Genomic DNA, 288,358 nt, shown 5'->3' with positions numbered 1-288,358 from the left:
TAAACAATTCAGACATTCTGGCTGTCCTTCCCAGCATGTGCTGCTCCAGCCATGCTACAACCCCTCTTAGACCAATTCCTGATAATATCTCAAGGTTTTAGGACTATAACAAAGTATTTTGCATGAGGTACATCAGCTACAAACAAGAGAGCTTGCTAAAATAAGGCATATAACCTAGTTAGTATACTTGCCAGCACTGGGGACAACTGGTTGAAGCTATTAGATATAACTAACAAGACAGAAAGATAAGTAACCGAAATCTAAAGATTATCTGAAAATTAAGATGAAACTATGTGACTGCAGCATGTGTGTTCAGGATTTCAAGACACTTGAGAAACTCCAGTTTAGCTACCTGGCAACAGTTGAAGTAGAGAACAAATTTCTTTATTTTTCTTTATTAACAAATAAAGATTAAGAACAAATAAAGATTTCATTTCTGAAGCATCTGCTTCTTTTTATGGTATCATTTCTTTTAGAGCTCACCTTTGTGTTCACATCCCAGGAAATGAGACTAAAAAGTAGAATTCAACGCAACATACACCTAGTTTGCATAGGTGCTGATCATCAAGTCTTCTTTTACAGAGTAGAGCACAGACAGGGATATTTTGAAAAGGTGGAGCATGTAGATGTATCAGCATTCTAACAGAGTGTAAGCAACAGGATCTAATAATTTCTCCTCTCAGTTCATATCATGTTGGGATTTATCTTACCTAAAATATCCATTTAACAGCATAAATTTTGATCTGGGCTCTCTCCAGAGGCAATGTGGACAGGGAATTCCAGGGGGCAACCCACTCCACCTAGTTTAGTCATCTAAATGGGGAAGGAGAAAGACATACCTGATGATTCATAATAAAAATAAATAAATACCACACACCTGATTATACCTCTTAAAAGAATGTTAATCCCCATGATAATCCCCATCTCTGAATTACAAAACATCTTTACCTAAGGTGAAACAGGCACTGTTAGTAATTCAACATTCTGTTTCATGTTGCTCTAAGATTAATCTGTTTCCCTCCAAAATGAGTCATAAGCTTCTGGAAGGAGGACTGTAAACAAGACCATTCAATATTCAACCTTCCACATTGTTCTGTAAAGAACCATCTCTAATCTAATGATCTGGTCCAGCATATTTATGGTGCTGCTCCCAAATCCACTTGTATTGCCAACAGATTATTTCTATGTAATGGGGCTGTCTATTATTTGCTGCTTATTCATTACTTCTAAAGTAATTGATGCTAAACCCATAGACGTTCGGATGAAAGCTCTGATAGATTTGCTCTAGGTTTGCAAACAAGTGTTATAATCCCCTGAATATCCATGTATTTTCAGTCTGTGTTAAAAAGCTGTGCAGCTAACTCAAGTATGTTATACAGCAAAGGCCCATGTTTTTAAGACCCATGCGTTATACATCAGTCTGGTCACAGTTGTCTAAACAAAAAGACACAAGTATTCTCTCTAAGTTCCCACACTACGGGCTTGGTCTAGTGAAGAGGTAGGCATGTCTTCACAGGTGTTGTGGTCAAATAAAACACATGCTATGCTGAAAAAAAGTTTTGACCAAGTTTAATCTTTCTTTTGGCTTCCAATGCCCAGAGCACTAGCAACCCATGGGAGAGAGAAAAAGTGAAATATAAGTGAGTGGGAAGCAGGGGGTTGGGTTTAGAAAGGTTTATTCTTGTGTCTGGTTAACCACAGAGATCAAAGTCACATTGAGCAGTTACTGCTTTCTAAGAAACCAAAGTACATGAAGGGGTATCACGCATTCATCTTCATGTATGGATCTATATGGCATGTGTGGTTCTACACAGATCAAGTTTGCTCAAAAATTGCCATTATTGTGTAGCAAATGTGAGATTTTAAGGTAACAATCATACCGCACTTATTTCTTGAATGTAAACATACATATATGCAAAACACTTGCTACATCTCTACTGGTAAATTCAAAGTGCCCTGGCCTGTTCTTTGGCACTGGGGCTAAAAGTCAAGGAGCAGCTCACTTTCATACTAATGAACTCAGCCTCTCAGACAACTCAGCAATATGCAAACTATTTATTTGGAGCTGCCTCTCGGCATGGAACTCCCAAACAGGGACTAAAAGACAACTGGGACAGCTGGCTGAGACCAAAACCACATTAGGGAATGCTCTAAAAGTGATACTATACAGGAGACAAATTTATGGCACCTGAGAATGTCTTCTGACACTGTTAATTTACTAGTAGCAATGCAGCATCTATGAAAAGCACATGGCCAGTAATCTAAATAGAATACACCAGACAGATTTGATGTTGTAAAAGGGGTTGTGAAAAGAGATAAATATATAGTAGGAGTGACACTCAGGGTAGATTCAAAGGGATTGTTTTCACCTCATTTATAGCCTGAACTTCTAGTATAATTTCCTTGCAATTATAATGATTTATAATTACCTTTCAATGAAAGATGAAAATCTGGCTAGCAGGCTGTTTTAAAGGGAAGTGAATTTTATATGTTGTAGCACACAGACTATTTGACAGTTCATTATAGGTTAATACAGACAGAGTTATACCCAACTCACCTTAGCAGCTTCTAATGTATTCCCCTCTGAGATCTGCAAACCTGGCTAGATGGCCAGACATGCTGTAATAGCTATATTGTATTTAAAACAGCTGTCCCTCCTCATTACCCAGCGCCAACAGAATAATTAATCACCTGGGTCTGCTGTGCTGTTGGATGTACAGTTCCCAGCTTAAATTTCCATTGGTTTACTAGAATGTGCAAAAAGCAACAACAAGACTGGGAGTCTGCTGTTCTTATCAGGAGCAGACTTCTATGCAATAAGAAAAAGGGTGGCATATTTTATCATGAAAGGTTTATAATTCAGCATGCAGATATACATACAGAGGTGAGGTTTTATTAAGAATTTCAGCCACTGGGCAAGATTTAGAGAAATTCCTATTTAGAAGCTACAGGGCTGAGGTTCCTGAGGACTTCTGGTGAGAAGAGGGTCTTAAAGCACTGTTATTCCATTTCTGTCATGGTAAACAGTATCTGAAATGACACACGGTATGCAGAACAGAGAAGGGAAAGCGGCATCTGGACTTCCCAATTTCCCCCTCTGCTCTGCTTGCTCGGTAGCAGTCAAACAAATGAAGTATTCCTATTATTTTTATTCTAAAAGCTAGCCACTCATTTACCTTTCCATAGCAAGCACAAAAGTCTGTGTAATCTTGTGGAGAGCTGAAAGCTTCATATTTTGTTAAATGACATTTTTCTCTTACCTTTTTAGTCAAATCATCTGGAGGCAGAAGAACCCATCATTTCTACAAATGCTCCCTCCTTCTGCATTGACTTGTAGCTGGAGTATAAGGTTATTCTTTGCATCCATACTTAAGAATTTATTATGGAAGAACTACATAGGCACAAGGACATGCATATAATATATATCTTTTATGCACAAATACGCTCTGCAGTGACCAGAAAGGATACAGAAGTACCAACACAACCATTTACATGTCCCAGTATACTTATTTCGAGGTCAGGATATGGCCCAGAAGTGGCCCTACACAATGCCAGCACATGTTGATGCAGTTCCGTGACTTTGTACACAGCTATATGAAATAGAGGCTTGAAAAATTGCCATACCACAGATGAGGGACTAACACTGTTTCCTTCCACACTGAATTATACCTGTGCAGTTGTACTGCAATTGACAAGGACAGTAAGGGCTAACCAGACGGGGAAATTAAAGAATCAACAGACTCCATCAGCCACACATCCGTATGCAGACAACACTGTCCCGTTTCAAAAATATAACTTCCATTTCTTAGTTGTAGGAAACAGAACATGACTTTGAAGCCAGTGGCATTTGTCAACAGTACTCTGATAACGCTCTTAGCAAACCTGACTCAAGTGAAGTAAAACTTACAATCGTTTTCAATAGTCTCATATTCCTCCTCCCCCTCAATTTCCTGCTCATTACGAATTGCTTTTCTACCTGATAAATAAAATCAACTGACTGTGCTCTCTTCTCAGTGTATTTATGTACATGAAGAAGACTGAGAACAAAAATATTATGTGAACCACCCAGCTGCAGTTTTGCTTGCTGCTCCGGGGCTGTCAGGATCTGAACTGCTGTTGGAATCACTGACAGAGTTCTCGTCAGAGAGGAAAGATTACTTATATCAAAGCAAAAGCAGTAAGGTATGACAATCTACCCAGAGTGCTTAGATAGCACTGTTTACCTCTAGGATAAAGTTTCAAAGGCAACTTATAAGAACGAGTTGTGAGACTAAGAAAAGAATTGGGTAGGTTTTGAAGTTTCTATAAGCCACAGAAATGACTGGAAAACAAGTCTTAGCTAAACAGTAATGGGTGTGAGAATGGATGGGACACCAGCTGGTGAAAAACATTGGTCTGTGTTGGCTTTATCACGGACAGAAGCAGCAAAGAATGTGTTGCTGAACCCTTCCAGCTTCCTGAAAATTTCAGCATCCATGTGCAGATTTTTGTTCAACGTAGTCTGCTTTGACTGTGAGTTCACCAGCATCTTATGGGTATTACTATTACTACTAGTTTGCTCTTAGGGTCTTTTGCTGAGGTTTCAAAGCAATGGCTCATGGCAGACCTGCCACCTAATTATACATTATACATATACATGACTCAAGTTGAAGAACATTTTGGCATTTTGGCTATGCAGTTGTTTTACAAACCAAGATATTTTTTTCTTTTGCTTTTTTTTTTTTTTTTCAATAGCTCAGACATGACTATTACATTTTTGAAGCAATGATAATAATAGTGCCGAATATTCCTCCATATATTTACGCTCCAGAGTTTCCAAAGATGAGAATAAAAAAGCCAACATGCATTTCTTTTAGTCTTTTGATATTTTCCCCTCTGCACACAAAGTGCTAATGATCAGTTCTTAAATAAATGACCTGAAACGCATCTGGCAAGTTTATGGCCAAGACAAGCATTGATTCACTTTCAGCACAGAAAGAAGAAGAAAGACCAGAAGAAAATCTACAGAAGGAATAAAGAAAAGATGTACTATTGAAATAAAATAAAATAAAATAAAATAAAATAAAATAAAATAAAATAAAATAAAATAAAATAAAATAAAATAAAATAAAATAAAATAAAATAAAATAAAATATAAAATAAAATAAAATCAACCTGAGAGAAGCAGTTGCTGCTGTCCAGGCAAAGAAAGAAGTATAAATAATACTCACACAGAAGGAGACTACTGCAGAGTGAACTGCAGCAGGCACTGAGCAAAACAAAACTGTTAACTGAGAATTAGAAAAAATCCACATAGGTCTATCTGTTCTTGGAAAACTACCTGCTACTGCCAAGGATGTCAGTGTTAGAAATCCCTCTATTATTCTGGCTTTGAATATCTCCCAAGTACTTTTTCAACTGGTGTTGACAGTGACTTGTTTGCTTCAGTCAATGGGATGAAAAATTTTCACCACTAATGCAGAAGGCTTGCTTAGAAGAACAGTGCTTAGTGCCCTTAATACTTTTCAGTCTCCCTCACACTAATATTTAAACAACTCTTCTGTGCCAACTCCTGTGAAGACAGGGGAAGCCAGTTGCTGACAACCCATGTCCAACACGTTATTTTGTGGTACAGATGGTTTCTGGAGTTTTGCTTGTACCATTGATAACATAGACTCAATATGGGAGGTGACAGAGCAAACAGACCTTTGGCCGCAACCACCGTCTTGCAATGAGGTATTTAATTCATGTTCAGTAGAGATTTGGAGCACCATATTTAACAGCAACACTCTTTACTGACGCTATGGGTCAGCAATCCACTTGCCTTAGGAGCTGTGGCTTTACAGTGCTGGTACTGTTCTGGTATAAACAGCAAAGGATGACTTTTGTAAAATATCTTTAGAACAGAAGGCACTCCAATGAGTTGGGCAGCTCTTCCATCAGCCCCATATATTCAACTGCAGAGGTAATGAGACAGCTGGTCACCCTGAGAATATAAGGACTTGGTTCTACAACAATAACAAGAACAAATAGCCATCTTAAAGACATAAAATATCTTCAACATTTTTAATTTTTGATTCCACAGATAGAATCTATAACCCTGGTTTTAGTATCAAGACCCTCCCTACAGAGTGCAAGGAGACAGAGTCCTGCTGAAATGGTCTGTTTCTGATGTAACAGCCTCACAAAAGATGTGTCATGGGACCCCTAGCCACAGTACAAGGAGCCTGGATAACTCCCTCCTGCATAAAACAGCAGAGCCAGGCTAGTTTCCCCACATCCAGGTTTTTCAGCAACTCAAGTCAGCACATTTAATCTTCTGGTGGACAAAATGATCAGGCTGTGATGATAATAAGAAGAGCTGCTCTAGCACTGCTTTGGGACCAGGCACTCAAGTAGCTATTTATAGATGAGAGAAGAACAGCAACAGGGAAAAGGAAGGAAAAATGGAACTGGCTGAACATGTGAGCGACATTTTTCATTTTTAAATTATACATCTGCAAAGTGATCTCAGGAGCTAGAAACTCACATTCTGTTCTCCAGACATCTGATTTCATCAAGAATTTTTAGGGATGTTATAATCCCTTCGTTCGCAGTTGTGGTTCAAGAAAAATGGCTAAATATATACATAGTGCTCTGGATCTTCAAAGCCCTTGTGACCAGTGGTGCAATGACCATTGCTATAGTCTTTCAGTGTAGGAAGCAAACACTGGCCCCTTTTCAAGGATTAAGAATCACATGGAGTCCTGTCCTCAAGACCAGCTCTCACATTTCAGGTCTCCCAGGTCCCAGTGAGGTTCCTATGAGTAATTTAGAGCAAATCTGTTTTTTTTTTTTCTAAACTGCAGATGATGAAGCAGCTTTCTAGAGAGCTATTTGGAGTGGGAATTGCTGAGGCAACAACTGAACTGCAGGGCAATTTGCTCTAGTGAAGACCTAGACTAGAGCCACCCCAGTGGCTCCTGCTCTCTCACCTGACCCCTCCAACACCTCTGCTACCCCTTGGATATATTCCCTTCTGCATCTTGACCAGTGCAAAACAATAAGGAGCTATATTGCCTCTGTTCAATTAATTCTCTGGGACTTAGTATGATCTTGCAGGCATCAATTAATCAGCTGTTAACATGTTTTGCCTAAAAAAAAAAAAAAAAAAGTGTCACACAGATCTGAGTCAAGGCTGAAAAACAGCTCTCCTTCCCCCCTTTTGCCCACTCCTTCTCTCCACACCACTTCGGGTTCCCAGCCACCTCTTGAGCATCTCCACGTTTCCATCCATTTCGTGCTTTAGACATTCACTGTCTACTGCATTCCCTGCAGAAATGGGCTACTCTGAGGTGGACACCACTTTGTTTCCTTCTGTTGAACGTGGTTGGCCCAGAGGGATAAAATGAGAGAGGGAGGGTGAGAATGACACGCTGTATCTGAGGCTGGACTTCCCTGGGACTTGTGACAGGAGGATTCCCCTCCCCGCTCCAGGATTCGAGCACCCTGTGTATGACTGGTTTGCAATACAGCTGTCAGCAGCTGCACCAAGTGCAGGAGTGAAGAGAAGCACGATTTTTTCCCCCTCCGCTTTGAATGCTTTGGCATTTGGGTGCCTAATCCAGTGTCCCTGTATGTCCCCTTCCCAAGGATGTGTATGGCAGTGGAGTTTAGCCCTCTGCAGCTCCCGACTGCGGAGCAAAGGGGACGGCAACTGCCCGCAATATTGTGCGGTGCCAGCACCGCCTCCTCCCGCAGAGAGATGCCATAGCCGTTTCCACTAGATGGCATCTCTGTCCTGCAAACACCTCCTGCTCCCACAGCGTTATCTAACTCTCCTCAACTCACACGATTCATAGATCCTCTTTCCAGCGTTTTGCAATTAAATACAGGCAAATATTTCATTAGCTTACATCAATTTATCTGCCACGGTGACAAAAAACAGTGCTGCAGACTTATGGCATTGGAGTATCTTCCTTTCAAACATCCCTTCCTAAACACTGGTATTGCCATAAAAGACCTGGTAGCAGAGAATTTGTTCTCTCAATACTTCAGCACATTTTTTTCCAGGTGTGCTTTCTGATTAGGGAAATCTTTTCAATGCTGATAGTGAATTTTTGAGATTTGTCATACTTATGGCTTAATCCATCAAGTCAAACTATCAAAACAAGACATTTATTGATACTGCAAAATTCCATCTGTGATCTGTGTTATAACATGTACACACTATATAGTCTGGGACATGGTTAGTGTCGTGAATAAAATCATCTCTAACAAACATCTCCAAGTCTCCTGTACCAAAGACTCATCAGAACCTATGCTGACTGAAACTTGTAATAAATGCCCCAAATGATGTGTCTGGAGTGAAAAGGGAGTCCTACTGAAATTGGATCTGCAATAACTAGTTCATTTGCTGATACCCGGGGTAAAAGGAGCCTGTCTTTAGTTAACTGGTTTTGCCAAAATACTTGCAGCTTTTCTGTGACTGATAGACAGAACTATCCTGGAGCAAAAGGCATCTGTTCAGGTGAACACCCTTAAGGACACCAAGACACCACGTGCCTGCCCCTCTTCTCTATCACATTATTTATGTACTTTGGATATCCATGATGTTCACCTAGATTATAGAAGAGAAGTTGCTCCAAAGAAACTTAAAGCACATTCCTTAAAATTACCTGTCAAGGTAGGATAACACCAATGGAAACAAAGCCCCAGTGCTGTCTCACAGAACTTCTCTTCGATAGCAGTCAAGTGGCTCTGATGATAAAGTGACCTATTTATTTATTTATTTGTTTGTTTATTTTAACTTATATTACCATCCTATTCAATGGCTTCTGGTTCAAGTCTTAAATTACTTACCCCAATTCCATCCCTGAGCACTTCCTTAGTGGCAGAACAATATTTCTGAATTTCTGTACTGACTTTTCTTTTGAGGCAAATGAACCAGAAGAAATGCCAGGCATCAGCCCAAGAGCTGGTGAAAAAAGCCAGATTTCTGCTTAGGGAATTCATCTGTTTCTCCAACACTCTTCTGGTGTCACTGCAGCCACTGTAATGGGGAAAATGTATCAAAGATTAGATTAGGTTTGTTTTCAATGGAAGATACCATTAAGGCGGAAATGGTGATAACAAGCCAATATGTCATATCCATTGAGATTCTCAATATTTTTGCAGTATTTGACTAAGCTAGACTCAGACCAGTTGCCCCTATTAAACTGAAAACAGAGAATAGTGCATATGCTATAATAATATTAATCAAACGAGAATTTAAGCTGTAACTTCCCTGATGGCTATTGCATGACATAATTAAGACTGGTATGGCTAGAAGGGCAAGGAAGCCATACAGATAAAAATATACAACACTGTGGTAATGGGGTAATAGGGTACTGGGTGGGGTAACAGATTACTGAATTGAATGCTGGACAAGTGTCTTTTGATATCATGGCATTTCCAGTGATTTAAGGATTGTGTAGTAAGCAAGAACTCTGGCACTGCCTAGTTCTTGCACATGATAATTAGAGTTACAGCAAAAATATTGTAGTAAGGAACTAATGCTATCCAAACCTCAGATGCCAGGTGACAGCCCAGGCAACCTAGGTGAGTTGATGAGGCATTGGTCTGGAAGCCTCAGGGCCTAAGTTTAAGTTTCTCCCGTGTCTCTGGCAGACCCTCTCCCCTCAGGTATCTCTTCATACACCTCCACGCTGTGGTTTCCACCAGCACCTGGGATGTCCAGCACATCCCAGGCCCTAAGTGTGACCTTTGCCTGACCAACATCTCTCACACAAGGGTGTCCTCCTCATGAAGTACCCGCATTTTCAAGTGCAGAGTGGACAAAGCTCACACACCAAGTCATTTTCCAATTGCAATCTCAAACCCACAGCTGGTACAGAGATGGCTACTACTATTCTTTCCTGCAGCTACATTAGTTCACATTTGGGGGGGGGGCGAGGGGGAGTAGTGGCTGGGGAAAGGGATTATTCAGCCAGTTTATTGCTAAAAATTGTCATTGTTTTTACTATTTCCAGGAGGAATCAAATGGATTAGGTGAGAAAAAAATATAACCATTGAGTTCAAAACCTTGAGGGGTTATCTGAATTTAAAATCCCTGCAAATCCACTCTTTGCTAATATATCACTAGCATCATTGCTCAAAGAACATTTGCTTTAAAAAAATAAATCTTTCTTCTGTGGGGAATCTCCATTGTAATGGTAATGCTGTTTTGATACAGTTAAAAGCATAGGCACTTCTTCATTCATATGCATATTTCTTCTAAATAAACAATATGTCAGGAGATTTCAGGTATGTTCTTTTGTGAGAAAAAATTGCACCCCAAGCCCACTGTAATTGGTTTGACTTTCCACTGGGGTAGTCAATTCTTCAGAAAAATTAGAAGTATAATGAAGGAAAATGTCACCATCTGTCTGAAACTGGCGAAGAGTGAAAAGACCAAAAAAAATGCATATTATTCCCAAAAGTAATTTATCATTTTGACCCAAAGATGAAGAAAAATTACTATGAATCCAACATTATACTAGTCATGAAATCTGTGTGCTCAGAGGCTTTGAACCTTTATGGTTTCTTCCAGACATTTGCCAGCACTTGCTGATGTCCATGCCAGCAGGAAAGCTCTGCAGGTGGAAGATCAGAAATGGCAAAACAGAACACAAGGAGCCTGATAGTCCTAATTCATAGCACCACAGTGGCATAGCCCCTGGAGCACACAAGGAAGGTCTGTATGCAGCTTGTTGTGGGATGATTTGTGTGGCCTGCTATGCCCAAGTAAGCTGCAAAACTCAGGTGGTACTTTTGCAGAGAAATAATCAGTGTAATTATGGAAGACAAACAAGTTCTGATCAAATAAGAAGAGGTAAAAGCACTCCATAACTCTCCAGAATTGTCTTCCCTTTCCAGTGCATTAGGCTTTGTTTTTTCCCTTTTCTCCCTTTTCCTTGCCCTACCACTTTTTTTTTTTCTTTTCTTTTCTTTTTTTTTTTTTGAATGTTTAGCCTTTTCTCTTCTGATTACAGCCTAGCTGAAGTAATAAACCTCTCTGTCAGAAAGCCCTGGTAGGATTTTTATGTCTTGTCACTGGTGGCACAGTATGTTGCCAAGGTAATAAAACATGCGGAAACTTTTGGAGTCAATGAAGTCCATGCACATCTTCCTGTTAATTGTCAGGATCTCCCTTGATTTCTTCGACATACCAGAGCTCCGTACCTCTGACTCCAGAGGCCATTTCTGCTGTAGTGCTGATGCCTTAGAAAATTGTTTCATTTCAAGAAGTGGTTTCATCAGGAGGAATGGTCACCATTCTTGCTGCAAGATGTGCAGCTGGGAACAGTTATACCACTGGAAATCATACTCAGCTTTACCACGTGTCACCACTGCATGTTGTGACCAGTCCTCTGATTTTATTACCTTGCCAGTGCTACTGAACCTAGACAACAAGCAGGTAATTTCAGAACTGGCTGGAAAGTCTTGATTTCACAGGATTTCTGCTTGATTTTCTTCCTTCTGTTTATTTCCACTTTCTGAAGTTAAAGCTAAATATATGTACAGAATTGAAGAGAGAGAGAGAGAGAGAGAGAGAGAGAGAGAGAAGAGGAAAAATAAAACAGAGATCAATATTTTCTCACTTAAATTCCTCCCAGTCCAAAAATCCCACATTGAAATAGGGGAAATACTGGGAGTCTCAAGAACAGTAGCACTAATATATAGCATCTGATATTCATAAGATCTCACTGAGCTTCACACAGGAGGTAAATTCAATCCTCAGTGTTTTATAGATGAAAAAAAAAAAAAGTACAGAAGAGAAATAACTTGCCCAAGATCTCACAGCAAGTTTAACAGCAGGACTGAGACTAGGACGCAGATACTCTGTGGCATTTCCCACCAACTCAGCCAACTTGGCATCATATTGTGCTTCCATTATTGAGCTCCAATCACCCTCAGACCCCAAATATGATTCAGCCCAAATTTATCAAACATAAGTTATCGCTGTATGAATGTTTTAATTCTGACAAGTTTTTAGTCACTCGTAACTCTTTAGTGCTTCATCCTTGCTGTGTCCATTTCTTTACAGCTCTGTTTCTAATTTATATCATAGTGGTCAAGATTTGTATCAGTGTACATCTGCTATCCATCAGGAATTTTGCCAGAGATGATATAATTCACAACCCACAAATCAAGTCTTTGGACTCTTTCTAGAAGCAAGGAAGACAAGACCCCAACCAGCAGGTGGGAAGGGCCATTTGGCACACAAGGTTACTGCAGCCACCTCTAGTCTGCCCTGAGGACACCCCATGAGATAAGCCAAAGAGTACATGGGGACTCCAAGTCATCACTGTTGTCATGATGGTCTGGCTCACCTAGCAGAAAATAAATAGTACCAAGCAGGAGATGATCTAGCTGATGAGCATTTTTGATGCAGCAGTCCAGCCCAATCTGTGGGAAGCTGGTCTTTGCTACTGCCCACAGCTGAAGCTGTCTTGTCAAGTCACACAGGAGAGAACTGTGCATTTATGTTCAGCTGCTTCGCTTGCACTCTCTTGTTTTGCTGCTTTGCTGCCAACATGCTGAATTACTTTAATCAGATATATAGCAGAGACTATGGCTATACTCCCAGAGCACTCTGGGCTTGTCCTGCCCTAGAGCAATCACCTACGATCACTGCAGTCAGGCACTTAGAAGCAGAAGTAGGAGTACATGACTTTTTCTTGGCAATTTGTTAAGGGAATTAGGGAGCAAGGATAGAGGAGAGAGCAAGACTGAACAACCCACAAGGAAGCCACAGAGGAAGAGAAGATGCACTCCTGTCATGCTCTTGGGCAGACATTTTGGAGGTTGAGAAGAGCAAAGAAGCATGAACTCTGGATTTAAAGCCAGTTCAAGCTGTTTACAACTGCAACAAATCTCTGCTAGCAAGCAAGGGAGTGGCAGAAGCTCCTAGACCATATCTGAACCCATTATAAATCAGGAGAGTTGTGTTTGTGTCTCTCTAGACAGCAACATATCACAGTCTGCCTCCAAAATGGAACCCACAGAAAGGAGGAGAAACTAGGACTGCATGCTGTACTGGGGGTAATTGGCATTTCTTCCACCTTTTCACTTTACTGCCATATCTGTATGTGGCCACTTGAGGTAGAGTTAAAGCAGGAACTATCGTATTAGAAAGGAAGTAGGTTTTCCTTCAGATTCCAGCAGGGAAGGTTTGAAGAAACCTAGCTCAAGAAGATTATTTCAGGCCTTCAACACTCACTGCAGCATTTGCTTTCCCATGTGTTCCTCAGTTCACAGAATCTCTCTTCTTTATTCTTTTCTCATCTCTTCTTTGAGAATCTCCATCCCTTCCCTGCAATGAGCTTAATATTGCTCAGGACAGACCTATGAATCCTGCAGGTTAGTCTGTTTTTTCCCTCCACTTTCATGTTTGATCTGAAATCATAGCTGCTTTAAAAGGTGATCCTAACCTAAATTTTGAGCAATGTTGAGCCTCAGATTGTCAATCAGAAAACAGAAATGCCCGTCCAGATGTGTGCTGGGAACTTCGTAGGGTTTGGCATTCCCTCTTCATTGTCATGCAGACTTCTCACAGTGCAGGTTCCTGCTTTAAAATCTCACCTCAGCAAATAATAAACAAAAATAACAATATTTCTTAGCAATAGTATCATTGAGGTTGGCTCCTGGGATGTGGAGATAATTTCTACATCATTTCATTTCCAGAATAGGATTGAGAACAACTAAGTATGGAATGAAAAAAAAATCAACAACAATTTACAGAAGGGAATTCTTTTGTCTCACACACAACTTTGTTATAAGTACAGTTGTTTTGCTCTTAAAAAAAAAAAAAAAATCTTTACAAGCACAACTCCAGAGGGGTGTAACCATATACAGACTCTGAGGAGGGGAGTTTTAGGGGATTAAGTTTCTTCATTGTTTGGCAGACTGAAGAGGGGTTGGCAAGAGGAGTTTTACAGACTTTGCAAAGCTTCTGGGGATACAATAAATGGGAGAAAAGATGAGTCCAAAATCACCTATTATACAAGAACATCAAAAAGGTATTTCACAGGCAGAACAATCACCTGTTCTGGTGGGTTGACCTTAATCAGCTTCCAGACAACCTCTCACTCCTTCTCCTTCTCTGACCTTGGTATTTGCAGGATTTTTTTTTTTCACAGTTTTGTTTCCTCACTCCTCTCTCACAGTTGTCACACAATGATTTTTAGCCTTTCTTAAATATATTTTCCCAGAGGCACTACCAGCTTGGCTGATGGGCTCAGCTTTGGCCAGCTGTGGGTCTGTTCTGCAGACATCTGGAGCTCTTTCTGTGCAGCACAGTGGCTGCCCCAGTCTCTTCTAACAGAGTCAACCACTGCACCTCACCCCTGCTGCTAAAACCTTCCCATGTAAACACAATACACCTGTAAACTCTACAATGTCGGAGAAAGTCAGCAAAAGCCGAACAGGTCTCCAATACTGGTTATGAATGATCTGTTTTCTTCTACTTATGTCTTTTATCATATGTATATATCATAGCATCCTTTCAGAGCAACAAAACCTTTACCTTTACCTCCAGCCATTCTGCTAATTGACACTCAGGTGTCCTTAGTGCTAACCTCTGCCCAATGTCAGGGTGCAGAACATTGCCCTCCAGCAGACAACCAAGAAACAAGATAGGTTGCTGTGGTTGGTAGAGTGTGTGCGCTTCTGTATACATTCATACACTGTCTTCAAGAAAGCCCAGAGTTTCTAAAACTGTAAGGGAGATAATCCCTACAATTGAAGGTTACTTTGTGCTATGAAATAGAACAAATTGCTGGAGACAGTAGCAACTCTCCAAGTCCAACTATGTAAGAGATACTACAGTGAAACTGCTGCTTGGATTAGCAACTTACAAGCTGATCCCATGTTCAGGTAAAATGAATTTAGAGTTCATTTTAAGGGCAACTATCCTCATCAAGCAAGCGATGTTCATTTTAAAGGCAACTAGCCTCATCAAGCAAGCAATGTACAATAAAGCGAAAAGAGGAAGGGTAATCAAAAGTCATTTACTCTCATCTTCAGCAATCTTAAACCAATTTTATTAACCATTTTCTGATCTACTGAGATGTATTAACCAAACTTGTACTAGAGTACGAACAAGTCCCAGTAGTTACATTACCCTGCCCAAACTGTTATAGACTGATCATTGGTCAGACAATTAAGGATAATTAGGTAGATTTCTTATGACCATGTCACTCTTAGTTTGTAGGTTAAAATAAAATGAGAAGCATGTAACATGGGAAAAAAAAAAAAAAGGATATAATTCTGTTTGTTTTTTTGGCAAAAACACAGTCAGATGAATGTATTTAGAGAGGGGGAGCTGTCCATGAAATCCATGGGATCTCAGACTCTCCCTGGTGTTTAGCAACCTTTTGCACTGTAACAGAATCCAAGTCCAGCCTTTGTCTGACAAGCAAAGTGGAACCAGAACAGGGGAAGAAGAAAAGACATGACTTGTCCAAAGGCCACCCAGCTTCTTGGCTGTGTTGGGTCAGGCTTGCAGACTAGGTTCTCTTCCTCCGGTCCCTCCTGTGGCCTTATTCGTATGCTTAGAAAGGGGGAAAGGAGGATGGAGTTATTTGGCTATTGAACTCCCATTTCAGTCAAGTGTGACTTTCCATTAACATTATATAAATCACCAGGATCTAAGCCAGATAGCTCTGAAATAATGTTCAGAGTAAATTGTTATGCTGGACCAAAAGGCTTCTAGGTAATGTAAAAGATTTTAGGAGGAAATGAGGTGATTCCCTAGACAACAGATCTGGATTTAAACAGCTTAAGGAAGTTCAGAATTGCAATTTTTTTCTTACTTCTTATTTCTGGCAAGTTCCAAAAAAGAGAAGAGAATCATTTTGGGTGGAGGGAGAACTTTGGATAGCTATTTAAAGAAATATGCATAATCATTTGAAAATTAACAAAATTAAACTGTATTGTAGTCTCCCATGCTTGTTATCTTTCATTGGCTTCATTTCAAATTTTTTCTGCTTTCCCAGTGGAGTGTGTTTTTCTCTTTTCTCATCCTTTGTACTTAGAAATAAATAAAGAAAGAAACCAACAAATCCAAACAACATTTGAGCAAAAGAAAACTCCAGAGTCAAGCTAGGAATGTTCTGTCCTTATGCAAGCCCCAGACTAAAACTTCTGCAATTGCTACTGTGGGAAATGAAGCAGAGCTTCCTTTAACATAGCCTGTTTTCTGTACAGAGGTAATTGTATTTTCTAGAAAGGCTAAGGCCAGTGTCTCCCATTAGCCTGGAAAACAATTACCATTCCTGGAAAACTAAAAATAAGGCCACAAATGAGAGACATGACACAGAGACTTATAGGTGCTAAGAAAAAAAAAAAAAAAAAAAGACTTAACTGACTATAAATACACGAGGGAAAAAAGGGCTAAAGAAAAACTTGTCTGTCAACATTTTAAAATAGGATTTAAAACAGCAGCTGAACAAGGATGTGTTACTCTCAACATTGTCCTAAAATTCGGTGCATCTTCTGCCCATGATCCACACAGAGGGAAAGTCCCAACTCTTTTGAAGTGCCCTAGCCCTTCAAGCCTGTTTCTGACAGAGCTCCCCAGGTAACGTCCCAGAGCTCGCAGCCCCAGGCCAGCTCAGACTCTGCTCTGGATGTGCTCCCTTGCATGGCCAGTGGGACAGAGGGGACCAGAGCTTTTGGACCAATAGCACATAGCTCTAGTATAACCCCCAGTTTCAGGGCTATGAAATACACCTACACAAATCACAAGTGAGCACAAACATGCCTCAAAAAATAAGCTATCCTACCCATCCACCCTGCAGTATCTCACCTAGCTGCATCTAAAATCACCTAGATTCTTTCTTTGGGCAGTAGATACGTAGAAATAATTTTAGTGTCAGATTCATTTCACCTGTTTTTATTTAAAGATGGGAGGAAATCCCCCTGGAAATGTCAATTTCTCTCACTTAGAGAATAAACTCAGATAATTGCCCTACATGAGACATCTAGCCTGCAACTGGGTAAAATAAATCCCACCAACAATTATGATCTTAAGAAGCCTCACAGAAAATCTCCTCCCCTTGTCTGGGATCTCCAGGTGTAATTAAAACCATTCCCCATGGTTGTGGGAGCAAACTATGCTACAGAAAAAATGGTATTCAAGAGGCACAGCATATGGATGTTTGTAAACCACACACATATAATGGCCAAACCATTTAAGTGTGTAAACCCCTGCATTGACAATGCAGATTTTCATTAAGGTCTTGTTTACACAGGGAGACCTCTTGAAATTAAATGCCAGGTGAAGAACAGAAGCAACATGCGGAAACTGTTTACATATAGTCAACTTTTCACTTTTCCTATATTTTTAACATTTTAAATATTGTTGCATACAAAGGCCTATGGTTTCTTTTCTTTTTTTTTTTTGGGGGGGGGGTGTTTTTTTCTTTCAGAGCCTATGAACGTATTTTCCAACAATTTTCATGGGAAAAAAAACATAAATATGAAGGCACTTGAATAATTTTCAAAATTCAGTAGGAGATGTTCACTTAACTCAGCATCCAGCTGTTAGGTCTAAGGTTCTTGGCTGAGCTGAAAAGAAAGCCAAGAGTAGTTGAACACTACGGTTATTTTCCTGCCTACCCGAGGGCAGCTGGAGCATGGACTCTTTCCCATCAGCTACTTTCCAAGTCCCTTTGGCTGAAGGGGCTGGATTCTTTAGCTGTGTGTCTGCTTTATGTTATCAAAACAGTGCAAAGAAGCCAAAGGATAGGGCTTGCTCAGACCTTCTATAGATGTTGGGTGCAAAGGGTTAAGACACTCCTAAAACCACAGTCTCCAGAACAAACAAGGCACAGGCTCAGATGCATCCAGGGTACAGTGTCTAGTGTCAGTGCAAGTGCAGAGATCTGCATGAAATATTCTAGGATGGGCAGCCCTTAAACCTGCATGCTCCAAACCAATAAATTCTTTTTGTTGTTGTTTTGAACAGACATCAAAAATGCTTTCTTTTTTTTTTCTTTTTTTCCTTTTTTCTCTACACAGAAAGGACATGGCAAGACTGAGTAATTTGTTTAAAAGCAGCCTGAATTACCCAGAGAAATATGATACTATGGAAGAACAGCACAGTACACAGCACAGCAAGCAGATAACATGCAGAGATGCAGATTTTATTGAAAAGCTACAACCTACTGCAGCAAGCTACAATGACAGAAAGAGGGAGAGAGATCTTTTCTTGTATTGTTCACAGTGAAAGCTGTGTATACGGAGGGCTGATCTCTCCCTTCAAGGCTGAGCACTTTAAAATGCCAACTCTGTTAACCACTTCACAGCACATAAGAAAAAAAAAACAACAACATGGAAAACTTTGCCAAAGGTAGGACGCGTGAGGAAACAACTAGTTAAACTGCCTCCTGCTGCAGTCAGTGGGGTGGGATCAGACATGGGCAATGATGTGAACCAGCACCACTGGCAGAAAAAGACCTAACTTATTTCTCCTTAAAATCAAGAAGTCATGCCCAACAGAGGGTCTGGGGTGAGGGGGATGCCAAATTCAGTGAATGTGGCACATTTGGTATGACCTCATTAGTCACTTGGAAATTATGCTTCTTCTTAGCCAACAGAGGTGGGAATTAGCTTGGTTTTGTGTATCAGATAGTTAAATAGGTATATAGATAAGGACATACATTTAATCACAGAAAGACAAAAATATATTACTTTTCACCTACTTGATTTCATCCTATTCAGGAGCAATCTTGAAGGAGAAAACATCATGCTCTCCTGCAGCACAACAGAGCAGGAGCAAGCCCCAAGTGCTCTTTTGGACTGAAAGCCAGAAGAAAGCTGAATGTGTTTTCTCTGAAACATCTGCATTGCCAGCACTGGAAAATGCTCAGGATTTCTAAAAGCTGCCATTGCAGATAGTTTGGCCAAAGCTGGCACTTGAAAGACAAATCGTTCAGAATCAAACAGATACAGTCCTGAACTTCCAGACTAGCTTATCCCAGAAAGCTGATGGATAAACTGAATATCAGAGCATAAGTAATAAAAGAAAGGTGAAATGGAGATTTAACAATGGGTTTGCAGAGAGGCTGTCCGACACAGCCTCAAACCAGGGATTAGGCAAGGTTTAAGAAATCCATGAACTTGGTGATGTGTGTCTGCACAATTGCAACTTTCACCCTAATCAGTCTGGCAGTTATAGAGGAGACAGTGTCCTGCCTAAGTGAATATATTCAAGTGCTGCTGTAATTCAAAATTTCACATACACTGACAAATAATTTTGCATACTTACCAGCTCTGTTTAAAACAAGGAAACAAAACAATACATCTTAAAAACTACAGTGATCTGATTTTCCATATGTGACCCACTATGCAGCTTTTGTCAGACATAGATGGATTTAATAAATATAGCCCTGCCTGTATCAGTATGGAGGCATACATACATGTCTAACTACTGCAGTCAGCTGCAACTACACAAGTGCATTCACCTCCCCACTGTATTTCTATAAAACATATATCCATATATAGCAACAAAAAACTTTACAAATACATAAAGAACTATCATTAGTCCATACTTAAACTTAGTAGGCTAAACTAATTTGAGCAAACATTCAAAGATAACATGCAAAATCAGAAGTGTAAGAGTTATATCGCTGTTTCATTTCTATAGTATTCAAATCATCTTTTTTTCCCATCATCTTCCATACTGAGTCTGTCTCTTCCCTTTTCTAATTTTTGTACGACCTCCTGTGCCATCTACATAGCTCCCCTTCTCCCCTGAAATCTCTTTTAGAGTTTCTTCTTTCTTTCTTGCATCTAGGTACTCCAGAAAGCCATGCAAAGTGCTTTTATTCATGAAAAGGGGTGGGAAGTTCTAAAAACAGCTATTAAGCCAAATCCAAACCTACAATTTCACAACAGGCTTGAAGCAAAGCTAGAAAAACAGAGTCTAGAGCGCAGAGGAGGCCCCCGGTCTTACAGCAGCACCAGTTCAGTCATGTTGCCTGCCTGAGACAATCAGTCAAACCCTCAATTATGACACATAAATATGTATCTTCATGTGCAGCACTTATGCAGTTGACTTGTGAAGCATCAGCCATCATTTATAAATGCTAATAACACCTTTCTGCAGATTACTATATCATCTCTTTCCGATGTTTTGAAATTTGGTGTGTCCTAAACATTGGTGTTTATTTCCCTGCACAGTCCACATCTTTTATGGCTTTTAAACACCTTTCCACTTTCTTTACTTTACTGGACCTTTCAGAGAAGCATGTTGCTTTGCTGTATCTCTGTATTATACAACAATATCTGTTTCTATCACACAGTGGTATGGTACACTGCCTTTATTTCAAGACAAACAGGTATGGATATTGATGCTATTATTTTGGCTACCAAGGAGCCCTTTAATTGGAGCCAAATGCACAAACAGAATCAGCTGGGAAACATGATATATCACACAAACTACTTTTTCAGGGATGTGCCAGGTTTGATGCAGGGACATTGCCATGCTTGATGCAGAGCCAGCTAACTGGGCATTTAGACCAGATGGGCAAATGGGATCTCCTTAGAAAATATACTCAGGTCTCAAGTGTTTATTTCAATCCACATTCCTCACTCATCCTTATGGTCCTTACGGTTTTACTCTGACCTAGGTCAAGCCTTAAGAAAGCCTGTAGTTTCTTCAAGCAGAGCTTCTCAGTTATGCGGAGGACTGGGGCTGGGCAGGGCTCACTGCTGAGACCTTAAATATTGTGTGGTTGCAGACGTCTTGAGTAATAGAGGTCTGAAGAATTAAACTCAAACTTGCCCAGAGACAAAGTAAGTATAGTTCCAATGGACTACAGAGGATGCACATCAAAGACCAGCCTGACTCGGTGGCAAACATTCAGAGCCAGAAACTGCTTTGTTCTGGCAAACTGAGCCCCTCTCTGCCTCTTTGCTCTCCCCTCTGCACAGCTCTGAACAGCAAGGTGAGAAGGAAGACAGGCAACACATGTGTGCTAGCACTCTCTGGAGCGGGCTTGCTCTCCCTGGGGAAGCAGAGCCAGCTGAGCTCAGGTTACAGCAATCCCCAGGCTGCTGCAACCAGACACAAATCCTTCATAATTGGCTTCCTGGCAATCCCGGCCCCAGCAGACCTCAGCTGCAGCAGGGACTCTGACCCCAAATGCCCTGTAATTCACAAAGTATTCCTGTATCTGAAAAGTTTCAGGTCTCGTTTTCCACTGTTAACACTTTCTTGCAGAAAGAAATGCTGTCCAGGACAAAATTAAATGTATTAGCTACCCACAAGCTATTATTTCTTTCAAATAATGCTATAAAGGAAACCTATAGTCTGTTGTGATCAATGAAATTCATGCCACCTGTACTGCAGTGGAGACACAAGAAAACAACCAAAAAAATCTGAAGGCTGAAGAAGAACCTATGAACACTAATTTGTTTTCATATTGTTGTAGTACCTGAGACAGAGCTAGCAGCAGAGAATTGCAAGAGAGTTGAGAGATGAAAATGAACTAGTTCCAGCCTCCATGACAGATAATAGCTATGCTCAGTAAACATTTGTGATAAATGAGGGAATGAAAGCAAATCAAATATTGCAGCAACATAAGCTCTTCTTTTCTCAGCAAGGGATGCCTAGCATTTCTATGCCAAGCCCACAGGCTCCTCAGTGGCATCCAGTGTGGTTCCCCTTGTTCATTCATGTGGACAAGCAACAATTATTGACAATTAGCATCTCTCCTGATGAAGGCAAATTAAGTGCTGTGGAAAAAAAAAAAAAAGAACAAAAAGAAAGAAAATGAACACTGGCTAAGCTAGCATGTATATCATTTAGGTGCTTTGTAATTGGAAAGCTACCTGGGTTTTGCTTTTTGGCTTATTCAACAAAGCTCTATTAAATGAGGCACGAGATGAAATACAGTAGTGATTAACACAATGTCACACTGTGACAACGCACAGTACTTTAGGGAGGTTGGGAATTAATAGGTAGAGGCCAGATTCACAACACTAATATCCAGTTTTGAAGTATGATTTCTCTGATTCATAGACCAGGTGCTCCAAAGGAAAAAGTGAGAAGCCCATACCTTTGGTGACATTACAGTCCTCTAGCATTCAGCTGAAACAAGTTCACAAGGTTTCATTGGTGTACTCCCAGCACTTCTGTGTTGTGCTCATCATCATGGTTTCTGAGCAGCTTTCTGATACTATATCATAGTATTAGAGATGGGAAGAGAGGAAGCAAGAGCAAAGGGAATAAGCTATGCTAGAAAGTGAAGGGAGTACCGCAATAGCCATCCTGGGCACTCAGCTGTCTTTGTCGATGTTACTAGTGGGACTCAAGGTCACAGGGGCTGAGGGAATGCAACCCTCTCACATTTCTCTTGCATCAAGAAGAGGACATGACATACATCTAAATGCAGGGGAAAGCACTTTTCAAGACATTTTCCTTCAGTGAAGTCCTACCAGGAAATGCAAGCACACAGGTGCTTAGGAGGACTATGGCTTTACATCTTGCTGGGGGTGGTGGGCTGAACCAGGTCTCCCTGTCTTACTGCGGTGGTTTGTACCTTGCTGGGCAGCTGAACTCCACCACAACTGCTCTCTCACTACCCCTCCTTAGAAGTTGGAGAAACAAGCAAAGGCCTCATGGAAGCACAGAGAGAGAAACGAAATTACTCTACTTCCCATCACAAGCGATGTGTGGCCACGTCCCAGGAAGCATGGCCTCAATACGCATAGCAGTTGTTTGGGAGGATGGACATTTTCACAACGAGAACCCCCTTCTCCTTCCACTTTCCCACCTTTTATTGCTGGTGTGACATCATATGGCATGGAATATCCCTTTGGTCGGTTTAGGTCAGCTGCCCTGGTGATGTCCCCTCCCCACCTCTTGCCCAACCCCAGCCTGCTGGCTCCTGGAGGGGGTTGGAGGGAGTCCTGATGCAGTGCCAGTATTGTGAAGCAGAAAACAAACACTGGCGTGATACCAGCACTGTTCTACCTACAAGTGCAGAGCACAGCACTGTATGGGCTGCTGCAGGGAAAGTTAACTCCATCCCAGCCAGAGCCAGCACACTTACTGGGATCTGCAGAGAAGCTGCAGCCCTCTCATAGAAATATGTGAACAGGCAGCACCACAGCAGAAAATCAAGACATAGAGACATTCCCATAAAGACCTTAGATTGGTGTCTGATAATACACTCCTGGCCAGAAAGCTGTTAGATGTTCCTGCCATCAATTCAAGACTCCATCTTCAGACCTTCTCTAGACTTTTTTATTTTTCTTATTTGCTCAGAGGCGGACAAACTCACAGAGGAGAAAGATTAGACAGCCCTTCTGGGTGAATTTATCTCACCCCTAATGTGTGGTCTAAGCACCAGGCAGAATAACAAAAGAAATCCAGGAACTCAGGACATGAAGACGAGAGCTAACAGCAAAGAAGTGGTGAAAAAGACTTACATGTGCAAAGCAAAACAAGCTGCTTAACTACTTTCAGCACTGGTTCATACCATCCAGGAGAGCTCACGCTCCCAGCAGCTGCATCTCAGCTGAAGTAGTAAACTAGCAGATGACAATCTGAAGTGGCTCCTGAGCCTTGGCAAGTGTCTTATAGCTGCAAGTTCCAGAACTGCCAACAGAAGAAGGTTTTGGAACAAGATTACTGGTCATATGTGTGCCAGTGACCAAAGCTGTTCTGAAATGGTCTTTCTCCTGCAGGGAACAGCTTACCAACTGCAGCTGTGCACATCTTGGCTTGGCTTGTGCACATATATGCATGGTTCAGACATAACAGCAAGTTAAAAGAATTGCAGGGCTATGTTTTGGGACCAAAGTATGCAGTGCAGACCCACTTGTGAACCCTCACCTCTATCAAATCCTAATTAGAAAACATGAGAATGCCACTGCATAAACAGAGAAAGTTAAAGCACTAAAGGTCCTATGGAAGCATACCCTACTAAAACCAGAGCAGCAGCGCTGCCCAAAAGATCAGGTGGACATACTGCTTAGCTAGAACATGTTCAATTCATAAGAACACAAGAATGTGATTGTGTGCTCTCTCCCACACACACACCTTCCCAGCTTTATTTCCCGTAACACTGCTCAAGTGATAACCACCAGTGGCAGTCATGATGGATGCCATCTGGCTCACAGTGGCTCACAGATTCGGGGGAGATAGATAATGACTCAGGCCAAATTTGGAAGAAACTAACATCTGCATTTGGTATGCAAATATGACTGTAAGTCAATCATCTTACTCCATAAATAGTGAGAAGCCCCAGAGCCCTTTGTACTCTCTTGCATGGCAGTGGGCTTCACAGCAAGATCTCCCCTTGAGTAGGGATGCCTCTCCAGGTTAATCCTGCTGCAGAGATCCCTTCCACCATGACATCAAGAAATTCCTTGCCACTGCAGATTCTTGGTAAGTGACTAATGGTGTGCTAAACTTTGTAAGCTTCATGAAGATTATATCTTTGATTGTGCACATACAGTCCTTTAGGCATGAACCGCTGACCACGTCTAGGACTAGGAGTGGATTCAGCTGAACCTGAACTCCTTATCTCTTCCATTCAAGTAGTTTAGGAAGGAAAGGGGTCCACTCTGAACCTCATGACTCAACAGGAAGGTCTCCTGGACAAGCATGTTTAACCCTACATGGTGAATAACTGAGTGTACCTTGCCATTGAATCTCATTAAGTCACTGTCTAATTACAATCAAGCTTTGTTAAATCACTATATTATATCAATAAAACATATTGTTGCTTCTCTTTTATGAGTGAACTGCAGTACTCCTTCTGCAACAAAGAGAGAAAGCCTATGCGCTTCAGAATGACAGAAGCACTCTGACCTTGGAAAGAAATTTGGCTGTCTATATGTGTGCCCAGAAGACAGAACATAGGTATTAGATTGCTGGCAGTGAAAAGCAGTATCCTGTACCATAAACACCACAGAAAGCACAAGCTGCCCAATTTACACAGTGCTACTGCACTCTCTACAGGCTGAATCTGTTTATCAAAACAGCAGCATCCTCTGAACTTGGTCAAGAAAATGATATTGTAATGTGGTTAGCTTCACAGAGCGTACTCCTTTACTTAAGTCCAGAAAAGCATGGCCCATGCAAGTGGAAGAAGGGACAAGAGGCAGGCTCCAGTATCTCCATGTCCCTTTCCTCAGGCACCATCTTCTCTGTCACCCTGCTCGCTGGAGGAAGGAGTTCTGCTGGATCATGGACTTCAGCAGCATGAGCACAGCTCTTCTGTAGGACATTTATGGGCAGATACCACCAAGATCAGAGGTCAAGACAAGATACATCAACCTCCAGTCTCAGGCTCTAGAGGCTCTAAAAACCTGTTTATGGGAAACAAGCTGAAAACTGAAATGAAAAATGTGCAAATGTTAACAAAGCAGGTCCCCTTTAGTAAGAATGTTCTGCTTCCACAAAATGCCTCTTCACTCCTGCCCAAGCATGACTATTTCAGCTCCTTCTTGTCCTCAGGGCTCTGTTCAGCTCTGTCTGACCGGTGTGTCCTCAGGTAATCTGAGCATCATCAGCACAGCCTTCAGTCAGTTGTATTTGCTCTCAGTTTCTATAGATGACAGGGTAGGTAGGTGATCTTGATTCCTGTTTCTCTAAACTCTGTAACGCTCATACAGGCTTGCAAAGGCCAAAGTCACCTCCAGCAAATGGTACCCGTGCTCCCAGCTCACAGTCAAAGGCACCACTGGCTACAGATCCCCTGATGTGATTCATGTACTGGGTGACCCACCAGACCCCCTCCTTCATTGCATGTCTTGATGTGCTGATATCATGCTAAACACCTGCAGTGAACAAATGGAGCACGACAAACTCACTATAGGTATCAGGAATGTTTTCTGTTGGGTCCTGGAAGAGGGGTAATCATGGATAAAAATCACTCCTCTCTCCTACAGGCTTCTTTATAGATCTCTCAGCATGAGAAAAGAATCAAGGGAATACCACAATACTGGTTATTTATTTGACATGCAGTCTTTAAATGCATTTTCTGTTTCGTTTCAGCTCTACATGCAATAACAAAAGTACAAAGACGGCTGAATCAGCATGAAAAATACTATGTTGAGTCAGAAAATGGATTTCCATTTTAAACAGGAGATAGAATTTATTATATCTAATAAAATATAGAGATGATCATTATCAATTCAGTATAACAAAACACCAATTTCTGCTTAGGAGATAACTAGTGGGTTTATGCCCATATTTAATTCACAGACTAATAATTTCCTCCTTACTTATTCATAATTATTGAGGAATGGTTGCTGCCAAATTCAGAAAAATGTACCCCCAGGAGTTTGATTTTGTTCATTTGGGCTTTTCTGAACATGAAGGATAATCTTTTTACTAAAAGATGAGCCCAGTTCTTACTAAATGGAGGGCCTCACTAACCACAATTCTCATATTTTCTGAGAAAATTAATGTCAGGTATCTAGGCAAATTCTTTCAGAACAAAATCCTGTTCCTTAGTTAGATTAAGTCCTTGTGATGTTCATCGACAACAGAAGCTTATATAAGTTTATATGGCTTAGATCTGGTATGCTGGGACATATGGTACTATCCTTTTATAAAGAGAGGTCTTCACTAAGATGAAGCACTCTCTCAAAACTGATGGCATGTGTTTTGCAGATTTCTGTACAGTAGCTGGTGTTGCCTGGAAGCTTAAAATACCACCTCTAGTGCATTCAGAAATAACAACAGGTATGTTGGGGAGTGTTCATTGTACCTAATTTTAGGCATATAACCTTGCTTTCTGGTCTTCTCAGGACATCCTGGAGTTAGTGGATAAAGACAGGCTTCTCTCAGGATGACCCAGAGTCCCTAAGTTGGGTTTTGACTTGTACCCACTCCCCCATCGTAATCTTCCTTGCTTTGCAAAAGACAACCAACTTCCAAAACTAAGTCTCCTCGCTTTTTTTCTATGGCTTGCTTGCTTCAGGGAAAGCTTCAAACCTGTGTTTAGCAATATGTTTCTAGATACAGTTGGGAAAAAAAATATTTTTTCTTCCTTAAAAAAATGCATACATACGCAAGTCTCCTTCTGCAAGTGTAAAATTAGTCTTCTTCAGGTCTTTCAGGAAAGACAAGAGACCAGCTAATCACTGGCTGTGGGATGCAGAATATCTGGGGTTGACCTTCTTCTCTACTGTACATGTTCCAGAGTGTCTACTTCCCATGTGAAAGCTTGACCCCTTCCTTTAGGATATTTTGGAAGAAAGAGATGCATTTTGTTCTTGGTATCCTCTGTTGTACCTCTTGTCTTCTGTCCCCCAGATTCCTTTCAGGACTGGAGATATGTAGGCTGATGAACACGTGTAGTTTTTTGAAAGCAGTACAGGCCTGAAAATGTCCCAGTTTTTCCCACATTTGACAAAAATACTTCCAAAACCTGAAATACTCCAACCTGCCTAATTCTTACATCAATATTTAAATATTCAAGCCAGAATGTTCCACTTTTCAGAAGTAGTGAACAACCCAAAATGCAGTCCAAGTAAGGTACATAATATTCTTAATTTGAACTCATCTAGGAAACAGAAGCCTGGTACTTCACTTGTCTTGGGAGAGAAAAGGATGTTTGAATGTTGTCAAATACAAGAAATCACCAGGTACGGTAAACCGTTGTAGAGACTAATTTGCTAAATAAGAGGTCTCTTAGTTTATGAAAACAATAGCTTTGAAAGATAATGACTGTTTCTATTCAGCTCACATTAAGGTATTTGATACAGTTTTACATCTCAAGACATTTAATACAGTTTTTATTATGCCACTATAGTGTTAATGTTATTAGCTTCATCTATTCCTACTTGCTATTCAAACCCCCTAGCTGACAGCTTAAACCCCTCTGAGTGGGAAAATGTATGAGGCATTATATATGAAATGTCTAATAACCATGTCTACAGAGAGAGACAATAAATAGCATTTTGATGGATAGTGAAAGAATATTTTGAAGATACAGGCTTATGAAATGAGTGGGAGTGGAGGCTCATGATCATATTTGATTCTTCTGAGGTTATGACTGTGTATTCATTTTTACTTTTAAAGAGGCAGGAATAGCACTGCAGAGTGTAAGCAAATTAACTTCTGTAATCACTTCAGTAAAAGAAAATGCTGAGCAAGTTTACTGAGATTTTGATCACTAAGTGCAAATGGTATAATATGTTAACAGGTCATCAGTCTGTCATTTAAAATAAGCAAAACAATTGCAGGTGTTAAGGCTAAAATGAGGCCATAGCATTGCATTATTTTTCCATAGGAAGTAGGTATTAAGCTATTCTGATGTCAAAGCAAGACGAACTGAAAACATCTCTCTACCTCATATTAAAGATGCTCAGTAGGTTTATTAAGGTGCCAAAACTGTTCCTGGTTGTGAACTGATAAACAATAATCTTCCTTGCATCCTGATTAAAAGGTGAATCAATTAGTCTTCCTTAATGGGATTCTGATTTACAACAAAACCACAGCTGGTTTACTTCAAAATAAGGGAATACGGAGCCTGAAAAGCACTCTGAGTGGAATGAAATGCTGGCTTTCTCACATTTTTTAATCCTTGGTCTACTTAATGGAACTAGAAAAGCAAAATGTACTGATCTGAGCAAATTCAAAGTCCTAGAAATATATGATTATCTGTATCACCAGAAAGTGCATTCCTAATACACTAGACCTGCTGCACTCTTTTAAGACAGCTAATCAAAATGCTGGGAAACACTCGCTCATTAAAAATACCAGTTCCAAACCGTTAGGATCTGGACCTGTTTTCTCATTATCTTGTAAGTTCTATGCACTACATTTAGACAGAAAGGTTCAAATAAGTAAGCTGCCTTTGTCTAAGCTTCGTGCTGCTCTTTGTATTAGAAGCCACATTTTGCTTGCCTTGCTGAGCTGGTTCTCAGCTTTGGATCAATAAAAGAGCTCCTTGCTTCCCCTCAGTACTATCATCTCATGTAATAGCTAGACTGACCCTTAGTCTTTCTCTCCATCCTCTCACAGCTTACTTTCCATCTACTTACTCTTTTTTGTCTCTAGTCTGTGTAAATGTAGTGTATATTTTCCTTAACTCTTTTGTGCACCCTCTTCTGCTGCCACAGAGCAGAAGGCCATGTACGTTTTGGGTTGGGCTTTCCCTTATGTAGATATATACCCTGGTTCTGTCCTATATATACCACATATATACCCTTAAATTATCCACATCTATATCATGTGCTCTTTAACATGACTTAACTCTTCCACATGAGGGTAACAAATCCATCTCCAGGAAGAAAAATTATTTCAGTCTTCAATACAAACACATATATTTGTTTGGGTATATAGAAGATATTTGTGTCAGAGCCAACAGTAGGTGAAGTGAAAAAAAGAGGTTCGGTCCATCTTTATACATACAGAAAGATGGCAGTCAGACAGTTTTTACAGAGTTAGAGTACTGTCCCTCCATGTACCTTTCCATTCTCAGAGTTGACTCACAGCCCACCGCTGCAGGAATCCATCTTGATTAACATTAGCTTGCCCCTTGGCTCACCAGGTATGCATGTCAAGGAGTCTCACAGAGCTGGACAAACTGAACCAGGGCCAGAATGGTGAAAAGATGCTATCATCTCTTTTTAAATGCTTATGAGATTTTCTCAGAAGCTGGCAGGCAGAGAGTTCCTGGCTGGTAAATTGATTAGTATTAGTGAATTAGTTCATTAGTGTAGTCAGAGTCAGCCCACAAACACTTCAGACACTCACTACTTTTGTCCATGTGTTGGTAAAACTGCAAGTAAAGTCTAGGCAGAACTTTTCCAAAGTACTTTGACTTTCAATTCCTTGTGGACATCTCATGCGAAATTTATGATATTTTGTGGCCTAGGACGTGAAATTTAGAGATGTGTTCTGATTTTAAGTTCTAGATTTCAGTATTTTGCCTTGTATTTGAGCACATACCAAAGAAGTCTAGGACACTGTTGGCGTTATATGTACAGAGAGGTTCAGTCTAATGCCACTTTGTTCCTTAACTTTATCTAACTTCTTGTAAGCCCTGCAATATTGCACAGAACAAACTCTGTGGGTAGCTACAAACCCATCTACCTATGCGTGCTGCTTTTGATGACGAATACAGTTAAATCAGAAGGGAATTAAAATACAAAACAGTTTTCTTTTAAAGAGAGGGACACCCACTGATGGAACACTACCTAAATATTAAAAATAGATGGGTTAGAAAGGAACATAAAATGAGGGACAACCTAGCTTATATTTTAATTATCAGAGATACACTATCATTGCCACATCAACATTGGAGTGTTGCTGTAATAGCACAGAAGTGACACTGGATGTGGAGGCTGTAGCACGTATTCATATCAAACAGATACTAGATGGGCATACTGAAACCTAGGTGTCCCCAGCCCAAATGAGGGCACAGGTCCTAGGCATGCTTTCCTGACTCATTGAGCTGGTTGTTCTCCTCTGCCAAGTGGAACAGCTTTAAATGAAGAAATAACTCACTTCTTTTAACCTGCTAGCAGCCTTGTGGCTCAGGGTAGCTCCAAGGGATGAGCTGGAAAGTCTGAATCCCTGAGAGGAAGGAAAGCATGCATCCCAGTCTCTTCCTCCTGTGTTCCCTAGCCACGAGCAGTGGCATTACACCCATCTCTATTACTTCCAAGGATGGTCATGGCTCTGCTTCATTTTAAAAAGACAAAACATTGGGAATTACTTTCAGAGTCAGCTCTCATGAGGAGAGAAACATCTCTCAGTAATGCTGGGTAAGATGTCTGTGTCCCAAGTTTGAGACATACCCTTTAACTAATCTTTTGTTAATGATGAGCTTGGGTTGTCTGTGGTCTATGTTATGACACAGATGTTGGACTTCCCAGTTATCTGTGTTTACAATGCAAGGAGCTGCAGTGCCTCTCCCAGGTTGAGGGAGTCTGCAAGAGTGGGGAAAAGCATGGGACCATGATGTATCCTGGCACAGCTCTCCCCCTTTCTGGGGAGAATCACTGGCTGCTGCTGCCTTTTCTCAGTGAGCATGACAGTTTCCTGATTTCACTCTGCTCTTGCTAGTATAAAAGCATTCAATTTTCAGTGGGGACAGGGAAGGTCACGCATGCCATTGATGAAGAGCCACAGCATGATATTTAATAGTGTAGAGAGGGCACTCCTCTTCTCACTGCTCATAGTAAATTCCTTCAGATACATTTCCTTGGCCTATATACTGTTTTTTGTTTGTTTGTTTGCTTTTTGTTTTTTGTTTACAGTTGGAACTGTTTTCAGAACCTGGATATAACCAATACAGTTAGCATTTCCTTTGCTATATAGTGTGCTCTCATAAAAGAAATCCACTGTGCTTGGATTTTTACAGAAGACACCTTCCATTGTGTGTGTTGTAAGTACTGTTTTACATCATCTCTGGGAGAAATACAACATTTCCAATACATGCTTATTAGCTTCATTAAACAAATAATATTTCTTGCATACACAAAAGATAAAAATTTGACAGCTGAGTCATAGAGACTACACATGCTCTCTCATTATTCTTTGAGTGACAGCCAGTCCTTTGAGGAAACAAATCCTTTTGTGACAGAATCTTACAAACAGTGGGCCAGAGAAATCCTAGCACAAGCTTTGGTCAGTCTACATTTTAACGCTGTTAGTAAATAATTGGCCATTTCTTTGCTGGTGGAGCTGCTATCTGGATGTGTTCAGCATAAAATTAAGGAGGGGAAGTGCTATATGCTATGAATTAGTCTGAATCTGGTAGAATATAGAACTCTCTTAGGGCTATGCTAAATGGCACTTGATTCCCCCCCCCCCCAAAAAAAAAGGAATTTCTAACCCCACATGATCACCCTTACCAGAATGTCCATCCCTTGGAGTCACTAGAGCCATACAAGGAAGCAGATGACAGAGTCAACCCAAGCAATTCTTCTTGGCAAGTTATTTTAGAACAAATGAACTTTGAAGAATAATGTACTTGCATACTCCCACCTCCCAGCAAGCCCTCATGAGTCATGGGTAGAAATAAAAAACAAAGAATTAAATGTAGTTTGGGAGGTTACTAGAGCAATTTCTAGCATATATAAACTACATCAGATAACTTCATAGAGTTTTGGAAGATTTTATTCTTAAAAGATGAAGACTTACTAAAGCAGAAGCTAGCAGTCTCTTCCACTGTGTATGCTTAAACACAAATTAAGAATCCAACTATGAGGACAAAAGAAAGGTAGCCTAATAGCAAGAAGTGTTGTGGTTGTCTAGCTTGGGGTTGGTTCAAAAGGATTGCTTCAAAAATCACAGTAAGGGTATGTTCTACACTTGTTTCAACAGCCACTCACACCTCCATTTAAAACCATAATTAGAGATAACACAAAACCACTGTGCATTTCACCCAGCTTTCTAGACATGTCACAGAACAAATATTAGCAGTGAAATTGCAATGTGACTACAACTTCATCAACCAGATCTATTACTAAACCTCATGAAAATTACAGTCAGAGTCTTTACAGTTTAGTTTTCACTAGCACTAGTTTAACTTCAATGACTGATTAACCTTTCTGGAAAAAATCAGTCCTCTTTAAAGATGTAACACTCTCCCCCTAAAGTGAGATCAAATCCGTTCAACACTCCCACTCACACTGCTCTTGAGAAGAACCAGGGAAGAGAGGAGAAAATATATTTTAGAAACATGGCCAGACATTTCTTAAACAAGGTACGGTGACATAAAAAGCAAAATCTTTCAAAAATACTCTGCATATCACTTTTAATAACAGCTTTCTCTTTTGTATCTGTTATCCATTCAGATCTGTTTTTTCCAGAGCAGAAGAGGAAACATTGTTTTTCGGTCTTGCTAGATGCCCACACAGAGGTGCTAAGATCCATGATGGGGTGGCCATTAGGATCACTATGACTAAATCCCCCAAGAGCAGGGTTCCAGAGCAAAGCAGAGAAAGGCAGAGTTGTGGTTGAAGCAGAAACCAGGGCAGGAGTTCTGAGATCCAGGTGGAGAAGGGAATCAGAGGGGGGGCTCACCATAGGGGAATGACCCATCCTCCAAGAGGCCTCCAGGAGGAAAGGCTGGGGATCATTGCTCCTCACAAGGCACCACTTCTGCACTGTGATCAGTCAGACATGATGAAAAGTTTAATTAGAGTTGTTCTAAGGTCAGGACACCAGTCACAGTAGTTAAAAAGCAATATCCCCTGTGTTTCTTGTTGATAAGAGGGAATCCTACTGATTACCATAAGATCACAGAATCATGGAAGGGTTTGGGTTGGAAGGGACCTTAAAGATCATCTAATTCCAACCCCCCTACTATGGGCAGGGACACCTCCCACTAGACTAGGTTGCTCAAAGCCTCATCCAGCCTGACTTTAAACACTTCCAGGGATGGGGCATCCACAGCTTCGCTGGGCAACCTGTTCCAGTGCCTCACCACCCTTACAGAGAATAATTTCTTCCTTTTATCTTATCTAAATCTACTATTTTTTAGCTTAAAGCCATTACTCCTTGTCCTATCACTACCCTTCTTGACAAAGAGTCCCACCCCAGCTTTCCTGTAGGTCCCCTTTAGGTACTGGAAGGCTGCTGTAAGGTATCCTCAGAGCCTTCTGTTCTCCAGGCTGAACAACCCCAACTCCTTCAGCTTGTCTTCACAGGAAAGGTGCTCCAGCCCTCTAGACATCTTTGTGGCCCTCCTCTGGACTCGTTCTCATCTCTGGGGTTTTTGCTGCTTCTCAGCCTGAAGCCCCACACAAGATGAATGCAGTGCTGATATTTGCATACCAAAACTGCAATACAATGTAACAAAGCTCGCAGACATGGACTAGAAATACTAAGCAAAAGAGGTCCACAGGTAATATCACCTGAGATGGGATGCCGACCTTCACATTCACATTCAAAGTCATAGCATCCCCATTTCTGTCCACATCACTGTACAGCCAAAGTCTGCTTTGTGCTTTGCTTCCTAGCACAAACGTCATCTCAGTAGTGAGTATTCATTTAAGCACTTTTCAGTCAGTGGCACTGCACCAGTCTGGCATGCATGACACCTTGTGATGCTAAACGTGGCTTAAGATCTTTTCATGCAGACCAGGCTCCACAGGGATGAATAGGACACTGCCCTCGCCTCTGCTGCCTGTGCCTCTGCCCAAGAGAACTTTCTTCCCCTCCATTTCTTCCTTCTCCTCCTCCTCCACCTTCTCACACCCCTTTCCCTCTGTTCAAAACAGGCAGGACTGAAAGCCCTCTCCTTCCCCAGTAGCTACCATATAGCAGCACTGTGAGGCCATATCATCAGGGACTAACAGCTTGCAAGGGATCACACTCAGTTTGCCCAGTGCCAGGCCCACAGGAGTGTCATAAAGAAATGATCTCCAGAGAAAGACTTGCAAAAAGCCTCTTTGATGTTTAGAATGAGATACAGAGTCAAAACAATAAATAATGCAATTTTGTCTTCATTCAGTGAGAAGTAATATGCAAAAAAAAAAAATAGTTATGATTTTTCTTTTCAGATTTTTGGAAAATCAAATCATCAAGATTATTTTAAGTAGCCCCTGAAAACCAACTTGAGCATCAACTACCCTTTAAAAAGAAGCAAAGCAAGAGTCAGCAAAAGCCTTTCCTCCAGTAGCTCGTGGTGTGCTCTCTCCGTTGCCCTGACAACCAGCAGGCTCTTGGCTCTTTGGCAATTGCTGCAGATAGAACAACTTTTAGATTTCTCTTTGTAATGTTATTATTGTTATAAGACACACACATTAAAAAAAAAAAAAAAAAACAGTTGTGTCAAATTTAGCCTGTGCACCCAGCTAAAGAACATTTAGAAAGTCTGGTTTTTAAATAGCTCCTAATGACTGGGGCACAGTCTAATTTCAGAGCACTGTCAATCAGAAAAAATTTCTGTAGGTGCTTTGATTCTTCGATGGCAGGAACCCTGTAACTACCTAGACTGTCTGATGTTGAAATGTGAACTCCCTGTCTGGATTTCTGAGTCTGGACTGTATCTCCTTCTCCTCTGAGGCTAATCCCCATTATCTTCAAAGGAAGCAAGTTGATATTTGTCCTAGTGATCCCAGTGACTACATTTACTTATTCTGCAGAGTTCCTGCACCCCGTTTCAATCCTCTTTTGTAATAGATATCATTGAAAGCATTCACTTACCCATACTTAGAAAAAATATATGAACCTGCCTTTGTCATAATCTAGTTTTTTTTCCTAGAAAATTAATTGTCACCTAATGTCTTGGCCATAACAACCCAGCCCCAAGAATCCAGCAGTGGATATTTTTATAACTGTGAGACTTGAACTAAAGTGAAAGCCTAGCTTTTTCCAAAGTACTAATAAATTTAAATCTAATTTTCACCTTTTCCCCTTTCATCCAAGCTTTTCTATTAAACTGGAAGTCTGGCTATCATCATCTTCTGGCCATCTAGAAGAACAGTTATTTTAAGGGTTTATCCAAAATAGAAATGTTGCCAGCAATACACATAATAATCTAAATATAGTCTGAAAGCAACGCAAAGTAATGTTGCTTGTGTTACTTCGACTGTCACCCAACCCCCACTGCTGTCTCCCCCCTCATCCAGGAGAAATGGTGAGCCAGTAATCAAAACACTTCTGGGACATGCTATGCTCTCAACTGTTCTGGTGTAAAACTGGAGCCATTCCATCAGTTTCACATTTTAGGTAACTCCACATTTATACTTCTACGCATGAACAATTTTTGGCTTTCTGTGTGCTTTTATCCCATTTTGTCCAAATATACTCAAAAGTACAGTCCCTTCACCAGTCTAACGTATTACCAGATACTGATTTACCATGTGCATTTTAGACTTTTGGCCAGAAAAAGCAGACATGAATCATCTGTGACAGCATGTCTTCTGCTAGCACGCGATTATCTGCAGACCGTTGGTATAGCCAGTGAGCGGCTGCCTTTTACATCTCTGCAGGTCTTAATGTTTAGATGTTATGTGTATGGAGATTTCATTTCATTCTCACCCCCTCCTAAGTAACCCAGTCACTCACTGTCCATGTTCATTAGCAGGCAAGCAGACATATCATGCTGTCATTCCTCTCACTCCTATTTGTAATCATTATATTCTTAACAGCTGTACTGTTTATTAAACAGAGACTTTCATAGATCATGCAACAGAATAGACAGATAAAAGTGATCTTTTACTCATAACTTTTAAGCTACATAGTTACATGCTTGATTTAGAACCTAAAGGGTTTATTACACGGCAGAACAACAAGACCAAAAAGAAAAAAAAAAAGCACACCAACAACAGTCTTTTCAGTTCAAAGTAAACCCCACAAAAAATGTCCTTTGCGTCATGTTCACCCAAATATATTATCTATCAAAACATCATACTATTGAAAGGCTCATGGCCAAGAAACACAAAAGAAGAAAAATAATCTTCTGGTATGTTTTAACTAGGCAGACATTGCAATGAGAGTACAGTTCAGAGTTCAGTCTGCAATTTGTCCCTTATATGAAGTCAGATTTTTTGTAGGATCCAAGGTAGAGTTAGAGAGGGAAGAAATGTACCCAATATCAAGCCATATACACAGCCCCTCTAGTGTCAGCACTACATTATAAAGATTGACAGGCCAATTACAGCCACTTTGCATCTTCTGTGCAAAGCAAGTTTGGGGCCACATGATTTACATCACATTCTTAGGGATGTTCCCCTATCCCTTTATGGCATGGGAGCCTATCACAGAGCCAAAAGAGGAACCCAAACTTAAGGCAACAATTGCAAGGATCATCAGAAAAAAGAAAAAAAAAAAGTTAGGTTGAAGGAGAAATAATCACATCTTTGCTCACACCTTAATGGAAAAAACATACAGTGCTGCAAATTCCCATGCTTCTGTCCAAACTGATAATGGTCAAGAAGCACAAGGCATCCAGCTACCCAGACAAAACTGCCTCCTCTCTGGCTTCTAGGCAAGCAGAACCTGAAAACGAAATACTGGCCAACCGGTATGTTAGATATATTTTTAAATTAAGTGCTACAAAAATGTTGCTCTGATTGTAAAATGAAGTGATAGAATTACTTCTGTTGGCAGTTTATTTTTGGACTTAGTACAATATGCTAAGAATGAACACATTAAATTTCCTCTAAAGCTTAATTTTCCAGTGCATTATAAAATGATAGAAGATAGTATTGCCTGGTGATATGTGTTTTCACTACCACAATGAAGTAGTAGTGAGAGGCACTTTCTTACTCAAAAACACTGTAAGGGGGGTGGGGGAAAGGGCCCCCAGTGCCCTATTCTCGTTGGAGGTTTTCACTGCACAGAAAGCATGGTGAGAAAACCATGACTACTGCATCCTTTCAGATCAAACAGCCCTGTAAGAGCTCCTTATAGTTTTCAGGAAAATAAATAAATAAATAAATATGGATGTATGGGGAAATATTTCCATGAGGAATCATTTCCAAATTCCTCACTGACAAGGGTCCACTAGTAAACAGACCTTACCTTACATACAGAGACTTTTTATCTATTCATTCGTGTCACTGCCCCAGAGCCTGGGCAGGAGGCCATCTGGTTTTGTGCATCCCCAGACAGCACAGCATGCTGCAGATTGTCTCTTGACAGGCTCCTTTGGGCCACCCAGTGTGCCCTGGACTTTCTCCACTGGCATCCCACTGAAATGTTGGCCAAATTCAAAATCTTGGTTCCCTCGGTAAAGGTGATCAGTCATCTGGATTTAGCATCTCCAAGTTAGTCTGTAACATGTAGCTGAAACTTTTGGTAAGAAATTCTGTTCCCTCAGCTCAATGGCATTTCTTTCATAAGGGTGAAGACATGGCAACTTCCATTCACAACCACATACAGACAGCAACATAAACACTAAAAAAATAATCTCTTTAACAATTTGCTGCCAAAGTACTATACAAAAGTACTGGACAAAACAGAAGTCAATGAAACAAGGAAAGTATTTAAACACTGTGGTAGTGAGGGATGGTGTGAGAACTTTGACAGAACACGTTAATAAAAGCAGATATGTTAAGAAAAAGAAGGGACATGACTTCAGTTCTCTGGTCTAGGAGGAATACTCATGTTTTCAAAGTAGTTTCATCACATTTACAGAAATAAAATGAATTAGGGATTGAGATGGGTCATTCGAGCTTGAACCTTCCCTTCAAACCTTAGGCTAATGAGGCATATTCCCCAGAGTTCACTGTGGATGAGACTGATTCCTTAACAGACTCTGGATTTGCACCAGACCACATTGTCACAAGGATGCTGAAAGTGTAAACTACAGATATATGAAATAGTTAAAGGTTCTTCTGAAGTGCAAACAACCAAGTCTGTTGAGCACATACTTCCTTTTAAGTTTCCAGCTTTAAGCACAACCTTAAACTTAGACACAAATTTAATTACTTTGCTCAGACAGAACCCTTGAGAGCTGTTCACCCAAATGTGAAGTGCAAAACAGAGTTTAATAGACACATTTTCAGCCTCTTTTAATTGTCAGTACCATAATTCAGTTTTCTCTTAATAACATGCAATGACATTTTCACATCAACACTGCATCCTACAGCTTTCAAGAAAAGCAGAACAACAAAATACCTTAAAAATCACAGTCCCCTTCAAAGATAGGTGCAGTTTACAGAGAGAGATTATTATCGTCACCACCATCATCATTATTGTTATTCTTATTAACTAGACAGCTGATATAATCAGAAGAGAAAAAAAAAAAAACTTTCAGGCATAAATTCTCCTTCTTTCAAGCTATCATTTCCAATACAAGGGCAAAGACATTGCAGTTCATTACAGAGAATAGAAAAGAAGAAGAGACAAGGGATGGTGACAGGACTGTCTTAGAAAAAAACAAGGCCACCTATAAAGGCAGAATGAAATAAAATGCCAGAAGAGACAGAGGATCTAGGCAGCACACTGCACCTGTCTCCAGTTGTCAAAGAAAGTGCATCTTGTAGCTAACAGCAAGTGTAGCATCCATCAGCTTTGCTCAATGTTTGGGTTCAGGGGGTATAAAAGCAAAATCCTGCCTTGTAGTGCTTAGGTAGATGACCGAACCACCTGCAAACAGGCCTGATCCTGATCCCAGCTGGGATCATGCTCAGTTATCATAGATTATTGAATATTAGCCTTATACTCTATTGTCTTCCCTGGAGAATAATATAACACACACACAAAAAAAATAATAAAATTCCCTCACAAAAATTGATCTACTCTGTGTAGTTTCCTTCACTTATCATTGAGCACTTGTATGCCAGCAACAGTTAATACCCAGCCCTGATTTACCCTTTGTCCTAAATTTTTCTGTTCCTTTTCAGTTAGAGATGCCAAGGCTCATAAAATCAGAGATCTCTACAATTAGTTACTGTACGAACACAAGCCTCTGTACCGCTTTGCTCACTGCCCAATTCTCCCCATCAAAGCAATGATCAGTAAGGTAAAGCAAAAGAGAGACTATAAAAACTGTGTGCATGTGCATATATCTCTATGCACACATGAGGTGGGAACAGTCATCAGCTTATTATGTGGAAACAGCTGAAGAGAGAAGTTCAGAGCAGGACCTTGACAAACTCATCCTCAGTGATGGGTTCTTAACAGAGCCCCCAGGCCATTTTCTGCCCAGCACATCACCAGCTCAGCCTTTTAGCTAATGCACTTCCATGTTATCTCCAAGCGTGGCATCTCTTGCTCTGCTTGGCATGACCCCTGTGAGAGATGCTCTCAGTCAGCCCTGCTGATACCACTGAGCCCTGCTTGGCTCACTACTGCCTGAGAACACTAAGTACATACATGGTTTCTGAGGTCTGGACAGTCTCTCAGGAACTTTCTAGTCCTCTGTCTCAGTGAGGGTATGAACACATCTGCTGTCTCTCTGTTCACATAAGGAAATGGCTGCCTGCAAAAAACTTTCCTCTTGCACATTACACAGCAGTAACCTCCAAGCTTGGACTCTGTTTCCCACTCCTTTATTATATACTTATTTTTCTTTTGGGTGGCTTATTTGTCATGACCAGCTCTAGCATCCCTTAGGCAAGGCTAACCCATTTCTATTTCAGAATTTGCAGTATTCTAGCTGCCTAAAGATACACAGACATGCAGGGGGTGACTACAGCCTTTACATATATGCACAGGAGTACAGTCAAACTGAACAATTAAAACATATGCCGGTGATTTAATCAGATGAAGAAACTTCTCCAGCTCCACTAAAGTCAATGGGGACACCCATTCATCATTCCTCATGGGCATTCTAGGACATTACACATTGTCCATATGCAAGTTTCCACTATTGTGCAATGACACTGAACATCAGCTGAGGATCTATCCCTGGCTGTCCCAGTCTTGCACAGAACAAGATGTAAATGATCTTCATTCATTTCAAGGAGCCACAGAGGGTATTCAGACATCAAGAAGTTCAGATTTAGCCAAGGACACATTCCTCTCCTCACATGCTTGCTGTAGCACTTTTAAAGATTATGGCCACTCTCTACAGTGAGGTCTATGCCTTGCATGATCTTTTGTAGAAAAAGTATTCAAAGAGAATTCCCAAAGTTGCATATTTTGCATTACCTTCCCCAGTTGGCAAGGGTGAAATTAAATTTGAACTAATTAGTCAAAAGTGATGAAAGCCTGAAATTAACTTCGCACTGCAATTTAGAACTAGTAACATTTGTGTCTAACTCACCCATTAGATACCGTGAGCTATATTCAGACTTAGACACCTAAGTGTAGCATTGTAGCGCCTAAAACTTAGACTTCTCACCCCACCAAGGTGATTCAAATGATCTAAATTAGATGCTTATGTAATCTTGGAAAAACAGAGTTACAGGTGCTTCTAAAAGCCTTCAGAGGGTGTTCCAGTAAACCTAGATTGGTAATGCAGAGCCTGTACTTTCCTGTGAGACAATTCAGTGGTCCTACAGGGTGAGTCTTGCAATTCAAAAGGCTGAATTCTGTTTCAGCCTGTTGCATGGAGGAAGCAGATACCCTTTACAAGTTAGACTACTAGAAAGTGTAACTGCCAGAAGAGGACACTTGGTCTGCCAGCCTCATGCAGCCTGAATCCAGGAGTCCTGCTGACATACAAGTGTTTTATCTCCAGTCAGACAGTTGGCTGCTGGACCGTTTATTGCTAGTGTTAGGGGATGCAACCCTATGTCATGCCATCTGCCAGCCAAGGCACACACTGAACATTACTTTGGGCTATATAGGATAATTGGGATTGGGTGAGCATAGCACTGCACCTGAAAGAAGTAAGTCACCTGTCTTTTGTCACCTGGATGTTGATTGAGGACCAAGTCTGCACTTGCCAACCGCCCTGGACAGTCTTCCACTCACTTTATAGAGCAGGTTTCTGCAAAGCACTGCTGAATCCTGGCAGATAATATATGCCCCTTCCTTTCTATATTCAGCTTCAGTCAATGTTCCTGTTTTTACACCAATATGAAGAAAACAAAATTTTTTGGCCGTTATACTCAAAGCATTAGATTTTGCCCCAGTTTTGATTATCACTAGGCCCTGTACACTGTGCACATCCTCATCTCTGGATTACCCAGGGTCTCAGTAAGGATATCCACTTCTTTTTATCAACATTTGTGCTTAGTTTTGCGAACAAACTTCAGTCCCATCAACTCCAGTGTTTAAAATGCTTAACTAACAGGAATGAAGATAACCACATGCTTAAATCCTTTGCTAAATTTGTCTCCCAGAGAGGAAGAGGATTACGATTCATGTTCATTGATTGCATATGATTTTAAACTATTGCAGGTTCTACTGAACTTTCTCATTAGCAAGCACAGCAGGCCATTCACTTTGAAAAGCACTATTTAATTTTATTTTTTGCAGAATGCAGTTTTATATTTTCAGTTAGTACATGAAGTTGAACCTGAACTTCTATATGGACTCAACTCAGCTTTATCCACCTATGAAATCAGCAGATTTCCATCTGTTTAAGGGAAACAATAACGACTATATTCCAACATGAAGGAAATTAGAAACCTCCCCAGGCCTTAGTTTAGTCAGTTTTTCTTCATGTTCCTCACTGTTCAGCAGAAAGTAGTGTGCAATATCCTGAACTGTCCAAGGTATTTCAGGACTATAGCACTGAACATAATTGTAATGGTTAAAATGTCTACTTAGCAAGCCCTAATTGAATATGCAAATTGAAAAACTTACATTAACATCTCAGAAATGTGTGATTCTGTACCCACTAGTGTTTATTTGCAGTTTGAACAGTTTGTTTCTGGAAGAAGAAGGAAAAAAAAAATCTTTCAAGCTTGTCCATTAAATTATTCTACCAGCTGTCACCTTATTAAAAGTCTGCAGTTAATAATAAAACTACTTTAAACCACACACCAGAAATTGAGAATTTAAGAACAAGCTTCCTTCCCCCAAGGCTTCCTTGGAAAGGTTCTAAGATTCACTGACAACCTCAAATACACATCTCATCCTGCCAATATTCCCGCAGTACAGCAGAACCTAACAGAACATGAGTACAAAATTTCAGATCTGAAGGTAAGGAAGAATAAGATGGATTTGTTCTGTGAGAAAAACTGCCCAAACACGGCACAGAAATTCTGACAAAAACTGAAACTATAAAAAAAAAAATAGTTTTTTTTCCTGCATTTATAAACAAGTGGTGTAAATTAAGAAATAAATCAGAAAGAAATAGAACACATGATTTTGTAAGACATGAAGGAAAAAAAATGGAAGAGCAGTATAAAGCAGAAAATGTAATACTCTCTTGGGCACTATTGAGCAAAACATCAAAATTTAGATTAAAATGTAATTTGAGGTCAAGAAGGGTCAAGAAAGTCAAAATTTTTAACCAGCCTTAATCATCACAATTCTCCAGCAGAAGAAAAGGGACTCCTAATGGAAAAAAGAAATGACAGTAAAAATCCCATCTCACATATGTACAAACAAAAATTTACACCCTCAGAAATAAATCATGATGTTAAACTAATAAATTTTGTATCACACAAAAGAAGATGAATTGTGGCATCAGGTTAGTAAGACGATACAATTTAAGGTATGGGGCTGTTGCTAAAGCCCTGCTAATGTGAATTTTGCTAGCTCTGCACCTCTAGCTTATTGGGTTGCTATCTAGAGCTCATCCAACTGGAATTGGCACAGTTTATGTCCATTTGTTCTGCGCAGGAAACAAAAATGAAACTACTACTGGATTTGAGCCATGACTATCTCAAGTGTGGGGCAAATGAGGTAAACACCAAACTGAGACCCTGTACATAAGCGATAGTGAAAGTCTGGAGCTGGGGAAAAGAGACAAAATTTCATTTCATCACACTACCATCAGCAAGAAGGAGGGGGAGAAGTTGCTACGCTTCTCCTATATTTGTGAACTGGGAAAGTGTACCACTGTGATCACAGTCACTGTGATAATCTCCAATTTAAAAATACATAGTTTGCATTTCCTTGCAAGGAGAAAGAAGGAAAGAAAGAAAGAAAACAGAAGGAACTAGCATGGATGAGGTTTTGTGACATGCCTCTGTGACTGTTGCTGGTCAGAAAGAATAAAGTTTCAGAAGAATGACTTACCTCAACCAAAACGAACAGTTTGGTACTGTCTAGGTGAAAATAAAAGCAGTTAGCCACTAGTTCAACCACCAACATACAAGCAAATCAGACTACCTGCTCATACATTTTCCACTAGGCAGTGATAAATTTTTGTTTATGGATTTGTTGTTTGTTTTGTATTTTTCAGCCTTTTAGTCATTCCTCATTTCTTACAAAACTCATCAAAAAATCCAAATTGTGTTCAGCTCTGGTAATGAATGGGATTCATTCTTCCAGTCTCTTAGAAGTTGACAATACTCTTGTTCCAGCTGGTCAGCCCTCAGTGATGTTACATGATGAAAAGTAGCACAAGACTGGCATCAAAAAGGAATTTTCCATGTGGATAACCTAAAAGGAACAAGGACATTATATCCCACAAGCCCTGTCTATCCATTTTGGAATCACCCCCAGAACTTGGCGTTCATATATTTTCATGCCCAAGAGAATGATCCCAACATACTTCTAGCCGTATGTCAGTTCAACTTATTATATTAGGTCAACCCAACTTCCACTGAAACTCATAGTATAATGTTCTTATCCCCATCACTCCAATTTATTCCACTGCTTTTAGAAACCATGAGTGTTTTATTGTATCTGAATGTCAGTATGCTTGCTAAAGGCCAAGACTGACCTTTTCCAAGACTCCTATTGACTATCACTGGATCACAGACATGCTGATGGAATAAGACTCCCTTTACTCACATTCAGTCCTGAGAATAACATTTGCAAGAAGAGTAACCACAAGGCTTGGAACAGAATGAAAATTAATACAAAACTATATATTTGTAGTAATGATGACACTAAAAATGTCTCATTTTCAGGATCACAAATTTCTTTAGACTATACTTCAACCAACAACTCTTCTCTCAGTGGCATGTTTGGTCCATGGGATTTTGTAAAAAACTTTGTGTTTTTTTTTTTAACATCTTTGGTTGCTGCAAATGCTTATCTTGATAAACTGGAAATTTTTGAGATTAATTAACTCTGTGTTCTTTACATGGTAATTTTACTACTTGTTTGTCTCTAACCGCTTCCTTCAATTTTAAATAGATTGTCTGATAAATGCACAGTGATGTCTGACAAGCATTAAGCACTAATCGCTCATTTGCAGCATAGATCAACAACATTCAAATTTAGTGATTTCAGAGGGTGAAATAACTGCCAAGAAAATTCAACAACAAAAGAACAAAGACTGAAAAAAAATAAAATTAGCTCACCAGTTATGCAGAGAATCACACTGTAAGATGCCTGTCATCGTCATGGCCCTGAGTACCCCAGAAGGCCTGACAGCCAAACTCACACAGAACACACATCCAAAAGCCCAGGAACCCCATTTCAGATAAGCCTGGGGACATCAGTGCCTGCCCCAACAATGACACAACAGGTCCCCAGACCTGACTCTGGCTCTGCGTCCTGTGTTGGATCTCAGCCCTGTGCTGCAGTAGCTCACCTCCCAGATGGATCGCAATGACAGACATTGCAGCCTGTCCTCTGCTCTGTTTCTGGTTCTGTCTCTGTCCAATGGATAAACTTTGGCCCCACATCATCTCTTTGTCTCCAGCCCTGGCCCTGGGTCTGACCCTGTCTCCCTACTGGTCCCTCAGTATGGATCCTGGCTGTGGCTTACCCCCTCACCATGTCAAGGGCAGTTGATGGACCCTGCTGCTGCCCCAGCTCTGCCTGCTGATCTCACACCCCAAGGGCAGCACTGGTGACACCTTCCCATCCAGCTCCCCAGCCCTGCAGGAGCAGCCAGCCGTAGCTGTGCCCTCATAGACATTTCTAGACCTGAATATACGAAGCCTGAACTGCATACCTTTTTTGAACAGCAGAGAGGATCAATTTAGAAGCCATGACAAATGACTCCGTTTCTTTTTCCCAGTAAAGTTTTTATAGCATTTCAAAACCCAGCAGCACCAGGTCTTTTTCCTCACTTCCTCTTACATTGTTCAGCATTTTATGTGTAGCAACAGGCTGAAGTTAGGGTACAATGTTGTGATAACTAATTCCTCCAAGTGTGCGTTATATGTATTTGAGTCTCACACAAATTTGTAATAACAACAAAAAGCAAAATTAAAAAGAAGGGGAAGATCTCCTAAGACTCTTTATAAAACAAGACATTTTGGGAGTTCCCTCCCAAACCATCTGCACCAAAAGCTTGTGTCTGCAGAATTTCCCAGAACAAATTTACCAGCTACCACTCCTTGAGCTCAAGGCCATTGGTTTCTTCAACCTCCATTGTCTCCAACACAGTCAAATGTCCCTCTTCATAACAGTTGGTGAACAGGCAGTTTGTAAGACTCCATGGTCCTCAGCCTGGAGTAAGGAGGTGCTCTTCATACTCGAGTCACAAAGCAAGAAGAGCTGCCAGGCAGCACTGAGGAAAGACTGGGTGAGGCAGAAAGGAGACTGTTGTGCCTTGCTTGCTACTCTGTAGTCTCCTTCATTGTAGTCTCTGCTAAGAGCTGCATCTTGAGAAAAAAAAAAAAAAATGTTTACTGTTTTGTTTTCATCACTCATCTCGGTACTGTATTTCATCACATCTCATAGGCTGTTGTAACTTTAGACTAACATCTTTATGTAACAAACCTTATTTTTATTTTAGTGTCACTACTGGCAAGATTTTGCTTGGTAATATCACAGTACTACTACAGTCAAAAAAAAACCAAAATATTTAAATTAAGTCTGATAACCTACAAACATGTAACAGAACATATACCTTTACTCATATGAACTACTACTTCACTAAAAGTTAAGTTTATAAAGAAATACTTAAATCAAATAAGCGTATTTGTTTTCCCACTAAAAAACCTTCTTTGTGACATAAAGTCAGTTACTGTGAAAAATAGAAATGATTAAACTTTCAATAGAGTAATGGAATGACTAGATTTTTAAATACACACAGATTTTCATTTTCTAAATAACAGATCTAAAATTAGGCTTCTAAGCTTCCATACATGGGATTTTTCAGAAATAACTGGGCTGATCTAAGTGTCTCACCAAATTAAAAAATAAAAAATCCTAGTAAGTGCAGTTTGCTTCTCTCTCTTAACTTGTCAAAGTTATTTGAAAATGCTAGCAGACACAGATGTGACATGAACAATGTTTATCAATTATGGTTTTCTTAGTATATTTTATTTTTTCACTGTCTTTTCATAGGGAGCTTGAGACTGAGAAGTACAGTATTTTATATCAAAGCTGAATTTCTACTAGTTATTTAAACTTTAATAAAACAGGTACAAGACAAGAACATTCACCACTTACAATTTTAAAGTATAATTATAAATCTAGCTTTACATATTAAAACTCATTTTCCAAAGTTATACACGCTGGCATGGAGTTTCTACCAAGCACCTGACATAAGGGAAGTAGAAGAACAGTCTGCTAAAGTGTTTTCCATTGTTCTAGGTACATTTTCTCTGTACTGACCCAACACCAAGTAAGCCTAAGTAGAAATATACCTATTATTAAAGAAAGTTCCAATACAAAGATGTGTGACAAAAATAATATATTTTTGTGTTTCTAGGTTTTCATTAAAACTATTTCCATTAATTAAAAATGTGGATTTGCACTGTAACCAGGTATCTCCAAAGGATGAACTAGATTCAGTCACAAGACTATCATTAGCTGTTGTGAAGTAGCAATGCACTCCCCATGATCCAGGAAGTCTTGTAATCCAAAAATGGATGCTGACAAGACAGGTATTGAGTCCATGCAGTTCCAAATCTTACCTGTTTCTGAAGAACTGCGTAAATGCTCCATGCTGGGACCACCCAGCTGGGATTTAGCTATTTTATGACACATCCAATCTGTGCTGATAAAAGAAACAGTTCTAATTTGAGATGGTTACACAACCAGAGTGGACAAAAAATAGCCTCAATAGACACTACAGTATCTCTTCGATAGCCTTTACAAGTTTCTTGTTAAGAAAACTTTTCCTTTACAAAAAAGGTAAAGAAAGGTAATCTTTTCAATCACAAAGTCCTTATCAGAACATAAATATTTGCTTTCTGGTATAAAACATTAATTTCTGGGACAGGTGGGATCAGTTCTTCACTGTTGTCAAATTGAATTAGCTTCATGTGATACACCTGAATAAACATACCTCAAAGGTAGCCACAGGCTTCTGAGTGTACTTGCACAGGGGACAAAGACCCTAAATAATTTTTTTCTTCCTTCACTTCATCCCTACTTCTTAGTCTACACAGAGTACCTTTTCCTGCTTCCTAGTGGAATATACTGCAAAAAATAAATATTTCTAAATCAAATTTGCTTCCTTTAAAGACTGAGCAGCATAGGAAGTCATTAAGTATGTTCAAGTTTGAAAATTACATATTAAAAGCAAAGAGTGTTACTGTAGAACAACTTCTCAGTGTTTTCTCTTTGATATGAGTTTCCACAGACAAAATTCTTAAATGCTTCATTGACTGTCTCAAGCTGTCTTGTTCTGCGGTTAAGGCTGGCTGTCTTCTAAATCACCGAATGTCTGCCATCTAGAAGTTAGGCTGCTTGTTCACACTCTTGCCAAAGTCAACAGAAAGCTAGACAATGCCATAAGGCAACACATTCCATCCTCAAACAAGTGTCTCAGATTGGCTGGATTACCACCAGCAGCTGCCTCAGTGGGTAGCCTAGACAGTACATACAGATAGATGCCTCATGCAACCTATGATGTCTCAAATGGCATTAGATGCCTACGCTTGGCACCTACATCATGCTCTATTTGGATGTCACGTATTTAATGTTTTGTTTAATCTGTTACCCCTGTATACATGAAAATGATAGCTACCATGCATCATTTCCATGGATAGAACTACCAGGACACATTTTGTTTTAAATAGGGATTGTCATAATATTCTAGCTAGTGATATAGGTGAGCATGGACAAACACACTTTGTGAACAGACCTCGGGTTTTCTGCCCCCTGTCTCCTTTCAAACAATCTCTAGGTAATCTCACAAGAAAATTCTTAACCAATTCTTTACTTCTCTTACATTTTACTGTTGGAAGGACTAGCAGTGACACCATTGTGTTTGGGACTGATATCATCATTACTTGTGTTGCAATAGTAATGAAGTCATCATCATTGTCATCATTTAATTGCCTTAATACCTAGAAACTTCTGTTCAAAGCAGTAATCTAAATGTATCCTGAGAAATTATTTACCGGTGTCAGGATTTAATGCAGTTGACAAAATAATTGATCAAAATCAAAAGACGGTAATAACATAATACAGAGATAAGTATATCTTTCACCTGAGTATTTTTAATTTAGTGACTTAATTTAATAATTTAGGAAACTGATTTAATACTCTTTGCTTCTGATTTGTAAATCCATCAGTATGCTTTAATTATTCCATTTGATTTTCCATTTTCCATTAATTTCTGTCAGAGGAACACTGCTGTAAGATTTCAAAAATCTAATCTTCTATTTACTTTTGTTGATTCATAATTTAAATTTAAAATTTGATTTGCTCTTTGATAACTTAATCTGGTTCCTAAACAGATAATATACAGTGCTAGAGTCAGATCTCTTGCAGTAGGCAATAATCTTCCTCTCCTTTCAGAAATCACCTTTCAATCCTCTCAAAGCATTACCAAAATGAATAGGCTGAGGCTAACTTGTTTACTCTGAAATGAGCTCTCTAAACATCTAGATAGGAAAGGAAAGTTCCTCCTGACACGTTGCTGATTCCTGCAAGGATTACAGAAGTACTGCACAATTGGTTTTACAAGCCCCAAGTCTTCAGCATCCTTATTTACAATTATTATTTTACGCTATGTTTTACTTCAGGCAAGTGAACACAATCGCAAAAATATCAGTTAAAAGCATTAAGTCAGATGATGTTTACTTAATAAAACAGAGACAAATACATTAACTATGTAAAAATGTAGGTTTATATGTAAAGATGCTATTACAAAGAAAGAAGCATCTGGTGAATAGGAGAGTTTTGATTTGCTAGAATTAAAGTCAACTGAACCATTGTGAGAAGACCTGATTTACTAAACTCTCAGAAGTAACAGCACCTTTTACAAACTCAGTGAGATTCAATTGCAAAACAAATTAGCTAATAGGGAACTTAATTAGCAATTTCTTACACTCAAACATCTAATAGGAAAGAAAAAAGAACACACAGCTGCTGCCTAGCCCTTCTGTGAAAAAAGTCAGCACTATATAAATGAGTACAAGAACCAATCACTATAGAAAAGCAATAGATGTTATTACTTAAAAAACAAAGTATATCTACTGTAAATTCAGAGATACTTACACAGATTAATCAAAGGTGAAAATACATGTGCAGTAAACTGCAAACAAAAGAGAATTCTGAACAATATATAAAATTCACAGTCCAAGAGATGTATCAGTAAAGTTTCTCAACACTTAGCAGTCAACACGACCCCAGTACCTCCACGTGGCATATTTTTCTAAGGCATCATTAGATAGATAAATACATTTCAAGAATTCTGGCCCCTTTCTTTGGGAGTATAACTCACAAGGCTAAATGAAAAACAGTACCCAACAAGTGCTTAAATTAAGTGTTTGGATCCTTTCAGAAATACCTTTGTGGATTAAAGTAAATCACTCATCACGTGAAGAAATGCATTTACATTTCAGAGGGAGAGAGGAAAGTACAAAATAAATGCTCTGACCCTAGACCCAACCAATGCAAACATATGTAGTGTTTAAACAGCCAGTCAGTTCTGAGAGGTTATAAATTAATATCTTTATGGTCACTTTGGCTACTGTCCCTTCAGAGAAATTCAAGACAGCTGTGGAGATACTAGCCTTCTTTCACATCTCCATCACAACAACATCCATTCAGCCTCTCTGGCCTCCCCCCAAACAGAACATTGTCAATGATTTTGGAGGCTGCACCCTGCTCTTACCCCAGGGAAAATAAAGGGCCTGGGTATCTCTGCAGCCACAAACAATGGTAGGTCACAGCCCACCAGCAACTCAGTCCCTATCCCATTCTCCAGTAATGTCAATCATCAGTTTTCAACTTGCTGTTGTACATAAATCCCTGGTTATGAAAATAAAATAAAATAAAATAAAATAAATCCTTTAATCTCTCTCTTCTACCAAACAAGGTACATAGAGGAGGGAAAGGAAGGTTGCACCTTTGCTCCTCAGGATGTATAAATATCCAAACTGCTCACAGAGGTTGTTACCATACTTAAATAACATGTTTGAAACACTTTGAATGGCAAAGAAGGAGCTTAAAAGTATAAACATAATTTGTATTCTTAGAAGATGTCTTCTCCTCAAGGCTTTTCAGGCTTAGATGTTAAACATCATCCAATACTTCAAAACATCATCCTGCTCCCACAGGAGCAATTGCTCCTTCTGCAGATTCCTCCGGGCAGTTCAGTGCCAAAATATGAGATTTACACATGGGACCACAGACCAGGGGTGTCCAGTCATGCAATGGGAGATCATATCTACTACATGAGCAAGGAGGCTGTAGGGTTTGCCTGCTGGAGGGGAGTGCAGGGACATATGGAGCACAGTGCCACAGTTTCTCCTGCCCATATGTACTTACGCACCAGGTGCAGCTGGGGGACAGACTGCAGAGCTGTTGGTCAAGAGTGTGTGGATGGGAGCCCTGAGGGAAGGAAAGGTAGCAGCAGCAGCACTACTGTGTGAGACATATCATTGCAGTAGGCAAGTGTGAGGAGACAGGTGCTAAAGTATCTCACAATCACTGCAGGAGACTTAACAGGCTTATTTGCAATCTGCAGAGTATGGAGCTAAAACAGAAGGTGAAAGAAATCCATATGGGAGCCTTAGTGTTGTAGGGAGTTATGGACCAGACAAGCAGTATCAGAGAAAGGCCCGATTCTTTGAATCCCAACAGACTGAGAATCTACAGCCTTCACCATATCAACAAGACAAAACAGGAGTAGGAAGACAGCTATGCCCAGCTGTCTGCTCTGTACACATCCTACCACCAAGCACCACACACAGATGTTGGCAGGTACAGAAGACTACTGCTACAAGTGGCAGTAATTGCCACTGATTTACTGTTTCTGTACAACTACATTTTTGTCTGGCTCAAGTAGATAAAGAAAAGATCTGCTTTCTTCTGTTCTCTAGGGACCTGTAAAGAGATCATAAACTGATTCCAGATATAGCTCTAGGATGTCTCTATTCATGCTCCAGAGCTTCCCAGAAATCTACACACTTTTCAGTGGTTTCTAACCATTACTAATTATCCCATAAGTATTTAATAGTCCTTTCCCAACTGTTCAGTAAGTTTGTGTCATGACATGGATCGATGTCCCTTTGCTTTGTTTTCCTATTTCTCACACTCAATCTGAAAAACACTGGATTATGGATATAACTTCTATTTACACATAGCAATGCTACATCTGTTATAGAATCTGTTTTGTTTCCAAAACAGAGCATTCATTAGAAATATTTCTACAGACTATACCAGTTATTTTTGCATGTGATACATGAGAACCCTCACAAGGATCACTGTGGAATTGTATACATCCACGGGTGGATGTCGGTTGCAAGAATATTTTAGTGAATCTCTTTGCAAGCTTGACGGAAAAATGCCAAGGACTTCTTACCTTTAGAGGATGGCACCTCTGAATTACCTATCTATTTAAGGTCACTATTCTTGTTGCAGAGATATTGAAGTGCAATAGTTTTCAAGGTGTGGAATAATTATTTTTCTACATATGCCCACCACCAGGTACCTAGCAACTATCCAGGCCAATTAAAATAAAATTAACCTGTACAGGTTAAAGTCAGCACTCACCATCAAGTGACTGTGAACGGCAGAACACTTTTTAGCATATTAAGAATTTCTAAAACTATAGTGTATCTTGTAGCTGACAGAAAAAAAACAAGTTACAGAAAGAGCGAATACACCCTCCTAAGTGATCATGCAGGATTTCTTTAGAAGACTATGTTCCTTTACACTTGAGAGGAGATTCTTTTGATTACAAAACTATGAACTAGCAAGGATCAGTAAGAATCTAGAAACCATTTAAAGACTCATTTGCTTTCTGCCAAGCACAGGAAAGAAAAAATGTTTTTGGCTTGGAGGGGAAGAGAAAACTTGAGGAAGAAAAGAAAAGCAGAAAACAGAAAAATACCGTGTCACTAAAGATAAACGTTTAAGTTTTGGCATCTCATTTGTCTTGATAACTTGATAAAGGAATATAACAGATACTTATTTCCAAATTTAATTTGTACATATTTGTTGATAGGGATATGCCCTTTCAACTTTTTCATAACCTACGGGAGACAAACATCCTTAAAACTGATCCTCCAGCAATTTCAGAAGCCAACCTTCCATCTATAATTAACAGTTATTTTCTTCTTCCCAGAGTTCTGACCTATCTTCTATATGGATTTCAATAATATTGTTTATTAGGCTCTTTATTATGTCTAATATGTCAGACAGTCTGTCATAAACAGCTTAAAATGCAATAATCAGGAAAAGAAAGTCACTAGATTTATCAACAAGTAAATACCCAGCCACAGGCAGATTTAAGCATACATTATTTCATCATACTTTCCAAAACAACAAGACTGGCAAGGAGATACATAAGAACTTGTCAATTATTGTGATAAACAACCTAACAGATATGATAATACAGTACATTAATTAGTCTTTAAAGCCTGCCAAAGACTTATATGAGTGACAGCTAGTCAGGTTGCCAACTAAAGGTAAGATGAGAATGAGAGTTATGCACCTGAATGTTATTTTTTCCCTGGTGAAGAGGAAGTTAAGGAGAGATGACTCATTAAGATAATCTGCAATTAGGAACAAACCGGGTTTCATAAGAGTAGACATAAAGGCCAGTTTTGGACCTTATGGTGAATCCCACTTTTTACATTTTTCCATGAGCAGCAGAACTAATGAAACTGATTTCCTAGAAATATGTGTTCTTCTTCTCCTGCTCATTGTCATACTCCTTCATTCATACTCCCTAGCTCTTGCATGACACCCTGCTAATGTGGGAACACAAGAACAAATGTTGATAATATGACTAGAAACCACAGGTGGTCAGTTAATTGCAAATGTTTTGCCTATCATGGATATCTGTTAGCAGCTAATTGATTAACAGTGTAGAAACGCTGTGCCCTGCCACAGAGGGGCAATAGTTGGGGTCTATCTCTTGCAGATGGAAAGTTTCACCAAAGTTATGAAATTTTAGTTATCTTAATGATTTGCAGTTCAACTTGCCCAACCAATTTAAAAGATATTAGAGAAAGGGTTTTGCTGAGACATGGATCATACCAGACTTATTTATTTTGGAAAAAAGCCTAAGAAAAATAAGTGCAGCTTATTTCTGATGGAATATAGGAATATATATTACTGACACATTGGGATTCTGACATCTGATTTGTATATTTGAACAAAGTTCAAGGGAAAGCAGAGGGGGGATTGGTAGAAATCATTGGTGATCTTTAATACCCTGGTGCAGCAGGTGCTCCTCATTCATCTGGCAATACATTGATGTACCAATTTAGGTATCACCAAACTGGTGATATATACTGGCTACTGAATTTTGCCTACTTAGGCATTTATTGCACACAGCAGGATGAGAAAGGCTTATATGCTGAAGCTTTACTAGGGGAGCCCATCACTGATGTCCTACATCACTTCCCACGAGGGCCCACCATAACAGCAGTATCAGAGCTTGCAGGTACCTTTGAGCCTTACACTGTCAGGACAACAGCATAAAACCCACAAGGAAAATGTTACTACCACCAAGTCTACAGAAAAATCTGTCAAAGAAGCTTAACTGAAAGTGTACAAAGGCATAAGTGGAAAGTCGGCTGTTAAGTTGCAAGTGAAAAGCCTTTAACAAGGGTTAATTCACCTAAGAAACTGTGCAGCACATTGAACTGTTAACATTTAACTTGTCATTTGTGGAGGTTGCTCAGAGCACTTCAGACTATGAAAGTCAGTAAACAAAACCAAACTCTATTATTGCTTTCTGTGGAGTAGTCTGCTTCCTAGCAGCATAAGTCATTGTCAAGAAGTGGATATGCAGTGCACCTGCAGCTATAAGAAAGCTATGAACTTCTTCTCTCCTCGAGCACTGATTTCAAGGTGCCAAACCCACTGGTTTAAGCATCTCAGAGAGTATGAATGTTCTGACAGTGGTATAGCTATGGCCAGCTCTATATCATGCCTCTACAGAGCCTGTCTTTGCCCTGTCAGTCTTAGCTGTGTCTCTGTGTTGTGGTCACAGCTTGGGGCAGCATCTAACTCATGGTCTGGTTGCCAGGTGGCAACGAAGCCCATTATCCATGAGCCATGAAGAAATACAGTCTAACTCAAAGAGGCACAGGCTCAAGAAAATTGTTACCTTTTCTCACAAGTGAACCATCCCACTATTCCACATGAATGTGAACATGAGTTGTGGACTGGGGATGTAAGAGCACAAAATACCAACCATGTATTTAATGAACACATGACAGATGAGTGAGTCTGGTGTGAAAGGTCTGCATGTCTCACCTCTCTTCTCAGATGTATAGGGGTGGATGGGTTTACGCCTGAGACCTGCTGTGGAAAGCTCATTAAAATGCATGTAATATGAAACCACATCCCCAGCTCATTTACCACAGGTGGAATTATTTTTTTTCATCACTGCTGAGGATCTGGTAATATTGCAGAATAAATGAAGGGAGATTACTCCAGGTTGTAGTCAAACTGGCTGCTCAGCTCATTTTGGTCACTCACTAGCATATATGTTGTTTGGTCCTGGCTATATGAAGCAGACAGTCCTCTGGTGCATATAACACTTTCATCTATACAGGTAATGTGATTTTCATGACCAGAACATGCCCCCAGAGCCACTGCAGCTGCAACACGGGCAGACCCAGTGCAGGACACAGACAGTCTCCAATCCAATTCAAAAAAACAGGTGGTCCCAGTGAAGGTCTAGAATGCCAATATTTCTCTTTATTAAATTCACCTGCATTTATGCCCCAGTTAGGTTAGCGGTTTCCTTTGCCAGGTCATTAGCACAACTACAATATTTCACTAGTGACAAAGAAAATACCTGGAAAGGCTAACAACCTTGGACAATAACTTTCTAGTGAGCGAAGATCTTTATGCAGGATAAGGGAGATGTTTTAGATGAACAGGAATGTGAAATTCCTGAAAGATCAGTTAATCTGTAGGAAAGCTAAAGAAGGAAAATAAATAAATAAATAAACAATTACAGAAATCTTTCACAATTTTACAACAAGAAAATATTATAAGGAATGCATTTTAAATATCTGAAACAAAAGGAAAATTAGGCATATTATGTATACCTTTTCCACCAGCTAACCCTTATGTCTCCATCTTGCAGAGTTTTCAGAAAGCATGAGGCATCTGGCAGCTGCCAAATGCTTCCCTATTGCACTACCTGAGTCTATAAGCCATGCAGGTCCCTAAACCCACTCCTACTCAGGGTACCTATATCTCGGATAAGTTTTCTGTGTGCCACAGATCGCTTGTGCACAGTACAGTGGCCACAAAGCCAGAGAAAACCTGGAGAACCACATGCAGATTCAGTGTTTGTGCCTCCAACAGTGCCCTTTCCCAGTGCACCCTTACTAGATGACCTCTTGCTGCAGCTAGTTGCATCAGTTTTTTGTCTACAATGTGATCCTTCAAGCAAGTTCATGTGCATGTGCACACTTCCTATCCAGTACTGCAGGAGAAGGAGGCTGAGTCTAGCTCAATTTCTTTAAGATGACTGGCTCAAGGTGACATTTCTTGTTCAAATCAAAACCTATGAAGGAAGTCAAAGTAAAGAAATCCTTCCAGCCTATGAACCCTGCAATCCTCCACAGGCCTCCATGTAACCCTCAGAAGGGATCCAGTTCTCAGTTCCTTCTTGAATGAGGTGCTGGCCAGGCTGTTATTTCTAACAGAAAAAAAAAAAAAAAAGGCAAAAAAAAAAAAAAAGCTGTTTTTGTATGCAAGTTGGACCAGACAAAAAGACTGCTGTAAGTATGTCAGTCCTGCCCCTTGAAATGGAGACTGACCTTAGATCACTCCTGATTCCTCCACACACCAGCAATACAGTGTGCCATCCTGGAACACAATTGCCTTGGAAGTAAAATGTTGTAAAACAAGAATTTCAGCTGAAATGCTTGAGGGGGAAAAAAGGAATAGCAGCTTCAGAGTTGTGTAGGGAAATAGTGGCAAATGCTGGAAACAGCTGTTGTCTTTTGGAAGTAGTTTGGTCTGGTTCTGGAGAAAGTAGAGCTAGTCCCCAAGCTATCTGTCAAAAAGCTGCTTGTACCAGCCACTTTCCTCTGGCTGCTGTTTCCTCTCACCAGAGCAGAACCACCTGTGCTTGGTTCAGTAGGAAACTGTTTCTCTGCCTCTTGCTGCCCGCTGCTTGGGCATGGACCCCAAAGTCCTCATTCGGTCTGCAGCAAGCTCTCCCTGCTGGGTTCCTTGTCTCAAGCCTCAGCCGACAGTCTTCTGTCGAAGCTGTCTTCAGCTCAGCCGAGCTGTCTTCTTCCACCTCACCATGCAGGTGAGAGCCCTTTGGCAGGAGGATATCCCAGGGACACTACAGAAACTCAGATCTAGCTGTGGCACAGAGGGGAGGAAGCATGCCACTACAGCCAACAAAAGCGGGCTTGGGGGATACGGCCCCCTCAGTCCTCCACATCTTGTGGCATGTTGTGTTTCAGAAGATGGACTGTCCTGCTTCCCATGCCTAGCATCCCTTACACACCACACAGATAAAATGTCACCATAGCTAGGAGGGCCATGCTGGACAGATTTCTACCTTTGCACAACAGAAGAGATGGTTACAGACTGCAGAACATAACAACAGTGTCTATGCTGCATACTGTCAAATTGTCAAGTGACATCTAAGCTACTGGTGTCATTTATCCCACTGAGATGCCCCAATATGGGGCTCAGCACAGACCAAATCAGGCTGTTTCTTCTCCTTCATATTTGTATCTCTGTATTTCTTTCTGGCACCATCTTCTGAATGGGGCATAAATAAATTAAAAAAAAAACTTCTAATATCTCCACAAACCTTCTGTGACTCTTGTCCTCAGTTTAGGAGATGTCTTTGGCCGCATATTCATTGAGATGTGTGCTCATTTTGTGGTGCACCCCATGTACCCTGGCACCCCACAATGTTCCTAACTGGATGCCAGAGCTTCTTCTCTGCTCCGTGCCCAGGTTGGATAGAGCCACTGACCCCCACCACCCTTACCATGCATATCCTGTGAGGGCCTAAGTTTTGCTTGTTCCAAAACTCATCTTCCCCGAGTCTAGTGAGGCAAATGCACTGCTTAAAGTCCTTTCCCATCAGGCCCATCAGTACAACTACATTTACACCGCTTCCTCCTCCTTCCTTCCCCACTGCAGCCATCCAAACAAAATGTCATCTCCCTTTACATTTTGGGAAGTGCTCCAGTGAAATAAATGCACACAGCTTGGACAGCAATACTTTGGAGGTCCTCTCAGCACTTTGATGCCATGGACTGATGGGCTATTTGTCACTTGCCGGCTCACCCAGATAGAAGCTGAGGCAGTAAGATAATGTTGTCCCCCATGCTTGCCTGTGCTACGGGCTGTGTCCTTTGGCAGTGAACTCTGCAGCCAGGGTGAGTGTGCTGTCATCCCACTGCACATTGCAACTTGTAAACTCTTTTATGAGAAATCTCTCTGCAGTTCCCTGCCAAGTTACAGGGATAATCAGCAATTCATCACTCGCAACAGTCCACTATATCTATAGCCCATCTAACAGTTTCCCATTCTGCTCTGCTTTATTAATCCCTGAGAGTGCATCAAGAATTTGTCTTGGATCCCTTCCCAAAGAGGAATGCTGACTGCCAAGAGGATCTCCTCACATATGGGCCTCCAGTCCCCTTACACTCACACATGCATGTTCCCACATGTCCAATGAATCAAAAAGCTTAGAAAAGAGTGGGTAGATTCTGTTGAGGTTACTGTACTCAGCTGCACTTGTTGAAGTTAGAATTACAGATTTATTTTAAAAGCATCTACAGCTGAATTTAAATTTGATTTCCTCTGGCAACAAAGTTAATGGGTTTTTTTTTCCCCCCTCACAGAGCTGTAGGCTTCTTAGCCTTAATACTCAGCAAACATGAGATTGATTTCCACGTAAATTGCTTCCTCACTTGCCCTCAAGCTCTCCCTCTGCATCGCCTCAGGCATCATTTATTTTTCAGCCAGTCCCTTTTAGAGAACTTTGAACCTCTCAGAAAAAAAATAAAAATAAAAAAAATCTTACATTATAGTGCCCCAAAAACTACTGCACAAGTTATTTCATGGCATTATCTAACCTGTTGATAAATTGCTGCACAGAAATATGTAACTCCAGCCATGGGCAACATCTCCTCTGTAACTGTGAGAAGCAACTTGTAGAAGAGGACTGCACTGTGCAGGTGCTCGTGCTGCATGACATCCACAGTGCTAATGGGCTTTGGTCTGTGAGGCTCTTAGGCTGGTTCTGATGCCTTGACAAGTCTGGGCTTCATATCACAGGACAGATTTTTGCAGAACAGTTAGTTAATTTCCCCCTTTTTTTTACATAACAAGACCAGGTCCACACCAAGCTTTGGTTAGTCTAAATTTTTAGTATTAGTATTGCTTTTATTGTGCAAGGAGATTTTGTGATGACATTTTCACCACTTTAGTCTAGGACTAATGTTTTTTATTCTACATTTACTCCAAAACACACATACACAAAAATCCTAATTAATTCATTTACTCTCGGTAATCAAACTTTCTGTAGTAGGTAACTAAGTAGCTGAATAAATTTGAACGATTTCTTAGGGACATTTAATATGAAATATTTTCTATACAAAATCTGTTATATTCAAACTTGAGACCAGCAGGAAGTAGTTTTCCTATACCACAAGAATTTTTAAATATAAATAAATAAATAAATAAATATTCTGTCTGTCCTGTGTCAAGACACAGTGAAGAAATAGAAAAAAACAACTGCATAAATAGTAATAATAATAAAAAAGTCATCTGAAGTCATATTGTGTAGCTTCTGAGTGATTACAATGTTTTGTTTTTACTTCATTTTATTGTCCTTTTTTTTTTTTTTTTTTAAAGTTAGTGTTTGAAATCTTTTGGGAAAAAACAAATCTGAATCATCACCTGGATACCCAAAAATAGTTTTCTGGATCAAAACAGTCAAATGAGAATGTGAGAACTTTGAAAGCTTTATCAAATATATATATATATATATATATATATATATATATATCTCCAGGTTACTTTTTGCTACCATATTTGCTTTTGAACATGGTTGGGGAATTTGGGAAAAACATGAAAATAAGCAAAAAGGAAAAAGAAAGAAATGTTCAATGAATTGCTGACAAGTTCTATTTGAGATATCTGAAGCACTACATCTGATTCTATTCTGCATCACATCACATCAATAATCTGCAGCCAAACCTGACAATTTCTACAGAATTCTATGAAGACCATCTTTCTGTGAGAGGTTGGTTGGACAGTGAAATGTATAGGAAGCAGAAATTTATAGGAACCAGACCAAAAATGCAAAAAATACAGGATACAAAGAGCTGAGTCAGTGGAATATATCTTTGCTGGTTGAAACTTTTTCAAAAAGATGTCAGAAAAGTATGTTTGTCTCAGCAGTCTTTATACTAAACCAGGAATAATCTGTCCTCCAGACCCAGGCTGAATCTACCAAATACATATCATATACTCAGTTTAATTTGAGGAAATTCACTTTGTTGTTCATATTACATCCAGCTGAAACTGAGACAGCCAGTTAGTGCACTGTCCTGCATAAAGAGCTTGCATGGCTATTTTAGGTTGAAACAGTCAAAATGTGAGTTAATATTGCATGTACACATCCTCATTACAGAGCACATGATTTTAATAAAATGCATCTAGTGTTACAGCACATTGTCAAATCCCAAGCTGAAAATTTGGATGCAAATGTCTAATGATCGAACACAGGAATGAATTCACAAGTCCTGTGCCTAGCATTGCAAAAAATAAACAAATAAATAAATAATCACCTAGAGTGGATGCCTCACAAAAATATTCCCTTAGCCCCTTTGCAATGAACAGGGAGTGAAGGACACAAAAATGTTCCTTCCTCTTCTAATTCCTAGAATATGAAATGACAGTGGAAGATTTTTGCAGCCATGCACCAGGCAGATTTAAAAAAGAAAGTCTGTGTGTTTCCCATGGGAAAGAATACACAATTTCTAGTCAGATTGCATTCTCACAGGCCAGGCAACTCCAGGAGTGAGCACAAGCACAGGGTTAGAAAAACAAATTCAAGTAAAATGCAAAGTGTGAAAAGAAACTGGAAGCAGTTAGAGGAAAATCCTGTCCAAACAGGGAATATGGGTTGAAAATGAGCTGTACTGTCTGCTTGGTGGCTGTGTGGCAGAATGGCAGCTGCTCTCCTTCGCCTCAGCACTGAAATAGGCTGAAGGTGATACAGGAGAAATTGGGAACCCCAGGAGCCCGCAGTTGTTAAGTCTTTGCAACACAAATTAAAAGAAACCACCCATTAAACATGATTAAAAATTGCCACCAATACTTAAGAAAGAATTTTTATGCCTGGAGTTCTTTCAGGGATGTTGTAGTTAGCAAAGCCCTGTGGCTGTGACACTGGCACCTGACATGAGAAAATACATAACACCATGCCAATGAGAACAGAGGACAGAATTTGAGCCATTTAGGCATCTCCTGGTTAATCACTGCCCAGATATGATGCATCTTTTGTTGGATCCCATGCCTACATCATGGCAAAATGTCATTATGTTCTTCACAATGAAGTGCCAAGGTTCTCATAGAGTCCTATGGATATTTTGCATGCAAATTCAATAAATGAATGGATAAAGACAGTTAGGATTGAAGATATCTAGGGATTTTCCATAGTTTCCTTGAAAAACAAGGTTCATGCAACTGTATGGTCGGTCTGCTGGTCACCTCCCTCCAATCACTTCTGAACGTTTTACATGAGATCACTCACATTTAGTAGCACTGAGCAACCAAACAGTGCATCTGTGCTGGTAGATCACCTTATTCCTTGCTGAAGAAGTAATTCACAGGCATATGTGTTGCATACCTGTTGGGAAGCAGCTTTCATCAGGTTAGACTTGACTCTGTCACTTTGAGGCAGATTTGCTACCATTGAAACCGAACACCTTCAAGCCTAGTGTGCAGGGAGTCTTTTGTCAGTTCTCAACACACACATACCTGCACAATGTATTTTCAGCTTCAGCTACCATCGTATCCTGTAAAAATGCTATTTTGGAAGGCTAAATCAAAATCCTGACATTATTTCTGGAACTTTGAGCTGAAAAATGACAAGAAATTTAACATTTGCTCCTTAGATGCTCTATATGGGGCCCAGAGGAGACCCAGCCAGAGAGCTACACAGTACATGTGGCCAATCCACTCCAGAAAGGACAGAAGCTGCTCTGCAGCATTTGGCCTCTGGGTCAGGGATTGCTCCCTGGAGCAGCAAAGCACAGACATTTTTCAGGAGCTGGGAACAGAATAGACATATTGAGACTAGTGTTTACAGCACAAGAAGAAATACGTCAAAGAATGCATTAACCACAGACTGGCAACATAGTCTGGTAACAATCGAATGCTGCAAATGAAAATGATGCCCATAAGAGAAGAAAAGGTGAATGGCAGGTCATTTTCAGGTGCTCTGCTAAGACTGAATATCTAGGACAGACTCACTGCATGCATTTTGTGGTTAGCATTCAGCCTTAAGTTTTGCCATCCTCATACTGTTTACGGACTAAATTCACAAATGGAACAAACCATGACAATGAGCTTTTGCAAGAAACGATGATCTGTGCAAGAGCTTAATGAGACAATCAACTCGTAAGGTCCCAAAATACACTATTACACAATATGTTGCCAAGTAGTTAAGTCAGTGGCTACTGAAGGAGAATAACTGGAGGACTCTTTTGCTAATGAAATAAGTTATTATTTCTCCTTTGTATCTCCATATTAATTTATTGAAAGAGATTTCTAGCAGAGATGTCCCCTTGAGCAGGTATGAGCGAAACATTTTTCTTCCCAGTCTGTCCTGGTGGGGAGAAGTGCTGGGATTTGACTCATCTGCCCAAGAGAGGATACAAACATCCCCAAGGATGAATGTTTCCTGCTAGTCTACAATCTGTGTTAATTTATTTAAGTGTGACACAAAAAAATTCAGCAAATATGTAATATCTGCTGGAGTGATGGTAGGACCAAGCGGGAGACCTGCTGGAATTTGCAAATTGTCTGTGACAAGTGAACACAGAACCATGTTTCATGGAAACAGTGAATTGGACACTCGCCTGATTCAGCAAAGAAGCTGTCTTTATAATTTGTCTTTCACCTAAATTTTATGTCCCCTAGTTTTATTTCCAACAAGTTGGCTTTTGATAGACTGATTTTTTTTCCACTTTCTCCAAACTTCATCTCCCTTGAAACAATTTTTTTAATTAGACTTTTTATTTATCAGTTGTCAAGTATAAAACCTAATTTGATTCAGATTTGAAACCTAGTTGTAATACAGAACAAAACTGAAGGATTGAATCAATAGCAAAATTTGGTCAGCTGGTCTTCAATTCACATTTAAAGAAAATTTACTTTCCAGTCTGTTGAATGTTGAGCTGGCATTTGAGCAATGAACACAATGCAAGTAAGGTGTCATTTTAAAAAAGAAATTATCAGGAGTCCAAATCTCAAATAATAACAACAACAGTAATAATAAAAATAATTTTAAAAAGTTGCTTGTGCAAGTCAAAGTCCTGTAAAGGAAGAGAGGATGGTGGGTAAGGGCAAATATTTTGAACACATTTCTGACAATTGGCCAAGCTCTCTTTACACAGCTGGCATCTGTCTCCATGGCCTTCCAGGACAAGGGCTAAATACAATCATATGCAATCACTGGGATCCATACTCCTGAAATATCAATCAAATTGAAATATTTGGTAACATTCTGAGGGTGCTTTTCATTGCTGGAATGTTGGCAAAGCTGATTAGGAGGACTGACAGTCAGATGTCCCAGATTAATCTGGTTCTTTCACTCAGCAATGCAAAGATGCATTGATTAGAACTCATCTGAAACCACGCAGAGCCCTTAGGTGCTCTTGTTCAATAAGTCTGCTTAGGGGAAAAAGGTGAGTTATTGCACCTTAACCTTATGTAATACTACTTCTCTTGATGGAAAGAAAACAGCTCTTCCAAGAGCGGGCTGGGAGAAGAACAGGACCAGCTATGTGATTTCATTTCATTTAAAAAGCAGTTTTTATAAGCATCTGAGTACAAGTTTCTGATTCTTCACTGTACAGCAGGGAATATAGTACTTGGCAAATCAAATGGGAGGTACGGTTGGGACTGATGAGAAGTGGATGAAAGGTTTCTTATTTGGTTTTAGAAAATCATTGTGGATTATGCCAGCAAATGCCCTCTCTCTCTCCTCTCCCCCCCCCCCCCCCCCCCCCCCAGTTCCCCTGCTCCCCAAAGAAAGAAAATAAAAAAACTAATACAACTTTTTTTCAGAAAAGTGTTAAAATGGTTGTGTTTGGTAAGAAGAAGGTCTTTATTTAAATTCAAATGAAAACTATTGGTGATTGGACTGATCTTTTAAAATTACATTTTGGGCTTCATGAAATTTTAAATAAAGACAAATGACAGCAAGCATTTTTACTGCAGTAAATGAAAACTGTATACAGAATTGACAGTCTCCAAAAGCTTTGCAAAGTGCAATATCTGGAATTCACCAAGTCTTAAGGAGAAAACAGGAAAAAGGAGAAAACAGGAAAAAAGGAGAGGACACGGAAAGCTCATGTGGTTAATAGGTGGCTCAGAGGCTGGTGCCAGCATAGAAATTTTGGGTTTTTTCACCATGGGGAGCTTTACTCGGCACCCGGCCTGATGGCCCCAGATGGGTCTCTATCTCCAAGGGGAAAACGGATCCTAGGCCAGGAGCTGGCGGGGCTCATAGAGAGAGCTTTAAACTAGGTAAGAAGGGGGACGGGGCTCAAACAAGGCTTGTTGGAGCTGTGCCGGGGGAAACAATGGCTAGGCCGGGGAAGAAGGCGATGGCCCAGCTGAAGTGCATCTACACTAATGCACGCAGCATGGGTAACAAACAGGAGGAGCTGGAAGCCATTGTGCAGCAGGCAGGCTACGACTTGGTTGCCATCACGGAGACGTGGTGGGACCGCTCCCACGACTGGAGTGCTGCAATGCCTGGCTATCGGCTCTTCAGGAGGGACAGGCAGCACAGAAGGGGTGGTGGCGTGGCTCTCTACATTAGAGAATCTTTTGATGTTGTGGAACTCCAGGCTGGGAATGATAAGGTTGAATCCCTGTGGGTTAGGATCCGTGGGAAGGCCGGCAAGGCTAGCATCCTGGTGGGGGTCTGCTATAGACCGCCGAACCAGGATGAGGAGACGGATGAGGAGTTTTATAGGCAACTGACAGAAGTTGCAAAATCGTCGGCGCTTGTCCTCGTGGGGGACTTCAACTTCCCGGACATATCCTGGAAACACAACACGGCACAGAGAAAGCAGTCTAGGAGGTTTCTGGAGAGCGTGGGAGATAGCTTCCTGACGCAGCTGGTCAGTGAACCTACCAGGGGTGGTGCCCCGCTAGACCTTCTCTTCACAAACAGAGAAGGACTGGTGGGAGATGTGGTGGTCGGAAGCTGTCTGGGGCAGAGTGACCACGAAATGGTAGAGTTCTCTATTCTTGGCGAGGCCAGGAAGGGGACCAGTAAAACTGCTGTCTTGGACTTCCGGAGGGCTGACTTTGAGCTGCTCAGGACACTGGTTGGCCGAGTCCCTTGGGAGGCGGTTCTGAAGGGCAGAGGAGTCCAGGAAGGCTGGGCGCTCCTCAAGAAGGAAATCGTGATGGCACAGGAGCGGTCCGTCCCCACGTGCCCAAAGACGAGCCGGCGTGGAAGAAGACCGGCCTGGCTCAACAGAGAGTTGCGGCTGGAGCTTAGCAGAAAAAAGAGGGTTTATAATCTTTGGAAAAAAGGGCGGGCCACTGAGGAGGACTACAAGGATGTAGCGAGGCTGTGCAGGGAGAAAATTAGAAAGGCCAAAGCTCACCTGGAGCTCAATCTGGCTACTGCCGTTAAAGACAACAAAAAATCCTTTTACAAATACATCAACGCGAAACGGAGGACTAGGGAGAATCTCCATCCTTTACTGGATGCGAGGGGAAACCTAGTTACTAAGGATGAGGAAAAGGCTGAGGTGCTTAATGCCGCCTTTGCCTCAGTCTTTAGCGGCAATACCGGTTGTTCTCCGGACACCCAGTGCCCTGAGCTGGTGGAAGGGGATGGGGAGCAGGATGTGGCCTTCGCTATCCATGAGGAAATGGTTGGCGACCTGCTACGGACCTTGGATGTGCGCAAGTCGATGGGGCCGGATGGGATCCACCCAAGGGTACTGAGAGAACTGGCGGAGGAGCTGGCCGAGCCGCTTTCCGTCATTTATCGGCACTCCTGGCTATCGGGGGAGGTCCCAGTTGACTGGCGGCTAGCCAATGTGACGCCCATCTATAAGAAGGGCCGGAGGGCAGACCCGGGGAACTATAGGCCTGTCAGTTTGACCTCAGTGCCGGGGAAGCTCATGGAGCAGATTATCTTGAGGGTCATCACGCGGCACTTGCAGGGCAAGCAGGCGATCAGGCCCAGTCAGCATGGGTTTATGAAAGGCAGGTCCTGCTTGACGAACCTGATCTCCTTCTATGACCAAGTGACGCGCTTGGTGGATGAGGGAAAGGCTGTGGACGTGGTCTACCTTGACCTCAGTAAGGCTTTTGACACCGTTCCCCACAACATTCTCCTCGAGAAACTGGCTGCTCGGGGCTTGGACTGGCGTACGCTTCGCTGGGTTAGAAACTGGCTGGATGGCCGGGCCCAGAGAGTTGTGGTGAATGGAGTCAAATCTGGTTGGAGGCCGGTCACTAGTGGAGTCCCCCAGGGCTCGGTACTGGGGCCGGTCCTCTTTAATATCTTTATTGATGATCTGGATGAGGGCGTCCAGTGCACCCTCAGTAAGTTTGCAGACGACACCAAGCTAAGTGCGTGTGTCGATCTGCTCGAGGGCAGGAAGGCTCTGCAGGAGGATCTGGATAGGCTGGAGCGATGGGCTGAGGTCAACTGCATGAAGTTCAACAAGGCCAAGTGCCGGGTCCTGCACCTGGGCTGCAACAACCCCAAGCAGAGCTACAGGCTGGGAGATGAGTGGCTGGAAAGCTGCCTGGCCGAGAAGGACCTGGGAGTCTTGGTGGATAGTCGGCTGAATATGAGCCAGCAGTGTGCTCAGGTGGCCAAGAAGGCCAACGGCATCCTGGCCTGTATAAGAAGCAGTGTGGCCAGCAGGTCGAGGGAAGTGATTGTGCCCCTGTACTCGGCTCTGGTGAGGCCGCACCTCGAGTACTGTGTTCAGTTTTGGGCCCCTCGCTACAGGAAGGACATGGACGTGCTCGAGCGAGTCCAGAGAAGGGCGACCAAGCTGGTGAGGGGTCTGGAGAACAAGTCTTACGAGGAGCGGCTGAGGGAGCTGGGCTTGTTCAGCCTGGAGAAGAGGAGGCTCAGGGGCGACCTCATCGCTCTCTACAGTTACCTGAAAGGAGGCTGTAGAGAGGTGGGGGTTGGTCTATTCTCCCACGTGCCTAGTGACAGGACGAGGGGGAATGGGCTAAAGTTGCGACAGGGGAGTTTTAGGTTGGATGTTAGGAAGTACTTCTTTACCGAAAGGGTTATTAAGCATTGGAACGGGCTGCCCAGGGAGGTGGTGGAGTCACCATCCCTGGAGGTCTTTAAAAGACGTTTAGATGTAGAGCTTAGGGATATGGTTTAGTGGAGTACTTAGTGTTAGGTCGGAGGTTGGACTCGATGATCTTGAGGTCTCTTCCAACCTAGAGAAATCTGTGAATCTGTGAATCTGTGAAAAAAATAAAATAAAATCAGAGAAGAAGTAGTAAAACTAAATGGTGGGCAAGGATATTATGCTACACCTAGATAAAACACTTGCATGAAAAATTCATGTGTGACAGATGAAGCTACACTACAAGACTGCTTAGTACAAATTACAAACACAGAAGAATTAAGAGTAGCATGGCACAGATGTTTTAATCAAATAAATGAAGTATGCAACAGCCTGTAAAATCCATTCAATATAAGCCTGATTTAAACTCAGTTTTGATCACTGGAAAGATGACAGTGGACTTCGCATCAGGACCCAGGATGCCAGCACAGTAATTTGAAATATAAGCTGAGACAGTATTTGAAATGTGTTTTGAATAAGACCAAGAATGATTGATACTATCTCTATAGAGCACAGTCTGAACTGTGGTTTTGGAGAGATGAAGAGGGAGTGCCTGTTCAGGTTGCGCTGGTTTCAGCTGGGATAGAGTTAATTTTCTTCACAATGGTTGGTACGGTTCTGTGTTTTGGATTTAGGAGGAAAATAATATTGATAACACACTGATGTTTCAGTTGTTGCTCAGAGGTGCTTGCAGTAAACCAAGGAATTTTCAGCTTCTTGCACTGCCCTGCCAGCGAGGAGGCTGGGGGTGCACAAGGAGCTGGGAGGGGACACAGCTAGGGCAGCCAACCCAAACTGGCCAGAGGGATATCCCATGCCACATGGTGTCACGCAGTACAGTAAAACGGGGGAGTTGGGTGGGGAGGGCTGCCATTGCTTGGGGACTGGCTCAGCATCAGTCTTCTGGTGGTGAGCAAATGCATTGCGTATCACTTCTTTTGTGTATCTTTTCTTTTTTTCTCTCTCCATTTCTTTTCTATTAAAACTGTCTTTACTTCAACCTGAGAGTTGTACTTTTTTCCCCCTAATTCTCTTCCCCACACCACTGCAGCACAGAGTGAGCAAACAGCACTGTGGTGCTTAGCTGACTGCCAGGTTGAAAGACAACACAGGTGCACAACACTGCCAGCACACCTGCCTGCAGTGATGGGTGGGAATCCAGAGAGCAGATCCAATGATGTTACTGTGAAAGCAAAGCGTTCAACAATGACATCTCCACCTGCTGGGCAAACATGAATCCATTGCTATGCATAAAATAGAAACACCATGTGTATTTTAAATGAAAACAGGCAGCAGGGTTACTTTTTGCCTAGTACTAAAGATTTTCAATGGAAGAATAAATAAATTCATTTGAATAAAATGAACATCATAGGCTACTTTGAGTTCAGTATCAGTAAGAGACTTGAGCAGAAACCTACAGACTGTGTTCCTTTCCACTAAATGCCACCAATACCATTTCTCCCATAAGCTCACGGATTCTTCTGCAAAGATCCAGCACTATGATTGGATGCTCCAGGTACTTCCAACCAGTGCACAAGAGGAATGCAAGAAAAGGCTTATAAATTCATGATGCTCTTTTGCCAAAAGCCTTTCCTAGAAGGTAAAGTTCAGAGATCTGCCTTAATGCAAAGTATCTTGCTCATGAAATCAAATGGCAGAGTTCATTCAGAACCACAGTTGCTAGGCTCTCATTCTATCAGCTAGTTTTACAAAATATAATTTCCTTTTGTTACAGTTTGCAGAAACGGTGGCAAATATTGAAAATAAATTGGGTGAACATTCATTCATTTTATTAAAATGATGTAACCACATTTTATGCCACTTTAGTAGGAAAATCCTAAAGCAACAGTGAGTTTCATAGAACATTAATTTTTCTAGGATATGAAATAACTCTGTCTTTGTTGCATAAAGCTTAAATTGGCAGCATGGGAAAAACATCAGTACGAGGCTTAATGAGAGAGCTGACGCTTTCCAAATGCCTCTCACATTTTCCAAGAGTGTTACATGTTGGTCTTCCAGGTTTACTACTAGCAATTTTGTCACTTTATCCCAGTTACTTATACTTGTTTCTCAGTCACTCCTTTCTCTTTTTCTCTGTTTACTCTCATACTCTAAGTATGACATCAGTTTTAACCTTTGACATGGTTAAATCAGCCACTAAATTAGTTGTTACAGCTCACTTTCTGCTGCCTTTACCTTATTAGACATATTGACAGTGCCAAATTAACAATTTCACATTAAAAATGGGGATGAGGGAAACATTGAGGCTTCAAAGTTAGTCCTTGTGTGTAAGGAAATAACAGAATTGTGGTTTTCTATTTTGCCCTAATTAAGCCTTTCAGTATGTATGCATGATGACAAGTACCTGGTCATGTACTCCTTTCTTCCCCGTGGGAACCTTATCTCATTTCATGCACAAAATGGATGATAATTGCCCAATGGATTGCTCTACAATTGCTTTTTACTGCTGTAATTCAGTCTGTGGTGCAACCCTAATTTACAGCCCACCTTGCAAAATCAGCATTGAAGACTAAAGTGTTATCTTTCTGATTGATCTGTCAATAGGGCTCATGACAGATATATGGGAGATTCCTTCCAGCATGGAAAAAAAAAAAAAAGTGCCTTCAGAGCTCTCCAGTGACATTAGGTAGGCCTTATTCTTCTTCCTTATACCTGGACAGCTGGAACAAATAATCTTCTGGAGGTGTTTGTCTCTCTCCACTGACAGAGAGAGAGTTTGCATGATAAGCGTAACTTTTAATAGCTTAAAATTAGGCAAGATTTATTGATTTGACCAGCATTATTGTGCTGATTCTGCAGTGCAGGTAGAGAGACGCAGCAACTCTCCAAGGCAACATGCAACCTTTTACAAAAGAAATATCTTTTTCTCTTCAAATTGTCTCCATCCTCCTTCAGCATGCAGCTTTCAGCTTCTGCTAGTGAGGTGAGTTTCTTCCCTACAAAGGTCTTCTCTGCACTTTACAGCCCACCAACAAAAATGATCAGGATCGCTGATGGATTAGGAGCCGATTCTTCTACTGTCTCTGCTGATAGTATTCATTGCCAGACCCTTATAACACTAAAGTAAGTTATATGCATGCTAAGATGTGAAATTTTAGGTCCCAGCAAACTGCAACACCAGAAATACCTCAGGGTGCCAATCATTGATACAGACTTATAGCTCTGCCAAGGCATTTCCTTTCATCAGTGTCCCCAATAAAGGATTTAAGCCACCTGTTTTAAATCCACTTACTTAACTTTGTAGTTTGGAGGACCATGACACTTAGATGCTGTCACAAATTTATTTCAAACTCTTGCTGAGGCAGTACTGGAACAACTGCGGAGTGAGCATTAGAGGTGGCATTACCATTAGCAACAGCTGAAGTGATGCCTGCCCACTGCCCGTGCCCCACACAACCAAAGGGGCAGGGGAGGCAGAAAGAGGGAGAACAGCTAAACCTGGCATCCTGCATTGCATAGATAGTAGCTGTCTCTAAGACAAGGATGACAGATTTCTACCTTTATGTCCATCTTGACAATAAATGATAAGGTTATACCTTTTTGTCAGAGGGCATGACTTTGCAAGATAGCAGATTCTTTCATATCCTGTGGTACCATTTGCACTATTCAGTTGATAAAGAAGTCTCATATTTGCATTTGTGCAGAAAAAAAAATATTATTATGACTTACTTGCTCAGGTAGAGCTTTATAGATGCTGTCTTAAGTTAGTATCATTTGCTTATTGGCTGAAAAACACTATTGTGCAATGCAGTAAAAATCGTAGGTACCTCTTAAGGCATGTAAGCCTGGAGGGTAACTAGTGAGCAGGTATTGTTCTTGTACTTTACACAAGAGCAAATGCCATCCCATAGGAATTAGTTGATGTGCCTTGAATGTTCACAGCAGATGTTGTGAACTCTTTTTTCCTAACAATATTCTCTATATTTCAGTGAAAGTGCACAAATATTACATCTCTTTGGCTCAAAACACTAATGAACAAGCAACAGAAATACTCCTTATAATAATTCAGTATCCTTTCCTTGCTATTATAATTCTGATTTTAAATTAGAACCATAGTCAGGTGATGTAGTCCTTTGAGATTACAAATTTCAAGCGAAAATGAGTTATTGTTTCCTGTTGCCATTCTTATAAATTACACTTTCTGGAGCAACCCTATTGCAAAATATTGGGAAATACATGAACTGTTAGCCTTTATATTTGAATGAAAGTGCTAGGCTAATAATAAGTGGTGAAAAAGCTGTATTTGTTCTGCCCATTTAAGAATCAAGATAGTTACATAGGGCATGATAGTACAAATGTGTTTACAAAGCAGGAAAGGCTTCAGAAACAAAGGAAGGAAAATATAACAACTCAGGTTGCAGCTGAGGTCTCGTTGAATAATCCACTCAAAAGCACATCAGAAAAACAATGATTTGGTTGATTTCAATGGTAAGAGGATGGGATATGGCCAGACAAAGGTCCAATGCAGAGCAGTAAACAAAGGGTCTAAGCTGAATGGAAAATCTGCCAAGTTTATAACAAACCTTGCTGATTTGCATGTGCTTTCCACTGTTATTAGAAACCTGCATTTGGAAATCTGATTGATCATAAGTACTTGCAGGAGTTGCATGACTGTAACATCCATGTTGTTGATCACATAAAGTATATCACATAAAAATTCTGTGATACTTCTCTACACTTGGCGTAGGTACACAGGCAGTTATGGCAATCCCCTGCCCAGCATCTCTGTGTTTTGTAGTCACCTTTCTCATTTTCAGCCTGGGTTCTACTACAGAGTGTAGCCCATTAAACTCAAAACAAGAAAACTGAGAAATACATGTATATGAAACATTGTTCTTCCTCTCTGATCTTTCTGTAATTCAGCTATTGTACTGTGACCATCACTACACTGCAGTACCTGCTTATCTTTAAATAAGTATATGCTTATTTTTAAGTACATGAGGAATCATATTCATGTCAGTGCATCGGTTCCCATGTCCTAACTTCCCTATGTTTATATTGCATTGTCCAAAGGGAGATTTAAGCCACAGAAAGAGAGAAGGACTTGAAGTTTTCTCTGTAATTTCACATCCACCCAGCATACTGGGAACATAAATGCCTCTCAAGTCCAGTGGTGAAAACAAAATCTATCTTCCTGACATGTTGGGCAATAGGATACTCACTGAGTCTTGCAGCAGGACATCTTTACTGCAAACAAGCTGTATTTACAGAACACAAGAGCTCACTTCTGAAAATCAGAAGAGAATACTGGATATCCAGAGTACTTCTCGTACCTGAAGGGGACATGGTATGAGTTTACATACAACTTTTGAGATTTTTCTTTCAAGTAATTATGGACATGTTTCAGCAGTCTGAATGTCAAATCATTCTTTGCCTACATTTGGATCTATGGGTGTTTACCTAACAGGGATTGTTAACAGAATGGGTCAAAAACCCAAGGAAACACATCAAATCCATGTAACCTGAAGCTCAAGCAGTTTGGTAAATACAGGGTTACGTATACACGAGTGGACAGGCAGAGTGCAATGATGGACAGAGTGGTTCGTGGTCTGAATGCAGCCACACCAGTCATTGTATTGTGCCTGTGCAATTCCCTTCATCCCTTTGTTGTTTCCCTTAAAAAAAAAAAAAAAAAAAAAGCATAAGTCAACAGAAATAGAAAATCCCTATTGGACAGTCCAAGAAACAAGGGGAACATCTCATGTAAACCTGAAAGAGGAGGGATAACTTTTCTTGCTTTTTGCAGAGGAAGGAAGGAGAGCTGTTCTTTTCTCCTGTCTCTCTTACCTTCACCTCTGAGGGTTACAACATGTTTACAGTACATAGTTTCTGTGAGGATCAGTTAGCTAATATTTGTACAATATTTTGTTCATGGAGATCACTATGTAAGTATTACGATTAAAAGAAAAAGCTTACTGCAAATGTTACCCACAGCAAGTGGGAAAAAACAAAAAATTCAAGACGGGATGTGAGTCATCTGCCTATAATGATAGCCCTGTGAATTCTGCTGCTTTCAAATAGAAGCATCAGATATCAGATCAAGATTAATAATTGTAGCCCTGTTATGAGGAAGACAAAAATGCAGAGTGACTCGGGTGTAAAAGCGAAGAGGAAACAAGAGTCAGCACTGTCATAGATGTCTCCAGAATAATCCAAAGTCATTAAGACTTTGCAATCACTTTCCACCAAGCATAAACAATTCACAGAGTTAAAACAAATGCTACATAAACAAACAAATGTTGAGATTTTTTTAAGATATAATGATAGGTTGCTCACAAACACATTCAGGCTTTGCTAGAGGATACTGGCTGAGAATATAAAACATGTTGCCTATTTACATAAAGAGCCATTTTTAGTTTGAATTTTAAACCCATTCAAGTCAATGACATCTGCCAATTTTAGAAACAGTCCAGTCAGGCCTACCAAACAGAGAAGCAAGCATTGGCTTGCCTGGAATATCAAATAATAATCGAGAGCTCAAATATCCAAGCATTACCGTAGAATAACAATTTAATATGCATCTGCTGATCTCTTATATCTCAACACATACACTACAGGCAGAAAAGGTAAAGTACTGAAGTACTTTGACTTAACCAGCTTTCATTGAAGAAGCTAAGCTTGCATAAATTACATCCTGTTTGGCAGGGTAAATATAAAGCATGCATGAACTACTATCATGTATCATCTGTTGTATAAAGATCTGTTGCCCTCTGATAACCTATTTTGCTACTTCTTCAGTGAGTATAGCAAAACTGTGTTTAATTTGGTGTAAAATCTGTCTTAAGCTCTTTTACCTCTGCTCAGATACTGTTATTTTTAAATAAATATAAAAATATTTTTATATACAATATAAATATGAAGGTGAGTTTTGGAGGAGTAGTGATTAGGTTTGCAAGCAGTAGTTACAACCTACGAGCTGTACAGGATATTGTAGTAGGTGCATCTTTATAGTTTACGACAGTGAAGGAAAGATAACCTTTGTGGGTCTTCATGGAAAACCTGGGACTGTCATTTAGTGTACCCACATCCCCACTATGAAGTCAAACACTGAAAATAAGAAAAAAAAATCAGTATTTAGATCACTGTAATTTTCTGCTCCTGCTTCAGGATACAGAGAACTGGAAGGAACTCTGCAACTTTTTCAATGTCGAGCAACTTGAGTGACTTGTGTTACTTCTACTCAACAATATAAACATTTTTTTTTTGAGTTTTTGAGTCTGTCTCACACTGTCTTAAAAAACATACAAGAAATCTTGTAACTGCAGCTATTCAGGTTGCTCTCAGGTGCTTCGGTGCTCTCAGCTCTACTATGAGCACTTTAGATACCAAAAGTAGTTGGCAAGACAACACATACTTAAACCTGCGTTTTGTATTGTATCCTCTATGAAAGAGTTTCATTTCATATACTTTAGGCAATTCTTTAGCGTCAGGCAAGAAAAAAGTCTTCAAAGCATAATTTGTCTCTGTTCAGTGGTGATAGGTGGGGCCAGGAATGCAGCATAGACTAAACAAGAACATGAATTGAACAGGTACTGTTTGCAGTTTTGGGCACTACAGTATAAGAAGGACATAAAACTATTAGTGTCCAAACGAGGGCTATGAAGATGGTGAATGGTCTAGAAGACAAGACGTCTGAGGAGCAACTGAGGTGCCTTGGTTTGTTTAGCCCAGAGCAGAGGATGCTGAGGGGAGGCCTCATAGCAGCCTGCAGCTCCCTCACAAGGGGAGCAGAGGGGCAGGCGCTGAGCTCTGCTCTCTGGCAGCGACAGGACCCAAGGGAACGGCATGGAGCTGGGACAGGGGAGGGTCAGGCTGGGTGTTAAGGAAAAGGTTCTGCACCCAGAGGGTGGTCAGGCACTGGGACAGGCTCAGCAGGGTCATGGCACTAAGCCTTCTGGAGTTCAAGAAAGATTTGGACCATGCTCTCAGACATAGGGTCTGATTTTTGGGTGGTCCTGGGTGGATCCAGGAGTTAGACTCAATGATCCTTGTGGGTGCATTCCAAATCAGGATATTCTGTGATTCTGATTCTATGAGCAGGTGAGTCAGTTGACAGTAGTGTAATTAAAATTTCCTGATACAAAATTATCCAAATAGTTGTCTCTGTGTAGAAGTGAGTTAATATATTAAGACTATTGTCTTATCTAACCTGGTTAAGTACCATAAAGTAACACCCACACAACAAAAAACCTGAGGACAACATATGTATTCAGTGGACATGTAGAGAGTTCTTCCAGGAACCAAGAAATCCAGTACAGTGTTTTTCAGAAACATGTAGAGCGGCTGACCCAGCTTTATGTCACCAGGCAGCAACACAAGGCAGTTTTGAGGCTCTGGCATTGTACTGGCAGTGACCATTTCATGACACCCATTACTGTGCAGCATTATGAGAAGGAAAGATAAACATGTGTATATGCATACACACATCTGCAACAAATATATTTGCCCATTCTTATCACACTATTCTCATTTAAAATGCTCTCAGAATTTCAAAACAGTATATCTTTTTCCTTTACAGAATGGAGGAAAAAAGTAAATTGGACTCTTTCCAGTCATCTCACAAGTCAGATGGTAGATGCCATGTTTTTAACCCTTCAGTTACTTCTAGAAAATAATACTTTCAAAGTTTAGTTCTGTGGTATTTATCTAATACACAATGGAAAGAGTAAAGACCACTTTTCAGCTGGACAAAACATCAGCTGATTAGACATCTCAGTGCTGAGCTAAGCCCCAGATTTAGGTTTTAGCCTGCATTTCAAAACAAATATGCAAAATGTAGTCCTTTTATAGCAGTATTTTGATAAGTCTTCATTCTCCTAATCACTCACATTGTTAGAACGGCACTTAAAAGAAACTGAAGCTAGCAAGCTAATAGCAAAATCCATATAGGCCATTGAATCACCAACTTTATGAGTCACCAACAGTACTGCACACATTATCTAAAGGTAATGTTTGGCAAATTATTCTATTTTAACAGGGAAACATATGCTTCTGCATTGACTGACTAGGTGTTGTTTTAACTGTAAGACATCAGTCTAGTGCTTGCCCATTGCCTTCTTCCAGTTCAGACTATGCTAAATGAGCTAAACAAAGTTAGTAGGGGGCCCAGTGATCAGCCTCCAGTTCATGGACTGGTTATTTCTCGAAGAAATCCTGTCTCCAGTTATCTAATCCTATCTGCAGACATGGGTCTCCTGGCTTCCCTATTTACACCCAAAGCTGGGGAAGAAAATCTCTTGAAGTCAATTTGAGCGATAATTTTGGACAGACTCTGGGCTAAAAGTTCCATAGTTTTTAAACTAAAATTTTTGACTAGGTTGGATAATATATATATGTATATGTATATATATATATATTTTTATAAAATCTCACTACTTCAAAGTTGGGCTGTTTTAACTGTAAACTTTATTTTCAAAGAAAATGATAAGTGCTGGCATTCTGGAGACACAGATGCCAACTAAATGACTAAATCCTATAGAAAATGGGCAGAAGTTGGGTGTTTTGTGCCCCATATGACATTAAATATCTCCCACTAAGCCTTTCTATTAAGCAACCAACAAAATATCATGTTTTCAACTTATTTACCTGAGTCTTCTTACTAAATTTGTTGAAAATGTTGATCTTAGTATTGGACATTTTCATTTGTTTCTTCTTAAAATTATGGAAGGAAAAAAAAATCCACAAGAGCTTATCCACTGCTGATGGTTATTAACCTGAGGGAAAACTGAAGTGAAGTATACTTTCTGGACAGTAGTCAGCATCTATATTTTAGCTTACTTCTTGTTCAATTACCTGGTACACAGCTTGTGGGCAGCTGATTCACAGCCTCTTTGTCTTGTCATGAGTGAGCTATTCTGGGAGCTCCCTGTGAATGAGACCTATCCTTGCCCTGCCTTGACTGGTGCTGAGTGTCCCATCTGCCCTCAAAAGCAAGGGGCATTCAAAACATCTCATATTTTATACATTGATCCCTTCAAGTGTCAAAAGAAAAAAAAAAAAAAAACACATACTTTGATCTGTAACCCGCCATAGCTTTCTTTCCATTTGTGTTACTTGATTACGCTCATGCCCTGGAGCACATGATAAATGAGACTGTTTATCTTCCTGCACATGGGATATTGATAACACTCTTAGTAATATTGCAGTGAGACTTTCTACTACAGTTATATTGTCCAGAAACAGAGAAGTTACTTCTGCTCTGCTTTACAGGTACATTGTACATCTGTTCAAAATGCACTTTTTACCCTTTGGAAATCCCTCTTTTCCTCAATAAATCAGCACAGTTCTGGACTACTTATTCATATTAGGGAGAGAGGGAAGGGAGGATGGCCACCTTGATTTAATTTCCTCACTGAAGTGGAGCATATTTTGATTAAGGGAACCACAAGGAGACGTTCTCTATAGGGACCCAATATCTGAAATTTAATTTCCTTCTTACTTGCCTATATGTTGTTGTTGGAATCAACAGATGGAACAGCTAACCAAGTGATGAAAAGACCTACCTGAAGGTGCTGTGACTGCAATTTTCATTTCAAAAATCCTGCTAATGTTTCATGGATTTTGTGACAAAGAATTGCAGAATTTATTATACAATGCTTTTTTAAATAAAATGTATGAAGTGCTTTTGAGATGCAGGAGGTCAGCTACCTGTGCAAAGTAAATTGTACAGCAGGGTAGGAAAAGGAAAATCCCAGATCGGTGTATTTTATACTCATTTAATCACTGTTACTTAGTAGAAATTCAGAGCCAAAGTTCATACCAACACAGCTGGAACATTGGACTGGAGGGCCACAAGCTTTACAGGAGAGATAGGCTGCATCAAAAAGAATGTGACCAGCAGGGCAAGAGAGGTGATTGTCTCCTTCTATTCTGCTCTTGTGGGGGCCCACCTGGAGTACCACATCCAGGTTTGGGGCCCGCAGCTAAAGAAAGACGTGGACCTGTTAGAACGAGTTCAGAGGAGGGTCAAAAAGATGATCAGAGGAATGGAGCACCTCTCCTATGAAGAAAGGCTGAGAGAGCTGGGGATGTTCAGCCTGGAGAAGAGAAGACTCCAGGGAGACATCATTGCAGCTTTTCAATACTTAAAGTGATCTTATAAAAAGGATGGAAAGGGACTCTTTGTTTGGTTAGATAATGATAACACAAGGGGGAATGGTCTTAAACTAAAAGAAGATAGATTTAGATTAGACATCAGGAAGAAAGTCTTCACTGTAAGGGTAATGAGACACTGGAACAGGTTGCCCAGAAGAGCTGTGGATGCCACAGTCCTGGAGGTGTTCAAGGCCAGGTTGGATGGGGTCTTGACCAACTTGATCTTGTGGATGGCATCCCTGCCTATAGCATGGGAGTTGGAACTAGGTGATCATTAGGATCCCTTCCAAGCCAAGCCATTCTGTAGTTCTGCGATTCTAGCTGTAATTAACCAGTGAGGCATTTTGACTTGTCAGTGAACAATGGATACAGATAACCCTATTTGCTTTTGATTGAGTTGGCAACATTATAAAGTAGTCTCTTGCCACATTTTCCTTCTCTCTCTTCCTTTACTCTCCCTGTGTGTTCAGCAAGTGTTATGCAATGAAGTTAATGGTGACATTAATAATAATAATAATGACAACCAAAAAAAAAAAAAGATGTATTCTAAGTCCACAAGAACTTCTCTCCATGGGGGGAGGCAGGCCTATCTCAATCCAGATAATTTTGTCCCCAGAGAACCATTAAACTTCACAGCAAGAAAGGTTCCATTTATGTACCAGGGTAGGGGACCAGGCTATATTCTGTAGGTACAACAGCTCTCTCTCTGCTCTGAGGTTCTGTGAAGTTATGCTTGACAATGATATATTTGGAGCTTTCATGTAAGCTTGAATGAAATAAAAGCAACCATAGCACTTGGTATTTTATATACACACATGCACACAGGATTATTTATAATCAAGATGATTACTTCCAATTTGAGAGTATCTTGCTGTACAACATGATGCCATAAAATGTATATGATGCCTGGGTTGTAGGAACAGCTGGCACAGTTAGTGGAATAGAAATTTATTCTTTGAACCCTTAACAAAATAAAGCATGTAAAATTTTCAAAATTTTGAATTCAATGATCCTACTCTTGTGCTTCAGGACTAGCACTAATTTCAGTGCTGTGCTGAACTGGAGTCATAACGCTTATTGCCAAATCCCATTAGTCCCAATGGGGCCTAAGGAACACAGAAAATACCTTTCAGTAACTTAACAGAAGTTTGATACCACAGCTATAATAGTTTGCCCAAATTTACAACATTATTGATAATGCAGTTGAAACAAACAAACATACAAATAAAGCCCCACAAACCATAAAATACGCAACTACAAAAGGCAGTATATTAAGTCAAGCAGTAAATATGAAACTTGATTATTTATATAAAGTATTTAGAGACAGGAGATAACTCCTGGATAACCGTTTCAACACTTATAAAGATTGGTAAATTGGAGCAAAGAAAAGAACACAGAGCTTTAACAAGTCTTCCCTCCTGATAGCTGGATTATACAAAAAGAAATTCATTATCTTGTTGCTCTCTCATAAGCATTATGACTCTCTCTTTTCTTCTAGCTGTGAAAGTAAATGTAAAAGCAACTCTCAAACAGAGTTTCCCTTAAGGCTCCTAAAATAAAAACAATACTCAGGACAGATGTCAAATACATCCTCAGCTTTTATGTTTATCCATTTTTCTAGTGATGTGCATAGTAGAGGCACATATCAGAAAATTAACTGTACAATATTTCCTTTCATATTACAAGCAAGTGCAGTAAACTGATGTAAAACATGCAGCTGAATCTCACTAATTTACACGAGTGGCTGGCAGATGAATTGTGAATTACCACAGATTGCAAATTAATGAATAATAAAATAAAGACAAGCAGCGAGCAAGCATAAAGCTTCACATATTATACTTCATTCATTAATACTGATAGCTACCCTTAAGTTCTCTTATTTATAATAATTCAGAGTATTGTCCTGCTAAGTGAAGTGTATTAGATTTTGTACCAAATCCCACAGTCCAAATCCAAGACTTCACGGCAACATGTCACTTATATGTTTTACAAAGGTATAACAGAGACTACTAGATTCTTTCTGAGCATAATAAAATGTGCAGATTTTTTTTCTACCTGAGTTCTGAGTAATATGAAAACCAATTGCTCCAAGTCATCTCCTGAATAAGGTTGTCCTTGCAAACTTGAACAGGTGAGCCCAGCTGGTAAATATGGTAAGAGTTACTGCAATTTATAAAAATGAAATCCTAGTCTAACAAATTTAAGCAGACCTAACATCCATATACTTGAAACAGCATATTTTGGACATATGCTCTGCTACTGATGATTTTAAGGTTTTGAGATTTTATTTTTTAATAACACACTGAAAAATCTGGTTTGTGTCTGAGGTTTTTACATTGCCCCCACTGCACAGAAACTAAAGGTCTTACTATTACTTTCCTAAGTATTCATTTTTCAATCTCTCCACCTATCACCTCATAAACTGCATGCTCTGCCTCTTGCGAGTCTGACCTGCCTTTCAGCATTATTAAAAATACTCTAGATTTAAACTGAATCTCTGGAAGACACTAGGTCCAAGTTCACATTCATAAAATAGAGCTTCCATATATGATCAAAAATATTAAAGAAAAAAGATTTGCCTGGGTTTTGCAATCTCATCGTTAAGGCAAAAAGACACCTGTTGCATCTTAGCACTTTCCACAGTGAGCAAGTGTGGAAAATGTCTATACAAATGTTAGTAATAGAAGAAGAAATAATACAATATTGTTTAGTATGTTACATTTGCGATGTACTGTTCCGAGGCTGCGCTTGGAAGATACAAAATATATGTGCAAGGGTAACATGAGAATGCACCAATTCATGATGAGGAGTAAGGAGGATTAAAAGAATGCTCAATTTGCAAGACATCTAGATAACTGGGGCTTCTTGGACTCTGGGAACTGGGTCAAACCAACCTTGCGGTTTGGACTGAGACCAAGGGCTCAGAGAGCATGCGTGAAAAGGAAAGGTTAAAAAGTTCAACTCTGATGAAGACATCTTACTTCATCCCGACGACCACCCGGACGACCACCAGAGAGTGATACGCAAGCGCAGAAGGACTGATAAGATAATTAGCATACGAAGCGAGGCTAGGTGGAGCTAGGAAATGAATATGCATAGATGAGTTGTGAAACCTAATGCATATGTAGTATCTTAGGAGATAAAAGAGAACCAAGAAAACAAATCAGACGAAGTTAGATTTGGGCAGGCATGCCCCTAACTTCCGGCGCCTAATAAAGCACCTTCATATAATCACTTTGTGGATTATGTGTCTTCATGAACGCTAACATTTTGGCGACCCAGATGGGACCTCGTGGGCACTGCTGAGGCGGCTCGCGAACTGATCACGCTCCAGCCGGCACCGAGGAGTTTCTCGGGGAGCCATCGGCCGCGACCGACCCCCGCTGCTCACAACGTACCTCTGAAAGGGTAAGAAAAAGGTGCTTTCTGGTAATTGGTACCGATCTGGTCTGGGAGCCTGCCGGTCAGACGCGGCGAAAGCCACGCACGGTTGGGCTAGGGAATTCCCGTGGTAAGCCTAGGCGCCGTCCGTCAGACAGTCGCGAAAGCGCTGCAGGTTCGGCATCAGTGGTCTGGTTTTGCTGCAGGCTCAGCATCTGGTTCGGTTCGGTAAAAGCTATAGCTGATAATGGAAAAACTTAAAAGTATTCTGGGCGGTAATGCTTCGGTACCGCGATCCTCCCCTTTGGGCTGTTTATTAGCACACTGGAAGGAGGGGTGTTTCGGGCAGGAGTTACGAAAGGGTAAACTGGTTGATTACTGTAATGTTTGGTGGCCACAGTATGAACTAGAAGATCAAGAAAGTTGGCCAGAAAACGGAACCTTACAGTACAATACTATCTTACAATTAATGTTATTTTGTAAGCGAAAAGGCAAGTGGGACGAGATTCCTTATGTAGAACTATTTTTCTATTTGCGAGATAAGCCTGAGTGGCAACGCGCTTGCGGGATAATGGTGGCTAAAATAACTGTTGATGAGCATTGTAAAGGATGCAGAGGAGAAAGACGCTGTATAGGACATCAAGCGTTAGAGAATGATAGGTATTACAGACGGGATGATGGAAATATAGATTTGGAAGTAGTACCATCAGCCCCGTTAGAACAAGGGCAGACTGTCAGGGAAGGAAGCGGGGATAGTGAGGGGGAGGAGGAAGAAAAAGGAGCGGTAGCTTCGGCTACCCCGGTATCGTATAGAACCCGACAACGAGAGCAGAAAGTTGTGGATGAATGGATGATAAGAAAGAAAGGCGGAATAAGACAAAAGGGAAACATAATTGCTCCACTCAGACAAGGAGTAGGGACGGAAGGGCCAGTATATGTTAAAGTACCGTTTACTCCGGGAGACCTAGTAATTTGGAAACAAGCAGCAGGGACATATCGGGAAAACCCGGATAAAGTAGCCAGGGTAATGAAAATGATAATTAAAACCCAGAATCCGGACTGGGATGATCTTCAAGTAATATTAGATACATTAATGGACTCGACAGAAAAAGATATGGTGTTAAGGGCAGCTAGAGAAAGAGCAAAAGAGGATGTTCGGAATGGATTAGTCTCGGGAAGCGTAGATCAGAACTTCCCGACGGAAGACCCGCAATGGGACTATAATACAGGGGATGGTCTGAGGAGATTGAAGAGATACCAGGATTGGATCCAAATAGGGGTGCAGAGTGCTATGCCTAAAACTATAAATTGGTCTAAATTGTATAATGTTAGGCAGGAGAAAACCGAATCTCCCTCTGCATTTTTGGAAAGGCTTAAGGAAACTGCAAAGAAATATACTGACCTAGATATAGAAACAGAACAAGCTAAAGCACAATTAGCTCTTATCTTTTTAGGACAATCACAGGAGGACATCCGGAAGAAATTACAGAAACTGGAGGGAGGAGACCTGAGAAATATGGATAGACTGTTAGAAATAGCCTGGAAAGTATACAACAATAGAGAAAAAGAATCCACCAGGAGGCAGCAACAGAATTTGTTAGCAGTAATTCAAGGCAGAGGAAACCAAGGATTCAGAGGGAGAGGAAGAGGATTTGCTAGAGGACGGGGAGTTAGTATCGGAAGGGGTCGCGGAGACTTTGGTGGAAATCCGGGAGAAAGATTAGGATTGAATCAGTGTGCTTATTGTAAAAAGGAGGGGCATTGGAAAAATGAGTGTCCGTTTAGAAGAGACCAATTCTCGGGAAGTTCATTTCAGAATCAGGAAGCCATTAAGGCAATGGTGCTGGGAGATTTTAGTAGCTGACTAGATACAGAACATAAAACAGTCAAAGAACCTTTAGTAAAGATTCAATTAGGGGATAAGGAAGTAAAGTTCTTGATAGATACAGGAGCAACATATTCAGTGTTAAATAGTTTAAAAGGACGATTGGGAACTAAGACAACTACAGTAATTGGAGCCACAGGGAAGGAGGAGGAACGGCCATTCTTACAACCCCTTGATTTGCGTTTTGGGGGTAAGGAACTAACCCATGAATTTTTGTATGTACCAGAATGCCCGATTCCACTCTTGGGACGGGATCTATTAGCTAAATTAGATGCAACAATAACCTTTGAGGATGGAGAATTAATAATGAAGGTACCTGAGTCCAAAGTAGGACAAATCCTAATGATCAAAGATAAACCCTTTGTTAATATTCCAAGAGAAGTAGAAAATGCAGTTATACCAACAGTATGGGAAACAGATGTACCAGGGAAGTCGAAACTGGCACAACCGGTAAAGGTGGAATTAAAGGAAGGAGCCAAACCTGTTCGAATCAAACAATATCCACTTAAGATAGAAGCTAGGCAGGGGATAGTGAAAATTATTGACAAATTTCTTAAATATCAGATTCTGGAAGAATGTAAATCGGAATACAATACTCCAATTTTTCCAGTAAGGAAGCCGAATGGTGAGTATAGATTGGTACAAGATCTTAGAGCAATAAATGAAATAACAAAGGACATTCACCCGGTAGTGGCTAATCCTTACACATTGTTAACATCTGTGAGAGAGAAATATAAATGGTTTACTGTGATAGATTTAAAGGATGCCTTCTTTTGCATACCTCTTGATAAAGATAGTAGAAAATTATTTGCCTTCGAATGGGAAAATCCTCAGAGTGGACGAAAGACACAATTAACTTGGACAAGACTCCCACAAGGCTTCAAGAATAGCCCGACCCTCTTTGGAAGCCAGCTGGCCAAGGAACTGGAAATCTGGACAACGCAAGGACAAATACAGGTACCCAGAAGTCAGTATTTGCTGTTACAATATGTAGATGATATTTTGATTGCTACAGAGAATGAGTCGCTCTGCACCCAAATAACCATCGAAATTTTAAATCAGTTGGGAATGGGTGGTTATAAAGTTTCAAAGGAAAAAGCACAAATAGTTTGCTCAACTGTAACATATTTGGGGTGTGAGATTTCCCAGGGACAAAGAAGTCTGGGTGTCAATAGGATAAAAGCTATATGCACCATCCCGGAACCTCAAAGTCTCCATGAGCTAAGGGCCTTCTTAGGAATGGCTGGCTGGTGCAGATTATGGATAATGGACTATGGACTCATAGCTAAGCCCCTTTATGAAGCTCAGAAGGCACAGGATTTTATTTGGGGAAAAGTACAGAAAGAAGCTTTCAAGAAACTTAAAGATGCCTTAATGAAGTCACCAGCTTTGGGCCTACCAGATTTATCAAAAGATTTCCAGTTATTTGTATATGAAAGACAACGACTAGCACTAGGGGTACTAACCCAGCGACTGGGAAGCTGGAAAAGACCTGTGGGATACTTTTCTAAGCAGTTGGATGCTGTAAGTGCAGGATGGCCCTCATGTTTGCGGGCAGTAGCAGCAACAGTTCTCTTAATCCAGGAAGCAAGGAAACTTACCTTGGGAAAACGTATTGAAGTTTTTGTACCACATATGGTAACAACTGTTTTAGAACAAAAGGGGGGCCACTGGCTATCACCCAGCCGAATGATGAAATATCAGGCAATACTAACTGAACAAGATGACGTAACCTTGAAAACAACTAACCTGTTAAATCCAGCAGTATTTTTAGGAACTGTTCCAGAAGAAGGACCGTTGGAACACAATTGTGTGGAAATAATCGAACATACCCATGCCAGCCGCGAGGATTTGAAGGATGTACCCCTTGAAAGGTATGACTGGGAACTTTTTACTGATGGTAGTAGTTTTGTGGAGAATGGAACACGATATGCAGGGTATGCAGTAACAACCCTGAAGACAGTGATCGAAGCAAAACCTTTACCACCTGGAACATCAGCACAGCGAGCAGAACTGATAGCCCTGACTCGAGCACTGGAACTGAGTAAAGGGAAGATGGTAAATATTTGGACAGATTCAAAGTATGCTTTTGGAGTAGTCCATGTTCATGGAGCATTATGGAAAGAAAGAGGGCTGTTGTCCTCACAAGGAGCCAATATAAGATATCAAGAGGAGGTGTTAAATTTGATAAATGCGGTACAAAAACCAAAGCAAGTGGCTATTATGCACTGTAAAGCTCATCAAGGAGGAACCTCAAAAATATCAGAAGGGAATCGGCTGGCAGATCGAGCAGCTCGACAAATTGCTCGGGAGGTGTGGAATGTAATGGCTTTGGTACCACTTAAGGTAGGCCCCACTTGTCTTAATCTTCCCAAGGAACCAAGATATTCACCAGAGGATGAGAAATTAGCAAATCTCCTAAAGGCCCGAAAGAACTCTGATGGATGGTATGTAACCACTACGGGCCAGGTAGTAATACCCCCCTTGGTGATGCGAGAGATACTTCAGACAAGACATAATGAGTGTCACTGGGGTGCAGAGGCAATGGTAACATTTTTAAAACGTAGCATCATCTCTACACATATGTTAACAATGGCAAAATCAGTAATGTCAAAGTGTGAGATTTGTCTGAAAAATAATCCAGTAGCAAGAAAACATGCTGAAATGGGAAGAGTTAGAGTAGGAATAGAACCAGGAGATTACTGGCAAGTTGATTTTGTAGAGTTACCTAGGACCGGGGGATATAGGTATTTGTTAGTAGGGGTTGACACCTTTTCCGGATGGCCGGAAGCCCTTCCCTGTCGCACCAATCAAGCTAAAGAGACAGTAAAATGGTTACTGCGGGAAATCATTCCGAGGTTTGGGGTACCATTAGGAATATCCTCGGATAGGGGGCCGCACTTTGTTTCATCTGTGGTTAAAGACGTAAGTCGACTATTAGGAATTTCTTGGAATTTACATACTGCATGGAGACCCCAATCTAGTGGACAGGTAGAAAGGATGAACCAAACTCTAAAGGGACAGATCAGTAAAATCTGCCAGGAAGCCAAAATACAATGGCCACAAGCTTTGCCTATAGCCTTATTGAGAATAAGGATAAAGCCAAGGAGTGGAATGTCAGTAAGCCCATACGAGATAATGTATGGAAAGCCTTACGAATCCCCAGAACCAAATCCTAACATGCATATAACAGGGAACCAGGATGTTCATAATTATGTATTGTCTCTTGGTAAAACTTTAGCTCAACTTCGAAGTGTTCTGGTGTGGAACCGACCGTTGGCACTGGAAAATCCTGTCCACGACATACAGCCAGGTGACCGAGTGTACATTAAAAACTGGAATGAAGAACCCCTGAGAGAACGGTGGGCCGGACCTTATCAAGTATTATTGACTACTTTTACAGCTGTAAAGGTAGAAGGGGTGGATGCTTGGATTCATTATACTCGGGTGAAAAAGGTTCCCGAATTTTGGTCAGTGCGAGCAATCGGAGATACAAAACTACAGATGAAGCGTGTATAACCATACAATGTTGGGGTTCTTAACAACAGTAAAGATAACAGTAATTGTTTTGTGTAAATACCTTGTAATTGGGTTCCTAGAAATACCAGAAAAATATAAGAAAGAGGAAATATTCAGAGGAGAAAATGTTACTTTGGAATGTGGAATGCACAACGATAAACCAATAACAATTAGCTCTCTACAGGTGGTCTGGGAAAAAATAAGTGACTCCGGACAGAGCCAGGAAATATACGTAGACACAACCAGGGACAATACAGGATTGAAGGCTGGATGGAAGGGGAAGGCGTACGTAAGTATAACCATAGAACTGGGCCAACAACTGAGAGGAGCTACCACCTTAACCCTGTTTAGTGTTACTAAAGTCAACAAAGGAAATTACCGGTGCGTGGTAACACATGAAAATAGCACAGATTACGGGATAAGAGAAATATTCGTATATCCGAAATTGGATAAAGGAATATTGGTAGCCCACCAAAAAGTATCTAGAAGAAAAAGAGAGGGCCAGGTACCATGGACACAAGTGGTACAGATCCCACCTAGGCAACCATCAGAGAATTTACTGGTAGGATTGATTAAAGATTTTGCCATAATGAAAGGAACTGATAGAATTACTGCTTGTTTGCCCATCCCAAAAGCAACGGGGGACCCGCTTGAGTGGGGTATAATAACCTCCCCACTGCCCCAAGTAAAAGGAAATGAAACAATTCAATGTAAAGAAGTGAAAGCTCTAGAGAGGATAAATGTTACACAATACTATAGGAAACTGAGCCCCCCAACATCAAGGTCTGAATGTGAAAAGAAGAAGAACTACCATTTCATAACGATAGGCAGATTTAAGAATGTGGGACAGTGTTATTACGACGAACTACGTGTAGTAGAAGGAGTTAGAGAAAAGATTGTTTGGGAATGTCAAGAGAAAAATAAGCCAAAAGGAATGAAAGGGTGGGATAGTGATTGGACAGTAAGTTTATTGCAGAAATTCCAGTATGGAGGGAATACATCATGGTGTATTAAATGGCAGGGAAAGCAGAATGGAACTGATCAGTTTTATACAGTAAGCCGGGCTGACAGTAGTGGTAGACAAGAGTCAACAAAGGTAGCTTGGTGGACTTGTGAGAAGAAATATACTTGCGACAGTAATAATGAAGATGTTGAGCACTTACTTCCGGTATTGATAGCTCTTAGGGCAGGATGTGCTTGCCGAGGAATTAAGTACAATTCGGAAAGAAATAGCCAGGCTAGTCAAGTCGCAGTGGATTGTAGCTATAGTACCATACAAAGTCCAGGACAATTTGTATGGGCAGCCAGTGATGGAACTTGGACTACACACCTGCCGATAGATGGGGAAGTAAAAGAAATAACTCTAGGACTCCCCACATTGTGTCCAATATGGAAAAAGTCTCCTTTTAAGGGAAAGTTGGAAACCCTACAAATTAATAGGGCAAAAAGAAGTTTAGAAGAAGGGGCAGATGAAGATACATGGCATGAACCCTCAGATGGAGTAAAATTCAGTTGGGCGTTAGAATCTCTATTTGCACAGGTAGCTACTTATCGAAATAGGGAAATGATTTATAAACTTACAGGACAAGTGAGTAGGCTTGCGAGAGCCACAAAAGAAGGCTTTAGAGACCTTAATATCCAACTACAAGCTACAACTAAAATGGTGCTACAGAATCGATTAGCATTAGATACACTGTTATTAAAGGAACATGGAGTATGTGGATTTCTAAAAGATCGTATTGATCATTGCTGCATCCACATTCCAAATGTGACTATTGACGTAGAACATGACATAGAACAACTGGTTCGAGTGGAACAAGATGCAGAACAGGAAGAGAAAGATATGACAACGAGTTGGTTGGATAAAATTTTTAGTGGATGGAATATTAGTAATTGGGTTAAGTCCTTACTGGAGACAATAATTATATTGGTGATTGTAGGGGTACTAATTTGGTTAACATTTGTAATGCTGAAAAGTCTGATTCTAAGGAAGACAACCTGGAACCGGACAGTGATGCAAACTATTGCTCAGCAAATGGAACCACATCCTCAATATCCTCCACCGGCATCTAACAACTTTGGATTTCAGAGAAAGAATCTGAGGAACCCAGGAGGTGAAATAGAATGAAAACCGAATAGACAAGATCAGTTTCAGATCAAGTGAACCCAACCAGAAGAGTGAACGTAACATAAAGCAGAAGTGGTGGACTTATGAAATGTTGTGACAATCCTAATCTTTGTAATTTCCTTGATTCTTAATGATGTAATTTTCCGTGATTATATTATTGGTGAGCACTGAGTGTAAAATATTTTAGTTAGTTAGTGAAAGCATTTGCCCTCCTCGAAAGGAGTGAAATGCTTTCAAAGGGGGGAAATGTTAGTAATAGAAGAAGAAATAATACAATATTGTTTAGTATGTTACATTTGCGATGTACTGTTCCGAGGCTGCGCTTGGAAGATACAAAATATATGTGCAAGGGTAACATGAGAATGCACCAATTCATGATGAGGAGTAAGGAGGATTAAAAGAATGCTCAATTTGCAAGACATCTAGATAACTGGGGCTTCTTGGACTCTGGGAACTGGGTCAAACCAACCTTGCGGTTTGGACTGAGACCAAGGGCTCAGAGAGCATGCGTGAAAAGGAAAGGTTAAAAAGTTCAACTCTGATGAAGACATCTTACTTCATCCCGACGACCACCCGGACGACCACCAGAGAGTGATACGCAAGCGCAGAAGGACTGATAAGATAATTAGCATACGAAGCGAGGCTAGGTGGAGCTAGGAAATGAATATGCATAGATGAGTTGTGAAACCTAATGCATATGTAGTATCTTAGGAGATAAAAGAGAACCAAGAAAACAAATCAGACGAAGTTAGATTTGGGCAGGCATGCCCCTAACTTCCGGCGCCTAATAAAGCACCTTCATATAATCACTTTGTGGATTATGTGTCTTCATGAACGCTAACACAAAGGCACTCACATACTTACTTTGAGAATGATATAATATAGATGCAAAATGCTTATCTTGCTAAGCAAATGTTGCATTAAAGGAGTTTTGCTAAGTATTTCTACAGGACTAGTGTTTCACCCAACTTATTAGTTTATTTAAACTGCAGTCCTTTTTATTGCTATGTTATTCCTTCTCCTTAACTGTTAAAACAGGATATAATAACCACCATGTTTTATTGTTTGTGAAGCTTGCAGGGGGTGGAATTTTGTTTTGATCTGTTTTGTTTTGATGTATTTTTTTGTTGTGTTTAGTTGTTTTGTTTTGATTTGATTTGATTTGGTTTTTTTTTGTTTGTTTTTAATTTTTTTTTTGGGGAGGGGTGTTTTTTATGACTTTTTATAAGACCTAATTTGCTTTCTTCATTCAGAGCTTGTCTTGCCATTTGTGGAACTATAGATAGATCAGATCCATGGTTTATCCAGAAGTCCATTATTACAATGGAAACTATATGAGAAGCAACTAGCCTAGACCAAAGTTCCATAGTTTACAAAGCCTGTTTTCTGGCAAGTGATTCCTTTTCAGATTGTGTCCTGGTACATCCCATCCCCAGGTATTTTGTAGAAGGATGGGACTTAAAGGCAGTACTAGTTGCTGTGAGAACACTTCTGCCTGAGAGAATAAGAAATTCTCAAGAACAGTCCCTGTGTCTGGGACTACAAATTTAATGCCTTTGCTAAAGCAGGAAAATTGGCAAATAAAAATTATCAATGTGCATGAGGTACTTAACAGGAAATGAACAGGGTTGGTGGAGTTTAAACAGGAAAGGATATGTCTAGGACATCATTCATCTTGTCCTAGGGTTAACATCTCAAATAGATTGAAAACAGCAGTATCCATTCCTGAAAATATGCAGCTGTCTTCACTGACTACAGAAAGTCCCAGGTGAGTAGTACAGATGCAGATGTCTATATTGGATTTGTTTAAAGTTAGGTAAGGGAAATTCCACCCTGAGGGTTTACATGACTTTTAGATAAAATTACTGAATAAACTCTCTAAGAAGAAATTGCAAAACCAAAGAAAGAAACAATTGTCATTCAGAGTTCTAACAGCTATAATTCTTTGGAAAAGTTCCAGGAATCTTTTCTATTATCATGATCTAAACGATCATATAAAAATGTGGTTCTTCTCATATTTACCTGTTGTTCAGGGATTGCATGCATCGTTTTCCCACACCCTTCCTTCACTTTCCAGGCACAGCAATAACCTCTCAAACATCTCTCTGCAACAAGCATTACTTTCCATCATGGAGTTCACTGTTCTCTTTCTCTTCAGCCAAGGTGCTCCCTTACTCTCCAAGACAATCCCTTCTCCACTCTCCAAACTCTTATTCACTGAGCTGCCTCTTTTTTTTTCTTTCTTTTTTTTTCTCTGTCCCATATCAGTCTGTGCTTGTCCTTCTGCTTTTTCTCTTGTGTTTCTGTAACAATTTGGAGCTATATTTTACAAGATAGTCTTTGACTACTTCGGAGTTTTCTGAATTTCAAACTTCTCTGGCACTATATCATGCCTCACAACATTTTAAAACCAAACCAACTAACTGATATCCCTGGTTAGCTAGTTTCTGCTCCCTTCTGTGCAACTGCTGTCTAAATACAACAGGATAAACCAGCATCTAACCACAGACTTAAGAAGTCTGAGGAACAGATTACTTGGTACCTGACATTTTGGTCTACTTGGTCAGTTTGAAGAGACAAGGCACTCTTAAAAGAAGAGGCCTCATCTCCACTCTTTCAGATGTTATAGGTCATACTGCCGTTATTTTTAACAGCTTCACCTAGCAAACTCCAAAATATATATTTCAAAATTTCTTGAATTTTTCATTAAACCAAAAAATGTACACTGTGATTGAATATGAAATGGGCTCTAAAACTGATATTATGATGAATTTTTCTTCTTTCCTTAGGTCTTGGTATTTGTGGGTCCCAATCATTTGAATATAAAGCTAATGAAATCCCCAGCTGGAGACAAACAGGAGTCTTTTCATGTCAGCTCCACTGTAAATATTAGACATTTGCTGATGCTTAATAGTCCAAACCCTGAGTCAGCTATCAAAACTCCACAGCTCATAAGGGATCAGGCTGTGCTTAATATCTCAGCATTCATATCTGAATTGACTTACAGCTCACATTAAGTAAATATATTCTTAGCTCTACGCATCAAACTCTGTTAAGAGGCATAGAAGTAATGATGAAACCTGTGCAGTAACTTTAGCTTTGTTCTTCATCTGACTTATTTACTGTTGCAAGCTAAAGTAATTTTCTGAAAGACTGAGTGAAAAATCATCTCTTAAAAATTCAAGGCAAGATGCATGCAGCATGGAAGGAAAATGTAAAGGGATGAAATGAGTCAGGGTACCATAGTGAAAATCTTTTGCTGTTGTGCCAGCAATGTATAACATTGTTCCCAGACCAATGGAGACTCTAAATTAATGTTTGTTCTTCAAATGATACTATGAAGTAAGTTGGCAGTTTTGGTTCAACTGTCAAATATAAAGGACTCCATATCACCCAGGTCATCACACTGTTTAAGACTGGCAGCCAGATTTACCTTAAGTCAGCAAGAGGGGAAAAGGTAGAAATATAGGTCATGAATGACTTAACCCTGCAGACAAAAGTGGTCCCTCAATGTGACAACTGCTGGGGAAGCTGGAGAGGTTGGGGTTTTGCTCTCTTTTATGTTCCCTGAAGAATGAAACAAAACAAAACAATAAACAAAAAAGCAACAAAATACACAAACACATTAAAATAAATAAATAAAGAAAGAACTGTGAGGATATAGGTATGGGGCTTTTCTATCCAAAACAAGTTCAAAATTATGATGTTCTTAGCTGAAGCTGAAAGACAGACAAGAATTTCCATATCAACCCTTCATTTACACATTCGTATCAAACTTGAGGAGAAAAAAAAAAAAAAGAAAGAAAGAAAAAAAAATCAAGAAGAAGTCTGTATCCAAGATAATGAATTCTATCATGCATCTTTAATTTAGATTTGGGGAGATAAAGTTTAAAAAATATATCATCTTCAATTATTCTGCAGGCAATATAGACACATAGAAATTCTACACCCACATAACTCATTTGTGAGGCCAGCAATATTTATGACTATAAAACCTTAGCAGAATTTATAAAAACATACACTTTTCTGAGCGAAACTTCACAACTATTTTTATTTTCTGATAATTTTGCTGCAACAGCAAAAAAAAAAAAAAAAAAAACCATTCTGTGAGCCAAGTTCTCAGCTTTTGAAACTTAAGTCAGTGGCCATAAGTGAGTTTAAATGACCAAAGCACGTGGTTGAGAGAGTTAACCCCTTCAAATCAAGAGCAGCTCCATAATTGTGAGATATAACCAGGTAAAGTCTACTAAAATGACACCTCTCTTTTCAGAAATATTAGACTTTTTCTTACTGAAGAGAAAGTTGCCCTTTCCAGGTCAAGTCATTTATAGTATTAAGAACAAATACTTTTTCTATTGCTGCCTTAGTACCTTCTGTGTACCTGTTAAAGCAGGTAAAATCTACCACTGTACTATGAAAAGGCCCTAGTTAGGCTTTCACACTTCTTAGGGAAAATAAATAAATAAATAAATTTTAACAAGTCGTGGATCCAAAGACTTTATTTCTTGGTAGAAACATTCTATGTTTATTTTTAAGAAAGCTCTCAATTTTCTGCAGTCCCTGTCAAATGAAGAAAAATTAACATACATTCTCATTTTCCTAGTCGTATTTAATGATACATTGAGATTTTCTTAAAAAGGGTGGCTATAACTCTCAGGATATTTGTAGATCCACTGCTCCCTGCTCATTGGTTCTCTGTCCTCTGAAAGAATTGTAGAAGTATGGTATTTTCAGATTTTAATACAGAAGAACCAAAACCAACACTTCTTCTACTTTGGAATCCATAGTGCAGTTGTCATTTACTCTGCTTCAAAGAAGATGTCCTCCATTTGAGAATACAACTTAGATCTGTAGGAAAAGGACCAACTATAGAAGGAAAAGATGATCTGTTGTAAGCAACCCTTGTAGACAACTCCAAATAAAAAACATCAGTTAGTCTGACAGAATCCTGAACAGAGGATGCAATGAAGACAGAAACAGACTATTTTCTAAACTGATGCACACAATTCCAGATTCTTTCAGTGAGGCAATCAGTACCCTCACAAATGAAAATGCTCAAACAAATATTAATGAGTACACCATGAGTCCTTCTACAAAATATTTAGAGCTGTGTTATTTATCACTGCACGAAGTCCCTGCATGGTGAAGATCTAATTCATAAAAACTAACTTTTCTAGGTTTAAGACGAGGAAATTGCCTTAAGTTGCACCCAAAGAGGTTTAGGTTAGATATTAGGAAAAAAATGTTCACTAAATGGGTTGTGAAGTATTGGAATAGGCTGTCCAGGGAAGTAGTTGAGTTACCATCCCTGTAGGTCTTCAAAAAACCTGTAGATGTAGAGCTTAGTGACATAGTTTAATGGTGGACTTGGCAGTGCTGGGTTGAAGGTTGGAGTAGATGATCTTGGAAGTCTTTTCCAACCTAAATGATTCTATTATTCTATGCTGCACTTTAGCCTAATCAACTGTAAACACAAGTGTTAAAGTTATTAATATAGATAGATGAAATATAGTCGGCATTACTGGTTTGAATAACTGTGGAAACTGGAGTGCAGGACTTCCTATTGTATTTCTCTGGAAGTAAGCTTATACAGACATACTCGCATACATGGAAAGAAAATAAATAGATAGATGATAGATAGATAGACAGATAGATAGAAAGATGAAGAACATGTCTGCTAATGTGTTGGTCGTCCAGCTTCTTTGCTAACATTAGGTTTATATATTTATAGGTTTATTTAAATTTATATATTTATATTTCCCCAGTTACAAGTATATGCACACTGCCAGAGTGACAGGCAATATGCTTAGAATGGTTTGTGTAATGATGCTGTTGAAGATGCTACTGAGCAATAATCATTGTGCTTTGTTTGAATTTCAGACAGTATTTGATGATGAAAAACACCTGATGGATGTGACAAAAACTGACATACGTGGTTTTTAAGAATAAAATATTTCTTTTTTCTGCTACTTATCAGAAAAACACATAAATGAGAATTAAGCGTAGAGCTGTTCATAACCATCCAATATTTTCCTGTCCAAAACTCCGATTAGTTAAAGCAAGTCCTTTACAAATACAGGTTTACAGATTCCAGGAAAAATTATTTTTAGAATAACAACAGAAAAGTCTCACAAGGCATGCTCTAGAATTTAAAGAACAAGATAACAAGTGTACCCAGCATACAGTGTATGAGTGTCTCTGTACAATACAATACTCTGTATTGTTTATTTGATTACCGAAGGATACGCACAGCACTGCAAATCACAGTACCATAGTACCACAGTATCATAAATGTCATGAAGCCCAAGATGTCTTGATGAATACCTTCAAAAATTCCTTTCTAACTATGAACTTTGGACTTTTTCAATTCTGCATAAAATAATGCTGTGAATATTTAACATAGTGTCACGTGTCAGGGATCATACTCAGTAGGTACATCATTAAAATGAATGGATTAAAATGAAAACGACAAAACGAGTGGGAGGAAGGGATGGAAGCCAGGTAGGAGGGTAGGAAGCTAGCTTTCAGGAATGATCTCAAAATATTCTTTGTTTTGGTCAATCTTTTATGGTTTAAATGAGTAATGAATTACATTCCTGAGAGATGTGAATAAAGTAAAATCCATGGTGATATTTTTATAGGCATACTGAAAAGAATTATTAGTTTACATTCTAATCTTTAGTAAGTATTTTAGTAATACAATCTAATGAATAACAGAAACGGCTGTGTTTTCACACCATAATTGCATTACATGTCATTCACCCCGTTGTCTCCTTACCAGATGGCGTACTGTTAGAATTTAGTGGATATATAAATGATGGATTTGGACTGAAATAAAATCAACCTTAACTTGTGAAATGCACTTTACATTCCACTGCTGGTTTCAGGACAAAACTCTGAAATGTAAAAGCTGGAAAAGCAGCAGAGCGAAATCACCAAGAAATATTATAAAGCCATACAAATGAATCACTAAGATTCATGTGCTCCATATTCTATACTTTTTCTGCACGCTCAGCTCTCATTGATATAGTAAGAGTGGGAGAAATAAAATTACTATTTATGAAATTTGTGGAGGACACAAGGAGTGTTAAATACTGTTGAGGACTGATCAGTTATATAAAGCAATCTGAATTGCTTGTTAAGCTGAACCTGTTCAAGTATCATATATGTAAAGAATAGAAAAAGCAAAGTTGTAGAAGCAAAATTTGTGGTGTTCAGCCAGCAAAACTTGTAAGACCTTAAGAATAGGCACTGGTGTTTTAACTGGCAGAGCTTCTCAAACGGTCTCAAAGTCAGAGGATTCACACAAGCCAAAAATTCACACATCAGCACTGAACGGGGTGGAAGGGGGGGCTGGGGAGGGGATAAAGTTAACATGATGTTTGTGTTGCCACAGAGAGAAGTAGCAACAAGATGATCTTACAATGACATTGGTAAGAGTCACATGAGTTTGTTATTACTAGCTCTGTTGTCCACATTGCAGAAATTATAAATGAAAAACTGGGGAGAACTATGGGAAGAATAAATATTCCCAATAGCTGTTGAAGGCACTATGCAGATTGAAAAACAGAAATTTGACCAAACGTGGTAGTTAATGAATAAGATAACAAACTGACCCAAGTACTCTTTCTAAATATCTTGAAGTTGAGAAAATGACAGATAATAAAGCATTATATCCTTTATCCAGTGTAGTGAAAACGGGTTTTGTGAATGTTGAATAAATAAATTCACACCAGATATAACACTATTATTTTTGGCAGAATTAATTAACCTTGTTTGAAAAATGTCATGATGCCTTCTACTCACAAGGAGATATTTTTTTTCTATTATTATTTGGAACATACTCTTTAATTAAACACTTAAGACTTACGCAAAAATATTTGATAAAAGTTATGAAAGAAGTAATATTAATTTTGGGGTGATATTCCTGAACCTTAAAATCTCAACATGGTATTCATGGATCAAAGTTATTTTACGTAATCTCATATATAGACAAAAATCAAGGCAGAGATGCTGCCTTTTAAGTAAATGAACTATGTCATCTTTTGTCCCACTATAACAGCATAGATAAAATTTATGTTTTTTTCCTATTTTCTGATATTTTATATTTAAAATCCATTTATAAGTGAAAAAATAGACAAGACAATGTTTATATCTTTTTCTCCCTTAGTTATTATTTATACAGTCATCTCCAGTGCAATCAATTTAATCTTAAGTACAAATGGTATCTACCACTAAAGCTACAGTATTAACCGTAATTAGGGTTTCCAGTGGGATACAGACCTTTATTTCCCTTAATTTCTCAACTACAGAAAAGGACTGGAGGACTTGGCTGTTAATCCTGGAAAAATGAAAGCCATAAAAAAATGTGATTCATCTCACAAATAGACCTATAAAACCACTATTAGGCTTTTATCAATAGGAACAACTTAGTGTGGGTTGTACATGTGCAAATGAGCACAAAATCACAGCTGGTATTTCTAATTCTGTCCAACCCAAGTGATATATAATCTCAGAAGTATCTGAGATAATTGTACAAACTAAATCAAACCCAAAAACTGAATTCCCAAGTGGAAAAAATCTGTAATGTGTCATATATAACTATTGAACCATTTACTTTCCATTTACATACTCTAATTTTTCTTGTCACATATTATAATTATGAATATAATAACCAAACACGTGTTTACACCTCTCCCATCCACCACTCCGAACAAAACCTGCTGAGACAGTACACAAGCTTGTTGCTCTAGCATCCTATCCAGAGGGATCATAATAAGCCAGGTTGCAACTTCAGTAGGCTTTAAAACAGGAAATTATGCTGAACTACAAATAACCTTGTCTAAAAGTATTTTGTGTGAGCAGAGTGGATACCACACAAGAAATTGCATTACATGAGAATTTTGAATAAATTCTCTTTCTTTCACTGTTTTACCCCTATATGAAGAAAAGCATCACTTTTCTCACACATTACAGTTCAAGACTGACCCTGTTCAAATAGCGTGCAGTGGTTATAATTACAGCTTTAAGTCTAGACAGGAGATAGCCTTGTTACGGTGAGTGTAATTCACACAAATTTTGACAACAGTGGAAATGAGAAAACCTCTCTTCTAATGTAACAACCTGTATTGCAGCATTTCATCTTTCCACAATGCAGAATGTAGAGGCTTTTCAGGACAAGAGGGACTTGGAGACTTCAATAAAGCCTCATCCACACGGTAAGAGGAATTCAAATCTGTGGGGATAGAAGGGAAAGGGTAAAACATTGTAGCAGTGTGTACCAATTCAATTGCTAGAGCTCTGTTTATATTAAATGCAATCCTGTGAGCAATTGACTCATGAGTAGCTCTCATGTTATATGCAAAAAGTAATTAACAGAAAAAGCAGGCTGTGCATAAATTCTTCCTCAATTCAAGTTGTGAAAATTGCAAGCTCAATGCTGAGTAGAGTTAATACAGTTTATTTTGTTTGAAATCATCATTCAGGTTATATCTTTAAAACTATTTTGTTTGTCTGATTGCTTTTAATCATATATCAAGCAACTTGTTCTATGAAGTTATACATCAGAGTTTGGGGCACAGATTCTATAAATACCTTCAAAATTCTCATACCAACTGTGATATCTGTCTGATATGTGTTTTACAAGTACCACTGCATATTATACACATATATTTAAGTACATTTTAATGCATTAAAAACAAATGCATTATTTCGTCTTGTTTTCTCCTATTCTGAAGATGTACAAACACAGAGTGAACTGAAGGATGACTTCCAGGAGACTCACTCCAGCCACTGCTTAATTGCTATTAGTTATAGTCAGGGCACTGTTCTGCCCTAGGGTATTCAGACAGGTCTCCTTCCAAAAGCATTAGGAGTCACCAAGCAGGGGAACTGGCTATAGGACTTTATTTATAACTGAAATTGAGAACTGAAACTGTTCCATGGGATAGAGTGCTTACATTTTTCTCTCCATGTGTGTTCCACTAGGCAGGGAGAAGTCTCTTGTTTAGCACCTCTAAATAAAGATGCTGAATAAGTGACAGTTTATTTATGAAATATTGTATCATTTGGTATAACTGCAGCTGGCACAAAAATCCGTTAAACATATGTGATTGTTTGCAAACTTGTCCAGTGAAGGTGAAAACAGTAATATGTTTCTTCTTTAACCTTTTTCACCTGAAAACGTCAGTTGTAAATCACAAAGTTTTACAAGTCATATTTAAAAAGAAATCTGCATAAAATATGCATAGATAATATGCATTATATGATAGCATTCACATAATCACTTGTCACAGTACTGCCTGTTTTGTAAGTGGGAGTTGTTCATACAAGTGTGTGAGGTGCATTTCCATAAAGCAGCACGGCCCCACCCCTGTGGCTACATAAGGGTGGCTCTAGGGCTAATCTGTTAAGCAAATTGGTAAACCACAAATACACCACTTACTTTAAAAATTGCATTCAGGGACAAATTAAGTGTAAAGCACTTGCCTGAGAGGCAAACTCCAACTCTGTCCATTGCTGACGCAGGGCACCCAGACATGCTCTTGCCTGCAGAGCAGGTAAGCTCCACCGTGCTTTGCTTAACCCTGCTACCTGCAGTATATCACACCTGCTCTCCCAACTTTGTCACATGCAAGCCTGACACAGGGCAAATGAGAGAGCTGGTGTCCTTCCTGTGTGACTGCTAGGATCACCAGCTGGCAGAGCAGATGGGATCTGTCAACAGTTTGAACCTATGTAGACTACCTGCCTGACAAAGATGGGTCTGGGGGGTTTATCTGCCATCTGAGCATAAAGCCGTGCTTTGGTCTGCAGCATTGTGTACGGAGACATTTTGTGACTGAGCAATTCCTTTGTAAAAGGTATGATTTTCCGATGGTCATATATAAAATGAGAGACAGAGCTGGAAAGAGAATTCAGGAGTTCCAGACCAAAGTATCTTAATTTATAACTAACAGAGACAGAAAGATACAAGGGGAGGATGAGAGTGCCTCTGTCAGCCTTCAGGGAAAGTCTTACTGACAAGGAGTAGTATTTCACAATTTAGCATAAGCAAGTTTGATTTCTAAATGAGCAGGCATTCAGAAATGATTACCTAAGACACCCTCCATATTTACATGTCTTCTGTCCCCATGTTCCCAGCAGTTCAGCACATCATTAGAGTACTGCCAATTTTAATGGTTGTTTACCAGAAAATGGTACAGTGGGAAGATGGTTGTGTTGGGTAAACTGCTGTCATTCTCTCACAGGGCTGACATGGAGTCACAAGCACAGAAGGTGCACAAGATCAGGATGTCTTCCTCCATTTTTCTTACAAGTCAGTACTTCATTTCTAACAATATTTGGACACCTCAAGGCTCAGCAATAAGTTTGAAATAGGAAAGAGCCAGCACTTACAGGGTGAATCCATGGGGTAAAAAAAAAAAAAAAATTAAAAAAAAATTAAAAAAAAAAATTAAAAATGTCTTCCATTGAAATAAAAATGATGCTGCAAATTACAGCAGCACTATACCAGAGTTAGGAGAATTGAAGCTGGTATCTAACCTGCCAAGTTTCATAGAGAATCAAAGATCTAAGTACTTACACAAACAGGAACTTTACACATCTATACATTAGTGTGCAAGTTCATGCTCCCCCTCCTCCTTTTTTAACCATGAACACAGACATAAAGTATGGGTGAACTTCTGAACCTATTTTACTGCAGAGCGCAACATGACTGTTAGGTAAGAGGGAAAAAATCTTACGGACAGTCAAGACCCGGTGGTCTGAGAAACCTCCCCCATCAACAAGCAAGAGAGCACTTCAGAGATACTACATAAATCTTCTGAGAAACAGATAAGAAAATGAGCAAGGTCATAAATCCTTAATATTTAACTCCTCTCAACCCCACAGAAGAAACACTTTTTCAAAGAGGCAACCAGTAAAATCAATCAATATAAGCCATAAACAGATGATCGTGTAGGGAGTGAGGGGAAATTCTGACAGTTGAGAGAAAATAAAAAAAAAAAAGAGAAAGCTAAGAACTGCAATGTCCTGCTGATCTGCTCAGACAGGAGAGATAATATCTTGGAACAGGTGACACAGTTTTGTATCCCAAATATTTAGGAGATTCAATATGTATCTATCAATAAATGTGGGTTGAAAAAACACTCTCTAAGTTGACAATCTTTTTTTTTCCTGCTGAGTGCAAACAGAATTGGCTTATGTGATACAAATGACACCACAGAGCATTTCATGCAATTATAGCCAAACACTCCCTAATTAGTATCAGCTATTAACCTTCAGTCAGTGGATCACTGAGGTCAAGACTGGGGATTTATAATCCAGCCAATTTACACCTATCTCCCTGCAGAGTCAGGACTGCAGAGTGGCCTCTCAGCAAAAGCATTTCCTATGCAAGCACAGAACCTTTTGCAAAGTCATTAGGCCCAATTAAAATTTGATGCAAATTGTACAGTTGGCCTGTCCACAAACCAAGGTAGATTTCCTAGTTAGCTGTAGGTAAACTAAGGCTGGCTGAAAATGTTCCAATCAATACTGTTTTTCTGCAGGAAATATGTTTTTTTGATAAATAAAATTTCATGAAAACTATCTGCTGTATACAGAAAAGAATTTGCTTTTGTCAAAAGCTAACTACCACAGATGTTTTGATTCATTTTAAAATGTTGTCATGAAAAATCACTCATTCTGATATGCCTGTGCCCCTGTTCCAGACTGTGAGCTGGGCCAGTGGAGTCTCCCAGGCTGTGCCACAGACCTAGGATGCACATCAAGGACTCAGTAAAAAACTATGGTGCACAAAAGAATGATTGTTGCAGTCTATTAGCCCACCCACAGAATGGTGGTGACAGGAGACATCTAAACTGTAACATCTACTATGTACAAATACATCTGTTTTCAGCCAAAGTTTTTACACAGAACAAATATCATCTCAAAAAATCTTATGAATGAGTAAAGCAACATGGGCAAAGACACAAGACATGCTGTTTAGGCAGAAGAGTGCAAAATTGCCTCTCGAAAACATCAGTAATCTCAAAGGACTTGATCCAAACTTATTAAGTTAATGAGACTCTTTCTATTAGCACCAACTGGCTTTCTATTTGATCCCACGCAGCAAGATGGAAATTTTATTCCTTTTAAAAGAGCATTTCAAGTGAAAGGGCCTTTATACTCTTACATAACAGAAGTCGTACTTCTGCTATTTAACCAGAAATCCTGAGAGTCGAGCTCAGTGTAGTGTGTTTCACTCCATGCAAAATTTCGTAAACATTTTGATGGATAGAAGGGAGCCCAGAAGCCACAAAAACTGTAGAGCTTACTTTGCTTGAAAATGAAATATTTGCTTTTCAGTGTTGGAGTTGCAGTAGACCCAATGTAATTTAGACTCTGGCAGATCAGGAAGAATACACGAAAATACTGGCAGCTTAAACTGCAAAGTGCTAGAGAAGCCTAGAATGCCCAGGCTACTGCCCACTATTTGGCAGGGCTACGAAAGGACTGCAAACTTATAGCTATCCTATTTCCTTTTTTCTTTTTTTTTCTTTTTCTTTTTTTTTAAAAGACATTTATATTGACCCCACTCTGAAATGTCAGAATGCTGGAAAGCAGAACAAAGCTGGGAAGACACACTGGCTAACGTCCAAGAAAGGGCAGCCAACATAGGCAGAGAAGTTAGAGAGAAAAGCAGAAAGAAGATATTACCAAAGGAAAAAAAAAAAAAAAAAGAAAAAAAAATAACAACAACAACCAGCCACCAGCTACCCTGGCAGTCTCTGCTTGCCACTCAAGGAGTCCTGACTGGACTTTTACATGAGTGAGTACTTGAGAAATAGACCCATGGACACCCAGAGGCAAAGCCCTTTCTGCTGTGTGTCTTGCTGGATGGGAGAACAGAAGTCTGCACTAGAAACAGGCAGATGAAGCTACGTACAACAGGAGCTTCCCCATAAGGGTCATAGCACTGAAAACAGCCCACACGTGGCTTCACAAACCTAGTTAGATACTGCACAGGGAAACAAGAAGATATTTCCGTGTATAAGTTCCTTGCAGCCTTTGGCTCCTATCCAGAGGCTACCAGCAAGGTTGCCAGCAACTGCCAAGCGTAGCAATGGTGTCATCAAGTAAACACCTGTCCACGGGACCACAGCTATACAGCTCACTCAAAAACGCCGCCAAACAACAGATGGTAGAGACTTTTGATCACTACTAACACGGATGGGATTTGAACCAGTGAGTTAGAAGTAAAAATATCTCCAGCTCATTTCTTATTCTCTTCAGCTATTTTTCCCCCTGCTAGCATTATATATTATGTATTACCTTACATTAAGTCCTGGGGAAGGACTTGATTAAAAAAAAAAAAAAACATCCTTCTCCTTGCTGTGTAATACAAAATAGAAATGGCAAACTTGGATGCCTACTGTTTACATTTTACAGTAAGAGGGCAATTTCACACTGCCTACTACTGATGCTGCAATATTTCCAGACCCACTTTTTTGTTGTTTGTTTTAACTCAGTTCATGCCAGAATTAAAATTAGAAGACTCATCAAAAATGCCATGTCTTCTCCATTAGAAGGGGTTTGTATCAGTCCTCTGCCTGTTTTTTTGTTGTGTTGTAACATTGATTTACTTGCAGAACCAGGTCAGCTCTGTGGATGGCCTAGATAAAACAGCGGGGATTCATCCCTTACCCAGTCCTTGTTGCCTGTCAGCCAGCCTGCGACTGTGCCCCTGCCCATGTGACTGTCTCCACACGCGGTTGCAGCTCTGGCCCTACAAACCCAACCATTTCCTGCAGAAGCCTTCAAGATAAGGAATCTCTTTGTACCTAAAAACATCCAGCCTGCACTCACCTAGACTTCCTTTGCCATCTGCAGAAAGTCAATGAATCAAAATCGAAGCAGAAAGCTAAAAGTTAAAAGCATCTGAGCTGATTGCTGAAAGCATACGTCGTACGGCAGGCGTGCTGCAGAGATGTGTGGGTGGCCGGCTGCTTGTCTGGCTGCCTGCCCGCCGCTCCTCACATGCTGGCGGTACACCTCCAGGAATCTGCCCTGCAAGGATCAGCTTCAATGGCACAGACTGCACACTCTTCAGGAGATGTGCACAGACTCCTGGGTTTGGGGAGCTTTTGGGTCTGTGGTTATTTAGGCTTCTGTTTATGAGCCTGTTGTGTAATAAAAAATGTGCTAGGGGAAAGCGTAGCTTTTCCATATCTCAGACGTTATTACTTTGACAGAAATTAAATTATAAGCCCTTATCACCACTTAGGAGCGGAAAGCGCTGAAGGCTACAAACCTCCTGGGTGAACTCCTAACCCTATGGAAAGCAAGGGCAAAATTACTATTGGCATTAATAAAACCAAGTCCTCATTCAATATAGAGGGTGGGGGTGCATTTTCACAAAGAGTCAGGATTACTTATTAACTGACATGCAGAGACTGCGGCACAGACTGCCCACGGTCTCATCAAAGCTTATGGAAATATTCCTAAGATTCTCACTTCCATTGAAACTGCATGTACAAGCTTAATAAGAATCTCCTAAACCCAATATGTGTTTTGGTTTAGATATAACTTATTTTCAATAGAGCATGCTTAAGCAATTACATGTTTTTTGTTGTTTTCTAAGGTTAATATCCATTTGGGAAAATGAAAGTAGGAGTGCATTATTCTGTGTTTTATTAAACCACATTAGTTACCAAGCTTTAAGTGGCCTTCTCAGTAGGAAATAAATCTCACCACACTGGCTAGTAAGTTTAGACTACAGATACTGTACAAAATCAAACTGGCTGTGAATGCCTTATTTCTAATACTGTATTTCTTTTATTATGTATCTGCAATACCTGTCTTTCCTAGAGGCAAGATGTAAGAAATGTTTTGTTGTTTTCAAGCAGAAGTAAGGATGTAAGTTTTGCAACCTAATTTTTCCTAATTCATCCATTTGCTTATTCTGAGATCTCCATGGAACTAGATACATAAATTTTACGAAATTCAGCTGCCTGTTTCTTTTTGCCTGAGCACTTTCTGGCAAAGGCAGATTCTCCAGTGATGCTAATGACTACAGATCCTTTGGCACACATGGAAATACAAGTAACTCCAATGGAAATCTGCTCCAGGTAACCAGAATACCATTTTTCTTAACATCTGCTAGATTTCACATTAAGTTTTATCTGGGTACAAATTATTTAAAGAGAACTGATAGCTCTTTTTCAATCCAAGCTTTGAATTTAGACCTTCACCTTTCTCTTTGTCATTCATGTCTGAATAGGTATAAGGTTGCTTTAGAACATGCAGACCTGCCATAAGTTTATCTCGTCCTGACCAGAAGTCTACTGTGCTTTGCCTCAAGATTTCTCCTAGCTGTGTGCTGCTCCTTCACTGACTTTTCTCAGTTTTTCTCATGTAGCCACACTTCTGCTCTCACACAACTCCCTGGTGATGTCCTTTTGACTGAATGGAAATGCAACCTTTTTTCTAAGTTTGCCCTCTGAGTTCTTCTCCTGCTTCTCAAGAAGCAATGCCACTCAGTCATCTTTCAGTCTTCACAGTGTATCTCAGGATAGGATTCACACGAGCTAATTCCAGCACAGGTACCTAATGCACACTGGTTGTATGAGCACCCGTGAGAGCTTCCAGAGAGGGAAGTATCAGCAGGGGATAATTTATCTCATTGTTACTGTAAATGTATCCTGAGCTGGCCAGGTAGATGTGTCTCCACAAAAAGGCTGAGAGGTTCAAAACTTCAAAAGGCAAGGAATTAGTTAAACATGAACTACAATGATGAAGTTTTACTTGGAGAAAGCTGTTACATGACAAGGAAAGACATAAAAATAAAAAGCACTTAGTCATCACTCTTGCACTCTGTTCTTCTGGTTTCTAGAACTCAACCAAGCCAAAGATCCAGACCATCCTGCACCATTTTTTCCTGCTGCGTCTGGGTGCCCACAGCATTTGTGGTCCTCAATCCTCCCAGCACTTTCTCAAGCTCTCCTTGAACAGCAAGTCATGAGCACCATAATGGGAATTTTTCCCTGCCTCTTTTGCTTCCCATACTCAGTGATCTCCAGCATCTGCTCCACTGAGAAGGCTTTGCAGCTTCCCTTAAGAAGGAGCAAAACTCTCCCTTGTAGGGTTCCTCCACACCCACTCTTCATAGAGGAATGCCACCCTGCTGGGAACAAATAAAAAAGCCCAAATATCTTCTGTCACAACAGGATAAGTCTATGACATGAAGAACAGAATGGGTCTACTTCTCTGCAGATCACAGAAAGAGCCTTTCATTTTGCTCTTAAATTTTAGATTATTATTAATCCAAAATGGCCAAAGATACCAGTGCAAAACCAATGTTTAAAATATCTTATAAGATGGCAGGGGGCATAGCAGCAGCTTTAGTGTTTTGTTGTTGTTGTTTGTTTGTTTGTTTGTTTTTCTCAACCACACACAGAATAAGCGTTGATTCAAATGTTGGTTAGACAAGACACATCAAATCTGTTTCTGCACACCATCTTATCCCAGGCCATAAGGTGATGTGAAGATGAGTGAGTGTGTGTCCTTGTGGCCATATTCAGGACAAAATTCTCAGGATATGTGTCAGGCAAGGAATCCCAGGAGCACAACCAAAACTTTCAATACCACTTTACACTATATGAAAGAGCTGAAGGAGGGCAGGATCTCATAATCTGGCCTATTACCACGAGTAACATGTTCACCTCTCGATTTTCAGCACTTTTTCATTTTGGGACAAGTTCTTTTAGCTGGACTTTGTAAGGGACAAATAAACAATTGCTTGTTCCTATTCTAATGCATTATCCACACACTGTGAATCACCTCATGAAAGAAGCAGCAGTATGTGTATTTCCATTACATTTAGTTTCTTTTGAGGCAAGAGAGAAATGATACACCAACACCACAGCTGGTGCGTCTCTGTTATCATAGACTTGGAACAAAAAATCTTAGAGGTTAATCCAATGCCTCTCTTCAATGTATATTTCACTTAATTCAGAATTTACAAGGAACGAAAACCAAAATGTAGTTAAGTTGTAGGAAGAAGGGTATCAGCTTTTAATTAAAGTGTTGGGGCTTAGAATTGCTAGTGCTGAGCTACGCAGTAACAGTTTATGGCTGACATGATACAACAAATGCCTCTCACATAAGTCCATTTTTCCAGATTTTTAAAATTAAAATTTTAATTTTAAAATTAAAAAAAAAATCATATTTGTGTTCTTGCTTTACAGAGGCCATATATTTTAATTAAAAATCATTTAGAACCAGTAGATTTCTGTAGCCAGACATTACGCTTCTGTTCATTTCACCAAACTCAATGCCTATGCTTACAAAAGACCACTCTTAAAAGAGGGATGTGTGCACTTTTACTCCAGGGTATAACCTCTTTAAGATTCATTGGTAAACAACAGGTGGATAGAATCTGGCTTCCTTCAAAACCCCTCAGCATGTCCTCTGAGTATATTGTTTCTGTGTCAGGGCATCTGTGATTGATATGAACAGTCTGTAGTAGTTTAACTAATTACCATGTTTTACTTTGAAATTATGGCAGGAGCCAAAAACCTTAGGATAGCTGTTTCTTATCCCTAAATCCAAAGTAAAAAGATTTCCTTTTTTTTATTATCATTATTATTTTATCTTTTTTTATTATTAACCTCAAATTGCACCAATATATTCATAGTGATTTCTGAGATCTTTTTTTTTTCTAAATTAACATTGCCATCTTCAGTTTGTTTCCTATCCACAGATTTGTTTTTATTGACACAGATCTTTTGCACTTTTAAACTCAGTGTCAATTTACCTGTGTTCTTTGGAAGAGATAACTGTGATGGCAGAAATAACTCCAGTATGACCAAAAATGAAGGGATTGATGAGTATCTCAAACTCTTTTAATACAACAAGAGATACAGAACAGGTAGAGGCAATATCAGCTTTCAAATCTAACCATTTAGGGCAAGGGGTTTCTTGCTTAGCTTGCTGTGTCAGCCTGAACTGTACCATGTTTCAAAACATTATTATTTTGTAGGAGCATAAGGCTTTTAAACTAGTTATTATACACTTTGGAGCCTTACCAAAGACACCAACCCCCAGACAAAATTGTAATAAATAGTGGTAGAGAGAAAAGTAGATACTTCAAAGCCTAATTAAGTATTTTGATTAGTTCATACTTGCTGCATTTTGGCTGCTGTTTATAATTAATTTTATTATCTGATGTTAGTCAGTGGTGGTATTTCAACTACTTCTTTGTTTACTTAATTGGGCAGTTTGTAATAATCACTTTGGAGAAATACATTTTGCTCTTTGCTTTTATAACTGATCACATTTCACTAAGCCTTTTTTGCCCTTTCAGTTTCAATACCTTTCATAACACTGGCAGAATTTACCCCAAGCAATAAACAAGCTTTCAATTTGCAGTGGCAAGGTACTGAGCCTCATTTCTTACCTACAGTCAAAAACAGACCTTCCTTTACCATCAGCCATTTTTTTCCTGCAATATGCAACCTATTTCCCTCTAGCACCAATTTGCTATTTGTGTTCATAATAGTGAATTCTTGCACCTATGAAGAGGCCCACAGCAAAGGAATGTCAGTCACTGAGCCTTGCCATCAAATGACTGCAAGATCAGAGTCAGTAGCACTTTTGACTTTTAAAGTTAGTTAATTCCTTTCTCCTATTTAAGCAAGCCAGTAATTTAGTAAGAAGACAGATGAGCAGATATCCAAAACTGATTTATATTGAAATATGTTGATGATGCAAATTGAGGCAGTATTCTCTGTAAGACAGAAAAACTGGGAATATCATAGTGACTTGCATGACCTTGAAGACTAAAGTAATAGGTATGGAATGAGATTTAATAGTACAAAGTGAAAAGTCATGCTTTAAGGAGAAATTCCTGCTGTCAGGTACAGACATGATTGGACTGACAAGAAAAGAGAGAGAATTGGCTGTATCCTCCTCAGTCAGAGGATAACAGAGCCACCAGTGCAATATAACCATAAAGAAGTAAATGTGATCGTACATCATATCAACTAGGACATTTCCTCTAGAGTGAGGGAAATACTGTTTCTGTTGTGCATGACACTGATGAGCCCTTTTCAGTAATACTGTCACAATTCTGGTTCCTCCTGCACAAGTAAGATGAATTTAAACTGATATTGTACAGAGCAGGACCAGCAAGCTGATCAGGAGAATGGAGAGCTTGAGGTATAAGGAAAAGATTGCAAGAACTCATCTAGTTTACCTTATGAAAATAAAGACTAAGAAGGGATTAAGTTATTTGCTATAAATATATTGGATCAGATGAAGGGAAGGGAGGAAGAGATGTAAATATGGCCTTAAAGGTATTGAAAAATTCACTACCGGAACAAAAATATTTCAACTAGATGTGTAAAATTTTAAAGTACAATGCAAAGGTGGATTTCTAAGCATCACAGGAGTGAGTAATGTTTGAGGAATTATAGCAAGAATTAAATAAATAAAACACCAGAATGATTTTACAGTAAACTACAATCACCGAAAGAAAGGAATGCCATAGGAAGGATCCAATGACCTTGCACCTTGTTTCTGGGTCTTCAGTCCAAAGCCAAAACAGGTTAACACAGCTGAGTTTTTATGATCCATATATCAGTAAATGGGAGGCTGGAGTATACAAGGTAGGCAGTAACTGAAAGTAAAGACTAGATGCAGTGACTGAGAAACAGTCCTGGACTGCTCTATAATGTACATAAGGAAGACCACAGATGCCATGTTTATCCTGGCCACCATAAGAAATATTTACCTCTTGAAAATTAAAATTCATAATTGATTAAGAAATCCCAGGCAGAGAGAGAGAGAGAGAGCGGTGAAAGGAGTCAGTTGTGATAATAAAAAATAATAAATAAATAAATAAATAAATAAATAAATAAAGTTGACATAATTCCACATAAAAGGAATAAAAGGGGTTTAAAATAAAGCAAGATTTGATTAATTAAATTGGCATGGTAAAAAAAAAAAACAAAACACTGTTTCGTATGATTCATATGTATACTAGAACTTAAGTAGAAAGAAAGAAAAATACTCACAAAGATATTTGTTCTCCCATCATGAAGCTACATATTGCAAAAGACAGTTTGCACATCAAGTGGGATACTGTGGAAAACATGCTGAGATTTTTCTTCTGCATGCACCAAAAGTCCAAGCTTGACATTGCATCTCTGTGATGGTTGCCAAACAGTTTTATATAAGCAGTTTTTATAACATTCTATGATGAGCTTTAGGATTGCTTTTTTGTTTTGTTACCCTGTTAAAAAAGTACTTGATTGCAAATAGGAAAGTTGCTTTGTTGTGTCAGGTATGATCCAAAAATACCAGCAACGGTAAACTTTGCCCTGCAGAATACAAAAGATAGATAAAGGGCAAAGGGGATAAGGTTATTTCAAACCTCTCCATAATAAATCTTGGCCACTGTGAAACCTAACTCCATATTTATAACCATTCCCTATCTTGACATCCAGAAACAGGAGTGCTAGCAAGTGAAATAGAAGCCTCTGCACAGTAAAGCAATCTTAAATATCAGACAGGTTTTCAAAACAGCTGTGCTAGGTTTACCAGATTGCATTATGGAAATGTTAGACACCAAAAAATCATGCATTGATGTGTAAATAAGGAAAAAATGGGGGTGGTAGGCTGGGAAAGAGAATTCCCTCTGGTATTCTTCCTGCCAGAAAACAAAATCAGACAGCTTCCACCCACTTGTCTCTCCTTATCTCCCCTATAGTTTCCAATGGCTTGCTCTGCAAGATTTCCCCAACTTCAACAAGCCATAAAACCTACTGAGCATTCTAAACTACTGCTAGATTAGCAAATTTTGACCCTTTGTCAATATTATCAGGTTGTGTGAACCAAAACTGTTTTAACTGATCTTTAAGCAGACATTTTTAAAAACCGTTTTTCTTACTGCTGTGCAAAAAAGCTCTCAGTGTCAGCATATGGTCTGAAGCAATATCTAGACTTACACTTTCTAGGCCAGTGAGATAAATTGTAAAAATGAGAGGAGGAGCAAAGGAAGCTCTATGCAAGGAGACTTCTCCAGATATGCCAGATGACTTGTTCCCTTTGTACATCAGAACTCCCTCAGGCCTGATCTGTATGTGCTTTTTGCTTTGCAACAGTGTCTAAAAGCCTTGGTTCACAACCAGCTAGCCATAACACTGTCAAAGGGTACATCTTAGACACAAAACCAGATGCTTTCTGATGCATTCAGGATAATTTTGATATCTACAGGTTAAGCACCATAATTTTGAGAACGTTGGACAAAATTTGTCTTACAGCTAAACAACAATCCTTTAATAAGACAAAATAAAACTATTAACTTTGTTAAATAGAACTCAGAATTCATGTATGAAACACTATTCTGTGGTCAAAATTCTTCTGCAGACACATTTCAGATTCATCTGTTCACCCCTTCCAAAGGAAAGGAGGAACATATACCAAGAAAAGTAGACATTTCAGAACCCAGAGGGAAGAAACAAGAGCTCTGGCTCAGTTTCAGCAGACTTCAAATATGTCATGTTGTTTGTCATGCATGGGACTGCATTTGCAGGATGCACACAGCAAGCAAACCCCACGCATGCAGGACTGGCATAGGTGATTTTGTGCATTGGAAACTGTCGTGCAGGTAGCAAGTTGATGGCATTGCCTGCACTTATGCATGTGAATTAGATAATGCTAGCATGAAGTTATTGTCACGAGTTTGCAGGATCAGGTCATGGGAATAACACATGCTTTCTCATTTTGTACCAGGAGCTGTAACTTCACTGAAATACAAGCATCTCCAGTTGGCAAGCATACATCAAAATCACTCACAGGGAGGTGCTGGCAAGTGGCTTCACCATGTGTAAAATTGCATTGGCAAAATGAAAACTGGAAGGGAATAATCATGTGTCAGATTTTAGATTAGGCAGATAGTCTCCATATAATCTCTCTGCAACCTCCACACAATCTCTACACAATTAACTGTTGGTGAGGGAGTGAACCTCCTAAGGGCAATCCATGACCCAGTTTGGTTCAGGTGCTCTGAATAGGCCTCTCGGGTGTCCTGTCTTTCTCCGGTGGCCTAAGAAGAGCTATCTCTTCATGTAATCCCTATGGTTAGGCACCTAAAGTAGAACATACCAATTCTCTTCACCTCCTATGCTTATCAACCTATGCCCCTGCTTCTCCTACTGTTTAAGGAACATACTCTTAGTTCCAAAAGCAGTTCCAAAAGCATTTCCAAAAACCTCAAGCTGATATAAACTTCTGCTCCTGACATAAACTGCTCCCTCAGGCAAAGCACGGGTCTGGTGAAGTCTAGTTGTTTCTGGGACTATCTGTCCAAAGAGGAGAGGGAGGGATCTCTGAGTCAAAACCCATTAACTGAAATCACCTGGAAAAAGCAACACAGATTTAGAGACTGTCAGTTCAACCACTGAACTGGCATTTAAATGAAATACAAGGGGAAAAGAAATCTCAGCAACATACAGGTCAGACATTTGCCTGGGACTTGAAGAAGTAGTAGGCATATTTTCTGTGTGTGCGAGCATAAATATTAATAGACTCTCAGAGGTTCTTCAGTGAGATTCATGGAGCTGGCTTTGAGAAAAGTGCAACTGAGACAAATAGATTGAAGGGGGACAGCAGGTTAAGTATAACATTATTATTTGTGCACCTGTTCAAGAGCCATTTTAATTTTTGAGCCCCAAGAGAAAAAAAGTGCCATTTGGAATGCACAAGAGTTTGCTCAATTTAATGATTCTATATGGTTCCAAGCTCAATGTAACCATCCATATGCTGTTCCTCTTGAAATATTTAACAATTAATAAAGATAAAAGGACTTATCACATATCACGTGGTGTCAGGATCATGAAGTCAAGGATAAGCTCATACATATCCTTGTTACACAGACGTCCTTCCTCCACTTTGAATATACTCACTTTTCCTACTGTGTTGGCAAAGGAAAGCATGAAAAATTAGTAACAGGTGGAGCAGGCTCTAGACAAGCAACTTCAGCTCAAAGGGCAGATACCATTTCAGTAGATGTGCTCCTAGCCTAATGGAAGAGATTTTAAAGAAAACAGTAATTTGCAAGAAGAAATTAATAGTCATGCAAACCTCCAAGAAAGAAGAGGTCTTCTATTGCTCTTTTCAGTGAGGTTCCTTTTTATGGCAAAAGCTAAAGAAACTAGAACACAGCCATTTTTTTGATTAACATGTTATAATACATCCACAACAAAAATGCATGGACTTGGATGAGATTAGAAAGGAAAAAAAAAAAAACTCCCAGAAAGTACACTAGGAAATGTAGGAAGGTGTGAAGAGGAAGGGTGAGGTGAGAAAGGAAATGCAAATAAGGAGATTTCACAAGCTAAAGTGGTGCTGGTTTAAAATACTACTTTTGTCTCAGAAGGAGAAAAAGATAAGATCACTGGTGATCCGTGGTCACAGAGCACAGATGAGCTGTGGAGCTGATGGTTGTGCTTGCAGCTAATCTCAGAAAAAAAAAATGCAGAGAAGCTGATTTGACACAGAATCATAGAACGGCTTGTGTTGGAAGCGACCTTAAATATTGTCGTGTTGCACCCACCCTCCACCCCCCACCGTGGGCAGGGTTGAAGTGGAAGTGCAGACTTATTTGTTACCTAAAGAGCCACAACCCCAGTCTGCTACCCACTGCATAGCTTGGAATATGGGTAATTTAACAAAGTATAGTCAAGAGAGATAAAAGGCAAGGTGAAGCATCCTCGAAAGGATACATCCTACAAGGAAAATGGCCAGGATGATGTCTGGCAAATATCTTCTTGGTTCTACCTTTTTAGCTAGGTTTTGTAAGAGAAGGAGGCTTAAGTAAATTGTCTGTCTGTGTCTGAACATGTGCACCTGTTTGTCTGGCAGCCACCATTCCTTCCTAGGAATGTGGACTCTGGTGGCCAGTTTCAACCAAACCTGAGTGGTACAGTAGTGGCAAAGATACCAACGGGCTAATCCTCGAGGAGGAGGGTGGTGGAAGATGCTATTAAGTGTCGTAAAAGAAGTGGAGGCTTGCTTGCAGCGTGAGACCAGCCCTCAAGCACCGTAGAAGCCCTGCGGGACACAACCCCTTGTCTGCTGCTCTCCACTGCTCACCTGGCCGCACTCTTGCTTCCTCCGGACGCCTCACTGGGGAGGACGCACCTGGGGACAGAGAGGGACGGTCCCGCGCCTCCACCTGCACCTTGGAGCACCCAGCAGGGCGACAGGCTCCCGGAACAGACTCCACACTCCGCGGGAGGGCGGCACAGGCTGCGGGCAGGGCCGCCCCCGCGGAAGAAGCGCGCCGCCCCCGACGCCCCCCGACGCCCGCAGGTGGCGCTGCCTGCAGCCGCGCTCAGCCCCGCCGCCGCCGCCGCCGAGCCGGCCGGGCTAGCGCAGCCCCCCGGCGCCGGCCGCAGCCCCTGGGCCCTCCCGCGGCTTCCTCGGCGGGGCCGCGCTTCCCCCGCCTCCCCTCCCTCCTTTTTCCCTCCCTCCCTCCCTCCCTCCATCCCTCCCGCCGCGCTCCGCGCATCGCCGCCTCCCCCGTCCCCACGCCAGGCGGACACGGGGGCGCCGCCGCGGCTGTCCGGTGGCCCCCCGCTCCCGAGGCCAGCGGAGCCGAGCGGAGCCGAGCCGAGCCGAGCCAGGAGCCGGCGGGTGCCCGTGGGTGCGGCGCGGGAGGTGGGCGAGCGGCGCGGGGAATGGAGGACCCCAAGAGCAGCCTGGGGGCCGTGTGACAGCCGGCGGCGCTCGCACACACGCACACGCTCGAAGCGGCCGGGAGCCGGACCCGGTGCAGAGCCGGGCAGCAGCGCCCTGCCCCGTCCCGCGGGGAGCCAGCATGGAGTAAGAGCAGCGTGCCGCCACCAGGTAAGGCGGGCAGGGTTCCCCGAAGGGACTCGGAGGACGTGAGGGCTCGGGGGTGGCGTTTCGGTGCCCGGCGGCTCGTGTCCGACGCGTTTCTCCAGCCCCCCCAACACGCACCCCCCAAGAAACGCCCTTCCCCGAGCCCCTCGGCAGCCACGGCGGCGGTGCCGGGAGATGCGGTGTGCGTTACTTATGTAACCGGGGGGCGAGCGGTCTCAGCCGCTCCCCACCGGGCAACCGGCGAGCTGGCGGGCGGGGAGCCGAGAGGGGACACGGGGGGGAGGGCGGCGGGGGGCTGGCGGCCGGCCCCAGCGGCCCCGTTTCCAGCTGCCGTCGCGGGAGCCTCCCGAGAAGGGGCCCCGCGCCCTCGGGCAGAGCGGTGCCGCCGCGGACCTGGCCGGGGCTGCGCGGGGGTCCCCACGCTCCGGGGCTCGGCAGCAGGCACCCGCGGGCAGGGGTAAGAGGGGAGACCAGGGTCGCCCCGTCCCGCCCGGTCGCCCCCTCCCCGGCAGCGCTCCGTCTGGGAAAAACTTCAAAGGGAGGGGTGTAGTGGGGCTGTTTTGGCTGCTCCCGTCTCGCTCCTCCTCTGGGAGGCGAGCGGGGGGCGGCCCCGCTGGGGGGAGCCGGGGTCGCGCTGGGCTGAACCGGGCAGCGCAGAGGGCAACCGGGGCCGGGCTGAGGGGACCCGGAGAGGTGCGGAGGGGGTAGAGCGGCCCCGGCCCCGACGGACGGGCAGGGAGGGAAGGGTCTCCTCTGGGGTAAAAGAGCGGCGGGAGCAGAGGGGACGGGGGGTTGTTCGCGAAGGGGCTGCCCGTCTTCTCTTCGTCGGAGGGAGAGCGAGCTCTGTATCACCATGGCGACCTGAGGGAGGAAAGAGCTAAATAAATAAATAAGTAGGAGATAACTCCCCCCTTCCCCTCCCCCGGCCCCCGCCGCCGCTGCCTCCCCTTTCCTTCCAAGTCCCGTCGCAAAGAGGGGGGGAGAAGAGATATCGCAGACAAAACTTTCCTCTCGTGGTAAAAGCGTTAAAGAGGCCGGGGGCCGCGGTGGGGAAGGGATCTCCGCACACAGCCGCGGGGATGCCGGTGCCCGGCGTGGAGAAGGGGAGCCCCTTCTCCAGCCGCGGCGGGAGGCAGGTTTCGCGGGAGGGAGAAGCTGCTTCCAGGCGAGCTCCACACCGCTGCTTACACCAGCCTCCCCCTCCGCTCCCCGGCCGCTCCCCTCGCTCCGCGCCGGCCGCCGGGGCTCTGCTTCCCCCGCTTCAGCACCGCGAACAGCGGTGGGTTCAGCACCATGGCCAGCGGCCGGGACCGCCGGGGCTCCGGGAGGCAGCGGGAGCACTCCTGCAGGCGCCCCCGAGGGAGAATCGGTTGCCTCTCTCAGCTGGGGACACCCCTGAAAACCCCATGCTGCTCCCCGCAGGGTGTTGGGAACCGTAGGAAGCCTCACCTAGGGCCGCTAAACTTTCCTGAGGCAAACGGCTGCGGGAGCTGAGAGCGCAAGTATTAACGAATGGCATGCTCGAAACGAACTTACTTGAGCTTTCTTGTGAAGAGAAACAACTTCTTGTGAGTCTTTTGTAGTGGTTCTCAGGAGCTCGTTATGGCTCCCCAGCATGACCGTTCACATGCACAACGTTCATAAAATGAGCCCTGCAGAAATGGTGAAAAATATATGCTCTCAACTTGTTTTCCCGAGGAAAACTTGTGGAGAAATTGCACTTAAAGAAACTGAAATCTTAGCTTTGGGAGATACCACACTGCTGAGGTGTACAATTGCACAGGTGAAGTTTGTGCCAGTCAGACAAGCGTGTTCAACTAATTAGAAAATCACCTACTGATCAGGAACTGCTCTCAGACATTTGGTGCACAGTTTAAAGAAATATACAAAGGGGGAGGGAGGGAAGGATTCAGGCTGGTGACAAAAAATAAGAAAATAAAAATAAAAAATATATATTTATTACACTGATAAGCTGTGAATTATTGGCTCAATGTTGCTATACATATCTCGTACTAGTAGTTATATATGCAATTACTGCTTCAGACTAGGAAAAATATTCTAGAAAAGCAAACAGCATAATGAATAATATTCACTAGGGAAGACAGAGATGGATTAGTCACTTTTGTGCTGTTCACTGTGTCAGGATGTTCTTTTTTCATTAAGCAAACAAGATTTATTTAACCTTACCCTGGTCCTGATGGGCAGTAAACTATAGATACATGCAGAATTATTGGGTTTGAGTCTAAATTCCCAGACAATTGAGGTTATGCTTCAACTATAATCACATTTTCAATTCACACCTGCTTCTAGATTCCTTCTTCGCTATAAATTATCTGTTTCAAATAAGTCCAGAGACAATTGCATAGGTGATTCCTATCTGTGCATGGGAGGTAGTCAGGATCTCTACTCATGCAGGGACCCCAAGTAAATTTATCTCTAAGAATTATAGATGAAGTGAAGTCCTTTAGTAAAGAACTGTAGATCCACTTTTTGCCCAAACTACACTTCAGGACAAGTCAAGTGAACTAACAAGTTAAGCCTTTATGGAAATAGAGACATGAATTTCTTAATGACAGGCCCAACATTTTCAGGCTTATCTCATTAGGAGTGTAGAAATTAAGGACTAAACTGTAAGTATGGGCTTCGGAACTCATTACTTTCCTGTGGGAAAATGGGAAGAAGTAATAGATTACAAATCTTCAGGGCAGTTACTAGCTCATTTATTAAACTTGAAGCTATTGATTTTGTTATGTAAGGCAATACTCCTGCAGTGTCAGAATAATTTTATCAGATAATTACAAAATGATTTTACCTTGTGAGCAACAGAACTATATACATATATATATGAACATCAATGAAAATCCCACAACCACAACCTCAATCAGTTTAGTAAATGACAGAATTCTTTACAGAATTTTTGCCAGTGCATTTGCACAAAATTTAATACAAGCTTCCCTAGATGCATTATTTTCTGCAGAAAACATTTTTTTCACAAGCATCTATTTGTAAACTTGTTTTATATTCATTCAATTTATGAAAGAGAAGTATGATTTAATTTTCATAAAAAAAATCCAACACAAGGAATTTACTCAAATATTTCATAGATGTTAATCCTATGTTGTTCTTTCTTTCACCTATAAATACCAAGAACTCTGGACAATGTTGAAGTAAGCTTACTGGTTTTGTCATGATATCCTTATAGTATTTTTTTTCAAGAATGTATTTATGTGTTTCTACAAAAGTAAGAAGTAAAAGAATGCATATAATTCAGATAAATTAAGCTGTGTCTTAAATAGTAGTGGTTTATGCCTTGTAGAGTGCATGTATGTTCATGTTTTTTTCTTGTTTATTTTCATTGTTATTAAAAGCATTAGAGCTCTGATCAGTGTTTTTATCATCTGCTTGCTACAAAATGTTGCTTTTAACTGGGAAAATTAAACACTGACAGTTTTAAGAGAGATGGTGTTTATTACATTTATGTAGATACATGATTTTTAGTGATGGAGGCAGTTTGATAGTAGAAAATGATATTCTTAGTATATTATGTATCAATATTTAATAGTGATTATGCAGAAACCGACCAACACCTTTTAAACAATGAAAGCTAAATTTACTGGCCGGTAGACCCAAGGAAAGAGTTCTAATCTCATTCCTGCTTGACAGAGATTTCCTGGAAGATAGTTGTGTATATTTTTTTAAACTGTGTGTCAGATGTATTACTAAAATGCTATTGGTATTTGAAATACAGTTATATTACCTGTGTTATGAATAGCTGAAATTATAGACTTGAAAATAAGAGGTTACTAAATCCACTTTTTCATACAACAATACAATTTTTAATTATGTGCAAGGGTGCTGACTCTCATGGCACCTGGAAGCTTTCAGCTTTTCAGATTCAGCTAAATACTACTGCCAGTATTGCGGATTGTGTGTCAAAAGGACCGCCCGCCCCAATTCAGCATACTGAAAAAGAGAATGGTAGCTGTCCTGTCCATGCAGGGGCTGGAGGAGGAAAAAACTCAGAAGTCATGTGCAGAGATTGACATTTTTTAGTCATTATATACTTTGGTATGTCAACTGCAAAGGTACTGTGCTGCAAGTATGAATTATAAGGAGGCTCAAAGCACCATCCTCATTTAACATATCACCCATGGTACTTCTAGTAGGATATCATGCAGGGCTAAGAGAATTTCACAACAAAGGAAATATACCTTATTTACAGCTTAAAGGAACATTAAAATGCATTTTTGCTAGCTAATGACATGCACTTTATTGTCAAGCTTATACATATGGCCAGCAGAACATCCTGCCTTCTGGTACAGGGAAAAAAAAATAAGAAAAAAAAATAAGAATAAAGTTCTTAAATGATGTGCAATTTCTACCAGCAGTTCAGGTGAATGGATCCTCATGGCCACACGATGACCAGTAAAATCAGTGAAGATCACTGTAAATGGAGGGACTGTATACAGTCTTGACTGCAGAAGCCCCAGTCAATGGCAGAGGTTGCAGGACAGTCTCTAACGTAAACAAGAAGAACTTTTGCTCTGGAGTATTAGTTAATAGAGTTTTGTATAAAAAAAAAAAAAAAATCACCTAAAAGGTGAAAACCCATTGATTCACTGTTTCTGTTTGTCAGTTACAGCTTCAGGTCAGCCATTAATGGTATCTGCATATGAGGTACAACATGATATTACCAGTATAAGCATCCACAAGAATAGGAATCATACCATTACTGTAGCTCTAACCGACAATAAGATGAGAAAAGGCATTGCTTTATTACAATAGTATATATTACCTCAATATTAGGAAAAAAAAAAAAAAAAAGGCCTATTCTATCTGGCTAGTCTATACCTCAAAATGAATGCAAGAATTTGGATGGAAGTATATATTTATAACATAGACAATTCTTCAGTTTGAATATTACTTACTTCCAAGAAACATTTTCTTTCTTGTCTCATTTTGGTAGGAAAATAATATAGTATATCCAAGGGCAGAACTAGTTAGAAAACTTGAAAGGGCAGAAAACATGTTAGAAAAATTAGAAAACTTGAACTCTCTCACACATAGCTTGCAATTCACAGGACTAAATCACAGTCCTACAGAGATGTAAGTTTTTAAAGCATTTGCATTAATAACACTGTTAGTGCAGACAGTGAAGGCTCATTCAAACATTTAAGTCAGAAAGGCTGATATTAAACCTTACTGCCAATGACCTACCCATTCATGTACGTCATAAGTGGTTCATACTGAGGGAGCTAACCTTCAGACTTTGCAATGTATGTAGAGACCTGAGCCTTCAGAAAAGTATCCCAACCAGAGGAAGTATCTGACTCATCCTAACTCAGAGACTTCAGGCAATTGTTGCAAATGTAAATGTGGTCTTTGTCATTCAGTTGCAAGGCAGTGACACCTGATCCTTGTGTGCCCCAATGGCTAAAGAGAGTGGCTGGAGACAGTGTTGGTGTGGAGAGGAGCTTTAGCACAAGCTTTGTCTTACATCTTACCACAGCCCTGCAGACAGACCCTTAACCTTGAATTTCATTTCCCTTCATACCTTTTGACCTAACTGCATCAGGTCTTTAAGTTCAACCGCACCTTTAGAAAGAGAAGTCCTACTTCTGATTGCTGCTGTCGTACCAGTCACAGCAATTCATAGTCAAATAAACAGTAAAGATCATAGGTTTATACAGCTGTACTGTGTTATTCTGTATTCATTTAATCTAGATAGACTGTTGGAGCCTGACCAGAGGAAGCCACCAGTGCACAGGACATATTGAGACTCTCTGGAGCAGAACGCTGGGGCTTGTTTCCTAAGGAAAGCAGAGTGCTGACATTTGTGCTGAATTCTCAGGAAAAAAAAAAAAAAGAAAACTTTTGGACAAGAAAACAATAATGTGCAGATTGAAAGGGTGAAATAGAAGGCTGAAAGAAAGAACAAGATGATGAGAGAGAGAGAGAGCTCACGAGAGCATAGTTAATTCAATGCTCTAATCAACTGTGTTCTGCAGTGCTTTATCATAAGCATCCCTGCATTAGGCTCACCAGCTCAGAGCACTTTGCAGCATTGCAGGAAATCCTCTGCTTTTTGCTTTCTATTTAAAACAAAACAAAACGAACAAACAAAAAAAACCTCTCAATGTATCTAGTCAATACAGACAAGTTTGTCAATGAAAGCAAAGGAGAAATTATCTCACATAATTTAGTATTTATCATACTCAAGACATTAGCAATTGCCTCAAAGTATTAATTTGAAGAATGAGAAAATAATGACATTTCCTACCTTCCTACTTTTTCTCCCGTCATCTCCTGTTGACACACACAGTCTGCAGTTTCTATCTGCTTGTAGATCAATTTTCCATTCTTGAAAATAAGCATTTATTCTAAGTGATTGTAATTAAGATGCCTCTTCTTCCAGCTCAGTATCTGTCTGGACATGAAGAGGTAATTCCTCATTGATTTCTATGGGGCTAGATTTCCGCTGAAAAATCTTCAACAGTCAATGTCTGCTTTTCAATAATAGTTTTCCTGGGCTCCCTGTAGAGTTGGTGAGAAGAGACAGGTAACTCTAAAGTGAAACTTCAGTCCAGCAAAGGTCTCAGTAGACCTCTAGAGTTGTCACATTTTGGTGCTTCAGGTTTCACAGGATGCATCTCAAATAAGTAAACCAATGTAGCATCCTATTTTTGCAGAAGGTGTGGAAGATGAAACCCTGTTTTCAGAGCTTCCAGACAGAATTGTACCCACTAAATTTCTTGATTTTCATGGTCCTACATCACTGTTTTCCTGGCTGACTTATAAAAATCTCAAGAATACATGGAAGTAAAGCTTGGTGTTATTTTCTCCCATTGTTTCTGATGATCTTCAGCTGCAGCATGGAGCAGCTCAGCACTTCCTGATCTCAGAGGTGGCCTTGAACCATTAGAACTGGAAACAACAGCAGGAGTGGAGAGAACATAGATATGCAAGGGTAGAAGGAAACCTTTTTTGGTAATTAAAACCAGTGGTTGTTTAAGGACATCAAGAGTGCCATCAGTTGCAGTGGGCTCTGAATCATGGCCTCTGTGTCAATGTGGAGATGAAAGAAGGCTGAGCTGGAAGGGAAGTAATGGAAACTGTGCCAGCTCCAGTAGAAACAGTACAGACATGGTGCTGTATTCTCCTTAGCATGCTACTTGCTTTCTCTGGTACAAATGCAGGAAAGCATATTGGTTTGTGCTTCAGCCCTTTTAGATGGGAGATAAATAAAATGCCTCATTTAATTCTTTACTGAATGAGAACTAGGGATTATCAGATCTTCACCCAGCATTATTTTTTACAGGGGAGGAGGAGAAAGGAGGCTATTAGGTTGCAGCCCATTAACACTACCCAGTGTGGTGTGAACATCAAACTGGGGCTGCCCCATAAAATGCAGTGTCTCTCCAGTAATCTTGCAATTCTCGGATGTTACAAATTGCTGTATAAGAATTTTAATACTTCAGGTAGTTAATCATGTTAAATAAACTAGATACCCGTTTATCTCAGCAAAGTATCTGGCAGGGATAAGAACAATCTTTATGAAGCCGCTGTATTCCATCTATTAGGCATAATTACATTAAAGCGCAAAGTGCATTAGAAGTCTTTCAGGATTAAAAACAAAGTAATGCTAATCTACTTTCCAGAAATATACTGAAGTTATTAATAAAATCAGAAAGAGAAGCAAGCAAATAGAAGATCCTATGTATTAACAAAATTGTCCAGCAATATGTGCAATATTCTAGTGATGGTGACTATAATTATATATAGGGTATTTACAGTATGATTTTGTGGTAGTTGTTGATCAGTGTTGGTTTGGCAGTTGTGAGTGCTATGAGTGCATGTGAGAACACAGATCTCATGTAACTGTTCTCTAGACATTCATTGCCATTACTTCTTTCTCAATATTTGGATTTACTTATTTAAAAAGTGACCACAAACTTCTACAGCATCCCAGTGCCAAATTCTGGGTCTGACTGAGTTCTCCATCTCTAGTCAGAGATGCTACGCACAAATTTAAGACAGTGAAAATCTGGAAGGGGTGGGAGGGAGAAAATGTCAAGAGAGAAGGAATAAAGACATACAAAAAAGTGAAAGGAAAAAAATAAACAACCCTTGAACTGGATCATAAACCCTCCCACATTCAGAACAATTAATTCCACCGTTCTGGGGTCACTCTCTGAAAATGTAAGGCTATTTCCAACTTCTCAATATTGTTGATTGCTGTTTCCCATCTCTCTACCTCTTGCAACTAATGAGTTTATCATTTTCATACAAATCAATCTCTTACCAGGTCACAGGATTCAGAAATACATTTCACAAGAAACTACAACATAGCTAATACACTAAATTAACACTAGCAGTGTCCTTGCCTTATGGACATATAAAAAATAATTACTAAAATATTCTAAACTGCTATCTAGAAAAAAATAATATGCACTGTGTGTAAGCTACAAATGTTTATTATTGTCACGCTGCATTCCAGCATTGTGTGCTGCAGGGAATAACTTTGTTCTGTTCATGAAATAAGAGGTAACAATAGCAGATATGAAAAAAATTCATCTCCAAACAGAATTCAAGCAAAAATACTGTATAAAGTCAAAGACTTAAAATATAAAGAAAGCAGAATTAGGAAGAAGTTCTGGGTTGAACTGTTTTCAAAGAAGAGATCTCATGGTTTGTTTGTTGTTTTGTTTTTAATTACACCCACATTCAGAAGCCAAACTGGTGGGTTTGGGGAATCACATACAACTCACATCTTAGAAGAGAATTAAGCTGGTGGCTGGTAGGAAAAATCAGGTAGGCACTTAGAGATGTTGAAGAGAAAAGATGTATGATGTGATCATGACAGAAAGTAATAATAATAAAAGAGACCAGAGGAAAATTTGCTGAAAATGTATAGGAATAGTAAATCCTGCCAACCCGTTACAGAAATAGAATCACGGGAAATATGTGATCTTGTATATGCATTTGAGTCAAAGAGTATTAAAGTCTTTCCATTAATTTCAATGGGTTTCATATCAGACCTTAAATGTAAATTTATTTTAAATAGGCTAGCACATAGGAGAGAGTGGTCTGACATACAGTTTCCTTAGTACAGCTCAGGATGGCTTCATTACTTACAACTGTCAGCAGAAATCTTTGTATAATCCAGCCTAAACTTTTTCCTATTTGCGCTATGTAATTCTAAGAGTACAGCCAGGAGATGGAGAGAAAGTGATTAACTAACATATTTTAGAAGTGTCTACTAATATTCTGAATTCCTTCTTCTTTATGATGATTTTAAGATGCAGTTTCTCACATTTCACTGCAGTACAAGTACATCGTACTCCTATGGGTGTTTAGCAGCTCCCTAGGAATACAGTAAGCAGAGCACATTTCCAACAAAGATGGCTGTGTATCACCCCAAACATTTACCAGAAGTTGGAGCCAGAGTATTTTTGTTTGACCTTGAAAAAAGATCAGTCTGTTTTAGGTCCAAAGCATAGATTTGGGAGTAAATATAAAAATACAATTCAAAGGAGATTATTTTAAAATGGATGGCTGTTGCAAATTGCATAGAATGTCAGTAAACAGCAGTAGATGAGCACATCTGAAATAGAAAAATCAGACGCATAAAAAATGTCATGTTATACTTCCTCACACCAACAAATGAAATATCATCATTCTTCTTAAAAAATCAGAACTAAGTCAGATTTTTGCTATTGCTACTTTCCCTTAAGTAAAATTTTCCATAAAAAAAAAATAGTGCAGGATCAGACCCATATAGATTGGTGACGATATGTCTAAGTTTAAGTTTAAGAGCAAAGCAAAAATAGTTTAAATCAGCTGTTTAGACAGACCACTACGATGAAGTAGAAACTGAGAGAAGAGAAACCATATTCTTCGTGGAAGAGGTATCATGGCTCATAATCATGCTGGACTAGATACTGTGTGAAGATGACCTTCCCGATAAGTAAGCAAACATTAGATCAGGCCTAATGAAAAGTTATTTTCTTGAGCAGTAGGCCCATTGAAATACCAGGTGAAGTTGTAGCCAACAAGTGTGTAGGCAGGGCTACACCATACGGTTCAAGAAAAAGACAAGCTAAGGAGCTGGGCTGTGCAATTGGGAAAGGTGAGAGGAAACACCACCAACTGAATCAACAGGAAATCTTCATGTTGTTCTTTAAAACAAGACCTCAAGCAACCGCCTTATGAGCAGAATAGGGACAAAAGTCAGGCTTCACTTTTTAAACATTACACAGAGGAAGAACTTTAACTTTCTACACCAAGCAGGCTTCTGGCTTCAGGCTAGCTTTTATTTTCAGTGAGACCTAAAGTTGAGTGAGGGTGGACCCAGAGGATGTATTCCAAAACTCAACATATTCAGTCTAAGGAATGAATTTTGTCAGTTGTTCTCATATTCACTTGAGCTTCACCAAAGATGTGCTATCAGGAAAAAAAAAAAAGAGAAACCAAAAAACTCAATCCCAAACTGTGCTCTCTGGTTATAACTGTAATCATCAAAGCGATACTCAATAACCTAGAATTAGCACTTCTACTTAATCCTACACACCGACGTGGGAGGCAAAGAGGAGGAGAAGAGTGTAGTTCTGTTGCAGCTAGATAAACATGTATTAAGGATTAGTACAGAGGTCAAAATTAGAACTATTAGAACTAAAACTTAAAAAAAAAAAAAAAAAGAAAGCTTCATCCCCCAAATAAAAAATACTTACACAAGTAACTGCAAAATAAAATGTTTTTCCTTCGCATTACCTGTGAATATATCTAATAATCAGGGATCAAATCTTGTATGTCCTACAATCTTTCAGGATTTTGGTTCATGTGAACAGGCTCTTGTTGAATGTATGTGTAACAATTACTCTATCTTAACCTTACATGGGATCTCTAATGCACTCAAAAAAGCTTAATTAATATGATTGAATATAAGAATTATGAAATCATTTCACAGAAATATAGAAAAAGTAGGTTATAAGGGACTTCTGCAGGTCTCTAGTCAAACCTTATCAGTGCCAAGCAGTAGGGAACAATCACTTCCCTCATCCTTCTTGATATTTTATTACTAATGCATCTCAGTATACATTCATCTTCCACTGATTTAAGGGTACACCACTGAGCCATGTGCACTTGCTGTCTGTAGAACCCACAGATCCTGTTCTGCAGAGCTGCTACCTAATGAGTTGGTCACCTGCCTGCACTGATGCATGGCTTGCTCTGCCCCAGGTGCAGGAGCTTGCATTTGTCCTTGTAGAACTTTATGATGCTCATAGCCCATTCCTCTTGCTTGTCAAGATCCCTCTGAATAACACCCCTACCAACCTTGTGCACCAACTGCTCCTTCCATTTTGGTGTCATCCAGAGGCTGGCCATGTTAAAAGTCCCTGATGAAATCATTAGACAGCATTGGCCCCAGCAGGTATGAACCCCTGGCACCACCATTAGACTCGAAACCACATACCCTTCAAGCTCAAAGGTCCAGACAGTTCTTCACCCCTCCGTACAGTCTACCTATCTAGTCCACTTGTCCTCTCTTTGCCCACAGACCTCATTCACAGGCCCAGTCACTTCATTGTAGAAGATTGCCAGATTGGTAAAGCATGATTTTCAAAGGGCTGTTCCTGATCATGTTCTTGTCCTTCATGTGTCTGGAAATATCTTTTCAAGAATTTCCTGCACAGTTTTGCTCAAGGACTGAAGAAAGACTAATCAGCTTGTAGTTTCCTAAATCCACCTTCTTGTCTATTTTAAAAGGAAGTCATATCATTTGCCTGTTTACAGTCATCAGGGACCTCCTCATCTATTTTGATTTTTAATATTCTCATGTTCATTATTCTCATTTTTAAATTTTAGATTTCCTTCCACTTTGAATATCCTTGTCCCTTGCTGCTAACTTGGCTGCTTCTCAGTGTATAACTTGATTTTTCTATGTGAATAGTCTTTCATCAGATGATTACTTGGCAATCTTTTCCAAATTTGTGTCATATTTCTAGAAGGCTTATATTTCATTTGCAAAGCTTTCTCCCACAGAAAGTAGGTGTACAGCATCCCAGTCCAAAAAGTGGTTTTGGAATTTTCCTTTTAAAAATGTTACATTCCTTCCCTCAACAAATACTTTATCTACATTCTTTTTGTGTGTATGTGTACTAGAATAGGAAGCTACATCATTTGGAGAGACTTTTAATTCATTTTCAGCAAAACAAAAGTAAATGTTAATAATTTTAATCATTCTCGTGGCAAATGTTTGCTGTGTGAGTCACTCTGCACAACTGGAGTCCATAAGGTTATCTGGGCATATATAGTTATTCACAGGAATATTAAAGCACCTCAGTTTTAGTTTGAGTTACTTCTAAGTCCTTAACATGAGCTGTTTTCTTCTGATATTTTCAGTTGGGTATTTTTGCTACTAGTCATACGTACAAGGTAACTGCTGCTTTTGAAGTGAACAGGAGTTTTTCCTACTCGTTTCAGTGAGGAATACATTCAGGTCCTTAATTAAATTTTATCACCTACATCACATCAGTCTTCATGGAAGAACCATAGTATAGTGATATTCTCCTCACAGACGTATGAGGGACAAATGTTGTAAATGTGAATTAACAGCATTAACTATCACATAATCAGTATTTTTTTTAAGACAGATTTCTGATTGACTTGCAACGTGACAGTAGTCACTTGAATGAAATTATTACAATTTCCATCTGCTAATAAGAGCACAGCAAGAGCCTTACAAGTAATTCTGAAACAAATATACCCCTTCTCTGCTTTGCTTTTGATCAGCTGTTTCCTCCAGCTTCTTTCTTAGCTCCAGTAATACAAGTGTCTCTAGACTATACCCTAGGCCACCAGAGCTGTTTTAGGTACTGCAATAAACTAAATAGTCATGATGTACTCCCCAAGTTGTTGATCTTTCCCCCACCTTCTTTTCCCTATGCTCCTTCTGCTCCTTATATCTGCATTAAAAAAAAAAAAAAAAAAAAAGAAAAGATTTTTTTTTTCTTCATTCAGTTTGTCAAGGCTGCTGAACAAAGTATTTTATCCCCACTGGTCCTCTGTAAACATGCCATAGCTGCCCTCCACACAGGGATAGAATTCCCATACCCCTCCTGAAGGCACTCATCTCTTTTTGTACATTCCTTGATGAGAAAGTTCACGGCTATAGAGGCATATTAAAAGTGAACCAATTCTCCTGTTATGAAGAGTAGACAAATTCTAATTTTCCCACATTAGAAGGAAATAAATTCTGTCCTCTAGTATATGCCGAGGGCAGGAAGGCTCTGCAGGAGGATCTGGATAGGCTGGAGCGATGGGCTGAGGTCAACTGTATGAAGTTCAACAAGGCCAAGTGCCGGGTCCTGCACCTGGGCTGCAACAACCCCAAGCAGAGCTACAGGCTGGGAGATGAGTGGCTGGAAAGCTGCCTAGCCGAGAGGGACCTGGGAGTATTGGTTGATAGTCGGCTGAATATGAGCCAGCAGTGTGCCCAGGTGGCCAAGAAGGCCAACAGCATCCTGGCCTGCATAAGAAACAGTGTGGCCAGCAGGTCTAGGGAAGTGATTGTGCCCCTGTACTCGGCTCTGGTGAGGCCGCACCTCGAGTACTGTGTTCAGTTTTGGGCCCCTCGCTACAGGAAGGACATGGACGTGCTCGAGCGAGTCCAGAGAAGGGCGACCAAGCTGGTGAGGGGTCTGGAGAACAAGTCTTACGAGGAGCGGCTGAGGGAGCTGGGCTTGTTCAGCCTGGAGAAGAGGAGGCTCAGGGGCGACCTTATCGCTCTCTACAGTTACCTTAAAGGAGGCTGTAGAGAGGTGGGGGTTGGTCTGTTCTCCTACGTGCCTGGTGACAGGACGAGGGGGAATGGGCGAAAGTTGCGACAGGGGAGTTTTAGGTTGGATGTTAGGAAGTACTTCTTTACCGAAAGGGTTATTAAGCAGTGGAACGGGCTGCCCAGGGAGGTGGTGGAGTCACCATCCCTGGAGGTCTTTAAAAGACGTTTAGATGTAGAGCTTAGCGATATGGTTTAGTGGAGTACTTAGTGTTAGGTCGGAGGTTGGACTCGATGATCTTGAGGTCTCTTCCAACCTAGAAATCTGTGATACTGTGATACTGTGATACTGTGATATGCCCCCACCTACACTGAAATTGTTTTCATTCACCCACTGGAATCATAAATTCTTTCTCCTACCAGAATGACACACTTTGTCTCCAAGATCATGCAGGGGTGAAGTGCTAAGAAACACTTCAGAACCACAGGCAGACAGTGTACTCCATTTTCTAAACAAAAAGAAATTATAGCCCTTATTAACCTGTACACCTTCTACAGACAGTGGGACAGGATCAAAGAACACAGTCCTTAACATTTAAAAAAAAAAAAAAAGTTTCATCTTAGGAAGCAAAGCAGCAGTATCAGGACAATGACTGAGAAGTCAGTTGCAGATCTCTGTTTATTCTCTCTCATACTCATCAAGGACTCTGAGATGACACATGTTCTGTTTAAAGTCAAATAATGTTTTTTCCTAATTACTAACACTTTGAACTTTTAATTAGGTTCTCAAATGAAGCTCTCCTGCCTCTAGCAATTCCTACAGAAATAAAAACATTTCAAGCTTAGCAAAGCACTAACGTAGATGCAGCATACAACAGCTTACAGCTCCACAGTAACAGTGTAGTAAAAGGAAGATATGATGAAAAGAGATACAGGCCAAACTAACTCTTGATTTGCATGTCATGCAATCTTACTGTGTGCTATATGGAATGAATCTTATATTGGAGGACAGAAACAGAGTTTTGCTTGAGTACAACAAACCCATACCAGGTAGAAATTGTATCCCTACAGAGCTAGTTCCTCAAGATGGGTGAGTACAGGTATGGAAAACTGATCCAAGGATGAAATAGAATGCCTGGTTCTCTGCTGGCATAGATGATATAGCTGCTTTGCACTGTGCTGGTTGGTTCCTAGCACCTTCGGTCTAGTGCCATGAGTGGAGAGCACCACATTCCAGAACCTTCCAGTATGATCTCCATCTGCTGATCATATAGCTCTGCTCACTTGGGGATTCCTGAATGACAGAACGATGTCATGGTCAGTGGTTGCAAACAGTCAACTATTCAAACCAAACCAGGGCCACAGGAATCTACTGCTAAGTACACAATTATGCATGCTTTTTATCAGGACACTTAATTAAAGTAAAGGGTTGCAGCAATTTTTTACCCAGCAATTTTTGCCCAGTACAATTATCTTCTAATCCAAAAAAACCCTGTTAAAGAACCTCACTTTCTTAGCTGTGATAAACTGAGGTTGTTCACCTTTATAATGAAATTCAATGCTCCATTCCACTGTCACTTTCCTCATCAAGCAGTTCCTGCCTTTCCATGCTGCTGCAGTATTATATAACCAGCCATGGGCAAAAGCTGGATGCAAATCCAGCTTAAGAGCCAAGCTCAATGCAGCAGAGCCATATTCATTTACCTGTTTGGAGAAAGGTACAAATTCTCAGTTGACAAGTTCTCTTTAAAAAGTAACAGTTTTTAAGTGACATAAACATTTTTTTCCCGTGCCTCAAACTCTGCAGAGTCACATACATCCCTGTGAAAATCAGGATGGAAATATTTGGTATCCATTTTGCAAGAATGTGAACAGCATCCAGAAACACTAGCAACACACCATATTGGCATTAGCATGAAGTGAAGTAAATCCTTCTTCTCAGTAAGACTAATTCCCCAAGGTGCCACACATGCATGTGCAACATTTGCACATACTGGACATGATGCACAGGAGAATAAGTGACAGAGTGACAGATGAGGTCAGTGCTTCGTCTCAGGTCTTGGACTGGATTTCCAAGGGATGTATTTCCCTTTCAGTGGGGGTTGAGAGGGAAAAGATATTGGAAGTGTCACTTAATGGAATTGTGTAAGACTCATGAAAGAAAACTGCAAAAAATGAGCCATCAGATGAATCAATGATCATAAAAATTTCACAGGAAACCTCTACAGTCAGTAGATACTTGTATAGGTTTTGCAGCAGTACCAGTAACAGAATAGAAGGAAGGATAAAGTTGGCTGCATTCATCTTTGGAAACATTTTCTAGCTCCTGAGTAATTATCAACGGATATCAGGAACAGTAACATTGTCCAGGTGGGCATAAAAAAAAATAATAATAAAATAAAATAAAATAAAATAAAATAAAATAAAATAAAATAAAATAAAATAAAATAAAATAAAATAAAATAAAATAAAATAAAATAAAATAAAATAAAATAAATAAAATAAAATAAAATAAAATAAATAAAATAAAATGGTTTATTCCAGGTCTATTACCAAAGGACTCTTCAAAAATCCAGGAGATGTGTTACCACCAAACAGCCTGTGTCTGAACAAAGTAAATGAAAAGTTACTCGGGCTTATTTGTGTCACTACCCACACTTCTTACTCCAGCAACTGTTACTACCTTCAATAAACAGATCAAAATTAATCAAGAAACTCAGAGAGCTGCAGCAAAAGTCTAAGGGAAATAACAGGAACATGAACATCAAGAAAATGGTCTTGATCTTGGCCCGTTCTTTTAGTGAAGTTCCAAGCTCATGAAGGGATAAGGACTAGCACTCAGACCCAGCTGCTCAGATGGTATAAAATGGGATAGACTTTGGATTCTTTGACCACAGAATGTTGTTCCATGAACTAGTGGAAAGAGGAGTGTTGTCTCCTCAAGACAAAGAAAGAGCACCTTTGCTTATAAACTTACTGGAGGAGGATTTTATCTGTCTTTGAAGGGAAGGATGACAGAAGCTTTTAGTTATGTGCAAACTTGAGTGACTTTGACAAGGACTTGGAATCAAAAGGAAGAGAAACCAGTGAATTATGGACCATTCACCTCACCTTAAGCTCCTGGAAAAAAATAAAAACTAGTTTAGGTGCTAGTTTTGGTTTTGTCAACAGCACATTGCATCAAGCCAATCTAATTTCATTCCATAGTAGATCAATATAGGCTAGGAAAGAAGCTGAGAAGGTCATATTTTTTAACCTTGTGAAGACATTGCCCTGTCTGCCACAGTATTCTAATAAGGAAGCAGTGAAACTTGGTCTAAAAGAAATTACCTAATTATGGTTACAAAACTATTTATAAAAGTGTGCCAAAGAAGAGTTATCAGTTGATAACTGCCAGTGTGAAAGGATAAAGATATGCAATTCACTCGGAAGAGAGAAGAAGCAATATGATTTATTGATAACAAAGCTTATGTGACTTAACAAAGATTCGGTGACGGCAAGGTACACTTGATTATAACTGTCATTTGCACCTAATTACACACTATATAAAAAACACCATATACTAATCAAAGACACTAAAGGAATAACATTATATACTACATAAAGACTGCGTAAGGAACTGGGTTAGGTGACATTACATCAAGAAAACCCTCCTATTGAGTCATGAGGTTCAGAGTGGACACCCTTGCTTTCTAAACTCCTTGAACCAAAGAGGTAAGGAGCATAGGTGTGACTGAATTCACTCCTAGTCCCCGACTTGGTCAATGGTTTATGTCTAAACAATAATATACATTATGTGAATCCTTTATGCTACTTACCTAAAATTATAAAGTGCAATCAAAAAGCACCATTACAGTGCATGAGCATGCTGTTTCTTTCCCAATCCACTTACCAATTATCTGTAGCAACAAGGGTCCTCTCAATCTGCAGAAGTAACCTTCGTAGGCATCCTTGCCCAACCAGAGGTCATGGTGTGCAGCCCGCTGTCATGTCAGGAAAGGTCAAAGGGCTCCTGGGATGCTCACTATTTATGGGGTAAGATGATTGACTTAAGGTCATGTTTGCATACAAATGTTATCTTCTTTCAAATTAGGCTTGAGTCATATTTTCTTCCAAATTTGGCCAACACTGGAGTGGGGTGGGTGGGTAGGGATGCATTGCTCAAATTAGCCCTTGGCTATTTGTCTTCTGTCTTCCCCAGATCCAGGATACAACATGATCAGGCACACCACACATATCCATCACAACTGCCATTGATGGTTATTTCTTTAGGCCAGATGCTCTGCTTAATGCAAGGAGTTGGGAGTTCATCATTACATAAATTGTACCTACAGAGTATGATAGTATGTCAGAGGGTAAGGTTAGCAATCCAAATGGCCTTGGCAAAGTGATGAAAAGGTCTGAAAGAATAGAATCCAGTTCAATAGCAACAAACACAAGCCATTCCACTCAAACAAGAATAATTGGCTATAAAAACAAAGGACCGGGAACAACCAGAGAATAACATAGCTTTCCTAAACATGCTAGATCTTCCATATTCCATCCTGAAATATATGTTTCTCTGTACTCTTGGGAGTTAGGCACAAAATAATCAGTGCATCCCACTCCTGACAGCAAGCACCTAACAGCAAGGTTTGATCATGCCTGATGGCTTTTTAACATTCTTTCTTATGCTTTGCTTTCACAGAACATTTTCTCTAAAGAGCAAAGTTGTTTTGCATTGTTTTTAGCCAAATGCTTCTTCAGCGTGTTCAGTACTTCAGAAATGTAGGACAGCTGTTTTACCAAGTTGCCTATAAATTACAAGAGACTGATTGCATGTGCCAGAAGCATCCTGCCCTATTAGCAGATGTTGAGAAAGGATTAAGCATGCTTGGCTGCCTCACTGAGACATTTGGAGGAAGAGGAGGTAAGAAGAGGCCTTTAGCAAGAAAGGCTCCAGAACACTGACTGAGTCACCCCGGACCTGAGACCCCAGGGACAGCTATGACTGGGGAGGAGCCCTGATGCCAGTCCTGAAATGTCCTTGTCTTGAAGTCCTTACAACATGTGGGCTGCATAGGAGAACAGGCTGGGAAAAGCATCAGCTCACAAAAGCATGTTCTGATAAAGATGATGCTAAATATCCATGTTGTTTTCAGTCATGCATATTGAAGAAATTGATTGTTCCTTTCTCATTTTTGAGTGACAATCACAAAAAACAGATGTTACACTGTTATTTTTTGTCACTGGCACCTAGCCCCCTGGCAAGGTTAAAGCAAGTCTTTTGGTATCCTTAGAACAGTAGGGCAGCAGAGCTGCTTCCTTTGTTTACACAATACCATTCTGAATAACATTTGAGGCTAAGATTTTGTTGCTTTGTAATCCATGTTTTGGCAGTCTTCTATTCCACTCCACCCCTCCCCCTCCCCCCCCCCTTTCAAATTTGGTATTCCACAATCCTTGCAAAGCCTAGCATGTATATCTGTCACACAGTAAGCTTTGAAGACAAATACATGTAAGATCCTTGACATCTATGACACCCATTTAGCTTCCACTGAAGAAGGAAGGACGTTTTCAGGGTTATCTTTGCAACTTACTTTCTCAGTGTCTTTTTGAATTCAAGCTTCATAAGTAGAGCAGGACAAATAGACTTCAACATTGTGTCATACATCTCATCTGGATACCTAATATAAATGCTTAATTTTACATAAAACATTGACTACTTCTAACGTTAGATGTTAAAGAAGATGTAGAAGTAAAAATGTCAGTTGTTGACAAATAAATAAAAAAAAAAAGTCATTTGGAGAATGAGTACTATTAATTCCAACATTGATACACGGAACAAATATTTCTTCTAAATCACCATTCTTTTGCTAGGAGTTGCATGTGATGTCTTTGGAAAAAATAAAAACAAAAGCCTACAAAAATTATCCACCTGTTGATCAGATGTACAACATTAGGAATGTGTCACTGATACAATACAAAGAAGCAGAAGGTTCACTGGACATTAGACATCACTTGTCTTCCATTTTAATTAATTGTCAGTAGGAAAGAAAAAATAAGAAGCCCAAAAATAAACAATGAGCAGCTTACTGCTTCTGCAATCTGCACTTTAAGTTGTAAGATCATGTGATAAAGTACTAGACAGTGCTATATAATGTAAATCCTATAGGTGGGTGTTCCAGCAATAAAATTGGAGATTAGTAACTAGAAAAAAAGAATCGTGATTCAAGGGAGAAGGGGAATGGCTAAGTGGAACAATGATCTGACGCTCTGAGCAATTTTAATGGTTTTTACTATAGTGTTTGCAGAAAGACGATGTTTGTTCAAACTTTACCACTTAAAAGTGTTTTTCTGAAATTGAGGAATAAATTGATATCTTTCAACTAAATGGCCCTTGTTCCTCATGTAGCCAGTACTGTAGACACTTTATTTTCTCCCACCAAATGAAAGCTGAGTGAAATAAAAAGTAAAAAGAATATGGAATGAACTCAATTCCCAATTATATATATATAAAGGTGCTAGCTTCCCAGAATGAGTAGGACACTTGTAATATGTTAAAAGCAATTTTATATGACTTGGAATATAAACATCCCCCATCCCCCTAATGCCTGTAGGACATGTAAAGTTACTTTGACAGAGCCCAACAGAAAGATTATACTAATGCTAAAAATCTCATAAAGAGGGAGCATATATAAGTAAGTCACTGTCATCATAAATTAAGCATGCCTGGGACTAACCTCTGGCACTGAGGCACTAGCACCAGACCCTCTCAGTTTCCAAAAGTTATAGTTATGTCCATATTGTTTGTCAGGGATGGGCTCGGGCCCATGTTATCTCCCAGACAATACTTGAGAGTGGGAGACTGCTTGTTGGTCTAGGCCAACATTATGCTCATTGGCCTTCTAACAGTTTAAAATTACAGCCAACTGAGTTCAAGTGGCAACAACATTCATGCACATTTTTTTTACTTACACATGTAGATCTTGGATCTAAGAGACCTAAGAAGCATATTGATTTGAATCATGCCAACTATTCCTTTTTGACCCCGGAAAAGAGAATGTAAGTACTCTGTACTAGTATTTCATCAAGAATGCATAATAAAATGGTCAATAATTGTCATCATTTAAAGTATATCTTAGTAGCAACCAGCCATTTCAGAAACAGCAGTTCTCTGAAAATTAGGAATTTAGAGTAAGCTCGACTGCTTCCTCTGCAGTCAGTGAAGAGGAAATAAACACTTCCTGTCTCAAATCCCATTTTCAGTGGGTTGAAATGATCCCTGAAAGTGCCTGCCTGTTGCCTGCTTATTTCTGCCTTCATTGTCTGCAGAAGGAGAAGTGGCATCATCATTTAGAAAGAAAAAAAACTAGGTGAAATGCCACCACAATTGCCACCTAAGATTTCTGTACCTTCTGCAGGCTTGGTGAATATATTATCTGTGGTAAATGTGTGCATAGAAAGTTCCGCTGAAAGTTTAATTTGCGGCATTCTGATGAAAGGAAAGAGACCTGATACTAAAGTGATATGGTAAGTTGATGCTAGAATACAGGAGGTCCTGCCTTTTAGCCTTTGTTTAGTATGCTGGACCTTGCCAGCAGTAACAACCTTCTATAATTGGGAGAAATAGATATTTTAAAGGCAGAATGGTGTGGTAAAATAGCTCTTCAAAAACAGTTTGGGAGAATACATTCATTGTAGCCTCATGAATCATTTGTGAAATATCTGCCTGTACTACTACTAAGGTTTTCAAGCAGCTTTGTACTTTATGAAAATGAACTTGAAGTAATATGGTCCTGATATGAGGATATGTTGTAACTAACTCTTTTTCAGATTTTACTGGACACGTAGTGTGGAGAATAACTGTCAAATACAAATACCAAAACTGGATATTCTTTTCATAAATCTAGAAGAAATATACTAGATTTATCATAGATCTGTATATTTAGTTTACATCTTTCATAGACAAAACCCTGCAAGACATATTTTTAGATTACTGCATGGTTTCATGTGACTTGAACCTATATTTAATCCCAAATTAAAGTAAATATCAATGTTATTCCAAACTCCCAGAAGCTGGGGACCATTCCAGCAGGTAATTCAATACCAAACTGAAGAACTTGATGTTCAGTGGGCAGAAAAATAAAAATATATCTCAACAAAAGAGGTGATTAATTAGTTGAAAAAACATAAAAGTGTCACCCTGGAACCTAGGAGGGACTTCTATCTAATGAAAAGAGAGATATAATTGCATTAAATGTTCCTATAGTTACACATTTGAGAACTCCCTAAAATCAGGTGATTCAAAGGCAACTTAAGAAATTTGTTTAGATCCCCTCTCTCCTCTAGGATGAATGTGGATTTAGAGAAAGATGCTTAACTGTTGGCACACAGGACTGAAGTCCCTAGGACATCTGGTAACACAAATTCCGTGCTTCCCATGAATCTGCAGTCAAACCTCAAACATTAATAGCAGCCAGTACTTTTTTCCCTGGTCTGTTAAGACCGTAGATAAAATTCTGCTTTCTGGGGCCAGGGCCTGTGAACTAAGGGAAACACATGACTCAAATATACATTTTTTTTCTATTATTGTTAAGAGTAGACATCATCATTCATTCATTTGTTCTTACTTTTATAAAAATCAGTCCATACCAAATAATCCTAGCCTAGTGGCTTGTCTTTGCCAAAAGCATATTTTTTCCAGGCTGTTTTCAGGTTTTGTCAGAACTCAAGAAGTGGTAAATCCACATCATACCTGGCAGCTGTGCCCACAGGTTATTACACAAATATTACTAAACATTTGTGCTTCTCTTTTTGTTTCTATTTGTCTGACTTTAAATTCTCTCGGTTGTTTCTCATTATACACATCTTCCTCCACTGCATCAGAGATATCTATGGTTCTAACTGAACTGCGATTAATTACAAACATGAAATTAAATTGTCAAATAATTCCACATTGATTAGATATGGCAAAGGCTTCCAGGATATGCTGGCCTAAGCTAGGTATAAACCAGAACCTTAAAACAAACCCATATTATCACTCCTTCTAGACCATATGACCTAGTAGTTCATATGCAGATACATGCATTTTGTCATAATTTCCCTTTCTCCCCAGTGTTTTGTAGCTAGCTGTATCTACCTTCAAGTATGCTGCACTGAAGCTTTTTTAAGCCACAATACATTCAGTTATTAGTAAGTACAGAGAAATGCCAGTTCATAATAAGCCAAGATGAAATATTTTAATATCCACTATTTTTTGTCAGTTCTGAAAATGATGAAAGCCTCCCAATGCCATTATAGATTCAGTTCCATGTCTCTGCTTCAACATTGCAAATCTACAAGCAACTCTTATTAACTGTTTTTCTATATTAAAGGTTATATAGTCAGAAGTCTGTGGAGGACTTTGTTTCACTGTAAATAGCAAATTTTCCTCACCAATTTTCAATGTGAATCATTCTTATATTTTTCACTGGTACTGTCAGCATAATATCCCTTGCAAGCATACTAGAGATACTATACTCATAAGTAAAATGCAACATGCATAAGAAATATATATTGTTGTCTGGAGAGAAGAATTTTCCTCAAATTCTTTTGCCATACATTGGCTTTTCTATAAACTTGCCATGAAGGGAATTCAGGAGTCAATATGGAAAAAAGAAAGGAATTCACAAAAATCATCAGTAGGAATAACGAGGAAAATGTGTGTAGTAAAATAAAAATGCAAATTAAATGATGGATGGATGGATGGATGGATGGATGGACAGACGGACAGCATGTGCATGTTTGCCCACATGTTTGCATACATCAGCACATGCAAAGCTATCTCTGTGCATGCATGCACTAGTGTATAAATTCAAAGGACAAAAAATTCAGCAGCCTGACTGTAACTGAGTTTGCAAGAGTCACCCTTCCTGTGACAGTCAATTTCTAGGTATGATCTGCCTATCTGAAGAGGTGATAACACAGCAGACCATAGAGCTATGTGGAGATGCTGAATCAGCTCACATATAGGCAGGCAGGTTCATCCATGTAGCATTATTTAAAAGGCAATCAAGGCATGTGTGTCTGACATTGTTAGCCCCTCATGATGCTGGTAGTGTTACAGTTCTGTCATGCATGCTTCGTAAACATGGATGAGTCCATTACCAGTGAACACCTGAAAGACAAGACAATAACCTGAGATACAGAGCTAAAACAGAGAAAAAAAAATAACCTTATTGTCTCAAAGGATTTATCCAACACAACTGACTGCAAGATTTTTACTGCCCCAATTCATTTATTACAGAAAATTTGAGGGAAGATAATGCTGCCACCATGTTCTTCTTAACAGATCACCCTTCTCAATTAAAAAGCAAGCAATGCATCTCTGATGCACAGATATTGCAAAATCTTCAAAAATTCAGAAATCTAATAGGGGTAAAGCAATTCCAGTTGATGACTACGATTGTTTTCTGTGTTTAAAAAGGCAGTGTGTTTTGTTCTTGTAGAATGTTGAACTGTTCTTGTGTGCTGCTGCCATTGAGCCTGCATTATAATGGAAACATAGAAGATGCCAAGCCCCAGCATGTGTTTCTAATTAAGATTCTTCATTTTTTGTTCAGATGTTAGAGGATGACCTGATTAGCCCTGCCAATTATCAGAGCTCAGCTACTGTGACTTCTTATCTTATTCAATAACTACAGTCTGATTTGCGTATTTGGAGAAGAAAGAACCATATACCTCAAAGAATAGGGCAAATGTCCTGAAGTCCATTGACAATGTGGAAAATTTAGTGTGGATCATAGGGGAACACTTCCAGCCAGCTTTCTGTTCTCAAGCCTTCCATTTCCTCTCATACATTGTAATAAGCAATTAGCACAGCTCAAACCACAACTTACAGCCTAACTGTGCAGGCAGATGTCTATTTTTCAGGTACAATTACGTGTAATAGAATTTATTGCAGTAGAATTACCTGAAATTTTAAAACAACAGGAAGATTTATTTCTTACCATCTAGGATTCCTCAGTGATGTTATGAAATAAGAAGAAACAATAAAATCCTTCCTTGAGAATTAGTGTCTTTTGTCAGCTAGCAAGCAGTGTATTATTTAGAGAAAGCAAAAAATACAGAATCAGTGAAAACAACTGGCATGAAGGGTAGTAGATGAAGTGCCAGGTTAAGTTTGAGCTTTGAAAATGCTTTATTAGGTTATGTTCACATAAAAAGTACTTCAGTATGTCTATTAGGTAAATTGTATACAGTTATCAGAAGATACCTTTTTGTACAAGTATTACCTGTACAAGTATTGCCTGGCTATCGGCTCTTCAGGAGGGACAGGCAGCACAGAGGGGGTGGTGGCGTGGCTCTCTACATTAGAGAATCTTTTGATGTTGTGGAACTCCAGGCTGGGAATGATAAGGTTGAATCCCTGTGGGTTAGGATCCGCGGGAAGGCCAGCAAGGCTAGCATCCTGGTCGGGGGTCTGTTATAGACCGCCGAACCAGGATGAGGAGACGGATGAGGAGTTTTATAGGCAACTGACAGAAGTTGCAAAATCGTCGGCGCTTGTCCTCGTGGGGGACTTCAACTTCCCGGACATATCCTGGAAACACAACACGACACAGAGAAAGCAGTCTAGGAGGTTTCTGGAGAGAGTGGGAGATAGCTTCCTGACGCAGCTAGTCAGTGAACCTACCAGGGGTGGTGCCCCACTAGACCTTCTCTTCACAAACAGAGAAGGACTGGTGGGAGATGTGGTGGTCGGAAACTGTCTTGGGCAGAGTGACCACGAAATGGTAGAGTTCTCTATTCTTGGCGAGGCCAGGAAGGGGACCAGTAAAACTGCTGTATTGGACTTCCAGAGGGCTGACTTTGAGCTGCTCAGGACGCTGGTTGGCCGAGTCCCTTGGGAGCCGGTTCTGAAGGGCAGAGGAGTCCAGGAAGGCTGGGCGCTCCTCAAGAAGGAAATCGTTATGGCACAGGAGCGGTCCGTCCCCACGTGCCCAAAGACGAGCCGGCGTGGAAGAAGACCGGCCTGGATCAACAGAGAGTTGCGGCTTGTGCTTAGCAGAAAAAAGAGGGTTTATAATCTTTGGAAAAAAGGGCGGGCCACTGAGGAGGACTACAAGGATGTAGCGAGGCTGTGCAGGGAGAAAATTAGAAAGGCCAAAGCTCATCTGGAGATCAACCTGGCTACTGCCATTAAAGACAACAAAAAATCCTTTTACAAATATATCAGCGCGAAACGGAGAACTAAGGAGAATCTCCATCCTTTACTGGATGCGAGGGGAAACCTAGTTACTAAGGATGAGGAAAAGGCTGAGGTGCTTAATGCCGCCTTTGCCTCGGTCTTTAGCGGCAATACCGGTTGTTCTCTGGATACCCAGTGCCTTGAGCTGGTGGAAGGGGATGGGGAGCAGGATGTGGCCTTCGCTATCCATGAGGAAATGGTTGGCGACCTGCTACGGACCTTGGATGTGCGCAAGTCGATGGGGCTGGATGGGATGCACCCGAGGGTACTGAAAGAACTGGCAGAGGAGCTGGCCAAGCCGCTTTCCATCATTTATCGGCACTCCTGGCTATCGGGGGAGGTCCCAGTTGACTGGCGGCTAGCCAATGTGACGCCCATCTATAAGAAGGGCCGCAGGGCAGACCCGGGGAACTATAGGCCTGTCAGTTTGACCTCAGTGCCAGGAAAGCTCATGGAGCAGATTATCTTGAGGGTCATCACGCGGCACTTGCAGGGCAAGCAGGCGATCAGGCCCAGTCAGCATGGGTTTATGAAAGGCAGGTCCTGCTTGACGAACCTGATCTCCTTCTATGACCAAGTGACGCGCTTGGTGGATGAGGGAAAGGCTGTGGATGTGGTTTACCTTGACCTCAGTAAGGCTTTTGACACCGTTCCCCACAACATTCTCCTCAAGAAACTGGCTGCTCGGGGCTTGGACTGGCGTACGCTTTGCTGGGTTAGAAACTGGCTGGATGGCCGGGCCCAGAGAGTTGTGGTGAATGGAGTCAAATCTGGTTGGAGGCTGGTCACTAGTGGTGTCCCCCAGGGCTCGGTACTGGGGCCGGTCCTCTTTAATATCTTTATCGATGATCTGGATGAGGGCGTCCAGTGCACCCTCAGTAGGTTTGCAGATGACACCAAGCTAAGTGTGTGTGTCGATCTGCTTGAGGGCAGGAAGGCTCTGCAGGAGGATCTGGATAGGCTGGAGCGATGGGCTGAGGTCAACTGTATGAAGTTCAACAAGGCCAAGTGCCGGGTCCTGCACCTGGGGCGCAACAACCCCAAGCAGAGCTACAGGCTGGGAGATGAGTGGCTGGAAAGCTGCCTGGCCGAGAGGGACCTGGGAGTATTGGTTGATAGTCGGCTGAATATGAGCCAGCAGTGTGCCCAGGTGGCCAAGAAGGCCAACAGCATCCTGGCCTGTATAAGAAGCAGTGTGGCCAGCAGGTCTAGGGAAGTGACTGTGCCCCTGTACTCGGCTCTGGTGAGGCCGCACCTCGAGTACTGTGTTCAGTTTTGGGCCCCTCGCTACAGGAAGGACATGGACGTGCTCAAGCAAGTCCAGAGAAGGGCGACCAAGCTGGTGAGGGGTCTGGAGAACAAGTCTTACGAGGAGCGGCTGAGGGAGCTGGGGTTGTTCAGCCTGGAGAAGAGGAGGCTCAGGGGCGACCTTATCACTCTCTACAGTTACCTTAAAGGAGGCTGTAGAGAGGTGGGGGTTGGTCTGTTCTCCCACGTGCCTGGTGACAGGACGAGGGGGAATGGGCGAAAGTTGCGACAGGGGAGTTTTAGGTTGGATGTTAGGAAGTACTTCTTTACCGAAAGGGTTATTAAGCATTGGAACGGGCTGCCCAGGGAGGTGGTGGAGTCACCATCCCTGGAGATCTTTAAAAGACGTTTAGATGTAGAGCTTAGTGATATGGTTTAGTGGAGTACTTAGTGTTAGGTCGGAGGTTGGACTCGATGATCTTGAGGTCTCTTCCAACCTAGAAATCTGTGATACTGTGATACTGTGATACCTTAGGTTTTAATTTCAATTTGTGGTCACATTCAGACTGCGTCATGAAAACCCTTTTTAAAGCTCTTCTAGATACTACAAAGGCATCAGCCACCTTTCCTCACCCCCTCTGAAGACATACACATACATATCTTGCAGCCGTTTTCGGTGTCTCATCTTGCACCAGCAACATGAAAGAATAGCAAGAGAGATGAGGAGAAGAGGAGCAAGTTCACCAGCTGAGAAAGCAAATGTTTTTAGAATAGAGCTGCATACGCAAAGACTTAGCCTGGAGGTGGGTGTTAAGATAACTTTTTAAAAACTGACAGTAAAAATGCAGTGCCCATAAATGGTGGGCCAGATGGTTATCTTTCTGCTGTAACAGGTTATGCTTCAAATACTGCAACGCATATGTATTTGGTGTGTGAGATGATTTTTCCTCTTGGTGACATATATTCCTAGCCATTGCACCCAAAACTTTCTGTATTGATAACACCATAGATAGACTGGGAGTTTTCCAGGCATTGGGATCGCAGGTTTACACTTTCTTGACAAGGGTGTCCATAATCTTGCTTTCTCCTTGTGGTTACCCCAGGCAGCCTCTAACACACTTACACATATTGAACCATATTTTTACTATGAAGAAGATCATGTCAAACAGGACTGAAAAGACTATGTATTTGGGGCTTGTGAAGATATTTACTGCACCTCATGAAATGAAGGATGACTTCTCAACCCTCACCATACTGCCAACAAGTTAGATCTCTGGGTTCAGACCTTTGTCTGAATTCCCCATCTAACCAATCAAAAGAGACAGAGAGTGATTCCCCACACCATCTTTAGGAAGGAGTAAAGCTGTGCAGAAGTAGAATGCTTAATTTCAGCATAAGTAGATGCTTAATTTTCAGGTGTCTGAAGTGAAGGCTGTCCTGAGAGTGTTTACACAGTGCCTTAGCGCAGGAGAGAAAGCCTCCTATAAATGCTCACCCTGACATACTACACAGTATATTCCCAATGGGGACCACTCCAGCCTAAGCAAACACAACCTGACTCTCTGGGAATCTAACAGAGTTAAAAATAAAAATAAATAAAATCTTTAGTTTGAAAAATATATTATGATGTGTGTGACTGGAATTGTTAATTTGTTTCATTGAGGTTTAGAATGTCTTCACCTTTGTCTTTCAAAATCTTTTTCAAAAATAATTTTACTCCTGTAGCAAGCTTTGCAGAGTTATGTGGGATTACAGTTATGAAGATTGTACTCTGCTAGAACTCACTAGCCTGAGTTGCACTTGTAACTCCCACAGACTTGCACTAGAAATTTTAGGCTCATCAGTCTCAATGTAACTTTTCAAAGTGTGATAACAGAACCCATGTCACTCAGATGTTTTTACATATTAAACTGCATTTTGCTGAAGTCTAGATCCTGAAGTCTCTCTTGTTACTAGTCCTTTCCAGTAAGGTTGCTTAACTGAAAGTAGGAAGGCTTAAGGAGTAGGTAATTAGTGTGCTTACTGTGGGAGGGAATTTGAACAAACAAAAGAAAAGCAAAAGGAGTTATAAGCTTCTGTGTAACCATGAAGGGAAAAAAATAAGAAAAGCCCTTTTTACTGTACCTTAGGGAGGTTCATCACATCATATTTCAATAATAGGAGTGTTCTCAAGAAAAAAAGAGGCAGGAATGTACAAGGTTCTGTCTTTAGACTCCTGCTGAGCAATAATGGAAGTATAACTAATTAAGGGCCTGAACAAGGGCTCATTGAAGCCAAGTGAAAGCCTCCCACTGATTTCAATGGGTCTTGGATCAACTTTAAATGTGTAGAGTGTAAATATGACTGCATTAAAAACATGATGAGCCAATGTCTGCTTTCAGTCAGGGTGGTTATATTATGCCAATCCTCACCCAGAGCTGGTTCACAGCTTCCCAGGAGAATCAAAGGTTAATATTCCAAAATGGAGAGCTTGAGCCAAGCTACTCCTGATCTGAAATGGGTAATGGGCAAAGCTGGTAGAGAAAGGACTTGGTGAGACAGGCTTGCTGCTGCTCCTGCCCCTGAATGGATGAAGGACAAGAAATTAATACCTCTGCAATTGTTTGTCCCCATCTCCTTGTACATACCCATCTCAAGCAGCCTGAATTTCCAGAGCTTTGGCTAGATCAAGCTGCAAGTCAAACACAATTTTTGAAATTCCCAGTAGTTTAGTGTCTACTTTTCCTGTGCATTTGCCTGTACATAAAGCCAGTCCTGCTTTCACCAGTGACAATGATCTTTCTATCACACCAATCAGGTAGCCCTTCTTTCTTAACTTGTAAGAACTGAAAGCCAATGACTCTATCAGGGAATGACACTGATTTTATAATTACTTTTAGCTCAGAGTCCTGACTATTTTAATGCTAAACAGTTTGTAAAGAATGGAAAATCTTTAAGTGCATTATATATTAGCCCCCTCAGTTTCCCAAAATATTTCTTTTTAACTCCTTAGCTATTTACAGTATATATTAGCCTGCTTCTTAGTCAATGGATATCCTCCCCAGTTCCCAAGTGTGGTCTGACTTCATATGCACAAACTTCATATGTCTGTTCCTGAGTTTTCTAAGGACTGTTACAGAGGGGACTGTAAATGTTGACTCAGCAATGTCATAGGAAAAAAAAAAAAAAAAACTAGTTTGAAAGGCTATTAGCAGTCCAAATAAGAGTTTGGAGAACCAAACCTTTGATTTTCAGTGTGTTACTCTTCTCTTTTGCATCTTGTTAAACACGTAATGTCAAGCTGCCCAGGAGACTTCTTGCATACATATCTTAAGAGCAGCCACATCTTTTCTCTACCCCAAAACATAAGTAGACAAAAGCCTACCCATGCAACAAACATCTGTTTACTCTCTTGTATTCTGATTCATTGGAAAAGATTTGCAGAAGAAATGTAATATGTTGACAAGTGGGAGGCGGGTTCACTCAACTGTGACTAAAAATTATCCATGATGAAAAAAATATGTCTTCTTTCCATTCCTGTGGTAATTCTAAGCTGTAAAATGATTGCTCTTTTCCCACAAAAAAAAAAAAATTAAAATTAAAAAAGGGGCGGGGGCAGAGTGAATTAGTGAGAAAACAAGAACTTGTCAAAAATTTATGGAGTTAGGCCTGTTATTAAAAGAGTCAGTTTAAAGTCATGGACTCTGCCAAATTTAACACCCTCTTCAGCCTACTGAAAGAGCAAAGTTGAATTAGTAGACTCCTTTGCAATGGCAAATATTTTAAACATCTGAAATGCTGGAACTCTACATGCTATGCAAATCAGATATAATCCTCTGTACTCTAGTTCTAATCAAAATAAAAGCACATCCTCAGTTCAAGCCAGAAAACAGAAAAGTTGGGCAAACACACAAGAGCATACATTATGCAAGTTGGAATGAATAAATAAATAAATAAATCTTATTTCCCAATGACCAATAGAAAAGGAAAAATAGAGTCAGGAGTCAATCTGTTGTTTTTTTTGTTTTATTTTGTTTTTGAACAATTTCTTATTTTATTAATTGGTTAATGAATGGTACAGCTGAATTCAAAAACCTACCGTATAAACATGCAGTATGCACACAAGACTAAACTGACCCTGATGGGAAAACAGATATGATTGATAGTTGATCTTTATAAGATAGATTGTAAAAAAGTAAGTGATTTCATGCTGTTGTTTGTTCTCTGGGGTAACTCGTAACATTACCTTAACTTTGTTCAGATTAACTCCTTAGGTACTATTTTACATATACTTTCTTTTTAATCAATGATCTATTGCTCACTAGTTGTGATAATCCTTTTTTTCTTGAGAAACAAAGTAAACATGAAAAAAAAAGATTAAATCAAGAATAAACAAAAAAGTCAGAGACAGTAAAGAACCTTTAAAAAGAAAAAATAAATGTCTCTAGAACAAAAAAGAGGAGATTTTTCCCCTTAGACAAGATACAACATGTGTTCTGAATGAGTGTATAAAAATGTTGACCAAAGAAAAATATATATCTCACTTCACAAATTGATTTATCCTCATAGTTCTAAACCTTCACACTGAAAGTATTCTGAAACCTTATGTCACTATTACCATTACCTTGCTGTCACCAACTGAATTCCAACAATGTCTACTAATGAATGAATTAATCATTCTATTGCCCTGTAGGAAGTGATAATGCAGTTTGAGTCCTGATATCAAGTAAGAGTTGGTATCACACATATGATAGCTAGAAAGATAGACAGACAAACAGACATTTGTATATACACATACATATATGTATCTTTTATTGTGAAAAAGTATGTGACAATAATCCTTCCTTTAGACCAGTGCAGCAGATGGTGATTTTGGATATCACAAGCAAACCCTAGCTCTGTGTTTAGGTAGATTTATTCAAGCTCAACATGGTCAAATACAAATATCTCTTTTCTTAGAAGTTTTTTGGATAGAAGACAGATCTCAGTGCAAATATCTTTAGACTATATTTCATAAATGAACAAAGATTTGGAAAGGGGAAGCTCCTTATTTTATCCAAATTAAATGATACATCTATAATCCAAATCAGTCCATTTATTTTTAGACAAAAGTGAACACCCTAGGGGATACATGAAAAAGCTGTGTAGATTGGTTTGTGTTCTAGCAAGTTCAGATATTTGGCCCACAGCCTAAAGTGATTACTAAGCAGAAATAAAATGGATATTTCAAAGTTCCATTTGACTTATAAATCTTTGTTTAGTAAGAAGTACTATTGACATTTGTTACTGTTAAATTTTAATTAGTCCAACTTGAAAAGTCAATGTTTTAACCTAATGATTTTTGAACAAGAAAAAAAAAAAAAAAGCAGAACACATTGCTGGGCAATTGATAAGGAATGATAAACACAGGAATTCAGGATACAATTTTGCTACTGCAGTTTTTCTATTTAACATCTTTGTCGATAACGCAGAGAGTAGAATCAAGTGCAACCTCAGCAAGTTTGCCAATGACACTAAGGTGTGTGGTGAGGTTGACATGTGGAAGGGAAGGGATTCCATCCAGAGGGACCTTGCAGGTTTGAGAGAACCTCATGAAATTCAACAAAGTCAAGTGCCAGGTCCTGCATCTGGGTTAGGGCAATCCGAAATGCAAATACAGGCTGGGCAGAAAAAGGATTGAGAGCAGCCATGAGGAGAAGAACTTGGGGGTGCTAGTTGATGAGAAGCTCAACATGAGCCGGCCAACTGTGCTTGCAGCCCAGAAAGCCAACTGTATCCTGGGCTACATCAAAAGAAGCACGGCCAGCAGGGCAAGGGAGGTGATTCGCCCCCTCAACTCTGCTCTCACGAGACCCCCTATGTGGAACACTGTGTTCAGCCCTGGGGTCCCCAGCACAAGAAGGACATGGACCTTTTGGAGCAAGTCTAGAGGAGGGCCATGAGGATGTTCAAAAGGCTGGAGCACCTCTCCTATGAAGGCAGGCTGAGGGAGTTGGGATTCAGTCTGGAGAACATAAGGCTGTGGGGAGGCCTTATAGATGCCTTTCAGTACCTACAGGGGGCCTATAACAAAGCTGGAGAGGGAATCTTTGTCAGGAAGTGTAGTGAAAGGACAAGAGGTAGTTTAAAAACATCTTTAAGCTAAAAGAGGGTAGATTTAGATTAGATATAGGGAAGAAATTATTTACTATGAGGTTAATGAGGCATTGGAACAGGTTGCCCAGAGAAGCTGTGGATGCCCCATCCCTGGAAGTGTTTAAGTGCATGCTGGATGGGGCTTTAAGCAACCTAGTCTAGTGGGAGGTGTCTCTGCCCATGGCAGTGGGGCTGGAAAGAGATGATCTTTGAGGTCCTTTCCAACCCAAACTATTTTTTTTATTCTCATATACACCAAAAATTAATAGCAAATGAACAAATTTTGTTGAGATTATGTCATCATTTGTATTGGCTATTTTTACACCACAGATTCCTACCAACAAGGCACTGTTTAGAGATTTGACAACTTGCTGATATAGCTGTTCTGACAGTATTTCTTAGGACATATCCACTTAATCCAAAATTCATATCTGTAATATCATGTCTTATTTCACTTGAGACACATGAAGTCGTCACAGAGAGGACACCTCTTATTGCAACTCCAGAACCAATTTTCCAGTAAAACGTACAAACATTCCAATAGCAGTAAAGAGATCCTTATACAAGTATAGCCATTAGAATAAAATACATTAACACATACAGTGCAACTATATCACAAATACTTCTCAAAATATATTTCAAAACCATTTTTCAACATTGCCACTAAATACTTGGTGCTAGTTACCACACAGATTACAGCTCACCTTTTGAAGAATTAGTATTGCAGTACTAACAATTGTAGCTATGTAAAACTTCCATGTTGCTTACATACTCTCATTTGGAGTAATTTAACCAATATGCCCGTACTGTTTTCCAGAAAAAAAAAAAAAATGAGGATCAGGTTCTTTAAGTTTTTGAGGTGCCAAAATAGGCAGATCTATCCCATGAAATGCTTTCAGAACTGGCTGGACATCTACTCTCATTCATTTATCAGTGTCAGCACCAGCGTAGATGTTTTTGAAATTTCCACCGGTCTCCATATGTACTCCAGAGCTCAATGTCTTTTATAATTTGACACAGTGTTTCTTACGCTGGCAGGGTGTAAAATAGCAGAGAAAAGAGACCACAAATAGAAGAGAGTATTATGGTCATTGTGTTGTGTCTTTTCTGACCAGAGCAGCCAGTAAAGTTAAACCAAATTCATAGCCTTCTGAGCAGCCCAGAAGGATTTAAATTGTGCACAAGGGCAGGCATACTGATGAATGAATTCCCTGCAGGGAACTCAGCAATTCAGTCTGGGGTACTCCTAAAAGGATATTGGGTAGCTTCATGGGTTACAGTTGATTTGACAAGAGTGATAAATGGAAATAGAGGCCACAAAATCTCCCGTCTCACCTCCCCCTTTCAATTCCACTCTTGATAGACTGTACACATATTAACAGCTTTCTATGCCTTTCAAGGATATGTATTTCTGGCAAGGACATACACTTTTCTGACAAGGTTTACAGAACATTTTGTTTTGCACCATGCATACGCATGCTGCTGGATCCTATTTCTATTATATATTCAAACACTACACATAAGATTGCCATCACACAATCTGTCTTGTGCTGTCCCAAGGAGAAGAAAAGGTCCAAACTGTGATGTAAAAAATAATTCTCTCTTTACTAATTATCATCCAGAATTTTCAGACCTGGTCTTTCTTTCCTGTTAAGAGAAAAACACTACGGTAGCTGTTCCTCACCTCTCCTCATCCATTCTTTCATCCATCTGCACTGTTGTTAGTAACTTCAAGGAAGTTTCTCAATACCAACACATCTAACCAGGATTCTAACTACTAAACTATCTAACTTCTAAATACTAAACAGTATTCCGTCAATAGAAGTCCTCATGCCCTTTTCTATTATATCACCACAAAACAAGTTCAATAGCATTTAACCATCCGCTTAAACAGGTGTGCCATTGCTTTCATGATTAAAGAGATTTTGCAGTATTGTTACTTTAATCTATGATGAAGGTTAGCAAGAACATGTGTAGACTTTGTCAAGAACTTTAGACAATCAATAATTTTCATCTCAGTCAAAAATACTACAGCACTAAATGTACTTTGTATAGTCATCAGCAGGTGAGCTCAAGAATTATCAGAGCTAAGGTATTTATACTACCTATTGCGAAAGAACAGAGAAAACAGTGTTAAATTAATCTCTGAAAGGGATGAATTAATGCATATTTTACATTAAATTAGTAGTCTTTTGGTACTGCTGGATGACTTTACCTGGATATGGATAAAATGAAAAGTCAAACTCACTTTTTCATGGATGAGGTCAAATCCTAGAGACTTCCATTTAAATAAATAAAAATAAAAATAATAATAATAAAAAAGTAAGTGTCCATTGTAGTCACGACAGTTACACATTGAGTTATTCTCCAAGCCTTACCACATCTAGAGTAAGGAGGATGTAACTTTATACTCTTCTCAGAAAACAGGGCAAGCAGAGGGCTGTAGCAAAGCAAGAATACAGAGCTACTCCATGTGTAAAAGGTGTGCAAGGAAGAGTCTATGGAATACATTTAAAGATAATTTTTTACCTGATTAAAAATTTTATCTTGTACCTAGAAACTCATAACCTAACCAAATACACCAAAGGCAATGATTATTCTGGGTCTGAAATTGTGCCCCAGGGGTAAAAATAATGACAGACATGGCTTACCAAGACCTTCTGGAAAGCTACTTAAATTTAATGAACCACAGAATCATCACTGTTTGAGACTCTGATGGCACATCTTCTGCACTGTCTGTGCATAATTCGTGCAGCAGAAAAAGACACAAACTCCTGTGAAATTGTACTATATGAATTCTTCACTTCCTAGCAGTAAGTTCAGTCCAAGCAATGGCTCCTTCTTAGCTTCTAATTTTCAAAGAATTTCCAATGAATTAATGTGTTTGAGACCTCTAATCCCTCTGAGAAATGTGATTGAAACTGATCTCAAAACTGTTGAAATGTTGTTAGAAGAGAAAATAAAGACACTGTAGTCACAACAGCCTTGTTTCCACAGGAAATCAGAATAAAAAAGAATAATAGTCCAGGGTTCATTTAAAAATATATTTTACTGTAAATGTCTGAATTTGGGGGGAAAAAAAAAAAACACCTGAAGTTGGCATAGGAAAAAGTATTAACATCAATATTTCCAAACAGAAGAATTTAGGCATTTCTTTCAGTCACATCAAATATCTGTCTCTGCTGTAGCATCTCCATTAAAGTGCAAAGAAGAATTCACCAGTTTAAATTTTCCTTCGGCACTGCCAGAAAAGACCAGTGATTCATCCATCTAACTGCCATTGTTTTGGCTGGGGAAAAAAAAAAAAGAAAAAAAAAACTTGGATGCACATGTCCACATAATCTATTGGAACCTAACAGTTATCTTATTTCCAGAGTGGTTTTATTTAGTTCTCCTCCCTATTAAGCTGTTTTCACTTTCTTCTGTCAAACAAAAAGAAGCATCTTGGACCTTTAAGGTCTAATGCAAAACTCCAAAAGCTCAGTTCTTTCCCCTTTTCCTCAAACATCTTACACTAAACCCATCAAACAATGTCCAATCTCCTGAGACAGATCTAAATAGGCTGGTACCCTTCACACAGTGTGTCTTATGAATAATTGCTCAAGACTCAAACACATTGTAGACATATTAGCACAGTACTATGTCTAACCTAATAAATTTGGCTTCTCAGCAAACTGATTAGCTACTCTAGGAGATTCTGCCTTGTTAACACAACAGTTCTGCCTCTGGTCTCCAAACCGGGGCTGTGCTCTACCACAAAACTCATCCCCCTGCCCCATCAGCTAGTCAGACCCTCACATTGTCCCCCATCCCCAAGCAATCCTCTCTTTCATAATTCATGTGGATTTCTCTGTCCTTTGTATTCCTTTGACCTCCCTCAAGGGAAGAGGAAATATTTCTGTGAGATATTTCCTTGCCCCTATCTGATATTCTCCCTCTATTGCCCCCTTTTCCCTATTCTTGCAGCATGAGCTGGTTCTGCTGAAGGCAGGTCATTTCCTCAGGACTAACTACAAAAAGCCAAATTCCATTGTTTATCCCCATAGAAATTACGAATAAGGTACCATTTTATATGGCTATGCCTGGTAGAACAGGTCTTGAAGAATGAGTTCAAGATTTTAGCTCAATAAAATAAATAGCAACAGCAGGGAAAATGAAAGGGGAAAGGGAGAGGGAGAGGGAGAGGGAGAGGGAGAGGGAGAGGGAGAGGGAGAGGGAGAGGGAGAGGGAGAGGGAGAGGGAGAGGGAGAGGGAAGTGCATTAAATGTACCTTCTGTAGATCTGAGGCCTTCCGATTCAGAGAACACTAAGAAAAACAGGTTTAAATCACAATGTATTTCAACAAATATACAAACGAAACATGAAGAGTGCCATATTGGGCTGTCCATCTACCAGGAGAGAGGTCCATGAGGAGACAGGCCAGGGGGTGGGTAGATGATTCATGGCTCTTTTCAATTTTTCTAATCTGGCTCAGATTATAATCATGAATTTCAGTAATAGAGATACTGCAAATAACTTCTGTAATAAAAAAATGTACTGCATTGTGCTAGACAGAATGAAGAAATGATTTAAAAACATTATAACAAAATTTATGCTGAAGAATACAGCCTAGGGATCTCAAAGCAGTAGGACAGATTTTATTCGCTAAAAAAACTTCAGTGGGATATTTCTCTTTTCAAATAAGGAAGTATAATATAATTATAGTATAATAAAGAAGTATAAAGTGCCTGAGTTAGATACACTGTGCACATTTTATGGAAGTGGAACAATGACATGATCAATCCGTTAGTTCTTGACTAGTATTAACTATATGTTTGGGCATGCCAAATAATTTTCAGGACATATCTAGTAATATGGAAATAATTTCCTTCTCCTTCAATCTCAGATTCCCCCCAAATCACAAAATAAGTGATTTTGGAAATGATGTGACCTTGTGGATAAGGTCAAATAGAGCCCATAAACAAAAAAACAACAAGCATAAGGAACCCCTTCTAAGCAGAAAATTAAAAATAATCTGAAGGTGCTAGAGGTCTCATGCCTGTTTGATAATGTGAGAAAGAGTTCTCCTTCAAAGGCTGGAGTAACAGAAAACAAAAGGTAATTACCATCTTACCAGCTTTCTGTATATACAAAGGATTGGTAGCTCCTAATGGGCAGGTGTCCACATTATAAAAAAACATTAATTAGTACCCCTGTTGGCAGGCTCAGCTGAGAAAAACATGACTAAATGAGCATGGAACTGAAGTGCCTTCTGTGATGATAATTGCATATACCCACATTTATTGTAATTTTGGGATGTGATTTTCCATTTGGATCTGAATCACTGAAAGGGTCTAGTTGTTGTGACAACATACAGGGATAATGACTCTATTAAAACACTCAGGGCCTAATTTCCAAAGGTATTCATCACCCACAACTTTAATGGGATCAGAAAACTTTTGGTAGCTTGGAAAATTGTGACACTCATCATAATTTCAGTACAGAAAATGAAAAGTAGGAATTATGAGAAAACCACAAAATAGCAGTGACTGTGAACAAAATGGAATAGCAACACCAAACATTAAAAGAACAGATTACATAAAAATAAGGAAGACAGAGAAGTTTGAAATGAAAAATATTTATTATTATTATTATTGTTGTTGTTGTTATTACTATTGTTTATCTTGCATGAAGAAAAAAAAATGTAATAAGTGTTGATCCTGGTTAGGATGTATAACAGCAACTTCCTTTAGCAGCAGAAACACAGATTTAAACAGTATATTAAAACTGAATAATAAAGTTCCTATAAAATTTGAAGGGAAATTGTATTTTTCACAAGAATAGATTGTAAGAAAGTCATGAATGGTATGGAAAAGGCTGTTGTGATAGAATTGGACCCTCAGAAGTATTGGATGAAACCTTTCACAAGAGGCTAATCCCTAGGGTGTAACACCAAAATGTTATTCTGGGCTCCAATATATTGGGGACCACATCTGAAAAAAAAAAAAAAAAGAAAAAAAAAAAAACAGTTGTAAGCTGAGAAGCTCTGGGCCTTTCTGGTGATGTTCCATAAACCAAATTTACCTGGTCAATTGCAGAAACAATTGCACACCATCTCATAAAGCCCAAACAAGTCATTTTCCCCTCAGGTAAATGTTTGGAGTGCCTACATTTAATTTTCCAATACTTTTTATAATAACTATGTTAAACATCATGTTGTTTTCATGTTCTTGATATGAAACCTTTTGTGGTCATGATTCATACCAGTCTGTAATTAGTAATTACACAGCAATCAATTTAGCCAAGTGAAAATCATTCTGATCTGAACAGGTGTGTCATTGGTGTTGATTTCAGAGGATGGGCAGAAAAATGAAGATATCTGATTAGTACTGTATACTCAGAGAAAGAAAGAAAGAATTTATTTCCACCCAACAGAATTCAAACTGAGGTAGTCACTTTAATGCTTGGCTTTTCAAATACTACAGAAGAGCCTGCAAGGAAGTCAGAACCTTAAGCCATGACCCTGTACTTAGACAGCTCTATCCAGACTGAGCCTACCTGGGGTCTGACCACATCCAGCAGCAATTCATGAAGACATGTAACTGGTCCGAATGCACTGAATTTCACAATCAAAGCCTTTATGCCTGTGTTGGATAGCATTTTCCAGGCTTCTGCAGCTGAAATTGCTCTTGAAAGAGAAAGAAAAACAAAAAGAGATAAAACATAGTCTATAAAGTTGCACATCAAGTTGCACACGAACTGTTTTATTGTGTAGTTGGAAAAACCCAGAACTGCTGCAGTATGAATGACTGGAAGAATCATAGAATCATAGAATGGTTTGGGTTGGAAGGGACCTTAAAGATCATCTAGTTCCCACCCCCTTCCATGGGCAGGGACACCTCCCGCTAGACCAGGCTGCCCAAAGCCACATCCAACCTGACCTTGAACACTTCCAGGGATGGGACATACACAGCTTCTCTGGGCAACCTGTGCCAGTGCCTCACCACCCTCATAGTAAAGAATTTCTTCCTAATATCTAATTAAAAATTACCATTTTTTTAGTTTAGAAAAGCTTTACTTTTTAGGAAAAAAAAAAGAAAAAAAGAAAGAAAAAAAACATTTTAAATAAAAGATGTCAAGAAACAACAAAGCATCTTACATAAATCTTGTTCTCATTTTCTGTGAATAAAGATTAATTTAACCTTAAATTAACTGGAGTTGTCTGAAGTGTTAAACATTGAAGAAGTACGCAACAGACATCAAAATCAAGTTAAGCTGCAAAACTCTGAGGACTTTTATGTATCTCATCTATTTAGCACAGTGGTAGAATACCTATATTAATAGGACAGTACTGGAACTGTAATGTGCTTATCTCATTAGCCAGATTTGCAGTTAACTGAATGAATGTTGGGCACAGTCTAGAACTTGGGGAGAAGAAAAGGCTAGTAGAATGGGAAATAAGGGCATTTTCAAAAACAAATTTTACATATGATCATAACACACAGTGTTATGGAGATACAGTCTCCACAGGCATGTGGCTTCATTAGCTCATGTCAGTGGTGGACAGGAGATCTCTGCACTGTGGCCAGTGTGCTAAGACATCCCAAGTAAGCAAGTAACTGCACTCAAGCTGACAGAAACCAAGAGAGATTCCCAACTGATAACCAGTTCTTGCTTGACATACTGATGCTCCATGATGCTCTTGGGAGTCTTTGCTGTCTGGTATTGCCCTCACCAAGTGCTGTGTTCATGTAGCTCTGGGACAAAGTGAGCACCTCACACATTCATACTCAGGCTGGACCTGAGCATATTCTGTGCTCTCTGCACTCTCTGTGTCATTGTACAAGGTGTTCATCCACACCAGGAGTGTTCAGCTTTCAAACAGCTCCTAGGACCATGGGTAGTTCCAGCTCTCACTCTATCATACTGCTGCTTCTACCTTATGCATGGAGGCTTTTCAGACAAGAGGGAAGAAAGGTTAAAACAATCAAAAAAGTTGGAGGAAAATGTAGAGTATTGTAATGTCAAAGAAGCAGGGACTTTCCCAGATAGTGAGTGAGGGAAGGGTGTGTGATACAGGAGGCAAGATGGCTGAAGAAATGGTAGATATGTAGAAAGGTGATGGGCAGCCTGCCTAGAGACATCAAGGTAGAACAGAGGAGCCCAGATGATGTATCTGCAAGAGGTAATATCATCACAGTTTAATATCTTCATAATGGAATAAAGTGCTTTATCCCATCCCTATTAGAGCACGTATTTTAGCCTTTAGAAAATAATAGATATAAATATTTTATTACCATTAACACTTAGATTAAAAGCAACATAAATGGCTAGCTTCATGACCTGACCTTTTATCACCTTTTATACGTAGTATTCTGGAGATGGTTAAACTTAGAGAGAACTCCAGCTAGCACATTTTAAAACCTCTCCAAGATATGGAACCGTATATACAGTACAAAGTGTATAAAATGTAATCAGCTGTACTGTCTAAGGAATATATAGATTTTCTGTGTCTGGCTTGTTAATCTTTAGTCTGATTCATATAGAGTTTATCTATATATTTAGTTATATATTTCAGTTTAAATGTATTCCAACCCCCAAGATGCAATACAGGAGATGTCTACATGGCACATGGCACAATACAACCGTGTCTAGGTAAAAAGCTAACAAGTACTAGTGGTGCAGTTACATTAGTGCAAGGATCTTGCAGACCAATTTACTTGTTGACAGCTATTACTCTTTCAGTGGCTGCTTGGGGATATCTAGGCAACATTGCACTATGCTGAGCAGACATTCCCTTGCAGAAAACAGCCTTTCGTTTTAGTTTGAAACAATAAATTCAAATGATAACTCTAGCCTCAGTTGACAATAAGCATGAGTCTCAGAGCAGTCAGAACCCTTTGTCAGCATGGTCTAAATAAAAGGATAATGGCAAGAGCAATATTAAAATTATTTTCATCCTGTGTGGTATTTTTATTAATGAACATTTTGCACTTCTCTGTCATTTATGATCATGTATAATACATCACAATAGATTGTCCATATTATTAAAGTAAGAGTATCAACACAACATTGAAAGACCTTGGGAGATGCTATGATTGAGCATGTGCAGTTCAAATAGTAGGCAGTCCCTGCCTCAAAGATGTACAGTCTATTTAGATAAGATAGATAGTACTTGTGGATTTAAGGCATAGAGAAGGAGGTGGATACACTGTGATAGCAACAAACAGCATGCTGGTTTCACAACCGTTCTTTTTGGAAATGTGGGAGAGTGTGAAGAGAGGGAGAAGGTTTTGTTTTGTTTTGTTGTTGTTGTTGTTTGTTTGTTGTTTGTTTTTTTAATAAAGGAACAAGTTAAATGGAGAGAAAAGGGAAGGGAGAAAGCATTTTAGGAAAGATGATGAGCTGGATAAGACAAGGGAGAAGCAGCAGCACATGAGGGTGAGAAGAACAAGAGGTAAAAGATAGGAGCAAACCTTTAGCACAGCAGAAGGAAGGCAGTCAATACCACAGAAATTCCAGAAAGAATTACCTGTTAGCCATCTAACAGGTATGTATTTAGTCTGATTTAGTCATGTATACTGCATTTCTAATGAGTTGAGAACTGCCAGCAGTGATTCATCTACTCGAGGCACCCAGATTAAGATAGACTAACTTTTCTTTAGATGTTCAATATTTGCTCTGTTCATAATACAGGGAGTTTAATTTACTTAGACTGTATATTCACAATTTTAGGTGGATAAGTTTATGTGTATAGTATGTATATCCACATAAACTTAGGTGGCATGAGTCCCAAGCCATATGTCTAAATGTCCCCATATTGATTATTTCATCTGCAGCTCCTGTTATTATCTTCATTAACTCTGAGGGGCTGGCAGATTGAAGGCCAGGGTCTGACTTTGTCCATTTAGGGAAAGGGGGATTTTCACCCTATGTTGGAAGGTTACTGATAACAAAGTAATTGTGCAGAAAGTACTACACTATCATTTTCTGAGTTATCATTGTAGAAGACATCACCTTAAAAAAAGTCTCAGTTCTCAAATTCAGAAAAGCTGGATTTACCACAATGTTTCTCTATTTTAATGTTGTTGCAGTTTCACCGAAAAATATCTGTGTACAGGAGTAGTAAATGAAATGGACAGGGAGGGGTTTTCATTATTAGCATTTTTGCATCATCTGACACATTTCTTGTTTATTTTCAATGTTTGCTTTAGAAGATTCATTTTAATAGATCTAACAAGAAAAGGGTGCTAAAATTGGAAACTCTGTGAGATACTTTGGTATTATTCAATCTGGAGCCAAAGCTGACACTGAGGACAGTTTTTGCTTAAGAACTTTCACACAAAACAAGATCACAAGGTACCTGAAGAAATAGGTTCAGTTTGAAATGTTTGATCTATTCTATTCACTTATGATTTATTTTTTACAATACATCAAGGCAAGTAATATGCAAAGCATACTTTATTAGATCATTATTCTCTTAAGTAGTTTAAATAATCATTTATAGATTTCTTTGGGCATGCTTCTACCTATAATTATTCATGTGAAATCCCTAGTTTATAAATAGTCTTCAAGTGATTCTTACAAAAATCTGGAGTTTAATGCTATAAGAATACAAACAACAAGATGAGTCTTTCCTTTGCAGGTCAGAGAGGCAATGAGTTCATGAAAAACTAAATGCAGACATTATTAACATCTGAAAATAAATAGATGAGCATTTTTAAGTCTGTTTACTATAGCAATTCTCCTCTTTTATGCTTCCACCAACAACTTTTTTTTTTTTGATATAAAGAAGCTGTTCAAGGTACCTTTTATTTCCTCTATTAAAATTCAGAATGTATTAATAAATTATGACCTAAAAAGGAAAATAGCAGTTTCTTAAAAGTTTGATCCATAGGTCTTTGAATTGTTAAGAACATTTCCACTGATTATATAGCTTTTCAACATGCACTAATTGTACACAGTCACCCTTCCAGCCGTCAGGAGATTTAGATGACAAAGCATACGTAAAATTATCCACTCCGTCTTGAAGACTGTTTGCTGAGATGTAAGTTATGCTGGTTTGTCCAATGTAGCTTTAACAACCCAAAGTACTTTTTTGCTATACTTTTTAGTATAGCATCACTACACCATTTTGTTGCCAGGATATTCTTCTTCATTTTCATCTTACACGTACACTTGCTAGTTTCACGTTGTTGGCTACTAATGCTACATTTAAGCTTTAACAATGCCATTGCAATTACCCTTGTCCATAATCTGTTAGAACATTCAAGCCCAGTTTCTCAAAAGCAAGCAGTACATACAGTGCATTGGCTGACAAAGTACAGAAATTGAAGTTCTCCTAGTTAGGCAACACAACTTCTTCTTATAAAAGATGTGTTTTTACTGGGATCTGAGGCAATCAAATAAATATTCGGGTATTCTGTAGGGTCTTTTTAATGACAGATGAAAATTAAACTGACATACTTTACCCACTAGAGCAAAGAATCTGAGAATGTAAACCTGCCTTTAATCATGTAATAATACCAGCAAATTATTTAACCCCTACCTTTGGTATTTCTCCTTACCCCAAATATTTCTTTTTTTTACCTATAATGTTCCCATTAGTTTCTTAATGGCTATTTCACTTTGCTACTTAAATTACTCTTCTACAGTTGACAGCAGAAGAAACAATTACTTAACAGCATAATAATGTAAAACATAATTGTTTGTAAAATAATCTGTATATTCTGGCACCGTTACCACAATGAACTAGGGATAATTAAAAGTTTTTAGTTCTCAGATTTTCAGATAAAAGTAGTTCTTTTAATATTATTTTTTAGATTCATGTTCTCTGCACTAAATTTTTAAATGGAAAGTTTTTTCATTTATTTGAGAAAAACTGAAAACCTGAGATTTACTGCAGTTTATATCTCTCTTAAAATGCCAAAAATATAAAGTCACTTTCTCTATTCCTTTGCTTTTGTTTTTGTTCTTTTTTATTATTACTGTTGTTGTTCTGTAAATATGAGTATTATCTCTCCTGCTAACATAAATTAAAAACTATTTTTTCTTTTTCTCTTTATATTTCATTTATTTATTTTTCTTCTGGTAGATGCAAGTACACTAGAAAATGTTCATACATACTCAGTAGCAGTCAGCAAAAACTATTTATGCCCCTCCTGTTCCCAGAAAAACTTTCTACCTTTGGAACTACCATATGCCATCTCCACTATATAATACAGGAGTGTTTGTATCTCCTTGTTAGAGAATGACAAAGTATTTGCAGTGGATTTAATGCAATACTCTGTGAGCTCTGTATCTAGAGTTCAAGGAGAATTGAAAGGCTTCTCTAGAACTGCTGCTGGATTTTCTGCCTAAAATATATATATGTGTGTGTGTGTGTATATATTTGTATATATATGTACATATATTTTTTCCATACATATTTCACAGCCCAAGCATGCAAGATGGGTAAGTTAACTAAAAGCTATGAGAAATGTAAAAACTATATTCTAGTTCAGAGAAATAAACTCAGTTTCTCCTGTTCATGCCAACTTCCTCCATGTAAGTCTTCTGATATCAGAGCTACTGACTGTGCTTTACAAAATCTGAACACTTTAATGAGCCATACTCACACCTACTGCTCAATAAGTATAGTGAATCCAGGTAAGGTACATCCCCAGTGAACTCTGCTCACTTCATCTATTCAAATACTGTACTTTAAGTTCATTCCTACTAATGCAAATTGAAATCGCCTCTTGTGGCAAGCACAGTATATTCATCTTTAATATATTCTTAGCCATTCAAATGCTGGTATCACTGCAAGGGAATATGGATTAATTGCTCACATTCTCACCTTTGAAGCTTAGGGTGAGGCCAATTTGCCTGAGAACACATTGTTCTGGCACAAATATAGCCCTTACAGGCCCTATCCCAGATGTTAATTCTAGAAGACAAACAAACCAGGAAGATAGGACCAACCATCCTACTTGGGAAGGGCAAGATGAAATAATAAAAATAAAGAAGACACATACCATATTTTAGTTTCAGGGTTGAGAGAGATGAAAGGCAACTCAATAAATTTAGGCAGGTCTTACTTACGGCAGGTATTCTAGTAATAGTAGAAGAATGCAGTAACACAGCTCATTTTATTGTTAAAGGTCCTAAAGATGAGCTATTAAGCTATTACTTTTCTTTGTTGTATATGTGTCCAGATAGAAATGAAAGTTTCTATGGTATTTTTCAAAAAGAAGAGCTCCACCTCCTTCTGACAATCCCTCTTCACCTAAAATAAGCTATGCTTTCGAGAGCTAAGTGTAGGCTATTGCTAAAATGAATAACACATAATGAGTGCTGCATTTACCTACACATCATCACTTAACAACCAGTATCTAATTCATTACTGTAAAGCATTTTAGGGTGTCATGAGTATGAAAGACACTACATAAAATGAAATTCTATTATTCTCATTTAATAGTATTTCAAACATAACACCATTTCCATGTAGTTTGAAAAGTAATTTAAGATATCCCAAGATAGATTACTCTGAGTTAAAATTTCAGAAAAGGTTCTTCTTGTTCATTGAATTTGCATTTAGCAATTGAATAGCTATTGCCTTAAAGGATATATCAATGAAATTACTAGGGATTTGCCACTGAATTACTTTTGAAAGTAACAAACCTTCAGAAAAAAAATGTATAATGGATATAATGTATCTCAGTTCTGATCCATAGTTCAGTCGGTACAGGACTCATGAAGTACTATTAGAAATTTTAGCCAAAGTTCTAGATTGCTTCAATAGATTCTTAGCACGCTGGTGCAACTCTTCATTTGGGAACTGGTAAAGTACAAGAGTATTTTCAGCTGTGCAGTAAACAAACAAAACAAAGATAATGCTCTCATCAATTTGTCTTAGCTGAAGTAAACAGCCATTGACCAGAAAGTTCCAGTATGTACCCATATCCTTCGACTAGAAAAATTACAGGAAGATCATCACTCTCTTTCTCACTAATTTTTCCTTACAAGTATATTTCCTTACAACACTCAGTATTTTGATTCCCATCTGGAATTTGTTGCAATCCTCATTCTCTGTTAATGCATGACACTGAACATATTAAGTCTGCAAGGTATTGTTAGTACTATTAACATCTTCTCATGAATGCTCTGACAGTATCTATGGCAGAATATACAGCAAGAGAAGTCAGGCAGTGAGAGCTTTATACAAAGTGCCTCATTTTCTTTGGCTGAGAAGCAAAAGAGTAATTTAAAGTCCACAATTTCTGTGCATGTAATGATATGATAAAAATTTGAGATTTAATTCAATTTAAGATTAAGGACTGCACAATCTCAAAATATTGCAGTATTGAGCAACAATTCATTTGCCTTAAGGAAGCTTATAGAAAGGAAATATCTCTATATTTTTTCTGACTGTACAGTGGGAAAAGATGCCATGGAATGATAATTAAATTTCATAGTAGTGTCAAACAAAACCTTTTAAAAAAAAAAAAAAGGAAAAAAGGGAAAAAAACTCCCCTAGAGAAAGAGCATTTGCTGCTTCTTTCTCACACACCCTCAGCTGAATAATGACCTCAATTCTCACTGACAGTGCAAAAAGTATAGAGTTTTAAATATCCATTTTTACTAGTTTAAGTTAGCATGCTTCACACACTAATTTATATATCATGTATATCACACATCACATATTTGTACATTTCACACATCATTGTACTATATACATGTATATGATTTCAAATACAAAGAGCAGGTTTTATTGTTTTTTATTCATCCAGGAAGACAATAGCCATCTCACACAGATATGCAAGGGTAGCACATAGCTGCACACAGACCAGTCTCTTACAGTAGCAGAATCTGTCTTTGTTGCTCCCCTAAAGTTGTTGAAAACTTGCATTCCTGGCCCTAAAACAGGTCCAGTTAGCAAGAGTCCATGGACTCAAACCCTTCCAGAAATCACTACATGCTGACTAAATAGCTATAAAAAGATATGAGCCTATGAGAGATATGAGCACTAGGAGAGATGAAAAATAAGGACTGAATTGTTTGGTGTACTTTCTAAAGTTGCAGTTCTTGTTTTCCCAGTAATCTTGAGGAGGAATACTACCAGGGAGTAGTATAAAGAGGAGTTCTGACCTGAAAGAAAACCACACCTGCTGAAGATAGGATGAAAAAAAATGTTTTAATGGCTTTTTACCCCCATGCTAGTCTGTCAGAACTCATTCTGTTGGAAAGGATGGAATTTCTTACTTATTACCCATTAAAATCAAATTTCTTAGAGTTGTTTCAATTTCCTTAAAATTTGCCATTTTGACAAAACAGATGAGTGAGAAAAAATGCTTTGAGTTTCTAGAAGGACTTCATTGTGTGTATGTGTGCACAAACTAATATTCATTAGGGAAGGGAAAAAAATTCAAAACCTGAGAAGAGTTTCATACAGATTCTAAACATCAGTGATAACAGTAAAAGGATTTTTTTTTCAAGAAAATACCTGGAAAAAGGGATGTCATTTTTTGAACCTCTCCTATTGAGAAACCACACTCCTACAAGACTACCTCTGTCTTCTGAAGAAGGAAGATCAGAACTTCAGTAGTCCTGGTCATTTCCTTCCAGAAAAGGCAGCCAAACTCTTCCTATATTTTCAAGTGCAGCAATTAGCTGAATCTTGTCAGTCATTTCATGTTGTCTCTCAAATATGGAAATTCATATGGCTGACAGTTTCATAAGCCTGAAAACCTTAGCTTCTTCCCGTACATGATATACCCTAACTGCTGTAGAGAAAATCTGTAGTCTCTTTAAAAATAAATATTTCTGTTTCATGCACTTACCTGTCAGTAGTCTCCAAACACTACTGGAGGAAGAAGTAGGAAAAAGTACATTCTGCTAGTGTTTGCCTGTACCAGCTTCTTCAAAACAAATATTTGATCATTAGCAGAACTCCAAGGCTTAAAAATGTATAACCTTTTCTTATATATTTTATTTAATATTTTCATTTAAAAGGGAAATAGTATACTAGTCTCCTATGTCCTTATGATAGACTTCATTATTAGTGAAAAGTATGTAATAATATGCAAGAGAAAAGTATTAATATTTAAAATAACTACTAGCTATTAGTCTAATAAATCCAACCTTCCATCTTCAGGGCTCAACATTGATCTTCCCCAACTGTTCATTCCTGATAAACTGTGAGTTCTCTAGTAGGAGGGGGTGTTTTAAGGTCACATTATACAGCAACATGGACACAAATTATTGATGATTTTCACAGTGCTGTGCTTTGCTTTGATGATTAATGCTATGCAAGAAATTGCTATACATTACCATTAACTTTTTTTTTTTTTTACTGGCACTCGTGCTATTTCTAATGCTAGTTCTCTTTCTTCCTCTTGTTTTGTGGTTTTGTTTTGATTTGTTTTGTTTCTCTTCCACAGTAATGCATGAATCTGATGCTGAATGATATGTTATCAACATGGCTTATAGCATTAACCTTGCCACTGATGCAGGATATAACCTTAAACCCTTCTCTTAATACTAATTACACTAAAGGGTATGCATAGAGTAGTGAAGCATTATCTGTTCCTGTCATGAGTTCCAATGTTTCCTATTGCTATGAAATGTGAGCTTTTGTTTGCAAAACTTGGGCTTTCTGAAGTGCAAGTAGTAGTATGTTTGGTATAGAAAATTTCTTTTAGATTTTTATACCAAATAGAAAACAGTACTGCGATAAAACAGAAATGAACAACCCTCTCTCTTCTCATATCATAGTCAAATAGCATTGTAAGACTATGTCTATACTGTCAAATAACATCTGGTAGGGGCTACTCTCACACCATTCTCAGTTTACCCCAGTGCTGCTTGTTCATACGGACTCAGCCAAAGAAATATGGTGCCACACTGAATCCTGTCCGCAGCCATCTCAGCAGCTACCGAAGGCCACCTCACGCAGAAGTCAGCACCTTGTTCCAGAGCTGAGATAGGGAGCAAGGGACATCTACTTGGGGTTACAGTCCATTAAAGTTATATCTTGGAGACAATTCACTCTGTTTATATTTTGGGAAGAAAAAGCTCCTTGTATAAAAAGTCAACATCTGCATACTCATGTCCTATGAGTCCCTGTCTCCTGACCTCAACAGGAGCTTAGGCACAGCTCCCACACCCATTATTAATAGAAGCTGATACCCAGTACTTTTCCCTTCATCTGGAATTGTCAGCTGTGAATAAAGCTAGTGAACGTCTAAAATGTTTGCATTTCAAAGACAGCTGTGGTGTAATAGGCAGGTAACTGTTAGCTCTGCTTACCCACAGGGCTGAGAATGAGTCACTAAAGAGGCTTGTATAGTTTCTGGGATCATAAGGGTCAGAGTAGCCATAACAACTTCTCAGAAACAGCTAACTGGGTTTTAAACGTCTGTGAAGGGTTGACATTTTTAATTCAACCCAAACTCTTGCTCTGTAATCAGTAGATGAGATGCAGCCTCCATGAGGCATGCTTTTGGGCATCAGTCCCTGTTAAGGGAAACTCCACCAAATCTGAGAGTTTGACCAAGACTGACCAAGCCATCTCATCTGCCAAAACAGGCTGTTACTGCAGATACAAGTGCATGAAACAAGAAAACAAAGCAGACTAAAAATCTGATTTCACAAACAAGTGAGAAAGACAAGCAGGTTTGAGTGGGAGTCCCTCACACACCGAAGGGAAAAAACAAACAAACAAACAAGCAAACAAACAAACAGTATTTCAGTCAATTCATTTAGTTGTCAGGCCCAATATCACGTCATTCATTCAAGCTTCCATTGGAAATTCATATATCTCTAAATAAGCTTTTTTTTTTTTCCAGTATATCTGTTCTGTGTGATGGCCATTTTCACACATTTTGTCAGAAAGCCCCAACACACTTGCAAATTATAGTACAGAGCATAAAATGAGAGAATTTCTTTCTGCATTATCACAGTGAATGAATAAGTTCCATTACTCCAACCAAATACACATGCACACACAGAGAAATAAATATAAGTTTCATCCTTCAAAGCTGATACAATCCAGAGACTACAGGAAACAAAAAACAGAAAATAATAATAATAACAGGGGCACTGGCTATTTAGAAGCAAATATATATCCCTAAATACAGTAGAAATATATAAAGGAGTAATGTCCTTCCCTCACATTGCCACTTGCACTCAAGTGTATTTTTTATATATATATATATATATTTGTTTTTTATTTTGTCTGTTCCCCCAGGAGAAGCCCAAAAGAGAAACAGAGATGGCCAAATTGACAGAGTCAATGAGTGAGTACAACAAATAGGAAGTTCAACTACTTTCTTTTTCCATCTGCTCCACTGCCTCACATAACACCACAAAAACAGAAAACAGTGCTTGCATTCAGGGATCTCATTCCAACCCTGTCTTCACTCCTAATTTCATCATAAATCATTCCACTCCTGCCAAAGAAAAAGAACCCCTACAGGAAGGACTGCTATTTTCTTTGTCCACTGTTTAAATCGCCTGTATTTGAATGTAAGTCCAGCAGAACTGCTACTACTTAACTTCATGAGCCTGGATTTTGCTTCAAGAGAATGTATCTACTTGTATATGTAATGAGTGCCTAATTTATTTGATTCAGGTTAGAGTGTAAATTTCTTCATTAACTTACAAAAGGTCCCACTAAATCCAGTGCAATTATTCAGGATTGTGCCAGATTTATCCAACAGGAAATATGCCCAGAGATATTTGAGGAAAACTTTCCATTGATTTCACTGGTTTCTAAGACACATGTATCGTCTTGAATATGCAACCCAGAAGTCATTTGTGCTTCCTCTTTAATACCAGATCCAGATAATGGATTAATGCTTATAACCACTTGTATCTGAGAGACTCAGACAGGATAATCTATTCCAGAATAAGATTTGGAGAGAATTTAGGAAGAAATCCTGGCAAACAACCATCTCTTTCCCAAAACAAATCTAGCTCCACAGCCTATGCAAGCTTAAATAAATTGACTTGAAAGAGAGAAATCTTTTACTCTGTTTAACCAGAACCCATAGAAAGACAGAAACACAGACATACATAAGACTCATTTACATGAGGAAGTTGTTTCCAGTTGTTGTTGTTGTTGTTGTTGTTGTTTGTTCCGAGAACTGTTCTTAGGGGAGCACTCTCACGCCTTTTTGCTATCCTGTTTGCTCTGCTTCCTTTTGAAAATGTTGACTGTATTTCTTTATATATGTTATTGCAAGGTAGAGTAACTACTGTTAGCTATAACTCAGAACTCAGAAATCAGTCTAAGAACTCCCCTCCCAATTGGGAGAGACTTACTAACCAGTAGCAAGCTGCAGGGAACAGTGTAAGATACATGGCAATCTACTGATGGGTAGTTAAACTCTTGTTCAGGCACTGGCTGGAGTTCTTTCCATTGAGCTGTGCATTGATATCTGAATGCTGCTGTTTCTATTTCTTGTCCCCCACTCTGCTTCTAGTAAGACCAGGCAAAATTCAGGTTTCTATGGGTAGTGAAGAAACAAACTGGCATATGAGCAAAACAGGTCAAATAGTTTTTAAAAAAAGCAAAGGGTGTTTAGACCTCTGGTTTGGATTGCAGAGCCTTTTTCTTGAAACTGAGAAAATAAAGAAAGGCCTCCAGAAATAGTTTGCTCATGGCACCAGTATGGCAAAATGATTATTTGCCCTTCACCCAAAAGCCCTGCATCTTCTCTCTTTCCTCTGTTCAACTTTTTGCACAACTCCAAAAGTAATCCGTCACCTTCCCTCCACTTCTCTGTTTTGTTCTCTCTACCAAAATGCTATGATGAAGTTACCAAGTACTGTTCTGTACCCTTACTTCTCCATACGGATTCTCTGAATGCTTTTCCAGTAATAAAATCTCAGTACCTCAGATTCATGTCATATTGTGCACTAAAAGGAACACTGGTGCAGTAGTTGTCCCAAGTCAGTTATCCTTACTAGCAGGAACAACAGTTTATATTTTGTCACATTCTGTATGTTCATCTGGTGGTGGAGGGGGAAATCTGTCATATTATAGATAAGATTAGTAACAACAACAAAAAAATGTTTAAATACCTTCTGTCCTTTTTCTATAGGACCTATATGATGATGGAGAGATATGAGGCATCATGACAGAGCCCTGCACTTGCGTGTGTTGATGGAGCAGTCTGCCTTGAGGGTTAAAATAAGAAAAGAAAAGAGAGAGAGAGAGAGAGAGAAATAATTCTGATATAAAAGTTAAAGTGTAAACTAGAAAAAAATGCTGTGCTGATAGTCACTGAGAGCTGATATATAAGCAGAAATGTGTAGCACATAAGAGCAGTCTTTGCCCCAAGTTATTATTTTACAACACTTGCACAAAATTAATAGAAAGCCACCATAATTGCATTGAGCCCCAGGGAGCTGTCCAAGAATTGCTTTACAATGCCTTAAAATCCATATGCATTCTGAAACTTCTTTATAGCCTGAGTTGGGCAATTTACCTCATATAATCTTAGAATACTTGAAAGCTGAGGTACAAATGAAACCAGAAACCAGAATGTTTTCCTTATGCTTTTCTTTTTCTTCTGTTTTTCTCCTGCTTCCCATGCACTGTTGGTCATCTTTAAACCAAATGATGGTACTATCTTTGTTGGGACTACCTAAAGCGCAGCAAGCAACATAGTAGAGTAAATACTAAGGAGCATAGGAAGGTAGCAGAAGTTTGGTCTGCTGTATTTAGAATTATAGAATCACAAAATGGTTCGGGTTGGAAGGGAAACACCACCTAATTCCTACCCCTCTGCCATGGGCAGGGACACTTCCCACCACACCAGGTTGCCCAAAGCCCCATCCAGCCTGGTCTTGAACACCTCCAGGGATGGGGCATCCACAGCTTCTCTGGGCAGCCTGTGCCAGTGCCTCACTACTCTCATAGTAAAGAATTTCTTCCTTATATCTAATATAAATCTACCCTCTTCAGTTTAAAGCCATTACCACTTGTTTTATCACTACACTCCCTGGTAGAGTTCCTTTCCAGCTTTCTTGTAGGCTTCCTATAGGTACTAGAAGACCACTATAAAGTTTCCCCACAGCCTTATGTTCTCCAGGCTGAAAAACCCCAACTCCCTCAGCCTGCCTTCATAGGAGAGATGCTCCAGCCCTCTGAACATCCTCATGGCTCTCCTCTGGAACCACTGTAACAGGTCCATGTCCTTCTTGTGCTGGAGGCCCCAGAGCTGAACACAGTGCTCCAGGTGGGGTCTCACAAGAGCAGAGTAGAGAAGAATCCCATCCTTTGACCTGCTTGCCACACTGCTTTTAATGCAGCCCAGGGTACAGTTGGCTTTCTGGATTGCAAGCATGCACTTGCCAGCTCATCTGGATTGCAGGCATTTACTGCCAGTTCATGTTGAGCTTCTCATCAACAAACACCGTCAGGGCTGCTCTCAATCCATCCTCCACCTAGCCCATGTTTGTGTTTGGGATTGCCCCAACCCAGATGCAGGACCTTGCATTTGGCCTTGTTGAACTCCATGAGGTTCACATGGGCCCACCTCTCAAGTCTGTCAAGGTCCCTCTGGATGGCATCCCTTCCCTCCAGCATGTCAACTGCACCATACAACTTGGTGTCATCAGCAAACTTGCTGAGGATGCACTTGACCCTCTGCGTCACCAACAAAGTTAAACAGCTAACGTTAAACATTTGGCCAATATGAAAAATTAGATACTTTAGAGAAACATCCTGTACTGAACTATTCAGTCTTCAGGAATGATCACCATTTTGAATAAGAGTATTTATAAGACCCTTAGTGAGCAGCCAAATATGGTGATACCTTGGCTGTAGCTTAGAAAATTCCTTTTAGGTCACAGTGTTAAAATACTGGAAAAAATCTCCTCACCAGTTTCTCCTCCAGCTATCCATCTAGTCAGGGTGTGCAGCATGTTCCTGAGATGCCTCAAGTGAAAGAAACCTGTCTACATCACAGCCCCTAATAAGCATCTGTGAGATGTCTGCCTTATGTCAGGGGCTACCTGGATTCTCCTTTTGCAACATGATGGCTCTTGGACTTGGATAGCAGCTGCAAAGCTCTCCTCAGGCTCCTGATATTTCTAAAAGCCCTGCCAGTGCTGTGTTCTTTCCTGAGGATCACGTGAGCTTGTCCCTTGTCTTTCATCCAGACCTATCTCTGAGGCTAACTGGTTTACAGTCAAGTTTGGAAAAACTTTTCTCCCTAAGGTAACATGCAGGTCCAAGGTCTCAACTATGAATTATGCAGAAGCATGGATATAGAGCGTCATATGATGACTGCAGAATAATCAATGTGTGACATGAGCAGTGTGAACTTGTTTTGGGTTACAATCAGAAATGAGCATAGCTGGCTGTCTTAAACCAGTTAAACAGAGAAGTGACATCCAATTAAGATGCCCTCAGGCAGTGGAGGTATGTCAGAAAACAGTCATGCTTGTTCTGGTTCCCAGTTAAGCCACATCATGCTCCTGTGTTAGACCAGTCAGAAGCAGAAGAGTTGGTCAAAAGAAGGATGTTTCTTCATTTGTTAAAAAGATATATATCCCAAATGTCTGTAATTATACTTTCAATGTTAGTGAAACAATGAAGATTGAGACCTTAGATGACTCTGAATAGAACCTTCTAAATTATGTTTGCCATTAATTTTACTCAGAAAGAAAAAAATAACATGTTTCAAGTTAATTTGAAATACTTTTCAGGAGCTCACAAACCCTAGGAAAGGTCTGTTTTGTGATAGAGTGCTTTTCACTAAAGTTCTCTTTTTATCTCCAACATCTGAATCTGGTGTCCCTAGTGCTCTCTCACACTTGTAGAGAGGCTTTATGAAGAGAAAAAATATTTCTGCTTTGAATTACTTTAAAGTGCCAGCATTTTCAGATTTACATTTACTAGCGTAGTGTCTGGATTTTTTTTAGCAATTCTAATTATTTCAAGTTACTGTTTTAAAACATGTAAGAAAAGAGTTTGGTACATTACAGTAAATACATATCCAATATACTATATATTGGTATAGAATATTGTGAACTTTCTACTTCAAATGTTTTTCCCCTATACTGCCCTCATTTTCTTTATGTTTTTGTTAGGAAACATGACCCTCTTTACCATTACATCACAAGTTGGTGGTACATGTGTAAATGCTATCTGGTGTGAACACAACACCAGCTGTACACACACAAAATTAGGAATTTGAAGAAATGATCCTAAAAGCTGCATTTCTGTCTCAAAGGTCTAGAAGACTGATTCTTTCGCCTCATAAAACAAATAAAAGTACAAATATCCAGTCCAACATTTTCCACTGATATTACATGTAATTATTTAATTAGAAAGAGCAGATTTTTACTCAGCAAAATTCAAGTGCAAAAACTCCAGAGTGTTCAGAAAACTCATACATAAAGGGACTTACATGCTCGAGAAAGTTACAGTCATTTATTTTCAAGATACTCAGTCATAATTTCATGGTTAACCTTTTTATAAGAACATGCCAATAGTAGAATAGTAGGTTGTTTTTTTTTCCAAAATATGTGTTTTCGTCATCTCTTACATTTTCAGTAACACAAGAGCTCTGCTATGATAGATATTTCTATAAAAACAGTTTCATAGCAAATATTAAGCCATAGAGCTACTTGTTTTATTAAATGGAATAACTACTGTTGACTTGAATGTGTATATATGGATTGATATAGTTTCTTTCAAAATTGATTACTTAAGACTTTGTTCAAATTTAAACTACAACTAACCAGAATGTGTATTTTGTTATTATTATTATTGTTATTATTTCATCAACAATTAACTAATGCATATAATGAAATGAACAGAGAGAACTGTGCTATTATAATTAAACAAAAATACAGTCTATTCCACATAGTAAAGGTCACGTTTGGAGAGTAGAATGAGATTCTAAAACAGAACTTCATTATGCAAGACGGCAGAAAGCTCTTTTTTTTTCAGTGCTGCATTAGAAGGGGTTTAGAAGAACTATGAAATAATAACTGCCCTAAGACACAATGTATATATAGAAACTTGTCTTAATCAGGAAGATGATTGACAGTATTTCTAGTACTGATTATAAAACAATGTGAAGAGTTTTTGCTCTTCATTCGATTAGGTTCCAGGTGTATTTTCTTTAATTTCTCTCTGCAAGTATGAGGGACAGAAAAGTTATTTTTTTTCTAAATGACAATGAAGACTCTCATATAATCCTATGATTCCAGAAGCTTAGTACTACTTTATTAAGCTAAAATTTGCGTGAAAATTAAACTCAAATTATCAGGGATGAGAAAACTAAGAGCTGAATTATAAATGAAGCAATAATTTCTGTTTGTTTTTGTATTTCTTTTTCCAGAAAGAAGCTGTGAGTGTAGATAGGCTATGTTGTAGTGCATATTACTGAAGTACAGTATTTCCTGCTACCTACAACGTTAACAAAAAAAAATATTCTATTCAGACTGCATTTTTCATGGTAGGTGTGTGTGTCAGTCCTACCATTAGTTTTTATTTACTCAGGCTTAATCATTTCTAAGACAGAGGCTGTAGTTTGTCTGATAATATCTAAGAATTTTCAGTGCCTTTGCTTTGCATTGCTATGGTCCATATCACAGTGGAGCTAGGTTATTACAGTCATATGCTTCCTAAAGTAAACACTCACCTTCTACACTAAAATTAAGTGGTCTAGGCACAAAGACATTTGGAAAAAAAAAAATCTTCCCACAAAACCACTCTCTACAGAACTCAAACAGTCATATCACTACAACATCTGAACAGCACTGTGAATCTGGATGAGATTAGGTATGAGGGGGAATTAGGGAGAAGAGACTCTTCAAAGGGGACACAGATGTTGTTGGACATGACTGGACTTTAAGCATGTGTGGAAATTTAATATCAAATGCAAAAGTCACTTCAGGTTTTAAGTACCAGTTTTTGAGGACCTCTTTTTGGGAATGAGCTGCCAAAATGTCAGTTAGGTGGCTAAAGTCTATGTTGAGATGACATTACCTCATTCATATACTCTTATAATAAGCTATGTTGGTTATGGTCACATACAGACCAGTCAGCATTGCACAAGCACTGACAGCTCTATATCTCCAGCTGTTTTGTGCTTGGTTTCACAATTTGAATGCTCTCCTAATGCAGAACTTTTCTGTATTTATTTAACATGTGCTTAAATCTTCCAAAGGTGCTATTCATCAACAGATTTTGTTTAGAGAAGTGAGCAGTATGCAGTGCTGAAAGAAAAGCCCACACTGTACATGCAAAAAAGCAGGAAGCTTTTAAAAAGAAGCAGGAAGTATTCACATAGGATAAGGAAGACACTAAAAATGTCTGAGACACCAATCAATTGTCTTCATGGTGAGCAGTCAAGATGAATGAAATGGTGAAAAACAGGATCGATGTTTCTGAAAGCTGTAGAAAACTATCTAACTTAGATGTGACTTATTGAGCTATCAAGCAGATAAGAGACCGTAATGGATTTTAGTTCTAGGAAATAAACATAACATGATCAATAGCAAAGAACTGTTCAACAAAGGACAATAGCAAAGAACGGGTCAACTGTTAACAGAAAAACAATCCAGGGGAAAAAAATAAAATGTATCTGAGATATACAAGAACAGCTGTTTAAAAGGTATCACCACAAACATATTGGATTCTTAAACTCTTAGACTTTGAACATGAGTTGCAAAGGTCTCCAGAATCAATGTCTGGAAACCTCATAGAACATGGTATGATAAACTATTTGATTTGAAAGAAAAATATCCCACTGTACTGCAAAAATAGAGCAGTTGCATTATTCAATATATTCAATATAAACAATGAGTGAAAGGTCTTATCATGGTATTTTTGACAGATGTCTTTTAAAAGCCTACAATCGGGTATTAAGCTAATCCCTAAAACCAGACTATATAGTCCCTGCATTTTTCACCTGCCTCCATTGCTCTTCATACATTTGAGAGGGAGTATCAGGGACCATATTAACCATATTACAGACAAAACAATACCTACAAGTTAAGTTCTCTCTTGTGTACAGAACACATCAAATCATTATTTCTGAGCCAGTGCCTGTACTCATACCTCAGGCTCCTCCAACTTTATTTACCACTATTTCTTTTGCCATAAAATATCTTGAACTACATCCAGGAGAAAACCAAAAAGACTCCAGTGAGAGTCATTCACAGCAATAAATGAGCTGTTAAAAAGAAAAAGAAAAAAAAAAAAGTAGAAAAACAAAGAGAAAAAAAAGGAAGAGACCTGTAAATCTGTCCTCCTTCCAGTCAGTGCAGCCCTGTTTCCTTCCAGATGCAGGGATTGTGGTGACTGTGCAAAGTGGCTCTTCCACAGTCCAACATAGTCTGTTACAAAATCCATTGTTTCCCCCTTTGCCATCCCAGTCAGATACATTGTACAGACATATCTCTCTGACAGAAAGGGAGGGCACAGTTTTGTGCACCTCTCTGTTAGAAATATGTACTGCACGAAACTGACGTATAATTAGAGATTGCTCCTTTTTCCTACTACTAATCCTTTCTGTAAATAATTCCCCTACTTCCCCTCCTCAAATATTTGCCAGCTTACAAAAAAAAACATACTCTAACCCCCTTTATTTAAACTGTAGGGTTAGGTTTTATAATCTCAATTCAACATTCAGTGCCTCCAGCCTTTGTCATTCTTTACTAAGCACCTTCCACTTTGTCATGATTGTAAGCACACTTCTTAATCCATATACCTACAAGCAAAATAAGGAAAAGCAGTGAGGCTTGCTGAAAAGAAAAAATTACTGGTAGCAGCAAAAGAAGACATGCAGCTCTTACCTAATTGGCAATTAAAAAGAAATGCTTAAGAAATGTGGTGTTTCTTTAACTCTCAACACAGAAGTAGCAGCAACAAAGTTCCTTTGAGAAGCGTAGCTCTTGCATTTGTATATCCCATTTCATGTGGAAGTCATCCACTGGATGTTGGAGTCAGAGCCCAGATATGACTTTCTGATCTTAGTTTGCCTTAATGTCTTACAACTTCATCGAAAATAAATAAATAAATAAATAAATGTTGAACTAAGTGAACTTATCAGAATCAGTATTTATACGAAATAAAATTCCTTGTTTCCTCAGGACAGACACAGCTCAACAGATGGAAGTGTACCATAGATGAGCGCACTTCTATTTACCCTACTTGACAGCACCAGCTTGTGGAAAGGGGAGCTGGTGAAAAGACAAGTTTCAGAAAATCTTAATGCCATCACATTTAGCAACACATCTGAGGAAATACTTTCCACAGAGCATGTAGTTTATGGAACAGTTTGTCACAAAGTACTATAGAGTAGGCAAAGAGTTTAAAGGAATCCTGGCTGGCATGGAAAACAAACATTCAGTTTAGTAATTCAGATATTAAAATATAAGGAGTTAGAAGGTGATAATCCACTAGGAGGAAATATAGAAGGAAGTGATATACTAACCTATGAAAACTAGGTAAAAGTTATTCTGTGAATGGTTTATTCCACATCAGTCTGCTTGATATACTGCTTTATATCTCCCTCTTCACCACTTATTACCATCACCATTACTGGCCCTACAAGAGGACTATCATTAAGTAATTATAAGATAACTTTCCCCATCTTCTTATAACTTTAAGGCCAAGTACCCTTTTAATCCAGCATCAGTATGGGCCACCTGTGGCTACCTAAGCAGTTGTAAAAGCTTTAAGTACAGCTTCAAAACTATTTCATTTTTGTCCCAAGACCCTAGAGATCCTACCAAATAACCAAAGAGGGCCAAGGTACCAGCTTGTAAAGAGGCAGAAAACCAATGACACTTCTGAAGCTGTAAGAGTTGCGGGCCACCATCACAACAGTTTTCACTGACACCTGTCCTTCCCTATCTGGGTCCTTCCTCACCTTGTTATGGGGACTGAGAGCAGTGTGGCCAAAGAGACTAGAGACAAACCTCACAATACTGTTGGCTTGTAAAACATAGGCATTTGTCCTGACATCCATCAAGTCAGTCATGTTTTAGTTGTATGTAAGTGACTGAGTTCAGCCATTTGATGAAATTTAATTGGTTATTTTATTTCAGAGGTCAGATTTTATGCTCCTGTCCAACTCCAAATCTGTGTCTATAAATCTTCATGCAGCTCACACTTTATGCACAGAACAATAGAAGGCTCTGTTCTACTACAATTGATTGTGAATGGCATACAGAGATGATTATGCTTCCAAATCATGATACTTTAAATTACCGCTTCAGTTCATTCACAAGAAACAGAATGATTGTCATCATCTGATATATTTATCTTTGTCAAGCTGAGCCTACTATCTCTATATTGCAGGTTTCTTCTGTTGCTCCTAGGAACTTATGCAATGGAGTCACGTCACATGTCATGAAGGGTTCGCTAATCTAGCTGTAAATCAAAAAGACAACAAATAGCACAATTACTTGTCCTTAAAAGTGGTACATTTTTGTTGAGTTTAGAAAACCTATATTTTCACTTGACAGGTTTGGGAGGCAGTTTAAATATCTCATTCTGCTCCATTTTCTCATATTGTTTGAATACTTATTTTAATGATAGGCAAAGAATAATATCCTCCAAAACCTACTGAAACATAGAATACATATTGGAGTACATTTTCTTCCTTTTTTTTTTTTTTTTTTTAATAAGGCAGAAAAGATCTACAGACCTCCTGCTAAGTCAGTTTGTTTCCTATGGCATATTGCTCTTGCATGCATTTGAGCGTCTTTTTGGTGATAACATTATTATTAAGGGGAGTATTACTATTTAAGGCGCATGTAGATCATGCTGTTGTACTAATTTGTGGGTGAATGTTGCATATTTTTAGTATCCATTCAATCACATGTGCTGTAATGTTTAAAAATGAATTCATGAAAAGCATGACACAAAACCCATTAAAGTGAAGAAAAAAAACTCCTACTGTTTCTCCTACCTCCCTAATTTTATAAGGTGCTCATGATATTAACATGAAAAGGAAGGAAAGAGACTTACAAACTCATTTAAATGATTTCTTTACACAAGCAACTCTGAACAAGTAGAACTCTGCATGACCCTCTGTATGACCCCCCCCAACCGCCTACCAGGGAGAGCAGTCCACACAATGGAAAGACTGACAATGTCAAGGTCATGAGCCTGTGATCAGTTTTGAAAACCCAGTGTTATCTTGGTTCATTCAGTGCCCTTGCAAAAGATTTTTTGGATTTTGTCATGCACTTGATTGACATTCACAAAACTTCCCAAGGCTGCTGACAACAACAAAAATAAATAAATAAATAAATAAATTTTAAAAAGCTTGCAGGTATAAGGAAAACATTATAAACAACCACATTTCAAAGTAGCTTAAAATGGTGCAATTTTAAAGTAAATTTCTTTAAATCAGAACAGTTTGCCTTTTCTTCTGTTGTAGATCTGAAACAACCATGTAAAAAAATGCTGGACAGGTAGACTGGTAGCAGAGCCTGAGTCAGGCTGTTGGCACACTTCTGTTTGCTGTTCAGAAACACCTGTTGACCTTTGAGTAGACATCTATGAAGAACAATCAGGGTTCAATAGCTGAGTCCACTCCTCTGAGATGCAGAAACATGAGGAAAAGGAGGCGGTGGGCTACATAGCCAAGTTCACAGCCTGAACGTTTAACTACAAAGGATGAACCTTTTAGCCAAGAGGAGTCTGACTTGAAGAAATATTGTTGGGAGTGCAGGGCAGGTAACCGTGGGCATTAGGTTTCATTCTGTGCAAGTGATTTCATAAAAGGTGGTGTGTCAAACAATTTACACATGGGCCATTTGCAATTGGTATTAGTTCCTTCCCCAGACACCCCACTGTTTAGAACTGGTTTGTTGACTCTCTCTGCCTCACTAGGAGAGTCCAGTTCTCCATGAAACATTTGATTCCTTCTACATTTTGGATTTGACAACTGTAAGAAAATCCTTCTCTTCTCCTTCCCTTCCTCCCTCCCTCCTTCCCACTTCCACTTCCCAATCTTTGACAGAAGAACTTGCAGATCTACTTCTTCCCACACAATAGGAGAAGACCTGGAAATACTTCTTAAATGCAGTTGAAATTGGTCAATAGATTAAATATTTTAAAGTCTTAACATCGAGGAATAAACAGAATCAATAACAGTATATGTCTTAGAAAACTAGTTTAAAAATCCAAGATATATTAAACTTGAGAAAGGCCTTTCCAGTAGTCCTCGCAATTGTTGTTGATTAATGAAGTTACCCTTTTTCCATGGCATTAAATAAACAGTCATAGTGAAAGAATTTAATAATTTAAAAATAAGATAAGGCCATAAACCAAGAGAATTATACAAAATTTATATTGTACAGAGAAAATATTGTACACAGAAAATAAGTGTTGAGAATATGTATTTTTAAGTTCAGTAGTGCCATTAGGTGATGAGTCTTAATTTTAAGAAACTCTTTTCAAACATTCTTTGGAACAGAAGAGAGGTATACCACTGTGACAAAAACAATGTTTTGCTTTTAAAAAAATAAAACACTCTGAGATGGGGCTGGGGGGAATCTCATCTTTATCAAGAGATTATAATTTCAAATTAAGTCTGCATTGTGTGTTACTATAGAAACTCCCATTTTGTGACATGTTTATGGGAAAAAAAAAAGTCAAAAATTGCATCTTAATGAATGTGGATCACACATAAGCTTCCTCAATATAGCAAAATAAAAAAGAAGTTTCTACCAGAAAATGAATAACTACCCAAAATAAGGTGAGCTAATTAAGGTCATGGGGAAAGGACATTAAATCCTGAAGTGACATGTGTCATGTTCATTTTTCAACACTTGTCTCCACCTCACAGATTATGTATTAGATACTGCGGGAGTCTGATGGATTGAGAGGCTTGTTGCCATGGCAATATTTGCTGCTTTGCTGGTATTCCCTACAGAAAGTAAAGGATTTTTTTTTCTACTCAGTTAGACAAATTGGCTATATATAGCAAGAGATGTTGGAGAACTGAAACAGCAGAATCTGGTGGGGGCAGGCTGGGGGAAGGACTGACATTTATAAGTTTAAGGAATCACAATAGACTATATATCTGTGAGGAGTGAGGGAGGTTGCTGAAAGAAGGAAAGAGAAAAGGAAGAGAGATGGGAGAGAGGGAAGGAGAAAAGGGGAGAAGGAGGGGAAAATGCTTATACATTCATAATATAACTTACTTTTAAGGGCAGGGAAACCAGCAAAGGAGAATAGGTACTTTTGCCTAAGAGGAAGCTGCAACTGCTGTTTTACTATGCTTGAGATGGTTTATAGCTTCAGGGAGAGTTAAAAGGTAAAAAGCCTCTCAAATGGGCAAAGAAACAATGGAATTGCTTACCACTGAAATTGTCAGTATAAATCACAATTTGAGCTCCATATATAAGCCTCCTTCTTCTGTTCTTTTTTTCTTTTTTTTTTTTTTAATCTTTGCTTACAGCATTTTTAAAGCAAGGTGTTGATACAATTTCCACCCTCCACTTGGCACAGTGAAAGCAAATGTGCTTCAGTCAGATGTTAGGGAGTACTGTCTCTTATGTATGGTTCTGTCTGTTGCTTAGAGGTGTAGGAAGAGTGTGACAATGTGGCTTCATTTTAATATTAGCCCATCTCAGCCAAGTATCTACAGATTACTGCAGAAAAGGGGGGAAAAAAAAGGAAGAAAAAAAGGCTGGTTTATTTCTTCCTCTTTTCCACTCTTATCCCTTTTATACACAGAAGTGCACCAAGTAATCTACAGTATTTGCCTTGAGGCTTAGAAAAAACACAATTCCAGTAAGACTGATCGGGCAGCTTTAACTGTCCTTATTGCTAATTCACTTGCTGTACCCCTATCCACTGTTTCTTCCCTTTCATGGCAGACATCCATTACAGTTTTTAATTTTTAGAGTATCAGATGCATATAGTGACCTGTAGAAAAGAAGATCTATGGCAGATCATTAATACAGTCCTTGCCCTGGAGAGTTCACATGTACTAGAAAGAAGACCAAAATGAAGAATATGTATTTCAGTGACCACTACTGATGGGTAGTTTCATGACTATGGTGCATCCTGAGGAAACCCACTTTTAAGGGATGCAAGGTGAAGAGACAGAGAGAAGAGCAGGCCTATAACAGGGATCTGATTTCTTGTGCATTCTGAAAGGCATAAGAAGCTTTAATTTAATAATAGAAAGGAAACGTGCTAGCAGAGACATAAAAAACTGGGAACATGCTTGCAACAGTGAACAGTGGAGGGGGATGTGAGAGTATATGTTTGCAGAGGGGAGGAAGGGGAAATCTGAGCAGCAGATTTACAGTGTGTATCAGTATGTATCTTATACAGAATATATATTACAGCAGCTTTAGTAATATGGTTAGATGGAAAAGATGTACAGGATCATAATAGAAACACTTAACACATAGTGAGGAAAAGCAGGGGGAGTTAAAGGTGGTACTGAAATGATGAAATGCTATGGAAACAAAAGGAACAGAGCCCTCTGTTCACACCAAAGACTAGAACTGGGAATGAAGACAAAAGAGGGTTTCTGAAAGGGAGGAGCAGAGCACAAAATCCTTTCTTAGACATCCTAAGGTTCAGCTGTCAGACCTTAGCAGAAACAAAATAGAAATCAGAGAATTTATTACAATTCAGTAGAAACAGAGAAAAGCTGGGAGAGGGAAGAGAAAAGAGAGAATCTTAATGTCTTATGTTCACCTGTATAACCTCACACAATTCACACATTCTTTGAGAGTACAGGTACTAGAAGACATGTCCTCACATAACTCACCATTCAAAACAACCACACAGAGGGGTAGAGGATGATGAATAAGCATCAGAAGTAGAGAGATTATTGGGATAGATGGAACAGGCTAATGGGATTGGGGCTGAGTGAGCAATGGGGAATAGCACGGATAGAGGCAAGTTTTCACTCCTATCACCAGCAAATATATTTAACACACACAATTATCAGAGGTTGCTGGGGGAAGGAGGAGTTGACTTGTTGTTGTTGTTGTTGTTGCAGTTGTTGGTTTCATTTGGTTTGGTTTTTTGTCTTTTCCTCTGTGGAATGATGTTTCTTTAAAAATAACCCCCATACTATAAATGCTATTATGTTAAAGAATAAAACATAGTAGAATCAGCAAAAACAAATGAGAGATGGTTTTAAAATAAATAAATTAAAAAAAAAAAATGGGGGGAGAAAATTAAAACTCAATGATGGCAGTGATCCAAAGAGAAAGAACAAGAGACCTGAGATTTAGAAAGAGAAGAGTACAGAAAATTCATTACAGATCTACGGAAGCATAGAAGGAATTGATGAACTCTGTTGCTAGAACAAACAAATGAAAGAGACTATTAGCAACCTGAACAGGAGCCATTTCAGAGTAGCACAAGTGAATACTTTATAGATATGGTAGAAAAAGACAGAAAGTTAGGGTTGTCAGAGGTGAGCTGTGTCTATTTAGAAATCCTTTGTCATAGTCAGCTTCTCTATGATTAACACTTAGAATGCCAGAAGTATTAACTACCATCATTAATTAACATCATATCATTAACTAACCAAATTAGATAACATCATATTAACTTCCTAATCTTCATTATGTTGCTGAGATTTACCACTGGGGGCAAAATTATGCCATATTGCCCCATTCCTGACACCTGTCTATGAAGCCAGTGGTACACTGCTCAAATAAATGCCAGCTGTACACCTGCGTATACATAAATTCTGATTTTCTTAGGCATGAACAGTGAGGATCTCAAGTGCATGGCTACAAGACAGCAGGTTACCCTGCCAAGATTTTCAATAGAAAATGGAAAAAAAAAAAAAAAAAAAGACCAGAACAAAGATCTGGATGGGATACGCAGCATCAGGCATTCCCAAGGTGGCAACAGAACAGATGTGGTACTTTAGCGTTTGTCTCCCACCAGCAGTGGGGAAGCTATTAGAGAAGCGTCTGTTATTGATTCACACTGCTTAGAATCCATTTATACTGGCTGGTTTTGGAGCCATTATAATTTACAGTCTGTCATGTAAATTGTTCTTTGTCTGTGAAATATTGATCTATTAGATATACATGCCATGCATGCACAGTGAACACATGGACTCAAAATCCTTGGGGATTTTGCTTTTTAAACAACAGATTATTGCCTACATTCACTAACTACTTCTATGAACAGCTCAGTAATTTCAGGTTTTAATGTCCTCTTCAACCCTCTTTCCACATAATCAGAAGTAATATTTGATGAACTAGGGATTAGAGACCTGAGATTTTTTTCATTTAAAATGATGTTATTTTTATGTGCACAAAATATTTCTTAAATACCTTAATAGATATATACACACATATATGCACAGATTTGTGTTTATATGAATGTATAAGTGTCTTACACAAATTTTGATTAGATTGTTTAGTTCAGAGGAGATGGTGATGGAATGACTTCTTGGGTGGGAATTTGTTTTGGTTTAAAACCTTACATTGCCAGTAACATAAAAGAGAAACTGTTTACAGTTGGATCTGTAAATGACAGTGAAGTATGAGAATAGCAGGTAAAAAGCAATTTGGTCTATACATATTCTATACCCATCAGTCTGCAGTGAAAGACTTGAAGCAGCTGTGGTTTCAGAGTGTTTTCAAGCTAGGAATTGCCAGACCTATCACGCCCAGACAACCTTCAGCTCACAACACGTGCTCACGCATTTCCTCCTGGGCTGTCCTGTGGGGCTTTCAACACTGTATCAAAGTACTTTGCAGAAAATAAAGGAAGTTATTGCTGTCTTCACCTTGCAGGCAGAAATTGAGACTGGAGTTCAGAATTACCTGCCAAAGACCACTAGAGAAATCAGAGAGAAGGGCTACCACTAATGATGTCCCGGGTCCTAGTCCTGGCTTCCCAGTTGGTCTTCTGCCATAGAAGCTAAGCTTTAGCAGTGTCAGGTGCAAAAACTTGGTAACCAAGATTAAAAACAAAATCTCCAGGTCTCAACTGAGCACCCAGGAAATGAAGAGTGTGTGGTTTTAATGACAGCCAACCAGAATTTTAATTAAGTATTTCTGTAACCTTTCAAATAGGAGAACTAGATGAGAGCTGGGGACCAAGAACTAAATAGCCTTCTCATTACAATGTCATCCTTTTTACACCAGTGGATTTTATGAGTGAAAGAGAAATTAGATCTACAACCAGCCACCTTTTCCATAGTATATGCCTTACTCACCCACTAAATTCTATTCCTTCTGCAGATGGAGATTTCTCAAGGGAAAATCAAAAACAACATTTAGAGACTATATTATTGATTACGTATGTCCTAATTTTCCTAACATTGTGGCTTTAAAAAGATCTTTTAATACAGTTACTTTTGAATACCAGCTCTTCTTTTCAAAAGGGAGAGGAAACTGTCTACCATTGTACCATGACAGGATATACATGGGATGCATGCATACATCCCAGGAGCAGCAAGCTAAAATACAGATCCCATACTAGTGCAGCAGATTCCCTTGTATGGCACAGAAATAACTGCTTGAGTGGCAGAAGGCAGCTCTCATCTTACTTAAACTAAGCACTAGAGAAACAAAATCTACTAAAATAGCAACGTCTGTGTTAAACGTGTACTAGTGGCTTTGCTACGTGATCAGGTTAGTCAAGAGGAAAGAGGCACAGTTTGCTCTGAAACGCAGTGCCAATGGGTTTGATGGGTAGAGACGTTGCTAAAGCTGCGATCTGATTCTGCTGCCAGTTCTGACCCATCCCATGAATGAATAAGCCTAACTTTCATTAAGAAAGAAAGGAAGAAGGGAAGGAAGAAGGGAAGGAAGGAAGGAAGGAAGGAAGGAAGGAAGGAAGGAAGGAAGGAAGGAAGGAAGGAAGGAAGGAAGGAAGGAAGGAAGGAAGGAAGGAAGGAAGGAAGGAAGGAAGGAAGGAAGGAAGCATCAAGCCACCTCAGCATGACAGATATCTGCACCTCGTTGTAGAGATGAAGGAGGCTGTCAGAGCCCTCTGCACTTGTGGTGGCAGGTGTTCATTGCACTACAATCACATTCAAAGAAGATTCAGATTCTCTTCTTTCATATTTTTTGGTAAAACTTCTGGGCTACTTCCACCCATGGGTCTTAGAAAACTGAAGAAACTGGTCCTCATAAACTGAGCGAAATCTGTATGGCAGTTGCTTGTGGTTAAAATGCCTCTTTGGGATTTAACATCAAAGAAAAGTGAGCTGGCAGTATATTTGGCTTTGCACATCATGTGAAAGTCATCTAAGAGAATCACTGGGAATATGTTCTCACAGATACAGTGGAGAGATATTTTAATTTTTCATCTCTAACTGCCTACAAGACAGGTAGTAGGTCACTTATTCCTCACAGCAAGGTGAGCAACAGCAGTCACTACCACATATGAAAATAAGCATTAGCAAAACACCAAAATACTCAAGCATAAAAAAGCTACTTGATTTACCAAGCATTTCACGTTCACTCAAAAAAAAAAAAAAAAGCAGTAAAACAGTTTACTATTTAATTGAAACGAACAGACATAAATTCCCCCAAATCAGTTAAACCAGTTTCAAAAAGACATGAGGATCTGCTCTCTTCATGACTTCTCCTGAGGAGGGGTGTGGCAGAAAGCACTTGTCTTTAGAATACAAGGTTTCAGTGCTGCTAATTCTCACAATGTTCATGGTAAAATCCAACTATTCAAAAATTATGACCTTGTACCCTGTTTCCATCTAAAAATCCAACATATTACTGTATTTTTATTTTGGATTTGAATTAAGGCAGCAGACTTCTTTATGTACTATGGAGAGAGCAATAAGAATTTCATCTAAAAATGATCTTGAAATATGGTCACACAATGGACCAAGAAAACAGTCCTTCAGGAAGCTGAGTTTCAATGTTTTTTGCCTATTTAACAAAAAATGATAGATCTGGAGTCACTCCAAGTGCACATACATATACAGGTTTTAAAATAGAAATTAAAAGAAATCAATTAGTTCTTCTATAATGTCAATTCATACAAAGCAAAATATGTATTTTGTTTTATTTTTCCCAAAATAATTGAAAGTACTAAAATGTATTGCTATCCTTTAGCACCATCTTGAGAATAAAGTGACAAAGATCATACAGTTTATTTTACTGCAGTAGTCATTTCTTCTATAGCAGCATAGAAAACTGATGGGGTAAATCCTTGTTCTCTCTTCCTGTAATCATTACTTCGCATTATTTTACATTCTCCCCTCTAAATACATCCCAAGAGCAGAGAGTTATGTCACTGAAGGTTATTATTTGCTACTAGTTTCATTATATAAGCAATACAGTTCAGAAAATGATAGAAAGCTCTGCAGCTACATTGACAACACCTTAATGAATTGTCATTTTAAGATATATTCTAACTAGCTTTGATGGAAGGCAGTACACAAAAGGTATGACCTGAGTTTTTAAAAGTGATAAATATTATGAAGACTATAAAAACATGACAAGCAGGAATTGCTTCTCTGTACCTCATGCAATTATTTATTCCAGCTTCATAATATAAATAAAATGTTCCTTGAAAAATCCATCTTAAATATTATTTTAAAGCCTTTTCCTAGAAATAGCTAGCAAAAGCATTCATTTCAGCTCCCTTAATGAATTAGAAACAAAAGGTCACAAAAAAGGAAATAAACAGTTAAATGGAAAAATTGATACAAATCTTTTATTTCCAAAGTGTACCAAGAAGCGATCTTAAGGAGTGTTTAAGAAACCTAGGGTCACATTTGTGTGACACACACATAGGTGTGCACACATTAAGGTAGACAGATTTGACAAATTTTCTAAACATTCACATGCATTACTTCATATATCTGAGGTTGCTAGGGATCTGACATTAACAAAATTAATAATGTATTAACTGAAATTCACTTCATGTGTATTTTAGTAAAATTGTATAAGCAATATTTCAAATCAGTGCTGTCTGGGAGACTTTAAGCTTCTGTTCTGATAAAATGCTTGTGCAAATACAAATGCAGTGGATAAAGCCAGGAGCAGCTCAGAGAGACACCTTGCAAGCTTCCCCTGACAAAACTGCCAGTGCATCTAATCTCTGTGGTCCTGTATTCCTCACAGTCATGCACATCCTGATTCTCTCCCAAACACACAACAAAGAGCAGTCAATTACTGTGACTTTGCAGGTCATTTCAGCATTTCTGGTCTGTCATTATTTCCCAGTTGCACAACCTAACAGAACGTAAGCTGGACAGCAGCAGGCAATTTGTGGTTCTCAGAGCCCAAAGATGTGAGAACCACCAAGGAGCTTCATCTCATCTCAGCATGAAAAGTTATGGGAAGTTATGTGCATAGATTCTTTGCTCAGCCTAATAAGCCCATCACAATACCTTGTGAAGACAAGGTGAACAAATGCCTTCTTTCCCACCATGCCTCCCTGTCTTGTTCTGCTCCCATTAGCAGAACAGGTTAGCATTACTCATATCACAGGGTAGCTTGGAAGCATGGCACCAGTGCTCTAACACCTGAGATGCCAGAGGAAAAACAGGTCCTCTCCGATAGCTTTCCTTCTGTCTGTGTTCCCTAACAGGCTTCTGCACCAAGGAAGCCCACAGAGTTTTATTACTTGCCCACACTGTTTAATAAGGACAAGAGCAAGGATTACATTTGGCTTATGATGCATTTTGCACTCATCTGAGAACACACAAATTGAATCATCACCATTTTCCTCTTTTAGTGTTTTCTAGACAGGAGGTGGTCATATCTCCTACCACTATGTAGAACTTGGTATGAATGTCTCACCCTCTGAGGACAGCCACTCTGTCCCCTGTGTCTTGTCCTTGGTCCACTTACTGAGAATTCCCAACCACACCACACACAAGAGGGGGAGTGAAAAGGCCAGGAGAATACTCTATCCCCCTATGCCCCCATCAAATGTACAACATGTTTTTTGTTTGTTTGGTTTTTTGTTTAAAAAAAAAAAAAAAAGATTCCGGTGACAGCATTATTGACGTCAGTAGTAAGTAAAAACCTAGAGTTCTTCCAAAATAATCTACCTGAAAATAAACCCCAGACAAAACTGAAAAATGAGCATTCAGTTCAGCTAAAGTCACATATCAGATAAAAGGTGTTTCTTGAATCAAAGGTTCTTCAGTATCTTTTGTGAAGCTTATAAATAAGGAGCTAAAAGTCTAGCAAAAGCCTCTTTGCTCCCATTCTTCCCAAGGAGAGCTTGGTTTTGGAGCTGAATGCTATAGTGGCAGTTACTGATGCTGAAGCCAGTGCAACATCATGTCAGAATCTGTGATACTTCATATTCCAAGGTCAGAACTTTAATCTGTGAGCAAAAGGCAGGAAATAAAAGTATGTATAGATCAAAAAAAATAATAATTAATCACAGAAAATTCTCATTTGAAGGGTTTCCCTGGATCCCATATCCCTCAGTAGAACTGTATGTTATATGCCTAGATCCAGAAGGCCAAAATTCCCCTGCAAGGAAAAAACACTGTGCATCCAACTCTGCTACCTTCTACAATACTCTCAAACTATTTGCAGCAGTGATGATTCCTGGGTGCAAAGAGGCTGATGCACACGGACATCTTTGTCTTTTGACCCTGCCCAGAGACCACTTCTATCTAGCCTACAAAGCTAGTTCAAGGCAAGTCTTCTAGCTGAACAGTACTTGTACATACTACAAACAGTGAATAGAAAGCTATTCAAGAAAAAAGAAAAGGGAGTGTTTTTAACAATCCATTGTATATGGAGGAGTAAACAAAGCAAAACATCACACAACGTTTGTGCAAATGAACAACACACATGCACTGAGTACTGTAACATTTCACATTACAATCGTAATGACTCTGAGTTGCCTGAATTTTTGCTTTAAAAATGCATTTGCATTTTCCCCTAGGCTAAAATAACCAACTGCAGGCTGGCTTTTGGTATGGCAGTTTTCATGTGCAAGTTCTAATAAAGCCTTAGGAAAAGGCCATAGCATAAACTCACCTGTTTATGAGATTCTTAATGGTATTTCAACAGTCATAATATTGTTGTTGCTTTAAACTGTGTCAGTAGTTACCTAGTTTAAACTAATTGCTACAGTCCTAATAAAATAGTTTAATACAGAGGTTTAGAATGAATAGCCTTCCTAGCCAAACAGACAAATGTCCACATCCCTGCTGCAATAGACTTTTGGACATCTTGTTGCACTGGATTGTTGAATACAGATGCAGAACTAAAAGATAAAATCTGAAATCTGACTTTGCCATTAGAACTAAAATAAATCATCAGTTGTTGTAGAAGTGGGTGTAGGGAAGTAAACCAGATGTTGTCAATGTGAAGGAACACACCCTCCTATTAATACGCTTACCCTTTTTTACCCTTTTATCTATGTGTAACTGTGTATATAGTTACATTGCTTTCCTCTGCAATGTAGTCCTCTTTGATAGAAAACCCTGCCTTCTGGAGAAATGAAGGTCATGTAAGATCACAGCTCTATTTATCAGAAGTTAACCAAGAAAGCATCAATACATTTTTTATCTGATTAGCCATTACAGACATTTTACTGATTCCAGTATTCCAGGACAGACTCATGTCCAATGCTCAGGTCCCGATCATGCAACAAGCTTAAATGACATGGGTGGACCATTGCACTTTGTTGCTGAACTGGAGCCTCAGGATATGTCTGCAGTGCAGTCCCTGCTGTGACCAGAGCCTGTGCAAGCATTCAACACTAGTTTTAAACCAGCTGGCGTGGACCTGCCTAGCAGTAAAAGAGCATCAGCTTGGAAGTTCACACTGAGCAAAATCTGCCTGACAAAGTTACAGCTCTGGCACAGGGTAACAATAGCTTGTTTTGGGAAAAGTGAGGATGCTCCCAAATATAGAGGTCGGCCTGAGAGACTCTGCCCAGAGGTCTGAGCTGCCCAGCAGGCAGCTCTCCAGTCACTGCAACTCACAGTGTGCCTTTTTAAGGCAAAAAATCAGCAGTCTCCGTGACATTTCAGGCTCAGTCATACCTAGTCATCAATTAAAGAATTGAATATTTACTCAGCTGGTTAGTCTAGACTGAGCACTGTCAGCTGCTTTCCCTTTCAGTTGCATATATCTTTTAGTTATCTAATACCTTATATCTTTTTAGTTGCAGATATAAACACAGCAGAACAGAACAGAAGGCACTGGTGGGCAAACCCAACTTAATGCACGAAGAAAGGAAGACACATGAAGACATCCTCTAACTGGTCACAAGCCAGTTTCCCAATTAGTAGTGTAAAATGAAGGGATGATCAGTATGACTATTGTCAGCAGTGACTGTATAAAACTCTCCCAGGCATTGACCAACAATAGTTGCATTTGAGATACTACCTGCTATCCAGCCTTGGAGACGTCAATTAATTATGCACTGCATCAGTCACAGGGCATACACATTATTTTCATCCACATTATCAATGCTGAAAAAAGTCGTAAAGTTTTACAGGGATTTTGAGTTTTATGTGTTTTATTCTTCCACTTTTCAGTAATCTCATCACCAGTGCCTCCTCAGTGACTTCAGTGACTCCATTTTCACAGATATAAGAGGGTGTAACAATACTGATTTGTCTTTAAATAACTTTACAGACATGATATATTATATATACGTTTGCAAGAAAAATATTTACATACTTTTAAAGCGTTCAGTGACCAAATGTCTTCCATGTATTTGAAAATCATTCTAACTCTATATCAATACATCGTGTGCATAGTTTTTAGGTATTTCTACATGTGAAAGCTCCTCAAGCCAAGGAATTCACTGGTTAAAGCCAAAGAAAGATATTAATAATTTAATAATAATAATAATAATAATAATAATAATAATAGAAGACAGAATATAAAGACCCTACAATTTGAAGCTTCTGAGATCAGGTCAAGTTTTATTTAAATGTGCAAGGGTAAAATAATCAGTTCATGTATTCCATAAGCAACCTGAACTTTCATTTCCATATATCATTTATACAACAAATAAATTTCTTGCAATAATCTGGTAATAATAATTACATTTTTAAACGATCTTTTAAATGCCAGCTAGAAGCACAATGAGAAGCTCAATGCATGTTTCAGCAAAAAATATGCCTTGGCCAGTTTGTTCTGCTATCTACTGGGAATGTAAGCAGCCTACTAGAACTCTGGTATGACAACTGATGTTACTACAGGGCAATACAGGGTGGATTAAGGATAGAATTATTTCCAGCTTTAACTCTTGGTATGAGTCAAGCTCTTCATACTACTTAGCATTTGTATTTGCTTAGGTTTAATAATATATCTTCAGTTGTTTGAGGGCAAAAAGAAAATAGCCAATTTACTAGGAATGTTTGGGCAATGAGAATTCAATTGATTTGATTTTTGTTATTTAAAGGCATTGCCATATTATATTTGAGCTCCTCTGAAACATTAATTTTACCTTCCCATAGGACTGCAACGTGAGGTGGTGTTGTTCCCTGAGGTGAAAACACAGACCTATATTTTCAAAAAGTCTGAGCTGAGCTGTGATGCACTGCAGCAGAAATGTCGCTGTTCAAAGGGAACTACCAAATCCAAATCCCGCAGCGTCAATGGACATGTGCCAGAAATTAATAATAATAATAATAATAATAATATAATAATAAGACTTGCCAGAGATACCAAGGTATGTCTATGAAAATACTAGAAACAGATTTCCTGTGTTCTGCACCTTGGACCCATATTCAGTCTTCTTCTGGGATACATTGTAGTACAAATCTAACTAAAGTTAACAGAAATACCCCAGGTCACCCTTAGAGCTCATTGCTAGCTCCTCAAACAGCGTAAATATGCCAGTTAGCCTGAGAGGAAATCTAGTCTCATATACACACTTTGCACAGGAAACCAATACAGTATTAATCACTTGAGCCTAATCCTGTTATTCAGCTCATAAGTAAGGAATGGGCTGCTATGTTATGCCTTCAGCGGCTTTACCTTTCATCTCATTTGGAAATAAGAAGCTGGTAGAATGGATTGCTGCCTATGAAGATGGTGCCTTCTCCATATATACTACCCAGTGTCAGATAAGTTTTTGCAGCTTTACAGGCAAAACTGCTTTTCTTTTACAAAGTCTGGTTGCTCGTGTGCTAGAGATGACATACTGTTTGGCATCTGGGTATGATGAGCTCTCCCTTGAACAGCAGCCTGGTGTCCATTTGACCTCTAAGATGGGAATGAAAATTTCCAGTACACACACAGTTCAGAAGCATAATTTTACTTTTCATGACTGGTGCATGCACACCAACTGTTCTCTTGTTTGCGTCTGTGCTCAGCTGCAGTGCATATTCCAAGTGGGTACATTTCTATGCATATTTGCAGCAGAGGCAGATCTCAGGCAGAAGGGTAAAGGCAAAGGGGAATCACAGTTCCCTAGTATGAAATATATTAACTGGCTTCCTGACAGAGAGAGTTCAAGGCACCTCACATGCCTTGCAGATCCCCTTGGACCAGGGGTGCAAAATTCTGTATTATTTGTGCTAGAAAAGGCCCTCATCAATGTGCCAAACTGCCATATACTAATCAGTGAGCAGCAAATACAGAGTAGTTTCTCTTACTGCCTTCTGTAGGAAATGCCCCAGAGTGAATCTTTCATTGAATTCCCAAAGACTGCTTAGGTACAGGGAGGATTTTTTAGCGTGCTGTGAATTCCTTTGCACAGAGTAACTATTTTGAGGACAACTCAGAAATAGCACTGAGAATTCTCAGGATGCAGACAATACAGATCCATGTCAGCTGGCTGTCATTTTGACAAGTAGATGGCATGTCAGGAGTATCTAGAGTTTTTCTCATTCTCCCTCAGGCATGCGCACATAAAGCTTAACCACCTTTACTCTACAGTGCTAGAAGAACAATGCAGTATTTTAAGAGCCCACGTTTGTCTGTTACTGTCAGCTCATAGTAAAAAATACTTCTGAAGGAAATCAGAGTTTTTTTGCTAGATGGAACTGTGTGCTCGGCAGCTGGGTGAAATGTGTCACTCATACAAGGAGAGTTATCAGTCTCTTGAAGTACCACAGTAGCACAAAGGCATAGAGGAGAAGAGATCCATATCAGACTTTGCCCTGAAGCGCCTTATGATATTTGGCAGAGCAGCTCCAGCAGTGGAAAGGGTGGCCATGAAATGCAAATATATTTGAACTCTAAAATGTAGTCCCAGATATACCAAAGAACTTGATGATTTCTCTAAAGTGGACATAAAATACAGCATATGATCTTGCTTTTTACTGGTAATAGTATCAATATATTCCATTTTATTTTATTTCTGTACTCTGAACTGTTGAATTAAATGCATCTTGTACCTGTTGTTACCAGGAAATGTAATACATGCATGCATATGAATAAATAGATGCAGGTATAGATAGACATGGATAGATATGCATGAATGCCCCTCCACCTAACCCCCCACCCCCAGTTAGTTAGCACAGAACTAGAAACAAAAACCAAATGACTGTAACTTGCTCCCTCCAAAAGAATAGCCAGGGAGAGCCCTGCACTCCCAAATTCCTTACACAAGAGATGTTAAGAGAACTTCAGATCCCTGGGAGACTTATCTAATTGTTATTCCTGAAGCGCTGAGAATGATTCAGCCACTCAGAAAAAAAAGTCCTTAGAAACAAAATGCAACTATCACGTTTTGTTTTTTTTTCATAGTCTTTGTGACACTTCTCAGTACTTTGCCTGCTGTTTCAGAGAAATTAAAAAACTGTGCCATCTGATCAAGAGTGTTCTTTCTTCCTTAGTCCACCTTCCAAAACACTATTACTCCTCTGGGGAGGTAGATTATCCTCATCTATTTTAGTGTCATATGATACTCATATGCAGATCAGTAACTCACAGGGGTTTTTAGTGCCTTGTTTTCATAACTGTCACTGAAATCTTTTCCAAGCCTGCCACATCAAAATGCATCATCTTTCATTAAATGTCATTTGGATTGTGTCATCAAGAAGGCGCTTTTATTAATTTGCATTTTTTAGTTAAAGCATACATGCACGTGTATTCCTTCTTCTTTACGCTTGTATTCTTTATGGTCTTGTAGGCAATAGCTTGGTCTGAAAGCTTGTCAAACTCTCTTACCAAGTTCTACAGTGGGAGCACTGGAGCCCAGACTTGAAGAAATTGCTCCATGAAATGAGCTAACTCTCACCCAACACAATACAAGAACCAGCAAATGAGAATTGAATCTCTAGTCTCTTAGGTCTATCGTTCCTTTACCAGAATTGATTCTACTCATTTTCCTGTCTCTATAAAATATGGACAAACAGAAAACTTTATTGTAGCACCATCAAGCACTGGAAATGTTGGAAAAGATAAACATTTTTCTTATTAAGCAATTTAATTTTATCTTTTTCTTGCAGTAATGCAAGCTGTTTCCCTCCACCTGAAATAGTCCAGGAAACATTTTAGGAAACATCAGAATAATCAGTGACACCATCTAACTCCCAATGTTTTCAGGAAGCTTTTCTTCTGGGGCTTCTGCATAAGTTAGTTTAGGTATCCAATTTAAATTCTCTGAACTAGGGAGCCTTGGAGGAGATCCTATGCCCCAGCTTCCTCCAGAAAGAAGATGGGGAGATCAATATCCTAGATGATGAAGCCTAAATCTGCGTGTATTCATTTCAGCTGTAAGTTTCCATGTTCAGATTGCAAGTCCAAGCCAATTACCCTAGCCTCTATAGGCATAATTCAAAAAAAAAAAAATAGCAACAACAAAAACATGCTTCAGATTGACTATTTGTGAAGGAATAAATGGATTTACAAAAGTAAAGAGAGGTCATTTCATTCCTGTAATATCTATGAGAAATTCTTCCTCATCAAAAACCTGTCACCCACTCAAGCAAGCAACCTGGGGGTTTTGGGACTATGCATGTGTCCTCATGCACAGTAGGGGTTAGCTGTAGGCTTGGTTTTGCTTCTGTCAACCTTACAAGTAAAAATAAAAGTTTTTAAAACTCAACTTCACCTTCCAAATAAAAAACCAGTGAATTCTGAAAACTGTGGACAAGTGAAAATAGTCCCTATAATTTACTCTTTCCTAGGTAGGACATTTAGAGACATGTCTACATGCTTTCATTGTCCAGTCATTTATTTTTATTGTCATTTATTGTGATAGAAAAAGGAGCTACAAGTGGGAAGATGACAAAAGAAAGAAATCAAGTAGTTACATCTAATGCAACTAAGCTCTTTTATTAATTATTAAAAAAAAAATGAGGTTGGCTTCTAAGGGTCTTAATAAGTTTTAAAAATATAGTTTGTTTTGATGGAATAACTGCACGTGAGCTCCATTTGTTGGGATTTTCTCATTGTTAGAAACACTAAAAAGGATGAACACTAAGAAAACATAGAAACATGCCTAACAGAGAGGGTCTGTCATGTCATGGGACCCACAGCTTGTCTAGCAAGCCTCATGACCCTTTGAACTATATGTACATCTTACCTTCAATAAACTGTCTCTGAACATCTGTTTGTTCAACTAATGATCATAAGGAAATAAGATTATGTTATTCTAGGAATTGCAATATTTTAAAGATAGTGGCCCAGCTCAGTAAGTCTTCCTGCTTGGAGTTTTTATCTATGCAGAGAATACCATGGCATATTGCTGTTTTCCTGCTCTACCAATGGACTTCCATGTGCTGCCCTCTTGACTTAGAAGGCAGCTTCCTTCTTGACTCTATATTAGCCTTTTTGTCTTGATAAATGTGCTTAGACATTCCCTTTGGTAAAGCACAGTATTGTCAATCCTTACACCTGTGAGCCACTATGTGCAGTCACTTCTTTCTCTATGTCTCTACCTCTGGATAGAAAACACATACAATCAGACCCAAAGTACACTGAACATTCAGGGAATCAGTGAATAGATTTTGATCAGCAACAAGAAAAGGGTCAATGAAGGACTTGCAGACACGTCTGCAACTAGTTAGCAGAATCATTGACTTCTACCATCCTTGCAGTTGACTGTAGACTGTGAAGGGAAAGCCAGTGAGGGAAGTCCCACCTGTTGTAGGAAGCTTGTAGAGAAAGAAATATAGTAGTGGAACTAAAAGAGCCTATGGATTGTGTAGTGCACTCAGCCCACAAGATCTTTACAACGTGTCATATTCTAGCCGTGCTGAATATGGATTATAATAAAAGAACAACCTTTAAAAACAACTCTGAAAAAATACCTCTGTTAAAATTCTCTTGGTTACTTATAATGTTTTACAGTTGCAGTGCATCACATACTATATACTGTGTCTTTTTACCATAGTGAGATAAGAAGTATTTCTATTCCTGTTCATATACAACATCCCCCTCCACATAACAGAAAAGTCTTATGAAGAAAGTTTGGTGGTGAGAACTCACCTTAATAATGCAGAGGGAGATATACCAGTTGCTAAGACTCCAACACCATGAGCCAAGAAAGATCCATGTGTTTCACTTTCCTTGTAGCCTTTTTCTGAAGAGACCTTTACAAAGGCTTTTAGGAGTTTTGCAGCCTGCTGGCTGAACCCGTCATCATTCATTAGGATTGGATTCTTTCATGTGAAAACACTTCAGAACTTCTTTATAACTCTAACTACTTCAGGGAGGAGAACAAAGTGTGACATTCTTCGAGTGACATATATTGCATCAGGACATAACTGTCTTGCTGTGTATAGCTATGGAGTAATTCTTAATAATACAGTTTGCATTACAGCTTGATGCAGAGTTCTCAGTGTTAAGGGATAAGACACAGAACTGATGCAACATCAGTTTCTTAAATTATCTTCCCCCTTAACAAGGAAGAGTATTTTGTGACTGTCACTGTATTCCTGTTACATTGGGATTTCAGAAAAGAGTCCCTTCCTCCATGTTTGTCACCCAGCCACTTTATACTAAATATGTTGCTTGCATATACGATGCACATTTAAAAAATGAAAGGTTAAGTTTCTGATTTCTGTGCACGTGAGCTTAGTCTGGAGTCCATATGATAGCTGGTAAGTAGACAGAACATTAGTTGCAGCAAACTATTTCCTTTAGTGTCCAAGCCTGAAGGAAGGCTTACTCAATGAGGCAAACAAAAGGGCCAGGCAAAAGAAAAAGGTGTGGATTTATAAGCTACTTCAGCTGTTTGGGAACTGATATTTTGTTCAAGGCATATTTAACATCTCCAGTAGGAAATGCAATGGCCCTGATCCTGTGCCATTAGCCATGCTCTCAGGCAGGAGCTGACTTGATTCTGATAGACCTTTGCTTCCCTACACTTATCTCTAATAAAGGATTGAAGCTGAGACCATCCCCTACAGCTTCACAATATTTATGAGGCAAGCACCCTTTTCCAGATTTTCCAAGTTTAAGAGTATCTAGAAGAGGATTCTTTAACTTGGAGAAGATGAGTGGCCCATCCTTTGGGGCCAAAGTATAGCAGCTTGCTCAGAGTCTCAAACATCACTCAGAAAACAACCAAGAAAACCGAGATATAAAGCTAGGAGAATATAATTGTTTTTGCCAGACAAGTGAAAATGTAGAAGTGATTGTCCAATGTGTGACACCAGACACAGTTGTTTGGCCTACCAGCATTATGAAAGAATATCCTGGTCATGTAAGTTCCTGCTCTGGTGTCTGAGAGAAAGTTGTGGGAATATGGAAATTTACAGTCTCTAGAACCAAAGATATGTTTGACCATCTCAAAGCAGCTCTTTTGGACAGACACTTCCCCATTTCAAATTAAATGTCACAGATGTGGGAGATGCAGAGGGAAGAAGGCTGACATCTGTTTCCAAGGCTTTTTTTTTTTATTTTACGTTTACTCACTCACACATATCCATTCATATCCATCATATAATTTCTCTGTCCCAAGTAAGGGGACCACTGAAGAGCAGAAAGGAACAATTAAGACCAAGAGTTATAACCCCGGGCTCTGGGCTCCAGGGAAGGGACAGAAGATCTCTTAAAGAACTATTTTCTCTTTTGCAATCCTTAGACCCATCACTGGAGAGGAAGTAAGGTCTGACCCCAGGCTGTAAGTGTGCATGTGAAATCAATCCAAACCGGTATGTGCTCTGTCATCACCTGTGCACAACTCTCTTATGCAGATTTTGGCTCCTTGAAGAAATAAACCTTTCTTTTCCCCCAAGGGAAAAGAGTCTAAAGTGTTTGATACAACAAAAGGGCTTCCATTTAATCTATTTCAGGATTACTAGTGCATTGAGACAGTGAATGATTTAAAAGTATAACTTACAGGAAATGTTTAACTCTGAGAGTGCTGACCTGGAAGAAAATCAATCATTTAGCTCTTGCATGCTGTTGTCTTGTTGGTTCCAAGTTCTGCCCTACAAACAGGAAACTTAGTTCAGTTGCCTTTGAAATTAAACAGCTATATCAGACTTAGCAGTCTGGAACTACAAGAAAGCATCAGTCAAATAGCTTAAATTATTCACATTCTCCACTTGCTCCCTTCTTTCTCCCTCCTCATTTTCCTCCAAATGACGAAAAGCTCTGCTGCAGTTTTTGTCATGGAGTATCAAGCAAATTTTCTTATGTTCTGCAGGTATCAGTCATAATCCCATACATCTGAGCAACTTAAAAATGACTGTTGCAATGTGATCTAAGCTGCCCCAGAGAAATAGATCATTAGGTGCAACAAAACACATTTTTGACAATGATAGTCATGAAAGTCTTCATAAGAACAGAGAGAGTTTTTTCTAAATCTGAAGCTAGTCCCCTAGGCCTGGTAAATTTCTCCCTTCTGCACTATGCATCCATTCCTCTTGACCAGCCAATAAGTTCACCCAGAGCAGGCCAGCCTTGCTGCACATCACATCTTCAGCTCCTTTCCTTTGACAGTCAGAGGAAGTTAAATGTGCCCTAGGAGTACATGCAAGCAATAAACAACTTCACAGGAAAATATGGTATAACAGTCTGTTCCTTGTGCTACTTGTACACATAAAATTTTTGCTCTCATTATTATTCCTTACAGACATGGTTCTTTCAATTGTTAACCAATATATATATTTCAACTGTTGTCATTGTGGATGAGAAACTGATAAGTTACGTCGAGATAAAAACCTCTCAAGCCAACTTCAGAACAAAATTCTTGCAACACTATTTCTGTCCTCAGAAACAAGTAAAACTAATATGTAAATTCCTATGTAATCCACCAAGAAGATGATGAACTGTCAAAATAACACAAAACAAAATCTTATTAAAGAAGCTATAGGAGCTATCAGTGACAACTGCTCATTGGCAACAGAATCATCAAGTGAACAGAGCAACATTCCTGCCAGGCACAATATGGCAGAAGAGGCGTCAGAAAACTTTCTAAGGAAATCAAATGATATTTGACATACAGAAAGTGTGAGACCCATGGTGACGCTTCCTCTCTCTTACCCAGCACAGTCTTTCTTAACATAGTTCTTTCCACAAAACGGGGTCCCTATGAAGCCCTCTAAAGGAGCAGAAACCAGCAGGGTCCATCCCATACCCATATGAACTAAGCCTGTAATTAAACTCTTATTGCAGGACAATTCTGCACAAACCTTCAAATTACATCTGAAAGTATGCAAGATACGTTCTCTTGCTTCAAATGGTGCTTGTATCTTCTGTTAAGTTAACATGTAATGGCAAGGTACCTTCTGCTACAATGGTGAATGTACTTCAAAACTAGAAAATTACCAAATACTGTTTTATCAGAAGTTGAAAGTATCAAAATCCCACTTCCTCACTAGCAGGGTTTTTTTCAGTCTGAATCTTCTGTCCACCACCTCCTTCATCTTTCCCAGTTCCTTGGACAGTCTTCCATCTGGGTACCATAAAAATCTGCAGGCAACCAAAGAGATAATCAGCTCAGTTTTATTTCCTCTTGCACTACCACAGACTTCTGCCAACACGAAGCTGCCTAGGTCTTGTCTTCTCCCTTCTCCTATTTTACTGCAGGGTAGTTCCAGAAGGGAAAGGTCCCTGCAGGGCACTCTGCAGTACACTTTGCTCTATGTGTGGTAAGTAATATTTGTGCTATGCATTATTTGAGTTAAGTGAAAGAAAAGGGAGAGAAAAAGCTACACCCCACTCCATATTCAGTAATAAGTGGCCTTAAACAACCTGTTCATAAAAAGACCCATGATGTTTTAAGTTGTAGCTTCCTTGGAAAAAGAGGATGCAGCCTTTTTTGTTTGTTTCCTTCCTTTGTAAAATAGGGAATAGATACTTTTCCCAAGAAAAACAAATCACTATACATCTTGACATTCTAGATTACTACAATTTCATTTTCATTTTCTGCCACACATTTGTTAATTTAGCTTGTTGGCAATCCCAAAAGCAAATGAGGAGAATGCAAAGCTCTCACTAGCATGCCATCACGAGACCATGCTCCCTGAGTGACAGCACTGTGGGAAGCCTGAAAGCACAAGAGCAGCCCAGATCCCTTGAACATTTTGAAGAGGTGCTATAATTGAATCTGCTTCATTATAAAAGGGCAACCATTAGAAGAGCAAAGCCACATTTATGAAGCCTTGGGCATTTTCTTACATTGATTAAATACTGTTTAATGCCTGAAAATGACAGGGGAAAAAAAAAATCAGGAAAGCCCAAAGGAGTGAAGCGAATCAGCATGGCAAATAAATCTGCAGTGATTCTCGCACAGAAAACAGTTATTTTTATAGGAAAATGACAAGGAGCAATATGCAGACCCATTAGGAAAATTCTAGCATCTGCCTATTCATCCTAATTAAAAGTATTAAATGCATTCAGCACATGTAACAATAGCTTATTATCATCATCTCTCCCATTTCTGTAAGAGAAAAGAAAACTCACTTCTTACGGCAATTTGTATTCTAACTCAATGTCCCATCACATGAAATTTTTCACTTCATCCTTCTTCCCATGTTCCCTGCATATTTGTCATATTTACATATTAACACACCTTACACATCAAAAAATCATTTTCTTCCTTCAGAACAATTCCTATCAGACAAAAGCAATTAATGCATAAGTAAAAAGAATGAAATGCAAAGCTAATGGCAAACTTACCTATTAATATGATAGCTTTGTTTTTGTTAGGTATCTTGAGGATAAATGCAGTGTGACTACTCATTTAAATATTCTTTGTGGGTATTTCTTTGAAAATTTGAATTCTGGCTTTTGCACATTGTCTAGATTGAACTCATTATTGTTTAGAACAATTTTTAGAATGTTAATCGTGCTTTGAATAAACTGAATAATAAAACACCCCCGCAAGTGTTGTTAAGAAAGTCAGCTGCACTGACAGTGCCCTTCCTTTCTGAAGGAGATCTCATTGCATTTCCAGAAGGCCTGGTTACGGGAATCCACTCTCAGCTACTCCCTGTCAGAAGGCAGTTCAAAGGATCGTGAAGGAAAGGTTGGGATCAGTTAATTTAGGAGCACAGTAAAGACATGGAAATTGGATTTTCCACTCTAACTTGGTGATTTATTCATAATTTGAAACAGCTGAGTTTTAAAATCTATGAAGTTATCAGAAAGGATAATAGTTACTAGCATTAAGGAGTGAGAAAATATGACATAGCTACTTGCCCAGGGGCAAGAAAATATTGGGGGTTCCTGTCCTAAGCTTTAATGTAGCAGCCAGGCAAATACAGAGAGTTATGGACTTCAGACAAAACATTTTACTGGATGTGGCAGGAAGGAAAGAAATTAGGAAATGTGCTTATTCAGAAAAACTTCATATTCCCACTCCTTGAGTATATACATTATGGAAGAGCATTTCATTACTCAACAACACTATTTCTTGTTTCTATGGGTCCTGTCTAATTCAGTGCACAGATATGTATAATGTTCACTTGACTGGAAGATATTCAGTGTTTTGTTTTATCCTTGTTGTTAATGTGGCTTTACACTGTCTCTTGCAAACCATTTACCCACAGCTCAGCAAACAGAATTACTGACTTTCTCATGGGTTTTGCTACAGAGCCACAGTAAGACAAAAGAAAACTGACAGAAATTTGCACAATGTTGCAGAGGCTGACCTTAGTAATAGACTGTGTGGCATAATGGATAATTGAGCCAGGCTTGAAAGCATGGCAGCAAAAAGAGAAATGGCAGTAGATAATTACTTTATATTATTAAAGAATATATCTCTTTCTCGGTTAACACCCAGGCCCAATTAATGGCTCAATTATATTCTAAAATAATTGGTTACATTACACTAAAGCCATGTATTTTTTTGTATCCTCTTTCCTCCTCTCACTAAATATATTTTTTCTCCCTATGTCAAGAATAAGTTGGGCAATGATCCTGCAACCATTTCTGTTCATGTTGGCCCCTGCATCCATGTCAACCTTTGCTGAATTCACCAAGGCATGAGAGAGTACAAGGCAAGGAGATCACGCTACCTAGGCAGGGTAGATTATAAAATCAAAGCTCTTAGACCTGCGTTAGTCATACATAGCTTTAGACACCTACCTGAGGGGGCTGCATTAGAAGAAACATGGTCATCTTCTGTAGAGAAAGGAATACAATACAATAAAAGATTATCCAGTCATATAGGCCATATCATCCCTGGATGGTACTGAACTCTCTCCTTTGACCATACAAGGGGCCTGTGAACACTAAAATCTAAAATTAGGTGTTTTAGCTGTGGTATCCACATTTATGCAAGATCCAAGCAAGCAGTAGTCTAGAAAATATTGAGGATAAATACTGAATCCTTCACTCTGGAGCTAGATATACATATTCTGATAAATACTTCTGAACTGTATATGAGAACAGTATGAAATCATGTTCCAAACCAAGTCAGAGTGTGCTTGGCCGTGACTCTACTCTGCATATCCCGATCCTTCAGCTAGCATTCATTATCTTCATATTAAAAGTACATCACGTGAAACATCAGGATGCCATATGTCATCAGATAACCACTATGAGAAAAATTACATAGCAAAACCACAACAAAATATAGATATTTCCTCTTCGATCAAGCCTGCTGAAGGAATGGTGAAGGAATAAGACTAGACTAAGGCTCGAATAACTGCAACTCTCTTGCTAAAAGCAAGAGTCAAAGCACATGAAGAGCATGCAGAAGTCACCCTGTCTCACCATAAGATAATTCTCACAGACTGGTGTCTTGTATCTTACAAACCCATCCAGAGTCTTGCTTGCACTATAGCATTTTCAGGCTGAGGACTGGTAACAAAGACAGCAAAGAAAAGAACAGAGTGAAAAGGCTTCATGTGACTCATCACATGAGTAAAATTAAAAAAAAAAAAATCAGACACCCACCTCTTGACATTAAAGAAAACTCTCCAACAAACCTGGAAAAGGCAAAACAAACAAAAAGTTGCCACAAAAAAAAAGGAAAATTGTGTAGTTGTATAGATCTGTATCATTCAGGCACTGGTAGGGGCTGGGGCAGTTCAGCGGGACCAAGGCAATCAAGGTGGGGATCTTGCTGTACAACAAGGCCATCTTGAAAACACATGTGCTGAACAGGTCATGCTACAGCTCTGCTGTTCTTACCATCTTCAATAAACCCATGTCAACAAGGAATATAAGCTCTTCTCTGCTGGAAGGTGAATTTTTTTCCCTACTTTCTCTACAGTTTTTAAGGCCAGAAGAGACCAAAAGCTCTGTATAACACCTGCAAGAAAATTTCATCCAGTTACCCTTTTAGAGAGGTTATTAATTTGCTAATGTATTCCTCCTACACTCCATTTCCCAACTAAAAAAGAACTCTTCTGCCTAAATGTATATTTGTTTGTTTGTTTGTTTTTGTCCCCAATTATATGAGTCGATCTATTAGGATATAATTTCCTTCTGCAGGCAATCTGGAGTCACCTTACCTCCCATGTGGGAGTAACCTAAGGAACAATTTCCCACCCTGTTAAAAATAAGTAACTTCTTTCTGTTTAGATTTCTCTTATGGCTCACAGACTTGCCGGTCCCATAATTTCTTCCTGTTTCCTGATTCTGATTTCTATGCAAGCCCAGAAGAAAGTTGCCACTATTAAGAACAAAGAAGAAATACATCTGAGTACTATCTCAGAATGAAGGAGACACAAAAAAGCAACAAAACCCCAGAATAGAAAGCCAGCTTCTTTGCTGAACTGTTTCTTTTTGTACCCACATATACTGTACCTCCTAAATTGCCCATGCATCTCATCCTTCCTTGCACCTGTCTCAGCTTTCAAACCCAGCACTTCGCGCAAAAGATATGCCTAACAGCATATTTGTAAGTGCTGAGAGATAAGGAGAAAAGCTGCCTCTAATGTCAGACTCGGAGGCAGGATGTCTGCAGACTGCTTTTTCCCCTATAGGAACCATCCATTGTTTGGCATGCAGCGCTGTCTTCGTCATCATCACCACACGCTCCCTACCACTGTCCTCGTAAAGCAGTTCAGACAGAGGGCAATGAGCCATTTCCAGAGGGAAGGGAGGGGGATTGTGTGTAATATCTGTCTAAGGAAACAAATGGGCAGGATGTGGAATAGATCCCAAGAGAATCCTGATCAAGTCTGCATCAAACAACCCCTCCATATGCTGAAGGAGCATAACACTAAACTCCGTTTGAAGTTAGAAACAGTGCAGTTCTTTTCTGTTAATGCACAAGTAATAATGCTACATCTTAGTGTGGGTTCTGCTGTTTTTTGGTTTTCCACCACATTGCAATATTTGAAGTACTTCTTAAAAACACCAAAAGTAGGAAAATTACATTCATGGGTTTCTGCTTCAAATATTTATATGTTTTTACAGAAGTGGGGGGAGGACTGCTGGGATGTAAATATAGATGCAAATAAATATCTGGGAACTGATCAAACTAATTAATGTAGGAAAGTTTTAGCAATCAAAGAATACGTATGCAGATCTGGGCACAAAAGAAGAGAAGAATGTATGTTTTGTTAGAAAAGAGGTGTGGGAAGGCGAGCAGACAGCCAGGAAGTGAAGGATGGAGTTGTGTTATTCAGCAAACAGTTCTCCACGTCAAAGGGAAATCTGTGCGTTAGGTCAGGCAGTTGGCACATGGAGGAAAACAAGAACAACAAAATCCTTAAAAGGTAGTCAGCACATGCTTTTGGAAGGGGTTTTCACTCCTCACCACCATACTGTACTGTACAGCATGCCCCATATAATACAATCCTGCTGGGGCAGAGCAACCCTCCATCTCTCACTCAACAAATGGCGTCCCGGCCCTGTCAACCACAGAGCCCAAATCTTGCTGGAGCAGAGTCCCCAGCCCTCTCCCAGATTGTGTAAATCAAGCTAAAAGCCATGAGAACTGTATCTGCACTAGAAAGATCTGCTGAGCAAATGTCTTGGTTTGCAGCTGCTGACCTGCTTCCTGATGGGAAAATGTTTTTCTGGTAGCTATCTGTTACCTGCAGGCTTGTACAGCTGGAGAAGGAGGTCGTATTCAGGGGCAAACAGGTGAAGTGCAGCCAGCTTACGTTAACTGTGTGCATGGATGCACGTAATCTCTGACAGGCAACTGCCATTGTGTAAACTGTGTATTGCAGCCCAACACAAAGCAGGGAGAGGGATCAGAGGCACTTTATAGTAATCAGGATACCAATTTTGAAAAAAATACAGGCATCATCAAGAGACTGAGTTGGCACCTTAGCCAGGAAGACTCAGAGCAGCTGGTGAAAGAGAATCATTTTTTATCACAATCCAAAACTCCCCTCATATGAATAAGCAAGAAACGTTTAGACTACACCCCAAAGAGATACCTAGCAAGCAATGTCCAACATTCGTCTCTGGAGACTTGCTCTTCACAACTGTCCTTGCTGAAATTAAAGACAGAGCGTTCAAGATGCTTTCAGTCTATTGTGTTTATGAGTATCATACTGTCAGTGGCTAATACCTGGAGGCTGTCATCATGGAAGATGTGAAGTTTTACTTTAATTCTCTTTGTAGTCTTGGCACCGCTCAGCAGTAGAAATCTGAGCAATTTGTGAAAAGTTTTTCATGGGGGGTTTTTCTGGTATACAGATGTTATGTCTTCTGCTGAGGTGAGGTACACAAGGGTCTGGTCATCTGTGATAAAAGGCAGGTTCTTCTCATCCATTTCCAAAATACAGACTGGATTCCAACAGAATCAAGCTACTTTTTCAAACAATGTAATATCCCTTCTCAATAAAACAAAGTACATATTTCATGATAGCATCTGGCAGATGCAGAATTAAAAATGACTGCTTCATTTGTTCCTGCTAGAAACTTTGTTTATGCCATGAATTGAATTGTTTCTTCAGCTTATTTGAAGACAAGGTGGTGTCCTTATCATGTTTCCCTTGGTATACTCAAAGTATCCCTCTTACAGGGAAACCTTATTTTATCCTCCTTTATCACAGAAGAGAGAGAAGAAGAAAAAAAAAGAATATTTTAAAAAAAAAGGAAAAAAAAAGATCAATATATTTATTTCTCTGAATCCAGGCAATATTTAAAACTAGTATTGGTAGATTTTGAAGGCAAATCCTCCAGAAATCCTTACTATGTAAATCATCTTCTATATACTCTACATACAAGCAATGAAAACATGGAAAAAATCTTTTTCAGAAGCAAAAATATCAAAGGGTTTATGCAGAAAATGAAGGTGTATACCAGCTAGTACCTAAAAAGAGCCAGAATTCCAATTGGTTGTCTATTTTTTTTTAATTGTGCTAAAAAAGCACTTTCAGCACAGCAACCTACTGCACAACAAAGGCAGCAAATCTGACAGTGCAGGAACTTACACTCACTTTAGTGGCAAAAAGCGGGTGTTTCAGCATATTTCTGGTCCCAGTGTGAGTTAAAATTCAATGGAAATAGCTTCTGATTGTCTGGCATGGGCTTTAATGGCTCTGTTACCATTTTACTCTTTGACATTCTGTTATGACTATAGACTTTTTCTCCAGCTTTATTATTTGATGCAATTATGCTGATGGCCCACAAGGAATTTTGATCTAGACAACTTTAACGATCAGGAAAAAAAAAAAAAAGCGGCATTAGTAAAAGCATATGTAGTTATTATTTAAATTACAAGCGTGGAGCATTCTCCTCACTTGAAATCTTATTTTTGTCTTCCCACAGTACTTTTAGCAGCATGCCTTACATCAGATCTCCAGCTAATATACATCAACAAGGCTCTAGTGAAGACAGTATCTACCAGCCAGAGATTCATTCCTTATGCTATTTTATTTTCTCAGACCTCTTGAGAACGACAGATTTTAACCCACACTTACCTCACCTTAACACACATTCTAACACTGACAGAGTTACTTACATCTTACTCCATCATTAAGTTAGGCTCAATGATTTAAAGGTCAGTTGTGGTATAGTCACAATTCCACAGTAATATGGGGTTTATTATTCATTGCACCACACTCTAAGTATTGTGAGGAGAAGGCATCTAATGCAGCACAAAAGCTGCTCTAGGGGAACCCACACCTGGTAGCTGATGTGGTTGTTACCCCCCAAGTATGGAAAATATCCTCAGCCACATAGGTATCACAGCTGTGGCCCTCTTGGCCCCAGCAGCAGGGCAGGGCACTTCTAACACCCCATCAGGTGGTGGTATCCTATCTGCACCTTCAGCGATAAGGACAGCCATGAGTTTGCTCTCAGTGGTATCCATGTGTGGAAGCAAATGTCCTGTAATTATATTCTTACCAGGTCCCTGCCCTCACTTCTCCTAGGGGGAAATCCACTTGCAGTGGTTCAGTGCCTTCTCTTGGATCAGTTTTCCTCCCTCTCAGCTATCTTTTGGAGCTCCCTGTTCCCGCAGCAGTCTGCAAATCCTCATGCAGCAGGAGAGCTCTCAGAGCTGCTTTGTGCCAGTGGTTACAGAGAGGTAGGCAACACAAAACTCCAGCAATGTCATTATAGCCCTTTCATTTGCCAAAAGCGCTCCAGCTGTGCAATGAACTACCAATGTGCACAAGAGAGATTTCCCCTAAAAAGCATTCTATGGCTGGAAGACCTAAAACTTCAAAATATCTGTCTTGTAATGTGGCATGATAAAAGTTAATTTTTGGTTTTCAAAAGGCTTTTTTTTTTTTTTTTAAAGCTGAGGCATCTGTTGGAAACCCTGACAGATTAGGATGCAGACTGGTTTTGCTAGAAAGGAAGGAGATATGTTCTTTTATTTGTATTTCTTTTAGGAAGCCCTAAGATTGGAACTTCAGGAAGCAAGAAAACCTTTTCTTAATTTTTCTGCTCTTATGACTCTCAGAATTGTTTCTTTTTATTGTCCTACTTTCTTTCTGGGCATTTTTTTCTTGTGTGTTCCTTGTAAGCTAAGACTAAGAGTCTAAATGACTGTTACTCATGATTACAGGAATTGTACAGATTCAACCAGAACTTGAGTCTACCAGAAATTTGAAATTAAACATAAAGAACCCAGGACGTTTCTGAGGCTTTGGTGAATTACCAAAACCACATTGAACCCCTCCACCTTTCTTCACAGTTCTCTAGAATACAAAAACACATACATTTTTCCAGATTCCAGAAAACACTTATGTTCAAAATTGTACCTACTTCTCAGTAGAGAAGCCAAAAATTGAGAATCTCTTTCACCAGCTGCAGCATTTCTTTGCTTTGTCTCAATCAGAAGAGGAATCTCATTTAGGAGTCTTATTTGTACTTGAAGTATGAGACTGGAAGACAAGCATCAGGACTATTCTGGTTGTATGGTTACTTCTGTCCTGATTAATATTACGTCTTTTTAATTCCTTCCATGAATTACCACTGAATGAACTGAAATAACCTTTAGGTCAGTCTTTCCTGTGAAGTCGTGGAGGGTCTTTATTTAGTTTTGCAAAATGTGTTTACCATAGAATCATAGAATCATTAAGGTTGGAAAAGGCCTTCAAGGTCATCTAGTCCAACCACACTCCTACCACCAATAGCAGCCACTAAACCATGTCCCTAAGTACCACGTCCAACCTTTCCTTAAACACCCCCAGAGACGGTGACTCCACCACCTCCCTGGATGGCTGGTGAAGTTTGGCTATGGAACATGTTTCCAAGAAGCATCCAAAGGAAATTAAAATAAATGTGAAAGATAGATCCAGTTTTGACCCTAGGCAACTGGAGTCACAGTCAGAATTGGAATTTAACATGAGTTTGAAACAGGAGCACACTTTACTTACTTGTTCTTCTACTGGGGGAGGGGAGAGTTTAGCATGTTCTCCATGAGCCCTGTGGAGTGCAGACAGAATCACAGTTGTATCACCATATGTTAATGCATTTACTGAGTACTGCATTTTAATAATTTTCTGTTGCAGTGAGTGAAAATCTCATTTGGCTGTGATTTGCATTGTGCCGGCATTAGATATCATTCTGTGTTAGATGAAAATCAATGCTGTCACTGAAGTATCCTCTCCTTTCGTTACTCTAAATAGTATTTCATCCTAATACATTGAATCATTGCAGTACAAGCAATAAAAATCAGCAACTACTACTGTTTTATTTCAGGCTACAAACAACCCTTAAATCATCCCCTCTTCACTGAAGGGTAGGACCAAGCAGAACAAATATGGAGAGGCTTTACTTATCACAACTGCTATTTTTTCCCTAGAAGCAAACAAAAGGGACTATTTTGGGGTGGAGAAAGGTGAACAGCATGAGGAGAGATGGACAAGGCAGCACAGCGCAATGGGATCATGCCTGTTTGGGTAACAGTCAAAAGACAACAGGTCAAGCCATCCGAATGTTGTCATCCGGGGTGGAATGACAGGTGCCAGCAGGTCCCAGAGTGAATGCATTGAAAGAGCAGATGTGACCAAGGTGAAGTAGTAGTGCTGTACTTTATAACACCATACACCAGCTACAAGAGAAAAGAGACTGATCTGTACTTTGCACGTCACCCAAAAACATGAACTTGAAATTTTAGATCATGCCTAATGTACGGCACACACCATAGCTGTCTAGGTAGTCTCAGCAGCAAATGAGACTGACAAACTTATCTGTTGTCCAATAAACTTCCTGGATTTTAAAAAGTTCCTAGTCTTTGCTAAGGCAACTATCTTGCGTTCACCTAACAGACTGTGACCAGCCACACGCCCTGGGGAAAGCAGATTATCAGATCAGAGTCTGCTCCATGGATCAAAGAGGAACAGATGTGCCCTCATTGGGCCAAGAATACTGAATGACTGATTCACAGATCAAAGACGGCTCAGTGCTTAATAGTCACATTAGTGCATTCTTATATCAGAAGTAACCCAGAAAACCTCAACACCCTGACGTATTAGCCTGCTCATCCCAGAAAAATACTTCCTTCACTCCCCTGATCCCCAGCAGTTATTTTAGTCTTGATGTAGGGCACAACATCTGTCAGTTCCTGGATAGAAGAAGCTGTTCTAGACACAGCTTCATCTCATATAGACTTTGGCTATTTTTCAGAATTGTGCTACAATATGCCACTTCTCATGTGAAAAGACAAAACAGCTTGATGTTAGTAGCAGTTTGATTAAATATAGGAAAAAAAACAACATAGGCACAGTAAAGCTGTGTAAATATTTTTCACTGCTCTCAGTGAAGTATATGTCTTGCTCCTCACCCTCCTGACTTCTCCTTTGTCTCCCAGAGTCCAGGTTGGCTCAGCAGTTTTGCAAAACTTCAACAGCTTCTATACAATTTGAACAAAATATTTATGGTACCTTATATTTCCTCTGGTGGCTTTGTGCTCTATGTAAAGTGGCATGACGCGAGACAGAGGAAAGTCCAAAAATCCATCAGGTTCTTACAACACTTCTACGCATAGCTTGATAGGGGAGCAGGGGCCAGGCACCCAAAGAGGTTGTTGGAGCGGTTCTGACAAAGAAATTCCTTGAGAAAGCTTTTTCTTGAAGAGTCAAAATGCGTAGTAAGGTGGGTTCCAATTTCAGGGAAATTAGCACTGGAGGGGAGTTTCTAAGACTGCGCACTGGGCCATCAGTTCAGAGGGATTGCAGAAAGGAAGTAAAGCTGAAAAATCTGATCCTTCCTAGACAAAAATGAAGCTTTTCCACTGATTAATTTTATAAAACACATTCTTAAGGGTTTGGTTCTCCTTCAATGCAGAAGGAAAACTTCAGAACCTTGGAAGTGGTCACAAAAATTGCAGAAGCTATCATAAAATACCAATTGCTTCCTGGCCAGCTTGACCTCAAGTCTTTAAACAGTCTTAGGTTCAAGTTTATATTTGCAAAGGCGCACAAATACCTCAAGTGTCTTGCACATTGCAATTTCATACCACACATCTATTGCATACAGATTTAGATTATTTCTCTTGGGAAATGAAAGCACATTCTGGGAAACTTAGCTGATTTCCAGAGCCCTTCTGACCCACCATGGAAGAGTGTTTAGCCTATAGCAAATCAGAGCAAGGCATCTAACTCCCACTGCAGCTGTAGTGCATTCCATGTGCAGGGCTGGATTGCAGGACTGTGCCCTTGGTCAGGAAGAATCATGTATTTTGTGATTCAAGTGCTGGCAGGCAGCAGATGAAGCCCTGCTAATGATCAGGAAATTATTTCTATGCTAGTACAGAAAAAGAATTGAAAAAAAAAGCTTCAAACATTTTCAATGTTACAATATTTTTTAAAGCTCTCACACTCTTAGGGGTTTGGTTGTGGTTTGGGTTTTTTTGTTTGGTTGTTGTTTTTTTTTCATAGTTTTTTAAACCTTGCAAATTGTAGCTAACTTAAAGGCCCCCAAAGACTGCAGGTATAACCTTAATTGCTCTGGCAATTACTTGGAAGAGACAATCAAAAGGAAGAAACATGCATTTGACTTTACATCTCTGTTGACTCAGTCAGGTACTTTGGTTTCCATGGAATCTGTGGTATCTAGTTTTGTTAAGCCTGTTAATTTACAGCTTTGATAGCAACCAGTTTATTTTAAATGTGTATTTTGATAGGAGTCCCAAGTGAATTACACCTGCCTGCCAAGATCCAATGCATGATAAAATATACTACAAAGAAGTTTTCTTGATTTTTTAAGACAACTGGGTAGCAAAACTAAAGGCATGATTAAAAGCATTAATCCACTTTTGTAGATTAACAATTTCAAAATCTTATTACTATGTTTTTACTTTAAGCTCGTTAAAATTTAAGGATGCACCTTGGAGGTGACTGGTTACCTAATAAGCACTTATTTCAGATGCAAGCCAAGCATGCTTGATAACAAACCTTTACAAAGCATTTCTACTAGATTTTGCAATAAGCCATCTAATGGATATTATAGAATGAATGAAAATCAGTCTAGATGGGGTTATCAGGTAGGAATATATTCAGGTTTCTGTGACTCAGCCCAGATAAGGAGTCTGTCTCTTTTTGCAAGCAGCAAAAGCAGTCAAAGTACTCCTGAGAAGTTATTTTTACTGTACTGGGGAGAAAAAAAATAAATCTAATAGGTTTTCTTTGGACTTAATCAAAGTGGGAGTTGATTATGTTGGTGTTTGCTCAGTACTGAGAAGAGACTCAATCTCATTATTTGCTAAATCGTTAACAGAAAAAAAAATAAAACTTTTTTTGGAAAACTGGATTAACAGAGCAAATCTGTTAATAGATTTTGCTGCTGGACATCTAATTCATCTCCTTCTGTGTTTCTGCATCTTTATACACTAGGAAAAAGAAAATCCATTGTCAAGATGCTTTGATAAAGTTCTACTAATGAAAGTTAATATTGTTTAAATTAAACTTTGCATTAACTTGCTAGATTTTACTTGAAATCTTCAGCCTATAGTTTGGGATTTAGATAACATGGTCCTCAGCCAGTGCAGAGGTGAATGCAGGTCTACTGGTAGTTAGGTGCCACTATCCATAAAACTAATGCACAGCATTCTATACTTGGTCCTGTAGAACTCACAACAGCTGGACAGAAATCTTTGATGTAATTTATTTAACACATTTTATCTTCCCAGGACTAGGAAGAACAGAAATGCAGCAAGGTATTACTAAATACTGAACAATCCATTTAAAACTGAGTTGTGCATGCTTTTCTTAATCACCGTTTACCACCCAATTAATGGCAGGTTTTTTTTTCCTTTTAATAGTCCGTAAGCATTAACTTCTGATATCAATTTAGAGAGTTGTGGGTTTTTTTTCCTAAACAGCATCCTGAGGCTAAAGTATGCTAAAAGCAAATGGGATAATTTTTTAAATAAAAAGACTGCAGAAACTTGTCAGAAAAGTCTTCATTATGTGTCAAATGAATTGAATATCCATGCCAAGAAAGCTGAATACGGCTCACCATACCTGTGAAAGAGCAAAACACTTCCTAAAGGATGAGACTTCATCCTTCATAACAAAATGGCAAACATAACAAGATTAAGGCTAACTTGCAGTAACATGAGCATCTTGCAATAACCTGGTCTCTCTCAGAACAGTGCCAGTGTTCAAAGCCAAAGCTTTGAACAAAAAAATCACACAAGACTGCCATGAACAGGAGGTGGCTTCCTCTGGTTAGGGGTTCAGGCAATGGACTGCACTAGTATGCTAATAGCTGGTTCTGGAGCTGGGCTGGTGTGCCCATGCAACAGAGGACTGCTCTGCACTGCAAAAGTGCACTAGCTTGGGGATCCCAGACACAATCCAGTGGCTCCCTGCTCTAGTGACAAATTCAGAGCTTCCTTGTTTTCTTCTATCCCTCTGCCCCAGGAACAGCAATAGTGTCATGAGATTTATATGACTAGTCCCAGCTGGAGAACAGAGCCCAGATTTGAAATGCAACATATTGAATATTTGCAGCAAACTCTCTAGGATCATTTCATCAAAGAAAAGTGGAATGGAAAGAAAAATCTCAGGAAAAAAAAATTTGAAATGTTTTCCAGTTCGTTTCAAGAAGTCATGAGATGTTATGAATGTTATGGTGTCATGAGATATGAATAGAAAATAAAGGAATAAAAAATCATCAAGTTCTTCTCCAGAAATTATCTTCTGTGCTCTCTCTGGTGTAATTTTGGAGGAACACTAGTTTTTTGTTGAATAAAAAGCACCTTGTATGACATATCTCTTGCTCAGCTCCATATCTATTTTCCATTTTGGTCTTTCCTTATCAGCTGTATGCTCCACAAATGGAAAAGGTCCCAGCAAAGATCTGACACAAGAAGTTTGCTCCAAACACTAGAAAAGAAGCATTAAAAACATGTATCACAGGTCCAGCCACTAGAGGGGACAGAAGACACTCAGCCAGAGCAGTACATGAATAAGCGAGCAGAAGGCAGTATGTCCTGTATGTAATCAACTCTAATGAAATTGTTTATCTAAAACCCCTTGGAAGGGCAAAATGGAAAACACAGACACAACATAGAAATGTTCTGCCTTAAAAGTAGGTACCTGCACATAGCATTTAAACTCAGCGATAAAATTTTAACTTTCAAATGTGCAAGCCAGGGAAGCATAAAGACTCCAGTCTCAAAAATAAAAAATATAAAATAATAATAAGTAAAAGAAAAGGGCCTGCCTGGCTGTTCTGCAGACAGAATGCTCCTGGGAGCAGAGTGTGATAATTAAATTCACACTAGCGCTCAATTTTCTAGGTGGAAGAAGCTCTGCATTTTCCTCAGACAATAGAAACTGTAATTGTACTGCTTCCTTCTCCCAGGCACTTCCCTCCAATTCAAGAAATAAACAAAATCAATACAAAGTTATAGGATGAAGTTTTGGTTTAACACCTAAATATACGTTTATTCCCAGGAATAATCTTACCATTTACCATGAAAATTGCAGCCTACTTTCTGTGTTCTGCAGTGAAAGTTTATAGACCTACACAGCTAACTAGGTCTGGTAGTGCTGGAAATTGTAACAGAAGATGAGCACTGGGTGTGCTTGAAAACACAAAATTTTAAGGAAAGATTCTGGAAAAAATAACAACATGAAATTAAAGTAAAAATAGTCACAGTAAATAAAATTGCAGCGATGCCAAAATGCTTAACTTTGTAATTCCACAAAAGGAAAGATTTAGCTTCTCTAAGGTCTGAGACAAAGCTTAAAAATGAGAAGAAGGAAGAAACATGAGAGGTGGAAAGGGAAAATCACTAATATTCAAAGGAACCTTCAGTTTTAGGGCTATATTTTCAGACCATAACACTTTGTCCCTTGCCCCCAGAAATGTTGCTGTTGACAACTGCCACTTTTGCTCAACAATGTCCCAGTAGCAACCACATGGCCAAGTGCCATTTTTAATATGTTCTCCACAGGTCAAGTAGCTGAACTCTTACCTTCTATATGGCATAGGCCACTTGTTTCCTTTCTCAGCACATGGTTCTGTTTAACTTCAATCAAAAGGGTGTCCTTAGTGTTGGAGCTTTTGGGGGGAGGACTTAGTTTAAAAGGTATTATTTAAGGTAATAAATAATTTAAGGTAAATTAAGAAGATAGAGCTTGTAGAAGGGAAAGGAGAACTTTTTTACTGAAAAAGAATTACCTAGAAGAGTACGCCTGAGAGGAGGTGACTGGATTTATAGTGTATGCACTAGGTTAGTACTCAATATAAATCTGCAAACTGCCTCATCTGAAATGCTATGGCAGGCTGACAGATTGCACAATAGAAAGAAGACGTAATATTGATACTGTTAACAGCTACCTTGGCATGAATAATTACATTAATACCAGGTACTGACTGCTGAAAGACATTGTTTAGACAATGTCTGGGTAGTAAACTGTATTTGAAAAGGCAGACCAATATCTCAGCTGTGACTTCTCCGATATCTCATTGGCTGTTACTAATTTATCCTCTGTGATTTACACCATCTACAGTCCAGACATTTAAGAGTCTTTCAAAGCTCTACTTTTGCCCACAAGTACAAACCTGAATAGCTGCTGAAGTATTTAGCATATTTGGTGAGGAGAGTTTACCATCTGATAACTTAAAATGTTCAGGGTGCTTTTACTGATAAATTACATTAGGATGACCGGTACCTTGACAACTCTTTTGGAAATAGTGCAAAATTCAGAAAAGACCATGAAAATATAAGACACTAAGATGTTATCGATTTCCACCATTTCTGTAACTAAAACCTGTGCTACATAGCTCTAAAAATAGAAGGAGCTATAAAAATACAAAGAAAAATGACAAGAGAAAAGAAAAACAGAACATGCAGATTGCCTTTACATTCAGAGGCATCCCAGTGCAACTTGGAAATCAATTATATTTCTCTTTTATTTTAGACAGAAAAGTTATTGAAGATGAAAAGCCTAGTGAAAAGAAATAAAAAACAAATCCCAGCACACAACCTGAGAATTCTTTGCTGATTTATTCCATTGCAACTAACATATTATTATGTCTCACATCTATTAAACTCTACTTATGGTTTTTACCTCTTTGAAACCCTTCATCTATAACAAGCTCTCTCCATTTTCAGAGCATCTCATTTTTCCACTCCAAAGGACTACCATACATCCACCAATACATAAACAGAAGAAACCATAGATTGTAAGTAAATGCTAGTAATAACCCTAATCAACAGACTGAGCGGCACATTCGTCTCATATTGGTGGTTGCAAGGCTCAACAGAAAAAACAGAATGTTTTCAAAGAATCTAATACTTCAAATATTCCTTTCCATATAAGAAGTTTCCCTAGAATTTGCAACTAGCAGAAAGTCTGATTGTCCTCATCAAAGTGGATCTATTAAAAATAAATATTAACATGGCCATTAAAATGAGGGAATAATTTGTTACTTTTACACAATTTTATCAAAATATTCAGGACTATATAAACCACCAGCAGAAAGATCCTAAGAGGATCTTTTTACTTGTCTCCATAGTAGGAATAGGATGTTGTAAATCCTTGCTCTCCTTGCAATATTGAAATATTTACATTGACAGTATGTTATCCTTCCTCAGTTGCATTTCTCTTTGGTTTTGCACTATGAAAGTTCCTTTATAGCTTTTGAAGAGAGACAATGAGTATAAACTAGAGATACAGATGCTTCTGAGTCTGTATGAAAGCAGTGAAGTGCTCTGGGAGGACATGTATGCAAGGAGTGTTTAAGAGTACAGCCTTCCACATCCATGTGTGAGAAGTTTTGCAGCCAATCCTCAATCCAGTGCACCAGTTTCTTAACTTACACACAACTTCCTATTAACATAATGCTAAGACAGATAATGCTAAACCCACCTCTGATCTGCATTGTTCAAACACATCCGTAAGAGCCCAACAGCTCCAGAAGCATTGGAATATGTCAGACTTTCAGAAATCAGCAAACCCTTCAGAGTGAGGCCAGATTTTCCAGTAATCTTGCAAATTATATGAGCCAGTGTAAATCCAAAGCAGGAACTTGCATGTATCTCCTCATGTTAAAGTCACATAGAAATGTCAGAGAGGTTTCTTGTGCCAACTCTCCTAAAAGACACCAGAAAGCACATCTTCATTCCCTTTCCTTCTCTATTGACTGTATTTGTGAGCAAGCCAAATGGTATAGAAAAGTCATTCTCACTATTTTAACAAGACATCTGCATATAGTTCCTTTCTTTCATTTTGTTTATTGAATACAAGCTGGCTTTTGGGTTGTCAAACACTCCTTTGGGGAAGCCCTAAAAAATTAAGAATCACCACCCTGTAAGTAGGCTGGGCGACAGAGTCAGTGGGAAGAGCTGTGTGAGCTGCCTTTCCCCTGTCCTCCCATCTGCACACATGGCACTGAGCAGACCCACAGAGATGACCAGATAAAGCCAAGGTCCTTTCACCAGGACAGTTACTTTTTCCTACCTGCTGCTCTTTTCTTGAGAATTAAGGGTAGAGCTTCCTTTTCAGCATACAGATACAAGTGGAAAACAGCCACTTGCCAAGTACACCCACTGTGTAAACCCCCTATATGCATTACTCCTGTGGGCAAGAAGCTTCCCACTCCTCCTCCCCTGCAAGCCTCCCTGCCCCATGCATCCACTGCTTGAAATTAGAAGGCACAGTGAGCCCAGGAGCACCTACCAGCACCTGGATAGCCCACAGCATGGAGTTTGGCAGAGCCTCAATCATGGGAAATAATCTTCACAAAGTTTACCATGTTACAGAGGCAGTTTTTACATTCTGTCTCCTCTGCACTTGTGCCTTGTAAAAGTAAAAAAACGGTCTCCCAGACCAGGAGTGCTACAGCTAGGAGCTTGGCTCCCCCTTTCTGATAATTGCTGACTCCCAGCAGTCAGTGCCAAACCCCAGCACACCGGCAGCATATCTTCTGCAAAAGCACCAGGCCCAATTCAGCAAGAGCCACTTCGACAAAAGTGTGAAGGTGCCACAGGTACAGAGTGTGGCAGGGGGAGGTTCATCCTGTCCTTTGAATCTGGAAACACTTTAAGCACTTAATCCCGTAGCACAGGACTTGAGGCCAATATCGGGTCCAGCCCCAAGTGCCTTCCGGGTCACAGATCCCACACTGCATGATTGTCACTAGCCCTGGCTTTACATATGAAAACAGAGCACAGGCCTTCCTTCCTATGAATATCAGCTTATTTTCCAGCTCAAAATTTCTTAACCAGAGGCCATCAGTTTCATTTCATTTTTAAGTAGGAAGAGAATGAAACAGGACTGAAAGCAGTGGTGGCTTCATGAGGAGGTGTTGGAGAAAAAAAAAAAAAAGCCAGGAGTCCTTTTGATTAAAAGGTCAAAAAGGTCCTTTAAAGCCACTGAATCTGATGCCCAGAACAATTTGTCCCCTGGAATTCCACACTGAAATTGTTGATTGAGAAATATACATAATAAATAACATATATATATGTATTTACATACATATATATATGTATATATGTATATAATAAAATATAACTTCTCTTAGGGGGGATCCCAGGCTGCCTTTCTTTGTGTTAATGATCCTAGGATAACACCACAGATAATTAAACATGTTCAGCCTGCCAAAGAAAGGGAGCATTTTGTGAACAGCACCGAGCACTGCATTTTCCCTACTGACAAGGAGATAACATTATACATTGCTGCCTCCAACAAACATACTTACCCATGTGTTAATCTGCATTTTTTTAGCTCTTATTATTAATTTTGCCTGAACCCATAACATCAGCACATTATGTTAAACAGTACTGAGAGGACAGACAGGATGAGAGAAGAATCAATGTTCTTTATCAATTTGACAGGCTGGCTTTACAGAGACAAGTCATACAATAATGTTAAGTATAAAAACAAATAATAAAGGTAATTGCAAGAGAGGGGTGGTGAAAGCAAGCAAGTCAGTCAGTTTGTTAAAACAGATCACAGATGAAAACCAAAATGTTGCCCATTTAGCCACAGCATCCCTGCAGTAGGAACTTGCAGTTAATTTGCATGTGAACAGTATTACACTTTTACTGCCTACACTCAGGTCAGCCATGAAATGCTGAAATCAGTTGTAACTAACAGACATTTATCACAGTCAGCTGTCATTAATGACTTGCCAGATGTTGCTAGCAGAGCTTGCTCTATAGAAGACAGTGGTAATAAATACTTTATCACAGTGAAGGTGTAGTGCCTGTCACGTTGCATGCTGGGGACAGTCCTGCAGCAATTCAGGGCATCGGCTCCTTCTGCAGCTCAGAGCTCAACCTGGAGGTTAACAGAGAAACGGGGTTGCATCTTCCTTGGTACCTGCACAAGTCACAACCAGTGTGAGTCGTTACGCATTTCCTTGCTCTTTCTGAAGGTCTGTGAGTGAGATTATCTCTGTTGTATTGCATTATTATAACACTCTTATCCAGGCCTCCTGCCCAGTTTTTGTAAGCAGGTAAACCCTACGTGCTCCCTCAGATCCTGTCCACCAAGAGAGGCCAGCTGTGGCTGGGGAAAGGAGTGCTTTTTTCATCTTCCTTTAGAGCTTCTGATCATTCCAGATTCTCTGGGAATGCTGATTTACAAACTCACTGCTCTCTTGGGTTTCAGAGGAAAGCAGTAAAGTGGGGACTATCTCCAGTCTGCTGACAGCCACAAACGTGAGGCAGAAGGAAATGTTTGCTCTGCTGCTGCTCCCTGTTGCCTGCTTGGAGAAGCATCAGAAAAAAAAAAAAATCCAATGCAGCTTCATACACTGGCCTTTCAGAACCAAGTACCAACTGCACAAACTGCAGAAGGAGTAACAGCCCCGAAATAAAGGGGTTAGTCGCCATTTCAGAGCTCAGTATCTGATGGAAAAAAAAAAATGTTTGTATACAGATAAGGAAGAAGTTCCTATGTGTCTCCCCCACTCTTCCTGAATACGTATTCATTGCTTTGTATTCTACATATCTCAGGTCCTCATTATTCGTTTCACACATGACTCCCACATATTCCATGTAGATGGAAATATGCATTTGCTAACACAAATAAGGTCCATATTGGGATATACGGGAGGTGTGAAAGTCAGAGACAAGCTCAAAATCTTAATCTGATCCTTAAAAAATTATACTAATAATGATAAAATGGTCAGAGTAAACTGGTAGATTTTTCACTCTTCTACCCACACATTATGTCTGGCTAATGCTAACTCTCAGCCACACTGACCTTTCCACAATTAATATTTCAAAGAACTTTTCTTCTAAAGCCTTTCTTTAAGCATCACCTTAGATGTGCCTGAAAATCACATCAAGACATATGCTATAAGATATTTTTATGGCAAATAGCTTATTTACAGGACAAATGATGTTTTAAGTATTCTAGCTTAAAATCTGTTTGTATGGGTCAAACTCACTAAATATTTTTCAGCTACATATTTTTTTAACTTTTTTTCCCAAGGTGGAAAGTATAGCCATCATGTACAGAATCTGTACTATACTTGTAGGTTAGATTAATAAGGAAATGTGGGTGGCATTCCCAAGAGAGTTAGGAAAAGCTAATACCTTTCTTAGCCCTCCTTCACCATTCCTCACTCCCAAAACCTGTTGTAGGCACCAGTCAAAAAAAAAGCAAGCAGCCCAAGTCCAAATCCTGTCTTTGTTTCACTCAAAGGCAAATCCAAATCTCACCCCATATAATGGCCATGTATGTTTAACACTAAAAAAATAAAATAAAAAAGAGAAATGTTTTATGAATGGCACCTGCCTTTACTCCTCCCTGCCCTATGACTTTTCAGAGCATTCAGTTATAAATACAAACTATTTTTATTTATAGGCAGGCAGACTAATTCATCAGATCCTACTTTTTATTTCCAAATATTGTGAAAAATATCCTATCCAAATCAATCTATGTACGTTTTCCTTTTATCAGTTCAGTCACCAATCTGAAAGACAGTTGTGTACAAAAATCATACTGTGAAGGCAAATGAAGATATATTTTCAAAGTCTGAAAAGAACTGATCAGATTGCTTCTGCATACTACCCATTAAAAGAGAGAACTGCTTTGAAATTTTGATTTTTGCCAGGAAGTTCCCTGTGTCCATCTTACTCGCTGCTGGCTAATTACCACCTTTGTAGACAATCTACATGGTGATATCTCCTTGGAAACTAGCAAGGCTAGGAAAAAAAATGTCTCTGTATTTGAACTCAGAAATCATTTTATAGCAATGAAGTAAGGTCCAATCACCTCTGATGTCAAGTCATCATGGTATTTACATGAGCAGGAAAATCATCCAATCAGAACAGAAACAAAATATCTTTCTTAGCATCTGTCCGCATCTTATGAACCGCTCATTAACCTCAGAGTTTTGTCAGCGACTTCAGAAAGAGAAATATATACATTATAGAGTTGGGAGAATAGAAGAAGTGCCCTACCATGCCAGGATAGAAAGAACACATAAGCCTAGTGGTCCATTCCCCCAAAACTCCCACTGCAACCCCAACCCCTCTGTTAGTGCTCTCAGAGGCAGCATCCCTTACATACCCATGACAGTGCCCAGACATTTCATTCTGCCTGTCAACTTTCCCCCCACATCACTGACATCCCAGGATCCTCGTTCCTTTCCGATACACTCATGTTCACTGATGTTCCCACATCAGCACACATACTGGGAAAGCAGAATCAGACCTCTGGGAAGGTCTTTAAAGGATTTTTTTTATTATTATTATTTCATTAAAAATGAATCCATGTGCACTTTTACGTGCCCTGATTGAAAGTCCTCTCCTGTAGCTGCTGTCCCTGTTGAGAAAGCCTGGCCACCTACAGAGCCACCAGTCACACCCTTTAGGTCAGCCAGGTGAGCTCCCATTGCGTTTGAGCTGCTGGGGGACTCAGGCACCACAGTGGGCAGCTGAAGCCCTGCATCATGCCTGGCAAAGCGTTACCCTTCTGCCGCTGGCCTCAGCCTCACAAATGGGCTTTGAGTTAGTTTTAAACAGAAGCAAAACAGAAACCTAACCAACACACAAGCTAATTTTTTTGCAAATGTGCCACTCATTTCATGCACAGAAAGCAGATCTGAAGCAGCCAAGCTCTATTTTTACCATCTTGGTTTTCCATTTAATTTTGGTTTTGGGTGCACAAGAAGTGTGTTCTTGTTACCAGCCTATTCATTAATCAAAAGCTCTCTTCCATGGGCTCAATACTTTTATTTACTGCACAGAAGCTCTTTTCTCTTAAAAAGGTCAGCTTCTTTTACAACTATTTCTTTAAATGAGTCAGACTACATGTACCTGACTACAAAAGACACAGAATTCACAATTTATCCCAACATATAGCTTCATGTAGTAGTTCTAACAAGAGCAACCTGTATTTCTGATGTCTATGAGCAAATCCCTGAAAGAAAGCTCATACATTTCATAGGCAAATTTTCTCCCTATACAAATCAGGGGATATATGAAAAGCAGAACAACTCTTTTCTCTCAAGACATCTCAAAGCTATTAAAGCTTTGAATTATTTGTGCTCATGCTGAGCTTCACTAGCTTCAATAAAGATAGATGGGCTTTGCTAGCTGAAGGCTAATGTACCATCCAAAATGTCCACTATTTAAAAAATATACCAGTTCAGTCTATTCTGGAAAGACCCATACATTCTGTGGAAAGAAAATTTGAATCCACACTAGGATTTTATTTTTGTATTAAACTATAAATTCAGCCATCCAGAATCAAATGCCATTAAGACTCCTTAACGGATTTGCAAAGACTGCATGTTGTGTTCTAGCCAGCTGGGATAACAGGAGAACCCAGCACTGTCAAATCTTTCTGTTTGTTCAGTAAGGTTCAAGTTACCCTCAAAGTACATTACTTTTAGAGAGTCATAACATGGAAGCAACCCTGGTGAATGATGAATAGTTTTCAGTCAGACTGGAAAAAAAAAGAAATATATATATATATATATATGTATATGAAAAATTAAGAACATAACAAAAAGGTTTTTAAGTATTTTTTAACAAAATGGAAAGGGGAAAAAAAAAGAAACAAAAACAAAAAGAAAACCTTTACCCAGACCAAAACAGGCATTACAAAATCTTCAATATAATCCCTCCATTTTGAGTTTATTTATTTAATCCTTCTTAACAACCTTATTTGTTGCCTAAAGCTAGGTAAAAAGTTACTGTGAAAAAGGAGTGAAAATCTGAATCCTAAAACTGTTGCTAAAATGCTCTTAGACTTCAGTATTAATTTCACAAACAAAATATCACTGTTTTGAAACTCTGAAATTAGATGTTTTTTCCTTCACAAAATATTTTGGAAATTCCTGTTGGTTAAATTGAATTAATCTTAAGAAATATTTTGGTGCTTATAGTTCCTTTTTGTTACCTACTTCCCTATATATATATATATGAAAAAAAAAAAATGATAATAGCAGTTATAGCAATTTTAAAGCAACTCCTTTGATTCCTTCTTTTCAAACAAGTTTATGGACCTTTGTACTTTATTATGTAGCTTAAATGAAATAACAGTAAATGGTAGTTTAGGCACCACTGAATTGTTTATTTCAACATAAAGAGTTGCTATTTGTTGACATGGAAACATTTTTTGTGTGTTTTTGGCTTGTATTTTCAGTCATGTTGGACCTGAGATTGTACTTGCCTGAATATGTTTTTAACAAATTCATATGTAGATGAGAGTAAAATATCCTGTACAGCTGTTTCACATTGCAGCAAGTGCATGTGGCTTTTCTTTCAAAATAAACAAAGGTAAGAAAAAGTCTCGACTGAAACTAAATATGTGTTCATTCAATCTTTTGTTCTGCTTCAATTAAATGACTTTTTTTTAAAAAAAAAAAAAGCAAGAGTTGAGTCAGGTTTATTTTCTTGCACTACAATTTTCTTTGGAGACAAAGCTATGGACTCTGATCTAAACAAATCTGTCACTGAACATGGAAAGTCCTTCTATCAAACATGGGCATCTGTCAGATCCAGGCCATGACTACACTGTCCGAAAACAAAAGCATACATCCCTTCTGGCTCCAAGCAGAGTGGGAGCAATGTTTTTGAAGATATTTCATAGGGAGATTGTGGGAAATAGCTATCTGAGAAAAATATATTTGACTGTGAAAGGGTAGTTTTAGGAGCACCATTTATTGTACCTCCCTCTTATACAGATTCTTTGGCATCTGATAGTGTGGTTAACTCAGTCTGTTTTCATGACACTAGTAGGAATTTAATATTCCTGAGACCTCCACATACTTCCAAATTTTGCTATGCTTACCTTTCAGAATCTAACTGAAGATCTATAGGAGATCTAAACACTTAAATATCAGCTAAAGTTTCAAAAGTGACTGGGAGGAGGCCAGATAGAGGTGATTGGTAAGGACCATTTCCTTAGGAAATATAGTTAATGTACTATTCTGCACATACTGGTTCCAGGTTATAAAAATGCCACAACCTGAAACAAAACATTGATCCAGCTCAAATTATGAATTTTTTCTTTAATTTCTTTTCCTAAATGTCTTTTTAAATGTCACTTCCAGCTTTATTTCTCTTTTTTTTTTTCTCTGCAGTCTGTAAACTGCACAAAGTAGAAATGGGAAGTCAGTAGCAAGAAACTTGACATTTGTATTTCACTGCAAGTTCTTTTGGCGGAGAAAGTGGATGAAGCCACTGATGGTTGCATTACTGAGCTTACAGAAAACAGCCAGAGCCCCGGTATAAACCACAGTAAAAAATGGAAAGAACATGGCATCTGTTCAGATAAATTGAGTGATTGTAAGAGGGATAAGTGGCAGGCCCCCAAGATAGTTTTTGTGCAGCAGTATTTGTATGGAAGAGTTTGGGTTTATAAGTTGTACCATTTGTATGAACAATGTCATCTTAACCAACAGACAAGCTTCATACATAAACCAAGTAACCACCATGAGAGACAGCAGCAGTCACAAAAACCTTGTTTCCCTACCGCCTATGAGAATAATCTTAGTATTTTTTTTCAAGTGTGCAATAAAGTTAAATTAAAATCCTGTCTGATTTTTGTAAGGGAGGAATATTTTGCTCCTCTGAAACACGTTGCCTAGAAGCAGAAGCCACTGAAATCTTCCCTTGACTTGCAAAGAAGTTATAATGAAAGAAATCTCCATTACCAGATAAAAAGCAAAATAAGTTCTTGACTGTTCACTTTTCCCACTCTTTCCAATACTTTTTGTAACTTCATCTAACAGTAATAGCAGAAGGAAAACCAATACACTTAGGCAATGTCTGTGACCTGGGGGCAGCCTGTTTGGGGTATAGCTGGATGTAAACTGAGGGGAAAAAGAGAACGTAATTTAAGAAAGGGAGTTTTTAACATTTTTTCTTTCTTCTTTTGAGAACTGGGGGACAAGGGGAGGGAATCGGTTATCTGTACTTCAAAGTCACTCTGTTCTCTGCAGTCTGTATTTCTTGGAAAAGCAGACATAGCAAGTGACAGTTCGTTCTAACACAAACGTCTCATCTTCACTAATGGCTTTCTCACTGTTCTCCCAAAGCCTTGCTTCTCTGGAAAGCTGCTGGTAGGCAAAATCAGCTGCAAAGTAGCAATCAATCCGCTTTGTATCACAGCACACACGCACACTGCTCACAGCACCAACACCACGTTGTCTTACCAGCAGAAGGTTGTCTTGACCTAGGGAAAGTTTACTCAGTGTAGGTGATGTTTTGCAGAGGAAAGTTAAACACTCAATTTCGTTTCCGATCCTCTAAACCTAAGCTGATCAGATCCAAGATCTGGATCAATAACATAGTATCTTCTGCCCGTTTCTGGAGGAAAGTACTATAAATTCCTGCACTTGGTCTGCAAGCTTACTTCACTGCATAAGTTACTGACTTCAGTGGACTGGTACAGCATATTGATGGAATCAAGTTCTTCCTTTCTGACAAAAATACTCTTCTCCATTCTTCCTATGCCTTATACTTATGATAGTTCATTGATCAAAGAAAAGAGAGCTGTCAGGGTATGTCTGTGCAGCAGTCAATATTGTTGCAACACCTGCTGAAGAAGCTGTATGAATATTCAGGCACAGAGCTGTCTCAAGGTTTTTCAGCAATGCAGGAAAAAAAAAATGTATACGGCTGTCCCAAGGATGAGGATTCGAGTAAAACCACTCTTACTTCAGGAACTGCGGGGGGGGGGGGGGGGGGAGAGGAACTGTCTCTGATAGAGTTGGGAGAGAAAACTACAGGGAGAGGGAACTGCTGGCTTCTCCTGTCAACAGGAAAGTGGGAAAACTGTTGGTTGCAATTCCTTCCGAAGGGTCTATTTATCTCCACCCTAGTGACTTAACTGGGCAAATAGACTGACTAGTACAACAGCTGCCTGCCCTCATTTCTAAATATTTAACATACTAGAATAGACTCCAGATCCCTGATCTACTATGCTAAACAAAAGAAGGTCAGGAATTGTTCTGCAGCCTTGCAAGCAAGGGGTATGGACCACCCATATCATGCTGCAGGGCACTTGGTCCTGAAGTCTCTGTTGCACACCAAGGTTATATGTTGCTTGAGGCAGATGATGGCATGAGGGTCTGTGGAGCTGCTTGAGGCAGCAAAGCCTGCTTGGATAGAGTTGGACAATGAGAGTAAAAGAAGCCAAACATGATACATTCTCATCCGTGCTATCTAATGGGAACAGTACCTGGCACATACTATCAAATCCCAAACCACTCCCGTGTATTGTCTCAGAGTACTATTGGCATGGCCTGAAGCCAATATGGGCAGCAGGCTAATATTTAGCAATATGCATAATCAGCACTGGACAGGCCAGCCAAGCTCCTATTCACACTTCAGCCTCCAGAAATAACCAGGAGAACTCCACAGATGTCAGTGACATTACAGTTGCAGAATTAGATGTCAATTATCTGTACAAAATATCCAGCTGATCAGTTAATTTTTGTTTCTAGAATTTTCAGTTGGGAAAAAAAAATATGGAAAAAAATCATAAGAAGGGACTAATTCTCCCAATCTCTAATCAAAAACTTGAGAACTTTCTTTTTCAATGTACTCAGTAAGGAAAATACATACAGCCCTCACAGAAATTCCTCGGAAGCTAAAAAAAAACCAACAGCTAAGATGCAAAAGAGATGCTATAGATAAGATGGATAGATAAGATGAGATAGATAAGATGCTATAGATAAGATGAAGCCAGACTTCTCAGAAGTGCATCAGGAAAAACAAGGATCAATCTGCACAGGTTACAGCAAGGGGAACTCCAATAGGACACAAAGAAAAAATGTTTCCAATGTGAAGGATACAGCACTGGAACAGGGCCCAGAAAGGCTTTGGAAACTCCTATCCTTGACCCTGAGTTACATCATCCAACTTTGAAGATGGTCCAGTCTAGAGCATGGGTTTGGCCAAGAAACATTTAGAGGTGCATTCTGACCCAAAATGTTCTATGATTTCAAGACATTTTTTAAATTTTGTTATTCAATTTCCAGCAGTTAGACCATGTAAACACAAAGTTTTAAACTAACACTCAGGTCAATATACTTCATTCTTTCTCCTTTTCTTGGTACAACTCACAGAAATGGAACTGTGAGTTCTTAGTAAATGTCTGAAGAACTACTGGAACTTACAAGTAAAAATTTTGGCATTAGCATATATGATAGTAACTAGCTGAAATAGCTGTAGTTTAGTAAAAAGAAACTCTTCAGGGAGCACAACAGACAATGGCACTTTACAGAAATTCTGGGAGATATACATCTGAAGCAGAGGCATCAGAAGGGAAACATGTGGCCAGCTTTTGCAGCTATTAAGGCCTGTCAGCACTCTGAATCATTAATGATCCCTATTATCTCTACTACAACAGTTGTCATTAGCTTTACGACGTGCAAATAGTAGAAATGAGACAAGGGCTCCTGTTGCCCAGTGGCATGATTCAGGGACACCTGCATTCTCTCTGCCACTGACCTTGCTCCACTGCTTGTAGCAGATGTGGTGATCATACGCATTTTCCAAGTGCACAGATGCTTTCTTTCTATGTTTCCCACCTTCTCAGAAGAGAGGGAGCTTCTGAGGAGGCCATTCTCTGCATTGGCTATGGATGGGACAAGAACGCCGTAGCAAGAGAGACTGAGGTCTGATTTTTTTCAAAAGAGGTAGTGTACTCCTCTGACTTCTTTGTATGTTGCTATGAATATGTGGCATGCCAGAGTCTCTGATTTTAATGCCAGCCTTGCACACTCATCATGAGCAGCCATCTTGATTGTGCTTTCCTTGTAGCTTTCCAGTGTCTACTTTTCCATTGGTACACAAGTGGGAAGGGTAGCCATGAAAAGATAGTGAGCACGAGATAAAGATGATAGACCATCTGCTGCACAGAATCAGAGGGAGTTTTAAGTTGAACATATAGTTAATGACAAAGATGACTTGCACTGTCCAGGGGAATTTGATGAATAAGAGCATGGCATAAGCCATACTGTATCTGTGATATCAGCAATAACCCACAGATATGCTGAGCCTGCTCAAAATAATGGCACTTAGACTGCACTGAACTGGGCCCCCAGAAAACAGCCTGGATTGGCTCTAGTCACTACATATGTAAGGGGGTCAATGGCCAGCACATATGCTGAAGTCAAAAACAACAGGTAATTTGTGTAGGTCCACACACTTTTAGGGAAAACCTCACATAGTCCAGAACTCCAGCTTGAGATTTTCTGGAAGTCAAAAGTCTCGTAAAAATGATGTATAACTAGACTAACCAGACAAGAGCAAAGGCAAACAGGATTTTCTTCTAGGAGAATAAGGAGCAGCAAACTCTCCTTATACTAGAAATCTATTTTTAATGTCAGGCATTTGCACAAGAGATGAGTCTGAATTAACATTGATTCCAAGCACTCAGAATTCAGGTAGTAAACAAGTTTCATAATCCAGTTTGAGGTTCCTAGCTTAAAGAAAGGCAAATGATGTTGATAATTAACTACCTCCACACATCTTTGCAGGTTCAGAATCTGTAGCCTTTTTATACTTAACCACACACATAACACAGCCTAGGATGTTTGGCTTGCCTGTGCTTTAAATGAAGCTACATGTAGCAAAGCAGATGTAAAAACAGCATTCTGGAGCCTTTAGTGGTAAATTTTGTGTCAAAATTGGTTAGAAACAAATATAAAAACTACAAGGTCAAATGATTGCCAAAAATGGAATCATGTTTTTTAAATTCACGTATCAGCATCATTTTTCATCCTCCATAATAAAGAATTAGGAATTCATGAAAATGTTCGTACTATGGAGAGGCAAAGTGTTACTCAGACCGATTTTTTTTGCAACTCTACAGGCTTAAAAGAAATGAAAATAGTAGAAATTTATTTCTACTGAGTTGGGTAAGAAGGCATTAATGAAGCAGGTAGCACGAAAAAGCAAGGTGTCATCTTTACAGCCATTTTTCTAATTATAAATATACTTCAATTTGCATTTATTTTCTAGTGAAAACTGCAGCTGAAATAAATTTAAATCATATTCATGCTCTCTCTGAATTTATATTTATGATCCTACAGGTGCAAATAAGTAATTTGGCACTTGAAGAAATTTGACAAGTCAGTGTTTATTGAATAGTTCAACATTTTAAAATGAGAAATAGACAATGTTCCCAGCTGAGTGAATAGGCAATCTTTCATTGATTTCTACAGCACAGGACCAGATCCTAATTTATTTCTTTTTCAGAGGAAAATCTGCATTTTTGATAATGACTACTTACAATTGTTAGCTGATTACAAAAGGCTCCTATTTTTATTTTTTTTTCTGTAAATAAGGCTTTCTGTCCTCATATCAAGTGGTGATACAGAGTCTCACAGTACAGACTACCTGCTTTCACTGAGAGGGATACAGCCTGAGTTCATCAAACAAGCAAATCCCCCTCTATTCCAAGAATATCTGTTCTTGTGCCCTCGATGCTCATCAGACTGAGATTCTACAAAGCTCTTAAATGGTGACTAAAACAAACCAGAGATCAGGCAAAACATTTCAAAAGCTCCCTGTCTGCTTCCTCTGTCTGACTTCTTGCATCACATGCAAGAAAAGAAACAAAAAGACCTAGACTTAGACCAGAGTATTGAACATAGTGGAAAATCTCTTGTAGTGTGCACTGGTATGTATGACTTCTCTTGATGCCAAAGACTAATGGCCTTCCAGAGACAATAGGGAACAGTAATATCCACCTGGTACTGTCAAATATTCCATAGGTGAGCTCAGTGTCAGGAAATCTTGTGATCACAGCAAATGAGAGGTGAACACTGAAGACTATTCACAAAAGGCAAGCTTGGACCTTATCAATGCAAACATCTGCTTAATTTAAAAGTTGCACTTGTCCTATCAGGATAGTGAGGAACAACTTGCAGACAGAAATCACAGTCAAAACTACATCTGCACAACATTTGTATCTGTGTGATAAAGTCCATGAGAATAGTTTGTAGGTTGTAAATGATTTTTTTTTATTAGAGATTTTTTAATAAATTTGCACACAGTTTACAACTATGCTAGAAGAAATAAAATTAGTCTACTCAATTGCAGTGAAACTGTCACTGAACTGCCTATATCAGCTTCTATTGCAAAATGGTCAGTTATAATTTGTACTATTCTCTGTTGAAACATCTAATTATTTTGTAGAACATCCTACAGTCAAAATAAGCTATGAGCATTAAATTTAGACGAGTATGCTCTTTGCATGATTCCTTTTGGTTTGCGCTTATACAATATGACAAGATCTCTGAAGAACTACCAAAACACAAAAAGTTACATTGCTGATTATAAAACGATCACTTAACGATTATAGTAATATGTTGTGTTCACAGCCATGAAGGTCACGAAAGCATAAGTACAGCTCATAGTTTGTTGTTGACACTGGATTCCTGTCCTTCCACAGACTCTAAATTAAAATATGTGCTTGGAAACATTGGATTGTGCCTTTCCAAGGCTGTCATAGAATAGACAAGGCTGGAACACCATCACTGGTTGCATTTTTACTAGAAAATAGAACACTCCTGAGCACTGCCTGTACGGTAAAATTCCTAGGAAAACCCCTGCTGTGGTTTTCTGTACTGAGTACACACAGTTCCTTGCTGCATTTCAGGTATTAGCATGGGACATGGACCATTCACAATGAGCAGACTAAATAAGCCTACCCTACTTTGAAAACAATGGGAGAGAAATAGTACAAATTTGGGCTGTACCACCACATTTAGCCTCCATGTTAAAGAATAAGCCTGGGCACATTTAATTAACTGATATAGACACAGCCAGTATGTACTGCTATGATGAAACACAAATGAACTATTCAGGGACATATTTCAGAGAAGTCCTTCTTGTTATTTGCTGGAAAAATAAAACAAATCACTGAAATCTCATATGTGTTTCATGTACTTGCCTGAGAGACCCACTGGAACAGATATTTTGAACAGAGTATACGCTAAATTAGCATGGTATTGATACCTGGCCATTGTGGTGTTCAAACAAACATAATATTTACTGGGAGAGGGGGAAGTGTTCAAAAGTACCTTTTTTTTTTTTCTGTGCAGATTAATAATGTGTATATATTTTTGTCAAGAAGAAAAATGGAGAGAGTAAAAATAGCTCTCAAGTGAGATAGCTGCTATTCACTCCCTTGTTCCTGGAACCATGACAGCCATTATATAACCAAAAAGAAAATTAAATGAAATAAACAGCATAAGCTAATTGGGTTTATATCAAGTAAAAATATAATTAGTCACAGCATTTTGTGGCAAAGGCTCCCTCAATATGTGGCAGTTCCTCAGCCTCACTGGTGAACAGGGATCGTGCCATGTGTTTAAAACTTATTCATCAAGCATTTCCATGGAAACATACAGATGCACATTCCTTGAATCACTTACTTCAGGAATTGCTGCTCCCGTGGTTCACTCTGGAATGAGAACTCTGACCACCCAGTGATGGGCTGTAGTTCTGACCTAGAAACCTCCCCATACAGGTGTTTTTGGGGTCTCATTGTAGAGGCATTTGGGTGAGGGAAAGAGTAAAAAGGCATCTTACATAAGGAAAAAAAAAAAAAAAAAAGGAATTTAAAAATTAGTCTTAATTTTGCCTCTCAGAGACAGCCTGAGAGTTGAGAAGTGGCAGCACTGGAAAGAGCCTGAAGAGTTTACAAAATGGCCAAATGCCTCCAGGGAGATTACAATGTCTGCAAGACTGTTAGGTAGATGATATACTGAGAGAGACTTAGGTTAAATGAAGTCACTGGGTTTGGTTGTTAGCTGTCCTTTTATGTATACAGGCAGGATCCATCTCTGGTGCCACCTCTCAAGTCTGAGGAAAATTCTCACATTTTAGGAGACCCCTTACAGTGACAGTGGCAGCCCACCAACGTGTGCTAGGAGCGCAGCAGCTCCTTGCTTCAGCTACAAAACCTATGGCTGCTTGAGAAAACATGGCCCTTAGCTCTGTCACTCATCTCATGTACCATAAAAGTCAGGTAATGCTGGTTATGATGCACAAGGGTTTCATCAGCACAAAGCATTTTGAAAGCATGAGAAAAATTTGTTGTGTGAATAAAACATGCTTCATTGCTAGGAAGTACTTCTATAAGAAATAAACACCTTATGCAAAGCAGGTTAGATGGGTGCAGCATATGACCGGAAGACATCCCTGGGATGAGTACATCCCTTCAGATTTCTCCTGATGCCACTAATAAAATCAGCACCTGTTTCCCCTCCCAGGCCTGTTAAGGTTTTTAATACACTTAGGTCTAGGCTATAGTTGCCTTTAGTATCAGGTACAGACTCAAAGACAACAGGGGACACCTGCACCTTGCTTGTCTCTGTGCTCACGCCAGCCTCTAACAGTGAGGGGAAAGCAAAATATTCACAATGCCTGAACCATAATGGACCACATTAAACCAGCTTTACTCATCTAACATACATGGCATTAAAGCTTAAAAAGCCAGAGCCTTTGTAGGCTGTTCATGAGTATTTCAAGAGTTTGTTACTGCAGCGATGTGATAGCTCCTGTGGACTGAAATTTCCTTAGGCACAATAGAGTTAAGTATAAAGTGTGAAGCCCTAACTTCAAATTTTCTGGCTTTGGCTTAAGTCTGCCTCACAAGGTTCCTTTAATGCCTTTTCATTGTGTTTATTTCGTCATACATTATACAGCATTAGTGATAATCCAAGTAGGCACACTGTCACCAACTGGGATAAGTTCATCCAGAACTGACTGGTTTGGGACATGACTTCAAGTGCTGCCACTGCAATCAGCCAAAATAATGCTATCTTAAGACACAGTGGCAAACTGAACAAGTGGCAGAGGATGGAGTATACAGTCTTAAAACACAGAATTGCTGCCAGGTTCCATGCTACTGCCAGCTTCTATGCCTTTCTTTTAACACAGGCTATGGGGCTGAACAAGAGGCTTGGCTGTCACTGGAGCAGGCCAGGAGAAAAGACAACCAGTCTACAGCCTTTTTTTTTCTTTTTTGCCTCTTTTTTTTCTTTTTTTGCCTTTTTTTTTTTCTGTGTGCTTCAGTCACCCCTAAAACTTTACAGGAACGTGCAATCTACCTCCACAGGGATAAATCTGCACATCTTGAAAAAGCTACAGGTACTATGAGACTCCACGGACAGTCTGCTACATAATACTTGCTGTGAAGAGTGAGAAACCAAAACAATGTTCGAGTCATACTGACCCACCAAGAGCAGCCCCCTGTGCAAGTCCCCTCTTTGGATAAGAGTCCAGTCCTTCCCCAGTAGATCGTCCACATGAAAGGGTTTGGGTCTGCTGCGCAGGACAGTGCAAAGTAGAGACACCCAAGCCCATCGGGTGCCAGAAATGTGACCACTGAGTCAGGAGGGAGCTTTGGTGGATTTATGCATTCATTTCCCAGCAGGGCCAAAGGTGGTCAGAGCCAACAGGAGCTCAGGGAGATGAAGCACTTCCCCAAACCAAGATGCTTGTGCCTGGCTCTCTGCTTGAGAGTCATCACCTGTAGCAGGACTGGGCAGCCCACTGCAGAGCCTGCACAGAAGTTAACACAGGATATAACTGTAAACAGTGGCTATTGCAGGGTGCATAGACATCATGCATGTCAACATCTTGATTGCTGAGCAAGGGCATCTCCATAAACTGGTGGTACAGTATCACATCAGTGTCATTTTGTTCAGAGCTAGGCATCCAGGCAGAGTAAGGAGGAGCCTTTTCCTTTCCCAGCCTGACAACAGAACAACAGCTATCCAGAAGGGAGAAAATTAAGAGTTCAAGAGCAGAAATTCCCACAGAAACAAGCCCCAGAGTGCAGAAGGGTTTCCAGTAAAAAGACAACAATTACCCAAGACCTCACCAGGTCCTCGTGTTCAAGCAAAATGCATTTGATTAGACCACTTTCCTCCTCAGTAAACTCTTCTCTCTTGTACATAAACATAACTTCATATACTAATGAAGCCATTTATCTCAAAATGCTGGGAAGCAAAAAGAAAAAAGGCAGTTACTGTTGTTTCTGGGTTTTATATTCTTGTAAGATACATACTGGGGAGCACTCTGTAGGCCCATGTCATTAGAGAAAAAGGTACACTTGAATTAAAGGCCACAAGAATACTGAATTCAAATGAAATCATGTTCTGAAGTACTGTATGTTTTACATTACTGGGAGAAGGACACACAGTTCTCTGTCTCGGTATCAGCAAGACATTGATTTTCTGAAGAAATGTGCTTGAATTGGTCTTGGTATATATTACACCAAAGCCCACCTTTCCTTCAACAGGAATAGGACTAGCTCTCGCTGAAAAAATGTTTGTGGTTACTGTTCTTTTTTGTTTCTTTGTTTGTTTGGTTTTTGGTTTGTTTGGTTTTTTGTTTGTTGGTTTTGTTTTGTTTTGTTTTGTTTGAAAATCCTTAAACTTATTTAATACTTTCCCCACAGCGATGCAATTGATAGAAAAAAATACCTCAACAGTTGCTCATTTGCTCTGCTTATCTTGACTGAAACCCTCAAGCAAATCCATTTCCTCATTTCTATCTACTGTCTCCCAGATATTTCTTGGTGCATAAAAAAGCTCATTTATTAAACTATAACGGGGATAAGGGGAAGAAAGATTTATTAGAACACATCTTGCATAATTTAAATATGCGTGTAGATATACACACTGTAGGATGACCTCATAGATAGGAAAGAAGAGCATTTTCCTTCAGAGTATTTCTATTTAGCAATAAATTGAGGATGCTTAACATCATTTGACTTATGCATTTTGCATCTAATAGGTGACCAAAGAACTAGGATGATAATTTTATTTATTCATAGTGATATCATGTTGGTAATACAGGAAGAAGTTGTTTGTTAATTTAGAGAAATAATAAGAAAAATAATGTCTGCCTTTTTCTTGTTTGTTTGTTTTTAATGGCAGCTAACGTACTGGAAGAAGACTCAATGGAGCAGGACATAGAGAGCCCTGTCACTATTCATCAGCCAAAGTTACCCAAACAAGCTAGAGAGGATCTGCCAAAAAATCTAAACAAAGAATGTGCCAAGAGAAAAATCCAGAGGTATGTTAGGAAAGATGGGAAATGCAACGTCCACCATGGGAATGTCAGAGAGACTTACCGTTACTTGACTGACATCTTCACTACTTTAGTCGATCTGAAGTGGAGGTTCAACCTGTTGATTTTTGTCATGGTTTACACAGTGACCTGGCTCTTCTTTGGAATGATCTGGTGGCTAATCGCCTACGTGCGAGGAGATATGGATCATATAGGGGACAGCACGTGGACCCCATGTGTCAGCAACCTCAATGGGTTTGTCTCAGCCTTTTTATTCTCAATCGAGACAGAAACCACCATTGGGTATGGTTACCGGGTCATCACGGACAAGTGTCCCGAGGGAATTATTCTGCTTTTAGTTCAGTCTGTTTTAGGTTCTATCGTCAACGCTTTCATGGTTGGCTGCATGTTTGTGAAAATATCCCAACCCAAGAAGAGGGCAGAAACCTTGGTTTTTTCTACAAATGCAGTTATTTCCATGCGGGATGGAAAGCTGTGTCTGATGTTCCGAGTAGGAGACCTTAGGAATTCACACATTGTAGAGGCATCAATACGAGCCAAGTTGATCAAATCCAAACAGACAAAGGAGGGGGAATTTATACCACTCAACCAGACAGATATCAACGTAGGTTATTACACAGGGGATGATCGTCTCTTTTTGGTTTCACCACTGATCATCAGCCATGAAATTAACCAGCAGAGTCCTTTCTGGGAGATTTCCAAAGCCCAGTTGCCCAAAGAGGAGCTAGAAATTGTTGTAATCCTAGAAGGAATGGTGGAGGCAACAGGTAACATTTCTTATACTTTGTGTAAGGTAAATGCTTTAATTTTAGAAAGGAAAACCAGTGGTTTTGCTTCACTTTAAAGGAATCACTTCAACAGTCATTACATTTGCAAAAGGCATCAGTTATCTGGTTAGCATCAAAATTAAAAGTATGCCCAGTTTAATTGTCTGTTCCATCTTGCCTAATGAAATTAGTGTTGTTTCTGCTCTGTTTGGAAAATGGGATAGCATTTCTCATTTTCTAAATTTTTCACAGCATGTCACCCAGTTATTTGTCATTCTATTGCAGGAGCAACTCAACCACTAGGACTGTGTGGGATAAAATGCTTTAGAAAAAAAAATCATTACAAAACTCTGTTTATGATTAACATGGAAGTACCATAGTTCCTGCTGCTTCCAATCACCCATGGGTAACTGCAGAATAACTGCCTGCCACATGAAATTCCTAGTTTGTTTGGATCCAGTCAGAAGTGATAATGTGTTCAGTTTTCTCTTTTTGCTTGTTTGTTTGCTTGTTTTTGTTTTAACTTGTAACTTGGGGCTTGTTTCACTTCAGTTCACAAAAGATCTGTCTGATTTTGTATTTCACTGAGGCCCCCTACACACTGCAGAAGTGTACAGAACACTTAAAGCTGGTACATATAAATAAGGCATATTATGTCACCAAAGTCTTGTAGAGAGGCTGTTTGGTCATTAACTACAGTTATACAGCAGAACATCAGGTGTCAGTCTATGCAGAGAAAATAATGCTTGGAATTCACAGTAATGGACTAGCAATGTTTCTTCTTTGCATTAAAGCCAGAATAGTAGGAGGATGCTTTCTCTCAAACTGCTGTACCTACTGCAGTCAGAGTGCTGATTTAGGAGCTGCAGGGATGTTTTTCCTGTTAATGACAGCATCAATCTCTGAATTGAGTAAACATAAACAATACAAGGGAATGGTGATTAGGAAATGAAGAAATAATGTGCTTGGGGAGGAGGAAATACTGAGTAGAGAAATAGAAGAACTAGATTTGCCATTTTCCTCCACTACTGTAACAAAAGCTAGGAAAGTTTAAGGATGCAGATTACACTTCTCTGACAGAAGTATGACCTTCCTAACCCTGACTCATGTTTTGCAACTGGAGACAGGAAATAAAGAGCAGTCTCTTACCAGAACATGTGTGTGTGTTTCACACATCTATTATGTAGTGTCAGAAGAAAACTGCATTTGTCACCGTATAATAAACGTGTGAGACAAAAATGGAGAAAAAAATAATGAAAGGAACTTGGCAGAGAATCTGAAGCAGTAAATGTAAAGCTTCCACATTTTCCAGGAAATAGGTGGCACTGAAGAGAAATCAAAGAGATGAAATGTTTACTGTTTCTGATACTTGCAGTAGGCACAAAGGTTTCAAACATCTGCATCACCTTTGGATGAGAAGATGAGAAAATTGCTGTTTTTTAGCTGAAACATTCTGAGATTTCTGTACTACAGTCAAACGAACTTGACAGCCCAAAGAATGGTAGATATCTCCAGGTTTACTGAACAATGTTTTCCAGAAAAATGATTGTCAAGTAGTAGGAGTATAAAAGGCATCTCACTGAAAATACATATAAGATCAAAAGACAGTATACTTCTGCAGTGTATCCAATGTAGCCACACTCACTTAAGCCTTGGAGTTTTTCGCTATTTCACCCTCCCACCCCTACCTCCTATTGACCCCTGCATAATCACACAGACCTCTATGCCCTCCTTTGATGCTCTGATACTGACCCCCATCTTCCACTCAGTCATTATCAGTTTTCACTGAAGAAGATTACCTCTCGCTTGAACTGGCAAAGCTATGCTAAAATTCTAGAAGTCTGGAAGAAGTCCATAGTAATAAAGAGACTGGACACAATGGTTTGAAAACCTGTTGAAAACAGGTTTCAGAAACACCAGGGTAAAGGTGTTACTCTGCAGCTGGATAGGCAGCTACATTTGCCATTCTCAGCTGCTGCATTTTGTTCTATTTGGGTCATCTCTCTAGCATGCATATAACATGAAATATGAGGGAAGGGTGCCGTATAATGCTCCTTAACTGTGGCATCACGAAGACTAATGCCATAATTACTAGTACATTTTCTAAAACATGTTTGTGTGGTAGTTACTTGTGTTTTTCCACATGCATTGCGTTACTTTTGCTGAAGGTGCAACCAGGCCAACATTCCACCAAAACTAAACATTTTCATTTTTTATCTTTACAAATATTTTCCATTTACACACGCAAACAGTGAAAGCAAATTTTGGCCATCATATATTCACTTTTCCTTCTTACACTAAATGTAGAGAGAGAGCAGCAGGAGACTTTGCTTATTGCAACAATCTCCAACGCCGTAGAGCAAGCAACATACTACACATCACACCTTCCAACACTTCTCAAAGTCATAGGATACAGAAATATTAAAGCTAAAGTTAAGAATCTGTGACCTTAGCTATAGCAATATCATTCAGTATTGTTTTACATGGGACAAACACAGCTGGATATCATTATCTTACGCTATTCATCAGAAAAGTCACTATTATTTTTTTTCATTTGGTCGGTGACCAATTCTGATCAAGTGAAAATTACCCTTTCTCAGTTTTCAGAGTTTCCCCGCTCTGGCAACATTTATCTCTTTAATGAGTAATGAAGTAACATAGTGCAAAAGTGCTTATGTAGTGTCATGTAAACTCTCCACTACATGTTATGACAGGAAATGAAGAATAATGCATCTTATGAAAGGAAATTGAAATAATTAACCAAACCAAAATTTAGAAGAAAGATCAAATCAAGGACTCCTTAATTTCCCTTGGAAGCATCACCATACTTTCTGAGATGTTCTGAGAAATGGAGTAGATAGGTCTCTACCAAGGCAGATATCAAAATATTAGCCCAGGGAAAATACACCTTCACTATTCACATTCAATGTACCATGAAGATTCCTCTGAGGGCAGAAGCTTCACCAAGGCACTTCCAGCAAGACATGATGTCAGTCTGAGTCCTTCATACCATATCAACAAGAATTCAAAACAACACTGGTTTTAAAAACATATGGGTCCTTTCAATATGCAGTTTTCCTTATTTGTTTACAACCTTCAAAAACATCCCTCTGGGTTCAGAGGATAATACTGTTGCAAATATTTACTCCTGTGGCTTTCCTGATACTGACACGTATCTCTCAAATGCACACAAAAAAATAATAATAATAACAATGGGTGAGTGTTTCTGGTCTTGTTCTGTAGTGCTCACAGCTAACACGTTATTACAGCCCCCACCACAGAGTATCGGTGGCTCAGCTGAAGATGCAGCACCTCACACTTCTCATTTTGGAGGGCCATGCTACTTTATGAGATAAGGTCAGCTCTGCACAGCCCAGCACTGTGAAGTACATCAGGTAGCTGTGAAGAAAATGACGAGCCTTCAGGATTGAGGGACAAAGGTACAACCAAATGTCACCATATCTAAAGGACATATCTGTTATTTCCAGCTTTTACAGCCCCTGTTCCATTCCCTACTATGCTAACAGCAGGTAGAGTGCAAGTGAGATGCAAGAATCAATACTAACTCTGCAAGAACTAAAATAACATCTAGCTTTAATAGGGAAGTGGTTTCTGAGGCACTTTTGCTTCTTTTAGTGTCAGAATACAGCTGTGGCATTGAAACAACAAGACTCTGGCATCCCTCCCCTTCTTATGGGAGAGCTGCAACACTAAATGCAAATCTACTAACAGGAAAGAATATGACTGAAACGCCAATCTCAGTACAGCAGTATTGGAAATTTACCATTTAAAATATTTGGTTTATATGTAAATATCACTACTGCTTTCATGTTATTTTCTAGAGATAAATTAAGAGATTTGCTAGACTATATAGGTTTATTGTAATGGAATTTGAGAAAATTATTTTTCTTCTTGGATCCACCAAAAATAAATAAATAAATAAATAAATAAGGCTTGAAGATACTGAAACCTGTCACCCCTAAGCAGCATGCACAAAAGCTTGGATTTGAAGAATTTATTTATTTGTCTCAAATTTTAAAAATAAATTTACAAATAACATGTTTTATGATAATTTAACAGCTGCTTCCTAACAACAGGCTTGACACTGTTAAGCCTTTTAAGCCTAGGTGAAATCTATTTCTGAGAGAGGTCTTGGGAACATTAAAAAAAAAAAAAAAAAGCCATTTGAAAAGAATTCAATGAGACTTTCAAAGGTGTAATTCTAACACACATAGAAAAAAAAAGTAAAAAAACAGAAAAAGACATGGGAAGTCCTTTGAATCTGGGGAGCTGAAATTGGAAAGCGAGATATGTGAGATGAGAGAAACCAAGAGGGACAGAGAGAAACAGAAACTCAGGGAGAGGGATTTACAAAAAAAAAAGAGAGAGAAAGGAGAATCCCAAACAGCCAGTAGCCATGCTGGTAATGCAGTTCCTGACTTGTAAACAACATGGTTCAAATCCCTCCTCTAAAGCTGCACTAAATTACAGAAAAGAACCTTTTTCAACTCAGGAAAGTAACAGTTTTAAAGTAACAACAAGAATTCAAGCTACTCTAACCAGCAAGACCCTCAAACTTGGTGAAGTTGTGTCTGGCCAGTAGAGTGCACTAGATGACACTCTGGGGATTCCCTCTGACTAAAAATAAAAACATGAAAAATGAAACAGTATCTGAGAAAGAAAAAAAAAATCAACACATTTATAACTGTCAAAAAAAAAAAAAAGCTACAAAACTGGGCATATAACTTTAGGTTTGTATGGCTAATTCTACAAATAAACTTACAATAGGGTGCATTTATAATTCTGACACATATGCAGCTTGAGAGCAGTATCTGCAGAATGGCTTATAGATACGTAAACAAACACACTTGCCAGCTGTGGAAAATGTGTGTGGAAAGCAATAGATGGTTATTTATATATTAAATGATGCTATCAACTAGAAAAACATTGTATAAAGCTGTTCCTGCTCTTCATTACAGTCCCTTTGACTGACTGATTTATTGTCTTTTTGCTTTCACCTTAATGAATTGCCATATTTATCCCTTATCCTTGCCCAATCCTAACAAATACCTCAGCAGTTCCAGCCTTCCAAAACATCTCAGCAGACTTTGCTCTCTCTCCAAATAAGCCTTGCTCGGGTTACAGTTTTTCACCAGAATTTTTTATTGCTCTTCAAAGAAGAGATGTTTACACTCTAAAATTACTTCTTAAGGGTATGTAGATGAAAGTAGAAAAGGAATCAGTATTTCTCACACCCAAGTGTTTCTGCAAGGCAACTGGTGAAAGTAGATTAGATCATTGTGCTCCAGATGTGACAAATGTACATTGTCTGAAATGTAATTTAAACAGGGTTAGGAATAAATGACTTCTATTCTAAGCTGGATCATCACCATCTCAGGAATGAGAATACAATAACTCTCCAGTTCTTAGGTGTTTTTTCTCCTTCTGTCTCCTAACATTTCTTGATGCTAGGTGCTAGGCTTAGACATCTAAGTTCAGCTCGTCCTATATCCCATTTCCCTAGTATTTGCCAGCAATCTCTTTCTCTTACAGTCCTTGCTCTCCTTACTTTTTCTTTTTTTTTCTTGATTATAAAACAGTTCATTGTTATTAATTTTAACACAGAAAATGAGGTTGTTAGCATAAGTGGCCATGAGCTGGAGCTCCAAATGTCCGCAAACAAAACCACTCCAATTTCATTGTGAAGTTTCTTTCAGGAAGCTTCCTCTAAAGATGGAAAAAATTAAACCATTTGTTGAAGGGGACCATAAGACCTAAATGGAGTGGTTACAATTTCACAGTACTAGTTTAAAAAAAAATGCAACATGGCAAGAAGTCAAGGTGTTAAGTTCACGAGAAAAGATATGCGCTAATTTTGAGCATTTCAACTGCAGTTTTGGAGTGAGTGTCTATATCACTTTCAGGGAAGGCAGGGAAAAGGAATTACACATTTTGTTTAACAGCTTTATCCTCTGAATAATGTTGTACTATGCAAACATTTTACACAGTGTTTGATAATAGCCTATTATCCTTCCTTCATACCTTTCTCAACAGTTAGTTGCTCAACTCTTCACAACAGCAGCTACTTCATCACCCCTAAACCTTTAGATATAGTATTCAGATTCAAGTAGTAAATCATCTGCTGCCAAATAAGATCCCTAAAAGATGGGTTTGAGATCCTTCTTGATGATGATGATGACGATGATGATGATGATGATTGATGATGATGACGATAATTCCTTGTAGCAAATTAGATATTTTTTTAAAATTTGTTTTGAATACAAATCAAACTTTCAGCAGAAGAGTTTCATTTTGCACATCGTGCCTTTGCAAACTGTGTTAGGTTAATCTGGACACAGAGAAAGGGCACTTCCAAGTTCTGTGCATGCTTCCATAGACCTCCACAATCAGCATTGCACCTTTCCTAGCACAGTGGCAAGCAGAGATAGATAACCACAATTTTATCTGTGCTCACCATTCCTACTTAAGTATGGTCTACACATTATCCTTTGCAATGCTCATGATCTCCAAGGCCAGAGGAACCACCGGAACACAAAGCTGTGGTGTAACACTGGCCGTGCTATTGCATCCCTAGCAGAAGGGCAGCAAAGCTTCAAGCAACAGTGTTTTTCAGCTGTTTATTAGCAAGGCACCTGCAAAGAAGGTGCTGTAGATGTCCTTTGGTCTCTAGACCCAACTCAGATACCAAGAAATGATTGTGTATTACCTGAGGGACCAAGAAAGCAGAAGATGAGCTGCACTTCAAGGTGGTTGGTGTCCTCCATGTTCACACAATCTCCACCACAAAGATATCCAATTTGCAAAACAAAAGCGATGATGCTAGACAAAGGGCACAGTGGCCATTTATCCAGGTCAGAGGACTCCCAAGGCTGAATTAGTTCACTGAGCATTTTTTCCCTTTCTTCCAAAGTGGAGACATGATTTCTGAGCAGTTCTGAGAAGTGCTTCAGGACAATAAAGAGCCTTTTGCATTTCTGAGTGCATTTAAATACAGAGGCTATTAATCTGTGCTTGTTCATATTCTCTATTTGGTCTTGGAACAGTGTAAATGAAGGGTCAACACGAATCAGCTGATTTGGAAAAGAAAAAGTGAAACAATCATTTCTATAATTTGGGAGTTTTGTTTTTGATCATCTCAGGTAGTTATCAACCTGGACAGGAAGGCTGCTGAGCACTATGATGAATTTCCAGGCACACACTGATTTGAGTCAGTGCGGTGTCTCACCCCTGGAACTTTTGCTGGAATGAATTCATTCTTTCATGTTGATTACCTTGTTCTCTTGTGTTTGATCTCCAGATATGAAGCATACTTAAGTAGTCTGCAGTTCAAAACCTTGAAAAATATTTTTGGCAAAATCTGTTCTTGCCCATATCTCTAAAAGATCTTTTCACTTTTCCCTTTGGTGCCTATTTACTTCCACATGTATAATATTGTTTCCTCCTGTTCTGTCTCACTGAATTGTAACAAAGGATAAACATGCTACATTACACTTCTTGATAGCAGTAAGACCTCTTGAAATTTACAGATATTTATATCAATTTCTGATGAATGTGAGCAGATAGGTTATTCACCTTCAACAGAAGGTTTTCACAAAATTGAATACAGCAGTAACTGTAAAGTCAAAAGTGACCTAAAAGATTGAAGAGTGAGCAAGGAAGGCTTTTTTTTCAAAATTCCAAATCGACATCTGATATTAAAAAGAACAAGTCTACGGATTGCAGTTAACCCCAACGGCTAAATAAAGTACACAAAAAAGACAGGGAACACTTACGAGTATATGCTTTATATCCTAGAAAGCTGTTGCCACAACTAAAAACTCCATTTATGGCATAGCTTTTGCATATCCTGAGGCCACAATATAAAAGTCCACAAGGGACAGAAACAAACCATGCAGAATCTCAGGTGATCTCAGAGGTCTCAACTATGGCATTTCAGGAAGAATTAAGCACATGTTTGGACGCACTGGAGTGTTCTGGCTGGTTTTCATCACCTTGACACTACAAAGCAGACAAGCTCCAGTTTAGCCCTGCATCCAAAGGGGGGTCAGAGTGCTGCTTGTCTGTGTCACAGAAGATGAGCAAACTATGGTGGTTTTACCTAGCTGGGAAGCTGAGCTCCACCACAACCACTCTCTCACTCCCCCTCCTCAAAGGGAAAGGGGAAGAAAATATGATGGAAAGGGCTTAAGGGTTGAGATCAGGACAGGGAGATCACTCACTAATTATTGTCATGGGTAAAACCGAATCAGCGTAGAGATTAAAGAAATATATTATGTATTACTAACAAGCTAGAGAAGTGAGAAACAAAGAAAACAAGCTAAAACTACCTTCCCCCCATCCATCCTCTCCAAATCCTCCCCCCGAGTAGCACAGGGGAACAGGGAATGGGGGCTGTGGTCAGTCCCTGACACTTCGTCTCCACTGCTCCCTCATGGTCCCTCTCTGCCCCTGCTCCTGGGATGCCGTCCTTCCCGAACTGAGCCTGCGGGGGCTGCCCACAGGCAGCAGCTCTTCCAGCACTGCTCCCACACGGCTCCGTACCACGGGGTCCATCCATCCCCCAGGAGCAAACTGCTCCAGCACGGGTCCCCCACGGGCGGCAGCTCCCCCCAGACCCCCTGCTCCTGCGTGGGCTCCTCTCCACGGGCTGCAGCTCCGGCCCGGGGCCTGCTCCTGCGGGGGCTCTCCATGGGCCGCAGCCTCCTCCAGGCCACATCCACCTGCTCCACCGGGGGCTCCTCCACGGGCTGCAGCGTGGAGATCTGCTCCGTGTGGGACCCACGGGCTGCAGGGGGACAGCTGCTGCGTGCCTGGAGCACCTCCTGCCCTCCTGCTGCACTCACCTTGGGGTCTGCAGGGCTGGTTTTCACTCCTCACTCTCCCAGCTGCACAGCAGTTTTTTTCCCTTTCTTAAATCTTCTCTCACAGTGGCACAAACAACATCACTTATCGGCTCGGCTCTGGCCAGCAGCGGGTCCCTTTGGAGCCAGCTGAAACTGGCCCTTATCTAACATGTGACAGCTTCTGAATTCTTCTCACAGAGGCCACCTCTGCAGCCCCCTGCTATCTAAACCTTGACATACAAACCCAATACACAAACTAATACCATTCTAGTGAGTCTCAAACCAGGTCCAAACAGCAGTGTAGACACTGATTTCAGAGTATAGAAATAGACTATTTACGCTGAGCAGCCACACATTTCCATGATTCATGCCTGCCATTCATAGCAGAACAATCCATCTCTGCTGCACACCTAGCTGGCTTTTTTCACTGATTGAGAAGGACAGTCCACAGCTTTAACCCAAGGACATGTTACTAAATAGTCATATTCCAATGCAGCATTCTATCAGCTTGCAGCCAACAGATTATTTTAACAAGTCATTTAATGTTAGATGCCAAAGTCCCATAAGTGACACTGAACATCTATGATTTAGTACAATTGGGTTGATTTTGACATAAAAAAACATTTCTTCCTTTGACAACGTATATGGCTGCTAAGCAACCCACATTCTGGTCAGACCCCTCTCCTCCCTTCTCCGGACCTGCTGTATTGACAAAAGAGATGGAAAGAGAAAGAACATCTTCTGGGAATGATGGCAGCCACTGTGACAATGAAAGTGAAAGGCAGAAAGAGCTCATGCAATCAGGTTTGTGCTCTTGCTTGCTCACTCTCACCTTCTTTCTAACCATTCCCAAGAGAATTAGAGAGAAAGAAAAAAAAAAAAAAAGTTTTCAAAGATTTCTGTTCTTCCTGTTTTTTTGACAATTTTCATTTGTTGGGATTTCTGTGGAATGGAAGAAGACTTTTGTTTAAAAAGATGGGATCTTAATAAAAATAAGATTCTTGAATTGGAGCTATTCCATTCTTACAACTAATCCAAATAAAGGAGCTTGATTTAAAGAAACATTCAAAACATGAAAACATAGCAAAAATGAAAGTGATCATTAACAAGTTTTCAGTGGCTATCAGAAACATTTTGAGATTTCTGAGAGATGACAAAATTTTAGTTAGAAGCAATATTCAGTGGGAAAGTTTGGATCAGCTCCGCTAAATTCTCAGAAATAAATAGTGGGAAAGGTAACACACATTCCAGGGAATTTCCTGTCCTGCAAAGAATGCCAGGTTGTAGCTTCCCAGACTCCTCTCAGCAGTTTAATATTACAAAGGCAGGAACTGTACAAATAACTTCCCCAGACAGTACTGGTCAGCACTTTATCTCACACCCTGAGCACTAGAGGAGGGAAATGACATGCTATTATGACAGTGTGAAAGCAGGCCATTGTCACAGCAAGGGAAGGAGACAGCACAAACATGTTACCTGTTTCAGGACTGCTCACTGCACCGTGATTGGCACATTGATAAGGGAGCCAAAGCCCCAGGGATTTGTCGTTGAGTTTATACCTGTTAGTAAAAGGAGATGGAAGAGGCCAGCATGTCCCTGATGTCACAAAAGTGATGACGAGATTAAAAGAGAAAAAAGACACTATGAGGAAGGAAGCTGACAAGCACCACTGCCTACCTCAGCCCTGAGGTTCAGGCTTTCCAGGGAGGTGAAATGGCTCAGATTCACGCATACAATGAATGTTGCTGCCCACACTAAACTCATTGGAGTAAAATGAGTAAAAGTCTCTGCAGATACAGTCCTAAGCAATTCGTTAAACTACAGCTTTTAGCACAGGCTTTTAAGAAAGTGGATGGTGCACATCAAAATAAGTTATTTTAACAAACAATGCCCACTGCCTCCTGAGCTGCGTTAGTGAAAGTATACAAAGCAGCTTGAGGAAAGTGACTGCTCCTCTCCATTTACCACTTGAGAGGCCACCTCTGGTGTGCTGCGTCCAGTTCAAGATGCCCCAGTACAAGAAAGACATGGACTCACTGGAGCAAGCCCAGCACAGGGCCACCAAAATAGCCGGGGGCTGGATCACAGGACACAAGTGTGAGGAGATGCAGAGGAAACAGGGACTGTTCCGTCTGGACAAGAGACGGCTCAAGGGGAAGCTCATTGCTGTCTGGACTGGCCTAATGATAGGTTAAAGAGAGGACAGGCAGGCATGTCTCAGAGGTTCAGGGTGATGGGAAAAGGGGCAATAGGTACATGGTAAGACACTAGTAAAAACTGTTTACCATATGGCTGATCAGACCCTGAAACAGGGGCCCAGGGCGAGAAGAGAACTGCCATCCCTGGAGGTGCCCACACATTGACTGGATAAGCCCCGAGCAACTTGAGTTATTTGGCTGTGCAGTGTGTAGGACCAGATGACTGCATAGATCCCTTCCAGTCTAAATTATTCTCTGATTATAAAAACCTAAACCAGCTTCTCCTTGTATGTTATAGCTGTCAGGAATTGAATGGCTCTGAGAAATGAATAGCCCAACTAACAGCTCGCATTGTTCTCCCATGTCACCATTTAAGACATCGTGTTTTATATACCTGAAAGCTGCTCTGTGGCAACCACTGAACCACTGGAGACAGTTGTGCCTCAGAGATGAGAGGTAGAACTGTGTAAGGAGTACGAGTTCATTGCTGTAGGCAAGCAGGCAGGCAGGCAGGCAGTCCATGCAACCAAGCTCCTCCAGGAGGTCTGCTACAAGAGAATATCTTAAACTTTTAAGGCACTACTTCACCAGACAACTGATCTTTGAAAAATGGTCCAAAGATTGCATGAAGTCACAGTGTTCCCTGCTTATCCTGGATTTTGTTCCATTCCCCTGGCTGTAGTCACCCTTTTTCATCTTTCTGTCCCTCTAGGCATTGAGAGAGGTTGGGATGGGCATTGAAGATTGCTGCATTTTCCTGCTTCTCTCTCCGTCTAATTACAAAGCAAATTACAAGCTATTGCTTAGTTATTATTATTGTTAACATTATCATCATCACAGCAGATAGCCTTGTATCCAACAGCAGTGTCAAAAAGTTTAAGATTTGTCTTTGGGGGAAGCCCTAAGGTACATCAGGCTGAAAATTTTTATTCCACCTTTCTGACTAATGCAGACTAATATGAATTGAAGAGACAGGGACTTAGCACTAAAGGAGAAAAATCAATCTGACTATCTGACTATGGCTGAGGTGCCAGGCACCACCATAGCAAAAAAAAAAAAAAAAAAGACTCAGCCAGACAAATTAAACTGTGCTGGCACTTTTTTAACTAGACATTAGGTTCAGATTTTTCACTCCTGCATAAAAAAGTAGTAACTTACTACACTTAGATCACCAAGATGGGAAACGTCCTCCCCTTTTTGTAATTTTCAGCTTCTTTTTCCATTAGTCCTTTATTACAGTGGGAGCTTTTGGCTTTTATTTTGGTTTTAGATAATAAGTACAGCAATGAGAGTTTCTAACTACCAGTAGGGTTATAACAGATGCTGTGAAAAAGATGTAGATGAATCCAAAGCCAAAGGTTTTGAGTCAGTCAAGGATTCTTTTCTGGCCAAAAATCTGCTTTGAGGGCAGTAGCCATATCTACATGGCTGTGAAGTGGAAAGGGTTCAGCTTTGCAGTCTGAGGAAGATGTCTTTCTCCTACTACAAATCAAAGGCAGGCTCTCTTGGGAAGACAGAAGCCAGCAGCTGACTGTGCATCACAACAGCCCTGCAGTTCACCAGCACACGACTAACCAAGTTCAGTGGTTTTCAGGTGGCAGCCATGGATCTGGCCAATGGTGTGCGGTCGTATTGCAGGAATTCAAGCCTTTCCAGACCTTTCTGTAGAGTCTTCCTTTTAGAGATGAAGGCTGTAAGTAGCATTAAGTTGTGTGTCAAGACCCCAGCAAAACAGTCACTTGCAGCACTTCCACCATGAGCTGCAGCGTGGGTCAGGGCAGGAAGGTGAGCCAGAACTGAGACAGAGAGGTTGACATCATCTCTAGGGGAGGCATCAGAGCAGTTAGAGCTGGATGAGCACAAGCCCACCATTCACAGTTGGCCTCCTCCAGCTTTTCCCCTGAAGAACAACAATTGTTCTGTTTCCCCATCCAAATTTTGCAATTAAATCGCTCTTTTATTTATTTATTTATTTATTTTTCCATAGCGAATAATAATGAGGCAAAGATCTAACTCATTTCAAAAGACAAATATTCCAAAATAGATCCAGGAGTCATTTTCAACTTGCAGATGAATTAGAAACAGCTGAATGAAAGTTGCCTGTCTGTGCTCCGGGACAGCTTATTCTACTACAGTGCTCAAACTCCACTTTCAGACTCTCCCCTCAGGGCTTGAACACAGCTACAACAGAGTTTTAAAACCCTGTTAAATTACTCAAGATCCAGAGCAACACCCAACATAAATCTTAACCTTGCCACATTTACCTTCTTTTACCCTATAAAATGCTCTCAGAGTATTCAAAAGCCATCAGTGACAGAAATGCAGTCCAGAAACAGCCCCTACTAATGTGTACAAATGTTTATTATAAAATTTTGAGCCTGATCCAAAGCTCTCCCAGATCCATGGAGTAGGTCTCAGTCTCTGGTGGCCTTTGAATTAGGACCCCAAAGGAATAAATTGAATTGTGCAATGCCTGTCAGCTCTCTAATGGCCTCAAAGAAGAAGCAATTAAGACTCTAATTAAAAGACAAATGGAAGATTAGAAGCAGATAAATGTTTATAATCTAGATGAAGTACCCATATGGGAACTTTTGCCTATTAAAAGGGGACTTGATGACATTTGCAAAGACTCCATACCTATGGGATGAATGATGCTATCAGGCGGGATATCTTTCCCCTGTGCATGTTGTATTGCAGCAGTCCTTCAGTCACTCTGTTCTCCACTGTAAATTTTCTTTCTGCATATGCATGGAGTAAGTTGTTCTACAAAGACAGCCCAAACAAATATTGAATATTTTATCATACAAACTCTTCAGGGTAAATGCAAACACTGTTAGGACCAATGCTTGGTCCAGGAAAATACACCTCAGCATATCTTCCTTTCTTATGTACCCAATTCACTACCTCCTACCAACCTTTCCATCTGCCATATGCAGTTCAGTACATCATCTGCTACACAGAAAGGAACCAAGAGCCAAAACCTCACCAGGTATTGCAGGTTCATCACAAATATGTGCTAATTATTTCATTTAAATTATAACAGAACTAGAATAAAGAGCTAGATACTCTTGTAAACACACACAGATCTCAAGGCTGATCCTCCTTATGGCAGCCAAGACAGAGAACAGATCCCTTTTGAAACTCTTTTCATTACACTAGGTGAATCAAGCAGGTCAGAATAACAATGACAGTAAAAAAAATAATCCATGAGTTCTCCTGGATTTTTATTATTTTTTTTTTCAAATTAAACCTTTCTCACTTCAGCAGCAAGGAGGTTTTTGATCATGAAAACCTGTTCATGATATGAGGTCTTAGATGTCACTGTTCTGGTATTGACATACTCCTCTCCTCTTTTTTTATATCTTCACATATCTTACATATCTTTACTTTTTTTTTTTTTTTTTTTGAGGACCCAACAAGCCAAATAATCTCTGCATGTCCAAGTATTCTTCTGGATAATAATGTGATCCTTGGAGCTCAACAGCACAATCTGTGATGCTGAAAAGACAGCAGACAAATTTTTCTGATGACTGCAAAGCAACCCCAGAAATACACAGAAAGCAATAAATAATCATAGCCATTTCTATAAGAGCAACTCATACACTATCTTCCACCCAAGGACTGCAGAATGGCAAGAGGATGATAAGCTAGTGGTGTGGTCTCCTGTTCCCGTGTTCTTCAGCTAGTTCTGACTTCTGGCTTTATGTAGTGCATCACTGTGACATAGAAACACATGTGGAGGTTACATAGAATAATCACACATCTTCCAGGGGCCAAAACAATAACAAAAACATCCAGTGATGCAATATCAGCAGCCAGGCTAGATGTGAACAAGTATTGGCTGAGTCACACCAAGCTGAAAGGGGATTTGTGTGACTGAGGAAGACAGGCGTGATGTTGGTGAGGAATTATAACAAACTGAAAGAATTGCTCTTGGCACTTGACAGGCACTTAAGCACCAATTAGAAGTGACATCTTTAACTTAATATGGCAAAGTCACATCTTAACCACTAGTATGGGTAAAGTATTATATATAAAACAGCTGGATGAAAGTATAAACAAAATATTTAAGTTATTTTGTAAGGTCTGTCCCTGAGGATGTAAGAGAGCTGCTCAGCTAAACTGGCTTCTGCTATGTGTTGTTTCTTCTGCCATCTCAGTATCTGTTTACGCCAAGCCCCTGAACTTTGGAAAAATGAAGACAAAAACAAAAATTAGTGTCTAAAAACCAAACAAATAAATATCCAGTGTTCTTTGGGCCAAATACGAACCACCACTTTGAGTTGTGATTGATGCATGAGAGGGATTGTTCAGTGCATTAGTGTCAGAAAATACCCAGCTGAGAGGGTTTCCTTGCCAAGCCATGCTTACACAAAGGTTGAAGGCTTGGGACCTGAGGGGAGGGAGCCTGGGGAGCTGAGCAAGGCAGAATGCAGCAGTACCAGTGTGAGAATAAAGGCTCAACTTGTCAAGCTTTCTAGCTCTGGTTTGCCTCTCAGCAGTGTGTTTTACAGATATCGAGAGCGAGACTAACATTTATGGATACCTTCTCTGTTCAGGACTTCACTCCCTCCTCACAGCCCAGATCCATCATAGCACATTGCATTTCTCCCCAGGCAATTGTGAGGATGTGAGGACAAGAAATGCTTGTCCCACAGGGATGCAGGAGGCATCACATATCTGGGACCCCATGGAGGTTCAAGCAGGCCGAAGGCAGCTGGAGTCTGCCTTTCAGTAACACCATCCTCCTGCTCGGACACGTGCTCAGCCCCTCGATGGGGGTCTTTTTGCAGCTCACTAGGGCTACTTACATAGGGACTCTGGTGATGTCAGGACAGAGACAGACCAAGATAATGTTTCTCATCTATCCTACTCCAGAGACAACGAGGAAAGGATTATGGGGAAAGGAGTCTGGTCAGAGTGCCACCATCCACTAAGGCATGACCTGGATCAATTCCTTGGGGTCTCTCTGAGTGCCACAGTGTGTAATCCTCAGGTTGCTTCTTTTTAAACTGTTGAACAAGGAATAGCCTCATTTCCCCCATAAAAAGCCTGCACTGAGCTATCACTGGCCACTTCAGACAGATACCTTCCAGGTAAAAACATCAGTGCATTGTACAGAATGCCTTAACTCCACTATTCCAGCTAGGCAGAACTTGAGAAGATAAGAAAAGAAAAAAAAAATCAATTTTAAAGCAATTTAATATTTAATTTGAGGATGAACATAACTTACTTAAATGGGCAAAATACATAACACACCTGTATGTTGTATAAACAATAGGGGAAGTAAATAGCACTGAGCACCAACAGGTTTACTGACAAAAGATTAGCATTCAGTGTATAACTGATGCTGTGAAAGCAAAAATTGCAGGTTAACACATAAATACATACTAGCATTTATAATACAATTCAATACATTATCATGTGATATGTCTGTCGTGAAACACCATAGTATCACACAACTGAGTGATGAACTGTGCTGATAAAAGGATACTCCACGTAGGTGGTGATAATATACAGCAACTGTATTTTCCATATACTTCACGTAATTGCAGTAAGTTTATGCTAGAAAATCTTGTAAAATTTGTGCTGGGATACTGGCTTTCTGTACTGCAAACTTTATGAGCTTGAACTTCATTACCATGAGTCTGAAGGCCTGGTGCTAAAGGGACCCTGAAAACTGTTGTAATCTGACAAGAAAAAAAAAATAATAATATTCTCAATGATTTTTAACCACAAATTGCAAAAAGCACTGAGCTTTACATTACAATACATAGGAGTGAAGCAGAGGCCGCTCAAATATACATGGTCACTGAAATCCCAAGCAAAGTAACAAGTGAGTAACAGGGTTTTTACTTTTCTGTTTTCTAACTCATTTGTGGATATGGTGTTTACATACGTGGGAAGAAAAGCTAGAGAAAAATGGAGGAATTAATGCAAATCAAAACATACTTGCTAAAGCAGAACATCTTGCAGGCTCAGAGGCTAAGTTATACAGCAGTAAGTGTCATTCTGGTTAGAGTTCAGGGTCAATGAGCTCCTCCTCTGCAAACTCAGGGAGCAGAAATTGTTCTAAGAAAGAAAGTAGCTGCATTCTAAAATCTGGCATAAAGCATCTAGAGCAGAGATAACATTTTACCTTATTTTTCTATCAGCTTGAAAATTGCCCAAGTTTGTCAAGGAGAAGAAAAGGAAATTTTCTTGTGGAAAATTTTTATTTACAGCACAAACAAAGTACAGAAAGGTATTCCTATGAAATGCTACCCAGGGGTATATGTTTATATTAAAATGATGAGACCCCCAGGATGAAGCAGCTAGCCAGTGAGTATGAGAACACCCTGAGTTCACCAAAATCAACGGAAAGATTCCTGTGCCTTTGAGTGAAGTCTAACCGTATCATCACAAGGACTTATTACATTTACATAATCACTACACTGAGATTTTACTGCATCCAGACCACAAGACATCCAGACCACAAGACATTTATTGCATCTAGATCATTATTAGGTTTTCAGTGCAGGTTTTCTACTTCCCTTTTTCAATGCAGGTTTTCTACTTCCCCAGTTTGAACACCCGAATTGGGCACATCCAAGTCTTTTTGCCTCATTTGGCTTTGGGTGGGTCTCACAGAGAGAAAGCAGGAACAGACCCCATGTAGAAGCCAATCTCCAAAAACCAGACATCTTCAGAGTGCGGCAAGACAGACACAAAACTCCCAGGATGAAACAAGAGTAGACCTTTCAGCATCAGCCAGTGCCCGTCTGCTGAGGCTGACATCCAGCACCATGCTCACTCCACAGTACTGTCTCTAGCCCCCCAGCTGCTCCGACTGCATCAGGCTGCTTACAGTGGTGCCAGCTTTGGTCACTGCTGCATGTAAAGGCAATGAGCACATGCCTTAAACCAAGGCATGAATTCAGGTGTTTGCACACATGAACTGGGAATCCTGGAAGGGGCAAACTCTCCATGCTGGAGCAGTGTTGTCACCCACAGGAAATAAAAAAATAAAAAATATATAAAAAAGGCAATAGTGTTTGGCAGCCTTAAGCTAGGACTCTGCTCAGGCCAGACAACGAGGTTAAAAAGAAGAACCAAGAATGAAACAGACCTTATGAATAGATCAGAAAATAGATCATTGGCTATTGCATTACAGACAGACAGGCAGACACTGGCATGACCTGGATGAGAGAGTAACCCCCTCTCACCTCACCCTCTGCCTCTTTGTCTCTACATCTGAAAAAGTGAGCACACAATTCCCCTAGACTACAACTGTACAATTCTAACAACTTAGACTCATTTTCTAAGCTATTTGCATGGCTGTGAACAATTACAGAGAAGGCACATCAACAGAGAACCAAGCCCTGCATCTAAATGTTGATAATGCACTTAATAATAACAGCCCCACTTTCCTGGAAGAGATTATTAAACCTGTTCAAAATACAATATTTTTTTCCAAATGATAGTATTTCTTCCCTCCTACATCCTATCTACCTTAATCATCTGACTCCCACATAACTGGCTCTACTTCAATGACAGTCTCCTCTACTTATTTAAAAGTCATGTTATTTCCACTGCCATCAAAAAGGCATGATGTTCAAGTAAGTTATTAAGTTTCCAATACAAGGATCAATGTGTGGGTGCTACTAAAGTAGACTCTTAGCAAAGGAAAAGAGATTCCCTCCCTTCTAACAGAGGGTTGAGACTTGCTAGGAGAAGAGAAGCCTTCATTTATTATGATGTTTTGGCTGTCTTCAAAGAAGGGAAACCTGCATCCCGTTGTCAGCCCACTGACCAAGTCCTGGTTACAGAAGGAAGAAACAGGAGCCCTTTCCTCTGAGGATGAAGAACAGAAAAATACTCCATTGTTTTAACCAACTTGCTTACCTCCGAAGTCTTCCAGCCTAAACATTACAGATGTTGGGCAAAGTACAAGCCCAGCTTTCTTCTGGAGGCTCCATAAGACTATCCCGTCTGCCTGTATGCAAACCAGAGTCCAAGTGAACTTGATCTGTCAGAGCTAAGAGCAATTAGGTTTGAACCACGTGCTTGATTCCCACCCAGCTGCTACATTTTTCATATGGGGCATAGGAAGATTATTGTGGAATAAACTCTGAGGAACCACAAGTGAAAAATTGCTTCAGTTCTGACCTACAGCTTTTCACCTCAAGCTTTGTATCCATGCTGACAGCATCATGGACTTTAATCCACTGTACTGAATCATAACTAGTTTTATACCTGCCCCCATGTGTAAGTACAGACTTCATCAAAATATACCAATTTATTAATTTTGTGACACTGATCCGAACTGAGAGCTGGGAAATTAATCTCAGACCAATTATGTGTTTTGCAAGAGTTTCAGCTTTTTTTCCACACAGCTCTCTCAGCAGCCATCAAATCACCCAAGATCTTCGTTTGCTGAATCTGACCTTCCTGAAGTTTCACTTCATTAGCTGCCTGTTCCACCAGATCTTTCACCTCTGCTCAGTCCCTCTGAATTCAGCAAGATGAGAAGACCGAGGGACATTCCAGCTCCTACAATTAGAAAGGTTTATGAAAACTGGATTATGCAGCACCTATACTATTAGTGAATGAAATCCTCCAGGTTTAGTATTAAAACTTCTTTGTTTCAAAACCTGTCAGAGCCCCTTAGTCAAATTACAGCCTTCGTTTAGCTCAAGATTACACATGACGATGTGTCAGTTTGACAGGCAGGCATCTGTCATTCTCTAACAAGGAAACGAAAAGAACAGACAGCAGGAAAAATAAAGTAAGTTTTCTTTTCTCCCCCACTGTCCTCCCTTAGGGCGGATTCACCTCACAAAGCACAGATACACATTCATCTCAGGTTTACCTGAGCTGATCACCTCAGAATGCTGAATCATACAATTGGTAGCAGGAAAGTTGCCAACACCAGGACCACGATGGCTTAGGACACAGATAATGCATAAGCATCTTGACTGAACATGTCAAATGTGCTCTGCTCACACTGATGTGAACAGTTCAAAACTTCTCCAGCTACTGTTATGCACATTTTAAGTTGTGTTCTGGTGCTGACAGCCTAAAGATACATCCTGAAAATCACGTCTCTCCATGCTGCCAAAAGCAATGAGTTTTAGGCTTACATGTTCTGGAATCAAATCTACTTTCTCAAGTTCTCCATGGTATATTGAGAAGCTGTACTTATCCACAAGGTAGAAAGGGGCATGCCTGCTCCCATGCCTGGCACTTCTATACAGCTTCAGTTTTCCATCGCACAGCATTTTTTGTTCAGTCTGAATGCTTTCTATGGTGCTTCTGCATGGCAGTCCTTCAGAAAAGTGCAGCATAGCAGCAGTCTTTGTGTTAGCCTAGAGATTTAGTCCTTTCCAGAGCATCAAAGCCTAATGCAAAACAAAGAATCAGCCCACAACCTCACCTGCTTAGATGGTCGTGACCCCTGAGGGCCTGTCCCACTGATCCTCCCACTTTGTTCATAGGTGGCCCAACTGATTGACACTCTGCTTCTTCACATGTGTTAAAATAGGAAGGGAAAAGGCAAATTCAGACCTGCCTTTTCCTCCTGTCCCCAGCAATGCATGTACCCTGAAAAAAATGCTCTTGACCACTTAAGTTGTTATTCTCTCCTTCAGATATCCCAGTGCTGTCTCCTTTCCCACAGGCCTTTCCTGACTGCCCTGAGAAACAACAGCCCTTTTGTAAGTGATGCTTTTCCCAGGAAGACGTGTTCCCTGACGATCTCATTACTCTCTACCCAGGGAGCTCATTTTTGTCCCATTCTCAGACAGATCCCTGTTGCTGTGATGTCTATGCTGCAGATGTTATACAGCACTACTGAAATGTATCAGAAGTGGCCATTCCCATCCCTGCATCAAAAGAAGCATGTCAGATGTGATGGCTGCTATTCTGCATTTGTATTAAAAAGATAAAGTCCAAAATGTTAGTCTTGCATTTCAGATAAAAACTACTGAGTTTTAAGAACATATTTAGTTGTTGCAGTTTATTCCCCAGTCTTTTGCTTCTGTTAAAACAGAGAAGTTCCACTTTGACCACCCTAACCCACCTTGGAAGCAGTCCACAGTTATTCTGGTCTGGGGTAAAGAACATCTTGAAAATAAGAACAAGTTTTTATTCTTGCTATACAGACCAAATGAGAGTTAAGATGTGTCTCTGGACATGTCAGCATTCTGCGTGCATTGGACCCCATGCTTTTATGCCTTGCTACATTGCCTTGCATTGCCCAGACAGGAGATGAAGAAGGACAATACAGGCCTAAAGTCAGGTCTGGAGGGTGGTGCGGAACCGTCTCAGCAGCGCAATGTTTAACAGGAAGGGACAGTGCACAAACTGATTTCTCTGTGCCATATTCTGCTGTCTGCGGGACAAACGCCACGTGAAAAACTCATCTGGTGTCCACATAGTTATGTTCAGTAAATACAGACAATATGCAAGGCCCAGGCAGATGTATTGGATGACATGCAGGCAGCATTTGTAGGACAAAGAGAACCATTGGAGGGCTCATGGTCATTTTAGAGGAGACAATGCTATTCCTGTTCATCATAAGCTTCAGGCTGTTTATTGCCTCAGAAGTATGTGTGAGGACATGTGAGGATATTAGGTTTCATAATGCCTGCCTTAGCCTCTGCTGCATTTACCTGAAGTGGAGGAGAACAAACAGTCACGCTTTAGACCTATTCACATCTCTAGCACTGGACTAATTTCAATGATATCATCCAAGCTGGATCTTTGTAGGTCTCTTCCAACTGAACTATTCTATTCTATTCTATTCTATTCTCTTGATGAAAAATCGGAAACAGCAACCTTCTCCTCATGTGTGGGAAGCAACCAGACATGTGCATGTCTAGTCTCCTGTATGAAGTCAGAATTAAGTTGCAGGAAGTTTAAACTATGGCTATATGATGGCACCAAATTGTAACAGTGACCCATTATGTTGCCTGTACACTGTTGTTTCCTTTTGTAGATTCTGTGTTCATGTTGGTTTACCACGGGCTTGTATTCTCATCAGAAGGCTGAGGCAGAGAGCAGCTCTCTCCATGGAGTCAGTCTTTGGTTCAGTGTCTATTCCTGGCTTGGAGTCAGACTGACTTAAGAGAGCAGATTAAAACTGGCCAGATAGAGTTATTACCGCTCCCTGCCAGCCTCCTCTTCTTTCTGACAAACATTATCACAGTTGGGGCTGTTTTAATGGACACCATCACCGCCGCACCCTGTGGTTTTCAAGGGTCTTTACAAAAACTTTCCACAAACCCTGGGTTGAATCATGTAAGCGCAGAGTTTATAAGTAGGTGCATTGCTGGATCTGGGTAGATGGTGCAACCCACAGCACTATCCTTTAGACTCCCCTGTGACTACACAGTGGATGTGTTGGTGCACACACACCCCATCCCAGTCAGCATCACCTCTCAGAGCAGCTAGTGCCTAACTCAGCACAGTGTGCACCAAACACAGCCAAGTGCCCACAGGTGTACCTCATGAAAAAAGATAATATATATATAAATGTATATATATATGTGTTTTGTCAGCACAACTAAGCGAAAGAATTAGAATTGAAAAAAAAAATCATTTATTCCTTGACATTTTTCCTACTTTCTTCCAAATATGCAGTCAAAAGCGACATGGACACACATCTACTGTTTGGTTAGAGGAGCAACATCATGGCTTCCAATCTTGGGACTATTTGCTCTATCAGTAGCCTCTAAAATCATTTTTTACAGTCAGCCTACAGCCCCAAGGCAGTAGTCACTCAAGATCAGTTACCTCTCTTGTTCCACTTCTTCCCCAGAAGTGTTTGCTCCTGATGTACCAGGGCTCAAGGAAGATCCATACTGGCTGACCCATATTGCTCAGCAGTTCCCAGAGAACCTCCAGTAACAGAAGAAGACTGCTATAGTGCCCTTTCGCACCACTGAAGCAGTACGATGCAGCATTAACACGTTGAAGGATCTAGTCCATTAACTTTCAAAATTAGCTTACCAAGGGAGATGGAAGCGGTTGTGAGAAAACATTTAAAGCTCCTTGCAAATACAAATTGTCCTCCTGTAAAGAAAGCATCATATCTCAGCAGTTATATCTGTAGCTTTATCTCTTAAATATGATAATGTGAAAAGGCTGCAAAGTGAATTTCTCTTTGCAGCTGCCATCTTAATCTCCATCTTTCTCCTGTTAGCAACAGAGCTGCAAGCTACAGTATTATTCAGGAGTTGTGCAGTCAGGGCTCTGATTATGCTCCTTCTTTTGAGATGTTTGCTCACAGCAATTTAGTTCAAGGTACAACAATAACCCAAACAGCAGCAGGCCAGCCTGATCTGGATTTAATGTGGCACTGTAGATAGTAGAAAGCTGTTGTGATATTTTTGCTAGGTATCAAAAGAGCTCATGAAGTGGAATTATGCCTTTCAGTGGCACTTAGGGACATGGTTTAGTGATGGGACTTGGTGAGCGAGGTTGGTGGTTGGACTTGATGATCTTGAAGGTCTTTTCCAAAGCTAGATGATTCTACCATTCTATGATATGAATAACCCAAATTATGACATCCTTATTACCTTGGACTGATTTCCTCTGAAAGAGTTCTTTTGTTGTCCCTTCAAATGTATTACCACACTTGGATTCAGAAGCATTCATGTGATTCAGCAGTCACATGAAAAAACAGAGAAATTCCCCAAAGACCAAGGTTCCTGAAGCACAATGCCATTCCTACGCAGACCTTTAATGTCTATTGCCATCCAGACCTTAATCCACTCCATTATAAAAGCCAAGAAATGTAGCAAGAAGTTACTTCTGATTTTTGTGAAGCTTAGATTGGACCTTCATATTTTTGTTGGCTTTGGACATGTCAGTTTGTGGTTGAAAGCCTGTAGAAATGGGACTCCTGATTAGCCCAAAAGGCATATTACAGCTAGAGGGGATTGTATCATATTTCTCTTTCTCATTATCAGTTAGGAATGTGAATGAGATATTAATTGGCCTCTCCTTCCCTCGGGGACACACATCAACACACAAACAATCTGGCCAACTTCACAAAGGGATTTGTTAAATGAAAACCTTCATACCAAACTTTGAGGAATGCTTCCTGAAATGTTGGGCTTGAAACCTGTATTCAGTCATGGGAGCAGAATATGATTAGCTGTGCTTTTATCCCTGTACTGGCATCTGAGATTATCACAGATTTTTTTTAACATTAGTATGCCTGGTGAAATCAGAGCAACCCTTTTGCTCTGTGATTAATAATGTGTTAAGCCAAAGTTCCAAATTATTTCAACTTTTCAATGGTTATGGGAACATTTACAAGACTGATGGTCAGACCATGTACTGCCAACAGGCTGAAAGAGCTATCATTTATTACAGTGCTTTCTTGCAGCCAGAATGTGTAATACAACCCTGGTAAACTGTGCAGAAAAAGAATTATGAGTTGTGCTACAGCATTTTCCCAAATTAGAAATCAAGTGAAGCTTCCTGCACTACAAATGTTTTTGTGTGCGGGGAACAAGTGTGGGGAGAGGGAGGAAATACCATTAAACTTCTCAAAAAATGTAAAACCCAAACATTTCTGTGCCATGATGGCATAACAGTTTTGCTCACTGTGTTGGCTGATTTAAACCCATCATAACACACCAGTATTTTTGTGGTGATTTGTTTTTCATTTTCACCATATGCTTATAATAGCCAGGTCTATCCATCATTTCCCAGTTATTTTCTTGTAACCATGTCTTAACCATCCCAGTGCCTCTCTGGAGTCTGTTAATTGTCTTCGCACTGCTGACAGTTAAATTCTCCTCCCCTCATATGACAGAAATAATTTTAATTTGATGATAATCAATCTATCTCATTAAGCATGTGAAGGGTCTGAGGATTTCCAAGGCTCACACATCAAGGATTTGTTATTTGGGGTATGTGGGGACTCCAGAAACACTGAACCTGGTAGCTTCATGCATCTCTGTACATCTGTATATGTGTGCATGAGTGTCACGGCCTCATGTTATCACAGCACCCACAGGCAAATTCTCCATTATTCTGAGAGTCACATTTTTTAAATCATGATTAAAAGAAATGGAGGATTCCACTGCACAGACAAAAGAAAAAGGCCAAGGAAGCAAAATCATGAGTCCAGAATTCATGTTCTCTGCCTTGACCCATCCCTTCAGCCTTGTGTTCCCAGAACAGGCTCCCCGGGTTTGTCGTCTATATCCTCCTCTGCTTAAAGCAAAAGGAAGAAATGGTCTTAGGAAAGATTTTGAGTTCTGTTGAGACTCTTGAAATTAGCAGAAGTTTGTTTTGTGTTGAAATAACAGAATTTCAAGGGAAAAAAAAAAAGTTCCAAAACATTAACTCTCCATGAAAACTGCATCAGTGCTTCAGGCCAAAAAAATCCTCCTGGCTCACATCAAAAGGACAACAGATAGCCTGCGTGCACCCAGATGGCAGTTAAAATGTGTGTATCCTCACTACAATAGTATTTCTTTGCTACACACCTTCTATGAAGCCTTGGGGCAAGTCGCCATTCTCTGCCTCACTTTCCCCATTGTTTATTACAAAAAAAAAAAAATAGCAGTAATCTTTCCCTGCCTCTGAGACTTTCAGGTAAAAAGTCATGAGAAATAAGAGCTAAACGTTACTACTATTATCATTTCTGAGCCTCAGTAATTCATTCCCTGTTGGGCCTCTGGGTTCTGAAGTAAACTGATTGGTATAATACATCCTTTGCGTGTATTATCGTATTTGCATTGACCTCCATTTCCAGTAAAATCAGAGTAAAATGTAATTTAAAAATTGATAGGAAACACAGGAAGCTAATAATCTTGTTTGTACCAAAAAAATAGAAGATAATGTTCTATACTCATAGGCACATAGCATGTGGCAGTTCTGTAGTCACTTCTTAAGGCAGTGTAACATCAGGGTTTGGGTTTAGGGGGTTCTGCCCAAAAAGATGTCGATCTCAGATTTACCAGACAGGAGTTCAGCCTCAGGAGATGACGAGCACCCACTCACATCAGGGCCCAGATCTTCAGCAGTACTCAGAGAGGCAAGGGGAAGAAGCCAAGTTGGCACCTGCCACCTGTCCCAGGCTGAGTTAGATAATAAAGTGCCTCATGCAGAGTTTTTGTTTCTTTTATCTCTCTGTTAAAAATAAATGAATAAATAAATAAATAAAAACTCTGCCTGGAGTGAGTATGAAGTGAAAGCAGTGGTGGTTTACTTCATTTGGCATCCAGGGAAAACTTTTATCATGGAGGGAGAAGAGAGACAGGCTGACTGCGTGGCACATAGCTGGTTAGACCCAGAATTCCTCCAGTGCTTTCTTGAATTCCCAAACACATGCCCTCTTTGCTTGCCTGCCTCATCTCCAAACTCTTGCATTTTTCCTCCTGGGCTTTGTGCCTCATCTCCAAACTCTTGCATTTTTCCTCCTGGGCTTTGTGATTTACATGGTTTGAAAGAAGCACAAGTGGCTTTCAAGCCATCCCTGTGCTCCCTTGTCACCCAAGCCTTGTTAACTGGAAGCATGAAGGAGAGGAGTCAGTAACCTTCCAAAGGGAGCATGCCAAATGCTATTTCTCTTTCCCATCCTAGAGGTTAAGTATGCCTTCGGAACTCAGCAGGAGCCAGGGGAAGTTGGCTCACAAACAGGCATCTGCTATGTGGCTTGGGACTTAGCAAGGATCTCGTAGATGTGTATACCTGTGGAGATGTGGCTCAGGTTCACAGTCTGGAACATCTGTGTCCTGGTGGAAGATGTTCCTAACTTGAACCGCTGTTAACTGAGACTAGAATCTGGCCTTGTGTTTTCCATTTGCTGTGGCATACATTTTTTAAACAGTCCTGTTAAACACTCATACACAACATTAGAGGCAGAGCTCTTTAGTCAGCAGTGCCTGGGTTTGATCTCTCCCCCTTTTACCTCTGAAACTCAGAGCCTGTTCTAGTTTATTCTCTGAGAGGCAGGACATCATCAGAGTGAAGGATGTCCAGTTTTAGCCAAGTACTCATTATACAAAGCATACATCAATGAAGTGCTCCAAATTAGCAGTGGTCTGGCAGCAGTAATAAAAGCTGCAAGAAAGAGACTGTGTAATTGTGCTTGTCGTGAAGAAGAATATAGTCTGCAGCTGGTGCACAGAAATGCTTCAAATCTATATGGGAGTCAGAAGAAAATCGAGTAGGCTACTAACCTTTAGTTCAACCAGAGCCCAGCAAGATACCTCCTCTGTCTGCTACATTCCTGTCACAAGCACACACCATCCTGGTGGTATGTTATGTCCCTGTCCAAACATTTCAAAAGGAACTTCTACAATAATCTGTTAATAATGTTTTCCAGGCATTGCTTTTTTTTTCTCAGTTTAGATATATGCACACTTCAAAGTCTTTGTGAGCTATGTCTTCTGGTAGAAGAGTGCCACCTCATGACTGCTAGGGAGGAATGAAACAACCCACAGAGGTAAAGCTGAAAGCACTCAAGTGCCTATGATCAGGAAGGGCTGGAACAGAACATGCCCTGTGTACCCACCAGCTTTCATTTAGCATCGCAACACCCTGAGACGAACAATTCTTTGCCAATGTACTTTGTGATCATTGTTCCCTGAGAAAAAGCTCAGCATTTTTGGTCAACACCAAGCCCAGCCTCAATGATAAACAAAAAATAATTCCCCAGTAAAACTAGACAAAATTATGTAGGCCATTACACAAGGTGCTTCTTGCTTCGAATGCCCACTCATTTTGATTGAAGGCTCCTCTGCAGTATTTCAAGTACCTCTCCTCTGGGGACTGCACAATTTGGGGTGTGAGTGCCCTTTTCTCCTTGCTTCCTCACCCAGCCTACCCCAAGACTAGCCACCTCTCCTCAGACTGATTATTTTTTCTGTACTAATGCAACTAATTTTTCTCACCAGCTCAGATAAATATTGTTAAAATTATAGAGAATTTTGGGGTGCTAGAGTCCTGTTAACTCCTTGTTGCTTCTGTAAGTGAGGTATATAAGCCAAAGAAACTCTGAATTTCTCATGCTCCATCACCAGTTTGAAATATTTGTTCCAAAATCAGACAGCACATTGTCACAGATTGATTTGTCTATGCCTTGCTCAGGAACAGATAGTTTAAATATTTAATAGACGTGAACAAGGAAAGGAGCAAAATACCCTTTTGCTGGTTTTGCTTCTTCTTTTTTTTTTTTTTTTTACCTTCTAAATGAATTCAGACGTTGAGGAAAGTGCTAGATTGAAAACCCTAGAGTTTGAAGTGTGTTGTTCCTGTTTTTTTCCCAGAATAGAAATATCAGGAGAGTAGTACCAAAGATTTCCTAAAATCCCAGCTCTACTGCTGCTATTCTCCTTTATTAGACTCATTGCTAAATTCCAGGCAGTAATTAAAGATCTGAATCAGCTTCATTTTTGCCACTTCAAATAAAACCAAAATCAAATAAACCAAGATTTTTTTTTCTAAAATGGTTATTGATCTACTAGAAGGTACATTAATAGCACCTATTATCAGACTGGATGCCACACAGCTAAAATATGGATACAGATTTTGACATAACTGGAATATTAAACACTGCTTCAGAAGTGAAAGATTTTGCATCTCATTCCCTGAGGCAACCAGTTTTTGCTCGGGCCTGCACTTCAAAATATGCTGCTAATGTTGACAGATAGACAATATTATTAACCTGAAAGCATCAACTTATCCTAAGTCTCATCCTATGAACTGGAAAAAAAAATAAGAAGAAGAATAAAAAAAAAATCTGAATGCGCTTGTTATTTAGTGGGAGGATTTTAACAGCGCAGATGATTTTCTTTGCATAACAGCTAGAAGGTCTGCAAAAGTTCATCAAAAATCTGGGCTACATTAACTCTTGGATTGGCTGATACTTTTGTTACAATAACGATAACAACAGCTGATTCAATAAACCTAATTTAAATTTTAATTAGAGATCATCATTATGGCAGATGAATTTTTAAGCTCAGTGTGTTTAACAGTTTCCCTTTAAAAGGTTTTCATAAAGGATTCAAGCAGACTCTCTAAATAATAGCACAAACAAAAAGTGTGGTTGCTTAAACTCTCTCCTATAATGAAAACGAAAGGGTGTAACTCTACTACCTAAAACTATCATTACAAACACTAAGAAAATTAACCCAAATATTCCTCTTCCTCCTCCTTTTCCTCCTCTTTCTACTCTTCCTCCTTCTCTTCCTCCTCATCCCAGAGCAGACACATTAGCTTTGGGCCATGTACAGTGTGGGGTGCCTTCAGACAGGACCTCAGCCTTGAGGCCCTTCAGCTTTTACAATGAAGAAAGTAAAACCATTTTTCAAAGTCTCTAAGCAAAATTTCTCCACATACCACGGGCTTCACTACCAACAGGTCACAGGCAGGATAATAGGGCTAGAGGCAGGTCCATGCATAAGCCAACAGAGAGAAGAGAGGAGGAGGTGTTGGATGAATGAATTAAGCACAGGTCCAGGGACCAGTGAGGGGGTTGCTTGGTTGCTTGTTTAAAAAACCAGAAAGCAGTTTTGCTGTTATTAGCCAGAGCTGGAGTAATCCAATTCTCACATACCCCCTTTTCCATCTCCTTTTCATAGGCTGATGCGTGATAATGGCTGGCCTTCTCAAACAGCAGATATGACAGTTTCAGTGATAATGTCAGGATTCAGAGCTTTCTTCTGAAAACCACTGAGCAGCTCTGAATCTACACAAGTCCTCTTGGGACTCTTTCCAGTGAAATATAAGTCAAAATTACCATCTCTGAAACTAAGATATTTTTAGAAAACTGATTTCTTCAAGTTGTCTCTCCTAAAAGCAAGTACCACCTACCCATGTTTAGCTTGTTTTCCAGCCCACCTAAAAGGATGCACTGTTATAAAACCACCAGCCAACCCCACCAACAAATTTTATTGCTTAACAAAAATCCAAGAGATTTAGGATAGAGAATCATTTCTTTTTTATTATTATTTTTTAATGATGCTTTTCCAAACATCACATCACGCCAGCATCTGCCTGGCAGAAGCAAGTGCTTTACCCCAAACTCTCTTTCATCTCCTCCTCCTATTTCACAACAGCTAAACCGGGCTTCAGCAATGCCATTAACCACAAACAGCCACTAGAATACTTTGTGGGTGATTCACAGATTTTGTTGTCGAAAAGCTAGTGATCTTCCTTATTTCCTAAATTTTACAGCATACTAAGCTGCATGTTCACACTGTTTTGTCTTTAATCTTGGGTTCACAAACATTTTCACAGTAAAATGTGACATTTTTTATAAAAAGCTATGTCAGTAAACTTATTGCACAGCAAACCTTAAATATTCTATTCTTTTTTTAAGTAGCATTTTAAGAAGAAAAACAAAAGCCATCCAAACATGCAGACTCGATTTATGCTTTTAAGATATCTACACAACAAGAGGTGAAAAAGATCACATGTATTTTAATGAAATGTTTATCTCACAGTCATGGCAGCACAAGTGTGTAGCAGGTACAAGCCATTATAGAAAATGCTGGTTTCACAACAAGCACCATTCTGACAAAAGTTGTTGGTTTTTTTCCCAGACATCCCTTGGCATCATGGTGATGTGGGACTTCACCGATGCCCAGACATGTCTTGGTCTATTGGCAGTCACAGTTACTACTGTGTGGTTAATGCATGTTCCTCAAGGGAGATACGTATGCTATGCATTATGTAGCATAGAGCCAATATAGCTGTCAGCTATGCTTTTCTGCAATAGATGGACTCTGTGTATGTCTTAAAGGATACCATCTTAGAATAGCTGTCACGTAATCAGTGCTTTTCCCCTTTTATGAGGCCAAATACTTTTAGAGTTCATATTCTCAGCATTTAAGCAGGCAGCTCTGCCTAATGCCACCCATAGGCATTGCCCCAGGGACACTTGCTACAGGTGTGTCTGAGCTATTGCATCTTGCAGTGTTAGCCTGAACGTGTTGGAGAAGAAACAGATCCTGTCAAATTGCACATAAAAGCTAGAGTTTTCAACAAGTCATGGGGTTTAATCAAACTCTGAATTTTGAAGTGTTAGAGGATACATTTTTCTTTTCTTCATTTCCCACCTGGGATTCTTATCTGTTCCATCCCCATCTTCTGCCTCCCCAGCAAGGGATAGAGAGAGAGGAACAAGCTGCTGAGGTGCTGATCTCTTTCAGTTTTGGGATCTATGCAGAGTTGTGAACAACAGGATCTGTTCTATCACTTTCTTCCCCAAGATGAGCAATGCTGCTTCTTCACCCTTCCGTCATCCAAATCTACTTTTTCCTGTGGCCCTCCATCCCTTCATGAGGTGAGAGAAAGGGCACGGGACTCAGAGACCCTGGAGGAAGAGGGACTCCCTTTAGCCTCTCCCAGCCTGAGGTCAGGTCATGGGAAGCCCGATGTGGCACTGCATCTCAGCATGCTGGTGTGCAGCTGGGCAACCACATCTGCTCCTCTCCTGTCACTTGTATGAGAGGCTTTTCCCCAGCAGCTCTGAAAATAGTGACTAGATTGACCATAAAATAGACTGAGCCCAAAGTTCTTTCCAATACCGAGGTAACCAAACTGGAATATTTGTCTGAACTGTTTATTTTCTGGGGTCCTCTGGTACGAGAATTAAAGATGTTGCTTCAGCCTATGGAAAAGAAATAGGAAGGCAAGAGGAACTCATGCAAAGGCAGTGATTCTTGCTGCTTCTGTTACGAAAGCAACCTAGAAACGCAGCTGGCTAGGCTGGAAACCGTAAACAGAATTATCAGCCTAAATGAACTCCCAGGGCTCTTCCCCACACCCTCTGCTACCTAGGATCCTCTGCCCTGATGGGTCAGGTTGCACCGCTTCACAAACAGCCTTGCCAGGATGGAGGCAGCAGCAGGCGGCTCAGCTGGAGCCTGCTGCCTTCACTGCCCGCTCCCTCCTGTTTTGTCAGGAAATTGCAAAGCAGGCTGCCCGCGCACCATGCTGGAAGAGACAGTCCAATCTGCAGGCCAGAATTCAGGAGGAAGCCCACAGATCAATGGCAATGCATTCTTAAAAGGTCAGGACAGATCTTCTGTTTCATCAGCACTTCGCGCTTTGCAAGCAGAGTCACCAAAGATATAGCTATGCACTGCAGCTTCTTTCAAACATGGTTCTCTTATATCCTTCTCCTGCAGATATCTGGTAGGAGAACTAAAGCACACTGATGAGATGATGTCTGAAACACCATTGAAACTGTCAATGTATCACAACACTCAAACACAGGGTAGGGTACAAAATCCCAATTCTTCTTGTTCCAGCTCCACCTAACCAAGTCTCCTGTTCCCTGACTCTGAGAGCCAACTTTGCAATGTGCTTCTCCCTCTGGTCAGACTCTGCATTGTTTGGTATATTGAATTTCACAGATTTAGTCAGCAGAAAAATGCAATCATCATCCATTTGAAGAGGCACAGCTGAAAAAATGATTAAAATTCATATGCATCAGGCAGCTTGATTTGCTGGGCATGGCCTGAATATAAGGCTAAATGAAGGTTAAATATTGGCTGACTAGTAATTGTACTGTCTCTTTGAGAAGCTGTTTATTGAGAATGTATATGGCACTGTAGCTAAAAGTGGCAGCACATTTGGAGATTGAATCAGATAAGCTTTTCTGCTTTCTGCGTGTACCATTTCTCAGACTAACCTACATGCAGTCACAAGGCAAGAAATTAGACACAAAATATCCAGTGAAGGACATTTCATGTACCCAGTGATCCTTGTGGGTCCCTTCCAAATCAGGTTATTCTACGATTCTATAATTCCTGAAAGGAGAAATAATAACTGAATAAGTTAAACATTCCTAACCCAGCATTTTTCCATTGGAAAATATCATTTCACTGACACTGAAATCTCCCGCGGGGATAAAAACAATGTGCTTTTTTAGATTTTGAAAAAGACTAAAATATGATTGTCTTATTCTAATTCAGATCATACTAATACATCAAATTTGAAAAAGCCAGAATGAAAACAGAATGCTTTGACTGACCCAAGATGAACTTTATATAGAATATAATTCAATATTAACTCTGTTTTTCATACCTGTTTTTTGTTTTCAGTTTCTTTAGAAAAGAAAATAGACTTTGGAATGTCAGGAAGTCCCACTGAATTGAAATTATGGTTTGTCATCTGCTTAATTTCCTACACATATTCACCTCTTGTGCAAACGTGACCTACTAATGTATCCTTTCTCCCATGGGGATGTGATTTGACTGCCATCCTCACCGGTCAGGCCAGCCTCTCTAGCTCGCTCCATGGAGACTTGCACTTTCTGATGTAGAGTTTGTCCCATGTCTCAACTCCAGCTGTGAGATTTAGACAAAAGCTACCAAAAAGATCTGTGATCATAATTCACATATAGAATTAGATAAAGGTATAAAATTTTAAATAGGAAGATCAGCCTCAGTCTGATTAAATAAGAAATATGAAAATATAACCACCATATTGCTCAAATCAACTACAGAAGGAAAAAAAATAAACGTGTTTATTAAAAAGGGGGAAAAAAAGTTGTTTTTTTTTTTTAAAAAAGAATAATTTTAATTCCTTACATTCCTCTAGGAAAAAAAAAAATCTCTCCCTCCTCCCTTCCCCTCCCAATCACACACACACACGCACACACACACTGAGCCAGCAGTGCAGCTGGGAGGTGGAGAAGACATGCACACCATTCCTAGCCCACCACAACAAGGATGTAGTGCACAAATTCCCAGGCCTGCTGAAGCAAATATGCATTGAAAGACTCACAGGCACCTGTCTGATTTTTATCGTTTTCAAGAGCATTAGACATTGCTCAGGACTAGATAAGCATCCAATTCCCAGTTGTGTTCTGAATCAAGTTATCAGACCCACAGGGAATTTCCCATTGCTAGCTCTGAATGAAAGGCAATGTAAATTTTTTAACTCAAATAAAATTATATTTAAAAACAAACAAACAAACAAAACACTTGGTTTCTTGTCAAAAGGACACATACAAAAAGGAAAGGGAAAATGTCTTATCAGAGCATGAGAGCATGCTATCTGTGACATTTTCTGGTAACGACAAGTGATGGTTTCAAGCTTTAGAAAAAGTGGTGAATTCAAGATACAAGATGAGTTTTTGCTCTTTTTCTTTTTAGATTGATAAAAGAGAACAAATTGACTAACAAAATATTTCTGACAACAGCTTGGTGGCACAATGGAAATTTTATTTTAAACCTATGTCCTTTTTTCAGGCAATTATTTTCACACCAGGGAGAATTCTTTAGTACAAATTAGACAGTGGAAGTCTAGATGAGAAAGATATTATATCGCAAACACATCTACTGCATTTAAATCTTCTCAGCACATCCCTTGTGGCAGACAAATAAAACAGACCCGGCAGAGCTAAGTAATTTCCCAAAGCCCACACAGTACATCTGCAGGAGAACCAAGATATAAATCTGATGTTCTTGACTCCTAGTCTTTTGCTTGTTTTTAATAGCACATATTGATCTTTCATTGTCCTTAATGTCTAAAAATAGCAGACTCACAAATCAAATCTTGCACAAAATACATTTGAGACCAAAAGGTCATCCAGGCAGAGACCATCTCTCTGTACATACTGCTTGGTGGTACTTAATGAATAGAGGAGCAATGCTCAGATGTAAACCCAGAAAGTCACTGGAGCTTTTGTGTGTGCCATACCAGAGTTTAAGAAATAAGTACATGTTCATCTAATAACCTCAGTATCAGTGCTGTATCACAGTGTTTAAGTTAAATTCCCCTGTCTTTTCACCTGTGCCCCAGGTAAGGTGCAAATTTGGCTTTAATGCTACAGGTCAGCACCCCCCTTAATTTTCATAACTCCTGCAGCAAAATAATTTCATCATGAGCACTGATATAGAGGCCATAAGGGTAGAGAATTTCATATGTTTGGTTTTGGTTTTAAAAGCTTCTTATTGTACAAATGAAATTTTGGACAAAGACTGAGATCTCTATAGTGATACCTCAGCAGAAGATGTTATGACTAAAGATAGGGTGAAAGTAGTATAATAGGAACATTGCATCTGCACCTGAAGGTCTCAGCTCTCAGCTGGAGACCCCAGACCAAATTTTATACTCCTGTAGATGAGCAAAACTTCCCTTGTCCCAGAAATGGGGACACCATTTTTTTCTGTGGACACTCCAATCCTCCAGTGCTGAGATCTTACTCCAAAATGAACCATGGAGCAAACTTCCTAAGCAAGGACTGAAAGCAGATGGTTCTTATGGGATAGCTGGTTCAGTCTTGTGCAACAGAAAGTCTGTCTCAGAGGATATCCATGGTAAATGGAACCTAAAATCCTCTTGACGTCATGGCCATCAGCCAAAAACATGCAGTCAGGAATAGCCTGCAATACTTGCCCCCCTCATTACAATTCATCACATAGCTTATATTTCCTTTTTTGTCATAGGAATGGAATTTTAAAATAAAAAGCTCTGTTGTCATAAAGACTGCCCCAATTAAAACAAAAGCTGAGTGGGGCTGTCCTTATGCACAGTCTCCAATAGGCTGACACAGAGCTGCAAATCACCGTGTTTCAGCCCAAACACATATTTGACTCCATGATTTTTTTCCCCTACCTTTCTTTTAGTGTTTTATTTTTGAAGTCTCCCACCAGAAAGTGAAATAATACATGGTAAGGGTATGTGACACAGCATATTATTGTGTAAGCTAACAGAGAAACCTTAAATTAAGTGTGCTGTGAGGAAGTGCACCAAGTCACTCTGGGTCACCATACTAAGCCCTTATACCACTATCAGACAGTGGTAAGCATAAGCCTAAATAGTAGTAGACAGCGTGAACAATCTGTAACCTCAAAATAACTGTACCAGGCTACTTTTCAAAAGTGATGAATATGCAGGCGTCATCAACTTTGTTATTAATTCTAATCAGTCAAAGGTGGGGTTGTAAGCTTACCCTCATATCAGCAATAACTGGAGGAGATTATTTTGTCATTTTCATAAACTGCACTGTGCAAATATTAAGCACATCAAAAGCCTTTCATTCTAGCTGCAAGAAAAATTACTGACGGGGTGCACAGACCCTGTGGGAGGGAACCACCTTAGCCCGTGCTCCTAGGCTTTCTGGAGAGGAACATCCCACACGTTTCAGGAGCCAGAGCACGGTCCCAACTTCTTGTCAAAGCAGTTTGGACATAGTGTCACAGATGTGACCAAGTCCTCTCCAGCCTAACCTGTGGGCAAATAGCATCCCCACCCCAGCACAGATACCTTGTGGCAGGAGCACAGCTCTATGTCAACTTTAAAGCAGACAGAAAGTTAGCAGGCTGACTTCGGCTCACAAGCCACTCTTCACAGTGCTGCTCAAGTCTTGTTGATCCTTACCTGTTGAACAGGAATAATAAGCATGTGGAGAATAAATAAGATTTTTAGGTACATTGGTTGTATGGTAATGGGATTATCCAAAATAGTAACTAATGGCTGATTTCAGATACATGGAACTAATCCCAGCACTGTCAGCAGGACCTTTTTGTTCCCATTCAAAAGCAAAACTATAAAAACGCTGCAATATTACCTTAGCAGCTTTAAAAATAATAATAAAAAAAAGTCTCCTTTGCCAAAACCCGTAATTTATTTTGCCTCCCATGTTGTAACAAGGACCAAAATTCAGCTTGTGACTCTCTCTGCATAGTGCCAACCCTGGAAGGGGGACAAGAAAGCAATAGGAATGGTATCCACAACAGTGCCATTCTTTCGGGAAGAAGTGGCAACTTTTATGACCCTGGCTACAGCCCATCAAGCTCTAACTGCACATTAAGTATAATTAGAAAAAGAAAAAGAAGAAAATAAGAGGACGAGGAGGAAGAGGAGGAGGAGGAGGATGAAGAAGAAGAAGAAGGAGAAGAAGAAGGAGAAGAAGAAGAAAAAGAAGAAGAAGAAGAAGAAGACGAAGAAGAAGAAGAAGAAGGAGGAGGAGGAGGAGGAGGAGAAGGAGAAGAAGGAGAAGAAGAAAAGTAATATAGCTATTAATTTTACTTCATAGGTAACTTGCCCAACAATCAATTTCTTAGGCAATGCTCAGTCGTGATTCCCTAGCCTGTGCAAACATAAAACAAACAGACCAAAACACTGCTATTAATTTAAGGTTAAGACCTAAGAGAAAGCTACAATGTATAGGGGCTGATTACCAGTCATTCAAAATGCTTTGAGTTTAGAGGAGTGAGACAGCAGCCAAGGGGAATCATCAGAGGTCTCACCAGCTCACAGCGTGGTGAAAGTCCAGCATGCAGTGAGATGAACAGGTGTCAGATAAAGCCCACAGCAGTGCAACCTAATCCTCCCTCTGCCTTTCTCCTGCACCAGGGAGCAGGGACAGATGGAGCAGAAAGCTGTGGAGCTGCCTCACAAGGGTTTACAGGGGCTGGCAGCTGCCCCACACAGCCAGGATTGTCCTTCAGTCACCACCAGCCACCCTGATTTCACTGGACTCCCGTCAGCCATGGGGACTTAACAGGGCCTGAGTGTCCAGCCTCAAGGTCTTCACTGGACTGTGAGGCTCCTGTTTAAATAGACCGCTCCTTCCAGTTACAGCTTTAATTAATTTTAAATGAATTATTTTAGTCTCCCAATTTTCCTGTTTATTTTGAAGAAGTCCAATTAACGCTGAACTAAGAAGCTCAACAGGCTCCCCAGCTCTCATCTGCCCTGAAGGGATCCAATTAAAGTCAGACACTAGTCAAAATGTCAAACCGCAGCTATTTTTAAAGCCATTGTACAACAGATCTATAGCTACATATAAACAAGATGATTACTAAATAAATCAGGCAATACTTGTAAACCTAAAGCCTAAAACTCCCTCACTCAGGATGCAGCTTCCTCCATCAACCAAGAGCATGTTCAGAACTTACAGCAAGTAATGAAAGACAATTAAAACCATGGTGTAAAATAAAATGTGTGCAAATTAGACAATAGTATATGATAAAAGTTTAAAGGCAGAAAAGATAAGAAGTTCAAGGACATCTGGGCCAGCAAAAGGAACAAGCTGGTAAACCCATGCAATGCAGACTTGCAGAAATCTCTGTTCTGCTTCCAGATCCACAGAGGTTCACTGGCAATCACTTCAAGGGCCTCTGCAAACATGGGACATTTTAATCTGAAATCCTTGTGATCCACTTACAGACTTTTTCTGTATCAGCAATCACAAACATTTAGAAAGCATTATACGGCCTTTCTCATACACACAGCCCTCACTAGATATAGTCTTTTTCTTGATGTCAATGTACTTATTTCAAAAATCCTAACTGTCATCCTAGGTCTGAAATGATTTTGTCTGTCAATAGGAAATGAACAGGTATTAAATCATTGTAGAATGGGAGACTGAATTAAAAACAGAGATGGGTCAAAAGTTCAGATTAGGGTTAGTTTTTAATGAGCTGTAACTCAAGCCTAATTCAATTAATCTTCTTGACTTCTGCAGAAAATTACCCTCCTTTTTTCCAATGGTCAAATGAATTTTTCTTAACTGCAGCAGGAACAGTGGGTATTTGGTCAGAGCACAGGAAGGCAACACTGTTTCAAAGGCACTTCAATATTTTTTAATTTAACTTCATCACCTTTCTAATGAAAACTTCAGATTTCCTGCTCACTTCAAAGTTAAATTTCTCCAGCAAATGGATTAGAGACATGTGAGTGTTACGAGTGACAATACCCCTTCAGGACAACCCATCCAGGGGTCACTGGTCTCAGCAAGCCATCAAGGAACGGCAAAGAACAGGTAGGAAGCCAGTCCAGAGCGGTGTCTGAGATAGCAAGGAAGACATCACAACCACCCTTGGCTGCTTCTGGCCCTCTCTGCCTGCAGTTTGGTGATGCCACCATCTCTGGGGCAGGGAGGTCCTGTCAAATACTGCACCTGCTCTTCTGGCTCTGCCAGAGCTCTGCAAAGGAAATAGCCCTTTGGGAAGGTGCTGCACATCCAGTGAATTTGTCTCTTATATATTGCTGCTGAGTGCCTCCATCATTTGGTGTGGAAGAAGATCTTCTTTAGACTAAAAAAATTGCACAGGAAATCTCAAAAAAGATGATTTTGTCATATGAGTTCCAGTGTTCTTCCTTCCTTCACACCTGTGAAATGAACAGTAAAATGGTAAGATCTTTATATTTATGTTTGTGCATTACTTGAGAAGTGAAATGTAAACATGACCTGCACTGTAATACCAAAATAATAATAATAATAATAAACAAAATAAAATAAAAAATGAAGGTCTGAGTAGTCCAGTAAGGGAAAAAGAAAGAGAAATTAAGATTAGTAAACACAGTAGAAGTATGTTCACTCTTCGGACTGGTTCTAGCAGGTAGAAAAAGTGCATCAGTCTTCATGCTAAAGCTTCCCTTGACAGTCACCACTCCTCAGTGTCTGATGTGTGGCAATAAATGGAAATTACTACTGGAGAAGCATGGTAACACAGTGTGGTAACAGCTGGCAAGTGGCTTTCTAAACATGGCATTATAAATGTAAAAGGTAGAGTACCAGGAACACCTTGGTTTCACTTGTCAGAAGTGAGTTACCCGAGTTTGAAGAGAAGATTCAAGAAAATGAAAGCAGAATCATTGAGAGCAGTTAGCACAGTCCTGAAAGAGATCAGAAACTAAACTACCCATGTTTGCTCTTCCTGAAACTCTCCGTGTGACTTCACAGGGGAGAGAAATGATGTGCATTTCTATAGACTGCCATTTGTGCTCCCAGAATGAAATTTTTTTTTTATTGTTTTTGATTATCTTCTAAATAACTGATGTGTGGTAGACTTGTTCAGAGGATATATATTGGTATTCATTACTTGACGTATACTGTTTAGCTGAGGTTTGATTAGTAACATGTAGTTAATAATGTGCAAATAATTAAAGGAAAACCATCACATCCTCTTTATGTAAATCCAATTTGTTAGGAATATGCATTTGCCTTATAGATTCCTTTTTGCTGATATTTTTCCTGATGTGCTGAGTTTTCCCTTCCACCACTGAGCAATAATATTTTATTTTCTGCCTGAGATGGGATGGGTTCTCCAAGTCACAGCTCCCCAACACCGCCAGGCCTTTCTTCAGCCAGAGGACACCCTGAATTAGACTTTGAACTTGGAACTTATCTCCATATCTCTTAACATGATATATTATCTTAAAGATTTATTTCCCTACAGCAGCTCACAGAGTGAGGTTCAGCAGAGCTGTGAAGGGAAGGTAACAAAGTTCACAGTTAGTCCCAGTCATCTGAATTCAACACCACAGACTACGACAGTGTTCCCCAGGAGCTTTGCTGATGTTTGTGCATTGGCCACCAATCCAAATCTCGAAGAAATGTGACTAAAAGGTGTCCCCAGCCCTCGGGGGAGCCAAGTCAACCTGTGGATTACAGGCTCAGGAGTTAGCTCCAACAGAGAAAAACTTTTACCAAAGTTTGTCAGTTAGCCTGGGCAAGTGCTGAATGTGACGATGTAGGTTTGTTATACAAATCACCTGCCAGGGATGAAAAGGATGTCACAAAGCAAGTCACACACATTCTTAACAAGCAATCTTAGACTCAGCAGCAGGCAAGTTACTCACTGATGAAATACAGAAAGAAGAGCTGCATTTAATGAAGAAATGTTAAGACTTTGCTCACAGACTCACTGCATGTAATTATATATGTACTTGTAGAAGGAAAACGTATCAAATAGGTTACACGCCATAAAATAGATTTCTAAGCTCAACCTCATATGAGGTCAAGCCTATTACCTTGTTGGTATGTGTCTTTTTACATACGCTTCTCTGCCTATTTGAAAAAAATAATTAAGGATTTGGGAAAGCAGGGGGTCCTTATTAAAGCACTTCTTCCTTCTCTGTTACAGGAATGACGTGCCAAGCTCGAAGCTCATACATTACGAGTGAGATCCTGTGGGGTTATCGTTTCACCCCTGTCCTCACTCTGGAGGATGGATTTTATGAAGTTGACTACAATAGTTTTCATGAAACATATGAGACCAACACACCAGTTTACAGTGCCAAAGAGCTGGCAGAGATGGCCAGCCGAGCAGAACTGCCCCTGACTTGGTCTGTTTCCAGCAAGCTGGATCAGCATGCTGAGCTGGAAACTGAAGAGGAAGAGAAGAATCAAGAAGACCAAAATGAAAGAAATGGTGATGTGGCAAACCTAGAGAACGAGTCCAAACTGTAGAACCACCAGAGGTGTAAGAACCACATGACTTTCTTTGTCTTCTCCCTTTTTGTTCCCCTTTTCTTTCTCCCACACACTATTATTTTCTTCCCTGTCATTCTTAATTCTGGGAAAATAAATATTTGAGATGTGAAATATCTACCTGCCCAATTCAAACTCGAGATTCACAGACTAAGCAAAGGTGTAGGTTAAAGCTGCAATACCCATTACTTCCAGTGGAATCTCCAACCCCACCCTGCTAACAACTGATGGTTTCCTCTGCACCTCTCTGAGTTCAGACCTCCAGGTTTACTAAAACTGACAAAAAAAGCCACCGGAATAAATCAAGGTATATAAAAAGGAAAGGCTAATTGACGTTCATCAAAGCAATGGGCCTTGACTCCAGTTTTTTATATATATTTCAGGACAGTTTTGTAAACTGGTCAGCAAGCCTTTATGAAATGGGCCTTGCAGCTTTAAGAGGAAGGTGAGCAGAAGGCTCTGCAACCCAACACGATACTGTACATATGCCTTATGTAATTACTTTCTCTTTACATTTAGTAATAAACAACGCATGTACAAAAGTACTGTAGTAAAGATCTTCTAAATAATGTACATAGTTGTGTAATTAATGTAGGTTTAGAAAACGAGTTCTAGAAATATCGGGATGCAAAAACAAACTACCCATGAAATAAGCACTTCTCTTCTAACATTTGGAGTGTCATACTGATTTCTCCCCTTATATCTATGGCTCTTTTAGTGCATGACATCTTCGTCAGCGTACCAGACTGGCAGCTATTTAGAGTACCTCACTGTTTCCCAAACAGGTCATTTTTCTGACTCTAAAAAGCCATAAGTCTGGGAGAGGGCAGGGTAGAAAAATTGTAACATAATTACTGATATACTGTGAAAATGTTTACAAATAAGGCAAACCATTCCTGGGTATTTTCTTGGCAGTTCAATCTAAATTTAGACTGTGGCAAACAAGAATTTCCTGCGTACTCCTAGTCTAGCAAGCATGTTCCATGCAGAGGTATTAGCCTTTATGTGCAATATCCAGGGAAACGTCTCCCTTCACCCAGCCCAAACCATAGGATTTAAATGGAGCAGCACAGGCCATTGAAAACCGAGCGTGGTCCTGTAGTGAGCAGATCATGACCACCCAGCTAGGAAGGAAACAGCTGAATTTCAGCTGAAGCCATAACGGAAGAAATTCTCTTGCCAACAGCATTGGTGCTTCATCAGTCCCCAAAAGAAGTCACAAAACACGTGCCATCCCTGGGTAACAGGCTTCCACAGGGCTTCTCAGCAAAACACATAGATCCTGCCACCCGTGTTCAGGAGCAGGGGTCCCTAGGTTAGCTCCTTGGCTGCTGTAAACCACTGTAAATCCTGCACATCCCGACTTAACAAATTTAACATTACCAGTTGCATAGCTCACACCACAACACATTCACCAGGAGGGGAGCTGACCCGCATGGCCCTCAGTTCACAGCCTCGCTGTGTGATGGATGCTGCTCCCATGGCACGGCAGTGCCTAGCACCAAGGACTTGGCTAGGCCCAGCATGTGTAAAATGCTGCTTCATCAGCACAGGTTGTGATGCTTTTGGTGGGCTTCCGCTCAGGCCCATCCACAACAACATTTCTGTCAGTGAAGGAAAGGAAGCTGCAGCCTTAATTTGCTTGTTTTGGGTTTGTTTGTTGTTGTTTTCTTAATACCTGCCCACTGCAGAAAGGAGGAATACATTGAAGGGAATCTGAAGCATTTTTGTACAGAAACATTTACATTAAAATGGGAAGAAAAAAAAAAAAAAAGAACCCTCAGGAGAATCTCAGTGGACAGGTAGAAATTTTGCACTGTGATATAGCTTTCACTCCAAGTCCATACATATTCTCTATTTTTTTGCTGAAACAACTGCCCCTTGCCAATATTCACCTAGTGTGGCTAATCCACGGGGTTTTGCAGGTCCTCCAGCTGTGCTTAATACCAAGGCACGAAGAGCGGGGTGCGGGAGAAAGGTTTGGCACCAGGGATGGGCAGGTCAGGCTGGATGGGAAGAATCTTTTGTTTCAGCTCTGAGCATCTTTCCTGAAAGGCTTTCACAGAGCAGTGTGATGTAAGCAATGGTTCCGAATATGGATTATTTTTTTGTTCCCTCCAGTTGGGATGGCTGATTTTGTCAGCCGGGTAAAGGTTATTTACGCCGAAGTTTCATGAGATACAGCTCCTTTTGCTACAGACCTTTTAAAGCTTGGTCTTCTTCCCCGGTACCAGAACCAGCCCAGCACTCCCATTGACCCATCGCAGCCCATCTGTAAGGCCACCCATGAGGGGGGGCACCCAGCACTTTAAAGGCAGGGTCACTCCAAAGCTCTGCTGGAAAACATAAGCCTTACAGCAGAAGACCCAGGGGTAGCACGTGGGTAGGGAAGAGCCTGTGTGTGTCAGTCTGCAGTCCTAGCAAAAGGTGCATGAGCTGAAGGCAAACCATTCCTCTGAGGATAAACCTGCTTTTTGCTCTTGGAATTTACTGGGCCACTCTATAATTCATTGCTGCAGTTTAGGAAAAGTTTATGTTGATTAGAACAGCAGCTCAGGGCCCTAACAAAACCTTTTTTTGTGTCCTCAAGCACAAAAAAATAGACTTTACACCACTGGGGCATGCGCATGTGTAAGCTATATTTTTGTGAATAGGGCACTTAAAGCTTAAGGTGTGTGTGTTTGTTTCTTTCTCTCTCTATCCCCTTGTATTTTATTGTCTTTAGTATTCATGTAGTATGGACTGTAAAGTTTATGAAATCTCATTTTTGTAACATAAGCTTAAAAAACAGAAGCCTCCAAAGCTTTCAATGGGGAAGCTTCACCTAAACTTTGTACTAGAATGTCCCTATCAAACACCTCTATTTTTCTACAATGATTGATTAAGCAGTTTAACAATGTATTTTGTGTCAATGATTTCAACTGAACTGGTAAAAAGACAATTAAGAATTGAATGCTGTTAATTAACAATGGATTTTCAAGCCGTACATATTGAGTGGTGTTTTCATTATAACAACTTAATCTGAAAACTTAACTCCTAAACCTTAACAATATCCTTTGAAAACAGTGCCCAAATGGAATATTGTTGGCAAATCACATTTAAGGATCATGAATGATGTAATGTTTTTATTTAATTGGATACATAATTAATCAAGATCCATTACATACCTATATATTTCATTAATACATTTTGATGTCTTTTTCTCAGCTTATCTTGTGATTTCCAGAAGCAAAAGAAATTCCAGAGATAAATGTGAGTTTGCAGTCATCTACTGCAGCACTCAGTTCCTTCTTCAATGAACAGAAATGCTGCAGAAATTCTTCGTACAAACTCATGCATAGTGTTGTACTGTCATCTCTGGCTCCTCACTTTTTTTTTTGGTTGTTTTTGGTTTTGGTTTTGGTTTTGGCATTTATCTTTTGTTTTGGTTTGGTTTTAGAAGGTTTGTTTGTTTGTTTGTTTGTTTATTACAACACACTACTTTTTTTCTTTCCGCACAAGTTTCCAAACCATATCTTTCAGCTGGTGATAACAGATACAGAAATACTGCTTTTCACGGGGCAATGTAAATTTATATTGGGTGAGAATTTGGCCTTCATCAAGTACTGCAAGTTCCATCTTACTATTTAGCAATAAATACCATCTTACCAGCATTGAAATACATTTCAAATACTATTTCAAAGTAAGCAACAAAAAATATAATCATCCTCTTAAAAGTATACAGCAGTTATGATCCTAGATCTTTGCCCTACAGAACTATAGGTATTGGCATTGACGTGAGCCATAAAATTTAACTTTGGTGATCAAAATGAAATGTCTTGTCTGCTTCTGTGAAGGGCCTTGCTGCAAGCTTGTAGGTCTCTATACCAGAAGCATAGGTGGAGGGGACTGCACAGCCCTGAGTTAACAGAGCTCTGTGCATCTCTTGCCGTACAGAGGAAGGAGGTGGTGTACCAGAAGAGGGTCTCCAGCCACCACCTCAGGTAGGACAGTGTGCTGGCAAAGAGGAAAATGCTTGTTGGATGGTTAGAGCTTGTTCTGGCTCTAACCTCCTTCAGGAAGGGCTCTGGATTTACATGCCTAGCTATCGTGTGCAAAGGTTTTCAGTTCTGGGGTTGTCCATATTCCTCTGCTGGAATTAAAGGGGAAGCTCAAACCCTTTACAAACAGGGAAGAAGTCTGTCTTCTCTTTTCAACCACAGGGCACAAGTTCCCATTTTGATCAACTATGTGGCATTACACTACTGAGGAAAGGGGAGACCTGGGCTCAGTGCCCTTTTCAGCCCAGGGAGGTTCAAGGCCACACCCCACTCCTCCCAAGAAACAAACCCGCCATAACAGTAAAAGCAGTGTCCTAACACCTGCACCAAGGTCAGACGGGCTCTTGAATTCTCCCACTAGCCCAAAGAAACTTTAAATCCTTCCCTTGGTGTATTTTTAACAAAAGAATGGAAAATTCCTCATTCCCTCAGTCCCTAACAGCTGCTATCCTATTGACTAGGGCACTCCCAGGCTGCGTTCAGATACATGTGCCCTCAGGCTGGGGAAGGCACACGATTCATGTTTCTCACCTCATCCAACAGTCATCTGCTCTCTGCAGAGGTACATCACTGCAGCCTTTACCTATGCTTCTGAGTGCAAGTAGCCACCACGTCTCCTAAGGCCCCAAATCCTGTGAGGTCTGGGCTTGATGTGCTCTGAACACCACCCACCCGAGCAGCCTTCCTAGGAGGTGGAGGCGGAGGAAAGCCAAGTCATTTTATCTCACTCCAGCTGCACTGTGAGATGGGTACAGAGCTGCACAGCCCTGCAAGGATGCGTGATGTTATGCCTAGAAAACCTTCCTGGCAGAAGTAAGGGGTAACCTCGGACTTCTGGCTCAGGGAGATTTGAACTTAATGATGAATTTATATCACTTGCTCAAGATACCTGATGTAGATGTGAATTATAGGCTCAAAGCTTGACTTGACTTGTCTTTATGGCAAAGGGAGAGTCCGGCACCTTGGGTAGGACATTCCTTTAGCTAACAGCAGAAGTTCTCACTGTGAAACTTCGACTTTTTACTATTACTGCAATTTCTGTCTGTCAAAATACCTTTCTTTTCAAAATATCAGCCTTGTTAACAACCATGTTACCTCATTCAGACACTACTTAGTCTATAAATCAGGCCTAACAAAACAAGAACCAAAGTTGGCTTCTCTGACATCCTTGCTCCTTTAGCTCATAAACATGCTGTTTGGAAATGTGCTTGGAAAGCAGACATAAATGTGGGCTTTGCGCATTAAGTAGTTCTTAGAGACAAGACCCGAAAGCCATTTAATATTTATAATAAATGATGTTCTTTTATGCTTCCTGAGCTAATTTTAAACTTCTGAGATTTGGCTTTTTGGAGGGGAGGGGTGTTGTTACACATTTTAGTGCACATTTCATTTTGTGTATTTAGTTCAAGCTTACTTCAACCCACTTCCATTTTTTTCAGCTCCCCTGGATTTTCAGAAATGTTAATCTAGCGATAACTTCAGTGTAATGGAGTACCTATTTTACCACTTGCCATTCTTCCATTTATTGCCCGCACACTGGTGCTGTAATGCAGTTTCATGTAGACAGCACACAGACATCATACCCAAAAACAGTGTTCCAGAGAGACCTGCATATCTTGATATTTCATCTCAAGTGTGAAATCTGTTTTCTATTTCAAGTGAATTCACAAGTATAAACCACAGTTCTTCCCTCATCCTCTCTAACTTGTGCCATCCACACAGAATAAAGATTTGGGAGTTTCAAGTAATACCAGCTGCTCTGAGTTTTTTTCTCAGAATAGAACTTGGGGGAGCCCTCCCCAGTTTTTGTTTAATTTTTTTAATCAAAGGCGGCAGTCAGGAGCACCAAAGCCACAGCTGCAGCTCTTCGGCAGCCCTCTGGAAGCTACTGGCTCCACCATAAGGCAGGAGGACCCAAATTCCTCACTGAAATGTCTGTATTAAAGGACATGTGATGTGGTGCTTGAGGAGGTCATGTTCTAATTCAGAAAGGATGTCAAGGCAACATACAGTTTATATACACTCAAATTTGGGGGGGGGAGGGGGGGGGACTCAAACTGTTACACTTCATAATGCATCTTTTTCAGGCCATTAAAGAAGTTATTTTCTTTTCTCAGCAACAACTGGATGGGATGCTACAGCTAACCTCCTAAATCTTTACACGAGATTTTTCAGAAATGATGAACATTTACCAGCTCTTATGAAAGCCAGTAGGAATGAGGAGGCATTTCTGGAAAAAAGAGACCATCTGCTGAGATGACTATGTGAGAACTTTGTGCTGCCTTTTGTGCCAGCTTTTAGGCTCCCTGGGAGATGATGGAATCAGGATAGGTCTTCACCTCACTGAAATGCCATCAGCATCAAATACTTGCCAAAGTCTTAAGGCAGCCACAGGCAGAATATTTACATCCTTCAGTTCTGCTGTAGGTTTTAGGCACACATTTTTAGGCAAATTAGGGATCACTGAAGCCACTGCCAAATGTGTTAAAGATACTTCCAGCAAGAACAAAAAAACGGCGTGACTCTCTCAAAGGCAGTTTATTTGTAAAGGGGTTAAGCCACAGTACTGGGGCAAGAAAAGTAAGGTGCGCATTTTGTCCTTGTGCTGCAGCTTCTGTAGGAAAAGATGTAATCCATGACTTAGCAGACAGGCCAGCAATTCTCATTTCTAATGATCTCATTTCTTAAAAAACAAGAAAACAAGATATCCCGCTTTCTAGTCAAAAGGTTAAAAAGGTTCGCAACAAATACAAAAGGTCCCTGGAAAGGGAAAGGAAGGAATATAAATAAGGATAAAGGCTACAGAAGAAACTCAACAAAAGTCTTGGCCAAAGGGCAAGGCCACTGGATTCATGTGTTGAAATCTAAGGAATGCTGCTGGCCATTTTTTACTTTTTATACACATGCGTCATTTCCTTGACATTCAGACAACTACTATTAATAAATATAGTAAAGCAAAGCGTAACAAAAACTATTGTTTTAAAAACTTGGCTAGTTTTTCAGCTAGTAAAATCATCAAAATGAAATCTATATAATGAGAAGAGACAAGGAAGATAATTCATCACTTCAATCACATTTAAGTCATACTAAGAAAAGACAGTGTTGCTTATAAACTTACTGAATTCAAAAGAAAGTGAAGAAATATTCCATTCACAGAAACCATTGCAAATCTTCAAGACCTTATGCTTAGGGTCTTTTACCACAATTTAGATGACAAGGAAGAAATCAGCTGTGTACTAGTACTTATGGTATTGATTTTAGAAGAGCTTTTAGCCCTTGTAAGACGTGAAATCAGAATGAACTTCATGAAAAATCACAGCAAAATAATGTAATATGATAACTAATACATGTAAAAGGAGTAAAACCTCTGCTTAACCTCACTTTCCAGAGAAGAAACAGAAGAATAGAAAAAGAAAACTGCATAGAAATTTTCCGGGAAAATGGCAGAGAAAAATGAGGCTTAATTTCATATATTTAAATAAGAATTTCCTTTTTTCTGTTTTAGTGAAAAATATTTGTGTGAAAAATCTCTTTGTGTCAACACTCTGATTTGCTAAAAAAGAAATATGCATGGCCATAAAAATATGACCTTTCAAAAAGAATTCTTGTTTCATAAATTAAGGATTTATTTTGTTGTTTCATTATTAATTATAACGTAATCTGTGGATTTGTACTGACCATTAGAGATAGATCAGTGTAGTGAATTGCTTCAGAGAAAAATTTCACAAAACTTAAAATAGATTTCTTGATAAATCAGAAGGGAATTTTCTTTTCACAGTTTTTTCCTCTCACATTTCCAAAATAACACAATGTGGCATTCCGATACTGGAACAAAATGTTTTGTTCAGCTGGAGACTTTCTTGAAATAGGCTGAAAAATCCATTTTTGCCATCTTTGCAGATAATGAACAAATTCACACCATCATTTTAATGTCAGTTTACCTACTGTAAAAATGAATAGGTATGAAATTTGTCAAAAAAATGAAACAGTGCTGGAGATATCTAGCAGTGTAGGAAACTGCCACCAACCTTACCCTTGCAATATGAGTCAGTTATTCCTACGATTCCAATTACAGCTAAAATTAAGCTATTCCCAACATTACATTCTGAACATTTTCACAAAAATGGACTTGTAATATTGATATTGTTCTTGATAACCACTGTCAGAGGAGAAGCCTGCCTTTCCTAAGGAGCAAGAACCTGGCTGATGGCAAATGTTGTGGCCTTACAGTACCTCAGAGAAACCTTCAACAATAATAAATTACAAATTTGTTATCAATTTTTTGTTTGTTTGTTTTGTTTTGTTTTTGGCAATTCAACTATCAGTAAATAATTGACCCTCTTCTTGGAAGCCCTGGACAGAGCCCTCAAAACAGGGAACATTTTCCTCTGGCTTGCTTGCTGGCCCTTCAGCTACTGGCACTGCAGTCAGGCAGCTGGCCAGCGAGCCCCCCAAGTTGCTTCCTCTTAGCATTTCCAGTACCAAACAACGCAGAATGAACCTTACATGAATACAGTACAGACAAAAGCAAACATTTTCAAAATGATGTGCCTAAAAATCTCTATGATATGAAACAACATTGTCCTCTTGACCTACAGAACTTCCTAAAATCACTTTTCCGTTCTTTAGTGTGGTCGTTTTACAAAAACTAGCTAAGAGAGTTAATTCTGAATATCATCATATTAAGTAATTTAACTGTAATCCAAACCACCAAACAACAGTATTTTAAAGGTCTACACAGTTTCCTGTAAGTAACATTACATTTTAACATCGCTAATGGCTGGAGCCAGAGCCTGAGAAACAATTACTACCGTTTTTTCTTCCATTTAATCCAGCAAACAGGCAAAATTAAAGCACCTATTTTAGATAAACATGACTGGAGATTTTGAATTTAGTTTACAAACTGCTTTATCAATAACCACAAATTTCAAATTTTTCAAAGCCTCAATTCTGATATATCATTTCCAGTACAGTAAGAAATACTAATGTAATCAGAACTTCAGTTTTATGGTATTGGCAGAACTTTTATTCAGTTAAAAGTGAAATCTTTCTCACACCCCTTTATTTTGAGACATCTGTAACCTTAAAAATCTTTCTGCTGCTAAGCAGAACAAGCAGGTAAAGACATTTTTTTCTAAATCCCTGAAAGACATAGTCATACCTTTTTACTGAAATATCAAATAATTTTTGTCTGCCTTTCTGCATATATCTCCAAAGTTAAGCGATAACATAATTAGGTTAGCAAATAAGAAATTTGTATCTTCCCTAAAATACTTCTGTAGAAGTTTATAAATAAATTAGTAGAATTGCACATGTGCATGTACAAATCATTATAGTCAGTATAAACAGTGGAATCAGAAGAAAAAAAATCCATAGAAAGTGCAATTACCTACTTGCTCTCATAGCCTTGTTCATCATGATTCTGTCAGTAAGAGAAGATAGGAGGTAGGTATGAAAAAGTAATAGTTTGGCTCATTAACCTACTTTTGAGGTCTTTTGTATTTCCCTAGAAACAATTTTGATACATCTGTGAATGGGTAATTATGAAAGCATACTTATTAAGGAAGCACAAGAAAATCATGTACTTAGACAATAATTTAATTTTAAAATAATATATATATATTAAAATGTTGTTCTAGGAAAATTGTTTCTCTATTTTTCAAACAAAAAGGATACTAATAAATAAACTCTTTCCTTTGAAACAATAAACAACTTTGGACACTGTCTTGTGACTGAATTTGCTTGTGTTTAATCCACTGAAATACTAGTGTGCTATTATCAGAACAGACAGCTATTGGTGAGATCTTGTGGTCAAAGCCTACACTACTTTGTTCATAGCCTAGAGTAGTTCTGGCTCTACTTTTCCATTTTTGGTATTCCAGAATATCTCTTGTGGCATTCCAGGACACAGGAAAAAATATCACACACATATTTTGAACACATTTTTTCACTGGACTTTTACTCTGTGGTATTAATTGAACTTGGTGTGGGTACAACTGGAGCTGGGATTTCTTCCCATTTGTATTATAGACCAAGAAGTAGCTTTGTGAGCCTGCGTTCACCTGTAGGTGGTGTACCTACAAGGCTCTGCATTTTGAGAAATGATGGACGTACAGCAGGTGTGGGCAAACAAGTATCTCATTTCAGCCTCAAGCCTGGAAGCAGGCTGTAGCTGGATGCTTTGGTTGACTCACATTCTACTCCTCACAGCAAAAGGCAAACTATGTTCCCTTGCAGCACGTTGCATTTAACTCTTGGTTTATTTAGCAATCATTTTATCAGAAAATTGGCAAAATGCCGTCTGAGTAAATGTGTCCTATTAGCCTGCAATCTCACTTTCATCCGGCCCACAGATATGAGCAGAACTGCAGTGTGTACAGCACAAGCACAAACTGCACAGACTCATTGGTCTCTGAGGACCTCTTCACACGGGTAGCTAATGCAGAATGTGTAGGTATACATCAAACACTTCTTTTATGGCACTACAGGAATATGCACAAACACTGGTCTGAAAACTGAGTATACTCAGTCACAAAAATTGTCTGTCAGGAAGCTACACATGGTCAAAATTGAAGATGTCTGTGTGACATGAGTCCAGATCACATCTCTTCTATAAACACAGTTCCTCATTGTTAGCCATTTGGGTTGTATCATTGCAGATAAACACCGAACATTTTCTGGAGAAAAAAAAAAAAAGAAAAAAAAGAAAAAAAAAAGAGTAAACGAGAAAAAAAGTCAGTCTTCTTCTAACACTTAAGAATGTAGTAACCTTCTAACAGACAAAATACTGTCTCTAAGAGGTGGTTTTCAATTATTACAGCATTACAAACTCCTGTGTTTAAAAAGGTAAAAAGTTACAAGATTATCTTAACATGCTTAATATTTAAAATGGTAAGATAATTTTCATTAGTTCTTAAACTCCTAAATTGCTAAGTGTTTATGAAAGTTCAGCTTCCAGTCATTTTTCAAGTAAGATCTTTATTATTGCTACTAGAATACATGAAATTAAACAGTGTTCTATTATAAAACAGGACAATAGGACAAGGATATTTTCTACA

At 39.6% G+C, this 288,358-nt stretch overlaps 1 protein-coding gene and 2 long non-coding RNA genes across 11 annotated transcripts; 1 reads left to right on the top strand and 2 right to left on the bottom strand.

The window, feature by feature from the left end:
* Positions 1 to 37,221: 37,221 nt before the first annotated feature.
* On the bottom strand, positions 37,222 to 53,049 carry LOC310888939. Of its 4 annotated transcripts, XR_014576268.1 has the most exons (6): positions 50,100 to 50,306; positions 49,808 to 49,844; positions 47,272 to 47,354; positions 45,357 to 46,011; positions 43,523 to 43,888; positions 37,222 to 42,835 (listed from the first exon to the last, which is right to left on the bottom strand). It is a non-coding gene; the product is annotated as an uncharacterized lncRNA (long non-coding RNA). The 4 variants fall into 4 exon arrangements; XR_014576267.1 differs by lacking the exon at positions 50,100 to 50,306 and adding an exon at positions 52,310 to 53,049 and having other exon boundaries at positions 37,222 to 43,888; XR_014576269.1 differs by having other exon boundaries at positions 37,222 to 43,888; positions 50,100 to 50,299.
* A 61,456-nt stretch (positions 53,050 to 114,505) lies between these two features.
* KCNJ6 (potassium inwardly rectifying channel subfamily J member 6) lies at positions 114,506 to 287,968 on the top strand. 6 transcript variants are annotated; one of them, XM_083801183.1, is made up of 6 exons: positions 115,147 to 115,283; positions 136,023 to 136,101; positions 164,745 to 164,787; positions 166,839 to 166,887; positions 235,091 to 236,011; positions 276,914 to 279,031. In XM_083801183.1, the coding sequence occupies exons 4-6, from the start codon at positions 166,863 to 166,865 to the stop codon at positions 277,237 to 277,239; spliced, it is 1,272 nt and encodes a 423-aa protein (XP_083657309.1). In that variant the 5' UTR covers positions 115,147 to 115,283; positions 136,023 to 136,101; positions 164,745 to 164,787; positions 166,839 to 166,862; the 3' UTR covers positions 277,240 to 279,031. The 6 variants fall into 6 exon arrangements, with proteins under 6 accessions (XP_083657307.1, XP_083657306.1, XP_083657309.1 ...); XM_083801181.1 differs by lacking the exons at positions 136,023 to 136,101; positions 164,745 to 164,787 and adding an exon at positions 283,418 to 287,968 and having other exon boundaries at positions 114,506 to 115,283; positions 276,914 to 277,252; XM_083801182.1 differs by lacking the exon at positions 164,745 to 164,787.
* Positions 252,568 to 257,862, bottom strand: LOC310882554. The gene is made up of 2 exons (XR_014573025.1): positions 254,958 to 257,862; positions 252,568 to 252,763 (listed from the first exon to the last, which is right to left on the bottom strand). It is a non-coding gene; the product is annotated as an uncharacterized lncRNA (long non-coding RNA).
* Positions 287,969 to 288,358: the final 390 nt, after the last annotated feature.

The sequence above is a fragment of the Anser anser genome (assembly GCF_964211835.1).
Source record: "Anser anser genome assembly, chromosome: 1".
Classification (NCBI taxonomy): domain Eukaryota; kingdom Metazoa; phylum Chordata; class Aves; order Anseriformes; family Anatidae; genus Anser; species Anser anser.
This window is presented reverse-complemented; position numbering and strand designations above follow the sequence as displayed.

What these genes read in the sequence shown, in the direction of transcription:
- KCNJ6 (XM_083801181.1), top strand. Translation starts at nt 166,863, where the DNA reads ATGGCCAAATTGACAGAGTCAATGA. An exon ending in CAAATTGACAGAGTCAATGA is followed by an intron (nt 166,888 to 235,090) that starts GTGAGTACAACA and finishes TTTTAATGGCAG; the next exon opens with CTAACGTACTGGAAGAAGAC. An exon ending in AGGAATGGTGGAGGCAACAG is followed by an intron (nt 236,012 to 276,913) that starts GTAACATTTCTT and finishes TCTCTGTTACAG; the next exon opens with GAATGACGTGCCAAGCTCGA.